At 55.8% G+C, this 272,832-nt stretch overlaps 16 protein-coding genes and 1 pseudogene across 38 annotated transcripts; 7 read left to right on the top strand and 10 right to left on the bottom strand.

Annotated features, from left to right (window-relative positions):
- Positions 1-51,986: 51,986 nt before the first annotated feature.
- Positions 51,987-63,377, bottom strand: LOC129128675 (uncharacterized). Of its 6 annotated transcripts, XM_077187852.1 has the most exons (12): positions 62,244-63,377; positions 61,482-61,586; positions 60,147-60,833; positions 59,900-59,991; positions 59,504-59,595; positions 59,310-59,379; positions 59,033-59,131; positions 58,421-58,552; positions 57,781-57,929; positions 57,490-57,595; positions 57,287-57,354; positions 56,861-56,994 (listed from the first exon to the last, which is right to left on the bottom strand). In XM_077187852.1, the coding sequence occupies exons 2-11, from the start codon at positions 61,486-61,488 to the stop codon at positions 57,292-57,294; spliced, it is 1,497 nt and encodes a 498-aa protein (XP_077043967.1). In that variant the 5' UTR covers positions 61,489-61,586; positions 62,244-63,377; the 3' UTR covers positions 56,861-56,994; positions 57,287-57,291. The 6 variants fall into 6 exon arrangements, with proteins under 6 accessions (XP_077043963.1, XP_077043964.1, XP_077043968.1 ...); XM_077187848.1 differs by lacking the exon at positions 57,781-57,929 and having other exon boundaries at positions 51,987-56,994; XM_077187849.1 differs by having other exon boundaries at positions 56,653-56,994; positions 57,490-57,929.
- Positions 63,378-63,667: 290 nt separating this feature from the next.
- On the bottom strand, positions 63,668-162,538 carry OSBP2 (oxysterol binding protein 2). 8 transcript variants are annotated; one of them, XM_077188035.1, is made up of 15 exons: positions 162,194-162,538; positions 154,726-154,803; positions 136,233-136,441; positions 94,993-95,243; positions 78,818-79,016; positions 76,668-76,788; positions 75,731-75,797; positions 75,235-75,402; positions 72,282-72,527; positions 69,954-70,074; positions 69,124-69,227; positions 68,758-68,853; positions 68,241-68,425; positions 66,968-67,188; positions 63,668-66,566 (listed from the first exon to the last, which is right to left on the bottom strand). In XM_077188035.1, the coding sequence occupies exons 1-15, from the start codon at positions 162,457-162,459 to the stop codon at positions 66,424-66,426; spliced, it is 2,475 nt and encodes an 824-aa protein (XP_077044150.1). In that variant the 5' UTR covers positions 162,460-162,538; the 3' UTR covers positions 63,668-66,423. The 8 variants fall into 8 exon arrangements, with proteins under 8 accessions (XP_077044150.1, XP_077044151.1, XP_077044155.1 ...); XM_077188036.1 differs by having other exon boundaries at positions 76,668-76,785; positions 162,194-162,537; XM_077188040.1 differs by lacking the exon at positions 162,194-162,538 and adding an exon at positions 155,409-155,431.
- A 1,751-nt stretch (positions 162,539-164,289) lies between these two features.
- Positions 164,290-171,103, bottom strand: DRC10 (dynein regulatory complex subunit 10). Its single transcript, XM_054645975.2, is given in 6 exon segments — positions 164,290-164,581; positions 165,689-165,760; positions 168,000-168,233; positions 169,441-170,055; positions 170,058-170,234; positions 170,958-171,103. Coding segments are annotated over 5 exon segments (1,230 nt in total). The 5' UTR covers positions 170,094-170,234; positions 170,958-171,103; the 3' UTR covers positions 164,290-164,308.
- Positions 171,104-176,839: 5,736 nt separating this feature from the next.
- On the bottom strand, positions 176,840-179,668 carry LOC143695462 (uncharacterized). The gene is made up of 4 exons (XM_077187896.1): positions 179,545-179,668; positions 178,704-178,918; positions 177,866-177,961; positions 176,840-177,151 (listed from the first exon to the last, which is right to left on the bottom strand). The coding sequence occupies exons 2-4, from the start codon at positions 178,911-178,913 to the stop codon at positions 176,876-176,878; spliced, it is 582 nt and encodes a 193-aa protein (XP_077044011.1). The 5' UTR covers positions 178,914-178,918; positions 179,545-179,668; the 3' UTR covers positions 176,840-176,875.
- A 3,669-nt stretch (positions 179,669-183,337) lies between these two features.
- On the bottom strand, positions 183,338-187,731 carry SLC35E4 (solute carrier family 35 member E4). 2 transcript variants are annotated; one of them, XR_013184631.1, is made up of 3 exons: positions 186,743-187,731; positions 184,986-185,504; positions 183,338-184,897 (listed from the first exon to the last, which is right to left on the bottom strand). XR_013184631.1 is itself a non-coding variant. In XM_054646022.2 (2 exons), exons 1-2 carry the CDS (start codon positions 187,341-187,343, stop codon positions 185,077-185,079), a joined length of 1,029 nt encoding a protein of 342 aa, XP_054501997.1. In that variant the 5' UTR covers positions 187,344-187,730; the 3' UTR covers positions 183,338-185,076. The 2 variants fall into 2 exon arrangements, 1 of the variants encoding a protein (XP_054501997.1); XM_054646022.2 differs by having other exon boundaries at positions 183,338-185,504; positions 186,743-187,730.
- Positions 187,732-187,826: 95 nt separating this feature from the next.
- Positions 187,827-192,098, bottom strand: TCN2 (transcobalamin 2). The gene is made up of 10 exons (XM_054645855.2): positions 190,938-192,098; positions 190,241-190,430; positions 190,120-190,167; positions 189,906-190,039; positions 189,651-189,809; positions 189,400-189,575; positions 188,994-189,168; positions 188,712-188,904; positions 188,432-188,553; positions 187,827-188,336 (listed from the first exon to the last, which is right to left on the bottom strand). Exons 1-10 carry the CDS (start codon positions 190,996-190,998, stop codon positions 188,275-188,277), a joined length of 1,320 nt encoding a protein of 439 aa, XP_054501830.2. The 5' UTR covers positions 190,999-192,098; the 3' UTR covers positions 187,827-188,274.
- Positions 192,099-192,249: 151 nt separating this feature from the next.
- On the top strand, positions 192,250-200,100 carry PES1 (pescadillo ribosomal biogenesis factor 1). Its single transcript, XM_054645923.2, has 15 exons — positions 192,250-192,390; positions 192,759-192,838; positions 193,424-193,577; positions 193,654-193,763; positions 194,726-194,897; positions 195,677-195,766; positions 196,983-197,099; positions 197,234-197,311; positions 197,644-197,733; positions 197,890-198,020; positions 198,150-198,275; positions 198,370-198,554; positions 198,640-198,809; positions 199,177-199,344; positions 199,623-200,100. Exons 1-15 carry the CDS (start codon positions 192,367-192,369, stop codon positions 199,707-199,709), a joined length of 1,782 nt encoding a protein of 593 aa, XP_054501898.2. The 5' UTR covers positions 192,250-192,366; the 3' UTR covers positions 199,710-200,100.
- Positions 200,101-202,766: 2,666 nt separating this feature from the next.
- GAL3ST1 (galactose-3-O-sulfotransferase 1) lies at positions 202,767-209,331 on the top strand. 5 transcript variants are annotated; one of them, XM_077187820.1, is made up of 4 exons: positions 202,802-202,988; positions 204,365-204,475; positions 205,816-205,949; positions 207,149-209,331. In XM_077187820.1, exons 3-4 carry the CDS (start codon positions 205,825-205,827, stop codon positions 208,290-208,292), a joined length of 1,269 nt encoding a protein of 422 aa, XP_077043935.1. In that variant the 5' UTR covers positions 202,802-202,988; positions 204,365-204,475; positions 205,816-205,824; the 3' UTR covers positions 208,293-209,331. The 5 variants fall into 5 exon arrangements, with proteins under 5 accessions (XP_054501902.2, XP_077043935.1, XP_077043933.1 ...); XM_054645927.2 differs by lacking the exon at positions 204,365-204,475 and having other exon boundaries at positions 202,767-202,988; XM_077187818.1 differs by lacking the exon at positions 202,802-202,988 and having other exon boundaries at positions 204,165-204,475.
- Positions 209,332-211,138: 1,807 nt separating this feature from the next.
- LOC143695467 (uncharacterized) lies at positions 211,139-213,300 on the top strand. Its single transcript, XM_077187946.1, has 7 exons — positions 211,139-211,277; positions 211,723-211,906; positions 212,046-212,160; positions 212,339-212,418; positions 212,692-212,786; positions 212,883-212,963; positions 213,056-213,300. Exons 1-7 carry the CDS (start codon positions 211,139-211,141, stop codon positions 213,298-213,300), a joined length of 939 nt encoding a protein of 312 aa, XP_077044061.1.
- Positions 213,301-213,699: 399 nt separating this feature from the next.
- On the bottom strand, positions 213,700-216,305 carry MTFP1 (mitochondrial fission process 1). Of its 2 annotated transcripts, none has more exons than XM_077187882.1 (4): positions 215,821-216,305; positions 214,540-214,667; positions 214,246-214,469; positions 213,700-213,906 (listed from the first exon to the last, which is right to left on the bottom strand). In XM_077187882.1, the coding sequence occupies exons 1-4, from the start codon at positions 215,870-215,872 to the stop codon at positions 213,831-213,833; spliced, it is 480 nt and encodes a 159-aa protein (XP_077043997.1). In that variant the 5' UTR covers positions 215,873-216,305; the 3' UTR covers positions 213,700-213,830. The 2 variants fall into 2 exon arrangements, with proteins under 2 accessions (XP_077043997.1, XP_077043998.1); XM_077187883.1 differs by having other exon boundaries at positions 214,246-214,457.
- A 132-nt stretch (positions 216,306-216,437) lies between these two features.
- Positions 216,438-221,842, bottom strand: SEC14L2 (SEC14 like lipid binding 2). Of its 2 annotated transcripts, XM_054645812.2 has the most exons (12): positions 221,707-221,842; positions 219,592-219,667; positions 219,468-219,511; positions 219,251-219,310; positions 218,963-219,151; positions 218,102-218,197; positions 217,886-217,946; positions 217,728-217,811; positions 217,499-217,605; positions 217,284-217,423; positions 217,023-217,192; positions 216,438-216,765 (listed from the first exon to the last, which is right to left on the bottom strand). In XM_054645812.2, exons 1-12 carry the CDS (start codon positions 221,758-221,760, stop codon positions 216,635-216,637), a joined length of 1,212 nt encoding a protein of 403 aa, XP_054501787.2. In that variant the 5' UTR covers positions 221,761-221,842; the 3' UTR covers positions 216,438-216,634. The 2 variants fall into 2 exon arrangements, with proteins under 2 accessions (XP_054501787.2, XP_077043996.1); XM_077187881.1 differs by lacking the exon at positions 218,102-218,197.
- Positions 221,843-225,408: 3,566 nt separating this feature from the next.
- Positions 225,409-229,890, top strand: RNF215 (ring finger protein 215). Of its 2 annotated transcripts, none has more exons than XM_077187659.1 (10): positions 225,409-225,726; positions 226,361-226,492; positions 226,790-226,861; positions 226,933-227,018; positions 227,640-227,694; positions 228,050-228,154; positions 228,567-228,680; positions 228,759-228,896; positions 229,025-229,127; positions 229,244-229,890. In XM_077187659.1, exons 1-10 carry the CDS (start codon positions 225,439-225,441, stop codon positions 229,264-229,266), a joined length of 1,116 nt encoding a protein of 371 aa, XP_077043774.1. In that variant the 5' UTR covers positions 225,409-225,438; the 3' UTR covers positions 229,267-229,890. The 2 variants fall into 2 exon arrangements, with proteins under 2 accessions (XP_077043774.1, XP_054501590.2); XM_054645615.2 differs by having other exon boundaries at positions 228,564-228,680.
- Positions 229,891-230,376: 486 nt separating this feature from the next.
- LOC129128644 (coiled-coil domain-containing protein 157-like) lies at positions 230,377-234,744 on the bottom strand (annotated as a pseudogene). Its single transcript, XR_013184602.1, has 8 exons — positions 233,941-234,744; positions 233,528-233,605; positions 232,581-232,804; positions 232,312-232,479; positions 231,506-231,674; positions 231,010-231,149; positions 230,672-230,733; positions 230,377-230,595 (listed from the first exon to the last, which is right to left on the bottom strand). The product of XR_013184602.1 is annotated as a coiled-coil domain-containing protein 157-like (transcript).
- Positions 234,745-234,800: 56 nt separating this feature from the next.
- CCDC157 (coiled-coil domain containing 157) lies at positions 234,801-237,383 on the bottom strand. The gene is made up of 2 exons (XM_054646050.2): positions 236,890-237,383; positions 234,801-235,406 (listed from the first exon to the last, which is right to left on the bottom strand). The coding sequence occupies exons 1-2, from the start codon at positions 237,135-237,137 to the stop codon at positions 235,190-235,192; spliced, it is 465 nt and encodes a 154-aa protein (XP_054502025.2). The 5' UTR covers positions 237,138-237,383; the 3' UTR covers positions 234,801-235,189.
- Positions 237,384-237,525: 142 nt separating this feature from the next.
- SF3A1 (splicing factor 3a subunit 1) lies at positions 237,526-252,090 on the top strand. The gene is made up of 16 exons (XM_054646119.2): positions 237,526-237,728; positions 239,760-239,872; positions 240,961-241,165; positions 242,881-243,138; positions 243,906-243,980; positions 244,551-244,701; positions 245,138-245,331; positions 245,923-246,040; positions 246,136-246,321; positions 246,614-246,735; positions 246,921-247,163; positions 248,054-248,264; positions 248,987-249,141; positions 250,079-250,180; positions 250,333-250,404; positions 251,436-252,090. The coding sequence occupies exons 1-16, from the start codon at positions 237,663-237,665 to the stop codon at positions 251,535-251,537; spliced, it is 2,373 nt and encodes a 790-aa protein (XP_054502094.1). The 5' UTR covers positions 237,526-237,662; the 3' UTR covers positions 251,538-252,090.
- A 2,234-nt stretch (positions 252,091-254,324) lies between these two features.
- Positions 254,325-265,636, top strand: TBC1D10A (TBC1 domain family member 10A). The gene is made up of 9 exons (XM_054646120.2): positions 254,325-254,598; positions 257,748-257,847; positions 260,957-261,064; positions 261,212-261,318; positions 262,114-262,228; positions 262,443-262,508; positions 263,523-263,712; positions 263,980-264,134; positions 264,327-265,636. The coding sequence occupies exons 1-9, from the start codon at positions 254,399-254,401 to the stop codon at positions 264,717-264,719; spliced, it is 1,434 nt and encodes a 477-aa protein (XP_054502095.1). The 5' UTR covers positions 254,325-254,398; the 3' UTR covers positions 264,720-265,636.
- Positions 265,637-266,803: 1,167 nt separating this feature from the next.
- On the top strand, positions 266,804-272,288 carry CASTOR1 (cytosolic arginine sensor for mTORC1 subunit 1). Of its 2 annotated transcripts, XM_054645706.2 has the most exons (9): positions 266,810-266,998; positions 267,108-267,178; positions 269,406-269,599; positions 269,693-269,825; positions 270,379-270,502; positions 271,049-271,162; positions 271,250-271,332; positions 271,452-271,546; positions 271,627-272,288. In XM_054645706.2, exons 1-9 carry the CDS (start codon positions 266,886-266,888, stop codon positions 271,690-271,692), a joined length of 993 nt encoding a protein of 330 aa, XP_054501681.1. In that variant the 5' UTR covers positions 266,810-266,885; the 3' UTR covers positions 271,693-272,288. The 2 variants fall into 2 exon arrangements, with proteins under 2 accessions (XP_054501679.2, XP_054501681.1); XM_054645704.2 differs by having other exon boundaries at positions 266,804-266,998; positions 269,406-269,825.
- Positions 272,289-272,832: the final 544 nt, after the last annotated feature.

Raw genomic sequence — 272,832 nt, 5'->3', positions numbered from 1 at the left:
CCTTAGATCTGCCTTTTTAGAGTGTGTGCATTCCTTGGCTGTGGTTTTAGTCCTTTTTTACCACCTCCAGTTTTTGGGCCTTGCTCCACACTGCCTTCAGCCAGTGAGTGCTGATAATTGGCATATCAATAGCAGGGTCCTCATCCTGTGTTCAATGGGTGTTATCCCATCCCAGCAGGCATTTTAACACAAGCACACTGATATCAGCTACTGCACTGAGCTTAATTAACAACAGAAATAAAAACTATACCTTTATAATAAAGTTACTTCAACACCACACATCTAAAATCCATTTTATTATTTGCAAAAAGCCAATATTATAATATGTATCTATAACATCACACATCCATCCTTATCTGCTCCATGGGTCTGTGCCAAAAGCAGCAAAGCTCCAACAGCTCTGCCCAGCCCAGCCCAGGGTCAGGGACAGCTGCCCTTCCTCTGAGCAGGTGTTTGTGGTTCTTTACTCTGAGCAGGTGTTTGTGGTTATTTTGCCTCTCATCAGGTATTTGTGGTTATTTGCCCCTGAACAGGTGTTTGTGGTTATTTTGCCCCTGAACAGGTGTTTGTGGTTCTTTACTCTGAGCAGGTGTTAGTGGTTATGTGCCCCTGAGCAGGTGTTTGTGGTTATTTTGCCTCTCATCAGGTATTTGTGGTTATTTTTGCCCCTGAGCAGGTGTTTGTGGTTCTTTACTCTGAGCAGGTGTTTGTGGTTATTTTTCCCCTGAGCAGATGTTTGTGGTTATTTACTCTGAGCAGGTGTTTGTGGTTCTTTACTCTGAGCAGGTATTTGTGGTTATTTTGCCTCTCATCAGGTATTTGTGGTTATTTGCCCCTGAACAGGTGTTTGTGGTTATTTGCCCCTGAGCAGGTGTTCATGGTTATTTACTCTGAGCAGGTGTTTGTAGTTCTTTACTCTGAGCAGGTGTTTGTGGTTATTTGCCCCTGAGCAGGTGTTTGTGGTTATTTTGCCTCTCATCAGGTATTTGTGGTTCTTTTGCCCTGAGCAGGTGTTTGTGGTTATTTATTCTGAGCAGGTGTTTGTGGTTATTTTGCCTTTGCCCCCAGAGCCATCACCTGATATAAACCTGCATCCCACACTCATTCCATCTAATCAGTCACTAATTACATGATTGAAGACCTCGGTGGCTTTTAGGAATCTCACACCATGCCCTGGCAGGAGTCAGGGATGTGCCAAAGATCCCTAACAAACCACCTGGGAAGGGAAATGTTTATCCAAGGCCAGGGTGGCCCCTGACTCCTGTGGTTCTGGTGCTGTCAGTGTGTCCAGCTGCTACTGTGGATGTCCTTGCTCCTGGGAGAAGGGGCTGGAACTGCTGTGGTGCAATGTCAAAGCCCAAATCAGTCCCTGCAGATGCATTTCTGATCCCCCTTTCTGGTGGAGAAGGTTTAGAAAGAAGTCCATGGTTTTCCCTGAGTCCCAACTGCCTCACGATGATGCCTCAGGTTTGAGCTTTTCTATTTTTCAGGTTCTGTGCTGCTTTAGTGTGTGGGTCTGAACTTCACATTAGGGGATGGTGAGCTCTGTGCACAGAGCAGGGAGACAAAACAATTCCTGCTCCAGCTGGGCACCAAGGACAAATGATCCAAATCTCAGCCCAAGAGCACAAACAATGGGGACTGAAGAGAGAATACAAGCAGGGTGGGACTGCAGGGGCTAAAGCTGGAACTGGACAATGAACTCCAATATGCAAATGGAGCAGAACTGATCAAAGCAAGAGACTCCATGAGTGGTTGGGGATTTTGGGACCATTTTGGTTCATCTTGGGTGCAGCCCTGGCTGGGCTCTTGTGCTGGATACACCCGAGGTGGATCCACTGAGGCCTTTTAATAAATCCCTACTTTATTCTTTAACTCTGTCCAGCCTCTGCTGCCCCTCTAGGGCAGCCTTCCCAAGGCATCAATGATTCATTCTGTCCCCCCAGAAAAGCCCTGTCCCTGCTTCTGGTCACCTGTCCTTGGTGAGCCAGGCAGAGGTGACAATCTGTGAGGAAAAAGCTCAGACCAAAGTCTTGATTTTGTTTGTGCTCAGACCAAAGTGGGCAGCACCACAGCAGAGATGTTCATCCCAGAGCTCCTGTGGATGGGAGCTGATGCCATGGGTCAGGAGAGGGTCCAGCACTGGCAGCAATTTGGGGTCCTGAATCCTGGCAGGGAGATGTCACCCCAAAATGACAGCAAGAACTGACCCCAGCCAGGAGCTGCAGTGAAGCCCCTGCAGCTCCACAGCAGGAGGATGCATGGGCAGGGCTGCAGGAGCCAGGGAATTTATTCTGGGAATTTCTTTTCTGTGTTTGACATCTTAAAACTTTTCTCTCAGGATTTGCTGGAGGTTATTGTCAGAAATACCAGGTTAGATGGACCTCTCGTGGTTATTTACCTTTTGGAAGCATGGAAATATGGAACAGAATGTCCAGGATTTGTTTTGACCTCCACATCCATTAAATATTAACCTCATTTGCTCACTAAGTAGGGAAGACAGGACACCAGGTCCAGGGAGAGAATCTCTTCCTGTCTCCTCCATAACTCAGCTAACGATGATTTTGGAAGACCAACTGTTCCAGGGAGCTGAATCCCAGCACAGGGCACGGGGCTGGCACGGGGAATGGCAGGAGATAATCAGGATGTGCTGGAGCAGATGCAGCAGCAGAGGAAGATAAATGGGTGGGAGCTAGAAGGGAAGCAGCAAAAATGAATAGGGGCTGCGAGACCTGAGAGATTAAACAAGATAAAAAGCAATAAATATGTACATTCCCAGTAAACAAGGATTAATGGGAATGGGGGATGCTGCCAGGAGAGGTCTGCTGGAGCCAGGGAGGGTGACAGGACTAACAAGACACTGAGGAGACAGAAGAGTGCTGGCAAACCTTGAAGCATCACAGTGAGGAGGAAAAGAGGAGCCCAGGATGGGGTTGGCTGGGAGAGAGGAAAGGGAGACAACGGGAATGTGGTGACAACGGGAATGAGGTGACAACGGGAATGAGGTGACAACGGAAATGTGGTGACAATGGGAATGAGGTGACAATGGCAACCAAACTGGTGTCACCTCCCATGGCAAAGGCAGGGGGGTGATGGAGTCAGGCTGCAGCCGCTTGAGGCCCCTCACAGAAGATCCTGGGGGTAATTTGGGAACCAGAACTTCTCTCCTAGGGAAGGGTGAAGCCCCCTTGAGAGGATGAAACCTCCCACCAGCTGCTCCATTTTACTGCCCACAGAGAAGAAGAGTTCAAACCCTTTTTCCCTTTTCCCTTTTCCTTTACAGCAGGACCTCCAAGGCTGCTTCTCCAGGTTCCAGCCTTGGTCCTCCTGCCCAGAGGATGCAAACACGTTCATCCCCAGCTTTGGGCACTCCCTGCCCTCTGGTGCCATTGCAGAAGCCCAGAGGGGAGGAAGAGGAGGGTGAGGGAGGATCATTTGCCCACCTTGGAGGGGATTTTTCCCAGCTTGGAGAGGATTTTGGAGAAGAGGAGCTGGGGGTGTGGTAGGAGTTCTGGCCAAGGACAGGAGAGAGAGTGCTAAACTCTCCACCAGGTGCTGAGAGAAGGGAGGCATCCATTAAATGAAAGCTCCCTTTTCCCACCAGGCTGCAGATTCCGCAGTGATAAAATTAATTAACAACTGCAATTAAACCCAAACCTCCCCTGCTTTGTCAGGATGAGCTGGGGTTTAGAAAGGCTGCAGCATCCAGGGGAAGGCAAGGGTAGGAAGTGCTCACAGGTTGGGATCCTCTGAGCCCTAAATCACTTTGTTCTTGTGGGAAAATGTTTTAGGAGGCTTGGATTTGGGAAAGCAGGATCCAAATTCCCTGAGTATCCCTGAGATCCTGGATCCTGAGTATCCTGGAAAATGCTGTCCAGCAGAGCTCCAGCTCTGAAGATGGGCTACAGCTTTAAAATCTCAGGGATCCTGGATTCATGGAGAGATCAGAGGGTGAGAAAGGCCCTGAGTGAAGGAAGTGTGGATGCCCAGAGCAGCTGGGGCTGCCCCTGGATCCCTGGCAGTGCCCAAGGCCAGGCTGGACACTGGGGCTGGGAGCAGCCTGGGACAGTGGGAGGTGTCCCTGCCATGGCAGGGGTGGCACTGGATGGGCTTTAAGGTCCCTTGTCCAAAGTCCCTCTCAAACAGAAGTGCTGGCACTGCTGATGCCCAGATTTTCCAGAGTGTGAGTCCTAACTCCGACTTCTGGGAGCAGCAATCCCATCTCGTCCGTGCTCTTAATTAAATCAATTATCAGAAGTAATTGAATTAAGAGCCATTTATACAGAGTCTGAATATTTCAGGTCTTTGTAGAGCCCTTAAGAGAGAAAAGCTTTCAAGCAGGACCTGACTACAGCCGATCTATCCAGGGAATACAAACCCAGCCAGAGCAAGGAGAGGGGAAAACTCAGGGGAAAGCTCCACATTGAGACATCAGCAGCGTGCAGGGGAGGTGTCTGTGAGGTTGTGCAGCCTCTGACTATGGAGACTCCAGGATCAGATGGAATAGAAGCCCTGAGCAGCCTTGTCTGACCTCAAACTCCTCCTGCTCTGAGCAGGAGATTGGTCCAGAGCCCTCCTGAGGAGCCTCCGAGCTGAATCCTGTGTGCCCACATCGGTCATTAATGGGACATTGGCTCTCTTGCTGCTGCACAATTATTAATTATCCATTGGATAACTCCTCTTAGGCTACCAGCAAACCTCTCCAGCCTTTTTCACCCCTTTTTCAGGGATTCAGCAATGCAGGAAGCACAGGGGCAGCAAACCCTGCAGCCACAAGCAGCAGCATCTTAATTACATCTCCCTGCAAGTACAGGGAATCATTTCAGAAGGAATAAAATATTTGGATTCTTGGGTTGGTGCTCTTAGCAGAGGCATTTCAGGGTTTTCTGGGCTTGGATTTTAAATAAACGTGGCAGAATTCCCAGGGAACGACGAGGGCTCTGCCACTACAGCAATAAAGGAAAGATTAGCACTTGGAGGGGAACATTTCAATTTGCCTACAGGTGGCATTTAAACCTTCTTGGCTGGGCCTTTCCTGTCCTCATTCCCTGGAATGGGCTGCCTGCCTGCCTAGCTGGGATAATGAAGTGGCAGCAGTGCAGGAATAATAAAAAAAAAAAAAAAATAGATTTAATGCCTTTTGATTCAATTTTAAGGGAAATAAGCAGAAGGCTGCATTCATATAGACACAGAGCCTGGCATGGAGCCTGGAGCTCTTCTCCTTCAAGGATCTGTTGGAATGCCAGGGAAGGAAAAGCCATTCTGGTTAAAAACTTTGCATTTCCCTCCTCAGAGATGCTCCTACTATACCATAGCCAGAGGAGGAACCAATTCCCACAGTAAAGTTCTGAGGGCTGAGCTTTACAGCAGCAGTTGGGTGAAATAACAGGGATTTAATAGAAATCCAGAACGTTTGCCTCACACAGAATGGGGATCAAATGGAAGCAGAACTCTGGAGACAGGAAAAAACCTTTCAGCCAGCCTGGCTCCAGAAAGAGGGGAGGAATGAATGTTGGCTGGATCCTGTGGGATCATCCCTGCTTGTGGGCTTTAGTTTTATTTGGAACACTTAAAAGAAAAATAAGTGATTCCATGGCATAAATTCTTGATCAGATTTCATTGTCACACATGAAAGAATGACCTTGTAATGCCATTTTTGTCTTATCAAGAGATTTTTCTCCCCCCAGTTTCAGACACTTGCTAGTGCCATAAAATGGCAAATGAAGCACTAATGAGAGGGAAAATCCTGTGGGAACCAAGTCACCTTCTGCTGGGAATGTTGGGATGAGCCTTTGGCTGACACAGAGATGTCCTCGAGGTGTCCCCTCAGTGTCACACAGAGTTTCCCTCTCAGCCTGGCTGTGTCCTCCTTGCTTTTGGGCACCACCTAATGGCTCCTCACCGTCTCACAGATCAGGGAAAAACGGGAAAAAGCATTCCCAGTGTTGGTGGCAGCATGAAAAGCAGAGAATTGCCTTAAATCCCTCTCAACTGCAGAGGCAGAGCAAGGTCTGGGTGTCTGAGCCCCATCCTGCTTCCCACCCTTCAGCTGGGACAAATTCCTCTCCCACCTGGGATGGGAAGGGAGCTCACATCCAGTAAGGCCAGAAATACAATCCTGAGTTTTAATTGTGCATGGAATCATGAGTTATAGGAAAGGTCTCCTTATGGATCATCCAGATTTATTAGAGACAGTGTTCATGGTGCACGTGGAAGGGTTGGGGCTGCACAAATGGGGAATTGTTTGGATTTGAAGGATTGATTGCAAGTCTTTACCTTAGGGAAAGACAATATTCCTGTGGGAATAACAGAAAGGAGAGAGCAGGTCACGATGGAGCTCTTCTGACAAGACAAGTGGTCTCCTCCCAACTTTCTTTTTCCCAAACCAGAGGAGCCCTGGGGTGAACACATCACCCCAAACCCCATCCCTGAGCCGGCCCTCAGCAGGTGCAGGGGTTCAGGAATGCAGGGATGAGCATGGAATGCCCATCCCAGAGCCCCACAGAACCTGGGGTGAGGAAGCACAAAGAATTTCTGCATCACAGATTGTGTCCCACTGAGGTGTTTGTAACCTTTTTTTTTTGCCATTTTGGTTTTACACCCCCGGCTGTTGTTTGTCTCCACCAGCAGGAAAATGGGACTCTTCTTCCTTTCATGGAATGGTTTTGGTGGAAAGGGTCTTAAAGCCCATCTTATTCTACCCTTGCCATGGCAGGGACACCTCCCACTGTCCCAGGCTGCTCCCAGCCCCAGTGTCCAGCCTGGCCTTGGGCACTGCCAGGGATCCAGGGGCAGCCCCAGCTGCTCTGGGCACCTGTGCCAGGGCCTGCCCACCCTGCCAGGGAGTGACCACCCCAACGTGTCCCCCACAGAGTCACCACCACAGAGTGTCCAGAACACCCTGCCCACCCCAGAGTGCCCACCCCAGAGTGCCCAGCACAGTGTGACTGTGTGGTGTGACCACAGAGTCACCACCATGGGGTGCCCAGAACACCCTGCCCACCCCAGAGTGCCCACCCCAGCTGCCCAGAGCGCTCCTGTGCCACTGCCAGCTCCAGCAGAACCTCCCAAGCCCTGCCAGAGCTGTGCTCTGATGGTGACAGGAGGAGGAGGATTCCTGGAAGGATTTGTCAGTGACACTGGGAAATCATTTGGGGTTTGCTAATTGGATAACAAGGCAATTACAGCCTTGCATGTGTAATTCCCTGCTCTGAGTGTGCCCAGACCATGGGATGAGGATGTCTCCGTGTGGAGGGAGGTTTGGATCAGCCCCTGAAGGATCTGTTTGACATCAGAGCCTTGCTCAGACTCGGGGAGAGCCTCCCAGCTCTGCCCCAATCCCAGCAGAGCCCCAGCCCAGCCCCTGCCCTGCTCTGCCCTTTGTCCTGTGGCGCTGCCCAGGGATCCCAACGCTCCTGGGAGCACCAGGAAGCTCCTGAGGGATCCACACAGCCCAAACCCCACCCCAAACCCAGCCCAAACCCCCCAGACCCTGCCTGCCCCACCAGGATGGGGCTCACAGTGCTCCACACCCTCCTGGGGCACCCCTGCCCTCCTCTCCTGCACAGCTGAGAAATGTCCTCTCTTTTAGCTCCTCCACCACTCTGAAGGGCCAAACTCCCATTTCCAGAGCAAAGCACCCCAAATCCACCTTTCCCTCACTGCCCTCCGGCTGAACTCTTGCCAAGTTGATATTTGTGGGGTTTTCTCCCTTTTTCCAGCAGTCAGAGTCATTCAGGTGCCTCCTTTCCCCCCTCCCACTAGAGGAGCAGCAGGGGGACACCAGGAGCACATCTTCAGGCAGGGCTCAAGGAAGCAGCACCTGGCTCAAGGAAGCTTCTTCCTTGGGGTTTCACAACATTCCCACCTCTCCTTATTGTTTTATTCCTCATTTTTCATGAGGAAGAGCTGCCCCTCCTTCCTCTGGTCCTGCAGGTTCTCCGTGCTCAGTCCACAGAACTTCTGCTGGCACCACTGAGATGTTCCTCAAACATGGAGGTGTTTCCAGAGCTCCTTTGCTCCTGCATTGCAGGGGAATCCCATCAATCTGTGCTGGACACTTCAGCCTTTCTTCAGTTCTGGAGAGACACTTAGTAAAGTGTTGGTAAATCATGGAATTTCAGAACGGGTTGGGTGGGAAAGGACCTCAAAGCCCATCCAGTGCCACCCCTGCCATGGGCAGGGACACCTCCCACTGTCCCAGGCTGCTCCCAGCCCCAATGTCCAGCCTGGCCTTGGGCACTGCCAGGGATCCAGGGGCAGCCCCAGCTGCTCTGGGCACCTGTGCCAGGGCCTGCCCACCCTGCCAGGGAACAATTCCTGATTCCCAATATCCCAAATCCTGCCAAGTTCTGCATCTCTCTTTAAAGCTTCAGCCCAGCCTGACCCCTTTTCCTTTGGGAATAGGGAATCCAGCCTGGTAACTCCACTTTTGGGATCTTCTCCTCCTGCTTAATCCTTTGTGCTCCTGGAGGCCCAAAGTCATTTGAGAATATCTAAGGAAAGCAAGAATTAAAGCCTTTAGCAGTGCAGTAATCATAAAATATGGAATATCCTGAGCTGGATCCATAGGGATCATGGACTTCAACTCCTGGCCCTGCACAGACACCTCAAAATCCCACCCTGTTCTTGGGAGCATCAATCAGCCTTACACCCAGGGAGACCTCTGGGATCATTAAATCTTTATTTACTCCATTTCCTCCCTCTGTCTACTCTAAAATGTCACTCTTTTATTTTACTGAAGGAGTTTTACACCCTGAGTCTCAGATTTAGCTGTAATTCTGACAGAATTGTCTTTGGCCATGCTCATAAATCTGTTCTCTGCCAAAAAACTTTGATTTTTGCTTTGTTTTGCACTGGAATCAGGCACACTGTCACTGCTAGGTGGAAATGTCACAAAACTACATTACTATAATTTTTATGTCCCTGTTGCAAAATGCCTTTGTGCTGTGTTTGCATTTTGAATTTGCTGCAGGAACAATAACATCCCATTTGGGTCACAATCAGGGGCCTTGTGCTAGGATAAAATTTTATGCCTAATCAGAATAATTTGGGTTGTTTTGTGGGCATTTGGAGGTTTGTGATGTCCCAAACCATTCGCTTTGTTGCTTTTAAGTGGCCAGGTGTGCTAAGCAGGGGCTTTACTGTCAGTCAGCCACCCATAATTGGCTTTGGAAGCAGAGCCTTGTAGTTTTCAGAATATTTACAAGCAAGTGGTGACATTTTCGACAGATCAGGCAAAGCTGCTGACTCGAAAAAGCCTCATTTTTGTGGGTATCAGCAACATGACCTCCCTGGTTTGGGAGGAAAGGGAAGGGATTGTGTTGTTTAGAGCTGACAATGAGGTGTCACAGCTTTTCTCAGATTCTCAGGGTTTTCCTAAAGCAGCTCAGGGATGGAAACTGCACATGGAGGGATGGATCCCAGCCCTGCACAGGGACTCCAACTCCAGCCAGGGAAAGCTTTGCCTTAGGGAGTGTTCTATTAGGATTACCTACAGAATCATAAAATTATGGAATGGTTTGGGTTGGAAGGGACATTAAAGCTCACCCAGTGCCACCCCTGCCATGGCAGGGACACCTCCCACTGTCCCAGGCTGCTCCCAGCCCCAATGTCCAGCCTGGCCTTGGGCACTGCCAGGGATCCAGGGGCAGCCCCAGCTGCTCTGGGCACCTGTGCCAGGGCCTGCCCACCCTGCCAGGGAACAATTCCTAATTCCCAATATCCCATCCATCCCTGCCCTCTGGCAGTGGGAGCCATTCCCCCTTGTCCTGGCCCTCCAGGCCCTTTTCCAGTCCCTTTCCATCTTTCCTGTTGACTCCCTTCTGGTCTTGGAAGGCCAAAATTGGGTCAAGACAAAGTTTGGACAATCCCAACCCTCACAGCCTTTCTACAGCAGCCCAGGGAGCAGCAAAACTCCAATTTCTCCTTATCAAAAATCACATTGAGCATAGATGCTCTGTCCCTCATCACATTCCCAGGGGAGATTCCTTGTGGGGGCACACACAGGGTCTGGCTGAAAATTATTAAAATTCAAGATTAATTCTAAAATAGTCATAATTCCATCCTTCCTGAGAGCAATCCCAGAACCTGGAGTCAAAGACAGCCTGATGAGACTGGGAGAATCTTCTCTGTGGCCATGTCTGCAGGGTCTTTGTGAGCTGCCACAGGACACCACAGTTCCATGAAATCCATGATATTTTGTCTTTTTCTCCTCAGACTCAGTTCTGCATCGCTCTCCAAGCTGTGACAGTCACCACAAAAACGGTGACACATTCCTGTCTAAGCTTTACACCTCCAGCTCTTCAGGAGGCTGAAATTCAGCGCTAGAGTTGAGCCCAGCTGAAAAACCAACTTGGATTTAGGTTCCAAGATGGAAATAACCTGATGTTGGCAAACTGGTATTCTGGGAGGTAACCATAGAAACATTCCCAGGGATGGATGGGGGAGATTCAGATTTGCAGGAAGGCAGGAGCAGGCTCTGGATCCATTTTTGTTGGTGTAAGGGCACCACCTTGGTGAGGGATTATTGACTGCATTAAGGAGCTGCCTCCATGCAGCTGTGGGTGATTCCCACATGGATGAGAGCCCCTCATCCCAAAGGAACAGCAGCTCCTGTGGGTTCCCACATGCAGGTGTTGCAGCTCACATTTCCATTATTATTCCATTATTATTCCATTATTCCATTATGGAGTGTGAGCACAATGATTGGAGTGCCCCAAGCTGGAAACTGGGACCAAATTGCTGCTGCCCTTGGAGCAAGAGGTTGGATGTTGTGGAAGAGGCTCCTGCTTTTAAAACTGGGAAGAGTCCAGGGAGGTCAGGGGAGAGGGCTGCAACTCTTCTCCTGAGGAGCAGCTGAGTGAGATGGAGAAGAGAAGGGAGAAGGGTCTCTCTCTCCAGGGACACCTCAGAGCCCCTTGCAGGGCCTAAAGGGGCTCCAGGAGAGCTGCAGAGGGACAGGGGACAAGGGATGGAGGGACAGGACACAGGGAATGGCTCCCACTGCCAGAGGGCAGGGCTGGATGGGATATTGGGAATGAGGAATTGTTCCCTGGCAGGGTGGGCAGGCCCTGGCACAGATGCCCAGAGCAGCTGGGGCTGCCCCTGGATCCCTGGCAGTGCCCAAGGCCAGGCTGGACACTGGGGCTGGGAGCAGCCTGGGACAGTGGGAGGTGTCCCTGCCATGGCAGGGGTGGCACTGGGTGGGCTTTAGGGTCCCTTCCCACCCAACCCATTCCAGGATTCCAGGACACAGCCCTGATCTAAAGTCCAGCAAGTGCCATCCCCCAACACCCCCAGCAGCTCTCACACCCTCCCCAGGCAATCCAGGCCTGGCAGAAATCCAATTCCCAAAATACAGATTTGCACCAGTCCTTGTAGGTGTGAACAGCTCTTTATTTATTGCATCCTTCTGCTTTTAGAAACTCAAGACTGAACTCTCTGTTTGCCAAAAAAAAAGCTGTGTCACTTGTGTGACACAAAAACCTGGGGACATTTTCATCCACTTTGCAAGAGCAGGCACAAGATTTTGGAGAAGTCTCCCTATTGATGAACTTACACACACATGAAAATCCAAATTAAAGCCATCAAACTTGATTGGCTTTGGTGTTGTAGCCCTGTGCTCCCCACACTTGTTTGGATAATCTCTAATGAACCATTAGGTAGGAATTGGAAGAGCAATCAGGGTTTAATTTGTTTCACAATACTCCTGCAAGATTCCATGTTTATTTTAATTATATTGAAAACCAGGAATCCTTCATGGAAACTTGTTTTGAGCTGTTGCTGCTGTGACAGTGAAAACAAAAAAAAAGCAGAAATAAACCCATGAACTCAGTAAAAACACCCATACATTAGGATATTTCTCCACTTTAACCTCCCTGCCTGCCACTGGACCTACAGAATAAGCAAATCCTGGACAGAAAATCCCAGAATTGTCACAGAACCATGGAATGGGTTGGACTGGGAGGGACCTTAAAGTCCATCCAGTTCCAGCCCCTGCCCTGGGCCTTCCATGGACCAGGAGCAGAGGAGATGAGGCTCAGGAAGGGCTCAGCACAGAGATCCCATTCCAGAGGTTTTCCAGAAGAAATTACGTGGATCTAAGGTCAGGACATTGCTGCTTTTGGACATTCCTCCGTGGAAATTACATTCCATACATCTTCACAACAAAAACCCTGCTGTGAACCCCAGGCACCATCAAACTTCTCCCCCCAAAAACTCTAAAAACACTGCAGAGGACCAAGGCTTTAATGGTCCCATGGAGACTTTAATGTCTTAGCTTTTAATTCTTGCTTTAAATTCAGTACAGCTACTTCTCCTAGGCATTCCAGAATCATGGAATCACTGAGATTGGAAAAACCTTCCAGGATCACCAGTCCCAGCTGTGCCTGACCCCACCTCCAATTCTTCCTTGGGCACCTCCAGGGATGGAGACTCCAGATCTCCCTTCCAAGGCCTGAGCACCCTTTCCATGGGGAAATTCCTCCTGATGTCCAACCTGAGCCTCTCCTGGAGCAGCCTGAAGCATTTTCCTCACATCTGTGAGTGTCCCCAGGGAGTCAGGACTCTCAGGGGTGAATCTCACGGGATCACCCTCACTGGAGCTGGCCCAGCTCATTGCCACATGCTACAAACTTCGCTTGCACCAGGAAAAAAATTATCTGGGAAAACAAATCTCCTATTTCCACCCCAAACCCTGGTGTCCTGCTAATGGTACAACACACACACAGACACAGCTGACTTGTCTTTTCTTTTCCCTGTGTCAAAGGCTAAAATAAACCCAGACCAGAGTCCAAACCCAAAAAACCAGCCCCATTTCTCCCTTTCCAACATGCTGCTGTTAATAAATTTGGGCTGATGATCTATTTGAGGGAGACACACTCCTGCCCTTTCTTTGTGGTATCTGGACAGCTTCTCTATAAAATTAATAACAAGAATTAAATCCCCAGTGAGCTCCAGGCAGTATCTGATCCTTCTCCCTGCCAAGGACAAAGATCTGCTCCGTGTGGCTTTAACAGGGCTCTGATAACCACAGCAGAAGAGAAGAATTGAATTTTAGCACAAAGAATTTTAGAGAGTTTCAAATATTGTCCCAAAAGGAACGTGAAACCAAACATTGATATTTTCTTCCTGGGTAATTCTTGAGGGGGAAATTCCAAGCAGCCAATGAAAGGATTTAATTTGGACACAATGCAGCGGGATTTTGATTCTGAAATTGGATAATCAATTACAATATATTATACTATAAACATATTGGTCTCTGCAGTCTGGCAGGCAACAGTTGGAAAAGAAAATGGGGAAAGTTTCCATTGCAATATCCTGCAGGGATCAAAAATCCTCCACTTGGAGAGCCAAGACAGCAGGAGGCAGAGGGAAACCCTGGAGGCCTTTGGAGTGGAAGGAGCTCTGGTCACGTGGAGTTTGTTGGGGCTGATGCAGACCCCTCCAAAAGTGGAGGTGGCCCAAAGCAGAGGGACTGGGCAGCTCCTGGGTCACATTCATGGCCAACACTCCAGAGGCAGCTCCTCCACCTGGGATTTCTGCTCACTTCTGTCACTGGGACGCGGAACCACAGAATCATGGAAAATCCTGAGCTGGGAGGGACCCAGAAGAGCTGCAGAGGGACTGGGGACAAGGGATGGAGGGACAGGACACAGGGAATGGCTCCCACTGCCAGAGGGCAGGGCTGGATGGGATATTGGGAATTAGGAATTGTTCCCTGGGAAGGACCCACCAGGAACATCAAATCCAGCTCCCAACCCTGCACAGACTCCCCCACAATCCCACCAGGACCTGATGGAATCAAAATACTCAGTCAATACTAAGGCCCATCTTCCCATTCCCTGATCTCCATGTGAGAACAGAGGGAAGGAAAACACAATTTTATCCCTGTACTTTGAGCATCTCATGGTGACCACAGCTCAAGACTCAGTCTGAGGGCTTCAAGTTTGTTTTTACAAGTAAAAAGAAGAAAAAAAATGAAACAAAGAGAAATAATCCTCTGAGGGCTTCAAGTCTTTGTTTCCAGTAACACCTCCTGTCCTTTCTCCAGGTGTTTCTTTAGGCACAGATGGAATTCCCTGATCCATCCAGACACCAAGAACAGCAGTTATGCAATTCAGCCTTATTTTGGGGGGAAAAACCACCAAATTAAATGAAATTTTGAATGAAAAAGCCCAAACCATTCCATCGAGCCTGGTCTATATCTGCTCTTATATCATCCCCTTCACTGGCTGCCCATTTCCACTGCACAGTCTCAGGAATTCCCATTCCCACTCCATTCTGGCATTTAGGAGTTGCTCCCGTATCTCTGCTCCAGCTGAGCCAGCCCAGCCTCCCTTGTCCATCCTGAAAGCCAGCCCAGGTCTCTGTCCCTCTTGTTGCCTTTCTCTGCTCCAATGTCTCTTTTCCAACCTGTTCCTGCTTTTCCAGCACAGGGATCAGGCGTGCACCCTGGAGGAGCAGGAACACCTGGAGTCTTCTCCATCCCTTCATCCTAACATCACCTGAAGGATCTTTGGCACCCCCGAGCCTGAATGTGCAGAGGAATCCTTGGAGCTGAAGTTTCTCTCATCTGCCTCATGATCGTCGTGCAAGGACAGAAACTGGGACCACTGAGGAAGACCCCTGGCTGGAATCCTGGTCTTTTTGAGATGGTTGCTCACCAAGATCCTGAAAACCCTGCTGGTTTGCCAAGATATTGTTTACAGGTGTGTTTGCTACTCAGGGACACTGAGCCTGCTGACAAAAGAAGAGGAACCTTGCCCTTCCTCGCCTGCACTCGCTTTCACAACAATGGCCCTGGAATTTCCCCACCTCTTGGCTTGGCTGGACTTTTCTGGGGTAACCTTTGGTGGTCCCCAGGGAAGACCCCACATCTGCTTTACAACCACCGTGACAGATGGACTGAGATGGGAGAGGCCTCTCCCTCAAGGACTGAGGCATGAGACCCCTCTATGGAGGAGCTCCCCCTCCTCCCAAGGGCTGGGACTGGAGCCCCCAGCCCGGGGCAGGTGTGTGGGGCAGGCGAGCTGACCAAAGCCAGATGGATGTTGCAGGTGTGGCCATTGGACCAAGGGGACAATGGCTCTCACCCACTGCTGAGAACATGGACTGTGTGTGCCCTTCTTCAATGCCTTCTTTCCCCTCAGCCATTACAATGGACTATTCTTTGTTACATTTGGTCTGATTTCAAGACCTGTCCTCTTCCCCCACCAAAAAGGACTATAAAGAACCTTGAGTTGACCAGAATCTCTGAGATCTCCTCTGACGTGACGTGGTGAACTCCATCGACTGAAGACTTCAAAGGACACTGTCGCTCCATGTTTGGTAGCTATACACCTTCCTTCTCTTCCTCCCTCTCTTTTCCCTATTTTTTCCCCTTTTCCCCAATCTCCCCTAATGCATTTTGCTGTGGTCATTCAATAAAGGTGCATCTGGTTTTGATTATTACTGCAATCCCCTGTCCTGTGTCGGTTTTTGCACTCTGAGATCAATTAAGGAACCATCACAGATCCCGTTCATAAGGATGGATTGTGACACCCTCCTGAGCAGGAGCAGACACTCCAGGGCACACCTTGGGAAGTGGCTGGTTCTGCTTGGCAATTGTTGCATTTCCTTGGAATTTCCAGGCTGGATCATGGAGCATCCCAAGATCCTGCAGCCACTCTTTGCCATCAGCTGCCATTTCCCCCTCCAAGGTGGGAATGAGGTGGGAAGAGCCCCTTTTGCTCAGCAGATTGGATTTCTCCTTCCAGCTGAACTGAGGGAAGGAGATGAGGCTGAGTTTACTCATCCTAGGGGAAAAAAAACACAGCAGCAAATTAAAAGTTCTGGAGAACAATTTTCCTAATTAACTCCCAGACTCCAAGCCCCAGACCTGGTGTATTTATTAATCTTATGACTCAGAAATGCATTTTTCTATACATGGCTCATCTGTCTTGTACTTTAACTGCTATTCTGTGTCCATCTTCAGGAACATTGGCTGAAAAATATTGGACATAAAAAAGAATGGATGGGTGAAACCTAATACATGTAAAGAAACTCCTGGATTTTACTGTTTTCCCTACATTCTTGTCATGTTGAGGAATGTAAGGAATTTCCCAGCACGAGGAGGGTAATAACACTGAGCAGCTTTAACATGCTGTATAATAACGTGGAATATTAAAATTAATTGCTTAATTGAAAGGAATTGGGTGAATTAGTACAGCAGTACAACCTCCAAAGTGGAGAAAGTGTTTAAAAATTCACTATTTATTATTTGCATTTTATTTTATGTATTTTTTACTACAGAAAACAGAAAGTCTCCTTGCACACTCCAGACATCTCAGTCTATAGATCCACATAATTCAAATTCATTCCACCAAATCACGTGTCACACTTCCTGAATCAGTGCATACATGGATTGCTTATCAAATGGACCTGACCTGGAAAATGCAGGGAAGTGGAAATGTTAAATTCATTGGGATAAAAGTTCCAAGAAAAATAGACTCTTCTCTTCTCTTCTCTTCTCTTCTCTTCTCTTCTCTTCTCTTCTCTTCTCTTCTCTTCTCTTCTCTTCTCTTCTCTTCTCTTCTCTTCTCTTCTCTTCTCTTCTCTTCTCTCTTCTCTCCTCTCCTCTCCTCTCCTCTCCTCTCCTCTCCTCTCCTCTCCTCTCCTCTCCTCTCCTCTCCTCTCCTCTCCTCTCCTCTCCTCTCCTCTCCTCTCCTCTCCTCTCCTCTCCTACTCTCCCCTTCCCTTCCCTTCCCTTCCCTTCCCTTCCCTTCCCTTCCCTTCCCTTCCCTTCCCTTCCCTTCCCTTCCCTTCCCTTCCCTTCCCTTCCCTTCCCTTCCCTTCCCTTCCCTTCCCTTCCCTTCCCTTCCCTTCCCTTCCCTTCCCTTCCCTGCCTTAGGAGAAATCCACACTGGCTGCTCTTCCTTCATCCACCAGGGCTCCTGTGAGGCCATGGACTCTGCTTTGAGGTCACTGTCCCAGGTATAATTCCTGTAGAAATCCACCTTTTCTTAGGAATTTTCTATGTCCATGTCCTTTTTGGGACAATCCCGACACAGATAATGGGAATGCCTCAATTAGGGACGCACCAAACGTAATTTTGTGTCTCTCAAGTACAAAGTGAAAAGCAATCCAAAGGTGGCCTGGGTGGGACCTTCTGACCTGCAGAGGTTCAGCAGATGATGCTCCTGAAGGTCCCCCTGCCCTGGATCCCTGTGCAGGGGTGGGGAGAGGAGATCCAGTGAACTGCAGTGGGGCAAGACAGAAAATTGGAATATTTTTTGCTATCCCAGGGGAGGATCTTGAAATCCCTGGAAGAGGCTGAGGATGATGGAGACCTGGGTGTGAGGAGCTCTCCAGCCTCCTTCTTGCCAGCAGCGTTCAGGCCCTGGTTGGAAGGCATCTTCCCAAAAAAAAGAATGCAAAAGGCTTCACACGACTTTCCTGATCATCCTTTGGGAAGGAACAGACCCAAAGGGAAGCTGGGTGTGAAAGCACCACCCAACCTCCTGTGAGATGTTCCTCCCCTGCTCCTCTCACCTGAGCACCCATCACTCCTTCCTGGATAAATCCTGATGTCCCTAAAAATATTTATTCTGAATCTTGCTGTGGGCCCCATTCCCTGGGGAATCCTGCAGCTGGGAGTTTAATTACCCAGCTCCTCATTAGTGTGTCCTCTCCACCAGCCACTGCTCAGCCCCAGAACCACAGATCTGACCACGAACTCCAATCTGGACAAACTCCAGCAGGTTAATTGCTTTATTTAAAGCAAATTTATTTAAATTGCTGCATGTCCAATTAGTTCAGCTCAGATTCCAACTCCTTCAACTCAAACCTGTGGCATGGCAGAGTTTCTTTTGGAGAGCAAAATCACTCCTTCCCTGCCTTTAGGGATAAAACTTTGGGGTCATTATATTTTGTCTCAGTCCCCTGGGATTACCCAGCACATCTGAAATCTGGAGTTTCATCACAAACACATAAGGAAATGTGAAATTATTGTCTGGAGCATTTCAGGATTCTGTTACAAACTGGAGATCTCCCTGTCATTACCAACTCTTTCCATAGGCACTTTTTTTTTCCCTGGGAAGCTTTGAACCCCATTAGCATAATAAGCTGTTCCTCCAATCCTGATTGCTAATTAAAGCCATATATTATTGTCAGCTCCCCCATTGCTGTGTGGGCTCAGTTTTCTCTCATTAAAGTGTAATAAATGCTTCTTTTTTTTCCTTTCTTTTTTTTCCCCCTTTTCCATCTTTTTTTTTTTTTTTTAACTTGCAAAAACAAACTCGGAGTGAACTTACATAAAACTGGATTAGCTCTTTTCCTGCTTTCTGGAGGGAAACTCTACAGCTTATTCAGCACATTTTCCATGTGTTTTCCACAAATAAAGGACTGTATTGACTCCCAAAGATATCACACAGCTCCGGAGCTAATTAAGTCAGCCTCTGTGCAATTATCACAGCACAGGGAGAGCACTAACAGCTAAAAATTCACAGATTTTCTTTGAAACTCAACCCTGGAGTTACTCTGTGCAAATACTAAATGAGGAAGTCAATTCCAAAAAAAAAAAAAAAAAAAAAAAAAAAAAAAAAAAAAACCAGGGGAATGATGGTTGTTCTCAGCACAGAGGGGGTTTAAACAGCTCAGGAGTCCCACGAGGGTTCCATGACCCAAAATTAGGAGACAAAAGGAGATGTGGGACGTTAGATTGGAACCCAGCTGCGACAGGCTGAGCAGCCTCTTCCCTCAGAGGAAATATCACCAGAAATATCCATGAGATTCCAGAGGAGTGAGAAAAAACAAGAAGCCATTAATGGAATGAGAACAAAGAAAACATTGGAGAAAACTTGGTGATCTTGGGGGTCTTTTCCAGTCTTCATGATTCCATGAATGCGTGGCTGGAGAGGATCCCCCACGCTGAAGTTGTGTGCCCCATGGATGGATTCCAGAGCATGCCACAGGCTGTCTTTAAACATTCCTGAGTTTCCTGGAGAGGGAATCACCCCTTTATGTGTGAACAGGATGTGTTGGGATACAAAACCACCTGGAATTGGCTCAGTGGGATACAGCAGGTGCTGGTACCACCAAAATCGTGGATTTAATCCCTGTATGAACCATTCACTTTAGAGCTGGGCTTGGTGATCCTTGTGGGCCCCTTCCAACTCAAATATTCTGGGATTCTGTGTGAAATTTAATCCTTGCAAAAGAGTCTGAGCCTGCCAGAGGGCAGGGATGGATGGGATATTGGGAATTAGGAATTGTTCCCTGGCAGGGTGGGCAGGCCCTGGCACAGGTGCCCAGAGCAGCTGGGGCTGCCCCTGGATCCCTGGCAGTGCCCAAGGCCAGGCTGGACACTGGGGCTGGGAGCACCTGGGACAGTGGGAGGTGTCCCTGCCATGGCAGGGGTGGCACTGGATGGGCTTTAGGGTCCTTCTCATCCCAATCCAGTCTGTGTTTCTACCATTCCAACATGGAATTGCAGGAGTCACATCCAAATGTTTAAATCTTGGAACACTGAAGGTCAGCTCAGGGCTGGAGAGAGGCCACAGGCCAGGCTGTCCCTGCTCCTCCCATGGAGAGAGGATTGTGGTGTTTGTGAGAGTCCCCAGGATGAGGTGAGAGATGAGAATCTGACTCCATGTTCTCAGAAGGCTGATGATATTATATGATATGCGATATTATATTATATTATATTGTATTGTATTATATTATATTACATTACATTATATTACATTATATTATATTACATTATGTTATGTTATATACTAAAACTATACTAAAGAAAGATAAAGGAGACATCAGAAGGCTTCACAACAATGATAATGAAAGCTTGTAACTGACTCCTCAGCGTCCCACACAGCTGATGGTGATTGGTCCTTAAGTAAAAACAATTCACATGGAACCAATCAAAGATGCCCCTGTTGGTGAGCAACCTCCAAACCACATTCCCAAGCAATCAGGTAATTATTCTTGTCAGGCTTTTCTGAGGCTTCTCAGCTTCCCAGGAGAAGAAATCCTGGGCAAAGAGGATTGTTCAGAAAATATCACGGTGACAGAGGATGTGGGACAGGACCAGCTCTGTGTTCTCCCAGCTCCTGATTCTCACTTTCTTTCATGAAACATCAATTTCCAGAGAAAGGAACAGCCCAACCAAAACAAGCTGGGATTTTGGAGTCTCTCCATGGTCTTTGGGAAAGACTCTGCCACAACAGAGCAGGAATCAGGGCAGAGCAGGAATCAGGGAAGGAACTTCTTCTATCCTGGGAATAAATGCTCATCCCATTCACTGCAGTGTTTCCCAGACCTTGACACAATTTTCTCCACAACACAGGATCCTACTGAAGGATTTCAGCCAGGGAGGTCCCTCTTCCTCTCAGGTTGGATTAAAAGTAGAAGAATGGCAAGGAGGGGGTAGATTCCAAGTGATCTGGCAGCTGGGAATGAGGCCTGGAAAACAAGTGTGGGAAACCCATCTCTTACCCCTATTGCTCTGTTTTGGGAAGCAGAACCTCTCTGTAGGATAAGGGAGGTGTTTGGAAAGACTTGCAGGAAAATTCTTCCTCTCCAGTGGACTAAAAGCTCCATAACCATGCTGTGGGACCCCAAAAAAACCTTGGGACATTTATAAGTGTAGGAAAAGTCCAGCAATGTGGGGGGAAACACAGGAATTGTGCAAAAATCCCAAAAGAAAAAGTTCCCCTGAGAAGTGCCTGCAGTGCAGTGTTTCCATTTCACTCCCTCACCTCTCCAAATTAAATTAATTAAAAAGTATTAGCAGGAGTTATTAATCTTTCTGTAATTGCTATCTCAATAATAAGGAATTGATTAATGATTGCACTAAGAATTATAATAATAATTATTAAAATTTATGCTGGCCACTAATTACCAAATTCCTGCTAATAGGTGGAATAGAATCATTGAACTTTCCCTTGGAGGAGTCAGAAAAGTGAGAGGAAACACAAAGTTTTTGGGAGCTGTGGAACTGAATCCTGATGAGAATCATTCCAAGCCTGTCCTGACCTCGGTGCTGAGGTTCCTGCAGGGAGGGGTGGGATGTGCCCAGAGACACAGGAGACAGAATTCCTGCTACTGCATCACCACACAGACCCCTCTGGGGCCCCAGCCTCCTGGAGTTCAGCAAATTCCTAAATTAAGGCGTTTCTCAGAAGAGGGCTCAGCTGACTTTGGCAGTGCTCTGGTGAAATCAGAGGAAATCATGGAATTATGGAATGGTTATGGTTGGAAAAGCCCTTTAAAAAAGCCACAACACCCCCACATGAAAATGAGAAATGCACTTATTTTATTTCACTTTCATTAACAGCAGCTACAAATGGCCCCAAAAGGAGAGGAACCAGGCACTGTGGACTTTGTCTTCTGCTCCCACCAAGACCTGCACTGGAACATCTCCTTCCACCCTAAACAGACAATTTCCACTCCCCAGGTTCCTCCAAGCCCCATCCAGCATGGTCTTGGACACTTCCAGGGATGGGGCAAAACCAGAAAGAAAATGGGGACAAAGAAAATGAGGAGATCAAATTTTCCTTTGTGAGGACTTCTACTGGAGACCCAGAAACCCAGAGACTTTTTAAGGTAATTAGCTCAAAACGAGGTAGTTAAGAATATCTACAGTGGAAGGAATCCTCATATGATGATTTTACAGTTAATATTTAATAATGGTCCTAAAAATACCTGTCTGAGCACAGTGGAAATCGTGCAGCCTCTGGGAGGTTGTTGGGCAAAAGTCCAAGGAGATATTTTTTATTTTCTGAGTTTTCAGAGGTGTGGGTCCCTCTCACCCCTTGCTGCTGTCATTCCTGGGGTGCCACGACCTCTTTCCCATATTTTGCCATTTTTTAAAGTTTTGTTAAAAATCCACTCGGCACAGATCAAAAAATGTTCAAAAATTCGTCTTTGCATCCCTGGAAAACTCTGTCAGCTCTGCCCTCCTCCTGCTGGATATTCCATGGATGTGGCAGGTGGAGAAGTTGAGGCCAATCCCTACTGGCTCAGGCCACTCTACGAGGTCTTGAATTTGATTTTTGCGGATCAAAAGATCTTCCACATCGTGATTCCTGAGTTTTCCAAACGGGCTGAGATCCTCCCCCTGTGCAGAAGGAGATGGGAAGCACAGACCATGAACTCCATGAACTCTGAGGCAGTTCCAACAATTCCCACAAAAAGTCCAGGCATGGAGCCCTCTGGAGAAGGGAAAAACACATTTATCCACCTTGAAGGAAACTGAAGCCCTGGTGGCTCTGTGGAGGTGTCATTTTCCTGGCAGTGCAGAATTCCACAGCAGTGCTGCCTTCCTTCACCTCTTCCATGTTATCAGCACATCCCTGTCACCAAAGGGAAAACGGAGCTCTGGGGAAGGCTGTGGAAGGAGCACATTGCCCAGGGGAAGTTATTCCAATAAGAGCAGGAAAAACTGAAAGAGACACAGCTCAGGCCTTGTTCCCACTTGGTTTAAGTCCAGACTTTTACCTTAGGCCTGAGCTCAAGCTGGTTTTCCTTGGGATTTTCACCTCCATGTTCTACCATCCCTTCCACATCCATAAGGAGGTGTTGGTCCTGGCTGCTGTGGGAAGGCAGAGCAACTCCAGGGCTGGGCAGGCAGGGATTTTTATTTTTTTATTATTATTTCTATTTTTTCTTTTTAATTTTTATTTTAATTTTCATTTAAGAGATTTTCAAGTAATTCTAATGTGACAAAATCTTACCAGACAGGATAGCTGAATTCCCTACAGGAACCAGAGCTATCCCAGGACCAAAGCCAGGGATTTGCCTCTTTCCCAAGCTGAATTCTGTCCTTTTCTCCTGTACAGTTCAAGAGAACTGTGAGGATTGAGGACAATCACACAGCTGTGTTGTAGGACATTCCTAGGCCTGAGTTCACAGAATTCACAGAATTCTCAAAATGACTGGATTGGAAGAGACCTTCAAGAACATTGAGCCTAGCCCATGCCCTAACACCTCGTTCTCCCCCTGCTCTCCAGAATTCCATGGCTTGGTGCCACCCCCTCAGTGCCTATTTTTATGCACATTCCTCAGGGAGAAGACACCCCATAACGTGGAATCACAGGGAAAATCCTTCCCTTCCTTGGAACACTGGCCACAGAACCCAGGGAGAAAGGGATAAGAGCATAAGAGATAAGGGATAACTTAGAAAAACAGAGTAATAAATGATGGGTGAACCTAAATGTCTGCTTTGTGCCAAGGATGACACCACCCACAAGGCCCAGCCTAAACTGAGCTTTCCCACAGGCTCTGATGGAGCACAGAGGCCATCAAAAGGATCATGGAATGGTTTGGGTGGGAAGGGACCTTAAAGCCAATTTGGGCAGGAACAGCTCCCAATGGGCTGGGATGTTCAGGTAGGAGGGAGCAGGGATCATCTGAGGGCAGCTGGGAGCTCCTCTGGCCTTCCCAAAGCCACAACTGCTGTGAGCACTCACATTGATCTCCCCAGGCCCCCATCCATTCTGGGCTCCATAGGACAGTTCATCTTCCTGAGGAATAAACACCCTCAATTACTGCAGAGGGAAGAGCAGCAGTGTATTTATTGGGAGGAAATCGAAAGTAATTACTGAGGAAAAAGTTATGCTGTGGCCTGGAAGTGCAATGCATTATCTGTCATGGCAAAGCCCAGTCCATCATATCCCCCCCAGTAACCCAGGAGAGGCTGCAGGAGCAGCACAGAGGGATAAAGCCCTGCTGCTTGGGCAGGATTGGCTTTTCTGTGCCTCAATCACCCCATTTGTCCTGGCTCCCCTGGCAGGAGGATCAGGGCTGCCTGCACATCACTCCAGGCTGGCTCCCCATGTCCCCTTGTGCCAGACAGGTACTCCCAGGGGTCCTCAATCCCACAGAAGTCTCCTTTTCTTTCTCCCCCACCTTTCCTATAGGAATGTGCCCCCTGTTGATGGAGTGACAAAATGATCCTTTGTCTCCTTGAAAAGGAAAAAACTCCAGAAGTTTCTCTCCTCAGTTAGGTAAAAAGACACCTCTAGGACCTGGGGGACTTCACCTCAAACTTATGGACAGCCAATTGGACAGGAGCCAAAAAGTCCTGCCTAAGCAATTGGTTAGAAAAAGAAGAGAACAAAGGAAAGAGTCACTTTTGTGGGGTGTTTTACCAGGGGCAAGAACCTCTTGCACCTGGCTCAGTTTTTCTCTGTAAAGAGTTTTGTTATTTTGCCTTTTATTCAAACTTTTCTGTTTCCAACACTGCCACAGAAGCCACCCTGCTGATTTTATGCCTTCTAAGGTAGCTGAGCTATCTTGGGTGTGATATAAATCTCCAAGAGCTTACGAGACCTGGCTTGAGGAAACCCTTCTATCACTTTCCCTCTGTACCCACCATCACCTCCTGTTTTCCTGCTGGGCCTTCCCTCTGTCCCTAGGCTTTTCCAGGAACAGGAGGATTTCTGCTGCAGAGGCTCTGATTCCACATCAGGTCAGGACACCCCATTCCTGAGCTGCTGGGAAGCTGGTCCCCAAAACTCCACTGTCACCATGATATTTTCTGAAAAATCCCTTCTCCAGGATTTTTCTCCTGAGAAGCCTCAGAAAAGAAATGTAAACAATAATTATCCAATTGCTTGGAATGTGGTCTGGAGGTTGCTTTACCAACAGATGCATCTTTGATTGGTTCCATGTGAATTGTTTTTAATTAATGACCGATCCCAGTCCAGCTGTGTCAGGACTCTGGTCAGTCATGAGTTTTTATTGTCACTCTTGTCTACCTTATGATGTCTCCCCTTTCTTTAGTATAGTTTTAGTATAGCATTATGATATGATATATGATATATTATATATAATATAATATAATATAATATAATATAATATAATATAATATAATATAATATAATATAATATAATATAATATAATATAATATAATATAATATAATATAATATAATATAATATAATAATATAATATATATCAGCCTTCTGAGAACTTGGGAGTCAATTCTCATCTCTCACCTCATCCTGGGACCCACAACAACACCACAACGATTGGTGACCACATTCCATGGATAATCCAGCTCAGCTGATCAACCATTAACAGTTCTCCTAGCCCTCCTTCTCTTAGATGGAATATTGAAGGTTTGGGCAGTTCAGAAGTGCCCATCTCAAACACCCTCATTCCTTGACTCCAGTGGCCCATCCCAGTGTCTCACCCACCATGGAAGCTGTGGACACCTCCCCTGCTGGGGCACACAAGTACCTGGAGCAGAGATTTGGGGAGCCAGGGGTGCTGCCCTCTCCTAGGTTATTCCTTTAGGGATCATTACAGGGATCCCTTGAAGCAACCTGAGCTCAAATTGCTCCCAAGGAAAAGCCCAAAGGAATATTTGTCTGCCCCATTCAGAATGCATGGCAGAGTTATCTTGTCTGTGAGGTAACTCATAGCTAAGATAACTATGGAAAATTATCTTAGGAAAGCTCTGAGTAGCTGGACTGAACCTTGTTTTTATTTATCTCCCACTCCATGGGTAATTCCTGGCTGTGGGTGGTGCCCTCAGGAGCATCCAACTCCCAGGGTGTCCCAGCTGGAATGTGGGGGGACTTTAATGTCCCCAGGATGTCCTCACAGAAAGAATTTCCACATTAAAACCCCTTCCATGTACTCCCATAGGCCCATCTTTGATATTTGCCCAAACTGGACCCTCTGACACCCCCTTCTGCATCTCCCACCATCCCAATTATATCTCTGCAGTGAGGAAAATTGGCTTTTCCTGTGTCTGCAATGTGATCTGCCCCTGCTGGCTTTGAATGTGGCAGTGTCCCTTGAGCCTGAGCTGCTGCTGTCTCTATTTGCTCTGAAAACAGCCAGCTAAGTCTTTTCCCATGCTTTAGGAAGCTCTCAGCAAATTGCCCAAGGAAAATACTCTTTCCAGGACTTGTGGCAACCTTTACACAGCGTTAAACTGATTAAACCACTTGAAGCTGCTGGGAAGTGGCAGTGCTGATGTTCCAACACCCTCTGCACCCCGTGAGGGCCTTCAGGAGCTTCTGATACCACCCAGGGGTGCCCAGGGTGGGGGTGTTGGGGTGTCTGTGCAGGGCCAGGAGCTGGGCTGGAGGATCCTGTGGGTGCCTTCCAGCTCAGGATATTCCAGGATTCTCCAAACACCTCCTCAGTGTGGGTTGTGTTTTATGGTTGTTGTCTTGGTTTGAACAGACAGGTGTCTGCTAAGGAAGGCAGGAGCCTCCCCTGAAATGGAAAATATAAACCCCCTTCCTCTGAATTATTATAATTTTGAAATTAAGGAGCTCTCAGGCAAAGATATGGGAATAGGAATAACAGTTCTCTACTAGGAAAAATAAAAATAATACAAATGCAATAGTACAAACAAAAAAACAACACTGCCAGAGTCAGACCATGCCCTGTCCCCTGTGTGTCAGGGGGGTGGCACAGCCCCATCCCATGGGGGCTCAGCCCTCCTGCAGTGCCAGCTGTGGCTCTGCTGGAGCAGGGATCCTGCACAAGGGGGGAGTTTTCCTCTGCAGCTCCAGGGCTGCTGCAGATGGGCCTGGGCTCCCTCTGGCCATGCAGGGCAGCAGAAGCTGCTCCTCTGGCAATGCACTGGGCAAAGGCTGCTGGGCTGTGCCAGGCTCACATTGGATCCAGGTAGGAATGCTTGGCTCCTGCCCTGGGCAATGCAGCATCTCCCCATGGGATGCTGGAATTGGATCAGCCCTGCAGGGACACTCAGTGGCCATGGACAGCAGAGATCTCCTGCAGGGAGGATTGGCTGGGGGAGAGATAAAGGAAAAACTGCCCCAAGAACAGCAGAGAACTGCCCCAGCTCTGACAGATGGGAAATTAAATACACAGAACCCAGGACAGTTTTGTTGCCACCCTGGGGTGGAATCCAGATTTGTTTCCACCAGGGGCAGTGGAAATGTTGTTTGGAGAGGTGTGAACCTCCCAGTGACTGCCCCAAACTCACAAAATCTCTGTGATCTGTCCCCCAGTGCTCAGGGACAGTGATTCCCTGGCTGATTCCCAGTGCTGCCAGCTCCCTTTGTCCTGGGAACAGATCCATAAAAACAGCTGAGAGAAACCTTTTCAGCCCAGTTCCTCTTATCAGTTGTCTCAGACAAGTCATTTGCAAATAAATGTGTTCCCCTTTCTCTTCAGCCACCCGATAACCCTTGTCAGATAAAGCCCCCTCAGCACCCCCATTAATCACTCAGGACAACATTTGCAAATGAGGATTTCACACTTTCACCTCCTTTAGATCTGATCAAATTTCTTCTTCAGAACTGGACTTTAAAATACTGACAGAAAGAAATTAATTCCTTCATTTCCCACCCACTTTTCCACAAAGGAAAAGAAACCTCACAGGTAGAGAGATAAGAACAACCACCGTGATCACCTATAAACACTTCTCCAGGGTGTTATCTGTGTTTATCCCTCTTCCAGTCTCCTATCTGTAGCAAAATTAGTTCTTTTAGGTGAAGAACAAAGGCTAAACCGAAAAATGGACAATCTCAGTGAACAAAAAACAGCTTTTGGAAAGGTGTTGTGATGATAAATTATCCCACATTTCCCTCAGCTCTTTCTCTCCAATATTCTTGGAGGAGTCTGGGATAATGGAAGCTGTCCCTGCCCATGGTGTTTTCTGGGAAACCAAATCCCTGGAGGGTGCCCTGCTGACATTTGGGGTCTTTCCATCCAAGCAGAGATATATATATTCCTTCACTCTGGAGATGCTCAGACTCCTGCTCTGCAGCCATAACACAGCTCCAAAATTGCCCTTGGACTGAATTCAAACTGTGCCCACTCAGCAGCTCCAGGAGTGAACACTGAACACAGCTCCTCAAATTGTGCCTCTTGTGGAGCAGGGATTATTCTTAGGGAGTTGTCTGAAGGATGGGCTCCCAGGCTGTGGTGTGCAGGAGAACTTCATTTCTCTGGGATTCTGCTCCTCTCCCAGATCCAGGCAGGGTCAGCTCACTGGCCAAGGTGAAAACTGGAGCTGGGCAGGCACTGGTGCAGGGGCAGGGCTGGGTTCATCCACCAAACCAAAATTCAGATTAACTGACCCCCCTCATGTCGAAATTATGCCTCCTGCTGCTCTCAGGCCAAGATTCAGGTCTGCCAGAGGTTGATGCCTTTGAAAAACTCAGCTTCTGCACATGACTCTCAAAAGTGCAGATTTGGCATGGATGGAGGCACAAATGAATGTCTTGGAGGTGGAGGAGCTGCTCAGCCTTTCCCAGAGCATGGAATTATGGAATGGTTTGGGTTGGAAGGGACCTCAGACCCCATGGCAGGGACACTTCCACATCCCAGGCTGCTCCAAGCCCTGGCCTTGGGCACTGCCAGGGATCCAGGGGCAGCCACAGCTGCTCTGGGAACCTGTGCCTGCCCTCACCAGGAAAAATTCCCTCCCAACACCCAGTCCAACCCTTCCCTGTGCCAATTTTAGGATTCTATGGAAGAGCTGGTGCCTGGAACTCGGCCTCTTTGGCTGTGTGAGGAGAAGGGCTCTGTGCTGAGCCCCTCTCCACCCCCCAAGTGCCCTGAGTCAAGCCCTTCCTCCTTTTCACTCCTGTCTTTGCCCATGGGACACCCCCTTGGGGGACCACGTGAGCTCTGCCTTGGAGAAGCTGGAGAGGCACAGGGGAGAGGAAATTTGTCCTTTGAATATTCCTGGGCTGGGGTTTTCTCCCCAGGTTTCTCCTGCAGCCAGGGAGCACAGCCAGCACCCCCATCCCAGGCTGTTCTGTTCCTCAGTGGCTCCTCAGTGATAAATCCATCCAGGATCCTGCCTGCATGTCTGGGCACACAGCCCCCTCCACATTCCAGGGAGAAGGAATTGCTCCCCAGCCTGCAAGCTGAGACTTGATAAATCAGATTAACCTGTCCCAGCCCTGATGGATTGGTCCTGTACAGCATCCAGGGCAGGAGTGGAATTTAGATGTCCCCAGAGCCACCTCTTGGCCTGGGAAAGCCACAGCCCTGCTGTGTGCAGTGGCTGAAAGGGGCTGGAGAGCATCTCCAGGACTGCCACAGGCTGGGGACCTGGCAAGGCAGGGCTGGAGCCACACCAGCAGAACTGAGTGTGTCACCTTTGGATGAAATTTCCCTGGAAATGCCCAAAGAACAGATGGACCTGGCTCTCCATGGTATGGTTCAGTGGGGATGGCAGTCCTTGGTCAAAGGTAGGACTTGATCTTGGAGGTTTTTCCAACCTGCATGAATTTGTGATTCTGCAAACCTGAGGCAGCAGTGACAGTCAGTGTTAGAAGGGATGGAAGGGAAGGAATGAAGCCCTTGCCTGGGAGTTTGCTCCCTCAGGGTGCTCTCATATCCCTGCTGCTCCAAGCCCTTCCCCTGCAGCAGCAGCAGAATTTTGATTTAGATTTGATCCAGACACCACCAAGCCCCAACTCCTCAGCCCCCCCACCACACCCTCCTTTCACAAGTCCTTGGCCAGGGGCTGGAGGCACCTGGAGGGCTCTGGAGTCACTGATCTGTGTTCAGAGGCAGCTTCAGGACTTCTCATGCTCATGAATTCCTCAGGGCTTCTGCTAAGGAGAGCAAAATGGGCCCAGTTACCATTTTAATGAGCTGGAGATCATCAGAGGAGCTGTGACAGCACAGAGCCCAGCACTCCAGCTGCTCTGAGCTTTGTGGGCTTTATCTTACCCCAGACACCTCTGTGGGCTTTGGACACACAAAGCTGCCTCACTGAGCATCCCTGGAACACCAAAATCCAGTGCCCAGTGTGCAGGAGACGTGGATGTGGGAAGGAAGGATTCCAGGAAGGAAAGGAAGGATTCCAGGAAGGAAGGAAGGAAGGAAGGAAGGAAGGAAGGAAGGAAGGAAGGAAGGAAGGAAGGAAGGAAGGAAGGAAGGAAGGAAGGAAGGAAGACATTCCCAACTGCCCAGAAATGGAGCTCAGCCCAATTAAAACCAATTAAAACAAACCAGCTGAGTTAATGGACAGGGCTGCATTGGTTGGTTGGTTGTCTCCCCAGTGTTACCAAGTGTTAATCAGCAGAGAAGGATTTTGAAATAAGTTCCCAGTGAGGAACTGGAAGTGGAGTGAGGCCACATCTGCATTAGGAAAGAGGATTTATCCCAAACATAAATGTGGATCAGGTTTTGGTTAGACCAAGGCAGTGGCAGCTCCTCTGGCTTTCCAAGCTCAGAATTGTGAAATGGTTTGGGTTGGAAAGGACCTTAAAGATCATCTCATTCCAACCCCTGCCACGGGCAGAGATGCCCCAAATTCCATGGATCCCATGGGATGGATGGTGTGATTGATTGATTGATTGATTGATTGGTTTGTGCTCAGGTAGTGGATTCTTTTCCCTGATCAACCCAAGCAGGTCAGGAGGGTGAGGGGAGGGAAGGAGGGAGGGAGGCTCCTTCCCCAGGGGTGATGAGATCTCCCTTCTACTGAAATTCCTGGGGTCAAAGCTGTGGAAATCAGGAATTCATTCCAGTGGATGTGGGCCCACAGATTGCAGGAGCTCTCCCACAAGTAACTGTGCTCAGGGAGAGGATGGAGGAGGTCACAGATGAATTAAAGGTAAATATTTGGCTTCTGAGAGCTCTTGGTTTGCTTGTTTTCTTTTAGAATAGACGTGAGCCTCAGGATGGTACAGAATAGACCAACAGCCCCCTGGATCAGCAGAACCAAGGAGGAGATGATCCCAAAAAAAGTCAGGAAGTGGTTTTAAGGGAGATGCTTTTCAGGATCAGCCTCCCAATCTTTCTGAGGCTGAATTTCCATAGAATCCCTGTCTCTACTCCTTGGCAAACTTATTCAGCTTCTTTTTCCCAGCTCTACAATTTTTGTGCTGCTTTGATACACATTAAAAAGTGTGGAACTGGGGGTTGGACCTGCCCTTGTCCATTCCTTCCTCTCCATGGAATTGCAGATTTACATTTTAACAACTTGCCCTTGTTTCCTGTAAATGTTTCTTCAGTAAATGGAAGCAATTACTGCTGGAGGTGATCAATAGTGCAGCCAATACAGGGGTTCAGGAGCTGTGATAGGGATTGGGATTGGCAGCATGGAGTTTATTGGTGCTGGAATACATCATGGGATACTCTGTGCAACAAGCAGCCCTTCCCTGGAAAACACTGAAATGCAAAATGTAGGATTCATTCTCCCTGGGGTGAGTTTAGGGCTTTACCCGGGTGGAAAGAAGAATTTCCCCACTATTTGGTGTTCCAAACATAAAGGAAAATGCAAATGCTAGTTTACATTAGCATGTAAATGTAAGAGTTGGAATTGTCACCCCAAGGTGTGAAGGTTTTCCCTGGGTGCAGAAGGCTCAGAATCCCGAAATTCCAGGAGATGGGGATGGCAGCAAACCTGAAATAAGCCCCCAGGAAAGATGTGGGCTCCAACTCAACAGCAGCTGGGTTGCTATTCCTCTTTGGGGCTGATTTTTTTCCCAAGCTGTGTCCCCATTACTGTGTTGGTCCTTCCTCCACTGCATAATAGGAAATAGTCAGGAAAGAAAAAAAAAAGAAAGAAAAAAAATAATTTCCCCACTATTTGGTGTTCCAAACATAAAGGAAAATGCAAATGCTCATTTGCATTAGCATGTAAATGTAAGAGTTGGAATTGTCACCCCAAGGTGTAAAGGTTTTTCCCCTGGGTGCAGAAGGCTCAGAATCCCAAAATTCCAGGAGATGGGGATGGCAGCAAACCCAAATAAGCCCCCAGGAAAGATTTGGGCTCCAACTCAGCAGCAGCTCCAGGCAAATCAGAATGCACAGGGAAGATCCAGACGGGTGTAATGACACAACAAAACATTTGTCTGCTCCCAGATTTCCAGCTCATGGAGAGTTTTCCATCACCAGGCGAGTGTGGGTCCCCCAGGAAAGCTCCTCTGGCTCATTCTTCACAGCAGCTTCTGCAATGACCTCTGGATATTTGTTCCTGGGGAATTTCCAGAAATATTGAAAAGTGACAAATTGAAAAGCACCTGAAACTCTGTCAGGCTTCTTTTGGATTTTGCATTTACTTGAATTTTAGCCTGGATTGTCTCTCAGTGTCACTGAGAGATGTCTTTTATAGCTCCTGGGAAGCATTTTCTTCCTGGGACCACAGCTCTGTGTGGACACTTCATTCACATTCCCTGTGCTTCCCGATCCAGGGGCACTTCCACAGGGAATGGGAGCACAGCTGCCACAGCCACCCCAGCTCCAGCTCTGCTGCCCTTCAACATGAGACAGGAATTTTATCCAAGCCCAAGGCAATGCTCTGAGGGAGGAATGTGACATTTTTGTGTCCTCTGAGGGACCAGGGTGACCAGGTGGGGGCTGTCACCCTGGGCTGAGAGGGTGAGGGACCAGGAGCTTCCTTTGCCATCCCAGCCCCTTTTCCCTTTCCTGGGTGTCCCATGCTGGGTTAACAGCTGCACATCAGGAGAGGAACAAATGATCCTTTTCTGTTCTGTTCTCTCCTATTCCACATCTATTCCTCTTTGGGGGTGATTTTTTTTTTTCCCAAAGCTGTGTCCCCATGTAAATTTTTACTGTGTTGGTCCTTCCTCCACTGCATAATAGGAAATAGCCAGGAAAAAAAATTCCTTTTTCCTCCCAAGGACAGCAGCACCATTCAGAGCCATCCCTGGGACACAGCACAGCCCACAGGGAAAGGGACAGGGACAGGGACAGGGACAGGGACAGGGAAAGGGAAAGGGAAAGGGAAAGGGAAAGGGAAAGGGAAAGGGGAAAGGGAAAACATAAATGGGAAATGGGAAACGGGAAATGGGGAAGGGAAAGGGAAAAGGGGAAGGGGGAAGAGGAAAGGGAAAAGGAAAAGAAATGGGGAAGGGAATGGGAAAGGAGGAAGGGAAAAGGGAAATGGGAAAGGGAAAGGGGAATAGGAAAAGGAAAGGGGAATGGGAAATGGGAAAGGGAAAGGAAATGGGAAAGGGAAAGGAAATGGGAAAGGGAAAGGGAAAGGGAAAGGGAAAGGGAAAGGGAAAGGGAAATCATAAATGGGAAATGGGAAATGGGAAATGGGAAAGGGAAAAGGGAAAGGGGGAAGAGGAAAGGGAAAAGGAAATGGGAAAAGGAAATTGAAAAGGGAAAGAGAAATAGGGAAGGGAAAGGGAAATGGGAAAGGGAAATAGGGAAGGGAAATGGGAAAGGGAAAGGGAATGGGAAATGGGAAAAGGAATGGGAAAGGGAAATGGGAAATGGGGAAAGGGAATGGGAAATGGGGAAAGGGAAAGGGAATGGGAAATGGGGAAAGGGAATGGGAAATGGGGAAGCTGCTGAGATCTGCACCCCCAGTTCTGAGGCTGGGTGGGTGCTGCACTGGTGCCTTTGGTGCAGCAATGTGCCCCAGATGGGTCCCAGCCCAGCAGCAGTGTCTCTCCATGTGACTGAAGGTGCCTCAGATGGGGACAAATCCCTTTGGAGATGGAGAGGCTGGGCAGTGTCAGCGATGAGGAGAGCTGGGGAAGAATTTGAGATGGTCAAAGAATCCAAATTTATTATGGAGTACAACTGCTTATATACTTGTTGTAGGAAGACTAGCAATGTTTTACTACAGTGATTGGGTTAAAGAGCACATAAACTTATACATTTTAAACATCTCTTGCATGCAGTCTCTGATGTAATTTTCTTTTTCTGGTAAGTCAGTCTGATTGAATCTTCTTGCAATCTTGATTTAATCCTCAAAGTTCTGTTTGCTAGTGCCAAGGCATCCTGTCATCAAATCTCTTATGCTGACCAGGTCCAAAGTGCATCCTCTGTCTTGTCCCAGAATCCCAGCAGGGCGGTGCTGCCCAGCCCAGCACATCCTTCCCAACTCCCCCCATGCAGCCCCAGAGGTGCCACTGCCCATGAGAAGCCCCAGGAGGGTTTGCTCAGACAGAGAAAGCAAAACAGACACTGGAATTCCATAGCCATGGATGGATCCAAGTCCCAAATTTAGGCTGTGCAGCACCAAACCACCGAGCTGAGCCCAGCTGAGGGAAGAACAAGAACCCAGAACTGTCAGTGCTGCTCCAGGATTCTGAGTCCTCCTTCTTCCCACATCCATCCAGCTGCTTCCATACATTCCTGCCCCTCCAAGAAAACAATCAGAGATCTTGGAGTGCAGCTTTAGCAAGCAGCTCAGTTTCTCTAAGAGATTATTTATAATAATAGTAATAGTAAACCAGAGTGGAGCATTTTCCAGAATATTCTCGTTTCAAGCCAAGTCTCTGTTCTCACAGTCTGACAGATTTTCCCTTTTTTCCCTGCTCCAAGCCCTATCACAAAGGATCATCTTCCTGCTCTTTCACCCCATAAACAAATTGTTTTCTTAATTTGTGCCTGCAATTGTCTCCTCATTATTCTCTTAGCAGATGATTCTCTGCAGCTCCTGGGAAGCTCCCAGGCACAAATTTCTGTCTATTCTTCCCTAAAAATGGGTGCTTGGATGTTGTCCTGGCTGTCTGAGCTGGGGGAAGAGCTCCTTTCATCAATGAAAGGCCTATTCAGCCTGGACCGAGCCCACGAGAGCCTTCTCAGCTCCAGAATATTTTTAATTGGTTCCATTTCAAAAACTGGGCTGCACAGCTCTTGAAAGGGCCTTAATTCTTATTAATTTTCCTGATAGCAGAAGTGGCCTCCTTTTGATGTGCAAATTTGAAACTATTTTTCCACACACAAATTCTCCCCCCCTGCTCCTGCCGTGCGTAGATTGGGATCTGTGGGAAATGAATCCAGAGCAGCTCCGGGGGAGGGAAGGGGAGGGATGGGAGGGATGGAGAAGGAGGAGAGGGATGGGGAGGGATGGAGAGGGATGGGATGAATGGGGAGGGATGGGGAGGGATGGAGAAGGAGGAGAGGGATGGGAGGGATGGTGAGGGATGGGATGGATGAGGAGAGATGGGGAGGGATGGGAAGGGATAGGAGGGATGGGAGGGATGAAGAGGGATGGGAGGGATGGAGAAAGAGGAGAGGAATGGGGAGGAATGGGGAGAGATGGGAGGGATGAGAGGGAGGGAAGAGGTGGGAGGGATGGGGAGGATGGAGAGGGATGGATGGGGAGGATGGAGAGGGATGGGAGGGATGAGGAGGGATGGGAGGGATAGAAAGGGATAGGAGGGATGGACAAGGATGGGAGGAATGGGAGGGAAGAGAGGAATGGAAGGGATGGGAGGGATGGGAGGGATGGGAGTTAAGAGAGGAATGGGAGGGATGGGAGGAATGGGATGGATGGGGAGGGATGGGAGGGATGGACAAGGATGGGAGGTAAGAGAGGAATGGAAGGGATGGGAGGGATGGGATGGATGGGGAGGAATGGGAGGGATGGGGAGGGATGGCAGGGATGGGGAGGGATGGGAGGGATGGGCGCAGGGACGTTTGAGGAGCAGGAGAAAGCAGCAGCCAGGAGATGTCTGAGTGTTTGGACACCTCGAGCAGCTCTGGCCATGGAGGGCTCTGGGGGTGGATCCTGGGGTGTTCCCGGTGGGATCCAGGGGTGCTGCAGCATCCTAGGGACACCAGTCCTGCCAGCAGCCGTCCTTAACCCCTGGGTCTGACTGAGCCCAGGGCTGCGCCAGCCCCGTGGGAGTCACTGGTTTTCCCTGGAGCTCTGCACTCGCTCTCCCTGCACAGAACAAGGTAGAAAATGCTCCATTTTATCCAGGACTTTCAGTTTTGCCTGTTTCAGTCTCCACTCAGAATCATGGGATGGTTTGGGTGGGAAGGGATCCTAAAGTTCACCCCATTCCCACCCCCTGCCATGACAGGGACACCTTCCACTGTCCCAGGCTGCTCCAAGCCCCATCCAGCCTGGCCTTGGGATCCAGGGGCAGCCACAGCTGCTCTGGGCAGCAATTTCTGGGGCCAAGGTTGCAGGAGTGGTTTCCTGGGGAGGTCTCCTCTCCTCCTGTCCCACCAAGGCCCTGCCTGCCCCTCACCTCACCAGTCCTGTGTGAGTGGAAACACCCTGGCAGTGCCAAGGCTGGACATTGGGGCTTGGAGCAGCCTGGGATAGGGGAAGGTGTCCCTGCCATGGCAGGGGTGGGATGAGAGGGGTTTTGATGTCCCTTCCAACCCAAACACCTCTGCAATTCTGTGATTTCATGATCTTCCACTTTTTAGCAATTTATTTCTATTTATGGGTTGAGGGCACTCATCTGCTGCCAACAATAAAGGAAAATAGCTGTAACATTTTCTGTGCAAGGCCATCACTATTTTCCCCTGTCGTTTTCCCCATCCTTTTTCTCTCATTGCTGATCACCACCTGCACCTGCATTTTTAGGGACCAGCTCTGCACATTGTTTGGGCCTCTGCACCCTCAGACCCCTCCCAGGTTTTTCTCCAGAGGGCACAGCCCCCCCTTCCCAAGGATAAACTTCATCCCCTAAAAATGGCAGAGGCCTTTCCTGCATTTACCAATATTAAAATCAATGTTCACCATGGGCCCTTTTGTCACATAATTCCAATTTCTGTAAAACCTCCCTGTCCCTGAGCAGCAGTTTGTGTCACCTGCCAAATCCTTGGGATGATTTAAGGCACACCTGGCTCGGGATCATTCAGGAGGATTTTGACTTTCCCAGCAGCCTCCCAGGAACTTGTGGCAACTTGGCACAACTTGAAGACCTTTGGGGGATATTCCTGATCCAGGGAGGGGAATCAGAGATGTCCAAGGGCTGTAGATCAAGTCAAGCAGAAAAGAGAGACAGGCTCAATTTGAGAAAGGTTTTCCTTTAAAAACCAGCCTCACCATGGAAATTGTTCCTGTCACTTCTGTCCAGTGAGAATGAGGGACCCAAAAATGGGAGAGAAGCCACCCCCAGTGAAACTCCCAGGAATATTTTGAAGGAATGCCACTTAAAATCTGTCCTGTACAGGCAGGTGATAAATGGAGAGCGAGGCCATGCAGCCAGTGTGGAGAATCCAAGCTTGACCATAAGATGGAATTCATGCAAAAATAAAGGAGGGGATAATAAATGTGACATGGAAAGAATTAATTTTTCGGTTCAGGAGTTTTGCTTTAGAACAAAGCACAGATGCCCAGCCAGTGTCCAAACCAACTTTACTGAATCCCACTCTGGAATCAGCCTCCTTCAGTGTGGGATTTGGGTGGGAAGGAAGGAGATCCTGCAATCCCAGGCAGCTGGGGGTGCTTCCCAAGCATTTTCCCCACACCAGGATCCTCTGTTTGCACCTTGGCATCTCCCAGCTACCCCTGGGATTGCAGCAGGGAAGAGCATGGGCTGCAGGAACAGTTCCACATTGGATGTTTTCACCCCAAATCATGGGCTCCCCTCAGGCAAAGCCCCACTGCCCCCCCAGGGGTGGAGAAAGAGGATGGTGGAGTGGAAAACTTGGCTCAGGGGGGAAAACACAGCTGGGGGGATCCATGGGAAAAGATTGATCCATTTAAATATAAAAGATAGGAAACCTCTAACTCAAAGCCCATGACTTTGTTGAGGACAGTGGGAAGAAAGGAAAGTACAATTAATAAACATTTTAAACTTTCCTGGGTCTCAACTGAAGGGAGAAGGTTGAAAAATTTAACAGGAATATCCTGTTCCCAAATTTATTTGGATATTGGCATAGAATATGCATTAAAGGTTTATTTTAAGTCAATATTCCTGAAGGATAACCAGCACATCCAGGGCCTGTCTCCATCAGCTCCCTGCCCCATTCCCAGTGTGGGGCTGCTCAGGGACACCTGGCACAGGTCACCAAAGGCTTGGGGGGCTGCAGGGACCTCTGGCACAGCCAGGTCCTCCTGGAAACCACTGAAAAGTGTTCCAGAGGGGTTTCCAAAGGATAAATGTGTGACTTTCCATAAAAACATTGTCTGAGGGCTGTTAATGCTTATTGATAGTTTTGAGAAGGGCTACAATTTATGACATCAAACCTCATCACCTGGGAAAACAATTCCCACCTCTCTGGTGCTCTCACCACCCATGGTCCATGTCTGAGAGCATGGTGACAGTGGCAGGACAGCAAAAACTGGCAGGAACTGGCCTCAAATAATCCCATGTGTGTAACAGGAGCTTTGGAGCTGTGAAACCCTGCAGGGAATGGGCACGAGGCTCAAGGGCCACTTCCCACCCCTTGGGTTCTCCTTCCCCACAAGCCAGAGAAGCAACCCAAAGCTTTGGTTAAATCTGTTTAATTCCAGCCATTCCTGGTGTGGGGGTGGTTCCAGAGGGCCAGGAAGCACTGAGCCCTCACCCTTGAACTTTAGCCCAGTCTGAGTTATTGAAGCAGCCACAACACCTAAAACTTGCACCAGCCTTGGCCTGAGGCCACATCTGAGCCCCAGTGAACCTTTAAAAGACAAATCCTCTGGCAGAGGAGCAGAGGAGAGAGTGTGGAAAAGAAAAATGAGGCCATTGCTGGAGCCAGGTCACGTTAGAAGACTTTTACAAAGCCAACAATGGAGCATGGGGGGTTTCCAATTATTTTTTCTGGATATTTGCTTGCAGAAACTGCCAGGTGACCCTGTGCCAGCACCCAGGGATGTGCTGAGGCAAGCAGGAGCATTCTGTGGACAAGAGGGACAATTCTTCAAGCACAGCCACGAAAATGCCATCAGTGTTTGGTGAGTTTATTCTCATTTGTAGCCCTTTTGTTTCCATGATACTCACTGGAATTACAACACTCTGGGATCCCTGGATTCTGCACAGTGGGAGACAGCAAAGAGCCCTTCAGGCTGCTGGAGCAGGGACATCCCTGGGGTCCCAGAGCAGCTGTGGCTGCCCCTGAATCCCTGGAATGGCCCAGGCCAGGCTGGACAGGGCTGGGAGCAGCCTGGGATGGTGGAAGGGCAGGGGGTGGGACTGGAAGGGTTTTAAGATCCCTTCCAACCCAATTCCATAATTCTGTGGGTCCTGTTTGGGGTGGGATGGGGAAGGGGAAGGGGACACCCACTCTGTGCTGTTTTCCATGGACATGTGGGTTTGGGAATAATAAAACTCAACCACAAAATTAATTTCCTCGACATGGGGGAGGAAGAGACTCCTGCATGCTCTTGACACCTGCTGAGGATTCTCCCTGAGGAAAATCAGGATTCATTTAGGGGAGAAAACAATGAGGGAAAACAAACAGCCTGGGCTTAGATTGCACTTGAAAGTGATGCTGGCAGGATGAAGGGATTGCTGCTCCTGGGTGGGACCAGCAGGGTGGCACAGCTCACACGGCTCCCCCCATCCCAGCAGCTTTATCCAAGATATTTTGGGCAACACAGATGCAGATTCCAGCTCTTAAATCTTTCAGGCTTATCAAAGAGTTTGTTGTTGGTTTTTTTTCCTTCTTCTTTTTCCCATTTTCAGGCCTGTGGATTCTGAACCACCGAGATCTTCTTATGTCTAATAAACACAGAAATGCTTCTCTTTCCAGCTTTGCTGCTAAAGCCAGGATGATTATAAAGCTAAATCCTGGGCATATGGCGTGGGTGCTGCTCCTGGAAACTTCTCCTGGGTCTGGCACTGAAGGGGGAATTAACCCTTGGCAGGAAAACAGGGAAAACAGGGAAAACAGGGCTGTCCCCCCAGCTCCCTGTGCCAGGGTGTCACTGTAGGACACGAAAGAACACAAGCTCACACTGCTGCTCTCAAGATGAAGAAAAAAAGGGAGGTTGATTTTCTGGCTCCAACATTTATAGTTTTCCAAGAGTGCCAGTGGATTGGAGGGTGACAGTGCCACCTCTCCAATGACACTGGACAGACCAACAGTCCATCAACATCTTCTCTTCTATAAAGGAATGCAAAACAATGAGTTATTTACAGAAAGTGTGTGAGAAAGTTTGCTACAAGAATGTCAACATCAGAAAGCTTAGAAAATCTTAAAAAACCAGGGTGACACCAAGGAGGGAGAAACAGCTGCCCACAGGGTCACAGAGTGCTGGGGACACACTCAGGGCTGCTGACATTCCTCCTGCATGAAGGAATTGCCTCTGGAAGCAAATCCCCAGCACTGGACAGGCAGTGGGAGGGAGGGACAGAGGGACAGAGGCAGGGAAAGGTTTGGGTAACCTGAGCACCTGAATCCTTCCCAAATTCTGGCCCTGCCTTGCTGGGAGCTGCTGCATCCCACAGCCATGCCAGTGTAGGATGATCCAGCTGCTGGGGTTCCATAAACCTGGGAAGAGAGGATGGAGCAGGGAGGAGCAGGATTTGCAGGGAAGCCCCGAGGTGGCCAGGGCACAGCTGCCATCCCAATGAACACCCAGGGCTGGGATCACCTGAGCCCCAGGGCTCATCCCAAGACACGGGGGAGATGCTCCTTATTGAGGCCACCTCCCAAAATCAGACCCAAAAAAGGCTCAGCTGCCTCCTCCACTGATGGGGCAGAGCAGCAGGAAAACCTCAGCTCCTGGTGATGCCTCAGGTTTGGGATTTTCTATTTTTCAGGTTCTGTGCTGCTTTAGTGTTTGGGTCTGGGTTTCATGTTAGGGGATGCTGAGCTCTGTGCACAGAGCAGGGAGACAAAGCAATTCCTGCTCCAGCTGGGCACCAAGGACAAATTATCCAAATCTCAGGCCCAGGAACACAAGCAATGTGGGCTGGAGAGAGAAAAACAAGGATGGGACTGCATGGGCTAAAGCTGGAATGGGACAATGAACTGCAAGATGCAAATGGAGCAGAACTGATCCCAGGGACAGACCCCGTGACCATTGGTCCATTTTGGGACCGTTTGGGGACCATTTTGGTTCATCTTGGGTGCAGCCCTGGCTGGGCTCTTGTGCTGCCCAAGGTGCATCCATTGAGGCCTTTTAACAAATCCCTGCTTTATTCTTTAGCTCTGTCCAGCCTCTGCTCCAGATCAGCCTTCCCAAAGCATCCCTGGCTCCAGGGCAGTGGCAGCCAGGGCTGGAATCCAGTGGGACAATCAGCCAGAGCCACTGCACCTCCAGGGAGCCAGAAAGAGCTGCAGACCAGGAGGAGTTCACCACAAAATGCAGCTGCAGGAGGGGCCCAGGCAGGCTCAGCTCTGGAGAATCCTCCCATGAGATGGGATAAGAGCCCCAGGGTGTGGATCCATGGGATCCAGTGCATCTCCCTGCCTGGGCACTGCCAGCCTTGGCAGGGCAGGGAACGCCCTCAGAGCATCCCCCAAAGCTGGGCCTCACAGAGCAGGTACAGGGGAAACCCTGAGATGTTCCTGGCTGTGTTTTGTGTGTTTGTGTTTGAATACGATTTTTTTTTCCTGTATAATTTCCAAGTTTTGCACTTCTCAAAGTGATCATTTTTTCCAAAAAAGGGCAAATTCCACATGTTTTGACACCATCTCTCCCTCATTAGTTGGAATTAAGCTTCCAGGACAAAGATTTACATTGCTAAAAAGAGAATTGGCTCTACAGACCCTTCAAAAACACTGGAAGTGTCTCCCTAATTCAACTTGCAAAGTGATGCTGGTCCCTAACGTGTCCTCTGATGTCCCTGTGCCCTGCAGAGCGACAGCCCCAGCCCTGGGGTGGCAGCAGGAGCAGGGCAGTGCCCGTGCCCTGAGCTGGCACTGCTGGGGCACCTCCAGTGCTGGGGCAGCTCTGGGACCCTCCTGACAGGAGAGACCTGGAGGGGCTGGAGCGTGGCCAGGCCAGGGAACAGAGCTGGGAAGGGGCTGGAGCCCCAGGAGAGGCTGAGGGAGCTGGGAAGGGGCTCAGCCTGGAGCAAAGGAGCTTCAGGGGGGCCCTTGTGGCTCTGCACAGCTCCTGCCAGGAGGGCACAGCCGGGGGGGTCGGGCTGTGCTCCAGGGAACAGGGACAGGAGCAGAGGGAACGGCCTCAGGCTGGGCCAGGGCAGGGGCAGGGTGGATTTTGGGATAATTCCTTCCTGGAAAGGGGGGTCAGGCACTGGCACAGCTGCCCAGGGCAGGGGTGGAGTTCCTGTCCCTGCAGGGATTCAATATCCACGTGGATGTGGCACCTGGGGACAGGGGACATCGTGGTGCCTGTGTGCCCAATCCAGCTGTGGTTGGATTGGTGATCTCAGAGGGTTTTCCCCCACCCAGCTCTGTGATTCCACCATTCCATGAGGAACAGCCCTGCCTTCACTGCCCTGGTGGGTGAAGGACCTTCAGCACCCCAGGCACTGGTACAGAACAGCCCCTGAGGAGTCCAGCAAGAGCTCCAAGAGGAGTTTTCCATCATTCTGTGGCTCTCACACAGGACTCTGCCCAAGGGAGAGGCCCAGGGGAGCCAGGCCAGCTCTCACTGGCCACAGACAGAGGAGTTTCCTCTGAGTGTTGCCACAAAACACCAAACCTGAGCGGGTGGGATGAGCTTGGACACAAACTGCAGATGTGCCATGGTCCAACCCCAACCTCTCCTTGTGGGACACCTTGTGAGGGGCAAGGACAAGAACAAAGTGCAGCCCTGAGCAGTTCAGAGCTGTCATGGGCAGGGAGAAAACCTCAGCCCAAAGGCAGCACCAAGGCTCTGCCTGCTGCAGCCATCACTGAGGGGATGGGTGAGTGCACAGGTTCAAACATGAATTTTTGATCACATCTCAGGAAAGGCTCTGTGTGCTCAGCCCAAGGGGCTCCCTGACAGCATTTCCCACGTGCCTCCATAAATCAAACCCTTCTGCAGGCAGCTCAGAGCCACAGGGCTTGGTCTGGGAGCACCCTTGGCTTTGAAAAGCAGGAGGCTGCATCCATAGGAAAAATAATTTCAGTAAATGCAAGGCCTGGGTTCTGGCCCTTTGGGATCCTTTGGGTTTCTGTTCCCCACATGGATTTTGTGCTACCAACAATTTATCTCCTAGAGGAGTGCTTTGAGCAGGGGGCACATTCTGTTCTGTGGTTTTTGAAATATTCCTTCATGATGGACAAGGAGTTGATACATGAATGGTGTGGAGGGTGCCCTCCCTTCCTGACACAGAGGGGTCAGCGGGAGCAGTGCTGGTCCTGAGAGAACGAAATTTTTGGGATATTGGCAGCCAAACTCCATGGGCAAGGGATCTTCCCTTGCTGTCTCTGTGCTGGAATATCTCAAAAACAAGGAGCCCTAGAGAGCTGCTCTCTCTCTCTCTCACAGGAATTGCTGAGACATTTGAAAATCAATTCTCTGGCTCTGGGAGGACTTTTCAGTGAAATCTTTCACAGGTCACTTGGTAAGGAAACCTCCATTGCAAAGGTTCCAAAGGAGCCATTACCAGCTCAATAGGGGAAAGAAAACCACCTTGGGGATGGAAACAGAGGTTGCATCCACTTTGTAAAGGGTGGCAGCTCAGCCCAAACAGCCCAGATATTCTTTTTATCTCTTGCAATACCAGAGCTTTATCCCTGATTGCATCTCCTTGCTGCTCCTCGGAGCCAAGTGCCCGGCACAAATCTCCTCCAGCCTCCTGTGAGGGACCATTTTCTGCAGCAAATGACCACTGAAATGTTATAAAGAGGCTGTGGAACCCCATCAGGCACCAAATAATGCAGCATTTGAGTGTCCCCTGAAAGATGACCTGAGCCAGAACACAGCTCATGGGCATCACTCTGCTCTTGTGGCTGGGATGTGATTTAGGGCTTCACATCCTTCTTTAAAAAGTGCCAAAATTAATAATGAAATGGATGCCTTTCCCAGGCAGGGAGCAAAGCAACCCAGTGGGCAAGGCTGCAGATTGGTTTGGGAAGAGAAATGGGGGCCCCAGAGCTGTAAAATGATGAGGGAAGGAGAGAGAGCCATGGCACAGCTGTGGGCAGGGAGGGGAGCTCTGCAAATCACAGGAGGCAGCCACGGAGCAGAGCCCAGAGCTCCCGGGGTGGAGGGAGAGCCTTTGTCAGGGAGCAAATCCAGAGCCAAACCAGCCAGCAGGGATGGAAACACAACCTGTGGTGGCTCCTGGAAAACCCTGGAGGGAATGGTGGTGACCTGGGGGAAGGGATCTGATCCATGGAAGGGATCTGATCCATGGGAGGGATCTGATCCATGGGACTGATCTGATCCATGGGGAGTGATCTGATCCATGGAAGGGATCTGATCCATGGGAATGATCTGATCCATGGGGAGTGATCTGATCTGTGGGAATGATCTGATCCATGGGAGGGATCTGATCCATGGGAGGGATCTGATCCATGGAAGGAATCTGATCCATGGGAAGTTATCTAATCCATGGAGGTGATCTGATCCATGGAGGTGATCTGATCTATAGGAAGTGACCTGATCCATGGAAAATGATCTCATCCATGGGAATGATCTGATCTGATCTGATCTATGGGAATTATCTGATCCATGGGAAATTATCTGATCCATGGGAAGGGATCTGATACATGGAGGTGATCTGATCCATGGGAGTGTTTTGATCCATGGGAAATGATCTGATACATGGAAATTATCTGATCCATGGAAGTGATCTGATCCATGGGAGTGCTCTGATCCATGGGAGTGCTCTGATCCATGGAAGTGATCTGATTTGTGAGAGTGATCTGATCCATGGGAAATTATCTGATCTGTGGGAAATTATCTGATCCATAGAAAGGATCTGATCTATGGAAAATTATCTGATCCATGGAAATTATCTGATCCACAGGAGTGATCTGATCCATGGGACTGATCTTATCCATAGGAGTGATCTGATCCATGGGAATGACCTGATCCATGGGAGTGATCTCATCCATGGAGGTGATCTGATCCATGGGACTGATCTGCTCCATGGGAATGCACTTCCAGTGCCAGGTAAATCCTTGGCTGGGCTGTGTCCTTGGCCTCTGGTGCTGCTGTCACCTCCTCACCTCAGACACATGGACCAAGGTGGTTTTTAGGATCCCTTCTATCCCATTCCATGATACAGCAGAGCCAGGAAAACAGGGGCACAAGGAAGTGGTCAAAGGTCTGGAATGGTGAGGAAAACTGGAGGATGAGATTCTCCAGCAGAGAAAAGGGATTTGCTGCAACAAAGCTATGGGAGAATCAACAAAATCATGGGAGGACATCAAGGACTCAGCTTTTGGTTCTCTTCCTGAAGAAGGAAAAGGGGAAACAAACAGGAATCAAGGTCAAAACAAACAAAACCCCTCTTTCTTCATGCAGCAGGAACTGGATTTGCTGAGGAAAACTGCAAGTGCTGAAATCCTGCATGGGCCCATGGGAAAAGTGGGAGACGGTTTGGGGAAAGCTGCATCAAGGGGTGCTGGACACCTCATCAGGCTCAGGAATCTGCTGCTGGAGCAGGAACGGGATCCTCCCAAAGCCTTGGAGATGATCTGAGATGATAAGAGAAGGTTCTCACAGATAAATGTCTAATATGGCTTAAAAATGGCTAAAAAATGGCTAAAAAGTCTTTTTAAAAGTCTAAAATCTCTTTAAAATGTCAAAAAAAAAGCAGGAAGCACAGGACAGGAATAAGCACTTGGTTCCTGGAGTGCAAGGAGGTGGATTGTGAAGGGATCTCTGCTGAAGGCAGGACACCTCTCCATGGTCTTTGAAGGAAAGGATGGAATCATGACCAGGTTTGCAGGGCTGAGTTCCTGAAGGTGGAAAGGCAGGGGGTGCCTGCAGAGAGTTCCAGGAGGAGCTCGTATGGTGAGTGAGGGGGTGACAGAACAGCAGCTGGAATTCAGTGGAGACAAATGGAAATGGATGCACACAGGGAAAACAAACCCTGGCTCCAAATGGACCATAATGGGCTCTGAAAATCCCCACTCAGGCAGGAGGCTGGAGTGATGAGGGACATTTCTGAGGAAATGTCAGCACAGCTCTTTGCAGGGTCAGAAAAATTGGAAAATTGAATGGTGGGGACAGGCAGGGAATGAAAAGAAACTGTCCTGGTAAAACACAGAGGTTCAGCTGCAAGGAGGAAATTTGAGTCTTCCCTGTCCTCATCCCAACTTCCAGAGGCACAGGGCAGAGGATTTACTGAGAGGAGCAACGAGAAAGGAAAACCAGACATTGCTGGGTGCAGAGCTATTAAAGAGAGGCCAAAGGGAATCCCCAAGGCACAGGCAGCTGGAGCCAAGGAATTCTCATCCCTCCAGGCTGGTGCTGCTCTCCAAGGCTGCCCTGAGGAGTGCCCACTGTGGTTATTGCTGCTCCAGGGAATGAGAGCCAGGGCAGGAATGTTTGGGATGATCCAGGAGCCAGAGGAGTGCAGAGATCACAGAAGAACCAGCACATGGAGCCAGCTCCAGGAGCTCTCATTCCAGGCTTGGCCCTGTGTAGCCACGTTTCTCTTCCCAGAGAAATGCAAGGCACAATTCTTCCCAAGAATATTTCTGGGTTTCACATTCTCTGAACCTCAGAGAAAGGAAAAACACTTCTTATCATTTTCTGTGCCTGTGTTTGTGCCACAGTAGAATGCAATATGGAGATTGTTTACCCACAGTGATGGTGTTTTGTTTCCTTGGCCTCTGAGGGCCAGGTGTGTGTGTGTGTGTGTGTGTGTGTCAGGACTGTCAGTGACAGTCACGAGACTCAGCAGTTCAGTGCAGTTGTGTGCAGGGTTGAGTGCTTGGCAGATTCAGTTTAGATGTAAGGTAACATAGTGTAATATAATATAGAATAATATAGTATAATAAAGTAATTAATTAGCCTTCTGATATCAGTGGAGTCAGATGCATCATTCTCTCCCCTCATCAGGCCTGTCTGTAAATTCCATAGCCCTGGTGCCTCATCTTCACTGTTGGCTGAGGCTGTCCCAGCTCTGCTTCTCACAGGCACTCAGAATTCATTCTGTTTTCTGTCCAACTGTGGGACACTCAGGCTCTGTTTTCACCTTTGCTCTGTCTCAGCTGTGGGCTCAGTCTGGAGCTCAGACTTTCAAACATTCTGAAGGCCAGGTCTTGTGGAGCTCATCCCTGTGGGGCCTGAACTCTTCCTCCTCTCCCCTGCTTCCCATCCTCATCCTGATCACCTCTGGCAGAACTTTCCTTCTCACTTCATAGGGACTTTGGAATTCTCCAGGATTTCACAGAATCCCAGGATGGTTTGGGTGGGAAGGGACCCTAAAGCCCATCCAGTGCCACCCCTGCCATGGCAGGGACACCTCCCACTGTCCCAGGCTGCTCCCAGCCCCAGTGTCCAGCCTGGCCTTGGGCACTGCCAGGGATCCAGGGGCAGCCCCAGCTGCTCTGGGCACCTGTGCCAGGGCCTCAGGCCCTCACAGAGAGGAATTTATTCCCAATGTTCCATCTAAACCTTCCTTCACCTTTAATCCATCCCCTTGTCCTGGTCACGCCATGCCCCTGTGTCTTTGAAGTTATGACAGGTCCTTAGATCAGAGAACTTGGTAAAAATCTTTAGGAAAGTCAAGTAGATTTATGCCCACTGGATCTCTGGGCCACCTGATCTCCTCCCTTGCTGCCTCCCTCAGAAACTCCAGGGCAAAATCCTGGTTGGATTCCCCAGGAGCTGCTCTCCCCTGCTCCCCAGTTCCCCTCCTCAGTGCAGTTCTACCTCATTTGCACATCACTTTTAATAATCTGCTGCTCCTGGGGCTGCTCAGGAGCATTTTTTCCAATCAAGGTCTCGCTGCTTCCTTTCCCTCTGATGGTGAGGAAACGTTAAGTGGGAGCTCTCAGAGCAGAGTTAATGCTGTTAATGGCTCAGCTATTTCACCCTTGGATTCCTCTGGAGCTCTGCAGTGAGCACCACCCGAGTGTCACCATTTATTGTCTCGGGTTGTTTTAGAGCTTCACCCACCCAGACATCCTTGGAGCCACATTTCCTGGCCCCCATCAAGGTTTCCACACTGAGGATTCCTGGAAACTCCTTTTTCCTGGAAACCTGCAGTTTCTCTTCTGCAGTTTGATCCTCTTCATTTTTCCTGGAAACCTGCAGTTGATTCTCTTCTGCAGTTGGATCCTCTTCATTCTGCCTTTTGCATTATTCCAGCTTCCTGCTCAGGGGTGTTTGGGACAGAAAATTCCCCTGTAGGGCAACGCCTGAGCTTCCAGTGGGCACTGGAGGGATGCAGGGTCCTATGGATGGTGTGGGGGATGATCCTCATGGAGGATCCAGGACTTGAGATCGTGTTATCCATCCACTCCTCCTTCCTCTGCTGCCTCCTTTTTCCTGGGATAACCACTGGGGTAACCCAGATCCTGCAGGAGCAGCAGCCAAATCTTCATGAAGGAGTAATTTTTACATGGGCAGAGAGTGATAGAGCAAATTTTAAACTAAAAGCGGAGAGATATGGATGGGATATTGGGAATTAGGAATTGCTCCTGGGAGGGTGGGCAGGCCCTGGCACAGGTGCCCAGAGCAGCTGGGGCTGCCCCTGGATCCCTGGCAGTGCCCAAGGCCAGGCTGGACACTGGGGCTGGGAGCAGCCTGGGACAGTGGGAGGGGTCCCTGCCATGGCAGGGGTGGCACTGGGTGAGTTTTAGGGTCCTTTCCCCCCAGAGCATTCCATGACTCCATGTGCTGCTCACCAGGCAGGGCAGGAGGCAGCAATGGCCCCTGGCCTTGGCCACTTCCAGGGATTCAGGGGCAGACCCAGGTTCAGCTTCCCCCACATCCCCCTGCTCTCCCCCAGGCAGATCCATATTCTCCTCCATCCTCTTCTCCTCCTTCAAGAGCCTCAGTTGTGCTCCCAAAATCTCCCTGCCCCTGTCCCAGGCTCCCATCTCCCCCAGCCCCTCCCAGCTCAGAGTGCTCCCTGTCTCCCACAGCTGGAATTCAATTCCAGCCTCGTTGAGCATCTCACTGAGGCTTTGGCTGCTTGGTGGAATTTGTATCCAGCAGAAATTGGATTTGCTGTGCTGCTGGAAGCACTTCCTACCTGGGAGAGGGAGCTGTGCCAGCATTAACATTCCTGTCACCATGTCACCTCACTGAAGGTGCCACTGCTCCCCTGGTGCCTCCCTCCCCCTGCTCTGGAGGTCGGAGCAGCCTCAGGTTTCTCCTTGGCAGCCCCTGAGTGCCAGTGAGGATCAGGATTCATTCCTGCAGTGTTTCACACTTTCCCAGCCCTGTTGTTCCCTTTTTGCAGGTGCACAGGAGCCAGCAATGCCCTGTGCCTCTGGGAGAGGAAACTCCTCAGGGAAACACCTGCCCTGTGCTGTAGGAATGGGGATCACGGAGGGTGGGGCACAATTCCCTCCTCCTGCTTTGACTCCAAGCAGGATTGAGCTGGGTTAAAGCAGCCTCTGTCCAGCAGGGGTGGCCCAAGAGGTGACAGCAAGGACAGGAATGTGTCCTGCTCTGAAACTCCCAGAGAGGCTGGACATGGCAATCTCCTGGTTTATGGATTTTTCCTCAGGTTCCTTTGGCTGTGTGGGGAGGATCCATGTGAAGTTCCCCTGGGATGGGGGGTGTGCTCTGGGCTAAATCTGCTCTGCTCAAACCCACCTGAGAGCAGGGTAAAGCTCCTCTGTTGGAAGTGGTGGATGGGGAGAGACCTGGAAACATGGAAACGCCAGGGAAAAGGGAAAATTGTTCCTTATCCCTCTTTGGGGGTCACAGATGTCCCGTGCTGGGCGCTGCCCAGGCTGCCCAGGGAATGGGCACAGCCCCGAGGCTGCCAGAGCTCCAGGAGCCTTTGGGATGGACAGGGTGGGATTGTTGGGGGTCTGGGCAGGGCCAGGGCTGGGCTGGGGGATCCTGGGGGTCCTTTCCAAGTCAGGATATTCCATAATTCTATGACAAGGCCAGGCTTAGGCTTTGCCTTTAGGGTGTTCCGCCCAAGGTGTGGATCTCAGACACGGATTGTGGGAAGGATCCTGTGGATCTGAGCCCCGGGAGGAGCCGTTCCTCCACTCCGTGCTCCTGCAGGGATCCCTCGGCTCAGGCTGGCAGAAATCCCAAAGGCAGCGTTTGGGAGGAGCAGCTTTCCCAAGGAGAGGGAGCCTGGCACCTTCGGGATGTGCCAGGAACGCTCCATCAGACCCAGCTGTGCCCAGCCAAAGCCATCCCGCCGCATCCAGCGGTGCCGCTGGGCCTGCACATCTGGATCGCGCCGCTGTGGGAGGAGGAAACCCCTCGGGTGTCCAGGGAAGCGGGAGCCGCTGGGTTTTTATCCCATCCGCGCTTCCCGAGCGTTGTGCGGAGCGCAGTTGCCATCTAGTGGGACAGAGCATCCCTGCAGAGCATCCCTGCCCCGCAGCCGGAATCCCGAAAGGAAAAGCTTCCACCGAACCCTCGGGAGCAGCCCCGAGCCTCCAGTGTCACAGACATCTTTGATGGAAAATCCTTTCCTTGGGATTTTTCCTCCTGAGAAGCTGAGAGGCCTCAGGAACAAAATGTAACCAATGGTTATCTGCTGCTGTGGAATGCAACAGGTGCATCTGGGATTGGTCTCGTGTGGTTGTTTCTAGTTAATGGCCAATCACAGCCCAGCTCTCTCGGACTCTCTGGTCAGTCACAAGATTTCCTTTCCTTTCCTTTCCTTTCCTTTCCTTTCCTTTCCTTTCCTTTCCTTTCCTTTCCTTTCCTTTCCTTTCCTTCCCTTCCCTTCCCTTCCCTTCCCTTCCCTGCCTTCTGACGTCTCCTTTCTCTTTTCTTTTAGTATAGTTTTAGTGTATCATTTTCTTTTAGTATAATATATATCATCAAATAATAAACCAGCCTCCTGAAACATGGAGTCAGATCCTCGTCTCTCCCCTCGTCCTGGGACCCTGGGAACGCCACCACAATCCCACCAGGTGCCGCCACTCTCCAGCTGCAAACTGTGGAGATGTCAGCGTTCAGGAGCTCACAACCACAGAATGAGGACATGCAGGGGCTTTTATTGAGAGCTCTGGGTGTCAGGGGACACAGACCCAAACCTGACCCGCCATGGGTCCGGGATGAACATGTTTTATATTCTATTTGTGAAGAAAGACACAAGAGAACTGTTTTCTTGTGGAGAAGTCTCCATAACATTTACAAGAGGGACTTCTCTCCCTAAGTGAACTGGAGAAAGACTATTTTAGAGGTGGTAAACTGAAATTTTAGGTTTTGTTTCTTTACACAGTCTTTATATTCTAAAATTATATTCTATCATTATATAATCTATATAACAATATATTATATCATTTATGTTACAATATATTTCTATTCTATCGTTATATAACTTACATATTAATTATTAAACTCACATTGTTCTATTGTATACATTGATTTCATCCAAGCATGGATTTCTTATCATCCCCCTCAAACCCTTGAACACAGTTTCTCATGATTCTTTCTCACAATTAAACAGTAATTATATCTAATTACTAAGTAATCATCACATCTAACAATCATATCATTTATCACATACTGGTTACACAGGTGCAGTTTCACATGATCCAGCAAACACAAGGCCTAACATTCCCCAGTCCTACCTTTAACATTTTCCCAGGCCCTATGAAGCCTAAGAGTTTCTTTCTAATTCCCCAAATTTTCTATTATTTTAAAATCTTTTACTGTCAGAGAGACTCAATGCCCAGCTTTAACCCCGGCCTTGCTTTTAGCCCCAAACTTGCTTTTATCCCACTGATTTTAGGTATGATAGATTCTGTGTGTGTGGCCATGGGAAGGAAAAAGTCACAGGATGCTGTTCTGGGAATTTTCTGCCTCTCTGGGCCTTGGTTTGGGCTCTGAGCTGCAGCTCCAGTGCAGTCACTGCAGAGCTGTTCTGACTCCTTCTCTGATTGCCAGATTTTCCAGGCAGCTCCTACAGAAATCAGCAGCACACAAAGGGTGCTCCCCTGAGCCTCAGGGTGGGACCCCTCCCTAAACACCCCAAAATTCCCCCAAACACCCCCAAAGGTGCTCAGGCTGCAGTTCCTGATGGGAATCCCACAGCTCTGCCTTCTATGAGTTTCCCACATTTAGAAAAGGTTTGGCAGATGTTAAACTCACTCACCTGTGTCCAGTCAGCACCAGGAATTCTCCAGGGTTTCACAGAACCATGGAATGGTTTGGGTGGGAAGGGACCTCAAATCCCACCCAGTCCCACCCCTGCAAAGGGCAGGGGCAACTTGCAATTTTGTGAAGTGGTTTTGGTTCTCCAGTTTGAGATTTCACCAATTTTGAGATTTCCCAGCCAAAGCACCAAAGAGTGTGGTGGGTTCAGTGCTGGCCAACCCCAGTGCACAATTTCCTGCTGTGAGACAGGATTAGGAGAAAGGCAAAGCAGGCTCAAAACTTTAAAAAGGTATAAAGAAAAATTTATTAACAATAACTAAAAGAAAGAGTAATAAGAATCAGAACAAAACCTTCAGAACACTTCTCCTCCCCCCACAACCTTTCCTTTCTCACTCACAATGTAAAGAAATAAAACCTAAAATTTCAGTTTCCCACCTCTAGAACAGCCTTTCTTCAGTTCACTTGGGGAGAGAAGTCCCTCTGGGAAATGTTATGGAGACTTCTCCACAAGAGGAAAAAAACCAGTTCTCTCATGGCTCTCTCACAAACAGCAGCTGCCCAGGAAATCTGCAATTCTGCAAAAAGTCCCTCCCATTTTCACAGTTTTTCCTACATCTGTGTTTATGGGCCATGTCAACTTATGGGGCACAGTTTTAAAGATGAGCTGTTCAAAGGCAAAGGTTCTCATTATCTATTTCCAAAATCATCTTCATCCCTGGGAACAGAGATCTTCTTCCTCTCTCCCTGGGGGCACAGGCTCTTCATCCCCCTTCTTTCTCTGTTCAAACTTCTCATGGGATCACAGCTATTTCAGCATCTGCTTACTCTAGCACAGAGGCCTTTGCTCATATCTGCAATTTGAACACTTCCATCTCCCCACAGTTTCATGTGTTATAGGGAAGAAAAGTCCTTTCTCCATAGCTTACAGGAGGATTTCAGCCCCAAAATCAAGGCAGCTCCTCATCCCTCCCATCTGGGACTTCTTCCTCACTGCCCTCGATGTCTCCATGCTGCTCCTTCACCCACATCCTGTTCCTTCCTCTCACTCGAGGGAGGATGGAAGCACTGAAATTGCCCATTAAGAACTGGCTGTGAGGCCCTGCTTTGGGAAGGGAAGGGCACCAGGATCTCCCAAACTGCTCCATTTGTTGGCTCCAAACCCCTTCCACTCTCCCAGCCCCTCCCTGCCTGGCTTTTCCATGGCTCATTCCCAGATTTCTCCCAGTCCTGCTCAAACCCAGCCCTGTGTCCTGGTTTGGTGGCAATGTTGCTGTAAAAGAGATCTTCCTCTCCAGGTTCCATGAAATGAATTTTTCTTATTTCCATATGTTTTTTAATTTATTCTCCCATTATTTCCCCTCAACTTCTTCAGACTTTCTCCCTTTTTTTCAGTAAAGTATAGAAAAGGTTTTTTCCAGATTTCACCTTTTTTTTTTTACTTTACTTTTTCCTGGGGGAAAAGTGAAGGGATTTTTCCCCTATTCCTTCCCTCTGGGATTGGGAAGTGGGGTGATTTCCCTGCTCTGCTTCTCCCTGGCTGTCAAAATCCTTAATCCCAACAGGGCAGCAAAACTTTCATCTCCTTTCTTAGAATTCATCCCCCAACACAATGGTGGCAGATATTGCTTTTTGTTTCTCTTATTTCTTTCCCATCATTTCCATCTTTTTCCATGTGGCTTCAGTGGTTTCCTTTTGGTTTTATTTCCTTTTTCCATTCAGTTTTCCATCCAGTTCCTCGCATCACCCAAGTGGAAAAAGATTTTCTTTGCTCCTGCTTGGGTGGCTGGGTTTGCTTTGGGTTTTTTCCCCTCTTATTCTTTCCACAAGGGATGAAAAAACATTCCTGAGTGGAAGACCTAAATCCCATCCCATTCCACCCTCCCAGGGTGCTCCAAGCCAAATCCAGCCTGGCCTTGGGCACTTCCAGGGATGGGCAGCACTTCCAGGATCAGCCAATGGTGAATTTCCTCCTTTTCCCCCCTTATCACCCCAATTTTCCCGGGAAAAGTGGGAATTTCTCACCATGGGCACAATTAGCTAGGAGCATCCATGGAGAATGGGAATGAGAGGAAAACCCCAATAATTGGCTGCCAGAGCCATAAATGATGGCAGGGTTTGTTCAGTGTGAGTACAAAATGCATCTAATAAATTTAATTATGCTGGAATTAAGAGAATTAATTGGCCCTGCTTAATGAGCAATAATGGTCAAGGACTGAACAGCAATCCCAGCCATTCCATGGAAATGATGGGATTTCAACAAAACACCCTCCTTATGGAGCAGGGCTCCTTAGGGAGGGGCAGCCTGAGGAGAGGAAGGACTGGGATTCTCTAGGCTGGGTGGGAATTTTTGCTGTGGGACCACCAAAATCCCTTTCCAAGCAGAGTTTGTTCCCCTCTGGAGTAAAATACTTGTTACAAAATGTCTTAAAATGGGAATAAAGGCTCTGCTGGAGCAGCATCCTACAGGAATTCATGGGTTAGGAAAAGACAGCAAATGCACCATTAGTTCAGCACTGCTGCACCCTCATTACTGTGGGTAATAATTAACCAGGAGAATAAAAAGCTCTTTTCCAGGCTGATATTGCCTTGGGATGGCAGGAATTAATGAGCAGTGGTCAATATCCCTCCCTAAACCCACCCTGTTACCTGTGGCATGGCTGGAGTTCATCATCACCCCAAGGAATCGAGGTGATGAACCAGGATTGTCCAGGAAAAGTGGGAATTTGGGAGGTTTGTTTTCATTTGGGGCTGATGAGGCTGCCCCAGCCCCAGTGTCCAGCCTGGCCTTGGGCACTGCCAGGGATCCAGGGGCAGCCTCAGCTGCTCTGGGCACCTGTGCCAGGGCCTGCCCACCCTGCCAGGGAACAATTCCTAATTCCCAATATCCCATCCAGCCCTGCCCTCTGGCACTGGGAGCCATTCCCTGGGTCCTGTCCCTCCATCCCTTGTCCCCAGTCCCTCTGCAGCTCTCCTGGAGCCCCTTTAGGCCCTGGCAGGGGCTCTGAGGTGTCCCTGGAGCCTTCTCCTCTCCAGGTGAGCACCCCCAGCTCTCCCAGCCTGGCCCCAGAGCAGAAGATGAGGAATTCCCAGCTGTTTTGCTGTTTTGCTGTTTTGCTGTTTTGCTGTTTTCAGCAGCCTTTCCCTTGGCCAGGGAGCAAAGCCATCCCTGGGACCCTCTGGGTGGCTCCAGAGCAAAGCAGAGGCTGCAGGTGCCCAGGCTGAGACATTCCAGCTGCATCCCAGGGTCAAAAATAGCAAAAATAGCAGTGGAGAAAGGTGAATTCATGGATATTTGTAAAAGTCTGACTCCATCTGCTGCCTCGTGCCTGCCTCAGAGGCTCCTCTCAGGGAAGTGTTCCATTGATTCCAAAATCCCAAAGGCACCACAGGGCTGTAAAACTCCATCCCAAGAGCATTCCCAGCTCACTTCCCATTGGAAGGGACACATCCCACCCCAGAATCAAACCAAACAAAAGACCTCCACTAAATCACATCCTTTTTATCCTTCCTTTTCCCCTGGGGAAAAACTTCAGGTTCTTGAGGCAATGGAAAGACTCCAAAGGATCCAGGACCCTGCACATGGACATGGACCAGACACCAGGACCCTGCACCCTAAAATTGGGCACCCAACCCTATCTGGGACCCTGCACCCCAAAACTGGGTCCCTACAGCCCAAAACTGGATCCCTGCACCCCAAAACTGGGTCCCTGCACTGTCTGGGTCCCTGCCCCACCACCCCAGAGGTGTCCCCAGCATTCCCTGGTGACATCCTGAGGGGACACCTGGGACTCAGATAAGGCAGAAAATCCCCCAGGATGAAATCCTGGCTGTGACCATTCTGGGATTTGGGAACCATTCAGGGATTTGGGAACTATTCAGGGATTTGGGAATCTCCTGCTGAAGGATCAGGTTTGTGTCCCTTAGTGTCACCCACATGTCCAGGAGCCCTGAGGGGGGCAGAGACACTCCTGGAGCCCTGCAAACATTTGGGGTTTCATTAAAAGTTCTGTATAAAAATGTGTTTGTGGCACTGCTCTGGTTGTGAAACTTAAAAGGAAAATAATAAATCCTGACCTTCAGCCAGGGCTCAACTGAGCATCCTGGGGGATTCCAGATTTTCCCTGATCCCACATTGCAGAAAAACATAAGAAAGCTCACTTTTATTTTCATTGGAAAGGAAGCACACAGATACTTCAATCCTCATCCCTCCCTCCCCCTGGAACAAGGCACAGCAATAAAATCCTGCAAGAAATTCCCATTTCCCCCTTTTCACGTGGAGAAACTCTCCTTGCATGTTCTCCTGCCAATTAAAACCAGCATTTCCCAAGGAGATGTGCCCAGAGGGAGGAAGGGGTTTCTCCTTTTCCAAATTAAATAAAAGCATCCAAACAGAACAATTCCCTTGGAGTTTTTCCACTAAACCTCTCTGTTCCAGGGTCAGCCATCCCAGCCTGGGCAGATCCCACTGGTCCCAGGGCACTTGGCAGCTCCAAGATTGGTGTTTCTCAAGGAATTTGCAGGAGCTTGGCTCTGCCTGTTGGAATTCCATAACTGGGACCTCAGTGTGCAGGTAGGAAACTCAGAATCATGGAATCATTCAGGCTGGAAAAGACCTCCAAGGTCATCCAGTCCAACCTTTGACCAAAGTGCCACATGGACCTGTTTTATGGACACTTCCAGGGATGGTGATTCCACCACTTCCCTGAGCAGCCTGGGCCAGTGCTTCACCTCCTTTTCAGCTTGGAATTTTTCCCAAATATCCAACTGGTGTCCTCATGGTGGAGCAGAAAAGGAAATGTCACCTGCAGCCTGTCCCTGCTCTGTCCCAGAGCGGGAGATGGGAGCAGAGGAGGAGCTGCAGGGTGGGGAGAGGATGTGGGAGCCCCGAGCCTGATCCAGGCAGGCTCTGCAGAGGCTTCCAGGGATTCCATGGCCGTCCCTGCTGATTCCCCCGGGATCCACAAAGGCCCTGGGCTCTGCTGGAGGCACGGACTGATGGTGGTGGGACCTGCCTGAGGCCACAGCCCCACAGCAGGGCTGCTCCCGGCAGGAATTGTGCTCCACACTAGAGCCCCCCGTGCTCCCCTGGGATCAGCAGCGGGGCTGGGGCACGGGGGGAGCCCCCAGGCCAGGCTGTGCCCCCGGGGCAGGGGGGATCCCTGGGCTCTGGGCCTGCTCCAGCTGCAGCTCCTGGAGGCGGTGCTGGAGGTGCTGCAGGAGCCCGAGGAGCCCCGGCCGGGCTGGGGGAGCCCAGCGATGGAGGCAGGGTGGGGACATTCCCTCTGTCCCTGCACAGGAGAGGGAAAGGGCAGGTCAGCCCAGGGCTGGGAGCTCCAGGAGGACCCTGCCCACACATTCCTGGCTCCTCGTGCCCCGGAGCTCAGCCACGGACACGAGGGGCAGCGGCAGTGGCAGGACACACACACAGTGTCACTGATGGACGTTTCACCAGGCAGAGCCGGACACGGAGCCTCTGGAGGGGATCTGGGGGTCCCCGAGGCTCTCTGAGACCCCAACCCCCTGAGGCCTGAACCCCTGAACCCAGCCCAGCCTCGGGGCAGGACCTGCGGCCTCATTCACCTGCGTCAGGGGCTCCCTCCCACAGGGGCTCCTGGAGCCTTCTGTGGCTGCTGCCTCTGCTCCCCCTCCTGCACAGGGACACAAACACGGCTGGGCCCACGCCCTGCAGAGGGGCTGCCATTGCCCCGGGGGTGACACTGGGGCCACCTCCACGGGCTGGTGCTGTCACGGACCCCATGTCCTCCCTCCCAGCCCCAGATCACCTCCTTCCTCTGCCCGGCGGCTCCCAGGGCTCCCTCCAGGCTCTGCCACTGCCCGAGGCGCCGCTGGATTTGCTGCCGGAGCCCCCGCAGGACGTGGAGAGCGCGGCTGGGGAGGGCAGGGATGAGCGGCAGGGGACAGGGAAGGGACAGGGAGGGGACAGCGGGGGGACAGGGAGGCAAGGGACAGGGAGGGAGGGAGGGAGGGGACAGGGAGGGAGGGAGGGAGGGGACAGGGAGGGAGGGTCCCACGAGTGGGACCCCCTGTCCCCCTGGGCAGCTCCCTGCACCCACCCGAGGGCTGCCGGCGAGGGCCCCGGTGCCAGGGCAGTGCCGGGGCGGGGGCCGTGTCCCCGGGGAGCCACCGGGGGGTTCCCCAGGGCCGCGGAGCCCCCGGCCCGGCTCGGGCGATGCTCCCGCCGGGCGCTGCTGCCGGGCAGCTCCTGGAGGGGCAAGGACAGGGACCAGGGCAGCTCTGCCCCCCAGCCCGCCCAGCCGCTCCGGGGGCAGCTTCGGAGCCAGCTCAGAGCTCCCAGGGACATCCGGAGCCCCCCGGGCTGAGCAGAGGTTTGGAAGGAGCAGAACAAGCACAGAGACCCCCGGGGGTCCCTTCTGTGTCCCTGAGCCACCCCCAGGGCAGTCCGTGCCCCCGACAGCAATGTCCCCAGCAGCCCCTCTCCTCTGGGTGGCCTCAGAGGAGCTGCACATCTGGGCTGCTGTGCCCCCCTGGCCGATCTCCAGCACAGCCCCGGCTCCGGGCTGGCTGTGTCCCGGCCTTCCCTTCCCTTCCCTTCCCTTCCCTTCCCTTCCCTTCCCTTCCCTTCCCTTCCCTTCCCTTCCCTTCCCTTCCCTTCCCTTCCCTTCCCTTCCCTTCCCTTCCCTTCCCTTCCCTTCCCTTCCCTTCCCTTCCCTTCCCTTCCCTTCCCTCCCGGACCTGTTCCATGGCCTCCCGGAGCAGCCGCAGGCTCTGGGCCCGGTCCCTCTGGAGCAGCCCCTGCAGGCGGTGCAGGACCCGCAGCCGCTGCCGCAGGAGGGAGCAGCTGCCCCGCTCCAGCTCCCGCAGCCTCTGCAGGACAAGCGGAGTCACCCTGGGCTGCCCAGGGCCACCCCGCAGCCCTGGAGGGCTCGTCCCAAGGGCGGTGTCCGGGCAGGATCCCGGCCTTGCTGTCCATTGCTGGGTCGGTGCCCAGGAATTCTCACTCGGCCTCCAGCCCTGCCTGTTTCTCTGCCCTTCCCAACATTCCAGCTCTCCTCCCTCTGCCGGGACTCTCCAGGGACCCTCTGAGCTGCAGACAGTGACCCCAGGCTGCCTATAGCCACAAGGGTGGTTTTCCCAACAAATTCTTCTCCTAAAAGCCTCCGTCCCTCAATAAACGCCCCCTGTGGATAAATCCAGCTGGGCTCTTTAGGAATTTGGGCGGCAGGAATGTTTCCCATGGGATGCTGGACAAGGGACTGAGCTGTGGCAGGGTGTGATGTGTGTGCTCCTTCCCATGGCCCCTCCGATGTGATCCTGGCCCCTCTGGAAAACCAGGAGTGCTCTGACCTCCAGCAGCTCCAGTTTCTCTTCTTGTAGAGTTGTTATTTTCCTTCTCTCCTTGTCCAGCTGCTCCTGGCCCACACGGGCTCCCTGCCCCTGCCAAGACTGCAAAAACCTCCTCTTTTCCCATTCCCACACCTTTGCCTCTTCCAGGAGCCGGCTCTGGCCCTCCCATCACCCCAGGAGCAGCAAAGCAGAGCCAGAGCAGCTGCCCCAGCCTGTCCCTGCCACCTGCAGCAGTGCCAGCCCAACCCCTGCTTGTGCCACCCCGAGGTCACCTCACCACGCTCTGCAGGTCCGTGTGGCACTGGTGACGGGTGTCCCGCGTGTGTCCCAGCAGTGCCAGGCCAGTCCTGTGCCAGGGACACCGTCACCCACACCCCCAGCTCTGCCCTCAGGGCGCCCATCCCCTCCTGGCCTTCCAGGGCCACCTCCTGCTCCAGCCTGGGTGCAGGAGCCATCCCTGGAGCCCCGTACCTGGCTCTGTCCCCTTGGCTCCAGGGCCTGGCACCAGATCCCAGCTCTCGTGTCCCCTCCTGGCTCCTCCTCAGAGGCTGCCCCGCCAGCCCCTGGCATCCAGCACTGGGGTTACAATCCCATTTCCCCCTTTCCATTGCATTTCCTCGTGCATTCCCGGGGCCACCACGTGGGACACAAGGGCCAGTGCCAAGCTCGGTGTCCTGGCCCCTCGGTGTCCTGCTGCTCTCCAGATCCCAGCTGGAAGCAGAGCCAGGAGCATCCCTGCCTCCATCCCTGCCCCCACCAATGCATCCTGTCCCAGCTGGGGCTGTGCCCATGGCAGACCCCAAACCCCAGACCCCAAACCCCAAACCCCAGACCCCAGACCCCAAACCCCAGCCCCCAGGGCTGTACCTTGCAGGGCAGTTCCCCTTTCTGGTCCCTTCGCAGCCCTGGGGACACAGGTGACCTCCATGGCCTGGGAGCTCCCACGGCTGTGCCAGCACCTGCGGGGAAAATGGCATTTGGGGAGGGAGGAGCCACAAACGCACAGAAACCCCACAGGCAGCCGGGGCTGGTCCTTGCCACCGTGTCCCCTGCCCTGCCTGTCCCTTGCCCTGCCTGTCACTGCCCCGCAGCCCCAGGGCCAGCCCAGACTCACTCCTGCTGCTGGCGGCTCCTTCCCTGTCCATGGCAGCCACACTGAAGGTGACATTCCTTCCATGTCCCCAGAGAGCCGGTGGTGGCCCCAGGGCGGGATGTCCCCTGGTTGTGGCCCTGCTGGCCCTGGGAGCTCTGCTGCCGGGAGCTCCTGTCCTTGGCCCAGGCCTGCTCCTGCCAGCAGCGATCCCTGCAGCGATCCAGGGGTGCCCAGCTGTGCCCAGCAGCTCCCCACGGGCACGGTCCCCGTGTCCCAGCGCTGGCTGGGCAGGGGGGCCCGGCCAGGGGACCCCCCAGGGCACCTCCCCATGGCTCTGGCTCAGGCTCAGGCGGGAGATCCTCGCTCCCAGGGACTCCAGGCTGCTCCGGGATGCAGAGCTGTCCTGCCGGGGGGCTCTGCCCGCCCCCATGGCCGTGTCCGAGCTTCTCCCTGCGGGGAACAAGGGCTCGTCCTGCCCGGGATGAGCTCCTGCCCTGGGGACATCCCCAGCAGGCTCCTGCTGGCACAGCAGCGGCTCCACCATCGCCTCCCAAAAGCTGGCAGCGAAATCCTCGGTGCAGACGGAGCTGGAGCTGCTGCAGCGGCCCGGGCGGGGCCGGGAGCCCGGGGGCTGAGCCCAGCCGGGCTCCTCTTCCCGTGGGACAGGGCTGCCACCCCGGGCACAGCCTGCACGGCGTCCTGCCAGCTCTGGGGGGACAGCAGAGCCATGAGCCCACCCCAGTGGAAGGAGCCATCCCATCCTGCTGGATCTGAGCCACCTGGGAGGGGCTGGCAATGCCTGTTCTTACCGGGGAGCACCAAAGCACCGACACCAAACACATCCCACCCTCTGCTGCAAGACCCCCAACCGCCTCCAGCTGGAGAAACCACAATATCATCCTTATTTTCATTTTAAACCAGGGGCATTGTTGACCTTGATGCTCCCAGGGTCGGGAGGGGCAGTGCCAGGGAGGGCTGGCAGCATCCAGGATGGGGCAGGGATGGTGTCAGCTCCTCCCAGGGAGGAATTTTCCCTAATATCCGATCTAAACCTGCCCTGGCCCAGCCTGAGGCCGTTCCCTCTGCTCCTGTCCCTGTTCCCTGGAGCACAGCCCGACCCCCCCGGCTGTCCCCTCCTGGCAGGAGCTGTGCAGAGCCACAAGGGCCCCCCTGAGGCTCCTTTGCTCCAGGCTGAGCCCCTTCCCAGCTCCCTCAGCCTCTCCTGGGGCTCCAGCCCCTTCCCTGAACCTCTGCTCCATCACCATTCCCAGCCCAGCACTGCTCTGCAGAACTGGCAGAGGGGGCTGGGGGGCCAAGCAGAGCTGAGGAAACCCCGAGTGCCCCGTGCCCACTCACCGGCCATGGCAGGACCTTGCTGGGAAGGATGGGGAGGATGGGGAGGATGGGGAGGATGGCACCGCCCCTGCTGCCACCAGCGTTCAGCACAGCCACACCCGGGAGCTGCAGGGAATGGAACAGAGAATGGGACAGGGAATGGAACAGGGAATGGGGAAGGGAATGGGACATGGAATGGGGCAGGGAATGGGACAGGGAATGGGGCAGGGAATGGGATTAGGAATGGGGCAGGGAATGGGGAAGGGAATGGGACAGGGAATGGGGCAGGGAATGGGGAAGGGAATGGGGCAGGGAATGGGACAGGGAATGGGATAGGGAATGGGGCAGGGAATGGGGCAGGGAATGGGACAGGGAATGGGACAGGGAATGGGGCAGGGAATGGGGAAGGGAATGGGGCAGGGAATGGGACAGGGAATGAGACAGGGAATGGGACAGGGAATGGGGCAGGGAATGAGACAGGGAATGGGGCAGGGAATGGGACAGGGAATGGGGCAGGGAATGGGGCAGGGAATGGGACATAGAATGGGGCAGGGAATGGGGAAGGGAATGGGGCAGGGAATGGGACAGGGAATGGGGAAGGGAATGGGACAGGGAATGGGACAGGGAATGGGGAAGGGAATGGGGCAGGGAATGGGACAGGGACTGGGGCACTGCCAGATGTGTTCACTGGGAGGACAAGGCAGGAGCACCCCAGGGCTGGTGCTGCAGCTGCCCCCCCACATCTGAGCCCCATAAAGGAACCCCCCTTCCCACACCCCACACCTGGATTTCAGGTTTCATCAGCAGGGTCCAGATCCAGGATCCTGGAAGCCCTGGGCTCCAGGGCTGCAGAGAGGAGGAGAGAAGCAGAGGGTCTCAAAGCCCTTGGGCTGGGCCTGAAATCCCCAGGGGGGCTCTGCAGCGGGGCCAGGCAGGGCAGGAACCACCCTGGGCTCCCAAACCACTGCACGCTGAGGGGGATGGGGCAAAGGTGCCAGAGCAAAGGTGAACTGGGCCAGGTGTGCTGGGCCAGGTGAGCTGGGCCAGGTGAGCTGATCCAGGTGTGCTGGTCCAGGTGTGCTGGGCCAGGTGAGCTTATCCAGGTGAGCTGACCCAGGTGTGCTGATCCAGGTGTGCTGATCCAGCTGTGCTGATCCAGGTGTGCTGATCCAGGTGTGCTGATCCAGGTGTGCTGATCCAGGTGAGCTGATCCAGGTGTGCTGGTCCAGGTGAGCTGGGCCAGGTGAGGTGATCCAGGTGAGCTTATCCAGGTGTGCTGGTCCAGCTGTGCTGATCCAGGTGTGCTGGGCCAGGTGAGCTGGGCCAGGGCTCAGTGAAGGTGCTGAGACTGACACAGCCCAGCCCGGCCCAGCCCGGCCCCGCCGCCCCGGAGCTGCGGTGCCAGGGGTGATGGGGCCCGGGGCTGCCCTTCCTTAAAGCCGGGACATCGGCCCTGGAGCTGCCCTCGGGAGCTGCAGGTGCCTGGAGCCCCCCGGGCGCGCAGGGAGGGTCGCAGGGCCGGGGTCCCCCCAGGGCAGCCCCGACTCACCTGGGGCCGGCAGAGAGGAGGCAGGAGCGGCACAGGCTGGGCTGTGTGTCCCGGTCTCCTGGCAACATCCCGCAGGGACCGGTCTGAGCCTGCCCGGACCCTCCTCCAGCTCCCCCGGGCAGCTCCTGCCCCACAGAGTCCCCGGGGCAGCTCCTCCCCACCATCCCCAGGGAATCTCCGTGTCTGGGTACCTTCCCCTGAGTCCCATTCCTCCTCCTCTGGGCCAGCACCACCTTCCCCCTTGGCCAGGTCCCCTGGTACATCTCCAGCCCGATGATGTCTCCTGGCCCATCTCCTTCCTGGGGCAAACCCTGTCCTGCTTCTCCTCCTTCAAGCTCCCAGATAATCTCCTTCCATGCTCCTGCTTCCCTGGCCCTCCTGTCTTGGACAACTTCCCCTGCAGCACTTCCCCTCCTGCCCCTCAAACCACCCTCTGTGCACCATCTCCTCCCCTTGGCACCTTCTCCCCCAGATCCTTCTCCTTCCCTGAACCACCACTTCCCTGGATCTCCATGTCCTTTGAGCAGCATTCCCTGGATCTTCTCCTTCCTGTGCCACCTCCCCGTCCCCCACCCCGTGTCCATGTCCCCTCTCACAGCCAGAGCCCCTCCAGGACCTGCAGCCCTGGGGAGCCAGTGACCATCTCAGCACCACGGCCTTTAAAACTCCCGAATCCAAGTTTTATTTCCGTGTAGGAGAAGAGGGATCACTCACAATATATTATTGTTCAAAAAGAAAATACATTCAACAGCATTTACAGTGGAATGACATTAAAATCCTCGAGGAGGAACAGAAGGACCAGGAGATGGTGCTCTGGTTAAGTGCTGCTGATAAGATGATCTCTGGAAGATGGAGCAATTTTTTCCATTAGCCTAAAATCCGGGGGATTTCTGGGTTGGGGTTGCTCCTCGTGCTCCCCCAGGCTCCGTGGAGCTGTGCAGGGTCTGTGATGGGGGTTCCCAGATGGAGGGGGCGATGGGGGCTCAGCAGAGGGGACCCCTGGGGGCCCCAGAGCCCAGCACATCCCACTCCCTGCTCTGCTCCGCCCGGGAACAGCCCAATCCAGCCGGGAACAGCCTGTGCTGGAGCTCCTCCCTGCCCCAAGCTCCCGGGTGACGCTTGCATTGACACAGCAAAAAGGCAAATAAGGCATTCTGAAAGCTCCATCTCACCCCTCCTAGAGCCCGGCCCGAGGGCACAAACCCCGCGGGACACTCCGGTGCTGCCACGGGCCAGGGCAGCGGCACCAGGGACCAGCGGGGAGCACCCTCCCTCTGCCAGGCAGCACAGCCGGAGCCAGGACACCTGGGGCAGCTCTCACAGGCCAAATCCCAGGCTGGAGCATTTAAGATCAGCTTTCCCGAGCCGGGGCAAAGCTCCAGGAAGGAGTGAACATCCCGGAGCAGCTGCTGCAACTCTCGGGACACTGGGAAGCAGCCTGGAGCATCCCACTGCCAGGAATTCCTAGTGCCACAAACCCCAAACACATCATTTCCAGATGGGAATGTCTCTGGAACACCTTTTCCATGCTACAGGATCCAGCTTTGGAGCAAACCGTTGCTTCCCTGCCATGGGAATCCATCACCACCACCCGAGCTCGGGGACGAGCCGAGGGGAATCGTACTCGTGCTGTAAAAACTCAGACAGACACTTCTGTCTTCATCATTTTTCATCTTTTGTGTACCATAGAAATTTAAGCAAAATAATTTTATATATATTTATATATATATATGTATAAATTAGAAGCAAATAAATAAGATTAAAGGGTGCACTGAGAGCAGTGGGGGCTGCCCCGCAGCACGGTGACGCCATCAGGGCCGTGGGGACTGTACACTGTGGGGATCACAGGGATGGAAGTGCTGGAAGCTGATCAGGAGGAGACTGATGGATGAGGAACCTGATTGCATAAGTGTCCCGTGTGCAAGCCTGGATATTCCAGTTACCATTGCCTCAAGGTTCGTTATTGCTAATTAACTTCACGTGGGTGTGACGGCCGGCTCGGGGCAGCCCCGGAGGCAGCGTCAGTGTGATATGATGGAGAGCCAGAGAAGGAGACAGCAAAAATGGGATCCAGCAGGGCCAGTGCAGGTCTCCAGGTGCTCCTGGCCCAGCAGATCCCATCTCCGGGATGCCACCACCTCCTGTTCCCCTCGGTGCTCCCAGTCCTTACCTGTCCCCAGCAGTGCTCGCTCCGCTCCTCCCGGTGCATCCAGGGCCAGGCAGGGTGATGGCACCTGGCAGGGCTGAGGGGGACGAGGGGTTCCCTGCCCTGACAAACTGGAGCTGCTGCAGGGAGAGCCCAGGATGAGGGAGGGGAGGAACAGGAGTTGGGAGCGGGTACTGGGGTGCAGGGACCCTCCAGCCTCAGCCTGTGGCCAGGCCTGGCTGGCTGAACGGGGTGGGAGATGCAGGACCAAGGCTCCATCCCAGCAGCACCACAGCATCTCTACCCTCCTCTCCCCAGGGCACCTCTGCCCTCCCCTCCCACCCAGCCTCAGGCACAGCTCAGCAGGGAGACACCGATGGAAAAGCTGGAATTGAGATCCAGCCCCTGTGTGCAGGGACACAGAGCAGGGACACGGAGCCAGGAGCATCACTGGGACAAAAACTCTTCACTGCATCAGCCTGGTGTTCCCAGCCTCGCTGGGGCCATTTCCCCCTTCAGATGTAGTTGCAGGAAAACCAAAGCAAACCTCACTCAAACCACTCCCACACGATAAAGACAGGCCCAAGCTTTGCCTGAACACTTCAGACTGTGGGGAAGCACCTCCAACGCTCTTGAAAAAAACAAAAACCAGGTCAAAAACCCCAAAGTCACCAGCTGAAATATCCTACTTGGTGTTACTGGGATGACTGGGCACTGTGGAACCACCAAGAGCTTCTGGGATCAAGTGCCACAGCTCCTGGGGACAGTTTTCCAAGCAGAGTTGTTCTTGTCCGTCTTTGAAGGAAACCTGAACCAGGAGCAGGATTTGTTTTTTTTAAAAAAATAATTCCATAAAGTCCACACAGAAATGGGGTCCCAAAAGAAGAAAAAAAATGGCAAAGAGAAGAGCTCACACAAGCACAGCATTCCCACACCCTGGGCATCTTTGGAAGTCGACGTCTCGGCCACTGAAGCCAAGGCGCTGGAGGATATAGGCAGCAACTCCTGACAGCAATGAGCATCCTAAACCCAACCCAGCTCCACGTGTCCTCACTCCTAAGCAGTCGCTGGAAAATCCATCGTTTAAAAAAAAAAAAAAAAGAAAAAAAAGATGCTATTTATTAGTGCATAAAAAAATAGGTTTGGAATCCCTGTTTGGATCTCTGCATGTATTGACTCTGTGGGCCCGGCGGGACGCTGCCGGCGTGTCCTCGCTGTCCCTCGGGCTGTGCCAGTGTCCCAGGGGTGGCCCCCGAGCTCGGGGGGGCTCAGAAGATGTCGGGGCACACGCTCCAGTCCTGCTTGTCCTTGGCCTCCCAGTAGCCGCCCTTGTAGACGCAGATCAGCTCCCCAGTGACGGCGTCCACCTTGCGCTCGAACCACAGCGGCAGGTACCCCTCGTAGTCCTTCCCTGGCCGGGCAGAACGGGGGTCAGGGGGGCTTCTGCACCTGCAACCCTGCAATCCCACAGCTCCCAGAAGAGCAGGGACTGGCTGCTGGTGCTCTCAGAGCTCAGGGACTGATTTGAGCCCAGCCCTGCCCTGGTCACGAGGGTCAAGGGAAGACTGGTCTCCAGGGGGACAAAATGACTGGTGGGACAGGATGGGCTGGGACATGATGACCAGCAAGGCAAAGCAGCCAAGAGCCCTCCCTACCAGAGCCCACTGCCCCAAAAACTCAACCAGGCCCCACAAGCACCCCAAACCCGCCCATAAGGGTTACCCAGAGCCACCCTCCCCTGGCAGGGTGTGTCCTCCACAACCATCAGCAGCACAGTCCTGCACCCTGAGCCATCCCCAAGCACCTCCTCACCTTCCTCCATGGCCTCCACAGCCTCAGCCTCCCTGCGCCGGCGCACGGCTCTCTGCTTCTCCTCCAGCCTCTGCTTCTCCACGTTGGCCTCGTCCCAGCGGCCGCTCTCCATCAGCCGCTGGTCGGGGCGCAGCCGGCTGTCCGTGGGCGCCACGCGCTCCTCGGGCTCGTTCAGTGTCAGCGCCAGCTCCGAGAAGAAATACATGTTCTCAGCATTGTCCCTGAGAATGGCAGAGAGCCTGCTCAGCGTGGGGGCTGGGGAATGCCTCAGGCACAGCCCCACAGATCCACTCCTCCAGTGCTGGGGCAGCTCTGGGACCCTCCTGACAGGAGAGACCTGGAGAGGCTGGAGCGTGGCCAGGCCAGGGAACGGAGCTGGGAAGGGGCTGGAGCCCCAGGAGAGGCTGAGGGAGCTGGGAAGGGGCTCAGCCTGGAGAAAAGGAGCCGCAGGGGGGACCCTCTGAGCTGCACAGTCACCCCAGTCTGCCTACAGCCACAAGGCTGTATTTTCCCAAGAATTTTCCCAACAAATTCTTCTCCTAAAAGCCTCAGTCCCTCAATAAAACCTCCCTGTGGATAAATCCAGCTTGGCTCTTTAGGAATTTGGGCAGCATGGAATGTTTCCCATGGGATGCACGTGGCTGGAAAAGGGACTGAGCTGCTGACAAGTGTGTGATGGCTCTGGCTCTGCACAACTCTCTGACAGGAGGGGACAGCCAGGGGGGTCAGGCTCTGCTCCCAGGGAACAGGGATGGGATGAGAGGAAATGGCCTCATGTTGCACCACAGCAGTTTTAGATTGGATATTAGGGAAAATTCCTTCCTGGAAGGGGTGGTCAGGCATTGGAACAAGCTGCCCAGGGCAGTGGTGGAGTCCATCCCAACAGAAAATCCCCAAAACAGGGACTGTTGGTGCTCCCAGGGCTCAGAGACTGATTTGAGCCTTGCCATGGTCACAAGGGCCAAGGGAGGACTGGTTTCCAGGGGGACAAAGTGACTGGTGGGACACGATGGCCAAGGACACAATGACCAGCAAGGCAAAGCAGCCAAGACCCTCCCTGCCAGAGCCTACTGCCCCACAAATACCCCAAACTCACGCACAGGAGTCCCCAAAGCCACCCTCCCCTTCCAGGCATCCACCTCAGGAAAAGCCACTCAGCCCCACAAGTGCCACCTGTCCTCAGGCCATGGCACATGAGCCTCCCACTCCACAAGGCCCTGGCAGATCCCATCCCCTCCCAGCCCTGCTGTCCATCCCACCCCCAGGGACTCACGGGAGCGGGTACTTCCTCCACAGGACCTTTGGGGACAGTGTCTGGTAGACAGTTTTCTGCTTGCCCTCAGTGCTGGTGCTGCCATGGCTGCTGTGCAGGATCTTGGAGCACTCCATCTTCTCATCCCATGTGCCAGACATGACGTAGTGGGCTTTGCCGTCGGCATCACTGACCACCCCCGTCACCTGGCAGGGGGACACGGCTCTGTGGCATGTGGGAATGCCCAGGGGGACACCACAGCCTCCAGGTGCCCAGCTGGATGTGGTGCTGTGTCTCCTGGACATCCCTGACCTCGCAGGTGGGTGTCCAACCCACCAAACCCCTCCCAGTCTCAGTGCTGCAGCTCCAGCACATCAGAGCCAAACCATGGGACATGGAGGTGCCACCCAGCCCTCCCTGGTGACCCACGTTAGAGGTGCCTGGCCAGCCCCTCAGCCCCATGCTGGGGCTCATCCCAGTGGCACTGGGAGCCTCAGGAGTGACCCCTGAAGGAGCAGAGTCCCTGCTGGATACTCACCTTGCGGGGAACATCCCTGGAGAAGTAGCTGTAGGGGGTAAATTTCAGCTGGCATTTATCTTTGGACTTATGGTTAACAATCTCTATTTCACCAGACTGGATAAAAGACACAGAACCACAGCAGGGAGAGACAGAGGAGGTGTTAGTTGCAGTGCAGGTACCAATTCCCCACTGGGCACAGCAGCACCAGTGGCTGTCCCTCACTCCAGCCACCCCCAGCACCTGCTGGCCTCGGGCAGAGGCAGGGAAGGCTCCAGGAAGCCTCTCCCACCCCTGCAGGGAAGCACAGCTTCCTATTGTGGCAGGAGCCCGTGCCCAATGCTCCTCCAGCCCCCCAGGGCCAGGCAGAACTGTGTCCTCACCCACCTGGTCGATCCAGAGCTTGCCCACGATGATGTTGTGCACTGTGGAGGTGACTTTCCTCCACACATAGTGGTTCCCACTGGAGTGGAACTCCAGGTGGATGGCGCCTGTGGAGACAGGAATGATCTGAGCTCAGCAGGGGCAGGTGTTCCCCAGAGCCCACCACCACCACCCCAGCACTGTGCTCATCCCCAGAGCCATCCCTCTCCCTGCATCCCCCAACCAGGTCTGGCTCTGGGTTCATCCCCCCCTTAGTCTGCTCCAGAAAGGGAGGGACACCTCCTGCCAGGCCCTCTGCCCTCTGCCAAAAGCCCTCACTTTTAAAGCAGGTCACAAATGTGCTGCCTGGTTGATTCAGGCACTGGCACCACTCTGGGAATGCTGCCCAGCCCTGGGACAGGCAAAAGGAAAATAAAATGCTGGAAGGAGGCAGCTTATTGCACTTGACTGGCAGGGAGAGAGTTAAAACAGGCAGCAAGTAAACTGTAAATATCATGGAAGAAGAAATCACTTCCTGGGCAAGCAGGGTATTTCCAAAGCAAAGGAGCCTTTGCAGCTGGCATCATTTCCACTTCCAGGGCAGACATGTTATTGTTGGATCATTGGATCAGGAGCACAAACCTGGGCTCCTTAACTGCCTGGGGCAGAACCCAGTGAGCCCCAGGTGAGCCCAGGGAACTCCCAAAGTCCCAGGTGAGCCAGGGGATTCTCAGAGCCCCAGGGGAACCCAAGGAATTGCTCAAGGCAAAGGCAGCAGTTTCTTTAACTGCTGGGTTTTGCATGAGCAGTGCAAGGCCAGTCAGTGCCAGGGAACTGCAGGACCCATCACCTACCCAGTGGCATGATGGAGAGGTATTTGCCCCTGAACTTGCTGGCGATGGTGATCTCCTGCCACAGCGTCCACCCTCGCCTGGAGTACACGTGGTGGGCGGCCGCTGGGGGGTGGTGGCTCACCTGGGGACAGGACACACAGCCCATGAAGACACAGAGCCCAGCTGAGTGCTCAGAGAGGGACAGCCCCACACCAGCCCAGCAATAAGGATGCTCCAGGCCCTGGGCACCACATCAGCTTTGGCACTAAGGGTGCCCCTGCACACCACAATCCCCTCCTGGGCAGCGGGGGCACCCCCAGCAGTGCCCTGGCAGCAAAGGGAGACACACCAGGATCCTGCCAGGATTGGCTCAGGCTCATTTCAAAGCATGATTCATGAGATCTTCACTTGAGCAACCATTGCTGTGAGATGCTGTTGTTCCCTGAGCCCAGGACACGGCCCTGCTCTCCTGGGATCCTGGCTGAGAAACATGGATGGGCTGGCACCCCAGTAATCCCACTGGAACAGCACCTGGGAAATCCCAGAGGACACAGGCCCACAACTGGTCCAGAACACACAGCAAGACTTTGGCTTCTCCCTCACACACACACCAGGCTGGAAAAGTGGACACAGCACCCTAAATCCTGAGAGTGACTTGTTAGAGGTGGTGCTCACATGGCCCTGCCCTGGAAAAAAAGCTGCCCAAACCCAAGGCAGGAACAAGAATATCCCAGGCAGAGGGACCTGTCCTCAGCAGGCTCTCAGCTGGTGGCACAGCCTGGCACAGGCACCCATGGATCCCCAGAGCTCTGGGATGATTTCCCTGCTGTAATTACAGGCTGAGCGCCCCGAGCTCAGGATTACACACACGGGCAGGGCCAGGGCCTCGCCATTAAATCCAGGCACCAGCAGCAGGAAATCCTATTTGGATAACTGGATTTCAGGCACTGGATTATCACTGCTTGGCTGGGCACGTTGGCAGGCTGAGCAGCACAGGCAGCACCAAGGAAAATTCAGAGCAGTGGGAAAGGAGGCTGGAACTGGTCAGGAATATCAAATCTGGGTACAAACACAGGAAAAGTGGGACCAGCCAGAGAAAGCAATTCCAGGCAGGTTATTTATTTGGGAGGGAACAGGGATGGAGGAAGGAGTGTGGTGAAAAAGGGGGTGAAAGAATGAGAACAGGGATGATGAAAGTTTGGGAATGATGCAGTCAGGAGTGTCCAGCAGTACTGGACAGGCAAGACTGAGAGAGATGTGGGGGGACAGGTAGCCCTGGGTTTGGCACTGCAGCTGGGATGAGGCTGAGAAATCTACCCAGGACTTCCAGCTGTACCCCAGGAAGGTGAGGGTGGCAGCTGGCCAAGGGATGGATCCATCCTTTCCAGGCTAAACCAGGTGACAGGCCAGGAAGTGCTGCCAGGCAAGGGGAGGTGAAGGTGTGACACTGCTGAGCTGGGAGAACCTGAGCTCTGTGACAGCTCTGTGACACTGTGCTGGGGTGGCTGAGGCTTGAGGCCACCTCTGACCCTGGCAGGCAGGAGGGCTCAGGTTGTGGCTGGCAGTGTCCAACTGCAGCCAGGGGCACTGGCATGGCTCCCAGGCTGGGATGGGCCATCTGGGGACAGGCAGAGCTGGGTGACATTGGGCCCACAGCGCTGGGGCTGGGGAGGGACAGCAGAGCCAGGAATTGTGGGGATTATCTAGTGCAGGACCCTCCTTGGGTCACACTTCCAGGAGACCTCACAGAGCCTGCTCAGCATGGCCAGGTGGGATGGGATGGGATGGGATGGGATGGGATCCATGGGATGGGATCCATGGGATGGGATCCATGGGATGGGATGGGATCCATGGGATGGGATGGGATGGGATGGGATGGGATGGGATGGGATGGGATGGGATGGGATCCATGGGATGGGATAGGATGGGATGGGATGGGATGGGATCCATGGGATGGGATCCATGGGATGGGATGGGATGGGACAGGAGGTGCCATCCTGCCTCAAGCCAGCGCTCCACATGTATCTGACAAGTTTGGGTAGGGAGGGCTTTGTCCACCCCTGGGTGTCCTACAAGGAGCTGGTGGCAGAGCCTGGCACCACTGCAGCAACTGCTCCAAACCTGGGGACAAAGGGCCAAGCCAATCCAGTCAAACCTGTGACCCATCCCTACCTTGTCACCCAGCCCAGAGCACCGAGTGCCACATCCAGTCCTTCCTTGGACACCCAGGGGTGGGGACTCCACCACCACCACCATGTCCCCAGCCCATTTCTGGGAGAAGAGCCCCGGGAAGGCTCGGGGAGGTGCCCCCAGCGGGATGGCAGCAGCAGGAGCAGCCCCAGGGCTCACCTGCTCGCAGAGGGAGCGGAAGCCCAGCTCCTCCAGGCGGTCCAGCTCGAAGGTCTCCCCCAGCAGGGGGTTGAATGGCTTTGCAGTGCGGTGGACGGTGGTGGAGTAGGAGGACACGGAGAAGGCGGCCACAAAGCACATCTGCTCTGTGGAGCTCTCACACTTCACTGCCTTGTCCAGCAGCTCGTGGTACTCCAGGTCCTCCGTGAGCCGCTGCAGCATGGACAGGGGCTCGTTGAAGTTCACCTGCAGGGGAACAGGGTGGGGTTAAGAAAGCAGGAGAGATCCCCAAGAGGCACCTCCAAGCCCAAAGGGAAGGGAATATGTGCTCTGCTCCCTGATCTGTGCCAGGCAGCGCCAAGGTTCGGGGTGTGGGGGAGCCAAGAGCCCCATGGGATGATCAGGGATCAGCCCAGGTATCACCCTGACCCCAAAATGAGCCTCAACAGTGAGATCAGCCCCCTCCCAGGCAGCATCCCTCTGGCCACAGCACAGGGATGTGCTGCTCCCCAGCCTGCCCTCATCACCTCCATCCCTGTGTGCCAGGGGACCCAGCTGCCCAGAAAACCTGGAAAAGCCCCATTTTGGGGTCTCCATGCTCCTGGGACTCCAACACCTCTATTTTTCACTCTGAAAATACTGAAATTAAAAAATAATTGAAAGCAAGACAGAGCGCCAAAAGGTCTTCTGCCTTCTTAGTTTCATCTCAAAACAAAGAAATATATTTTAAGAGGAGCAGATGGCTGAAGAACCACTTCTGTAAGCCAAGTTAAATATTTCATAGTAGAAAAAACAAACTCCAGATTCCAGGATTTAGCTTTTTTTAGATTTTCCACTCAGGGATTTAGCCTGCAAGTGGCAGGGATCTTACAGCATCAGAGAAAGAGGGAGCTGGGGAGAAAGAGCAGCATCAAATCCACATAAAGAGCAAATCACTTGGGATAATTCTCGGGAGAGATGCAGAGAACAAAACCACCAGCTGCATCCTCAGCTCTGCTCAGGCAACAGGGAGCAAAAGCCTTTCATGGGGGAAGAAGATGAATCCACCCAAATTCCTGCAACTGTTTTTCTCCTTTTCAGTGCTGCAGGTTTGTTCATTCAGAAGGAGAATCAAGGAGCTGTTTGCACAAGGGGTTTGTCAGTGCATCACATCCCCAGGAAGGGGATGGGTCTCAGAAGACCTCAGAGAACCTCAAAAATGCTTTAATTATTCAGGAATCTCCCCAAAGAATGTCCACATGCAGCTGAGCTTGTGGGGTGGATCCTGGTGCATCTCTAGCAGGACCTTCCTTCTCATTTCATAGGGACTGTGGGATCCTTCAAGATTTCACAGAATCCCAGAATGGTTTGGGTGGAAAGGGACCTTAAAGCCCACCCAGTGCCACCCCTGCCATGGCAGGGACACCTCCCACTGTCCCAGGCTGCTCCCAGCCCCAATGTCCAGCCTGGCCTTGGGCACTGCCAGGGATCCAGGGGCAGCCCCAGCTGCTCTGGGCACCTGTGCCAGGGCCTCAGACCCTCATGGGGAACAATTTTTTCTTGTATTTAATCTAAACCTCCTCCCTTCCACCCTGCCCTCAGGTTTGGACTCAAGCAGCTCCCAGGATGATTTGATTGATAGGAGAAGTATAAAATTCTCTCTCCAGGCACCAGCAGCTGTTGGGGTTTCACATCCTGAGCTTATTCCTGTGCCCATCACACCCTGATCTGCTGCTGCTGCAGAACTGGATGGTGCTGGGCTGTCCATCCCAGCTGGAAATAGCACAAGGAAGAGACAGCTCATCACTCTCAGGCAGAGCTCTGAGCTCTCACTCAGGCTCTGTTTGAAGAGACAGAGCACAACTAATCCAGCATCCCAGCCCCTGGAATGTGCTCCCTCTGCTCTTTACCCAGCAGAGGATGGACCATGAATATGGCTCTGTGCAGCCCATGTGGGGGCTGTTCCACACACACCCCCCAGCAAACCCATTCTGGCCATCACAGGGAGCCTTTGCCCCCAGGACTGAACCAGCAGCACCCAAAACCTGCCCCCAGCACCTCCTTCACCAAAAAGCTGCTCTCTGTAAGGAAAAAGAGGCTCTCTGAGCCCCTGGGGTGGAACCCAGCCCTGCCATGGTTGGTGCAGGTGGGGCTGGGCCTTGAGTGTCCTGTCCTGGATCACAGGGGGGGAAACATCACCAGCAGCAGGGTCCCTTCTGCATGAATCCCATGGATTCAGTGTCCTGCTCCCCTCCCTGCCTCTGCAGCAGCTGGATATGCAGAGGACACTCAGGCAATGTCCCCTCTGCTCCAGCTTGCCCAGGAGCAAGGATGTGCTGGAGCCAGTCCAGAGGAGGCACCAGAGATGCTCTGAGGGCTGGAGCTGCTCTGGAGCCAGGCTGGGAGAGCTGGGGGTGCTCACCTGGAGAGGAGAAGGCTCCAGGGACACCTCAGAGCCCCTGCCAGGGCCTGAAGGGGCTCCAGGAGAGCTGCAGAGGGACTGGGGACAAGGGATGGAGGGACAGGACCCAGGGAATGGCTCCCACTGCCAGAGGGCAGGGATGGATGGGATATTGGGAATCAGGAATTGTTCCCTGGCAGGGTGGGCAGGCCCTGGCACAGGGTGCCCAGAGCAGCTGGGGCTGCCCCTGGATCCCTGGCAGTGCCCAAGGCCAGGCTGGACACTGGGGCTGGGAGCAGCCTGGGACAGTGAGAGGTGTCCCTGCTCATGGGAGTGAGACTGGATGGGCTTTAAGTTCCCTTTCCACCCAAACCATTCCACAATTCCATGATGAGCATGCAGCAGCTGCCAGCACAAAATCCAATCCCTGGTGACAATCTCCTGTCCCTGCTTGGGGCTGCTGTGCCACCACAGCATCAGCAGGACCATCCAGGGCTGTAACCCAAAGCTCTGCACAGCCAAGAGCTGCCCAAATCCACCCCCTGTGCCAGCTCTGGTGCCAGGGACACTCACGGGCATGGGGATCTTGGAGAGCTCCTTGCCAATGCAGTTCTTCATGATGCTCCAGAGGTTAAGGCTGTAGTTGGGTTTGTCAGGAATTCGAGTCCTTCTCCTCTTCCTTGGCAGGAGATCTTTGCCCGTGGACTCATTGTAGCTGCTTTGATTTGAGCTCTCAAACACCTGCAGAAGCAACAGAAGGAACTCAGGTGTAAGCTGGACCCAAACCAGACCCAGCATCTCCCAGGAACAGCAACCACAGCCCAGGAGACCCCTGAGGAGCACTGCTGGAAGCCTGTTGTCCAGGGAAATATGGGTACAACTGTCCCCCAACACCCTCCTGCTTCCCTCAGGAGAATGTTTAGGACTCTGATGCCTGCTGACATCTGTGACTCACAGAGGAACCACCACAGAGCACCTGGACCCAGATGCAGGGTCCATTCACAGCCATCCCCTGTGCCCTGGTTCCACCCCAGCAGCACCACCCTTCCCACGTGCCCAGCCCACTCACACTGTCCTCCAGGTTCCAGTCCTCGGGGTGGCCCTCGCTGGCCCCGCTCAGGTTGCTGCCCGAACGCCTGTGGGGAGGAACAGCAGTGGGGAGCACAGGGCAGGGAACACCCAGGGCTGTGCAGCACCCCCAGAGCATCTCCTGAACCCCCCCAGGGACTGCCAGGAAGGAACTGGGGTGACAGAGGCTGTGCACAGGTGTTAGGAGGGGATTCTAAAGACAGGATGCTCAGGAAGGGATTCTCAGCCACAGCCCTGGGGGCACAGAGATTCTGCTTTTGTCACCAAGCCCAGTGATGTGACCATGGGTCAGACCACAGGCTCCTCCAGCCCAGGTGTCCATGGAGGAGTAAGAGCAGGTGACAGCAGACAGAGGGCAGGGTTTAATGGGATACTGGGAACAAATTCTTCCCTGTGAGGGTGGGGAGGTGCTGACACAGGGTGCCCACAGAGGCTGTGACTGCCCCATCCCTGGCAGTGCCCAAGGCTAGGATAGAGGGGCTTGGAGCAACCTGGAATAGTGGAAAGTGCCCATGCCCATGACAGGGGGGTGGAATGAGAGGAGCTTTAAGGCTCCTTCCAGCCCTACCCATCCCATGATTCCATTGTTCTGTCAAGGCAAGGTGCTCCCTGTCTCTGCCCAACACTCCAAGGGATTTCCCTCCAAGTCCCTGCTGCCATCAGCTGAGGGGCAGAGGACTCAGCTCTCCCACAGCGCTGCCTGACACTGCCCTTCCTCACCTGCTTCACTACAGCTGGGGGCCACCCTCAGCCTCGCTCCAGGAATGCAGGAGCAGCTGGACACAGGATGGACCTCTGGACAGAGGCTGGGGAGGTTCTGGAGGACATGCCCTCAGAGTGACCCCGTGGGAGGGGCTGCTGCAGAACACCGGCTCTTCCCAGCCCTCCCCGCATTCCCGGGCAGACAGGGGCGGTACCTGTGGTGCTTGGGGTCTGCAGTTACTGTGATAAAAGCTGGTGCATCCTCCATGGCATCGAAGTACTCGGTCTCCTCATCTTCATCACTGGCCTCTCCTTTGGCAGACTGCACACTCCCTGCTGGCACAGAGGCTTTGAGACAGAGGCCACCGCGGGATCTGTCCCCAGAGCCCCCACCGTGTCCCCTCACAGCCTGACCCCCCCTGCATCCCACTCCACACCCCGAGGACGCTGTACCGATTTCCAGCTCCTCGAAGCCAGGCTGTGCCCTGCTCCCCAAGCCGGGCACACAAAGCCGTGCTCGGGAGCAGCCCCGAAAATGTCCCCAGGCTGCCTGAGGTGACACGGCCGTGCCCAACCCCCGCCTGGTGTGGCTCCGCTCCAGCACCGCCCCGTCCGCCGGGAAATCCGGTTTGGATTAAAGCAGGAAAAACAAATCCCGTGTTTGAGGTGATGCTGGAGAGGGTTCCCAGCCCCACATTCCCAAAAACCGTTCCCAAACACCATTCCCAAACACCATTCCCAAACACCAAACACCATTCCCAAACACCGTTCCCAAACACCGTTCCCAAACACCATTCCCAAACACCATTCCCAAACACCGCTCTGCTGTGCCAGGACAGATCCATGGCTGCGGCGCCCAATTCCCAGGGCAGTTTCCCTGCTCCTGCCCCATCCCAGACAATCCCGTTCCCTGCCTCATTCCCGCTCTCCAGAGGAGCTGTGTCACCACCCCAGGTGGATTTGTGCCTGTCCCTGCAGCCATTTCCCCCAGCTGCCCCTCAGAATTGTTTTGGCTGCTGGACCCTCTGAGGACATCGAGCCCCAGGCCACACCAACCCGTGTCCCCAGGTGCCACATCCACACAGCTGTTAAATCCCCCCAGGGATGGGGACACAGCTAAACAACCCTCTCCATGAAGAAATATTCCCCAATATCCAAACTAAACCTCCCCTGAGGGGGAATGAGGGCAGTGCCTGGTACCAACATCCCTCCCACCTCCAGCAGCCACTGCTCTCTCCCTCGGGTCTGTAATTCCTTTAAAAGTAAGATCAGGCACTATGAGCAGTGTTTGTGGCTGTAACTAACGCTGCCCTGGGGGAAGGACATTTGGCAGGAATCTGCAAAGCTGTTGGATCTTATTGCAAACCAGCCCTGGTTGTTCCACTGCCACCCCACGCAGCCAACTCAGCAGTGCCAGGGGACCCTGAACCTTTTCCTAGTGCCATGGCTGCCCTCCAGCACCCAGAGATGTGCCCACCAGTAAGGGTTAAAGCTCCCAAAACAGCCTGGAATAGCATGAGTGAGCTGGGGACACAGCCCTCTCTGCATCTGAACCTTGGGGACATCCAAGTCCCTGAGCAAGGACAATTAGGAATAATTATGGTGTAATGGGAACCATTTAGAAAAATACCATGGGGATACAGGGCATTGCCTTGGGTACCCTTCCCATTGCTGGCAGCTCGCTGGGAGCAGCCAGGCAGAATGCCCTGATCCATCCCAGGGGTCCCTGAACAGCTCTGTCCCACCCCAGGGACCCCCTAACACCCCTGTCCCATCCTGGGGATCCCTGAACAGCTCTGTCCCATTTCAGGATCCCCTAACATCCCTGTCCCATCCTGGGGATCCCTGAACAGCCCTGTCCCATCCCATGGGTCCCTGAACATCCCTGTCCCATTTCAGGATCCCCTAACAGCCCTGACCCATCTCAGGGATCCCTGAGCAGCCCTGCTCCATCCCAGGACCCCCTAACATCCCTGTCCCATTTCAGGATCCCCTAATACCCCTGTCCCATCCCAGGATCCCCTAACAGCCCTGTCTCATCCTAGGACCCCTGAGCAGCCCTATCCCCTCCCAGCACCCCGAGCAGCCCTGTCTCATCCTAGTCCCCAAGCAACCCTGTCCCATTCCAAGATCCCCTAACATCCCTGTCCCATCCCAGGGTCCCCTAACATCCCTGTCCCATCCCAAGATCCCCTAACATCTCTGTCCCATCCTGGGGATCCCCTAACAGCCCTGTCCCATATAGGGATCCCTGAGCATCCCTGTCCCCTCCCAGGATCCCCTAACATCCCTGTCCCCTCCCAGGATCCCCTAACAAACATCCCTGTCCCTGCCAGCCCCTCTCGCAGCCCCAGGCTGTGCTCACCCTTGGTGGCGCTGGCGCTGCTGGCAGTGCCCGTGGCCAGGCCGGGTGCCCCGCGGCAGGCTCGCTCCAAGCTGTTGTGCTGCTTGGCTAGCTGCTCGATGGTCTCCTCCAGGCGGATCCGCTGCTCCCGCTCATGCTGCAGCAGCCGCTGCCATTTCCGGCTGTGGCTCTCGGCTAAATCCAGGAAATCACGGCAGGCCTGCACAGGAAGGGACAGCTCAGCCAGGGGTGTCCCAGCACACGGGGACAGCTCAGCCAGGAGTGTCCCAGCACACGGGGACAGCTCAGCCAGAGGTGTCCCAACACACAGGAACAGCTCAGCCAGGGGTGTCCCCCAGCACACAGGGACAGCTCAGCCAGAGGTGTCCCAGCACACAGGGACAGCTCAGCCAGGAGTGTCCCCCAGCACACAGGGACAGCTCAGCCAGGGGTGTCCCCCAGCACACAGGGACAGCTCAGCCAGGGGTGTCCCAGCACACAGGGACAGCTCAGCCAGGGGTGTCCCAGCACACAGGGACAGCTCAGCCAGGGGTGTCCCAGCACACGGGGAGAGCTCAGTCAGGGGTGTCCCAGCACACGGGGACAGCTCAGCCAGGGGTGTCCCAGCACACAGGGACAGCTCAGCCAGGGGTGTTCCAGCACACAGGGACAGCTCAGCCAGGGGTGTCCCAGCACACAGGGACAGCTCAGCCAGGGGTGTCCCAGCACACGGGGACAGCTCAGACAGGGGTGTCCCAGCACACAGGTGTGACCATGGTCACAAGGGGTTTCAGGATGAAGAAGAGACGAGAATGTTGACTCTATGATCAGAAGGCTTGATTTATTATTTTATGATATATGTTACATTAAGACTATACTAAAAAGCAATAGAAAGGAAAAGGTTTCTTCAGAAGCTAGCTAAGCTAAGAATAGACAAGAATGAATAACAAAGATCTGTGTCTCAGACAGAGAGCAAGAGCCAGCTCTGTTATGAGTGGTCAGGAAATCCAAACATCCACAGGAGACCAATCACAGGTCTACCTGTTGCATTCTGCAGCAGCAGATAACCATTGTTTACTTTTGGTTGCTGAAACTGCAGCTTCTCACAAGGAAAAATCCTAAGAAAGGATTTTTCATGAAAGATGTCTGCGACACACGGGGACAGCTCAGCCAGGGGTGACCCAGCACACAGGGATTATGATGGTGTTCACAGGGGTCCCAGGATGAGGGAAGAGATGAGGATCTGACTCCATGTTTCAGAAGGTTTGATTTATTATTTTATGATATATATTATATTAAAACTATACTAAAAGAATAGAAGAAAGGATTTCATCAGAAGGCTGGCTAAGAATAGAATAGAAAGAATGATAACAAAGGTTTGTGGCTCGGACTCTGTCTGAGCCAGCTGGGCTGTGATTGGTTATTAATTAGAAACAATTAACATGGGCCAATCAAAGATCTACTTGTTGCATTCCACGGCACCAGATAATCAATGTTTACATTTTGTTCTTGAGGCCTCTCAGCTTCTCAGGAGGAAAAATCCTAAGGAAAGCATTTTTCATAAAAGATGTCTGCGACAGGGGACAGCTCAGCCAGGGGTGTCCCAGTACACAGGGACAGCTCAGCCAGGGGTGTCCCAGCACATGGGGACCCCAAGCTGGCTCCCCAACACCCCCTCCTGCTCCTCTCCCTGGAGCAGGGTTTTACCAACTCCCAGGGCTGTGCTCCATCCCCTCATCCACAGCTCACCACCCCAAGGAGGTGGCTGCAACACGGACAGCTGGCCATGGCAGCCTGGCCTGCCAGAGCCTGCCCACAGCCTGTCCCTGTCCCTGTCCCCATCCCTGAGCCTGCTGTGCTCCTCACGAGCCCTCACAGCCCTCAACCAAGCCCAGAGGTCTTGAGTGGCACCTTCATGACCAAATTCAGCAAATGAGGAGAAGCTGGATGGGACAGTGGTCCCTGGGGTGACAGCCAAGGGACGGACAGGAGAGGATCACAGATTCATGGAACAGTTTGAGCTGGAAGGGACCTAAAGATCATCCAGTTCCATGGGCAGGGACACCTTCCACTAGCCCAGGTTGCTCCAAGCCCCACCCAGCCTGGCCTTGGACACATTCAGGCAGCCACAGCTGCTCTGGGCTACTCAAGTCAGGAGCCAGCAATCCCTGTGCTCCAGAAGGGGAGGGGAAGGATACCCAGCTCCTCCCCAGAGCTGCACAGCCCAGGACACAGCACAGGGCCTGGTCCCTGCAACACATCCACCATGGCCAGAACCCCCATTCCCCTCCCCAACGAGCCCAGGGGACCCCCCAGCCATGGGGATCCCACAGACACACAGGGCACGAGGGCTCAGGGAGTACACACAGCATCCCTCCTGTGCCACCAGGCAGGGGACAGCTGGGACACCACAACCCAGGCTGGCAGGAGAACCCCTTGGCACCAAGCCCCCTCCCAAAGCCCCCCAGGACTGGCATCAGCCAGGCCAGCTGTGCTGCACTCCCAGCAGGAGCTGTCCGGGAGCAGGACATCCGCCCAGGGCCGGGACACGGGGACACTGCTGGCTGTCCCACACTGCCACATCCCACACAATGGCCTCACAGGACAGCCAGGCCCTCACAGCTCTATTTTTAGGTTATTTTCTATTTTGGAGGAAACCCTGAGTTCCTTTGCCATCAGCGCCACGTGCAGCTGAGCACGGAGGCAGGGCTGCTCCTCCCGCCCCAAATCCCTGCCAGATGGGACACACTGAACTTCTTCTTATGTTTCAAAGTAGAGAAACAGCATTTTTATGGAAATTCTCCAGGAGCTGGCAGCGAGAAGGGAAATTAACTGTGCTTGTGCAATTCCTTGTCATACCAAGGGAGCCCAGTGGATAAATGCTAGCTGAAAAACTCAAACCTATTCAAAGGCATCCAGAGAGTTTTGGATGTCTGACAGACTACAACATTCCCAGGACTTGCTTATTTTCTGTCTCCAGCTATTTGGATTCCACAGATGATTCATCCAGCTCTTGGCTTGGTTACTCAGCATTTGGGCTGCAGGTGGCACCTGAGGATCGAGGTAACTCCTGGTCAAGCAGAAGATTCAGGGCTTCAGCTTCCATGACGTGCTCTGATTTTACCAGGATTTGTCCAAGAAAAGCTCCAGTTCATCAGTTCTTCACCAAAGCTTTCCCTTGGATAGGAGCAGGATTTGAGACTTATCCAGGGAAAGAAGTTTTTCCTTTAAGGTTTTGCTTGACATACACCTGGAACATGGAGGGACCAGACCCTACATGTGTCCCCTCCTCCACCCCTTTGATGCTTTTCCCACTGAAGGCAGGGAGGGCTCAGGGTCCTGTCCCCCCAGATTCCTGGCTGTGCTTCCATCTCACATGTGTTCAGAACTCTGGATCAGCTCTGGGACCCTCCTGACAGGAGAGACCTGGAGGGGCTGGAGCGTGGCCAGGCCAGGGAACGGAGCTGGGGAGGGGCTGGAGCCCCAGGAGAGGCTGAGGGAGCTGGGAAGGGGCTCAGCCTGGAGCAAAGGAGCCTCAGGGGGGCCCTTGTGGCTCTGCACAGCTCCTGCCAGGAGGGGACAGCCGGGGGGGTCGGGCTGTGCTCCAGGGAACAGGGACAGGAGCAGAGGGAACGGCCTCAGGCTGGGCCAGGGCAGGCTCAGGGTAGATTTTGGGAACATTTCTAATGACTGAAAGGGTGGTCAGGCACTGGCACAGCTGCCCAGGGCAGTGGTGGATCCCCATCCCTGCAGAGACTTAACAGCCACGTGGATGTGACACTTGGGGACAGGGGGCAGTGGTGGCCGTGGCAGCTGCTGGGGAATGGTTGATGCTCTCATAGGGCCAGACCAGACCCCACATTGTCTGGGTGATGTTTTCACTGCCTCCTCTGCAAACAATCCAGCTCCTCCTCACCCCAAAATCCTTCTGGGAGCCACCCATGGCCCAAAGCCCACAGGGACCCTGCCCTGGCCCTTCCCAGTGACACCATCCCGGGCCAGCCACCAGCTCTGTGTGTCCCACAGATGCACTGGGCTAAGAGGATGAAACCAGGGCAAATAATGGGATATGGCCATGACCTTCCCATCCCAGCAAAGCTCATTATCTGCTCCAAAGGTCCAGCTCCACAGGCAGCAGGCACAGGAATGCCCAGTTTGGCACCAAGGGTGGGAACTGCCGGCTGCTCCAGGCTCAGGGCTGAGCGCTTTAAAACGAGATCACCTGTAATTATCCTACTACAATTAACCACAGGCTGGAACAGGGAATTAGGGGGAAAGGAGGTAATTATGGAGGAGCCACGGGGAGGCAGGGCTGGGAGGAGAACTTGCTCCAGTAGCTGATGGGAATCAACATACTAGTGAATAAGAGCAGGTTACACCTCAGAATCTCCCATCCCAAAGCTTCAAGGAGGACTCCATGCTGTATCCCAAAGGGAAACCTGCACCACTGGGCTTCATTTACAGCCATATAAAAATATCCAAGTGATGGAAATGGTTGTCAGCACTGCAGAGTGTGGGGAGGTTTGGGGAAGGAGCAGGATGGTCCTCATGAGGCCACAGATCCCACCACAGGCTGTGGAGCTTCCATGGAGCAGGTCAGGACAATGCACGGTCCATGCTGCACCCCACAATGGTGTCCATGTGGATTTAGGAGCTGGGACACATCCAGGGATCATTCCCTGGTTTTGAAAGGCTGTAGGGGCCCCTCTCTGCAGCCTCCTCCTCTGTAATTCAGACAATGGCTTGATCCAAACCTGGATGAAAGGATCTGGATAACCAAACAAGGATCATGTTTGCTCCTTGGGAGAGAAGTGATGCCAGGGGTGGAGAGGGGAGAATATCCTGCAAGAGGGATCTGCCAAACTCAGCCCCCGCTGCTGCCACCAGCAGCCAAGCAAATTAAAGTGATTAATTTGGGTTTACACCCCCTACAGCCAGACAGTGCCAATTCCACAGGGATGCTCACTGAGGGTGGAAGCACCACCAAACAGGGATCAGGGGATATTTTTTTTCAGTCTCTGTCAACTGAGCTCAGTCCTGAGCCAAAACTCATCCCTGTATGGAACAAGGGCTGCAGGGCACTGGGATGAGGAGCTCAGACACGAATATCCCAGCTCATCACTCATTCCCAGCATTAATCCCCTGCCTTGGTGTTCCCAAGGTACAAACAATCCCAGCCACTGAGCAGGAGCAACACCTCACAATCCAGCTTATGAAATTCTCATGGAGAGGTGGCTAAATTTAGTTCCAGCTGAACTTGCTCGGGGCTGTAAGCAAGACCCAGCCACAAACCCACACGAGGCTGGCACAGGGACACAGGACAGCAGGGAGGGCTCCTTGAGGAATGCACCCAAAGGAGGCCACAGAGGCCAGACTGAAGGATGGAAGTGATTCCCCAGTGAGCTGTGGGGCTGAGGAGTCGAGGCCATGAAGGTATAGCCTTGGGAGGCCCCAGCCTTCTCAAAGCTCTCCCAGGATCCACGCTCTCTTTTTAAGCAACTTAACTCTCTTTATATCTAAATAAAGATGTTAGGCTTGGAGTCCAGACTGAGGAGCGTTGTGCTGTTGTTCCAGGCAGGAATTCCTCCCTCCCCAGTGAACTTCCTTAGTGCACTAGGGGAGAGCTGATACCACGTACAGATCTCTCTGACAGAAGCACTCACAGTCCTCAGAGTTGTTCTGCAAGAGCAGAGAAGAGGAAAGGGCACAGGATGCTGTGTCCATCCCCACATGCTTCTCACCCCATCAGGAGACTGGGTTTATCCTTCACAGCATCCAAACTGCTGCCTCCCACTCGCAGAGGGGCAGCAGGTACAGGAGGTGACAGAACATGACCTGGATTTCAAATCCTAAAGTTCTGAAGGCTGTTCTGCCTCAGCATCATCACAGCACAGACGGGGCTGGAGAGCAGCAGCCAGGCTGACAGGTCACCAGTCATCAGAGATAAAAGCAAGCTCCATCCCTGTGCAGTCCCTGATCCCAGGAAACCCCAGTGCAACCATGGGGCAGGAGGGACAGAGGCAGTTTCTCCTCCTCTCCATGGCTGGAAAAAGTTGTGGCAGGTCCCAATCCAGCACTGGCCAATGGAACTGTAAATCCCAGCCAAGACAGGGAGGCACAGCCAAGGTGGCCAAAAGAAATGGAAAAATACCATCGAGGCTCCTGCAAATTCCTGGAGGAAGAGGCAAAGTGCCATCGAGATCCTGCCGGGAGCAGGAGGCAACGCTTGGTGCCATCAGCTCTGCCGTCCCTCCCTGTGCCCAGCAGCTGCCGATGCCAAGGGCACATTTAGCACCTTTCACACATTTGTCACGGCAAATATCCCGATTTCACAGCTTGTTGGTGGCTAATGGGAACGTCGTTAACAGCCCCGGGATTATTCATGCAGTGGAAAACAATCACCCGAGGTCACCCATGTCCTGCCAAGGTGGTGGTGTCACACACCCTCGGGGATCTCTGCTTCCTCAGTGGAGCAAACAGTCCAAATCGGATGGAAGGAACAAAGAGATGAGGTTAATTAGCTTGAAAGGGTAAATGATCACAGCAAGGCCTGCCAGACTTCATAGAATCATGGAATGGCTTGGCTGGAAGGGACCTTAAAGCTCATTTTGTCTCATCCCCCTGCCATGGCAGGGACACCTTCCACTGTCCCAGGCTGCTCCAAGCCCCGTCCAACCCGACCCTGGAACACTTCCAGAGATCCAGGGGCAGCCACAGCTGCTCTGGGCACCCACCCAGAGCCAGGGCCTGCCCACCCTGCCAGGAACTATTTCTGGGGTCACCACAGGGGTGACAACCCCCGCAGCAGCCCCAGCACAGCTGAGCATTCCCAGTGCCGTGCACAGCGCTGCTGGAGGGTGAGGGAAGGGGCTCACACCTGCAATTCCACCTGTCCCAACATCCCAGAGCATCAGCCACACAAATCCAACCTTTGGGCAGGAAAAATCCAGCAGGGAAGTGCCTGCTGTTGTGGGACCAACACCTCCTGCTCCTCAAGGATGGGACAAGGAGCACTTCATGGCCCAGGAGTGACAGGAGAGGAGGCAAGTGCCAGATGGGTTCAAGAACCAGATGGGTTCAATCATCTCCTGTTCTTGGGTGAATTACAGAGCAGGAGCCGTCACTTCACTCAGCAGGGACAGAGCTCTGCGTTCGAGTGCCTGGCAGATAAGTGCTCCCTTCCTTCCTGGAGTCATCAAAACCCTGGGACACAGCTGGCTGCTGCTGCTGCTGCTGCACAACAGCCCCGAGGGAAGGGCCTTTGTTTGGCTCTGCACACAGCACAAACCAGAGAATCACAGCATCACGGGTTAGCTGGGAAGGGACCTTGGAGCTCATCTCCTTCTACCCCCTCCATGGGCAGGGGACCTCCCACTAGGCTGCTCTGAGCCCTGTCCAACCTTGAACACTTCCAGGGATGGGGCTGAAGCCATTTGGGTTCAGAATGGTGAGATACAGAGCCACAATCTGCCACTGCACCCAGAGAGGGTTAATTTGTCCTTCCTTCCCCAAAAAACACTCTGAGCAGCAGGCAAAGGGGAAATAAAAGGACAGAGCCAACCTGAATCCCAAATCATCACACAGAGTCAGATGGCAGCAGCGAGACATGGTCTGGAGTGTGGGTATCTGCTCGATGACAGCCATGGCACCCACAAGGGCACCACAGCAACCCAGCCTGCTGAAATAACAGCAAATCCTCCCAAATCATTGCAGTGACCCTCAGCCAGTGTCCAGCTGTCTGAAGCAAGATGTGGAAACACCAAGAACTGCTCCTGCCTGGGGCAGGGCTGGTGGGGAGAGCTGGGCTGAGCCTCAGCATGTTGTGACACCCTGAGAAACCAAGGTGACATTGCATAAAACCCTGTGAGCTCAATGTGGAAAATTATCCCTCTGCATCCAGGGGAAATAGGTGCTACAAAAAAGCAGAGATGGGAAAGATCCTTAGTGAGCCAACAGGAAATGGGAAGACACTGGAGCAGGCTCCAGCCCACCCCTTGATGCCACTATCAGCAGCTCAGCCAGACCCCAGTGCTTGAACAAGGTGCTCTGATGGTCCCATTCCATGTGGCACTTTGTGCCCCAGCAGTGCCTGCTTCTCTCTGGAATTCATGGATTCCCTGGGAGTCAGGAATGTCCACGATGGAGATGTCCAAGACAGAGAAATCTGGGATAGGGATGTCCAAGATGGAGACATCCCCACTGTGGTTGGGGTCAGATTTTGTCTCCTGGTTGTGAATCTGGGAATTTTCCCACCTTACTACGTTATTTTGGGCCACCTGTTTAAAGGCCAAGGACACATCAGTGTTCCAATCAGATGCACCATGCCCAGGGGTTCCCCAGAGCCAAGCTCATCCCAAAGCCCATCCCGAAGCCCCAGGGCTGGCCCAGCACCCAGACCCCGCCTGCAGCACCGCTGTGAGCGCTGTGGAATCCACCCCATGCAATAAAGAGGGGATTAGTGGCAAACAGTGGCAAATCCACTGGCTGGCTGTGCTAAGAGGCTCTAATCCCACCCCCACGGAGCCTCGTGGAGGAGGAAGCAGGGACCGATCCCGAGTCAGCGGCACCCAGCAGGAGAGGAGGGCATGGTCAGTGTGGCTCTGGCAAGGGGAACGAGCCAACGCTGCCCACGGGTCACAGACCAAGGCAGTGCCAGCCTGGAGCTGTGCCACAGGAAGGATCTGACTCTGGTTTCTGGTGGGAAAACAACTGAGGAATTTGCTGGTTACTCCGGGGTGCCGACCCTTCCACCCCAAAGCTCACTGAGCAGCACCCAGCAGCCTCCTCTGGCCGTGCCAGAGGGTGCCAAGGGCACACTGGGACCAGCACAGAAGATATTCTGGGAGCTGAGACTGTGCTGGGACCTCCTGCTGCAGAGTGGCCACTCCATAACCACATCCCTGCAGAGCTTCCCTGCTCTCCTCCAGCCATGAAAAGCTCAGACTTGTCCTGGTGCTCTCACCTGCCTGCCCAGCGGCGGGGCCTCTCCACTGCCACTTGTGCCAAAAATGCCCTCCCTGGGAAGCTCCCAGCACTGGCTCTTTCCCTGCAGGGATGTACCTCCAGGTGGCTGCTGCACATTCCTTGTTCTCCTTCCCTTGCCCAAGGCCCCAGACCCCCTGAGGAGAGAAGCCAATCCCCCCTTCCAGACCCCTGGAGCCCCGATCCCGGTGCTGGTGTGCCCAGAGAGCTCTGTCCTGCCGACGGCTCCCAGGATGACAGATTTCCTGAGGCTCTGGCTAGCTGCTTTGCTCATCCCCTGATGGAGCAGATCCCAGGCTGGAGGAGCATCTGTCCAAGCACTCAGCAGCAGGAGCAGCTGGCACTGCCCGCGGGCAGCTCCGACCCCGGGATCTGCAGGAAGCTGCCTCGGATTGTCCCTCACATTCAGCCTCGTGCAAACCTCCCACAGTGTGAGAGGGGCTACAGGAGCAGCAGCAGCCCCCCACAACCCCCTCATCTCCCAGTGCTGTACTTCTTCCTGGGTAAATCCACAGGAGAGCAGAGGGGCCATTCCAGTGCCTTTTCCTTCAACACACACTGGAGGAAGGAGCTGGAGTGAAGCATCTCAGGGCAGCAGCCCAGGGAAGAGGCAAACACAAAGGGATTATTCACCCAGCAATGCTTTGATATTTGCCCTCCCCAGGGCCCCAGCCTCCAGGCAGGGATGGGGATCCCAGGAGGATCCCTGGGCACAGTTAATGCAGAGGTGATGCCTGGCTGGGCTGGCTCCCAGCTCAGCAGAGCTGCTGCTCAAGCCCAGGCACTGCTGACAGTGCAGGGCCCTGCTGGGCCCACCAACACAGCCCTGCTGACCCAGCAGCACGGCACAAACACTCCCAGCTCTCCTCAGTGGAAAAGTCATCCCCCTCAGCCAAAAACATCCAGGAGGGAAGAGCTGCAAGAGGCACCCTCAGGTGCTGGGGACAGATTCATCCTCCCTCTTCTTGCACAAGGTTCTGAGGGGAGCCCCAGAACAGACTGAAATCTCCTGGGGGTCAGATGGACAGAACAAGGAGGAGGAAGAGAGAGAGAAGAAGGGGAAGAAAGGTGAAAACCCCTGCAGCAGGGTGAGCAGGAGCACCCACTGAAAACCCTGGGCAGCACGGAGGCCCCACAGCCACACACGAGGGCTGAGTACCCACACACCTGATAAAATCCAGTTGGAAGCACTCAGGGAATGACGATGAGGAGGGAGTGGGAGGAAGGCACTGCCTGTCTGAACAGATCTGATCAGAGATACCCTCACACCGCTACACTGAAAAGCATCACAGGATGCTCCGGGAAAGATGCAGCAGCTCCAAGAGCAGGGGCCAGGCTCCACATCTCCCCATTTCCACATCTCCCCATCTTCCCATCACCCCATTTCCACATCACCCCATTTCCACATCTCCCCATCTCCTCATCTCCCTGTTTCCCCTCTCCCAGCCCCACTGAGGCAGGGACAGACCCCAGGGTGCCACTGTCACCCTCCCACCCTCCCCCAGTAAAAGCAAAGCACCCACCAGTTATTTCCTCTGAGTGCCTCCACAGCAGGAGCATGCAGGGCACCCGGAGCCCTCGCTGCAGCCCTCTCATCCGAGGGGGATTAGGGCTGAGTTAGGGATTTAATCCCACTGCCGGGGCTTTTCTGGGTCGGTGACATGGTTTGCAAGGCGCTGATTAGTGCGCGTCGTTAGCGCAGCACGGATAATTAACACAGCCGGTGCCACATGCCAGCACAGCTCCTGTGCCACCCCCCTCACCAGGGGCACGGCACAAGCCCCCTGTGGGGTCTGGCTGGGGTTTTGGGCAGCAGAGCAGCTGCCTGGGGTCACAGAGGGAATCCCTGCCCCGAAGAAGCAAATCCAGGGGTTAAAGATGGAGTTTTCTTGCTGCAGCACTGGAATTAACCCCTGAATGCACAGGTCCAGCCCACTGGCTGTACTGGGATGAACTGGGATGAGCCTGCTGGTCCCTCCCTGCTGCCCAGATGGAGGACGTCAGGTCCATCATCCTGCCTGTGCCATGATGGGCTTGGGGACCCCAAGGGACAGACCAAATGTCCATCCACAGCAGGAAGCAGTTCCAGCACAGGGACATGCCCAAGGTATGGACCAAGAGCACCACCCCAGCCCCAGGGTCACTCCAAGGAGGTGACCCCAGGTCACTCTGCTGCCTCCCAGCTCTGAGCAGTTTTCCAAGCAGACACAGACACACTCCCAGGGTGTATCCATCATCTACCACTGCATAAAGCCAGAAGTCACACACTGGGCTGGAGGCTGTGCTGGGCACCCCGAGGCTGCTCAGAGCAGGTGCTCAGCACTGTCTGAGTTAATATGGAAACAGTGAGGGGAGTATGGATCAATCACAGCAGCATTTCCATGGGGCACAGGGGGCTCAGTGCTGCACAGGGAAGCTGGAGGCAGAGGAGGAACTGTGGGGAAGCACATCTTGTGCCCAGGCAGCTTGTTCCATCACAGGCACCCAGAGGGCTCCAAATAAACCAACTCCACCAGGCAGATGCCATTCAGAGTCTCCAGGAGCCCAGTGGGGCTGCAGGGAGAGGCCAGAGGCTCCTTGAGCAACTGGCACATGACACAGGACCACCCCAAAAGTGCTGCTGAGCCAAAACACAACCCTGGAGGGATCCACAGGGAGAAATCCTGCTGGGACTGGAGGATGCAGCCTCTGGGATGCTGCTGGGTATCCTGGAGGGACTTAAACTGACAGCCTGGGGACCCTTTCCTGGAGGAGAGGCAGCACATGCTGTTGTTCACCTCACTCTGGCTCCAGCTCCATGTTTTACACTCCTGGCAGGCCTGAAGGATGAAGGGTGCTCTGTGCTGATGCCTCAGGTGCTGCTGCTCCAGGCAGGTTCATTCCCATGGGAATGGAAAAGCTGGCTGGGAAATCAGCCTGCCTCAAAGAGGGTGCTGGCATCCCTGCAGGACAGGCTGGGGTGGCCAGCAGTGCCTCTCGAGGGCAGGTGAGACCTTTGCTCCTGGGACTGCCTGCTCCAGGGGTCCATTGTCACCAAATCCTGATGGAGCAGCATCTCCCACCCAGCACTGCACCCCTGCTCCTCTCACCCTTCCTTGTCTGGGCTGCACTGGCCTGGCAGAGTCTTCCTGCACCCTTGCTCCTCCAAAACCTCAAGGGAAAACACAAACTAACCCAGGAATGACACAGGCAAGCCCAAGCCCTGCTGCTCCCCACACTCCTGTTCCCTGAGGAAGCACAAAGCTCCGCCGTAGCATCCCCATTCCCATTAAAAACCTATTTCCATCACCACCCACAGCCCTGTGAGCTCTTCCTGACGCCCAAACTGGCTTCCTCAGTGCATCCACACATCCCTCCTGCCTGCTGTCTCCTGCTGAATGATGAGATGGAGCTTTCCCCACTCCTGGATGAGTCTACTCAACTCAGCGCACTGCTCCGGATCCTCTGGGCCTCTCATCCTGGTAATTTGTTGTTTCTTATTTTCACACACCTCCCACTCCTCCCCCGTGGCAGATTGTGCAGATTGTGCCTTGGCTCTCTGTGTCTGCTGCCCAGCCCTGCTGACACCGGGCTCCTGCATCCCAGCAAGCCTGGACTCTGCCTGCTGTGATTCCAACAGGGAGCAGAGCCAACAGGAGGCTCACAGAGCTCTGGGCTTCAGTTTAAGCCCTGCAACAGCCAGTCTGAAATCCAGCATGTCTGAAATCCTCACCTGTACCACAACAGCCCAGCACATCCCACTCTGCCCAAACCTTTCCCCATCACTGCCAGCACCACCTACCCAGGTGATGCTCCCAGCCTCTGGAGAGGAGCACCCGGTGCTGGCTGTGGCAGCACCCAGAGCACAGAGGGAAGGTCACCTTCTCAGCAAAGCCTTTGCATTTCCATCTCTATTTATTTATTTCCTGTGCTTGCTGCGCTCCCCGCGGCTCCGGGGCCATTTACATAATCGGATCACAGGCAGCTGCACAGGAACTGCATGCGCCGGCCCTCAGCTGCCAGCCCCTCTTCCCAGGAGCACCCTTCCCCTCCCCAGAGCACCCACTCCTTCAGTGGAGCACCCATTCCTTCCCTGGAGCACCCATTCCTTCACAGGAGCATCCAACCCTTCCTCAGATTGCCCAGCCCTTCTTCCCAGGAGCACCCTTCCCTTCCCTGGAGCACCCATTCCTTCCCTGGAGCACCCATTCCTTCAGAGGAGCATCTATCCCTTCTCCCCAGGAGCACCTTTCCCTTCCCTGGAGCACCCATCCCTTTCCCAGAGGACCTATCCCTTCTTCCCAAGACCACCTTGCCCTTCCCTGGAGCATCCATTCCTTCACAGGAGCACTCAGCCCTTCCCCATATTGCCCAGCCCTTCTTCCCTGGAGCACCCCTCTTTTTCCTGGAGCACCCCTTCCTTCCCAGAAGCATCCATTCCTTCCCTGGAGCATCCACCCCTTCCCCACAGCACCTATCCCTTCTTCCCAGGAGCACCCATTCCTTCACTGGGCGATCCATCCCTTCCCTAGAGCACCCATCTCTTCTTCCCAGGAGAACCCATCCCTTCCCTACTGCACCCATTCCTTCCCTGGAGCACTCATTCCTTCCCTGGAGCACCCATCCTTTCACAGGAGCATCCAGCCCTTCCCAGATTAATGGCCAGCCCTTCTTCCCTGGAGCACCCTTCTTTTTCCTGGAGCACCCCTTCCTTCCCTGGAGCACTCATTCTTTCCCTGGAGCATCCATCCCTTCCCTAGAGCACCCATCCCCTCTTCCCAGGAGAACCCATCCCTTCCTTACAGCACCCATTCCTTCACTGGAACACCCATCCTTCCTTCCCCTAGCACTCCTCCCTTTCCTGAAGCACTCATGCCTCCTTCCCTGGAACACTCAATCCCTCCCCCTGGAGCATCCACCCCTCCCCAGAGCACCCATCCCTTCTCCCAGGAGCATCCACCTCTTCTGCTCACAGCCACAGCAGCAAAGCTCACAGATCCAGAGCAGATCCATGAGGTTTGGTGCTGCTGCTCTGGACACAGAGCATCCACGTGCCAGCACCAGCCCAGTGGTGCAGCTGGGATCTCTCCAGGAAAAGCCTGGCAGGGAAGGACACTTGAACTTCTCCTGCAGGGAGCTCCTGGCCTGGCAAAAGCACCCTGTGCTGCCATGGGCAATGTGCTCGGGGATGGAGGTGGGACGAGCACAGTGTGTTTTTACCAGGAAGCTCCCTGTGCTTCCCTGGAGCGATGTTTTATGTTCTATACAGAAGATTTTGGGAGTTTTGCACTGCACAGAGCTCCCCCCATCCCCCATGGAGGCTCCTGGCAGCTCCAGAAGGCATCAGCCCATCCAAAAGGAGAAATCAAAGCACAGAAAGGGAGAAAGGGATCCATGCTGGGAAAGGTGACACTGTGCCTGGGAGCCACCAGTCCCTGGGACGGGGGATCAGGCTGGTCCCCTCCCTCCTGCTCCCCCCCTCACTGCTTGTCCCTCTCCTGCCATTCCAAGCCAGCCCCTCAAAGTGTCCCCTGCCCACAGCTCCGTCACCTCCTCCCAAAACACCCAGCTCAGGAGGGCTCTGGGAGAGCCCCAACCTCCTCCTGGAGCTGCCCCCTGCTCCCACCCTGCTCCCTCCAGCCCTGCCCCTCCCAGGGCACAGCCTGTCCCTGGGGCATCTCCCCAGGATGCCCATCCAAAGCTGAAGTACCAAAGGATGCTGTGAGAATGTGCCCTGCCACCCCCAAGCCCCTCTTACCTGCTTAGGATTTTGCACAAGCCACGCTCCTGCTGTTTTATCCCAGCACAATGGTTTTTGTGGAATTCCCCACCCTCCAGACAGCCTCGCTCAAGCTTCTATCACGTTGCAAACACCACAACCTTCTCCTCCTCCTCTTCCTCCTCCTCCTCCTCTCTGGGCTGGACACAGCAAATACTGCTCTGCTCATCCCTTCCCAAAAGGCTGCTGGAGAATCCTCTCTCTGGCAATTCCCTGCCCACATCCCATTGCTGTTCTGCCTCCTGACAGCAAACCTGGGCAGCACCAAGGCTCTACTGCCGCCTCCCACCACGCTGCCAACCCCATTCCCAAAACTTGGACAAACTCTCCATGGGGGAGAGCACTGCACAAGCCTCCCCAAACTGCTCTGAAACACAAAAGAGACTCAGGAAGCCCTTTTCCCTGTGGCTACAGAATCCTAGCAGTGGGAATGGGGAGGATGCTGAGACCATGGGGCTCTGAGTACCCTCCAGCTCCTGTTGGGAATTATTGCTATTTTTTAAAGCCCACATCAAATACCACCCAACCTCTTTCTGCTCAGGGCTGGGACAGCACAGTGACAGCACTGCTCCATTCACAATTCCCTGAGCTCTGCCTTCATCCATTATTCCAGCTCAGTGAAGCTTTGGGATTGCTTTTTTAAAATTTTCTTTAAATATTTTATTCAGTTTTGCTCTCTCTCACAGCTCTCCAGGGCAAACCAGGCTCCCCAGGAAGGGCTGTCTCACTGCCATGGAGGCAGAGCCACACTCCAAACACGAGCTGTCTCCAAAAAGCACCAAAAGCACCGTGAGGCTGCACAAGGCAGGAGCAGGGGCGGTGCCAGCACCTCCTGACCTCCGAAACCCAGCTGGGAGAGCAGTGCCAGAATGAGACCCTGAGGGGTTAAATCCCACAGAGACCCCAAGGGCTTAAATCCCACAGAGATCCCGAGGGGTTAAATCCCACAGAGACCCTGATGGGGTGAAATCCCACAGAGACCCCGAGGGAGTGAAATCCCACAGGGACCCTGAGGGAGTGAAATCCCACAGAGACCCCGAGGGAGTGAAATCCCACAGCCATGTGGGACTCCAGCAGCTTCATGGAAGCAACAAGGATGTGAGGGATGTGGGATGTGGGTCTCAAGCTGCAGCGGACAGTGGGCTCTAAAGTGCTGTGCCAGGCAGGATTCCACCCATGGAGCAGGAGAAAGCCCCTCAGCATTGCCAACATCCCCATCTCCCAGCTTCCTATTCCATGGAGCAGGCTGGAAGGATGCAGCATACCTGTGTCTCAGTGCCCTCTTCCCAGCTGCATCTTCCCAACTTCCCATGCCCTCACCGCAGCACCGAGCCCCGCGGTAACATGAGCCGAGGCACGGGGAGCAACCAGGGAGGGCAGGAGGATGGAGGAGGAAGAGGAGGAGGAGGAGGAGGAGGAGGAGGAGGAGGAGGAGGGGCAGAGAAGCAGCACTCACGTTGATCATAGCATTGGAGGTGATGCGGAAGAGCGTGGCGCGCTCGTTCACCGCCTTGATCTTCTCCCCGCTGTCGGCCGGCAGGCGCAGGTTCTCCAGCTCGCTGAGCGAGCGCTGCAGGGCCGCGCCGTGCTTGGCGATCAGCTCGTTGCAGGTGCTCAGGTCCTCCAGCTTACTCGACAGGGTCTTCAGGGGGCCGTGCAGCTCGCTCTTGTCTGACTGCGAGGCGGGCTCCTCGTCACCCGAGTCATCTGCACGGGGAGGGATGGAGAGAACAGCGTTTCCATGGTTACCCCCGGCCGCTGAGCCCGGCAGCGCCGCGGGCAGGGACCAGGGACAGGGACAGGGAGCAGGGAGCAGGGACAGGGAGCAAGGACAAGGGACAGGGAGCAGGGACAGGGACAGGGACAGGGAGCAGGGACAGGGACAGGGAGCAGGGACAGGGAACAGGGACAGGGACAGGGACAGGGAGCAGGGAGCAGGGAGAAGGGAGCAGGGAGCAGGGACAGGGACAGGGAGCAGGGACAGGGAGCAGGGAGCAGGGACAGGGAGCAGGGACAGGGAGCAGGGACAGGGAGCAGGGACAGGGAGCTGGGACAAGGGAGCTGGGACAGGGAGCAGGGACAGGGAGCAGGGACAGGGAGCAGGGAGTAGGGACAGGGAGCAGGGACCCCCTGCCAGTGCTGGGGGTCGTGGCCACCACGCCCCCCGGAGCACAGCATGGTGGCAGTGGCACCCAGAGCCCTGAGCAGCCACTCCTGCGGCTGTCACCGAGATCTGGTTCAGGGTTGGGAGTGCCACACACCAAACCTGCCCTGCCCAAGCTCACTGGGGTCGATCCACCCTGCACTGGGGGCTCTGCCAGCTCTGCTCGGGGCAGGGTGAACTGTGTCACTTGAGGGAAAGGTCACAGAGACACCAAGGAAAGTGACACTTTATCCAAAATTACCACCACGTCTTCAGAGGGCAGAAAACGCCACGATCAGCACCTCAGCTACAGCAAAAAATTCCTGCAACTCCAGAACACTTCAAAGCAGGAAATTAACCCAAATCCACTCAGTGGGGGTAACACAGCATTTCTGATCACCCCACTGCTCCCTCAGGAAGGAGGTGATCGGGCCCAAGAAGCAGCAGCACCCAAAGCAAACACAAAAAGAGAGAAGCAGGTCCTGGACAGGGGCTGTGCCCCATCCTTATGCTCCAAAGTTCAACCGAGGGTTTTCCAGGTGCTCCCAAAACCCAGTGAGGCACTAGAGCAGGAAGCTGCTCCTGTATCTCCCCTCTCTCCATCTTCTGTTTGTGATTTCAGAGAGATGGACACCAGCAAAACCCAGCTGCAGCTGCTCTGCCAGGTCTGGGGGTCTTGGGGGAGTGAGAACATTCTCCAAACAATCCAGGGGGTTTGAGGAGTGAGAACATTCTCCAAACAATCCAGGCACAGAGCTCAGGGAAGGCTCTGGTGTAACAGGGGAGCAGCACATTCCCTCTCAGCACTGGGAGGAAAGAAGGAAACCCGTGATTCCCTGGCAGGTGGGTGTTTGGCTGCTATTCCTGGCTCATTGATAGCAGCTCTGGAAATGCTGTGGGGACTGGGAGAGGTGCTCAGGCACTGCTCAGACTGAATGCACAGTAAGGAAAGCAGAGGAAGAGCACCCTTTGATGGCTGTGATCCAAAGGCAAGGATCTGGATAAATGTGACAGGAACAGGAAGTGGCAGCAGGAGCAGAGCACAGCACAGGGTCACAGCAGGGCTGTGGTGAACCTCCCCAGAGTGGATGTGATGGGACAGGAGGCACAGCTCAGGAACAGCACTGATCCTCCACAGCAGGACCAGCCTCACTGCCCAAGGACAAAGGGAGAAAATCCAAGGAAAACGGGGCATGGAGCAAACCCCAGGTGGCTCCATGAAGCACCAGGACAGCATCTCCCAGTGTCACCACCTGGTCCCTCTGCAGCCCAGCTGAGAAACAAGAGCAGAGCTGCTGGAGCCAGGAGAGGAAGCAGCCACCAAGGAGAATCAGACACGCAGGGGAAAGCAGCTGAGAGCTTCCCAAGGAAGGTGAGCTGCCAGCTGAGGGGCTGGGAGCTGGGCAGCTCCCACAGACAGGCCGGGCAGGGGACAGGACCAGGGGTTTGAAAACACCCCCAGAATCAGGGAAGTCTCCAGAACAGCTAGCAGGGGAACAGGAACAGGGACAGGGACAGGAACAGGGACAGGAACAGGAACAGGGACGGGAACAGGAAGAGGAACAGGAACAGGGACGGGAATGGGAACAGGGACAGGGACAGGGACAGGAACAGGGACAGGAACAGGAACAGGGACAGGGACAGGGACAGGGACGGGAACAGGAAGAGGAACAGGAACAGGGACGGGAACGGGAACAGGGACAGGGACAGGGACGGGAACGGGAACAGGGACAGGGACAGGGACAGGGACGGGAACAGGGACAGGAACGGGAACGGGAACAGGAACAGGGACAGGGACAGGAACGGGAACAGGGAGAGGAACAGGGACAGGAACAGGGATGGGAACGGGAACGGGAACAGGAACAGGGACGGGAACGGGAACAGGAACAGGAACGGGAACAGGAACAGGGACAGGGACAGGGACAGGAACAGGAACGGGAACAGGGACAGGGACAGGGACAGGGACAGGAACGGGAACAGGCAGGATTCCAAGGACTCCATCCCAGGAGGGTGCACAGAGGCACCACAGCAATGGCTCAGGTTCACACCACAGGCCAGCTCCAAAAGATCTGGCAAGAAAATCAAAGCCACTTTTCTACCAGTAGGGAAAATAACCAAAACCTCCTCAAAGTCCATCTTCTGATACGAAAGTTTCAAGCATTCCCAAGGTGCCTTCCACACTGGGGCACACAAAGGGTCTCCAGCAGGGTGGGCACATTCCCTGGGCTTGGAGATTGTCCCTGCACCTGTCCTGAGCCGGTGCTTCCAAGGACAGAGCATTTCATAGCCTGGACACCCACTGGGAGAGGGACACCAGGCTGCTCCTGCTGCTCTGAGCTGTGTCCCTGGGGCTTTCCAGAGCACCCTCTGGCCTCCTGCAGCACCTCTCTCTCCAGGTGAGAAACTCTGCTCTTGCCCCAGCATCCCAGCAGCCTGGCAGGCAGAACCTCTTCTCCACAGCTCTGGGATCTGATCACTAACGAGGCTGGACTTTAACAGCCAATTTATAATAAAGTCCCATGTTTTATAAAGCTCTCAGGAGCAGAAGCCAACCCCACTGGCTCAGCTGTCACTGCCAACAGGATGAACATGGCAAAACCCATCTCTGAGGGACTCCAGGGAACAATCCAAATTTCCCAATTTTCTTTTTAGAAAAAATACCAAAAATAATTCACAAAGACAATTTTATCTGCTTACAAGTGCTGCAAAAACTGTGCCAAGCAAGAGAAAGTACCTCTCTGCCTATCTCCAGTCCCTTTAATTTTCCCCCATCCTGCCTTTTACAAAATGCTGCCCCAAAGCCGTGGCCCCGTGGGCTGTCAGTGCCCAGGTGTAATCCCAGATCACAGCCTGGGATTTTTCACAGAATCACAGAATGCCCTGAGTTGGGAAGGACCCACAAGGATCACCCAGACCCCTCAACAATCCCCCCCTGTCCATCCCTGGCAGTGCTGCCCAAAGGCTCCTGGAGCTCTGGCAGCCTCGGGGCTGTGCCCATTCCCTGGGCAGCCTGGGCAGTGCCAGCACAGGGATGGCAGAGCAGGGAGAGGGATGGGCTCTGCACTCTGCCAGGACATTATTTCCTGCCCATTGACCGAGGCTGTGGGAACAGTCCCTGCTCGAGTGCTCAGCTTGAGGCAGGAACACAGCGTGGCCCAATTTTTCATCGCTGTGCAGAATTATATAAATGCCTCAAAGCCCAGGAAAAGAGGGAAGGAACCTGGGTCAGGCCAGTGATGCTGCTCATTCCAGCTGAGCTGGCTGAGCTGAACATCCCTCACCAGCTCCTGCTGTCCCAGAGCTGCTGCTGTGGGATGCTGGAATGCTGGCAGGATGGCAGCAGGATACCTCCTTCCTCCTCCTGCCTGGGCAACTGCAATCATAGAACCATGGAATGGTTTGGGTTGGGACCTTAAAGCTCACCTCCTTCCATCTTCTTGACATGGGCAGGGACACCTTCCACTGGAGCAGGAACCAATAACTAATATATATATAATTAATTATATAATATTTTATATATATATATATATATCAATATCTCAAGCAACATAATTTGTTGCAATTATCTCAAATTTAAGCATGGGAAGAAGGAAATCCAATCTCACAGTGACAGTGAAATAAATCAGAGTAGCTGAAAGCAGAAATGATCACAAAGAGCACCCAAACCTCCCCACTGCCATTCCCAAGGTGGAGCTCTGACACTGGCTCTAAAGGTGCTTCCATCTTTCTCCTGGGAGCTCCCAGGAAAGCTGACCAAATCCCAAAGCCACAGAAACATGAATCCTTCTGTCTCCTGCAGCAAGCAGCAGCCACTCAGATCTGCACCAGCTTTGGAGCTGCAGCCCCAGATCCCAGTGGAGGAGCCCTGCTGCCACCAGGCTATCCCCAGCACCTTTCCAGCATCCCCAGCAGCCCCCCAGCATCCCCCCAAGCTGTACCAGCAGGACAAACTGCCATGGGAATGCTGTGACACAGCACAGGGCTCTGGGATCCCCTCATTCCCCCCTCAGGGCTGTTCTCAGGGAAGCTGCTTTGAATCAAGGATCATTTAGGAAAAGACCTCCAAGACCATGGTGTCCAACCTCTGACCAATCTTTGCCCATGACACACCAAGTCCTGCAGTTACAGCTGGAGATTATCACCAAGGGCTGGAGGAGAGAGCTGCAGAAAGGTTTCTCCTATTGCTGACAATGAAGGATTCACTCAGGCAGAAAGGTGGAAGAGCAGGGAGCCTCTGCCTGGAGGTCTCTGCTTGGAGCCCAGCCAAACACCACAGCTTTGGGGATCCTGCCCTTATTCCAGCTTTTGGATCAGCTCAGACAGGGAAAAAATCATTTGGCTTTGCTAAGGCTGGGAAAACACCCTGAAGGTCAGGAAATACCCACAGAGAGAGTCAATCCAGGGCTCCTCATTCGAGGATGGAGCACGGGGGATTTGCAGAAGCCAAAGTGCAGTGGGCCCAGCAAGATCACAGCACTGAGACTTCAACCTGAATGGGGGGGTCCTAACAGCACCCACTGAGGGTCACAGAACCTCCCGGAAGCTGCAAAACCACAGATTCCTCAATACTTGGGAGGATTTAGGAGAGGAAGAGGGGGAGAGAGGAAACACGACTCCCACAGGGTGATGGTGAGGGACACCCAGCACAATCCAACTGAAACATTTTCCAGCACAGCCCAGAAGGAGTTTTAATGATGGCCTTGAAGGGGATTCCAAACATTCAGGGAATGAGGAGGAACCAAAACAGAGGAAGAGAGGACTGGCTGAGGTGGAGGATGCTCAGAGGCTGGAGCATCCATCCCTGGAGTGCATCCAGGGCAGGGAACGGAGCTGAGAAGGGGCTGGAGCCCCAGGAGAGGCTGAGGGAGCTGGGAAGGGGCTCAGCCTGGAGAAAAGGAGCCTCAGGGGGGCCCTTGCACAGCTCCTGCCAGGAGGGGACAGCCGGGGGGGTCGGGCTGTGCTCCAGGGAACAGGGACAGGAGCAGAGGGAACGGCCTCAGGCTGGGCCAGGGGGGAATACTGGAAAAATTTCTTCCTGGAAAGGGTTTCCAGCCATGGCATAGCTGCCCAGGGCAGTGCTGGAGTCCCTGTCCCTGCAGGGATTTAACAGCTGTGAGGATGTGGCACCTGGGGACAGGGATCAGTGGTGGCCTTGGCAGTGCTGAGGAATGGCTGGACTCGATGATCTCAGAGAACTTTTCCAACTTTAATGATTCTGGGGTTCACTTCCAATGCTCTGTGCTCTTGTCTCTGGATGCTGCCCTCACTCCTTTCCCCCAGTTTGGTCCTTTTGGATCCTCAGCTTCCAGCAGCTCCTAAATCCCATTAAAACCCAAACCAACATCCCCCAGCTGGGCAAGGCCAAAGTGGATGGGGACCATGTCCAGGAGCAGCAAAAAGCCTGGAGGCCCTGCAGGAGGCAGGAAGGGCTCCCTGCTCCTCCCCATAGGGAGCTCCCCCAAGGACACACAGAGTGCCTCCATCCCTGGTTTCCAGCCCCCAGCACACCCTGTCCCTGCACAGGGAAGGGCTCAGGGATGGATTCCCTCTTTCCATGCAGGATGGCAGCAGTGCTCCCACCCAACCTCACCCCTCCTGGTGCTCCAGCTCTGCATCTGCTCCTCATGGAACACAGATCCTCCCTAGAGCAGCCTCAGGGAGTGGCAGGGGGCTGCCAGTCCCATGCTGGGATGCAGGTGGGCCTGGATCCCCTCGGGAAGCAGCACATCCCTGGCTCAGGAGCTTCACCCCGGCTCACCCTGCGCCTCCTCAGGCTCAGAATGAAAGGCAGACGTTCAGCAGGAATTCCTGTAGCTCTTCCCCAGGGAACAAAAGCTCCTCAAGAAAACAAACATGAAAGGCTGGCAGGAAAAATTTGACAACAAATTGCCAGGTTCCTGTGGTTCCTGTGCTGTGGATGAGGCAGCCCAGCCTCCACAGCATCCTCCTAAGGATTCCTGCATTCCCAGTGTGCTCTGGAGATTTCCATGTGCTCACCAGTGGCACAGAGGGACTATTCATGATTTGAATTCATCCCCCTCTCCATCCTGCAGCCAAGCTTTGCCCTGGCCTTGTGCAGGGCCTGGTGCCAGCACCTCCAGGACCCTGGGTCAGAGCAGTGGATTTGGGCTGAGCAGAGTGAGCAGCCATCACCACCCAGCTCCAACCCCAACCCTCTTCCCTGTGCCACGACACAAGTGTGGCACAGCAGGGCTGGCCCCAGGCACTGCAGTAACCCACATAACACCACCCTCCTCCTCCTCCTCCTCCTCCTCCTCCTCCTCCTCCTTCCCCCCTCACTCCAGCAATGCTCCACAAATGCAGCTGCTGCTTCCCGCTCTCCTCGCATGCACTCGGGGAACATCTGCAAGCCCAGGCTAAAATCCCAGAGACACAAAGCACAGCAGCTTCCCATAAATCCAGGAGCACTCACTCCAGGCTGGTATTTTACACCTCCATCCCCAAACCCAAGTGCTCCCTGAGCCCAGCCCCTGCTGCTTTGTTTGGACTCGGGAGCAGCTGGGGCTGGCTTTGGTTTGTAGGGCACGGGCACGCGGGGTTGCTATAGGAACAGGCAGCCTCACCGTAAGATGGGCAGATTATTTTTGGAGCTGTGATGCAATTTAATCTATGGAAAATGGATCGGCAGCCATCGGCCGTAAGCCTCCTCGGGCTTGTTTCTCAAACACAAACCTCAGTGCCTGGAGCAGCAGCCCAGCAGAGCCACCAAGGCAGAGCTCCCTTTCCAGCCCTTTTTCCATCCTGAACTCTTCCCTCAGATAAATGTTTGCCATTGCCTGCAATTTCTCCATTGCTGGTGGGAAAGCTGCTGGCTGGAGGCACAACACCAGAGCGTCCCCATGCTCTGGGGACACACTGGGGACACATTGGGACTTTGCAGTGCAGTCCATGGGGACCCCTGGGACAGGGATCCCATGGGAGGCACTGCCACACAGGGCTCCCACCCCAAAACCATCAGGGAGCAATCCAGGGAGCTGCTGCTCAGGGCTGGGCTGCTCCAGTGGTGCCCGTGGATGAGCAGAGCTGGGAAGAGCCTCTTCAGGAGGAGAAGGGATTGAAAGGTTCAGTATTAGACCTTTTATTCCAAAATTCCCAAACTACATCCGGAGTCTGGCTGTGATGTCTCCAGCCCAAAACACCACAGCTCCTCAGGCCCACACCATGCCTGGGGCAGGCAGTTCATCCCTGCTTATCCTCCTTTCCAAGTTCAGCACAGCTCTCCCCCCCTACATCCCTCACCTTTCTCCATCCCTCATCTTCCTCCTCCCTGGGAGTGGAAAACTTTCCCTTCCCAAGTATCCTCATTTTCAGCAGCAGTCCTTGTCCTTCCTGCATCACTGTGAATCTCTCCCCAGTCCTCCTGCAAGCCTGAGCTGCTTTCCTACCACTGCACCAGAGCCTCTGGAGCCTCCCAAGGCAGGACTGGCCCTGGGCTGGAAATTAAACTCAGTTTTCTCCTGGAGGCAGCTGGAAAAAGCTGATGGGGGGTTGGAATTGCAGGATCAATACTGCAGGAGTGAAGTCAAGGATCCCAAAGCAGAGATCCCTGAGTGCTGCCCATAGGGAAAGCTCTGATGGGATAGAAGGAATGCTGATGACTTTAATTCAAACAGCATTCCTGGGTTGCCCCAAAGCCACCAGAGACCACAGCAGTGACAACAAAGGGGAATCTCAGCAGCAGATTTCCCTCTGGACAGCAGGACCTGCACATCTGCCAGGGGAGCTGAGCTTGGAAGCCTCAGAGTCCCAACCCTGGCTGTTCCCAATCCTGGAAAAAGCTGCCTTCAGGCCTGGATGGTCCCAACACCAGCACAGCATGGATTCTGCCTCCATTCCCAGTTCCCCCTCTTGGGAACTTTCTCCTGCCTTTTCCCACACTTGTCTGGGAGTTTTGGATCTGAAAGTATGAAAAGTATCCCACTGACTGGGAAAAACTGGGAAAAGCCTTTTCTCCTCCCACAGACAGAGTGGAAGATGTCCATGAGGATCAGCCAGCAGCAAAGCCTGCAGCCATCCCAGCTGAAACTCCAAGCTCTTTCTCCTCACTGTAAACCCACAGAAATCAATCCCACCTCTTTTCCAGATTCCCCGTTTATCCCAGCCCCAAGCAAGGGTATGATTCAGAACCAGCAGCCCTTCCTGTGTGGAATTATCCTGATCTCTGGGATCTGCTGCTCACCCGTCATTCCTGAGGCAGAGCAATTTCCAGCCTGGCTCTGGCAGACACAGCTGCTTTCATCACTTTTAATCGCTATGAATATTAAATGGAGCAGGGATCTATATTTAATAGCCTGGCCAGGCTGCCAGGGAGATGGATGAGGTTTATAGCAGCTGCAGATGCAGGAACAGGCGGAATTTTGGTGGTTAGAAAGAATTACACTGAGAATTAATCATCAAAATAGTAGGGAAAATAATCATTCATAAATCATTCCAAATCCGGGTGATCGCCCAGCAATTACCACCAACCTGCCAGGGCTATGGCTTCTCCCCACTAATGCAAGGGGAAATGGGAGCAGGCAAATGGGAGCCTAAAAATAGGGAAAACTGGCTGCTCCTGACAAGCTGGGACACACCCCAAAGTCACATTCAGTGGGAGCAGGTGGGGAAGGCCCAGCTGGTGATGGGGCTCCACAGAGGAAACCCAGAAATCAAAGGCCACTGCTCCTAGGGGTGCTCACCTGGGGAGGAGAAGGCTCCAGGGACACCTCAGAGCCCCTTGCAGGGCCTAAAGGGGCTCCAGGAGAGCTGGAGAGGGACTGGGGACAAGGGATGGAGGGACAGGACCCAGGGAATGGCTCCCACTGCCAGAGGGCAGGGATGGATGGGATATTGGGAATCAGGAATTGTTCCCTGGCAGGGTGGGCAGGCCCTGGCACAGGTGCCCAGAGCAGCTGGGGCTGCCCCTGGATCCCTGGCAGTGCCCAAGGCCAGGCTGGACACTGGGGCTGGGAGCAGCCTGGGACAGTGGGAGGTGTCCCTGCCATGGAAGGGGTAGAAGGAAATGGGCTTTAAGCCCACCCAGCCCAAATTCCACAGTTCTATGAAAACAAGCAGGATACAAAACTGGTCAGTGGGAAAGCAGAAAGCATCTCCATTCCCACCACTGCAGCATTCCCAGCCTGGCTATTGAAGATTTTATTGCTGCAATTACAAAATGATGATGTTCCTGGTCAATAATCCTGAGCAGCACAGGCTGCACTTTGGCTGGACAGCACTCCTGCACTTCCCAGCACAAATGGGGTTTTCCCAACACCCAAAGAGCCCCAATAAAATGAAATTCAAGCTACAGAGTCACACAGATTGAGTTCAAAACACAGCAAAAGGCAGGGTTTGAACTAAAATAGGATGGACACACTGAAGAAATGGAGGTGAAATGCAGGACGTGATCAATCCAAGACTCCACATGGCCTCAGTGGAGAGACTAAACCCAAGAGGCAGCCCTGGAGCCAGTGGCCATGGCTACTCCTAAAACCACACAAATTCCAATGGAACTTGGAAAAGTAAGCTAAAAGAGCAGATTAATTCAGGGTTATAGAAACAGAGAAGGCAAATTTGAGACATGAAGTGATTTCTGCTAAGTCCTCACCAGCCCAAGACTGGTTTGGGATCCTGCACTCCCAGAGTGTCCCAGGAAAGGACACCCCTGATGCCACTGGGGCTGGGAAACACATCCCAGAGGGACAGTGGCTGAAGGACAGGGTTGGGCAGAAGTGGGAGGAGTCATCTGGAGACATTCTGACAATCCACAAGGAACCACTAGAGATACTCAGGAAGCAAAGCTGGAAAATGGAGCAGCTACAGAGGGGCAGCTGTGCCACAGAGCCCTGAGGGGGGAGAGCATTGTCCCTGTGTCCCTGAATGCAGGAGAGACTGGAGGGGCTGGAGCCAGGGAACGGAGCTGGGAAGGGGCTGGAGCCCCAGCAGAGGCTGAGGGAGCTGGGAAGGGGCTCAGCCTGGAGCAAAGGAGCCTCAGGGGGGCCCTTGTGGCTCTGCACAGCTCCTGCCAGGAGGGGACAGCCGGGGGGGTCGGGCTGTGCTCCCAGGGACAGGGACAGGAGCAGAGGGAACAGCCTCAGGCTGGGCCAGGGCAGGGGCAGGGTGGATTTTGGGAACATTTCTAATGACTGAAAGGGTGGTCAGGCACTGGCACAGCTGCCCAGGGCAGGGGTGGATCCCCACCCCTGCAGGGATTGAACAGCTGTGTGGATGTGGCACCTGGGGACATGGGGCAGTGCTGGCCTTGGCAGTCCAGGGGAACATTTGGACTTGATGCTCTCAGGGGGCTTTTCCAACCTAAAAACCATTTTGTGACTCTATAAATACATATATATTTAAATACATACATACATATATATATATATATATATATATATATATATATATATATATATGTACGTATGTATGTGTGTGGGTTGAAGCACAGGCAGGCACGAGTGCTGCTTCCACAAGGCTTTCCAGTGGATTTCTTCACAATCCTTCCAAAACTCTTCTCAGGAGGAGCCAAGAAGCTTTCCAAGATGCCACTTTGCTGGCTTTTGGAGGAGGTGGAGGATTGGTGGCTGTTTTTTTTGCTCTGCCTTTTGCCTACAATGCTCTGTTCCCTGTTTCCAAAGGGATAAGGAGTTGGGAGCCCTATGGAAAAGTACAGATCCAGCCCTGAAAGCTCCTGAACAGGGATCTGAGGGGCAGAGCTGGCAGGGAACACAGCAGGAGATCAAATGAACCCAGCTGATGCTTTTTGGGAGCACTGGAGAGTCACAGTTAGAGCTGCTGGACAGGCCCAATGTCCCTCCTGTCCCCTGAGGACACTTGTGAATAGCAATGAGCAAAAACATGGAGGGGAAGGAGTGATTACAGGGAAATAACGGCTCATTAGCAGATAATTGGGGGCTCAGCAGCGCAGCTCATTGCCAGGAAAGAAAATTTTTAAAAAATTAAAATAATGGCTTGATAAAAATAGAAACTTTTTCATTCTCCAGCTCAGAACAGCAGCGACACACGAAGTGCTGAACTCCAGGAGCAGCGTGGGTGCAGAGCTGGGGCAAGGACAGTGAGGGTTTGAACTACAAATAGGATGGACCCAGGAAATAGGATCCAGGAAATAGGATCCAAAACGTCCCTCCTGTCACACCTGGAAAATGCTCCCCTGCCAGGAACTCCTGCAGGAGAAGCCTGGACGGGCCCCACTGGCACACGGTGCCTGCAGCATCACCTTCAGCTCCTCATTTCCTCTGCAAGCCCAGGAAGTGCCCAGGGATCCCAGCAGCCCCTGCCAGGGCCTAAAGGGGCTCCAGGAGAGCTGCAGAGGGACTGGGGACAAGGGATGGAGGGACAGGACACAGGGAATGGCTCCCACTGCCAGAGGGCAGGGATGGATGGGAGATTGGGAATCAGGAATTGTTCCCTGGCAGGGTGGGCAGGCCCTGGCACAGGGGGGCTGCCCCTGGATCCCTGGCAGTGCCCAAGGCCAGGCTGGACACTGGGGCTGGGAGCAGCCTGGGACAGTGGGAGGTGTCCCTGCCATGGCAGGGGTGGCACTGGATGGGCTTTAGGGTCCCTTCCCCACCCAACCCATGCCATGACTGGGAGCTGTGGTGACCTTGCAGGAGGCCCCATCACTCCAAAATCCTGCAGTCAGCCTGGATATCCAGTTACCCTCCCCACCACCCCTCCCAAAGCTGCCTGTGAAAGCAGTTCTCATCCCTGGATAGATCCAAATCAGCAGGACAGAGGCACAGACCTCTGTGTCCCTTCCTGAGCCTCTGAAAGATCCACATCCAGCTGAACATCTCCCATCTGCCCTTCACCAAACCAGCCCAGCTCTGATTTCTCTGTGCCCTCTGAATTCACAGCCCACACCTGACCCAAGGCAGGACTTGCCCTGCCTGCAGCTCCAGGACCATCTCCAAGGAAATATTTGGCCCACAGACAAAAGTGGCATCATAAATAATTCAGTCACTTGTTCTTGTCCAAAGCATGCCAGGAAATGTCCAAAACTTGTTCATTAATTGTTTCTGTTCCTTTAGTCACTGAATCCTTCAGTATCCAGTGATTTCTATAGATTTGCATCACTCCCCCACACTGAAATGGAGCAGCTGCCACAGCCTGGTGGCACCATGAGCTTGGGGACAAGAAGTCCCCGAGTCCCTGAAGGGGTGACAGGCAGGAGCAGGACACAGGGCCAGGCACAAGCAGCTTCCTTAGCCAGGAACAACTCCAGAAAATGGCAGAATAACTAAAATTCCAATATTTTGGAGGAAATGAGATCTTTTCAGTGCAGATACTCACAGCTGGGGGGTGACACCCTGCTCTTCCACAGACCACAGCAAACCCTGGCACGCTGCTACTGACACCATGGCAGGTCTTGGATGTCTCCTCCTGCATCACTGAACATCCATTTTTTATGATGCTTAAACATTTTCCAGCCCCAGGTCCATCTCCAATGTCAGCAGGGCGAGGAGGGGAGCTCACAGATGGCCTCTGCCCTGACATCCATCAGGGAGGGAGGCTTGGGAAGCCTTGGAGAGCTCCCAGGATCCCTGGGGATAACATCGTCCTTGGTGTAGCCAGGACCACTCCCAGGGGCTCACCACAGTGAATCTGGCCCAGATTCATTTATGGTTTTTTTCTGGAAGTCTCCCATCAGCAGGGAACACAGATCCTGCCCCAGGCTTCCTCCAGCTCATGGAAAGCAGTGGGAGATGTGCAAAGGACACTCCTACACTCCTGTCAGCTTTCTCCTTGCTCACTGACCCTGGAACAAGAAGATGACAAGGATCCTGACTCCCAGGGAGGGGGAGCAGAGGGAGAGGGAGGCAGGGAAGGGACAGGGCTGGCTCTGTCCCTGCCACACCCACGGCTGTGCAGGATCACAGGGGAACAGCAAAACCCAGCAGCAGCAGAACACAACAGCAGGGATGGTGGGACACAGGCAGCACAACCCAAACCCTGCTGGGCCACCCAGAGAGGCTCAGAGAGCCCCTGAGCCTCCCTTCTCCCAAATCCAGCAGCTGTTGTGTCCCTTGCCTCAGGATCAGGGCTCAGCTCATCCCTGCAGGCCCCAAGCTCAGCTCATCCCAGGCTTTGCAGGAGCATCCAGGCTGAGCTGCAGTGAGGCCACAGAGACACAGACACCTCCTGATGGGCACTGAACCCCTCCTGAGCTGGCAGGGCTCAGCTTACCCGGGGTAAGAGGATCCAGGGGTGTCAGGTGTCCACCCTGCTCCATTCCCCAAGGTCAGGGCATGCCAAAGGCACAGCTCAGACGTGCAGGAGCTGGGAGCCTCCCAGCCCCCCTGCTCTGCTCAGGCTCAGGGAGGATGGCAGCAGGGCAGCAGCAGCCCCAGAAAGGCTCCCAGCTTCCATCCCTTCTGCCTTTGGATTTCAATCCTGCTCCCTCTGAAGCCACAGGCAGGGAAAGCCTCCAAGTCCATGAAGTCCAAGCTGTGCCCCATCCCCACCTTGTCACCAGCACAGAGCACTGAGTGCCACATCCAGGCCTTCCTTGGACACCTCCAGGGATGGGGACTCCAAACCTCCCCAGGCAGCTGTGCCAGTGCCTGACCACCCTTTCCATGAAGGAATTATCCCAAAATCCACCCTGCCCCTGCCCTGGCCCAGCCTGAGGCCGTTCCCTCTGCTCCTGTCCCTGTTCCCTGGAGCACAGCCCGACCCCCCCGGCTGTCCCCTCCTGGCAGGAGCTGTGCAGAGCCACAAGGGCCCCCCTGAGGCTCCTTTGCTCCAGGCTGAGCCCCTTCCCAGCTCCCTCAGCCTCTCCTGGGGCTCCAGCCCCTTCCCAGCTCCGTTCCCTGCCCTGGCCACGCTCCAGCCCCTCCAGGTCTCTCCTGTCAGGAGGGTCCCAGAGCTGCCCCAGCACTGGAGGTGCCCCAGCAGTGCCAGCTCAGGGCACGGGCACTGCCCTGCTCCTGCTGCCACCCCGGGGCTGACACAGCCCAGGTGTCCTTGGCCTCTGGGCCCTGGAACAAACCTGTCCCCAAGGCCAGGGCACTGTCACATGTCTCAGCTTAGAGCAGGAAGTCACAGTTCACTGCCTGTGGTGAGCCATGGACCATCCCACATGGGCCCCATGCCTGGCACCACCTCCTTTACAGCCAGAACAGCCCCAAGCCCCTCCTGGGCTCAGTCCCTGCTGTGGAAACACAGGGAAATCCAGGTTTGATCCCTGCAGGAAGCAGCAGCACAGCAGCACTGGCTGCACTGACAGCTGCTCCAGCAGCAGGACACAGAGCAGGAGGGGCTGAGGCCAGGCCATGCTCAGCAGGTCCTGTCAGTGATTCACTGCCAAAAGCTCCTGGAACAACCAATCCATCCCTGGAATATCTCAGCAGCTCAGCACAGACAGGGAGAAGGGCACTCCACGCTGCACAGCCTCCCCAGGAAGTGCTGTGCTGGCTGTCAGTGCAGAGAGATCAGGGAAAAAAGGGAAAAGACAAAGAAATCCACTCCTGCTGCAGGCAGGGCCTCTCTTTGCAGAGCTGTTTGATGGAGCTGGGAGCTCATCTCCCTTCCAATTCTATAAGAGCATTTCTGGTCTCTAATTAACACCATCAGGCTGTCAGGATGGCCACTTCCTCCCTAATTACTGTGCTTTGTAATTAAGATACAGCTAATAAACTCCTGTTATTAGTGATTGCTGCTGATCAGCTCTGAGGTGCAGAGCAGCTCCTGCCTTGTGCCGGCACCAGGAGCTCCAGGGCAGCGCATCCATGGCACAGAATGCCAGGATTATTTGGGTTGGGAAAGCCCTTAGAGGTCATTGAGTCCAACCATGAACCTCCAACACCTCCAGGCCCACCCTAAACCATGTCCCTGAACCATTCCCATGGCACCTGCACGTCCTGGGGATGCACCCTCTCCCAACCAAGCCACATATGCTTGTGGGCAGGAATCCACCTTCACAACTGCTAAAAAAGAAAGGGAACAGGGCAGAGAGGGCACCTTTGGAAAGAAGATGAACATTCCCTGCCCTCAGCACATGATCTGCTGCTCTGCTGAGTGTTCAGGGCTCACTGCTGGGAAGGATGGGCTTGGCCAGCTCCAGGGACTGCCATTCCCTGATGGCCCCAGGGACACTCATCCCAGTGAGAATCATGGAATGGGATCATGGAATGGAATCATGGAATGGGATAATGGAATGGGATCATGGAATGGGATCATGGAATAAGATCATGGAATAAGATCATGGAATGGAATCATGGAATGGAATCATGGAATGGAATCATGGAATGGAATCATGGAATAGAATCATGGAATGGAATCATGGAATGGAATCATGGAATAGGATCATAGAATAGGATCATGGAATGGAATCATGGAATAGGATCATAGAATAGGATCATGGAATAGGATCATGGAATGGGATCATGGAATAGGATCATGGAACACCCTGAGCTGACCCCCAGGATCATCCAGCCCCACCCCTATCCCTGCCCAGACCCCCAACAATCCCACTCTGTCCATCCCTGGCAGTGCTGCCCAAAGGCTCCTGGAGCTCTGGCAGCCTCGGGGCTGTGCCCATTCCCTGGGCAGCCTGGGCAGTGCCAGCACCCTCTGGGGGCAGAACCTTGCCCTGATCTCAGCCTGAATTCCCCCTGGCCCAGCCCAGTGCACAGAGACACCTCCACATCCACTCCTCCAGCCCTGGGGTCAAGGGCAGTCACAGGGGAGGGTTTCCTTCCACTTCTCACCTGGACATCCCAGCTCCCACCGAGCTCCCTGAGCTCCCACTTCTCGAAATGAAAAGGATTCCACAACATCAAACATCTCCAAACATCTCCATGGACATTCTTACATCGTTATTTCACCTGGAAAAACCATCCACAGCAAAGGACACCAGGCAGGGCCCCACATCAGTGCACCCTGAGTGACCCATGACTCTTGGAGAATCCAGGCTTTATTTTAAAGCAGGTGAATCCACCAGCCCTGATTACAGATTTTAAGTGTTTTCCACAAATAAATCAGCAGCCACCACTGCTAAAGCTGCAATAAAACACCTCCAGTTCCCCAGCAGCTCCAGGTGGGCACAGCCCCAGCCCAAACTCCAGACTCTTAACCCAGGAACAGAACAACCAGGATGCAGCCCATGGATTCAGCACCTCCTTGTGCCAAAACTCTCAGGAAAGAGCTCCCCACCTCAAGAAACTTCTAAATAAATCTGGATAAAGGCTGAATCAACATACCTGCTTTGGGAGCAGGATACAGCCTGTCCATCACCACCTGTGCTTGGTCCTCCTGGAAATTTAACCCAGCTCATTCCTGAGCAGACTTGAAACACTCATTTCAATGGTTCCTAGCTGGGCCATGAAATAAATACACTCTGCATGTCCACAGGGAGAGAAATGCATTTTTCCATCTATTTTATGGTCCCCCCTGTGTGCTGAAGCCACGGGCCAGGTGCAGCCCAGGATCGGAGTTTCCTTTGAGGATAATTGCCCATGTCACCACCAAGTATTAATGACAGGCTGCATTTGGGCATGATAAGAAACCCAGCACCAAACACACAGCATGGAGCTGGAGAGGGAAATTCCTGATGGAAATGCCCTCTGAAAGCAGCAACAGAGCTGCTTCTACTGGCAAGAGCTTTGAGATCCTCAAAATTAACTAATGATAAGCTAATTATCTTAATCTGCTAGCTACCCACAGACCTTTCTGTGCACAGCAAGTGAAGTGTCTGCATTCCTCTGGCTCTAAAGACTTCAGCACCTCAGTCCTTCCTCCTTAATTTGGCCACAAACCCAAAACCCAAGGTCCCATCAGCTCTGACTGAACCAGATCAGCCCCTTAACACACAAACACAGAACAAAACATCTCCTTAAATCCACCTGCACCTTCCTTTGTCTCTGTATAATCAAAAGAGCACTGGCACAATTTGTGCCATCCCCTGGATCCCTGGCAGTGCCCAAGGCCAGGCTGGACAGGGCTTGGAGCACCCTGGGATGGTGGGAGGTGCCCCTGCCCATGGCAGGGGGTGGCACTTTAAGGACCCTTCCAACCCAATCATTCTGGAACATTGAATCATTCAACCCAAAGATTCAATAATTGGTTTTATCTTAGAAGCACAAAAGGAACTCCTAAAGCCACCCAAAGCCTCCAGGCTGAGCTCCTCTGTTCCCAAGGAATCTCCTGCTGAGCAGAGCCAGGCCCAGCTTTTCCCTGGGCTGCTCATTAAAAGTCATCAGCATTTTAAACATAATTCAGACAGCTCCTTTTGAGGAGAAAAGTGGATTTAAGGACAAAATTTTGGTAGGGGAAAAAAAAATCACAGCATGAGGATTTCTAAATGAAAAGCAAAGCCTCCTTGGGATGTATTTTCCCATCCAAAATATTGCATTTCCAATGGGGAACGTGCTTACCAGAGCAACACACTTTGCACATCACAGTTTTTACAGTAAATTGGTTTTAAAAGCCAACATTTTCCCAGCTTTGGGGTTCAGTTTGCTGTTAAAACATGACAAATATTTGCCTGTCATGTCCCAAGGCCAAAGCCTCTGGGTTTGTCAAATCTGCTCCACATGTGTGAAATGGATGTTCCCTCCACCAGACAGGGAAAATTTTTCCATATCACTGCAAAGCTTGCCCAAAATACCACCACAAAATGGGGGAAAGATGCTTTGGGGGCAGAAAAAGACCAGGCCAGCCATGGAAATACCCCAAACTCACCTCAGATACCCTCAAAACCTCTCCCCAGGTTCTTCCCTGCACTTCCCAAGCCCACTCCCCATTTCTCCAGTGTTCACCACTCACCTTCCCCAAATTTCCACACAAGACTGGTTTCAGCTTTTGATGAGAATAATTCTGGTTTGGGGCATTTTATTCTCCACTGAAGGCTTGTTATGTAAAGCTCTGTGCAGAACTCCTGGAACACGCATGTCCTTACGTCACCCAGCTGGAAAAACAGCTCGAGAAGGGAAGCAAAGGGAAGGGGACAATCTGGATTTGATAAAAAAGGTTGTGGTTTTTTTGGTCATTTGAAGCTAGCTGTAAATCCTCAATTGCTTGAATTTTGATTTGACCTATTTGCATTCTTCCTTTCCTCGCCCTTTTCTGGGGGAAGGAAATTGCATTTTGATAAAATAATTTATTGTGAAGCGATGCTTGAGAGCAGGACAGGACCACAGGAGGGAGGGGAGTGACACAGGACCATGGGATCATGGCATGGGTTGGGTGGGGAAGGGACATTAAAGCCCATCCAGTGCCACCCCTGCCATGGCAGGGACACCTCCCACCATCCCAGGCTGCTCCCAGCCCCAGTGTCCAGCCTGGCCTTGGGCACTGCCAGGGATCCAGGGGCAGCCCCAGCTGCTCTGGGCACCTGTGCCAGGGCCTGCCCACCCTGCCAGGGAACAATTCCTAATTCCCAATATCCCATCCACCCCTGTCCTCTGGCAGTGGGAGCCATTCCCTGTGTCCTGCCATCATCCCAAACTACATCAAAGCAGCTACATTTGGATTTCACCATCACAAGGCCCAGGTGTGAATCACCAGGTGCTCCCAGGTCCCTGCAGGCAGACCCTTGGAACACTGCAGGGACAGAAATAAAAGATGGGATGTGATGAGTCCTGCCAGTGCCCAGGACCAGGGGAGCTGCCTCTGGTCTGCAAGGAAAGCAAAGAACATTCTACAAGTCCTCATTTCTCACCATCAGCCTCCATCGTGAGCCACTGGATTTTGCTCAGCCCCTCCACTGATGAATCATGGAATGGTTGGGTTGGGAATGACCTTAAAGCCCATCCAGTGCCACCCCCTGCCATGGGCAGGGACACCTCCCACTGTCCCAGGCTGCTCCCAGCCCTGTCCAACCTGGCCTGGAACACTTCCATGAATTGTCAGTGCTGCCATAAAGCAGCACAAAAGTTGAACTGAAAGGCAGGACCCACCCCTAGCCTCTTCCTGCTTCATGCCACTGAAGAAAAACCACCAAAATGGGGATTTCTGTCCCAAAGCAGTGCAGATTTGGGCAGAGCATCCTTTATCCCATAAAGGACAGTGCTCCTGCACACCCAGCACTGGGCTCTACTGGGAAACACCTGGAATGACACAGAGGGCAGTAACAGACAGGACATTTTAGTGCACACCTTAAACACAGCTCAGTGTTCCTGGAGAACAGCTCTGCCTCTCACCATGGCATGGGCAGGGAGCAGCACAGGACCAACACAGCAATGCTCTCAATTCCATCTGAACTCAAAGGAATTTGGCTTAGAACTCAAAAAATACATCCTGACACCAACACAGGGGCTGATTTACCCATGACAAACAGCCCAATACCCTGTGCAATTAAAGGTACCCGAATAGAACAAATTATCAGCAAATTTAAAGGGTTGCTTTTTTTTTTGTATTAAAACTGAGTCAATCTGGATTCTGGATTTTTTAAACACCTGATAAAGCAGGAGCCCCACACTTTGTCCATCTCCAACCAAACCCAGCAGGGCTGTAGCACATGATGCCTGCAGGGCAGATTCCACACGTGCATTCCTAATATTCCTGTCTGGGGTCAAACACCTCCTCCCCAGCCCACCCCAGCAGAGCAGTCCCTCCATCGCTCCCAGCAGAGCAGGGAAGCCCCAGGGATGCATCCAGAACGCCGGGAAGGCCACTAACCCTTGTGGAATTTATTCAGACAGCCGGCGTTGCAGAAGGAGCGGAGCGATCCTGTCTCCCAGCAGCCCCTACCCTTCATCCCCACCGCGGGATGGCTCTGCCGAGGCTGCCACGACTCCTACATGGCTGCGAGCTTGGGGATGCAGGAAAACCCACAGGGATGGAGAGATGGCCCAGGGAAATGTCCTTATTCCAGTGCCACACTTCCCATCATCCATTCCCAGCACATGCCGCTAGCAGGGCACTACGGCTCCATCACCAAAGCAGCCTCGTACCAGCATGCACCACGGAGCAGCCCTTAACTCCATCCCTGCCGGAAAACAGCCTCATCCTGCCCAAAAAACCGCGACACAGAGCGGCAGCAGCAGCCCCAGCCCGGCAGGCTCGGCTGGGACCGGCTCCGGAGCGGTGCCTGTGGATACCCAGCCCCAAAGGCAGAGGGATGCTGCATTTTCGGGAAGGGAGGGGGAGATTTGGAAGCTTGTCCCTTTAAATGCTGCTGGAGGTTATTTTTAGGACATTGGCTTAAAATAAAGACCAGAATTCCTTTATTTTTTTATCAGAAAGTCCATGATCCATTTTAGTCACTCGGTCACATTTCACATCCCAACAGCTCCGTAGCAAACCCAGGAAGCTCCTCCAGCCCTGTCCTCCCTGAGATCCATTTTCTCACCCCTCCATTCCAAAACCACTGGATTTTCCCAGCTTTAATTTGCCCAGTCTCGAGGGAATGTGTAATTCTGGAGGAAAAATTCGGCATAAATCCCAATCCAGAGCCCAGCAGCTGCTGCCTGTGCACAGTGGGACCCAGAGTATGGAGTGGGAACTGGGAATTTCCAGGACCCACAGGGATTGATAGTTTGCATTTGATCATTTTTTTTTCTCACTCCAGCTGGATTACAAAGGTTTTACAGCAAGAAAGAAATGTTTGTATTCCAGCTTTTAAGTTGGAACCACTTTCTGAGGACACATTTAAATAGAGAGGCAGGGACTGTGCAAGAATTCCAGGTAGAAAACGGAGAAATTCAGCCAGATCACACAATCTTTACTATGTGCAGTCAAGCCAGGGAAACTAATGCTGGCAGTGCACGTACACACAAAGATTTCGTTAAAATACTGGCATATGTATTGATGGTTTAGGTAAGAATCTGTAGTTCTTAAGGGGAAAATGACCACCACAAGAGATTGGATTTTAATTGGAGAGAAGAGGAAGGTCTTGATAGGATTTAGCTCAAAACAAGAATTTCCAGCTCTGATATCAGATCCAAGGACCAGCTGGAGGCAGGATCTGGGTTTTGACACTGAGGCCAGAGTTAATACCTATACAGGGCCATACATACACAGACACACATTTATATTCTGTATTATATCCTAATTCCCAACCCTGATCAGCAGGGATGGAGGAGACACAGCTCCACTCCTGCTGCAGGAAATCAAGGCAGGATCATGGAAATATAACAACTAAGATCCTCTCCATAAGGATCACATTCCCAAACTGACAGAGCTCTGCATCTTTCCTACCAGCTGCCCCCAGCCTCCTCCTGCCAATATTTAAGTCACAGCCCCAGTCACTCATCTCAACATTTGGCAATCAGTCCTCAAGTTCCCTGTCTATCAACAGATTGCAGGTTTATCCCCAGATTTAGCTCCTTCTGCTGCAAATCCAGAGTTACCAGGGTCCCAGGAACAGCAAAAGGGGCCTGGGAAAGGTTCCCTGACTTCCCTGGGAAAGTCAGGATGAGCTTTCTCCTTTCTTTCCAAGGGAAATGTGAAATTCTGATGTTCCTTCTTGCTGAGCAGCTGAAACTCAGCAGGGGACTCAGGTGGGAAGAGCAGTGAGGGTGTGGAACACCCAGGGCTGATGAGGGGCCAGGCAAAGGCACAGGGAAATAAACACAGTGAAAATGAGGGGATCCAGGAGGAGACCATCCATCCCCTCATGGCACACACAGCATCCCACAACACACTCCCAGATCCTGGATCTCCCTAAACACCAGATCATTCACCTTCCAGAAACTGCATCAAATATAAAAAGCCATTTAAAAGTGCAACTTATACCTTCCAAATATTTTGCCTGGAAGAAGACAAGGTGGGTAGGTCAGATTATGGCTGCAGTTTGGGTTTAGTCTGACTTCTTTTCCAAGTTTGATAAAATCCCAAAACAAACTGGAGAACTTAAGGAATTCTGTTTTCCCGTTCCAGAGCATTCCCAACAACACTCCCAGCTGCACTCTTCAGCCTGGTATCTCCTTTATCATTATCCAGTTAATCTTGAAAGCCTCCATAATCCCTAATTTTCTGGTATCTTTACTGCTCTGCCACATCCACCTCCCCAACCCACTGATAAAAACATCAGGTGATTTTTACAAAGCCCTTCCAGGATTAGTGGGACCAAACCACCTCAAACTCCAGCTCCTCCCTTAAAATCGATTGGAAATGCTTTATTTGGAGCAGTTACAATAACTTCTCCCTGCTTCAGAGAGGGAGGGATTCTCCCACCGGGCAGAATCATGGAATGGGCTGGGTGGGAAGGGACCTTAAACCCCATTTTATTCCAGCCCTGTGGGGCTGCTCCAGCCTGACACAGGGCAGGGTGGGATGAAGGGCTGCCCCACACAGGGACCCTCTGGGGACCCCCCACATATGGGAACACCCCTCACTTTATCCAATTATAATCAATTCAAGTGTCTGACCCAGCCCAGGGGCTCTCCCAAGCACCTCAAACCCAGCGCACACCCCAAAGGAGCCCGGCCCCACACCTGCCCCAGAGAGCCCAGCCCGCTCTGTCTCCCCAGGGGGGTTTAGGGCATTACATACTGCGTTTGCCACAGCACCTCTTCCTCATCCAGCGCTCAGGAGGGGCTGCAGGGACAGGAACAGGGCCAGGGCCAGGGCCAGGAGGTGCGGGAGCAGCCCCGGATGGCCCCGAGCCCGGCCCAGCCTTGCCCCGGGCCGCCCTCCGCAGGCTCCATATCCTCATTTCTTCCCCTCCCTTCCCCTCTCCGCAGCTCTCATGCCCCGTGCTCAGGGCTGCGGGTGCCTCCTCCTCCTTCTCTTCCTCCTCCTCCTCCTCCTCCTCCTCCTCCCTCTCCTCACCTCAGCCACAGCAGCTGCGCTGCCCCAGCACATGGAGAACGGGTTCAGGAAAAAAACCGAAACTTGGGAAGTTTCACCTTTTACAAGTTTCCAGTGGAAAAGCCCAAAACCAGCCCCTTTGGGGGGTCTCTTCTGGAACACATCAGGCCAGAGCTGCATGTCAAGAGTGACACAGACATTCCTTGCCCAATTTCGAGTCCTTGCTTCAAATTTTATGGGGATAAAATCACCTAAAAAAATTCTGGGGACTTGTGCCTGCACTGAGATACCTTATGATATGCTAATGATGAGATATTAAATATAGTCATTTACTGTATATAATCTAATATTCCCTTGAAATGCTCTTTCCAGTATTGCCTTGAAACACTCTTCCCATAAATGCCCAAATATTCCAAAATAAAACAGCTGTGCTGATTCCAGGTGTTCCTGCTTTGGGATTGTTGAGGTTTTTAAACAGTTATCCCCAACCCTCAATTTATCTCCCTGCTCCAACTGCAGGGATTGTCTCTGCCCCCTGCAGACACAAAGGAGAAGTGGCCACTTCCCTCTGCAAAAACCTTCACTGTATTGCAAAACACTCAACACATCTTCATCCTCTGCTGCTTTTGGGGCTTTTAACATTTGATTCTTTTCAGTGTTTTCTAGAGGGGTGAGTGTCCCTCAACTCCCCAAATTCCTACTGCTTGTTTCAAGTATGATGCCCAAAACCACCCCACATAAATTCACACACACAGGAGTGAAGTGAACATGTCTGAAATATCACAGGATCATGGTTTGGGTGGGAAGGGACCTTAAAACTCATCCAGTGCCACCCCCTGCCATGGTCAGGGACACCTCCCACTGTCCCAGGCTGCTCCCAGCCCCAATGTCCAGCCTGGCCTTGGGCCCTGCCAGGGATCCAGGGGCAGCCCCAGCTGCTCTGGGCACCTGTGCCAGGGCTTCTTCTCCAACCCTTCCTGGTTCTCTCCTCCCTCCCAGGAAAAGCCAATCTCATTGTGCCTACACTGTCAGAACACTTTTAGGACTTCCAGAAAGAAATAATTCAACTTTAAACCTTCCCTGGGCAAGGAGATAACACTGGATCTTCTCTTTTGCCCTGTGTGAATCAAACAAAAGATTATTTACATAGTAAAAAGGGGTTTTTTTACCAGTTCTACTGGGGGGATTTTCTTTCCTGACTGAGACTTCCTGACTCCAGCCCCTGGATATCACCAGGAATCACCACTGCAGGTCCTGAGCAGTTCAAGCCCCATCTCCAGGCTGCACATCTCCACCCAGGGATGCCCAGAATCCAGAGTGCTCCAAGGCCAACCACAAAGGCTGTCTCCAGAGGAACAGCTCCCCAGAGGCTCTTCCACAGCTCTGCCCAACAACTGGCTTTTTTTAAACACTTGTTCCTGACTCCATTTATTTTATTCCTCTCAAAAATGCTGCTGGAGTGCAAGAAACTCCCCCACCTGCCCCACCTTGGTGACACTGAATGCCATGGTGGGTTTCTGTGCTATGGAAATCTTGGATTCTTCAGTTACACAATCCACCCTTGAAAAGGAGATCAGTGGAATAACCAAAACATCCTTGTTTTAGTGTAAACAAGCAGTTGGAAGAGCTCACACGTGAGTTTTCCACCACACTCCAGCAGTTCTGCTCCCAGACTGCTGGAGGACCTTGGTTCATTCCAGGGGCTGGAGAGCAGAGGCAGAACCTGAAGGCAATTTCAAGGTTTTTTTACTCCTTTCCTTGTTTAAAGCCAGACATTCACCCTCCAGCACATTTCTTCTGCACTGCTTACTGACCAGATGCCAAGGAGGGACAGGCAGCAGGAAAATGCTCCTCTGGGTCAGGCTGCCCAGGGCAGAGGAGGGAAGGGAGGGACCCTTGCCTTGAAGGAGGAGAGAAGTGCCTTAGCTGGGGATCTCAGAGCCAGTCCCACAGCAGGGACAGAAATCCACAGAGTCCCTCACTCCCTGCAGGCTGCAGGAATTGCACCCAGCCCCTTTCCACTGCTCCCCAAGCAGCAGCCAGGAGAGTGAGTGCCCTGGGATGGCAGCACTGCCTGCTCCACCTGGCCCTGCCCTGAACAGGCTGTACTCCTCCAGCAGGGAATCCTGCCAGGAACAAGCACAGCCTGCACCATTGCTGGGAAAGGGAGCACTGAGTGCCTGTGCTGCAGCTCACAGCCCCAGGGCTGGCAGCACTGGGAGCACCAGCCTCCTCCCCACCCCACCACCCAGGATCCCTGAGGCTGAAAAAGCCCTCCCAGCCCATGGAGTCCCAGCTGTGCCCCATCCCCAGCCCAGAGCTCTGAGTGCCACCTCCATGGAGTCCCAGCTGTGCCCCATCCCCAGCCCAGAGCTCTGAGTGCCACCTCCATGGAGTCCCAGCTGTGCTCCATCCCCAGCCCAGAGCTCTGAGTGCCACCTCCATGGAGTCCCAGCTGTGCTCCATCCCCAGCCCAGAGCTCTGAGTGCCACCTCCATGGAGTCCCAGCTGTGCCCCATCCCCAGCCCAGAGCTCTGAGTGCCACCTCCAGTCACTCCTTGGACACTCCAGGGATGGGGACTCCAAACCTCCCTGAGCAGCCCCTCCCAGTGTTTAACAATGCTTTCCATGAAGGAAATTTTTCCTGATGTGCAGCCTGAGCTTCCTCCTCATACACCTCCATGGCTGGAAAACCTCCACCTGCAGCACCCAGGGCCCTGTTTAAAAAGGATTAACAGCTTTTGTAGCCCTCCATCCTCTCCCAAGTCAGTGTCAGCACCTTACACCATCCAAGGGTTCAGCCCTCCCTCCCTCCATCCTGTCAGGAGCTGAGGGATAACCCAGTGTGCCACTGTCACCACTGTGCTCCTAAATCCAACACCCACCACACCCCTCAGGGAGGCTCTGGCAGCAGTTTAAGCTCCTACCAGCACATTTCAAGGAGAATCCCAAATTGGGTGTTTATCATCTTGTCATGCTTTCAGCCCTCTTTGTTTTCCCTTCCCCTGCCCGGCTTTAAGTATAAATGAATATTTGAGTTCCTCGTGAATGAGTTACTGCCAGAGGGAGAGCTGCTCCCTGAGGAGACTCATTTTAAATTGGAAACACTCCTTAGAGCTAAATTTTTAGTTGAATCTACAAATCTAATAACTAAGGTCAAAACTCCCTGGTTATCCATCTCCAGGAGCAGCATGCCTGCCAACATGATGTTATTACAGCACCACAAGAAGTCATTTTCCATGGGAAAAGGCAGCTCTGCTGCTGCATCCATCCTTGCAGAAGTGGCTCTTCCCTCCATCCCAGGTTTGTGTTCCACCTCCAGCACCTCCTGGGGGAGGCTGGAGCTGGATCCCTGCTCACACTTGTCCCAGGACAGGTTCCTGAGCCCAGCCAGGGAACCAAATATCCTCAGCCCAGCAGGGCCAAGAGCCCCAGCAGACCTCCCAGCAGCAGCTCTGCATCTTTCCTGCCAGCTGCCCCCAGCCTCCTCCTGCCAATATTTAAGTCACAGCCCCAGTCACTCATCTCAACATTTGGCAATCAGTCCTCAAGTTCCCTGTCCATCAGCAGATTGCAGGTTTATCCCTGGATTTAGCTCCTTCTGCTGCAAATCCAGAGTTACCAGGGTCCCAGGAACAGCAGAAGGTGCCTGGGAAAGGCTCCCTGACTTCCCCTGGGAAAGTCAGGATGAGCTTTCTCCTTTCTTTCCAAGGGAAATGTGAAATTCTGATGTTCCTTCTTGCTGAGCAGCTGAAACTCAGCAGGGGACTCAGGTGGGAAGAGGAGTGAGGGTGTGGAACACCCAGGGCTGATGAGGGGCCAGGCAAAGGCACAGGGAAATAAACACAGTGAAAATGAGGGGATCCAGAGGAGACCACCCATCCCCTCATGGCACACACAGCATCCCACAACACACTCCCAGATCCTGGATCTCCCTAAACACCAGATCATTCACCTTCCAGAAACTGCATCAATATATTCCAAGAATCCTATCCCACCCCTCAGCAATGGAGCCAATGGAGGAGGCAAGAGAGATTTTCCCCAATAAAATTTTCCTCAAATAAAATCAAAAGCTGAGCAGAATAAAAGTGGCATCGTATCCTCAAGTTGATCTTCACTACCTAGAGTGACAATTTTAGCTTACAAACTCCTAAAACTCCAGAAGAATTCTGAATTTCCCAAGTGGATCTGGGGAGATGCCCCAGTGGAGCCTGGGCTGGGATCAGATTCCAGCACTGGGAGGAGCCGAGGCGCTGCAGGAGGAGCACAGGTGCCAGCACAGGTGCCAGCACAGCCCAGCTGTGCCACTTCCAGCCGGGAATGTCGGGGCAGGGGGAGTTTGGGGTCCCCACGTGCTGGGAGCTCTCCCTGGGGCTGGAATCCAGGACAGGAGGAGCAGCTGTTCCCCATGGAAAAGCAGCTCTCCTGCCCTACTGAGTGTCCAAGCAAGGTTTGCCTGGCCAATCCCTCTTTTCTCACACATACATTAAAGGCCAGCTGCAAAGTCAAGCACAGGCAGTAAATAACCTCGGTGTCCCCAAAGCCGGGCTCTCTGCAGGGACAGGGCTTATGCAAGAGCTGGGAAAGCTGAAGCACACGGAGCTCCACGGGCAGCCAGGAATGCAGGGAAGCAGCGAGCCAGGAGAGGGCAGCCTGCTCCTGCTGCATGGCCTGGATGGGAGCTGGCAGCAAGCAGCTCCTGCAGAGGGCCCAGCAGAAAGGGCCTGGGGGTGCTGGTGGCAGCGGCTGGACACGAGCCCAGGTGTGCCCAGGGGGCCCAGAGGCCAAGGACACCTGGGCTGTGTCAGCCCTGGGGTGGCAGCAGGAGCAGGGCAGTGCCCGTGCCCTGAGCTGGCACTGCTGGGGCACCTCCAGTGCTGGGGCAGCTCTGGGACCCTCCTGACAGGAGAGACCTGGAGGGGCTGGAGCGTGGCCAGGCCAGGGAACGGAGCTGGGAAGGGGCTGGAGCCCCAGGAGAGGCTGAGGGAGCTGGGAAGGGGCTCAGCCTGGAGCAAAGGAGCCTCAGGGGGGCCCTTGTGGCTCTGCACAGCTCCTGCCAGGAGGGGACAGCCGGGGGGGTCGGGCTGTGCTCCAGGGAACAGGGACAGGAGCAGAGGGAACGGCCTCAGGCTGGGCCAGGGCAGGGGCAGGGTGGATTTTGGGATAATTCCTTCCTGGAAAGAGCTGTCCAGCCCTGGCACAGCTGCCCAGGGCAGTGGGGGAGCTCCCACCCCTGGGGGGATTGAACAGCCAGGTGGATGTGGCACCTGGGGACAGGGGACAGTGGTGGCCTTGGCAGGGCTGGGGAATAGAGGGGTTTGGGTGATCTCTGAGGGCTTCCCCCACCTCCACAATTCTGTGATTCTGTGACTGCAGTATGCTCAGGTATCCCAAGTTCCCTGTCCAGAGGGATGTCAGAAATCCCAAGGGGATGGATGGAAGGCACACATGGCTCTGCAGGTGTTCCCTCAAGCTGTGAGTCCCAGCAATTCCCTGCTACCTGAGTTACAAATGAACATCCAACCCAAATTCCTCAATGTGCAGGGAGAACCCTGAGGGACTCCCTGTGCCCTGCCAGGGCTGCACAGAGCTGTTGTATCCCACCACCAACCCAAATCCCATTTTCCCCTCTGTGACCAGGAGCAGGAGCTGTTGGGCTTCATTAGACACAAACACCACAAGGTTTCCTGCCAGTCCCTCACTCCTCAGTGCCCAACAGCCCTGCCACCTCCCCCTCTGCCCCAGCCCAACCCTCCAGAGATGCCTTCAGACCCACTGAAGGATCAGTTTTCACTCGGTGACTCATTTCTAATTAGCAAGGGCTGTTATTGTTTCCAGTGTTCAAACTTGATTTACCTTCAAGAGCCTTTTTCTGTGCCAGGTAAAGAAAAAAGCCCGTGGGAATTCTGAATGACTGACAGCAACAGTGAGATACTGAACTGATTCCTGAGCTGGGAATCTCCCCCTTGCTGCTCCCAATTGTATGAAAATCCCTGTTGTGTTGCTAAATGTGGCATTAAAAGCTACTTACAGGTGAAACTTGCCTTAAAAACCAGTAACCAGAGTCTGTTCCCAGCACAGAGAGAGCTCAGGGCTCAAGAGCCAGGGTGAGCAAGGACCCAGCTTGAGCAAGGACCCAGCTTTGTCCCCTTCCTGCAGCCCCATCTCCATAAGGACACCACACCCCCTGTGCTGGAACTGTCCCTCCCATGGGCAGGGACACCTCCCACTGTCCCAGGCTGCTCCCAGCCCCAATGTCCAGCCTGGCCTTGGGCACTGCCAGGGATCCAGGGGCAGCCCCAGCTGCTCTGGGCACCTGTGCCAGGGCCTGCCCACCCTGCCAGGGAACAATTCCTGATTCCCAATATCCCATCCATCCCTGCCCTCTGGCAGTGGGAGCCATTCCCTGGGTCCTGTCCCTCCATCCCTTGTCCCCAGTCCCTCTCCATCCTTCCTGCAGGCTACCTCCAGGTACTCCCATCCTTTGGTGCTCCCAGGGGATAAAGTTTTGCTTTATCTGTCTGTCCAGTCCCTTTTCATGTGCTATTTTTCCAAAAAAATGAATCTTAGTTTGTGAATAAAGTTTTCCAGCATATAAATCCAATGCATGTTCCCATTTTAGACAGCACTAGAAGTGCTCGAAAGTTTTGATATTATTTTTAGCACAAATATTTTTGAAAGTCTTCCCAAGCTAAACCTGGTGTGTCACTGGTACTTAGGGAAACCACATTTTTTTGCCTGTTGTGAAAAATAACAAGTTTGTAGTCTATAAAAGTGTTTTCTTGCTCGAACACCAAAACCCTGTCACCAAGAGTGAGTGTCTGCTGGTTCCCTGCCAGGCAAGCACTGTGCATTCCCTGGGATCTTGAAAATCCCCCTTCCTGCGTGGGTGCAGAAGTGGGAAGGATGATCCTTGTTGTTCCTTCCCTGCTGCACTTGCTAACATTGACTGGGTTTGTCATTTTGGCAACTTTTCACTTGAACTTTTCACTCAGTGCAGATGTTCCCTCCTTGCTGGGCACCAGCTGGGCACTGGGAATGGGATCTCTGCCCTCTTGGGATAAAGGTGTCCCTGCCCATGGCAGGGGCGGGACAAGCTGAGCTTTAAGGTCCCTTCAACCCAAACCATTCCGTGGTTCTGTGACCCTGCAAAGGCTGTTCCAACCCCTTTGGCTGAAATCACAAAGCACCACCTGCAATTCAATTCCTCAAGGGAAATAATCAGCCCTGAGTTCAGGTGAAATGTGGGCACAGCTGCCCAGGGGTCACTGGTTTGGGCTCTGCAGCCTTGCCAAGTGACCTTGGGAAATTCTTCCCTCAAAAAGATGTGAGGAAGGGAGGAGGTCATGTGGAAGCAACAGAAAAGGCACTGAGAATGAGAGAAAGGAAACACAGACTTATAAACAGCTGGAAAACATGGAATGAGGGAAATCCCCTCACTCAGGCCACACACTCACAGTGTTTGTCCATGGCACAGGGGGAAAGGGCCATAAATAATGAAATGAGGGGAAAAAAAACCAGATTTAAAGAAACACAGGAGATGGGCATGGGAGAAACACAATCCAGTAGCACAATCCACAGCATTTTTGGAAATAAGGATGGATCTGTGGTACCTACAAACATGGCACAGCAGAGACCATTCTGCCCTGGTAGTTATCACTTTATCAATTTATAACCAGTTTTTCCCTGCTATTTATCAACTCCAGCAGTATCATAATCCTCGCCATAGGAATTGATCCCTCTCCTTCCCATTTTTGCTGGAGAAGAATCTGCTCTCCAACTTGCCAGGGAGAGGCCTGTGTGTACAACAGGACACTTCAGCCCCTGGGTTTTGCCTGCCCTCCCAGCTCCCACAGGCAGGACTGAGCAAGGACCCAGAAGGATTTCTCCTCCCAGTGTTCCTGCACCAAACTCCTTCTGCAGCAGCTCAGCCAAAACAGGGCCTCTCCTTCACCACAGCTGTCCCAGGTCACCCTGGTGAGGAAAGAAGGGCCCTGGTGTGCCAGCAGAGATCAGAGAATTGTGCAATCACTCAGGTTGGAAAATCCCTCTGAGGCCCTCGAGTCCAGCTGTCCCCAGCACTGCCAAGGCCACCCCCACACCCAAGTGCCACATCCCCACTGCTGCTAAATCCCCCCAGTAATGGGGACTCCACCATCTGGGCAGCCCGTTCCAGAGCCTGAGCAGCCTTTTCCTGAAGGAATTTTCCCCAGTATCCAATGTAAACCTCCCCCAGAATCCTCGTGCTGCACATCCCACCCCCTCCTCCGGCAGGAGCGTTTTCCCAGCTCTGGCGTGGGCACGGAGCCTCCTGCCCACCCCAGCTCTGCTCCTGCTGTGCCAGCCCTTCCCAGAGCCTCCCCCCAGCACTGCTCTGCTCTGTCACGTTCCTGTGCTTATTTCCAGGGGGTTACTGCTGCAGCCTCACCTGGAATGCTGAAAACACAAAAACCTCCACTGAGAAACTGCCCCAGGGCCTGGCTCGCCACACTCAGCTGAGTGCCAGCCCTGCTGAGGGATTGCAGGAGCCCATGGACATTCCCAGAGGCTGCCAAGAGTGGGAAAGGACGGGGTGACTGCCCAGAGGAGGGAGCACCAGGGTTCCCTGGCAGTGGCACAGGGCAGGGAAGGCAGGGGGGATGTGTCTCTGCCCTTGGGCAGGGGAAAGAGCAGCACTGGAGCAGCAGGAGCTGTCGCATCAATTCCCATCCCACTCCTGAATTAAAGAATCCCAGAACAGTTTGGGTGGAAGGGGACCTTAAAGCCCATCCAGTGCCACCCCTGCCATGGCAGGGACACCTCCCACTGTCCCAGGCTGCTCCCAGCCCCAATGTCCAGCCTGGCCTTGGGCACTGCCAGGGATCCAGGGGCAGCCCCAGCTGCTCTGGGCACCTGTGCCAGGGCCTGCCCACCCTGCCAGGGAACAATTCCTGCCCCATATCCCATCCATCCCTGCCCTCTGGCAGTGGGAGCCATTGCCCCTTGTCCTGTCAGAGAATCATGGAATAGTTTAGGTTGGAAAGGATCTTAAAGCTCATCTTTTTCCAGCCCCTGCCATGGGCAGGCAGAGCTTCCACTGACCATGGACACCAGGCAGAGCTGAGGAGCAGCCACAGCTCTGCACTCACTCTGGAGGATGAGGCAGGAGCAGCAGGAATGGCCTAAATAGTGCTGGCTGCTCTGAGCCCCTGCTGGAATGTTTAATTCCTGCTGTTATGTAAGTACTGTTTTCTGGGTTCCTTGGCTGGCAGTGATTATCATGGATTACATCTGCACAACAGCAGCAATGAATGTGCTGTGGTACCTGGGACCAGGGAGAGCAGCAGCACAGCCAGGAGGGGAGCTCAGTCCTGGGACTGCTGCATCCCCATATGCAAGTGGAGGGGAAAACAGCAGCAAGAGAATTAAAAACAGATTAGAAAAATAACAAGGTGGGGGAGGGAGGGGAGGGAAGTGGTTCCTGGCTTGTGAAATAGAAAAATCCAAAGATTCCTCCCACCCTCCTCGTGTTTGCAGCACCAGGCAGCAGCCAGGAGAAGGGAGCAGTTGGAGGCTGTGTAGCTAAGAGAACCCTTCACTGGTTTGGGGTGGGAAGGGACCTTAAAGCTCATCCAACCCCTACCATGGGTAGGGACACCTTTCACTATCCCAGGCTGCTCCAAGTTCCATCCAGCCTGGCTTTGGATGCTGCCAGGGATCCAGGAACAGCCAGTTTCTCTGGGCACCCTGTGCCAGGGCCTCTGCACACTTACAGGGAACAATTCCTTCCCAGGATCCCACCTAACCTGTCACTCCAGGCCTTTGTCCAAAGTCCCCTGTCCCTGGCACAGTTTCCCAGGGATCCAGCCTGGTCAGATCCCTCTGCAAACCCTTCCTGCTCTCCAGCATCCCTGTGGCTGTGGCAGGAGGAGCTGAAGTGCTGGCTGCAGCTCCCTGGGGTGGCTGAGATGGACCAACCCACCCCAATCCATCAGGAGACTGGGGAGCCAGAGCTGAAGGCACTGAGAGGAGACAGGAATCATTAGGAATGGGAAATCCAAGCAAACAAGTCCATCAGCAGCACTGCCAGTTCTATTTCCCACAGCAGCAGCTCCTGGCATAGTTAACAACAGCTGGCTGTCCTGGGAAAATCCAGACTCCAAGGATAAAAAGACAATTAGAAGAGCAAGGTGACAGCCAGGGAACTGCAGCACAGGGAAAACAGCTCACAGGGATGGGGAAACTCACAGGGAGGAGGGGAAAAGGGAATGCTGCTGTCCAAAGAGCTGGGAATGGCTGGGCTGTTACAGCCAGACATGAGCTGGGACAACAATGACAGGAATTGTCCTGTCCTGCCACAGCCCCAGCAGAGCCACAAGCCAAGGCCACCTGGCCAGGAGCTTCTGAGAGGCCAGGGGGAGCAACAAGGGGATAATTCATGGAATGGGAAAGGGAAGGTGCCAGATGCGTTGCAGTGTCACAGGCCCAACTCAAAATGGCTTTTGCAAACAAACCCCTGCCTTGGAAAAAGGACAAAAAACAGCCAAAATGAGTAGAGCAACACAAGTGACATTATCAGTGGAGTGATTAAAGGGAAAGCTGAGGAATAATTAATTATGGCTGTTTTTTAATGCTGCCATAAAGGCTGGATCTGGGACACTGAAGGGGAACTCCCTGCTGGCCTGAGCTGCCCCTTGGCTTCCACCCACCCAACTGCACCCCAGCCCTGCAGTGGGATCCCCACAGCTCCAGTGTCCCTCTCCAGAGATGGACTGTCCCTTTCCACTCTCCTGCAACAGGAATTCACCCCAGGACCAGAGCAGAGGCCATCACCAGCCCTCTTCCACTCTTTCTCCTATCTGCTTAGAGCTCCCACCCTCCTGCAGCCCACAGAGAGCCCCCAGAAGCAATCCCTCCCTGTTTCTCAAGAAGAAAACAGTGGATTAAGGCAGGAAGGATAACCAAGTAACCCAAGTAATCAACCCCCACTAGCCCAGACCACTGACCCACACCACAGGGTGTTGGTTTCAAAGTGAATCCTCCCCAGGATGGTCACACAAGGTCAGCCTAAAACCCCAGGAAATTCCATCTCTTCCCCAGCAAGCAAACTGCAATTGGTATTTTGGAAACAGGATACTGGGACAGGGCACAGGCTCTGGTTCCTCTGGGCATTGATCCTTCCCTGTCAGAGCTGTGCTGCACAAGGAGCCCCCAGGTCATATTCCATACACAGCCAGTTACAGCCTGTACCCCAAGGGATGAAATTGTGCCCAAATCTGCTTGGTCTCCTTGGATTTTCTGGCTCCCGGCAGCAAGTGCCACCATTTAATTGGATGTTGTACAAAATATTAATTATTCCTGCTCCATTTAAACCTATGAGCTGATAATTCCCTCCTTTTTCATAAGCATTTCTCCCTAACTTTTCCTAGACTCAGACAGTCACAGAATTGTTAAAGTTGGAAAAGACCTTTGAGATCAACTCTAGCCATTAATCCAGCACTACCAAGGGCACCAATAACCCCTGTCCCCAGGTGCCACATCCACACAGCTGCTAAATCCCTGCAGGGACAGGGACTCTAGCACTGCCCTGGGCAGCTGTGCCAGGGCTGGAAACCCTTTCCAGGAAGAAATTTTTCCAATATTCCCCTGCCCTGGCCCAGCCTGAGGCCGTTCCCTCTGCTCCTGTCCCTGTTCCCTGGAGCACAGCCCGACCCCCCCGGCTGTCCCCTCCTGTCAGGAGCTGTGCAGAGCCACAAGGGCCCCCCTGAGGCTCCTTTGCTCCAGGCTGAGCCCCTGCCCAGCTCCCTCAGCCTCTCCTGGGGCTCCAGCACATTTCCTGTACCACTGACCATCATCCATGTGGCACCTTCAGCTGTCCTTCTCCCAGATGAAAAATTTACCTTCCATTCCATCATCCTCCTTCCCTTGTCAGAGGAGATTTTATTTCTCTGGTTAATCTTGTGCCTGTTTGGTTGTTTGGGTTTTCAAGTTCTGCTGAAAACCCTGTGAGTCACTGGCAGGGCATCTCCAGGGAAGAGATGCCAGCAGCACACAGAGCAAGCCTGCATTCCTTCTTTTCCACTCTGATTATCAATTCCCAGTTTTTCTGCACTGACTCCAGTCTCAGCCAAAGGAATCAGACACCTCTGAGAGTGGCTGGCAGGTGAGTTGTTCTTGCACAGACACCAGCACTGACCTGTCCAGGGATCTCCTGCATTTCAGCACCATGAACACCAAAATCCCTTTCTGTCAGCCCAGAATCTGCTCCTCATCAGGTGATCACTGGAATCACACACAGCTTTCACCCTCTCTGCTGCCTGAGCAGGGAACCAAAAGGAGTCACCAACTCCCTCTCCCAGCAACCCAAGTCTATTCTGGGGAGTTTTCCTAGTGTTTAAAATACCAGGAACAGAATTCCACTCTTCCCTTGCACACTTTTCCTTTATTACAGAGCCAAGAAAAAAATCATATATTCAGCACTCATCAAATTCCTGGATGTCATGATACTGCTCTAAAAAGAAAGGATACTTTTAGATCTGTTTTTGTATTTGTTTGAAGAAAATCCACCAGCCACAGTCACCAAATACAGAGGGTGAACACAGAAATCTGATTTTCAAGCCAGGTAACAGCACAGGGCCACAGCCAGTACTGATAAAAGCAGGTGATGAATGAGGACAAATTGAGTTTACTATAACTTTACCAACACTTTGCAATCCCACCTAGAAGCAGGAATGCCACGTTTGGCTGAGCAGAGCTTGGTCTGGCACTGTTTTGTCCTCCTGTCACACTCTACATGTGTTTTAGAGGAATTAAGCACATGTGGTAATTGAGGAGGGAGCTAAGCTCAGCTCCACTCTCACTTTCTGCCACTGATCCCTGGGCAGGTTCATCCCTGGGCAGGTTTCTCTCCCTGGGCAGGTCTCTCTCCCTGGGCAGGTTCATCCCTGGGCAGGTCCATCCCTGGGCAGGTCCATCCCTGGGCAGATTTCTCTCCCTGGGCAGGTCTCTCTCCCTGGGCAGCAGGATGAGGACAGGGAGCTCAGGTCACATCTCCCAGTACAAATGTCCCAGGTCACAGCTTGTTACCAAAATACTCCTGATTCCACAGTGGGCAGAGGGGAAACCAGAGCTCCCCCTTGCACAGAACAGCAAAGTCTCCCATGCCATACTTGGTGTGGGGACAGGTTTTGCAGTTAAAAACAGACATGAAAAGCAGTCCTGTGAAATGGCTCCTGTGGGTGCACAGCTCCAGCCAGCAGCCAAGTAAAAAACAAAGTTAAAAACACTTCCACAGCTGTTCAACTCAGGAGAACTCCTGGGGGAAAGACCCTTTCATCCACCCCAAAATGGGGACCCAGCAATAAAAATGTGGGCAGCAATTTACCAGTCCTCCTACCCATCAAATTTCCCATCAAAGCTCAAAGACCCTGGCCTGGCAGCACTGAGGGATCACTGACTCCTGCAGAAACAGTGAATGGAATCCCAGCCCAGGCTCCAGCAGGTCTGGGGGTGATTCAAGGCTGAGCAGTGCAGCTGACACAACAGAAGGATGGGGACATCCAGAGGGGTGGGAAGCTGGAGAGGGCTCAGGAGAACCTCACAAGATTCAGCAAGTCCAGGTGCCAGGTCCTGCATCCGGCTCAGGGCAATCCCAGCTGTGAGCACAGACTGGGAGGGGAACTCCTGGAGAGCAGCCCTGGGGACAAGGACTTTGGGGGGTGCTGGGTGAGGGCTGCACCTGCCCCAGCCCTGACACCCCCTGAGCCCTGGGCTGAGCCCCCAGCGTGGGCAGCAGGGGAGGGGGGATTCTGCTCCTTTGCCCCACCTGCAGAGCTGCCCCAGCCCTGGGCCCAGCACAGCAGGGACCTGGAGCTGCTGGAGAGAGCCCAGAGGAGGCACCAGAGATGCTCCAAGGGCTGGAGCCAGGCTGGGAGAGCTGGGGCTGCTCACCTGGAGAGGAGAAGGCTCCAGGGACACCTCAGAGCCCCTTGCAGGGCCTAAAGGGGCTCCAGGAGAGCTGGAGAGGGACTGGGGACAAGGGATGGAGGGACAGGACACAGGGAATGGCTCCCACTGCCAGAGGACAGGGATGGATGGGATATTGGGAATGAGGAATTGTTCCCTGGCAGGGTGGTGAGGCCATGGCCTCTGAAGCAGGCAGGGCAGCAGGCAGTGCCCACGAGCACAGATGGCCACAAGGATGTTGTTGTGTCCCTTCCCAGAAGCCAGAGAGCACCAGACACAAACCTGCTCCTCTGCCCACCCTCTCCCTGTCCCCTCTGCCACCCTCTCCCCACCTTCTGGCCTCCCAGAGCCATGGATGCTCCTCCTTGAGGGCACAAATCCCTTCAGCTGCTCACCACCCTTTGCACTCACTGGAGCCCAGCTGGGCTCTGCAGAGCAGCCCTTGGGGAGCACCAGGTTTTGGGGATCCCTCAGGAGGCAACTCAGACAATTTTGCACATGAGCAGACTTGAAGGACTGGGGACTTCTACAGCAAATCCAGAACCTCCTCCCTTTACTTGTAAACATCCACCCCAGTGCTCACAGGGACACAACATCAGGAATTTTATTTTGATTCAAGCCAAACCCACAGTAACTCTTTACTATAATTAAAATCTCTCTAATTGGCACAAACCATCAGCCAGGTGAACATTACAGCATAAAGTAATTCACTGATGTGCTCAGAATTCAGCACCCATTTACAGAGTGTCTTATCCCCTTGATGAGATCAGGAAAGTCTGGAAAAGCAGGAGTCTCCTGTGGATTTTCTGTTCCATCAGCTCTGTGGCCTGGATCACAGCTGAGTCAGCAGAGCCTGGGGCAGCACAGCCCCATCCACAGCACTGCCCTCAGCCCAGAGCTCAGCAGGGCCTCAGCCCCAGCACAGCCAGCCTCTGCATTTGCTATTTTTATAGGCAGACACAAACCAAAATAGCTGTGCCTGACTCAGGAGGCAGCATGGCTGACAGCCCTGGGACTGCTCCACCCTGACCCAGCACTGCCACAGCCCCACAGTCCCAAAGGGAAGGTAAAGAACACCCACCACCCCTCCAGGAGATCCTTTCCCACACATCCACCCCTCCAGGAGATCCTTTCCCACTCCCACCCCTCCAGGAGATCCTTTCCCACACCCCCACCTCTCCAGGAGATCCTTTCCCACACCCACCCTCCCAGGAGATCCTTTCCCACACTCCCACCTCTCCAGGAGATCCTTTCCCACTCCCACCCCTCCAGGAGATCCTTTCCCACTCCCACCCCTCCAGGAGATCCTTTCCCACACATCCACCTCTCCAGGAGATCCTTTCCCACTCCCACCCCTCCAGGAGATCCTTTCCCACTCCCACCCCTCCAGGAGATCCTTTCCCACACTCCCACCTCTCCAGGAGATCCTTTCCCACTCCCACCCCTCCAGGAGATCCTTTCCCACTCCCACCCCTCCAGGAGATCCTTTCCTTTCCCACATCCCCACCTCTCCAGGAGATCCTTTCCCACACACCCACCCAGCTGAAGGACTCGACAGCCCCCAGAGCCACCTCAGTGCAGCCAGGACCAGCACAGTGTCCCACCCTAAACAAGTGTGCCCAGAAGCTTCCCCCTTCTCCTGGATCAGCTGGGCTCCCTGTCAGTATTTGAATATTCCAGACATGGAATTTTAAGGGACAGAAAGTTCACAGCACTTAAAACCACAGAATGGTTTGGGTTGGGACTTTAAATATCATGTACTCCAACCTCCCTGCCATGGCAGGGACACCTCCCACTGTCCCAGGCTGCTCCCAGCCCCAGGGTCCAGCCTGGCCTTGGGCACTGCCAGGGATCCAGGGGCAGCCCCAGCTGCTCTGGGCACCTGTGCCAGGGCCTGCCCACCCTGCCAGGGAACAATTCCTCATTCCCAATATCCCATCCATCCCTGCCCTCTGGCAGTGGGAAGCCATCCCCCCTTGTCCTGGCACTGTCCCTTCTGTCCCAAGTCCCTCTCCATCTCTCTTGGAGCTCCTTTAGGCACTGGAAGGTGCTTTAAGGTCTCCCTGGAGCATTCTCTTTTCCATTTCTGAAGTTTGTTTACTGCAGCCTGAAGCTGTGCTTGCTTGTAGAAGAAAACCCAATGTTAATCCCAGAAGAGTTACAGACATTGAAATACAGACTAATAGAATCATTGAAATATTTCTAAAACATTCTGTTTGCCAAGCCTAACTGACCCATTACAGAGCAGAACAATGTCACCCTGGGGAGGAGCTGTGCACCAGGCACAGGGCCCTGACAGCTTTACAAAGTGTAACTGTCCCAAACCTGCTCCAATAAACACCACAACAAAGGGGCAGAAGCAGAGATGCACACAGAAACAGCTCAACTAAATACCTGTGTCACTCATCCACCAAACCTCCCCAAGCTGTGCAACACCACCCTGGGGTGCTCAGCCCTCTGAGCACAGCATTTCCAGCATTCCCAGCACAAAGTCTCCAGGAGAAAGACACCTCACTCTGCCTTCCAGAAGCAGCATCCTTAGCTCATTGTTACTGGCTCTCCACAGTTCCCAGCCATTCCCACAGCTCTAAAGACCTGCTCAGAGCTGCCCAGGCAGCTGAGATGAGGTGCAGCAGGGTTGTGTCCAACCCTTTGTGTCCCTGGGAGACCATCAGCAACTTCCAGCTGTGCATGAAACCCTCCCTGGGTGGGTTCTGCACCATTTAACCAGCCCACAAGAGCTGTGTGAGCTGAGTAGAGCTGCAAGAGCTGTGCTAGGGAAAATGAAACTGGAAAGCCTTATAAATATGATTGCCTGGCAAAAGATTTTGAGAATGTGGAAACTGTAAGTGAGATTGAAATGAAAGCAAGCTTTGAGATCCCTCAGTTACTGAACAACTGGAAAACAATGGCATGGCCAGCTGAAGGTGATCCCCTTTTGATGGAACAACACCCTCTGCTCTCAGACAGGCCCAAGGGTCAGAGCAGACCCTACAGCTTGGCAGAAGGGCCCAAAGAGGAGATTTTAGAGTTTAAAATGTAACACAGTATGGTAATGTAATGATTCTTATAGGCTGTATGGAAATGCTGTAGGATTTGTATCTTGTACTAGATTGGTTAGTGAGAATTAGAATATTCAGCACAGAAGAAAATTTATGATATTGTAACGGGACCTTGCTCTCTTACCTTCTTTACTCTTCCTCGCTCTCATTTTCTCTTTACCAAACTCTTGCCTGCTCTCTCTTTCCCACTCTCTTTACTTCTCTCAGTCCTGCTCCAGCTGTGCCTGGCAGCTCCCAGCAGGGCCCTGCACTTGGCCCTTTGCAATGAACCCCAAGTTCCTGACCTGGCCTCAGAGATCTCTGGTCTCCATCCCCTCCCACTGTCCTACCCCTGTTAATCCCACAGAGCTGGAGGGCTCAGGCTGCCCCTCCCTGGCCGGTGAAACCCCCGTACCTGACCAGTTAAACTCCCATACCTGGCCGGTTAAACCCCCGCTCCTGACTGGCGAAATGCCCATTCCTGACTGGTTAAATCCCCGTTCCTGACTGGTTAAATCCCCATTCCTGACTGGTGAAATCCCCATTCCGGACTGGCGAAATGCCCATTCCTGACTGGTGAAATCCCCATTCCGGACTGGTTAAATCCCCATTCCTGACTGGTTAAATCCCCATTCCGGACTGGTTAAATCCCCGTTCCTGACTGGTGAAATCCCTGTTCCTGACCAGTGAAATACCCGTTCCTGACTGGTGAAATGCCCTTTCCTGACTGGTGAAATTCCCATTCCTGACTGGTGAAATCCCCATTCCTGACTGGTGAAATGCCCATTCCTGACTGGTGAAATGCCCGTACCTGACTGGTTAAATCCCCATTCCTGACCGGTGAAATGCCCGTACCTGACTGGTTGTTCCGCATGCGGATGGCCTTGGCCTTGGCCAGCTCCAGGGCCGTGACCCAGCGCTGCCTCTCCACCTCTGAGTTGGCCTTCAGGTGGTAGGTCCTGCCCCCGTTGGACAGCACGATGTTGCACGAGTCCTCCGTGTCAATGTGGGCTGTGGACAGGTTGATGGTGCCCCGGCACGTGTGGGCCATCTCTGCCTGTGTCCTGCACGGGAACAGAGGGACAAGGAAGGGTCAGTGCTGCTGTACCTGACCCCAAAGCACCTCCAAGGCACCCTCCTGCACAGCACAGACCTGTGGAGACATCCCGAGCTGGCAGCACTCACATGCAATCCACTAAAGCTGGAAAATGTATGGTATGCACATGCCCTCTGCACAGAGATTTAGCTTTCTCAGGATTCTCCTGAGAGAAGCAGAGAAAAGAATGATCAAAACAAAATCTCATTTGCTGCTCCTGTGTTTGTGCCCATGTGGAATGTGTTCAGGAGATTGTTTACCTGAGGTGATTGCTTGATTGGATTCTGGTGATGGTGTTTTGGATTCATTGATCAATTGGATCCACATGTGTGTGTTGGGATTCTCTGGCAGAGAGCCATAGGTATTCTAGTTAGTTAGTTAGTGATAGTTCTTGTTAGTGTAATATACTTGTAGTATAAATATAGTATAATGAAGTAATTAATTAGCCTTCTGATACCATGGAGCTTCATGCATCATTCTTCCCTGCATCAGGGGATCTGCATAGCATCTGATAGAAAAGGCCCTCAGACAGAGAAACAAGGACAGGCTGAGGTGTTTAGATGGAACTTGTTCCCTTGGAGGAGCAACACCCCATCGTTCCTTACACATTCACATCCCACCATGTCCACTGCTTCTGGCCGCTCTAAAAGCAAAGTTCCAACTACACAACACTGGCTTTCTCATCTCATTTCCACTGCTGCTTTTCTCCCTTCTCCCAGCTGTCCCACCTCCAGAATCCAGCACTGTGTGGCTCTTTATACCCTCTCCCTTCCATCATTGTTTTTTGTCCAAGTGTGCTCAGACCTCATATGTCCCAGCCCTGGGGTGGCAGCAGGAGCAGGGCAGTGCCCGTGCCCTGAGCTGGCACTGCTGGGGCACCTCCAGTGCTGGGGCAGCTCTGGGACCCTCCTGACAGGAGAGACCTGGAGGGGCTGGAGCGTGGCCAGGCCAGGGAACAGAGCTGGGAAGGGGCTGGAGCCCCAGGAGAGGCTGAGGGAGCTGGGAAGGGGCTCAGCCTGGAGCAAAGGAGCCTCAGGGGGGCCCTTGTGGCTCTGCACAGCTCCTGCCAGGAGGGCACAGCCGGGGGGGTCGGGCTGTGCTCCCATGAGCAGAGGGAACGGCCTCAGGCTGGGCCAGGGCAGGGGCAGGGTGGATTTTGGGATAATTCCTTCATGGAAAGGGTGGTCAGGCACTGGCACAGCTGCCCAGGCAGGGTTGGAGTCCCCATCCTGAAGGGATTGAACAGTCAGGTGGATGTGGCACCTGGGGACATGGTGGCCTTGCCAGTGGCAGGTTAATGGTTGACCTCAATGATCTCAGAGGGTTTTTCCCACCTCAGTAACTCTGTAATTTCACAAGAACATCAGAGCAGGGAGGCTTTAGAGCCACAGCCTAGAGCTGCTCTCAGAAAGTGCTGGTGATCAAGTTCACTACAGGACAGAGATATGGGCCCTGCCAGGGAAGAATGGGCAGCAGCCCAGGGATACCCACTGCCAACCTGATTCCTGAGGCTGCTTGTTACACAGAGGAGGCCACTCTGCCTGACCAGGAACTCAAAATCCCCAAACCCCCAAACATCTCAAGGACACCTCTCACCTTCTCAGCCCTGACACTGCTTTGTGGGACAGATTTATGCCAGGGGCATATGCAAGCCTGACATGAGGACATGAAATCCTCCTGGTGCCTCCTTAAGACTTACAGTTCGTGTCTCTCAGCACCACAGGGCAAGTTCAGAGCCAGTGCACAGTGTGGTTACACTTTTTGTGGGGGGTAAGTTGGCCCCAAAGGAATCAAGCCCCAATTTCATTCCTAAGTCATCCCTTCACGCTGCAGCACGTAACTGTGTTCCCTGGAGGGATTCCTTCCCACCTTCAGAGAGCTGCTAAAATCATCTTCTCTCCTCCACAAAGCAAAGGTCCCCAAGGTGACTGCACTAAATCAGCTGCAGACATTCAGAGCCTCGCTCTCCCACCCAAGGAAACGGCGACGTTGCTGTCCCAGCTCCCCTCCCGTGCCAATCTGCATGGGAAATCAATTCCTATCAATCAGCACCCACACACGAGGCAGGCACCTGACCCAGCCTGGAGCCAACCTCCTGTGTCCAGAGCCGGGGAAAGGAGCAGAGGTGCCCTTCAGAGCCCTCGTGGTCTGCTGGATCCGCTCATTCACGGCTGGCACCGGGCTCTGGTGTAACCCGACCCCGCAGATCCCGGCTCTGCCCTTCCCCAGCACCGGGAGCGCTGCGTTTGCAGAGCACCTGGCTGGGGGTTAAACCTGGGCACGGAGCACCCAGAGGTGGAGGCAGCCGAACCTCTGGGATTTTTTAGCTCTGCGAGGGAGCAAAAAGCGCCGGGATTCGCCCTCGGAGCGCCAGAATTAGAGCTGTGCATGGGAGGCTGGGGGGAATGACAGCCTTGGAGAGTCCTGGCCAGGACACAGCAGAGAGAAAAAATATCCCAGAATACCACAGGGAGGACTAAAGCAGCCACCCACCCAGCCAGGGGATGGCAAACATCATCATATCAACATCAATATGTCACTTCTGCCAGCAGCAGGATCCCAAAGCACCAGGACACGCTCCATGGAAGCCTTGAGTGGATCAGCCCAAGGAAACCCTGCCCAGCCCAGGCACCCAGCTCCAGAGAGAGCAGGGCAGGAACCACGGACAGATGTCATGGCTTACCCCAAAATCAGGCTTGTGGCAACACCAGTGCTGTTGTGGATGTGCTAAGATCATCAGAGAGGAGATTCCTTACTCTAAAACCAGTGATATCTTTTACCACGATGCCAGCAAGACCCCATCTCAGCTGTCCAACCTCCTCTGGATGCACAGGCCCCAATTCCCACGTGGATTTTGTCCAAGCCAGCACATGCTGCTGCTCTGAATATATATTTTCCTTTTTTATTTCAACAGAATAATAGGAATTTCAGACTGGTGAAAATTCTGGCATCTCCATCACCCACCCCACTCACCAGCCCAGCACAGCTCTTGTATCACAGCCACTCACAATGACAGGTTTTGCAAAAATCTTGAAAGATTTTCTTTTTTAAATATTATTTATAGCATTTCTCCCTTTTTTTGACTGAAGAAGCTGCTTCAGCTCCTTAACACCACAAATCTAAACACAGAGAGTTTGACAAGACAATTTGCAGCATCAGTTCCTTAAAAGGGCTTCAGTCTAAAACTCCTGGAGTCTGATTTTCAGTGACTTGGATTCTACAGCCTGACAGAGCAGCTACACACTGCAGTGCCATAAAAGAGCAGCAAATTATAATTTAAAGACCTGCTTTCTACTTCTGAAGGGACACTTGAGCTCCAGGAGGCTGCTCAGCATGCCAGGGCTGTGCAAGAGAAAGATGCTCCCAATTTTTAACAACTGTACCAAATCTCCCTGGATTTGAACAACAAATCTCCCCTGCAAGGGCTCACAGGACAGGTTTATCTACAGAGCAAAGAGAAGGTGGTGAAAAAGGAGATAATGAAATGGTTTTTGCCTGTCAGCTCCACAGCTGTGGTTTTGGTGATACCCCAACAGCCAAAGGTTGAGCTCTGGATCTGGGAAGATGCTGGTTACACAGGATCTGTAATTAAAACTGTGTGGCTCTGCTGGAAGCTAACAGGACACAGCAAGGAATGAACAAGACAAGCTCACACTCTGCTCCCAGCACTTAACAAGTACAAGGGATGCCCGTGGAATTTCTCTTAAGAATTTTCTTTCTACCAATAAGTCTCTGCACCATTCTGGGTAGCCTTGTCCCTCCTAAAACTCAACTTCTTGTCTGACAGCTCCAACAGCATCAGGCAGAGGAACCCAGCAGGGAAATGAGACCATCCCCATGTCCGAGGCACAGCAGAATTCCAGTCTGAGCATCCTCAGGGAGCTCCCAGCAGCCCAGCCCTGGGACCAGAGCATTCCTGCAACCCTGGAAGCCCAACAGCTGCCCCAGTTCAGCCAAGCAGGGCAGGAGTGACACCTGGAGGGACAGGTGACATTGTGACATTCTGTCCTGGCTGGAAGCATCCAGCATCATGAGGGGGCCAGAAACACTCAGGGTAGTGAGGGACAGGTCTCCAAACTGGATTATCCACCTGAAACCCAGCAGGGAGCTACACAAACACTGAGCTGAGGGTCCCCTTCAAAGCTGGCAAGGCCAGTCTCCAGTATCACCCATGTTCTAAGGCACCTCCACAGGGAAATCCAAATACACTTGAAGTTATATCCTGAAATATGTTCATACTCTCGTCCTGCAGATTTTCCTGATCATCTCAAAACCATTGCTTTGCTGTAAGCCTCAGAAATCAGAACACCTGATTCTACATCACAGAATCCTGGAATGGTTTGGGTTGGAAGGGACCCTGAAGCTCATCCAGTGCCACCCCTGCCATGGCAGGGACACCTCCCACTGTCCCAGGCTGCTCCCAGCCCCAATGTCCAGCCTGGCCTTGGGCACTGCCAGGGATCCAGGGGCAGCCCCAGCTGCTCTGGGCACCTGTGCCAGGGCCTGCCCACCCTGCCAGGGAACAATTCCCAATTCCCAATATCCCATCCATCCCTGCCCTCTGGCAGTGGGAGCCATTCCCTGGGTCCTGTCCCTCCATCCCTTGTCCCCAGTCCCTCTCCAGCTCTCCTGGAGCCCCTTTAGGCCCTGCAAGGGGCTCTGAGGTGTCCCTGGAGCCTTCTCCTCTCCAGGTGAGCACCCCCAGCTCCCCCAGCCTGTCCATAGGATCCCAAACACTGAATTCCCATCTTATCACTGTTTCCTGCTGTAAATGTAGGTCAGGCTCACACTCAGCCCTCTCCCCAGGACAGGCTCAGAGAAGCACAAGGTGAGCAGGAGAGACTCCTAAAGGAGGTTTTGTCTTCCTTATCCCAGTGTCTCCTTCTCCCTGGGCTTTCATTCCCTGCCCTTACACCACAACCAGTGAACTCTGGGCACTGAGGGGTTCAGAGGCTGCATCTGAACCCCCGGACCACACACTCCAGGACTTCACCCCAGTGTTACCCAGGAGCCAGCACAGCTCAGGAGGAGCCAGAACAGCTCAGGAGGAGCCAGAACAGCTCAGGAGCAGCCTCTGACCCAGCCCTCTCTTGGGAAAGCAGCACCAAGTGCTCCAACAGGGACCTGCTGGGAGCTCTGGAACAAGCAGGAGGCACCAGCAGCCACACCAGCCCATGTGCAGGGCACCACTGAGCTCCCTGGACAGTGCTCACCCAGTAAGTATTTCCTAATTTAAACAGCATTTACAGAAAAATCTCCTGCTGTTTCTGCACAGTCTTGGCGGGTTTTCCTTGCCTTACATAATTATTTGTTTTCCAAGGAAGTTTTGCTGTCCAAGTTTGAGGGGGGAGTGTAGGTCCATCAACAGCCTGCCCTGCACAACCAGACATGTTCTTGCAGGTCCCACCCTTCAGCTGGGTGGGACAGCACAGGGGCAGAGCCAGCAGGGATGCTCCCAGCAGCAGGGATGCTCCCAGCTCCCCTTCCCTCAGGCAGCACTCAATGAGAAAATAAGAAACATCTGCAGAGTTTGAAAAGGAAAAGGCACAAAGTCTCAGGGAAGAGAGTGAAATTGTTTGGTTTTGGGGTGGGTTTTGAGTCTCTGGTTGAGAGGTACAGAGACACCACAGCAACATTTGTCACTACCCACGTGGGATGGAGCTGGACACCAATCCCAGGTTCATCCCTGGAGCTGGCACATGGACACATCAAGGGACTTTCCCAGTGAGCTCCACCACCACGCTGCATTTGGAGCTCAGAAACACTTTTGGCTGCCAGATCTCAACAGAATCACAAATCCAGGCTCCTGAACTGCTGCAGATCACACCCAAAACCCAATCCAAGACAGCCAGGAGCAACAAACAGCACAAACTACAGCACAAACCCAACAGCTTCACAGAACAGACAGAGAGGGGCTTCAGACAAGGGCTCAGACAGACAAAGGGAATGACTTCCCATGGATAGGGGCAGGATTAGATGGGATATTGGGGAGAAGTTCTCTCCTGTGAGGGTGGGCAGCCCTGGCACGGGTGCCCAGAGCAGCTGGGGCTGCCCCTGGATCCCTGGCAGTGCCCAAGGCTGGATGGGGCTGGGAGCAGCCTGGGACAGTGGAAGGTGTCCCTGCCCAGCACAGGGGGTGGAACAAGATGATATTTAAAGTTCCATCCACCCCAATCTTAATGTGACACCCCCACTGCTTCTTACACCACTGCCCTCTCCAGACTCAGAGATTAAGACCTGCCTTTTCTACTGTTTATTTTATGGATTAAGTAGAAACCAGTTTGTAAAATTCATTTCTTCATCATACTGGAAAAAATATTGTAACATTAAGGGCTCTGCAGCCATAGAGGAATATTTATACCCATGGCCAAGTGGGAAATGCCCTTTGGAGTCAGGTGCAAGGACTGCTGCAGGCAGAGGGAAGGAGAGAAATCAAGGACAGGGAACAAACCAGGCAGAATGGGACAATTCAGTAGCTGGGACAGTATTTTATTTCCTTCCCAAGAGTGGGGGGCAGCACAAGGGATGCCACAGCCCTGAGTCCCTGCTATGCCTGAGCAGCACAGCTCCCTCTTCCCACAGGATGCAGCACAAGGATTTCCATGCAGAATTCAGAGCCTTCCACGGCCACCTGGGTTAGGCTGAGCTCTCCCATTCCTCACAGCATTCCCCCAGGGCACAGGGACAGGAGCTGCACTGCCCATTGCTCACTGCCAACAAAAGGCTCTTGTGCCACCACCCCCTCCCAGCGTCAACAACAGCTCCCTCATGGCTCAGCTGCCACTTCCAGAGCATCCATGCTCACATCTGGTGTTTGAATTCCCTGTCACCCCCACCCCACACTCCAGCCTTGAAATATCAGACACAACGAGCACCCCTGCACAAGTGCTCCAAGGCACATTTCCCAATAAACTGAGATTTCCCATTAGTTCAGTTTTTTGGGGGTATAAAGCCAGTGAAATCTCTGCTTCCCTTTTAGGCATGAGAAATCCCAAAAAGCACTTGAATTTGAGCTCATATGCCTGAAGTCAGGGCATGGAGCATTGAAACCAAACCTCTTGGGGTTATTACTCTCTCTGGGTTCAAGGAAAAAGGGACTTTATGTCAACCCAATCCCAGAACTCAAATACCCAAGGGGATGCAGGCCTGTGGCTCCAGAGGTATTTTCCCAGTGAGTTGAGCACACCACAGCTGGTTCAGCAGGGCTCTCACAAACCACAAGTTCCATGTGACAAACACTCAGATATTCCCTTTGCTTCCTCTTTTTGCCTTCCCCAAAACCAAGGAAGCACAAACCAACCCCAAACAAGCACATGGCAAGTGTTGGGCTGAGATTGCTGTAAAAACACACGATTTTAGGTCTATTTAAAGGCCAACTAATCTGCAAGTGGCTGCAGTCAGGATGGGCATGGATTGAGAATGATCAGGGCTGAGGGAAAGCCTGCAATCCTGGCTGCAATCTTGGCTGCAATCCTGGCTGCAACCCTGGCTGCAACCCTGGCTGCAACCCTGGCTGCAATCCTGGCTGCAACCCTGGCTGCAACCCTGCAACTCTCACCAGCCAGAGGGATGTCTGCAGCTCAGGCACTCACCACCTCCACAGATCACAGGAATATCCCCCACAACCTATCCTGCAGCTTCCCAAACTGGTTTCCAGGACAAATCCCTGCCCACACTGGGACCAAAGAGCCCAACACCAAAGAGCTTCAGCAACACCACCCAGGCAAGGATTTAGATGTGGCCATACAGCTCTTCTGTAAGCAAGCAATAAGCACAGCAATCTGGAATTCTCACTCCTTTCTCCACCTTTATTTGGCTGCAATACCCACCCCAGCAAAGGGACAAGGAGGAGCCTGGAAGATCCTTCTGCTCCAGATCATTCACAAACAACCCTTGTCTTCCTGTGCTTCAGAGAGGGAAAAAAACTCCAGAGGAGCTCAGGACAGGCAATTTGTCAGACAAATTCCCTCAGAGCCACAGTGCAGGACCTGGCACTGCCTGCTAGGAAGGTTCCATCCCACGAGGATGGGACACTTTGTCAACGCCAGCACTTCCTACTCGGAAACCTCTCCGATGTGAGAGAGTTCCATGAGAACCCTCCCTGCTGGGGAAGTGCACGGGTGTAAGAACGTGCTCAGGGCAGGAAAACCACCACAGCCAAGCTGAAAGGGCTCTGCAAACAACACCCAGGCTACCCCTCACCTCTTTTCCTAAATAAAATTGAGGTTGACTGCTGGCTGAGGAGCCCAGAGCAAGCTCCTCCCAATATACAACATATCCGAGCTGGGTGCCAAGCACAGGGGCTCATTTCCTCAAAACCTGTGTAAAACCTGCAAAAATGCACTCAGACCTCAAAATGCTTTCCCTGGCAAAACCAGAATCACAGCAAAAGGCACAGTTCCCTTCCCCTTGTTCCTCAATGCTGTTTCTGCAGCGATCCCACTGACAGGACTCCCACCCCAAACACAAAGATACTCTAAAGTCAGCCCATCCTGCTGCACACCTCTGGGATTGCCTTTTATTCCACATTTCTGCCTCAGTGCATGCTGCAAGTTTTCTGCCAGGATATCTCAGTTCATCTCAGCAGTAGCCAGGAGATAAACTAAGCCATAGTGCAGGTCAGTAGATATGGTTGGCAAAGAGAGTTTGCGTTGGAGCTCTTATGAAAACAAAACAAAACAAAACAAACCCCCAAAAAACCCACAAATAAACAAAAAAGATAAAACTAATGTTAAAAAGAACTACTAGGAAGCACTGCCACTCCTCCCAGCACACTGTGCTATCTCCTCTGCACCTCTGGAGAGGCTGGTGTGGCCCTGGCTGATAAGGATATCAGCCCTGCAAACACGGGCACCCAGGAAGCTCCTGGAGACACTGGTTTGGGGCTTCACCTGCTCCACCATCCCCCAGCTCTGCAGGGCACAGGCAGCTCCCTGAGCTGGTGAGACCCCAGCCCTGCTCCCACCCAATGCTGCTGCAGCTCCCCAAAAAGAGCTCTCACTCCTTCCCTTCCTGCAGAAGAGAATGAAAGGAACTCGGCGTGGGAAAAGTATCTCAGGACATGACCAGAAGGAAAGGCTCTAACAGCGTGTCCTTGGTGGCAGCTGGCCTGCAGCTGACCCAGCACAGGGACACTGGTGTCCCTCACAGCCCAGAAACCAAACCACCAGCTCAGCAGCTTCAGCAAAGCCCCTGAGCACGGCTGCAGAGCCAGGCTCTGGGCAGGGAGCTGGGAATGGAGCAGAGCCAGGATCCAAGCATGGGGCTGGGAATGGCTCCTAGAGCCAGGATCCAAGCATGGGGCTGGGAATGGCTCCTAGAGCCAGGATCCAAGCATGGGGCTGGGAATGGCTGCATGGAGCCAGGATCCAAGCATGGAGCTGGGAATGGCTGTGGAGAACCAGGCTCTGGGCATGGAGCTGGGAATGGTGCAGGAGCCAGGATCCAAGCATGGGGCTGGGAATGGCTGTGGGGAGCTGAGAATGGCTGTAGGGAGCCAGGCTCTGGGCATGGAGCTGGGAATGGTGCAGGAGCCAGGATCCAAGCATGGAGCTGGGAATGGCTGTGGGAGCCAGGCCCTGGGCATGGAGCTGGGAATGGCTGCATGGAGCCAGGCTCTGGGCAGGGAGCTGGGAATGGCTCCTAGAGCCAGGATCCAAGCACGGGGCTGGGAATGGCTCCTAGAGCCAGGATCCAAGCATGGAGCTGGGAATGGTGCAGGAGCCAGGATCCAAGCATGGGGCTGGGAATGGCCGTGGAGAACCAGGCTCTGGGCATGGAGCTGGGAATGGTGCAGCAGCCAGGATCCAAGCATGGAGCTGAGAATGGCTGTGGGGAGCTGGGAATGGCTGCATGGAGCCAGGCTCTGGGCCTGGAGCTGGGAATGGTGCAGGAGCCAGGATCCAAGCATGGAGCTGGGAATGGCTGTGGGGAGCTGGGAATGGCTGTGGGAGCCAGGCCCTGGGCATGGAGCTGGGAATGGCTGTAGGGAGCCAGGCTCTGCACATGTAGCTTCCAAAAACGCCAGAGGAAGCCCCCCAGTCACCGCAGTTTCTTGTTTTCTTTAGTTTTCAAACTAAAATGCCAAAGATCCAGAGACAGAAAATCCCATCAGGACTTTCAGGTGCTGCTGAGTTTATCACATCAGCAATATCACATCAGTCATGGAAGGTCTCATCACCTCCACAGCTAGCAGGATAATCCAAGACCTGGGCCAGGCCTGACTCACGAGCTTGGTGGTTCATTTTTAAGCAAGAACAAAAAAGGAGTGACCATGCACAAGTTCATTTGACAAATGCTCTTTACTAGACAAGAAACAAATGCACTGCAGCAGATAAGAGCCTCAAGCAGTCATTTTTCTCATTACAGCCTCTGCTTTCAAGTTTGTACTGGTGCTTCAGCCCTTGGGAATTGTGTTAAATGATCAGCATAAAGATCAGCCACAGTCAAATCATGTTTATGTTTTCTCACCACCACAGCCAAGGACATAATAGCACACAGGGCACACAGAGTCAACATTAAAACCCAACTTTTATTCCTATCCCATCAATTCCTATCTCATTTACAATATTCAGACTGGTTAAAAAATCCTGGTTTTCCAGACTACAGACTTTAGGGCTGTATTTGCTTCAAGCACAAGACTTATCCCATCTTTCAGAGATTGAGGGTGGGTAGAAAAGCTCACTTCCAAGAATTTTTCCATGCTACAAGCATCTCTCTTTTCTGCAAGTTACTGTCAATGTTAATGTTTTCAGTACCCAATAAATCTCCCTCGGAGATAGCACATGAGATACAGTCTGTGACCCCAAACATCACTAAAATCATCACACTCCTGACTTCTTGCCAGCTTTCAAACAACGCTCAATTCTAGCTCAGGATCTCTGTATGGATGAGACATTTCTTAGGGATAGACATCTACATGCAGAATCTCCTTCTGGATGAAATATTCCTTGAGGAGAGATATCTGGATGCAAAGCCCACATGGTTGCATAAATATATATTTTCCTCTATTTTAAGTCATGAGAAGAAAGATAAAACTTCATATTTAAAAGCTGAACTGTTGTTTCTCAGCCCTTGACTATGAAATCCTCAGTTCAACAACCACTTTGCTACAGGTTTATGTGGAGGCAGCTTCCAGGTGTGTGTCCAGTGCAGACATGGAGAGAGGCTCCTTCAGTTCCATCTTCTCCCTGAGCACGACACACAGCTGCCTCTGCCCAAGGCAAACACCCAACAGCAGCAACTTCTGCAGCCTCCTGTGACAACCCCCAAGTTTATTCTGTGATAAATCCATGCTCAGCTCCACAATCAGCATATCCTACTTCTGGGAGCAGTGGGCAGTGGAGGCAGCTGCCTGCTTCCAGGAAATCACTGCTTGAGAGCAGGAGGAGGGAGAATGAACTTGACTACTGCATACAAGGTGCCTCCATGACCTCCAGTAGCCAGGAAAGCATCAGCTGATCCTTGCAGGACACGCTCCTGAGGAGTGTGGAGGTCAGCAATCCTGGGAAGAGCAGGTTTCCTGTAAGAACTGAGGAAACAGAGGGGAATGCAAGCAGCACAGCAAGCCCTGTCAGCAGTGTGAGTGCAAGGGGCAGTGTGGCACAGTGCAAGACCTTTCCCATCCCTTACAACACCACCCATAAAATAAAAAATGTTGGCAGCTGGCATTCCAGATGCTGGAGATGCCAAGAGCTTTATTTAAAACAGAAATCAAGAGTTAACCACTTACTGGGCCATGACTGGGGCTGAGGGTGTTTTTTGAATCAAATCCTGCAGGTGCCCAAGTGACCTTGGCCAACAGTTTGGGGACAGGCCTGGCACATCCCAGCTGCTTCACTGTGAGACCCAACATCCTCCTGCACAGTCTCAGTGCCAGGACACAGGGAATGGCTCCCACTGCCAGAGGGCAGGGATGGATGGGATATTGGGAATCAGGAATTGTTCCCTGGCAGGGTGGGCAGGCCCTGGCACAGGTGCCCAGAGCAGCTGGGGCTGCCCCTGGATCCCTGGCAGTGCCCAAGGCCAGGCTGGACATTGGGGCTGGGAGCAGCCTGGGACAGTGGGAGGTGTCCCTGCCATGGCAGGGGTGGACAAGATGCTATTTCCACTCCCTTCCAATCTAAACCATTCCATAAATCTCTAATCCAAGACATGCTCTGTCTTCAGGGCTGAACATTTTCTGCAAAAACCCTCCAGATATTGACTGTGGGTTACCAGGAACAGCCAAGAGGGAAGGCAAAGTCACTGACCTTCACAAGGGACAGCTCTCACACGTAGACAAGGATGAGTTGCAGCTTTCAGCTAATTTCCCAACTGCTCAGACCAGACTCTCAGTGTTATTTCAGTGCATTGTGTTGCAAGACAAGTTGTGTGGTGCAATAAATGCTCAGAGGTTTTAATGCAGAAACATTTCAGTTGTTTCAGCACAATCTGAATCCTGTCCTTCACTCTCACCCCTGTGCTGCTCTGGCTGCAGCCAAGCCAGGCCATCATCTCCCTGCACAGGACACCTTCACACCCACCACAACATCCATCTGCCATCCCACCCCTCTGCTCCATGCAGGAAAGGTTCACATCCACAAAAGCAGCACCAGCACTTCATCCAAAGTCATTCCTTCCCATTCCAGCAGCCACTCGGGGAAGCCAAGGGGCTCCTGCTGTACACACAAAGGCAAACAAGCAATCCACAGAATCATGGAATGGGTTGGAAGGGACCTTCAAGCCTGTCCAGTGCCACCCTTGCCATGGACAGGGTCACCTTCCACTTTCCCAGGCTGTTCCAAGTCCCATCCTTGGGCACTGCCAGGGACCCAGGGGCAGCCACAGCTGCTCTGAGCACCCTATGCCAGGGCCTGCCCACCTCACAAGGAACAATTCCTTTCAATATCCAATCTAAATCCACTCTCTTCCAGCTTTAAGCCATTTCCCTTGCCCTGTCACTCCAGGTCCTTGTCTGAACTCCCTCTCCAGCTCTTCTGGAGCCTCTTTAGCTGTTATTTTTTCATGAGAAAAACACGAAGTTTACACATTGCTTGGCCAGACAGCTCCACAACCCCCTCAGCTGCTCAGGCTCCTGGGAAGCAGCAGGATTGTGCCAGCAGATCCCAAAATCCCCCTGCAGCCCAGGCCCTGGTGCTTCACAGAGGACATTAAAGCCTCCATCCCCGAGAGCTCGTGTCCAGCAGTTCCTGTCACAGGGACAGGGCTGGGAATGGTTTATTTTTAGCCCTCAGCATCTTTCATTTCCGTAGGAGCTGCATGCAATGCTCCCTTCCACAGAACACCTCCTCCCCTGCCTCTCCACACTGCAAACCAGACTGCTGGGACAGAATGTAGGGCTCTGGCTGCTGAAGAGGACAAAACCCACCCAAGGAGGGGAGCAGAGGCACCACACACAGGCTGGGTGCTTGGCCAGTGCAGGAAAACAGGAGAAGCAGAGCCATGTGCCATGTGTGCCAGCAGGATCTGTGCAGTGAGCCACGCTCCCAGTGAGGTGTGAGACAACAAACAAACACCACAACTGCAGCCAGCACCACAAGCAATCCAACAATCCAGGGCTTTTCCAGAGCTTTTCATCTTCTCCAGCCAACAGCAGGGAGATGAATGCTGCTCTCCAGTTTTAAACTCCCACGTGGTGAAGAGCACCTATTTATACAAATTTTTACACAGATAAAAGGCCAATCTCGGCATAGAAGGCACTGTCTGCACCCATGAATGACTCCAAGAAGTGGCTCATGGCCTGTCTCTCCAGCAGGACCCTCAGCCCTGGGGGTCTCACCCTGGCAGGTTCAGCAGCTGGAAGGATTCCACCAAAGAGGCCCAAAGCACACAAGGGAGGACATGGGAAGTGTCCCAAGAGAGAAGGAAGAGGCCAGCTGAGTGCAGAAGAACAGAGCCCAGTGCTCAGCTGGTTAATGCAGGACTTAATGCAGGGGACAAATAAAGCTGTGACCATCCTCCTCCTTTCTTCCCAAGATCCACCAAACTGATTGAAAACATTGTTATTTTGGGTTTTTTTACCCAATTTTATTTCTTCAATCTTCCGCAGGAAGAAAAGCAGGTTTAAATCTTCAATTTTGTATCTATTTTTATGTTATCAGAGATTTTAAAAAATGGTGTAAGAGGGGACAGAAGCCAGGCCACTGAAGGGAATTCTCCCATAGGAGCATATTCCAGGAGCTGGACTTGAATGATCCTTGTGGGTCCCTTCCAAGTCAGGATATTCCATGACTCTGTGATCTGAAGGAGCACAGAGCAGTGAAAAGCAGCACAATGCCCTTTTCCCAAGAGAGGGAGCAGGATCACATCACATCCAGGCTGACTTAAGCTAAGCTGTTCTGACTCCAACACTTGCACATGGGAGCAGAGTCTTTTTATAGAGACCTGGCACGGCACAAACACTTCTCAAGAGGTCCTGTGAAGGGATGAAGGTGCAGCAGCAGGATGTGTCCCCACAAACTGCCACCACAGGACTGCACTAATGCCACACAGGCACATCCCAAGTGCCTCTGCTGGGTTTACATCAGCAGTTCTATAAATAAACCAATTTGTAAATTATGACTACACCTAATGGTATAATGGTCTATTATATGGTAGAATGGCAATGATATATTTTGAACTTGGAAATTAAAGATACACCTGATGCTAGTAATGGAGTTTGTGTACCTGCCCCTTGGGACAAAGGGCTCACTATTTATTTCCTTTATAAACAGAAAACTCTAATTCCCTCTGTACCCATGAGGATGCCTCATTTCAGGGTAATGTCTGACTTAATATTGGTGTTTTAGCTACTTTACAAATTTGTCCTTCCTAAAACCACAGAAATTGTAAATCTTCAGGGAAACACCTTGGACCAAATTGCCAACATTAACCTCACTATTTTATAGCTGAAAGATTCAGGATTGTTCAGCCTGGAGAGGAGAAGGCTCCAGGGACACCTCAGAGCCCCTTACAGGGCCTAAAGGGGCTCCAGGAGAGCTGGAGAGGGACTGGGGACAGGGGATGGAGGGACAGGACACAGGGAATGGCTCCCACTGCCAGAGGGCAGGGATGGATGGGATATTGGGAATCAGGAATTGTTCCCTGGCAGGGTGGGCAGGCCCTGGCACAGGTGCCCAGAGCAGCTGGGGCTGCCCCTGGATCCCTGGCAGTGCCCAAGGCCAGGCTGGACACTGGGGCTGGGAGCAGCCTGGGACAGTGGGAGGTGTCCCTGCCATGGCAGGGGTGGCACTGGATGGGCTTTAAGTCCTTTCCCACTCAGGCCATTCCATGATTCTATGATTAAAGATTTTGTTCCCCCCCAGCCTGACCCTGTGACACCCCAGGCCTGGCACCAGAGCAGCTCCTCCCCACGATCCCACAGCTTCCTCCAACGTGTCACTGCCTCCCTGCAGCATCCACAGGGATTCCTCAGTAAAGCTCTCAGCCTCCACTGCCTGCAGAACGTGACTCTCACAACCACTAAGCCTGTTCAGACATTGTGCACTTGGAAATCAATTGTATGGAAACAATCCCGTTCTCACAGCGTGTGCTTTGGGCTTAAATTAAGCTACAATATTCCAAAAATGGGGAATATCAGCTATGGGCAGCCAGAGGTTTCATTCCTGCACTGCAAAGGCACCTTAGAGCTGCAGTTGTGCAGCAGAATTCAATCCAATCCAGTAATTACAGACCTTATCTGTGCTGAGATACAGAGCTGCAGCCTCTCAAGGCACTTACAAGGGACAATTCCAGGCTGGATGTCTGCAGCTGTAAGGAGGCCTGTTACAGAGCAAAAAAGCACAAATTTCCACACCTCTACAAGTCAACTTTCAAATTTAAAGCTACATTTCCAAGGAGCTTGCATGCATAGGTTTTTCCACTTTGAAGCAGAAATTTTTACTTCTTTCCTGGTGGTGAAAAGGAAGGGGACAGAGAGGGAGAGGCAGATGCCTCACCCAGTGCACTCTCAATGTTTACCCACAAAAAAATGCAGGTTCCTGGGAAAACAGTTCCCAGGCAGCACCCAGCTGGGACATCACAGGGACTGCACAGCAAAAAAATAGGAAAATTCCTGTCCATCAGCTCCTAAGCCAATCCCACTCCTAAAAGGATCAGAAGCACCACTGGGTCTTTGCCTCCCCAAGTGTTGCAGCAAAACACTGTACTTATAATAAGCTTTAACAGATAAAAGCCAGATTGAGGAGTAAAGCACAGATAATCCCATAAATTTGGCTGGCCAATCCTCAGGCTGTCCCAGTGTCAGGGAGCTCCTCCACCAATTCAGAGTGCCATGGAAGTACAGGATGGTCTGTGAAACAGCCTGAAGGGTTGTTCACACACAGAAATCACCAGAGCTCCCCTGGCACTGACAGGACAAGCCATAGACAGGACATGGCTTTTCCTCATCCCCCATCAGCATCCAGAGCTGAAGGCAAACTCACAAAAAGTGTCACAAATAATCATAGAATGGCTCATGACGTGTCTGGGAGGCACCTCAGGAGGCCTCAGGTCCAGTCTCCTGCTCTGAGCATCTGCCTCCAGACAAGGCTGCTCAGGACCCTGCCCATCCACAGCTGGAACAGCCATGAACTCCCTGCACCTCTCCAGGACCCTGTCCCAGTGCCCAGTCCTCACTCCCCAGCCAGCATGCTTCCATGTGTCCATGCAGGATCTCCCACGTGCTCTCCCAGCCCTGTGCTCACCCTGCCACCAGCAGAGCCAGGCTCTGTCCCCTCTCACACCCTCCACCATGGAGCTGTGGTGTCTCCTCTGCTCCAGCCTCATCCTGGCAGGCCCCAAACCAGACTGATGGCCCAGACAGGGCACCCCAGGGCACTCCTCTGCTGAGCAGAGGGGACAGTCCCTTCCCTCAACACCTCTGCTAACACAGCCAAAGCCACCACTGACCTCTGGTCACTCCTGGTCACCTTTTAGTCACCAGGGGCTCCTCTGCAAAGCTGCTTCAAGCAGCAATGCCTCTGCTGAGCACCACGGGGTTCCCATCACCCTGCAGCTCCAGCCTGCCATGGTCCCTCTGAACTCCAGACCTGTGACCTCTCTGCTCCACTTGGCATCACCCAGAGCCAGGCTGCGAGGGCACTCACCCGTTAGTAACCACATTACACAGCAAATACTGCAACTAATGACCTGTGATCTTATCACAGCTACCAAAAACCAATCAAATTATATGCACTCCTAATCAATGCCTGAGAGGATACAGCTAACCAGAGCACCACCACCAGCCCAGCTCCCAAAGGGAGCCCTGCATGTTGTGGACAATTCCAAGTGGGAGCTGACAGTGTGTCCTGCGTGCCAAATGTAAATTATTCAGTATTAAGATGACTGTCACCTTTGTACCATCAAAAATTGACTTTTAGTTTGAGCACTCTCTTCCTCCTGCTTATAAAAGTTCCATCCCAGCAGAGATGCAAAGCCAGGGAGCCTCAAGCAGACTCTCCCCAGCACAGATCACAGAGATCCAGCTGACAAGGAATGGAAAACTCTGCTGGGATAAAATAAAGCCATGGAGGAGTTCCACCTCACCACACACTATAAACCTGCAGTGCCTTCTGCTCCACAAACCCTGATGGGAAACACCACAGGGGCAACTTGGGAATAATAAACAGCAGATAAACAGCACCCATCAACAGTCACAGGAACGTGCATGCTTGGAAACAGAAAAGATGGAAGGTCTCAAGTCATCCAAGAACAAAGGATGGAGAACACAGCCCTGACACCAGGCACCACCCAAGCATTCCTGGATTCCTCCAAAAAGGGCTTCAAACCAAAGGTTGAAACTTAACACAGAATCACAGAATCACAGAATCATGGAATCTCCTGAGCTGGAAGGGACCCACAGGGATCATCCAGTCCAACTTCTGGCTCTGCCCAGACACCCCAAACCCCACTCTGTCCATCCCTGGCAGTGCTGCCCAAAGGCTCCTGGAGCTCTGGCAGCCTCGGGGCTGTGCCCATTCCCTGGGGAGCCTGGGCAGTGCCCAGCACCCTCTGGGGGAAGAACCTTTTCCTAAAATCCAACCTAAAATTCCCCTGACACACCTTCATTGAGTCCTCATGAGCTGTGGGCACAGCTGCCACCCCCACCTGCTGCACAGCATCTCCACACCTCAAAGACAAAAATCTGCTTCTTTAATCTTGTGGTCTCCACTCCTGCATAGTCCTGGAGAGGAGGGGCATGTCTGTGTCCCACTGCCATGACACATCCCAGTTATCCATGTCCATGCTCCAGCCAAATCCACCCAAACTCACCCCATCTTCCGAACTGGGACCGGTGTATTTTTCAAGCGCTTCCAAGAAGAGCCACCACTCCTGACAGTTGCAGAAGACCTGAAAAAAAAAGTTGGTGGAACCACCCCTGTGCATTTCACAGGAAAAAAGAAACTTCAAAAATCATGAAGATTTCCAGAGCTAGGGAATTAGTTGCCATGGATATTTGCTGCTGTGACAAATACTCTAATTCTGTGCTGGGGTGAGTGACAGGCACAAAGCACCGAGTCAGCTGGGAACAGCAACACAGCACACACAGCCCCACGTCCCTGGGAGCATCCCTGAGGAAACCAACCATGGACCTCAACAGCACCAGCACCAGGAGGCCACGTGACTCCCCAAAGGAGCTTTGCTCCCATCCAGGCTTCCCAGCCCTCCTGTCACATCCATGGCTGTGCCATGGGAAGGAGAGTTCACTGTTTTTGAGAGCCCACCCAGCCACAGTGTTTGGATGTCTGTGCCAAACAACCAGCCTGAAGTGAGAAGATCTTACTCACAACAGCAATACACAACCAGCAGGCCCCAAGGACAACATTTTGCTGCTCTGTTTCTTCTAAATTTCCTAGAAGAAACCTGCTCTAGCTACTAACAACAGATTAAGAATCACTGCTTTGTGTTAAAGAAGGAAAAGAGAAAGGCACTGACTCCCACTTCACCATATTTACCCCCACATGCATTGCAGAAGCTGCTTTAAACAGCCACGCGTGCCCAGCCAGTGCTCTCATCCAGAAAGATTTGGAGGATTAAGACTATTTTTAGGGACTGAAGCACCTCCCCCTGAGTCACTGCAGGGACATACATCTATCCGGTCGTGATTCAAAGCAGAAATAGCCTTGAAGAGTTAGATAAAAATAAAAAAAAAGCAAGGAAAGTGGATACTAACACAGCTTGGTGTGAAAGGAAGGGCAGGGAAAACAGAGGTGACAAGGGGCTTGGCCACAGTCAACAGTGCTGACACAGCAGCAGCTCCATCAGTGTCACAATGTGACAGGGAGCAGCTGCTCCACGCGCTCACAGCGAGGAACAGCATCACCTGGGGACAGCACAGCCAGGTTCAAAACAGCCCTGCCAGGAGCCCTGGCTTGCAGAGGGGGAAGCGAATCCCAAGTGCCTGGAAGGGGACCAAAGAGAAGATTTGCTCCCATTTGTTCTGCTTTCATGGCAGAGCTCCACTGACACGCTGTCCCACGCTTCCATCTGCACGTTTCATTGCAGCGTTGATCCGTTCACAGCCCAAGGCTCAGCACCAGCCCTGCACACGCTCACACTCGGGGCTGGCAGTCAGCACCACTGCCCCAGCACCAGCTCTGCTCTCCTCCAGCCCAGCCCCAGCCAGCAGACAAGGCAATGTTGTGTCATTAATTATTAAACAAGCTTTCTGAGCGAAACCAAACAAAGGCTGATGCAAAGTGTAGAAAGATCCCTGCCACGGTGCTGTAGGAACTGCTACAACAATTGAACAGTATAATGAGGACCTGAAAGGATATTTAACACCTCCAGCTAGCTCAGGTTTGGAAGCACTATCTTATTTAGGCATAAATCTCCAGGATGCTGCCTGCCCTCCTGATAGCAGCCTGGGACAACTCACATTTCAAGGTGACAACCTGAGCTGTTGGCCATCAGCTGAACAGACCTGCAGGGAGCAGAGGGCTCTGATATCACTGATAACACTTCAGGCACCTAAAATTACCAGGCTGAGTTACCCAGCTACAACATTTGATACACAAACACAAAATACAGAGAAGCTCAGTAGTCTGACCTGTTGCAGCATAACTCAACCTACAGATAGTGAACATCATGGTCATTCAGAGGTGAGCTCAGAGCACACAGCACTGATTGGAAACTCCTTTTCAGGGGAAAATGAGGCAGGATACAAGGGATACTGCATGGAAAAGCACAGCAGGTTCCTCACAATACTGCTGACAAGAAGGATCAGCTCCTTTCCCAGTGACTCACTGTGGGTACAGAGGATGACAGGCCATACAAGCACCAACTTAAACCTGTAATTGGAGCAAGCCAAGTCAGAGCTGAATACATATTTTCCTGGAAAAAGACAGGCAGGGGAGCTGCAGGAAGAGGCAGGTGATGCCAGTCACCTCTGCAGGCAAAGGACAGCCATCCTGCTCATGACAGCAGTCAGACCAAGGGCTGGCAAGGGTTTCCCAGGGCTGAGCACAGCCATGGATGTCCTGGAGCAGGAGCCAGCAGAGCTGAGGGAGCTCCAGCACCCTGGGGGAGAGATGCAGGGCTGGACAGTGACCCCCTGCCCTTGCCTGGGACAGCAAAGCAGAATTACACCAGTGTGTGCTCCAGCACTGGAAGCTGGACCAGGGCACACCAGAAAGGGGTAACAGGCACCTCACTCAGACAAGGAGCCAGGCAGCTGAGCCCATAAACACCCTCCACACCTGCCAACAGCTCCAGGAGTGAAAACTGCCATGGGACACAAGCTACCTGAGGGATCCCCCCGTGCCCAACATGGAGATAACAGCACAGGCTGCTGTACTTCCACACAAACCCAGAGTGCTCTGCCCCCTCCTAGCTTAGCTCTGCACAAGACAAACCAGTTATTTCTTCTACAATTACATCAAATTAAGTATTTGGCCAGTATAGAATCATGGAATGGTTTGGGTGGGAAGGGATCTTAAAGGTTCCACTCCCCTGCCGTGGGCAGGGATGCCATCCACAAGACCAGGCTGCTCCAAGCCCTGTCCAGCTTGGCCTGGAACACCTGCAGGGATGGGATGAGGGATGACATCCATCCCATCTAGCTAAATGAAGATTATATGGATAGAAATAAAGGAGAAAGATGGTTCATGGCTCTTATCACAGCTTGCAACCAGCAAACAGAACCAGGCAACAGCTGTAAATCCCCTCAGCCAGCACTAATTACCAAGCCATGATGGAAACCTCCCTAAGGATAAGATCCCTGTCTCAGCCCTCCTGCAGAGTGAGCAGCAGTTGCTGTTTGGACTGAAGCGAGCCCAACCTCCCCCACAGCACTAACTGGGAGCAGAGCAACCCAGCCTGGAACCAGCAGCCCAAAGAGCATCATTCCCCCCACCCCATGGCACCCCTCAAGTGTCATGTGGCCATGCAGTGTCCCAGAGAGCTGTGGCAGCACCATATCCCCAGGGACAAAGCACAGCAAGGAGCTGCCTCCAGAATGGGCAAAGAACAAGGAACAGCAAAGCACCATATGGATCCAGAGAGTGCCATGGGAAAACAAGCTGACTGGGAACACCAATTATTCATCACTGTTTAAAAACAAGTAGCTCAAAGTCACCAGGAGCTGCAGAGCTGCCCTGGAAACCTGCACGCTCCAGCACCCAAAGAGACACAAACACTCCAGGACTTGTCTGCACAGGGACAGGGTGTCACAGGAATGATTCCAGGAGAGCGTGTTGCCTCATTCTATCAGGTACAAGCTAAATGTAAGGAAAAGTTTTCCCCTCCAAGGGTGGTCCAACACTGGAAGAGGGGCCTGGAGAGGCCCTGCAAGCTCACACCTTGGAGATTTCAGAGGCTGGAGCACAAATGTGATGAGAGGTGGCTGAGGGAGATGGAGGGGCTCAACAGGACCTTGTGGCTCTGCACAGCTCCTGCCAGGAGGGGACAGCTGGGGGGGTCGGGCTGTGCTCCAGGGAACAGGGACAGGAGCAGAGGGAACGGCCCCAGGCTGGGCCAGGGGAGGTTTAGCTTGGATATTGGCAACATTTCTTTATGGAAAGGGTGGTCAGGGTGGCACAACTGCCCCGGGCAGTGCTGGAGTCCCCATCCCTGGAGCGACTTAAAAGCCACGTGGATGTGGGACTCGGGGACACGGGTCAGTGGTGGCCGTGGCAGTGCTGGGGGAACACTTGGATCAGAGGCTCCCAGAGATCTCTCCTGGGCTCCCTCAACCCCCCACATCTCTACCATCAGCAGTGGTTTTCAAGCTCCTTCCTGAACTCCCCTCCTCAGCTTTCAGTGGAGTCTCAGCACAAGAAACAGGAGAAATACCTCTGGGTTGTGCTCAAGCCCTCATGATGCCAACCAAGAGTTAAGTGCTGGATAAACAGAGCTGGTGAAGAATGCTGCTCTGTGAAACACAGCTTTTCCAGGGAAATGAGCTGCAGGATGACCCAGACAAGACAGCTAAAGTGCCCCAGGCACCCATCACTGCTCAAACAGGGGAGTTAATGCTGCTTGATGGAGAAGCCTTTCCCTTCCCAACAATAACATGGTTTTCCCTTCTCCAATTGTCATTGCTTTCATCATTACACCCCGTGCCCACACAAAGCACTGCTGAAGGCTCTCCAGACACCCAACCCACAGGAACCCAGCTCCAGCCCATCCCACAGAGGAGCCAACACATCCCAGAGCTCTTAGAAAGGTCGAGGAGCTGCTGGGAGAACACAACACTTGCAGCATCCAAGTGTGGTCACATGAGCCAACGCCAGTCTTCGATGAATTAATACTCACCTGCAGATCCTCTCTAATCTCCTTGAAAACACTTATCTGTTCAAGGTGATTAGATTCTCCCATACAGAGCCGCTAATTATAGATAATGATAAATCTGAGTGGCAGCCTGCAAGAGGAGTTCAGAGACAGAGAGTTTGGATCATTAGCAAGTCAAGCAGACTAGTCCTGCATCCCCAAACTGCCTTCCCACGCCAGCATCACTGAATCAGCCAAAACACTTGGTCAAAAACAACCAAGGAGGACCAATCAAGGGCAAGTAAAATGGTCCAACCATATTGCTGTGGATTTAGGAACTTCCTAAACCCACACACCTCCCTCCAGAGAGGGTACTGCACAGGAACTCCTCAAGAACTCCTCAGCAGTTGTTATTTTTCACAGTTTCAGAGGAGGGAATACAAAGCAAAGGCACATGAAGTTTCCCTGGCAGCAAGACTTGATGTCTTCATCGATGTAGCAAAGCTACAGGAGGCTTTAAATGCTCCATTTGGGAAAAATGTTGTAATTAGAAGCTTTAATTCAGCAAACTGTCCCTGTGAAACCAACTGGGCAGAAAACAGGCGTCGCACTTGGCTGCTGGAGCAAACCCCTCAGTGAGAACAGCTCCAGAGGATGGCACAGCAGCCACCCACACACCAGCACCTCCAGGGACACCAAGGGGACACCGGGATTTCAGCAGCTCAATTCTGCAAACCAAAATCCTCCAGGCAACGTGACAGGCTGGGGTTTAAAGCTAAAGAGCGAGAGGCAGGAAATCCAAATGCAACAAAAAGCTTCAACCTGGAACAAAATCAATCCACTCAAGGAGGCAGCTTGGGCACCACAGGGCAGCCTTCCCAGTTTAGATGATTTTAGCAGACAAGCAAAATGAAGTTTCTACAAAGCTACTCCTGAGCAGCCACAGCCACATCAGGTGGGCTGTGCAGCTACAAAGGTGACAACACAAAAAGAGCACAGCAATTCACCTGCAAGGGCAGGAAAGGAGACTTCTGGTGTGGACCTGCTGAGCTGGGCTGAGCACAAAGAGCCAGCAGAAAGCAGGACCCGTGACTCTCAGAATGCCAGAGACCTCTATAGAATATATACAGATATACAAATATAGATATATGCTCTTTCTCAGCGAACAGGCAGCAGCCTGACACCTGCCTGGCTCCTGTCATGGAGCTAGAATTCCTATCAAAACAGAAGTGCCAGTTTTTACCCCAGACTGTCTCCCAGGAGCGCTCCCAGATGAGCAATTCAAGCTGACACAGGCACTATTTCAGAGCGCTGGTTTTGAAGAGTATCATGGAGGCTTTTCTCCACTTAGGAAAGGCTTCACCACGTGTTCTGCACTGTATTTTTGTACTCCTGACTCACAACCAAATTAATTCAGTTGTCATCAAGCCCAGAGATGAAAAGAAGCACAAAATCCTCCAGCATCCTTTTCCCCAAGCAGCTGCTGAAGGTCTGCCCTGCCTGAAAGCTTCACAAAGTTTCAACTCCTTCACATGCAGCTCAGAATAATTTCCTTGGGTGTTTCTGTTTGTTGTTTCAGCCTAAAACAGATCAAATGGTCTCAAAATAAAGCTGGTTGTTCCCATCTAAAATAATTGTTGAAAAAAACCACTTGTTCACTCATGACAGACTCGGCATCAACACGCAAAAATAATCTTCTGACATGGTTACAAATGGGGTGTTAAACTCCAACAGCCTTTTTGAGCAGAGTTAAGACATTCCAGAAAGGATTACAGTAAATTAGCTGAATTACTGAGAGGTAATTACATTTTTTGAGGGGGGAGATTGTTTGGCTTAAGTTCTTTGAGGGTTTTCAACAACTCCAAGTAGATAACCACATCATCTATCTTCTGCACTGATACCTGCTGTAGTCTGACCCTGGGACCCAGGTTCCAGGTCTCTCAGAGCTGGAAGAGTTTATATTCACATCTGACAGGGAGCTGGACCTCTGCAATCTGCTTCAGGCTACGTGTCAGCAGCTGGAGCTGAGAGGAAATCAGCTGATGAACTTTATGTCGGGAGGAAAAACAGCTTTGGCAGAACCTTTATAGAGAATTCCTGTCTCAGGGGGTTTGGCACTTTAAAGACTTACTATTTTAAAAAGCTTGTAACCATCTTTAATATTCAGGATTGTCTCCATGTCCTGAAGTACAGCCAACATCTGCTGCACAACACTGAGGGTGACAGAGCACTTGTGTTCCCAATGACAAGAATAAACATGATCCAAATCACAGAATCCCTAAATGGTCTGGATGGGAAGGGACCTTAAAGCTCCTGTCGTTCCACCTCCTACCATACACAGGGACACCTTCCTGGAGGATAAAACCACCAACATCCACATTTGTATTTTCACCGCTCAAGTGAGACAAGCAGCCCAAGAGATGCTACGAAGATGACACCGCTTTGGATTCAGCCTCGGGGTGTCTGACACGCTCCTCGCTGAGCCCACAGCCCGTCAGACAGCGCCGGGAGCCAGGCACGGCTCGGAGCAGCTGCTGGAGCTTCCTTCTGTCCCCCAGGAGCGAAGCCCCAGCCTGGGCTGACTTCCCAAGCCCAACATTCCCAGCACAGCATCCCAGGCCACCCTTGCACCGCCACCGCAGCGCCCGCAGCCACGGGCACCGCTGGGGAAGGAGCCGCAGGCTCTGGCAGGGTACAGCAGGAGCAGGTTACACAGCTAAGGGAGGAGGGTTGGGGTGTTCGGATGGAAGGGTGTGATTTGGGCAGCTGTAGCAGCCGGAGCTGCTGCACCAGGAGCGGAGGGATGGAGAGAGAGAAGGATGGGAGATCCAGGGCGATCCATCATCCCGCGGCCCCGCTGCCCCCGCCGGATCCCCGCGGCTCTGCAGGATCAAAACCCGAGTTTGGTTTTAAAAGACGAAAAAAAGCCGAAACTAAACAATACGAGGCGATTTTCGCTGTGCAACAGCGCAGCTCCCGCGGTCCGTCCCCCCCTCCCGGCGGCCCCTGCCCGGCCCCCCGGCCCCGGTACCTGTAGTAGCTGAGCAGCCCATTGCTGAGCACGAACCAGCGACGCTGGTAGCCCTTCAGGTAGTTGGTCCACTTGAAGAGCCACCCCTTGTAGGTGTCGGAGCCCGGGGGGGCGGCGGGCGCTCCCCCCGCCGGGCCCCCGCCGCCGCGGCCGCCTGGCTCGGCGCTCATGGCCGGCAGCTCGTGGCAGGCCAGGCAGGGGACGGCGCTGAGGAGCGAGACCAGCCCGCGGGTGCCACCGCCGCAGAGCGCGGCCGCCTTCCCCATAGACCCCGCGGGGCCCGGCCGAGGCTCCGCCGCTCCCGGGGCGGCCCCGGCCCGTCCGCACCGAGCGGGGGCGGCGCCGCCGCCACGTGACCGCCCCACGGGGAGGGGAGCGGAGGGGAGCGGAGGGGAGCGCCCCCCGGCGGCGGGGCGGGAACGGCGCGCACCGCCCCCGCCCTCACACCGCCCCCGCCATTTTGGCCCCCCGCCGCCATTTCATGCCAGGGGGCTGGGGCGGGCGGGACGGTGAAAACTGTTCTCTGTGAATCTTCCCGTAAAAAATCCTCCTGGGTGCCACCTGCCCTGCTGGGAGGAGAAGCCCCATCCTTCTGTCCCGCTCACCCGCTCCCTCCAGCAGCACACGGGCCTGGATTTTGTGCCTGAGGAGCTGCCTGTCCACAGGGCGAGGTGGAGGCCTGTGGCAGATGCCACCCGGCCAGGTGTTCCCATGTCTGCTGAGGGTTCTTCCCTTTCCCCTTTCTCTTCCCAACCTTTTTTTCCCTTCCTCGTTCTCTCTTCCCTTTTCCCTTTCCCCTTCCTTCTTCCTCTTTATCCTCTCCTCTTCATTCTCCCCCCCATCATAGATCACGTCTCACTCATCTCCCTGATCCTCTCTGATCCCCCTGATCCCATTATCCTCAGCCATCACCTTCACACACTGTCACAGCCGTGCCAGGCACTCAGGAGGCTCCCCCAGCCCTGGGAATTCTCCAGAGAGGGCACTGGGCTCCAGGCTGGGCAGCTCTGAGGGTGAGTGACACTCCACATGCTGCTCTGGGCTGAGCCCTGGCCCCTCTGCAGCTGGGCGAGCCATTCCTCCCTGGAGTGTCCTTCAGGCAGGAGCACCAGGGACACTGAGGCAGCCTGTGGGGCCACTCCTGGGTCTGCAACAGCCTGAGAGGGCTTTGGACTCCAAAGGCAGCTTTTCAGAGAGCCATGGAATGGGTTAGGGTGGGAAGGGACATCAGAACTCATCCCAGTTCCACTCCCTGCCATGGGCACGGACATCTTCCACTAGCCCAGGGTGCTCCAAGCCTCAATGTCCAACCTGGCCTTGGGCACTGCCAGGGATCCAGGGGCAGCCCCAGCTGCTCTGGGCACCCTGTGCCAGGGCCTGCCCACCCTCCCAGGGAGGAATTCCTTCCCAATATCCCATCTATCCCTGCCCTCTGGCACTGGAAAGCCATTCCCCTTTGTCCCAAGTCCCTCTCCCACTCTCCTGGAGCCCCTTTAGGCACTGGAAGGGCCTTTAAGCTCTCCCTGGAGGCTGTAGGCTTTTGGGAACTGAAGTCTATCTGGACAGGGAATGTCTTTCTTGATGTAATTACACCCCAAACTATCCACATGGCTGCCAACTTGTCAAAGTCTCATGGATCCCAATATCTCTTGTGGCTGCCAAGAAGGGAACACACTTTCCTTGGCCATGTCTAAGGAGAGAGGAGCCTGACCCATGCCACTGCTCTCTCCTGGGAAGGGAGGCTGCAAGGAAGGACCCTAAAATCAGGAGTGGGCTGTCAAATCCACACAAGTAGGACATGACAGGATGAGGGGAAATGGCCTCAAGTTGTGCCAGGGGATGCTTATATTAAATATTAACAAAACTTTTTTTGTGGAAAGGGTCCTGAAGCCCTGGGATAGACTGCCAAGGGAACTGGTAGAGTCACCATCCCTGGAAGTGTTCATAAAACATGGGGATGTGACATTTGAGGACAAGGGTTACTGGTGAACATGGTGGTACTGGCTTGACTGGATGATCTTAAAAGTCTTATCCAACCTTAACAATTCTCAATGCTTTTATCTGGAAGAGCTCAGACACAGCAGCTTGGCCAGGGAAACAAAAGGATTTGGGGCTTTATTTCTTGCCTTTGCCCTTGCCCTTTCCCTTCTTCAGTACTGACTTGTAGATGGACCGCACCAAGTAGCCTTTCCAGAAGGCCTGGATGCAGGTGGCAGCTTTGTTCCTCCTGGCCTCCTCCCGTGCAGCTTCCTCCTCCTTCTCCTTGAGTATCCTGCGCTCCTCCTCGATCAGGGTGTACTCCTGGAGCAGCATGGCATGTTTCTCCATCAGCAGGGACAACTGCTCCTTCTCCTCATTGTAGACAGCCTGGAGCTCATCATATGTGGTCTGGCAGGACAGCAGGGATCAGGGACAGCTGGGCAGCAGTTCCTCCCCACATCCCCACGTGAGGGTCCTGAAACCCATCTCAAAGCCATGGAACCTCAACTGGTTGGAGCCTTTCCAAAGGGATTCAAAAGGAAGGCATGTGCCCAGTACCCAGGGAGTTTCATGACATGCTGGGTCCCTTGATGGTCCCCTGAAAAATGCTCCCACACACAATGGAAGATTTGGAGAACCAGCAGTGCATCTGCCAGGGTGCTGGAATGAGCTGAGCTCTCCACAAGCAGCCCTGCTATGGCAGGAGCTGCAGCAGGAACTGCCTGACACGCCCTTCTGCCAAAGATTTTGGGGCTTGTACTGCAGCTCTAACTTGGGTTTGATGTTTTGTCAGTGTGGGGGTGGGTCTGCCTTGACAAATTCTGGCCCAAACATGGGGCTCCTGCCTCTCCACAGACAGGAAACCAGAATAATCCCATTATTAAACATCTGACAGGGGATCATTCCTTACAATTAGCAGCAGCTTTCAGGCCTGTATTTTGCTCTGTAAGGAATCCAGCAGCTTTTATCCAAATCCATAAAAACTGCAGGAACAGGAAAGCCCCCAGGGCCTTCCTGGGGGCAAGTTTTGGGGGTGCTGATGTGACCCTGAGCCTGTTATGGCTCAGTTGTGGGCAGGCTGTTTCTTAACACTCAGCACATCCCCCAAGGATTCAGCAGGAACAGGAGCAAGATTTGGACACCAGGTAGGGCCATGAGGGTTGAGGATTGGAGCAAAACTGAAAAACCTGTTTCCTGGCATCAGGTGGACATCTCAGACAGAACATGGTGACCCATTTGCCCCCAGATACTGTGGGATTTAGCACAGATTTATCCCACATTTACTGTGGGATTTACTGTGGGATTGAGTGAATGTAACTTTTCCTAAAGCCAAAGCAGCAGAGGACTCCTGGACACACAGGCAGGAGGACAAAGATCCCTTTCCTGTAGGTTTGCCTGGATGCAGAACTGCCTCTCACTTCCATGGTCTCCTGGGTAAGAGCCATGTGTCCCTTTGGACAGAAATCTACCCAAGAAAATCACTTTATGGCAGAGCAAAGCACTTAAAGCCAACACCTGTTTTTCTGTCATGTCTATGTCGTATTTCTGGACCCATTCCTGAATTTCCTTCTCTGCTTTGCACTTTTCCTGAAACACAAAACAAGATCAGATCCTTGAAGACATCTGAGGCCTGGTAAGAAGTGTCCTGAGTGAGAAAACAGGGAAACTTTAAGCCACATCATCATTATATCTAAGTATTTGAGCCACAGCATCATTATATATCTGAATATTTCACCTCCTCCCTGTGACAAGCTTCCCTCAGCTGACACATATGTGGTTTGCCCTGGTTTAAGGATTCTCCTGGGACATTCCCAGAGGGCTTTATTTGGTTTACAGCATGGAGCTGGGGGGATGAACAGCACCTGGAAGTTGCTTTCTGCAGGAGGAAATGAATATGTCTGATGGAATGGGGCAAGTCATTGACAAACTGGGGCAACCAGCTTGAAACTGAAGCAAGAGAGAACTGCAAAACCTGAATTTGGGACAAAAAGTAATCAGAAGATGATGGTGCCTTTTAAAAGAAAGATCTTTCTGGCTGTAAAACATTTTAACAGTGGCTGTACTCCTGTACAGGCTGGGGCAGGTTACCTCCAGCTCTGGATGTGTGCTCTGTGGAATCATTCCTGCTCCATTTCCTGTGTGGCACAACCCCAGGATGGCCCAAGGGCTCCCAGGCCATCACGAGGTCCCACCTGAGCTATTTAGACCACAAGTACAACTTGTACTTGCTGAGGAAAGGAGGCTTCTGTGGTCAGTAAATGCATCTGCCAGGGTGCTGGAATCAGCTGAGCTCTCCAAAGCAGCCCTGCTGTGGCAGGAACTGCAGCAGGAACTGCCTGACACAGCCCTTCTGCCAAAGATTTTGGGCCTTGCACTGCAGCTCTAACTTAGATCTGATGTTTTGTCAGTGCCCAGCCCTTCATGCTGTATCACCCAATGCAAGAGTGACAGATACCCCATCACCACCTGGGCTTACTGCCCATGGGAGGCTGCACTGGTTTGGAGAGAATACTCAGGATGAGCAAAATAAGAAGGAAAATGACCTTTTTTCCAGTTCTTGGTTCTCTGTGTCACCAGTGTGTTCTGCTCAGGGCAGAGCTGGTGCTACAGGGGCCTGAGCCTGCCTGCTGGTCCCAGTCCTCCTCCTGAATCTGCTCAGCCCTGGGGACAAGGACTTTGAGGTGCTGCTGGGTGAGGGCTGCTCCTGCCCCAACCCTGGAACCACCTCAGCCCTGGGCTGAGCCCCCAGTGTGGGCAGCAGGGGAGGGGGGATTCTGCTCCTCTGCCCCACCTGCAGAGCTGCCCCAGCCCTGGGGAACGACATCAGGAAGGACCTGGAGCTGCTGGAGAGAGTCCAGAGGACGGCATGGAGATGCTCCAAGAGCTGGAGCCCCTCTGCTCTGGAGCCAGGCTGGGAGAGCTGGGGGTGCTCACCTGGAGAGGAAAAGGCTCCAGGGACACCTCAGAGCCCCTTGCAGGGCCTAAAGGGGCTCCAGGAGAGCTGCAGAGGGACTGGGGACAAGGGATGGAGGGACAGGACCCAGGGAATGGCTCCCACTGCCAGAGGGCAGGGGTGGATGGGATATTGGGAATTAGGAATTGTTCCCTGGCAGGGTGGGCAGGCCCTGGCACAGGTGCCCAGAGCAGCTGGGGCTGCCCCTGGATCCCTGGCAGTGCCCAAGGCCAGGCTGGACATTGGGGCTTGGAGCAGCCTGGGACAGTGGGAAGTGTCCCTGCCCATTAGAGGGGGTGGCACTGAATGGGCTTTAATGTCCCTTCCCACCCAAACTATTCTGGGATGATTCTATGAAATTACATTTCCCCCCCATTCAGCCCAGCCTGACTTCTTGGCTTGTCTGTTCTGCCAAGCTGGGCAGAGCAGGACCTGCTGAGCCCTCAGCATCAGCTCCATTCCACCTTGAACAATAAATCAGCTCTAAAAGATGCCTTCTACCAAGCCAATATTGTTTGCTCTGCTCCCTCTAGAGCAGACCCCTGGTTTGTCACTATCCCACACGTGTCCTCCTGCTCAGCCTGGCTGCCCTGAGCCCTGCCTGGTGTCACAGCACAGTGGGAAGGTGTTCCCAGAGCCGAGGCAGCCAGCAGGAGCAGGACCTGTGACAGCTCTGTCCCTGCTGTCGCTGCAGGGCTGCTTTCCACTGGAATCAGCAGAGCATGAGGACAGGGCGGGTGTGCTCTGACAAACACCATGTGCATCCTGCCAGGAACAAGCAGGGCCCAGGAAACTCCTTGCAGCAGGCAGCAGCCAGAGCTGACAGCTCTGCGAAAGGGCTTAAACCTGTCCCAGGGCTCTCCTCCCCTTTACCTTCCTGAGAACCAGCTCTGAGGCTCGATGCTCCAGCACCAGTGCATTGAACTGTGTTCCCAGGCGCTGAATGTCCTCCTTCAGCCTGGCACACCTCTCCTGGGAGGCTTCCTCATCCTCTTTTTTCTGCTTTTCCCCTTCCTTCATGATCAGCCGGATTTCAGCCTTGCAGTTCTTGGCCAGATCTTCCATGGTGGTTTTGAGGTTTTCAATTGTTTTGTCCTTCCTGCTAACCTAGACCAGAAAACAAGAGGAATACCTTTGGGAAATGCCCCTGAGGCATAGGGTGAGCAGGAGAAGAAAAAACATTGCAAAGCTGGAGGAGATCCAAGAAGGGACCCCAGGGGCCAGCTCAGGTAGCACCAAGGCCCTGCCACTGCTGGCTGAGGGAAGAGTTAGATTTACACAGGAGCTCTGGAAACCTTCCCCTGGCTCCTCTGAAAACCTGTTAGTAAAGGCACAGGGTGAACAAACCATCCCAAGCCCCACTGGCACTGCCACCTGAGGAGCAGCCAAAACAGATTCCCTGGAGCAGCCCTGTGGCTCCCTCAAGGGCTGGATCAGGCTCTGAGTGACTGTCTGGGAAACAAGCTCAGGGAGGGAAATCCCCAGCTGGGATCAGTGATACAGATTTATTCCCTATGTCCTGGACAAGCTGCCAAATTGCACATAAAAATCTCAATTCCCAGAACTCCAAGGAGCAGAGGGAAAGGGGAAAGCAGGCCCTTGGCTCTGCCACCAGTGAGCTGGGCAAAGCCTTCTCAGCCAACCCCTCTTGCAGGGAGGAGAAAGAGAAACCCAGGTAGAAAACAAAGGATTGTTGTCAGAAGCTCTGGGCTTGCTACACAGGCTGGGAAAGTGCCTGGGAAGTGCCCAGTCAATTATCTGCACCTCAGCTGCAGATAAAATTAAAGATTCATGTAATTTGTATAATCACTGATTAATCACAAAGGCTCCAAAGCAGCTGTTAGAGTCGGGAGTCACAGAAATGTTGGTTTTAAGCAGGAGTGAAGACAGAGCAAATATTAAAAATGGATTTTAATCAGAGCAATCTCTCCCTGTAATGATTTTTCATTCTTTCAGCAGCAGGGAATGAAGCAGCTGGCATTGTCACCCTGCCAGGATACCACCACAGCAGTTTGTGCCTGTCCTGCCACTCCTCTGGAACTCAGGGACTTAAATTGTTTAAGTTGGCTGGTGACAACAGGTTCAAAACATGCCAAATTCGAGTTAAAAAAAAATCAAACATGCAATATGCATTTTTCATTATATTTTACAATAGAAATAGTATTTTTGAGTTATAGATCTGGTTTTGAAAGGATTTCTGGAACTTGTTCTTCAGGAACTGCAATAAAGGGATCGGTTTATAGTTAGCAAGGTTTTGCTGCAGTAAAAAGCAAATTTCCACTTGGTTGGAAAACACATTCCCACAAGGTCATACCTCTTCATCTCGAGTCTGGATGACTCCTTCTAGCTCTCCCTGTAGAGCTGAGATCATTTCTGTGTTTTTCTCAACTTGGAGGGAAATGTCTTTCATGAATTGAATCATTTCCCTCTCCTCATCGGGAGTGGTCAGGAGCCTCTCGAGTGTGAAGTCCCGGAACTCCATGAAGGCTTTGATGAACACATCAGCTGGTGACTCTTTCACCCGAACTTCGAATTTCAGCCCATGGTAAAGCAAGGGGTTGGCCAGGAAGAGCCTCAGGATGTTTCTCAGGGAACTTTTCAGGCGTTTCTCCACAGCTCTCATGGTCTTTGCATCTCCAGGGCTGGTGAGCAGGTGCTGTATTTCCATTGAAAGCTTCTGAAGCTCCAGAAGGCTGCTTGTGATCTCAGGTCCCAGCATCCTCCCATACCTGTCCAGGGAGGCAGTAATCCGTGGGATCAGCCTGGTGATCTCCAGCTTGACAATGGTCTCATCCAAGACAGTTAGGATTCTTTCTGTCTCCGTGCTGTCAGGCTTTAGCTGGCGTGGATCTAACACCTTCATGACACCTAAGGGGATCCCTGCCTTCCTTGGAGTTGCCATGCCCTTCACCAAGGTTCTTTGCTTCATGAGGATGCTTGGAATGCAGCTGGATCCCCTGTTGCCATGGATTCCCTTAAACACCAGTGGCCTGGGTGGTTTGAGGTCTAGCAAGGACACGGCAGCTCTTACACAAGGTGAGACTCTGGAAGAAAATGCAGGTCCCTGTGCTGCTGCTGTCACATAATCTCCCTTCTTGGATTTTCTCTCTAAAAGGAAAACACAGTGACAGCATTAGAGAAACGATGTAATTTGGGAAAGCATGAGAGTCTGAGATTACCCTGGAGTTCTCTGTGAGTCTGGGCAGGGGGTCAGGACATGGGGTTGTGGATTAGAGCTGCTCTCTGTCCCAGAGCAGTTGTCAAACACCCTTGGGAAGGGGGTGATGGATTCCTGGCTTTGAAGGGTGGTGGGGGGAAAGCTCCCAACAGCTTCTGAGTAGCAGCTGAGGTAGAGCAGCACAAGGTGCAGCTCTGCTGTCGCCAGAAGGGGGTGGAGAGGGGTTTGGAGAGCCCTGGGGCCACCCTGGAGGGAAGGGTAGGGTTCCTAGTGGGAAACCTCTATGGGAAACCTCTACCCTTCCAGGCCTGTCCCTGTAAGAGGGAGGAGGAGGGAGCGGGGATCTGGCAGGACTGGCAGGCACAGAGCAAGAGAAGGAGAGAGGGGAGGGGAGGAGATGGGAACAGCTGAAGTGGAGGGGCCGACAGGGAGTGAAGGGTCCCCTCTGTGTGGGTGTGGGACAGCAGGAGGACCCAGAGACTGGGGAACAGTCAGAGGTCGGGGCGGTGATTCCCGGTGGGGAGACCCCCGTGCGAGGGGCGGGCGGCGAGGGGCCGGTGCGGGAGGATCCGGGGGGTCCGTGGGACCAGCGGCCCTGGGCATCCCGGGGGCGGGACGGAGTGTCTCAGGAGTCGGTTACGGGGAATGCTGACCCCAGGCGGCCTCCACCCCTGCAGCGCACTCAGTTCCGATGCCGGTCCCGATCCCGGTCCCGGTCCCGATCCCGATCCCGATCCCGATCCTGGTCCGTATGCCGGTCCCGCCCTCAGCGCCTCCCGTTGCCAGGCGACCCGAGGGGGCGGGGCCTTTCCGGCCGTTCACGGCGAGCTGTGCTGGCCCCGCCTCCTGTCCCTTGATTGGCAGCACCGCTGTCCAATGAGGAGTCCCGCGGCTGCGGCTGGCGGAGGTTGGGGTGTGTCATGGCGCCGGCGGGGGCTGTGAGGGGTGAGGGGGAGCAGGCGATTCGTCCCCTCCGGGCTGTCCAGATCTGTGTTCCTGAGAGCACAACGAGTAACCCTAGAATAAACTTTATCCCCCCCGTGGTGACGTCTGCCAGGCGCGGATCAGCCCAGTGGGTGTCCAGGAGCCCCGAAGGGGCTGTTTTGAAATGTCAGGACACAAGAGAGTTCCCCTGAGCAGCGCTGTTAACGTGGCTGGTTTTACAGGGCCATAAAAGTGATAATGAACCTCAGCTGATGAAGATGCTGATGCTGTACAGGCTGAGTTAATTGCTTACCTGCGATTTACTGACGTCTGCAAAGAACATGATGGCCCCTGAACGCTGCCCTGCAGCCGTGCCCTCAGCCTGTGCCCGGGCAGTGATGGATGCCCTCGGGAGAGGAGGGTTTGGTTTCCAGCAGCAAATACGGCAAATGCTGAGCTCCAGGCCATGCTCACAGCAACCTCTGTCCCTCGCAGGAGCTGGCACAGCACAGTTGTGGGGTGGCCATGCCCTCACAGGCAGCCTTGTCCCAGGTCCCAACCTTACCTGGCCTGAGCAGCTCCTTTATTTCTGTGCAGGGAGTGTCCAAGTGCAGGATTATTTCTTCTCACCCATTCCCAACTGCTTCCCTACACAAAGCAAAGAGGGGCTGGTGGTGGGAGATGTAGTGAGACCACCAGGATTGGGCTTTCTGGTGTGGCACTGGTGAGGATGGATGAGGGGACACTTGGCCTTCCTGCCCACCTGGGCATACCTGGTACCACCTCCAGCACCCCCAAGGCATTTTAGGCTCATTACCTGGAGCAGTGACCTCCATGTGGGTTCCCTCCTGCCCTGAGTGGCTCGGCCAAAGGACTGATTCAAATCAAGAATGGGATTGAGTGTAATAGTGACTCTGGGTTTGGTCCCACCCCAAGCTGGGACATGCCCAGCCCGCTGTGGAAAGAAGGGGTAGCTGGAACTGTGAGGCTGCCCCATAGCCTCCAGGGAAAGCACTGACCTCCCCAGGAACACCTTCTAAAGCTCTAATTCGGCAACTGGGATCCCATAGCTGCACTATGATCGGGAGTACAGCAGAGCTGTGATTTGAGGCTACAGAGGGGTGTGCTGTCAGCTGGATGTGTCCTCATGGAACTCATCACATAACAGAGAACAACCCTTGAGGCATGGAGAGCTGCTGCTTTTCTTGACAAGGACTCCAGAAGGGATCCCTGACTCCCCTGAAAGGCTGCCACATGCACTGCAGATATTTTGGAATGAAATCCATCATGAAAATAATGTCTTTCCAAAGTTGAGGAGTGTCCTGATTGCTTTATTTGAAATGTGCTACTGCTCTCCAGGAAGTGCAGACTTGGACTTCTAACAACCATGACTTGGAGATGGCATCAACTGGCCAGTGACTGTCACCAGAGACCCCTGTGTCTGGTGTACACAGCCTGCTTGAAGGGACAGCAAGTCCTTGTGACATCCAGGGAAAGAGGAAGGAAAGGGGTGGAGCCGTGGGTCGCATCCAAACCTCCTCTGAAGTAGGGAAGACTGTGGATCACTGCTGCTCCCTCCTGGATCTGGGTAATTACAGACATTGCTGTCTTGCAGGAGGAGATGGGGATAATGACACGTCCAGAGCAGCCCTGACTCGTCCTGCAGCTCCACACTGCTCCAGGCCAGCAGCAGCTCTTCAGCCAGGAGGAAAACTGGGTCACTTTGGGAGCTGGATGAAGCATCACCAAACTTGCGTCAATCCCACCTCATCCAGGATGTAGAAAAGCCTCAGATCTATCCTCAAACAATTCTCTGCACCCAAACCCACCAGACTGCATCACTGCCTGAGCCAGAGCTGCCCAAGAATCCAAATTATGTGGGGCATGTCCAAGCAGGGGAGGGAGAGCCAGGAGCCCCTGGGCACAATGTCCCCCACAGTTTGAGTCCATCTGTGTTCCAACAGCAGGACTGTGACAGATACCTGAGGACCATAGACTTCCCTGGGCCAAGCTAGCCTCAGCCACCACCCAAACCCCTCTCCTGGTGCTGAATCCCATTCCTCTGCAGCAAAGGGAAGCACAGCTCAGAGTGTGGGAGCTGGCTGGGAAAAACATGATCCACCCCAGCCTGGTTTGCCCAAATAATTCCCCTGTTCCTGCTACCACCCACCCCTCTGTGGGACCTGGGAAGGGACATCAAGGAGGGGCATAATTTGAACTAATTGTGAAATGTTGGTGAAAGAGCAGAAGCACACAATGAAGCCTTACTGCAGGCAACAGCACCCCATCCTGTCACTGCAGGGACAGTCCCCTCCTGCCACAGTCCTTTGGCTGTAGCCTTACATTGTGCTCTGCTGCTGGCAGCGTGGAGCTCTGGCACCACATCAAGCCCTGGAGGACTCCACAGGGCCAGCTGATCCCTGACCACAGCCCTCCTGCAGCTTTGGCTGCTGTTCCTCATTCCCATGTCACACTGTCAGTGGGATGATGGCATCTGTATCCTGAACAGTTGGGAAGGAGTTTGCACTTTCCTGGCCCCCAGAGCCTGTCAGGAAGGCCCAGGCAGGGCACAGAGAGACCAGGGAGTCCCTGCAGCACAGAGCTGGCTGAAGGGATGAGTGTAGTGGGGGTGGTGTTAGCTCTGAGCTAAAAGATCCAACAAGGAAAACGGGAGGGCTGGAGGTGCTGGGTTGGCTTTGAGAGCACCAGGCTGGAGCTGGGTGGCAGGAGCAGGAGTGCAGAGGGACACAGCCAGCTGTGGGCAGATGTGGCACGGCGAAATGTCCCTGGGCCTGTCAGGGCACTGAGACCAGAATGTGTGAGTTTGGTCCTAATCTGTCTGCTGAGGCCAAAGGAGGACACACAAATCCTGTGTCCAGTTCTGGGCCCTTTATGACAGGAAAGACCTGGAGGGGCTGGAGCGTGGCCAGGCCAGGGAACGGAGCTGGGAAGGGGCTGGAGCCCCAGCAGAGGCTGAGGGAGCTGGGAAGGGGCTCAGCCTGGAGCAAAGGAGCCTCAGGGGGGCCCTTGTGGCTCTGCACAGCTCCTGCCAGGAGGGGACAGCCGGGGGGGTCGGGCTGTGCTCCCAGGGAACAGGGACAGGAGCAGAGGGAACGGCCTCAGGCTGGGCCAGGGCAGGGGCAGGGTGGATTTTGGGGAAATTTCTTTATGGAAAGGGTGGTCAGGCACTGGCACAGCTGCCCAGGGCAGTGGTGGAGTCCCCATCCCTGCAGGGATTGAGCAGCTGTGTGGATGTGGCACCTGGGGACAGGGGACAGTGGTGGGAGAATGGTTGGACCTGATGCTCTCAGAGGGCTCCTCCAACTTTAAAGATTCTGTGATTCCATGAGTCTGCAGCAAGTCACAGCCTCCATCTCCCAGGTGAAAGCCCGCTGCTCCCTGGCTCTGCCGAGAGGGAGCACGCAGGGCTCGGTCAGCACCGACACCCAGCCCCTGCAGGGCCCGGCCCGGGTGTGCCAAACCCCGAGCCTGCCCGGGGAACACTCCCAGCCTGCCCCGGGAACCGCCCAGCTCCGGCTGCTCCAGAGGCTTCAAGGCCACGGGGCTGGGGAGGGGGCAAGGAGAGGGCAAAGGGGGACAGGCATCACCCCGGCTTGGGGCTCTTCATCACGGGGTGCTGCTGCGTGCCAGGGCTGACCGCCCATGGGAAGGAATGCTGGCACCAAGGACAGCACCGAGCTGGGGGAGCGGAGCAGCTGGTGACAGGCTCCTCCCAGCACAGAGGGGCTGAGCTCTGTGACCTCCACACAGAGGAGCTCTGTTAGAGCCCTGCAGCCCCTCTGCCTCCACGGCAAGGAAGGGACACATCCCCCGCTCCCCCCGGGTGCTGCTGCGTGCCAGGAGCCATTCGGGGACATCTCCTCCCCCAGTGGGCAGGGTCGGTGCTGTTTGGTTCTGATGCCCTCCTTTTCCCACAGCATCTTCCCAAAAGGAAAACTCCGGGGGTGGCCAGCATGGGTCACCCCCAAGTGACAACCTCCAGGCTCCTCTCTAAAAACTTCTGACATTATTTGCTTTTTGACATTTCGTTTTTATTCATCTCAATACATCTTTTCTTGGGTTTCAGTCACCAAGGAAGCTGGTGCAGGTGGACACCAGCCTGGCACTGGTGCCTGCATGACCAGAGATGTTCCCTGTCTCTCCTGTCCAGCAGCTGTCACAGTGAGCCATGGAATGATTTGGGTTGGAAGGGACCCTAAAGATCATCCAGTTCATCTGGTGAACAGCAAATCCTCCTTTTCCTGGACAAACCCAGCAGGCAAAAACTGAGATCAAGAAGGATCTGTCCATGGAGACGAAAAGATGAAGGGCAGATTTATCACATGTGGGAGGAGGACAAGAACATACCTTAAATACTCTGGAAAGGCAAGTCTTGATAGATCTGTGGTTTGAAGCCACTTCAGGTGCCAAACCCTGATTTTCCATGCAGTGTTTCTAGAGCCTTCCAGCACCTGAAATATGTCTATGGAGAGGTTAGGGGAAAGTTTTGTGCTTCTTTAAATAACAGTTTTAACAGTAAATAGAGAATTTATTGCCAAGGCTTGATGGCTCCTGATTTTTGAGCGCTGAGATGTGAATTGCCTGTGCTGCTGTCTGAGCTATGCCCCTCCCATCAGCTTTGAGAATTCCCTTCAGAAATCCCAGCTGAGGGGCACAGCTTGAAGATACTGGGCATTTTTCAGTCCAGTGAAGGAAGCACTTGACTGAGGATGTGACGTGATTGAGGATGTGGAAGCAATCTTCCAAGGTCCAATTATTCCCTCGAGGTCACTGGGAAGCATAAAAAATAAGCAGCTCCATCTCAAGCAGAAAAGGTTTATGTTATGAAATCCAAACACTGCAATGGTGGCTGGAAAAGCAGGACACAGAGTCATGGAATCTCCTGAGTTGGAAAAGACCCCCAGGGATCATCCAGCCCAGCCCCTGTCCCTGCCCAGACCCCCAACAATCCCACCCTGTCCATCCCTGGCAGTGCTGCCCAAAGGCTCCTGGAGCTCTGGCAGCCTCGGGGCCGTGCCCATTCCCTGGGCAGCCTGGGCAGTGCCTGGCCACCCCCAAGGCACGAGCCAAGGAAAAACTCCATCCCTTTCACATGGCACTCCCACTCCCTCACAGGACAGCAGTCCCTCGAAGAGGAGTTTCACTCCTGCAGCTGCCTCACAGAATTCACAGAATGACCAGGCAGGAAGTGACCTTCAAGATCAGAGTCCAACCCAGCCCCAACACCTCAACTAAACCCTGGCACCCAGTACCACATCCAGGATTTTATAAACACATCCAGGGATGGTGACTCCACCACCTCCCCAGGCAGGCCATTCCAGAACTTCATCACTCTTTCCATGAAAGATAACATCCAACCTTTATCTCCCTTGACACAGCTTGAGACTGTCCTCTGGTCCTGTCAGTCCCTGGAGAAAGAGCCCAACCCCACCTGAGCACAGCCACCTTTCAGGGAGCTGTAGAGTGATAAGGTCACATCTGAGTCTCCTTTTCTGCAGGCTGAGCACCCCCAGCTCCCTCACTGCTCCCTCCCAGCCCAGGCTCTCCAACGACCCCATTCCCATCGATCCTAAAGGGCAGCAGCACCAGAGGGGTTGCACTGATTTATTGCTGTAGAATTGGGCTCCTAAAGCTCCTGCGTGCTGGCAGCCGGGGCACGGCCTGCAGGAGGAGCTCTCTGGACGCGCCTCTGCTCCAAGGGCTTCGCTTCAGCCGCCCGCAAACGGGAGGTGGGACCGGGCACCTTCCCGCTCCTGCGATCGAACACTTCCAGGGATCTTTTAAACTGTTCGGCTGTCTTCTTCCTCCACGCCATCTTTCTCTCCTGTTCTTTCAAAAACTGCTGCTGTAATTGTTTGTAGAGACGATGAGTTTTCTTTTTGGCCTTGTCAAATTTTTTTACCTTTGTGAGAGCAAACATAAGCCTTTATTGGCACTCTCCTTCCATGAAATAAAGAACTCCAAAGTGGTGCTTGTCTTCAGGAAGAGACAGATCCCACCACATCCCTCATCATGGCCAAGGTGATCTCTGAGCAAAAAGCTCCAATATGCATAATCACAGAGTCACAGAATCACTGAATCCCTGAATGATTTGGGCTTAGGAGAAGCCCAGGAAGGGACCTTAAAGCTCATCTTGCTTCAGGCTACAGGGACACCTTCCACCAGACCAAGTTGCTCCAGATCCCATCCAACCTGGCCTGGAACACTTCCAGGGATCCAGGGGCAGCCACAGCTCTGGACACTCTGTGCCAGGGCCTCCCCACCCTCACAGGGAAGAATCTCTTCCCAAAATCCAATCTAAATTTATTCTCTTCCAGGGTACCATTGGAACAACATCTGAGTCCAGGTCAAGCCCGTGGCCAATGATGTCTGTAGCTTATTCCAATTGGTGATTTGGAGATAGGTGATTTGGAGATAGGATATGACAGCTGTGTCCTGAGGTTGGGATGGAGGCACAACCACTTGTGGTGGGCACAACCACTCAGAGATGGCCCAAATCCAACAATTGCCTCTCCCAGCCATTGGAGAGAGCCCTGATCCAGGTGGCTGAAGGCCTAAAGGCCTCCTTGTGCCACAGGGGGCCATGAGCTTTGTCCCAGGGAAGAGGAGACCTCACCTGCTCCTCCAAGAGCTGCAGCTCATGGGCACTGCTGTGGCTGCTGGAGGTGGGCAGGGGGTAGTCCAAGTCAAGATCCCAATCTGCAGGGCTGCTCTGCGTCAGAAAGGGCTTCATGTCAGAGGCCCACAGACCTGCTCTCAGAGTCTGAGGGAGCCCCAGCCCAGGGTGAGGGTCCCCCAGCCCCAGGATGGTGTGAGGGTCCCCCAGCCCAGTGTGAAGGTCCCCCAGCCCCAGGATGGTGTGAGGGTTCCCCAGCTCAGTGTGAGGGTCCCCAGCCCCAGGATGGTGTGAGGGTTCCCCAGCCCCAGGATGGTGTAAGGGTTCCCCAGCCCCAGGATGGTGTGAGGGTCCCCAGCCCAGTGTGAGGGTCCCCCAGCCCCAGGATGGTGTGAGGGTCCCCCAGCCCCAGGATGGTGTAAGGGTTCCCCAGCCCCAGGATGGTGTGAGGGTCCCCCAGCCCAGTGTGAGGGTCCCCAGCCCCAGCCCACTGTGAGGGTCCCCCAGCCCCAGGATGGTGTGAGGGTTCCCCAGCTCAGTGTGAGGGTCCCCAGCCCCAGGATGGTGTGAGGGTTCCCCAGCCCAGTGTGAGGGTTCCCCAGCCCCAGGATGGTGTGAGGGTCCCCCAGCCGTGCACCGGGGCCAGCTGATCTGCTGGCTCTGGGAAGGTGTGAAGAAGGTGACACGAGGCCGTGTCTGGCCCTGCTCCTCCATGACCCCATCTCTGCTCTTGCTGGTCGGTTGTTGTCATGGTGACCTTGGCAGGCGGCCTGTCAGGAGTCACCTCCAAACTCTGCCTCAGTGACACAGTGACCCAACAGCTTCTCCTGCCCTTCACCCACTGCACCAGCACCATCCTTGGTGTCTGCCTGGAGTAGTGACCAGGCTCTGTCCCCACGTGGAGCATCGGTGTGTCCCCCTGAAGGACACCCCCACGCCTGCAGCTGCTGGCCTCAGTGACAACCAGGACCCACGGCGTGGGGACACACAGGGGTGATTCAGTCCCCACTGGCTGCTTGGCCTGATGGAACATTCCTCTCCAGTCCATGGCCCCTATGGGAATAGAAGCACAGAACCATGGAATCATGGAATCATTCAATGGTTTGGATTGAAAGGGACCTTAAAGCTCATCTTGTTCCACCCCCTGCCATGGGCAGGGACACCTTCCGCTATCCCAGGGTCCTCCAAGCCCCGTCCAACCTGGCCTTGGGCACTGCCAGGCATGGGGCAGCCACAGCTTCTCTGGGCCTCCCCACACTCACAGGGAATAGTTTCTTCAAAATATGCAGTCTAAACCTACTCTCCTTTAGTTTGAAGCCATTCTTCCTTGTCCTGTCTCTCCAGACCCTTGTCCAAAGTCTCTCTCCATTTTTCTTTCTCTCTCCATCTTTCTTGTTGGCTCCCTTCAAGTCCTGGAAGGCTGTAATTAGGTCACCCTAAAGCCTTTTCTTCTCCAGGCCAAGCTATCCCAATTCTCTCAGCCTTTCCTCACAACAAAGCTGCTCCATCCTTCTGCTCATCCTGGTGTCTCCCCTGGATTCTCTCCAGCAGCTCCAGCTCCTTCCTGTGCTGGGCCCCAGGGCTGGGGCAGCTCTGCAGGTGAGATCCCACCTGGGCAGGGCAGAGGTGCAGAATCTCCCCTCCCCTGCTGCCCACACTGGGGGCTCAGCCCAGCTCACCGTGGCTTTCTCCAAGGTCAAATCCTGCCACCCCAGCAGAGCCCAGCAGCAGCTCCTGGCAGCAGGGTCAGGCCAGTGCAGGGTCCAGCATCAGCAGATCCAGATGCTCAGCTCTCCAGCCGGGATGGTGCCCCACATTTATGGAAATGGAGTAGGAGAAACTCTGCTGCTCTGAGTACAAACGAGCTGTTGTGACCTCTTGGCAAGAAATCCAGGGAAAGCCAGCAGCAGTTCTTTCAGAGCCATGCTGGAGCACTGAAAATAAACTCACATCTGAGGAGCTGGAACATGAAGTCTGGGCTGCTGAAAGTACAGAGGGTTTGAGATACCCTAGCAAGTAGTGAATTTTACTATTAATAAAATCAGCACAGTTTTCACATCTCATTTGTACCAGGGCCTTGACAGGCACTCCGAGACCACCACGTGCTCAGGGAGTGTTGTTTTATTCCAGCACAAAATGTGCTGCTGAGGCAGGACAGCAACTTGCTGTGAGTCAGGAGACTTGGAATGTCACCAACACTTGTTTTTCCTAACTGGGATACAGCTTTGGGTTTTGAGACAGCAACTCACAGGCCTGTCATCTGCTGCCTTCCAGAGAGGGAAGGACGAGCACAGGCTCCAGCATCTCTGGTTGGGAGACCCAAAGATGTCACCTTTCTCTTCCCCAGCTTGACTGCCACAACTGTTTTTCAGGAGGTGCCTGGGAGATCCATGGTTGTTGTTCCTGCCCACGGCAGGGCATTGGAATGAGATGAACTTTAAGGTCCCTTCCAACTCAAATCATTCCATGTCTTATGATTTGAGCAAGCTGCTCCTTGATGGTGAAGAAGCCCATTCCTTGGTGGGGTTAGCCCATAGCCCAAAGAGATGTGAGGGGCTGGAGCCAGGTGGGGGGCAGGCTCTTTTCCCAGGGAATGAGAGACAGGACAAGGGAGATGGCCTCAAGTTGCACAAAGGGAGGTTTAGGTTGGATATTAGGGAAAAATTCTTCAAAGAAAGGGTGGTAAGGCACTGGAACAGGCTGCTCAGGGCTGTGGTGGAGTCCCCATCCCTGTAAATGTTAAAAAAATGTGAGTATGTGACACCTGGGGACATGGGTTAGTGCTGACCTTGACAGTGCTGGGGGGAACAGTTGGACTTGTTGATCTTAGAGAGCATATCCAACCTTAACCACTCCATCTTCCTCTGATTCGAAGACTTTTAAAATGTCTTTAAGCTCCTGTGATTTCATCTTTTAGAAACTCAGCTACTCAGCCAAGAGCCTGCTCAGGGCAGGGCAGGAGCCTGTGACACAGAGCCAGCAGTGAAGCCAGCAGTGAAACCATCAGGGAAGCCACCAAATGGTCAAGGACAAAGCCTGAAGGGGGTTTTTGGGTGCTGGAATGAGGCTGTGGGGCTGGAAGGGAGTCTGAGGGGTCATCCTGTCCATCTCCTGGCCTCCAGTCTCATTTGGGCAGCTTCAAACGCCCTCAGCTCTCTGGGCTAGGCTGTCCTACAAGGAAAAATGCAATCTTCTTACATCTACCCTAAAAAAGGCCTTGCCATAATTCCAGCTCCATAGCCAGGACAGTCCCTGACACTGTTTGAGGACTGGGATGTGGTAGGTTTGAGAGCACAGCCCAGCATATCCCAGGATGTCATTTCCTGGCTCAGGCTCCCCAGCTTAGCAAGTGTTTGTCCCTGCTGCAGATCCCAGGGCCTGCTGTGCCAGGGCAGACAGGCCCCAGGGAAGCAGTTAATCCCTGTCCTGAAACAGAGATCATTTCCACCCTGTGCTCCCAGGCACACAGTAAATCCAGCCTGGATTTCCTCTCCCCTGTGTGGGCACATGCTGCTCCTGCCCCAGCACCATCCCAGCACATTCCATCACCACTTCCAAGGAAGGGTTCAGCAGTGGTTCAGAGCAGATCCATGAAAACTCTCTGGCACAATACCATAACTACCCTGTCCCACTGGACTCGGGTTTATTTCTCCCACCTTGGACTTTCACACTTTGCCGGGAGCTCCTTGATGGAGAGGGACTTTGAGCAAGGGTGTGGAGGGACAGGACACAGGGAATGGCTTCCCACTGCTAGAGGGCAGGAATGGATGGGATATTGGGAAGAAATCATTCCCTGGGAGGTGGGCAGGCCCTGGAATAGGCTCTGCAGAGAAGCTGTGGCTGCTCCTGCATCTCTACAAGTGTCCAAGGCCAGGCTGGACAGGGTTTGGAGCACCCTGGGATAGTGGAAGGTGTCCCTGCCCATTGCAAGGGGTAGGATGAGATGACCTTTAAGTTCCCTTCCCACCCAAAGCATCTTGTGATTCCATGATTCTTTGTCAGCCAGCATCTCCAAGCATGTGGAAATGCCCCCCATCCCTCAGAGCTGTGACCCCTCCTCAGAAGGAGCCAACCCTACCTATGCCCATGTGAGGGCTGTGCCCGTTGTTCCAGCTGGGCTCTTCCTGCCCTGTGCCAGGGGCTGCTCTCCAGGAAGGTGTCCCATCTGCTCCCTTCCCAAAAACCCCAGGGCTGGGATGCCTTTCCCTCATCCAGCTTGGCCGGAGCAGCACCAGGCTCAGCACATGGGCAGCTGTCAGAGAGGTGGGAAACCAAATCCTTCCTGGGGCCAGAGCAGAGGGATAACACCAGGCTGAGATCATGGCCTGGAATACCCAGAGAGAGGGTCACCACAGCCAGCCACCCCTCCCACCACTGCTGGGCTTTCCACAGGCAACACAACCCCAATCCCAGCAGGAATGCTGCCCTTGAACCCCCAGCTACTGTCACCACTGCACAGGGACACACACAGGGAGCTGCAGGGCACTGGGAGCACCACACGGCACTGGATCCAAGGTGGGAAAGGCAAAGCCATGGATGGAGCCGGGACCCAGGCAGACCCCAGTGCCAGCAAATGAGTCAGGGGCTGGGATAGGCAGGAGCCCCTGGGGAGGGCTCCTGAGCCGGCCATGCTGCAGGTGGCAGGATTGCAGGTCTCACTCCTCCTTCCAACACTCCCCGCTGTGAGAATGCCTCTGGAATGTGAGCCCAGAAAGCAAACACGCTCCCGGCCAGAGCAGGGGCCGCTGGCCGATAACTGCGGGCCCTTTGTGTCCTTTTTGGGATGGGCACCACTCCAGCCGCACCTGGGGCACCTTGGCAAAGGTGGCAGCAGCGGTGGCACGCTGGGCACGCCCCGGAGAGCTGCCCGCCCCTCACCCGTGTGCTGGGAAGGAGCCGTTCCTCGGGGGCTGCTGGAAGCAGCCTCAAATCACTGCCCCAATAATGGAAAAAAATCGCAGTTTGGGAAAGAGGGCGGGAACCAGTGAGGATTTTCCGGGGGAAGCGGGGCTGTGTTTTTGTGTTCAAGTGAGTCACCAGGCTGAGAAGGGTGGAACAAGCAATACATGGTGTGACTTTTGGGGCTGTCCTGGGCAGGGCAAGGAGCTGAACTCGATGATCCTTGTGGACCCTTTCCAACCCAGGATATTCCATGATTCCATGACTCAGGGGACAGGATGCTCCAGTGTCATGGCACCCCAGGGCAGGGCAAAGCACCCACCCTTTTCCAGACACTTGTGGTCAGTGACTGCTCTCTGTGTCACTGCATCCCTCCCGTGTCCTGTGGGGTGTCCCAGTGCCAGCCCTGGGGCTGCCAAGCCACAGCTGTCCCTGCTGGAGCTGGAGATGCTGGACACAGCTTCCCAAGAGCTGCCACATCCTGAGGCACTTCTGTGCCTCACTTTCCTATCCCTGCACTGGGTGCTCCTCCCTTCCTTCCTTCTTGGCCAGGAGATCGCTGGGAGCCAAGGGTGGAGTTCAACAAAAATAGAGCTTTATTTTAGGACAAGTGCAATCGGAGCTGGGTCCTTCGGCCCCGGCGTGGGGATACAAATGTGGCAACGGCCACCACGGACCCGGCAGCGGTGCCAGGCACACACACCGGGTTGTCCCTTTGCCATGGCGAGCATGTACTGTGTCACAGCCCAGCAGTGTCCCGTGTCACAGCCCACCACTGTCCTGGAGCGATGGCAGCTGGTCCAGGCTGCTCCCGTGCCCTCGGCTGGGCTCTCACCATCTCTGCCACGGATGCCAGTCTGCAGCGAGCTGGGAGGGGTGGGGACAGCTGTGGGGGCTGAGGGGCGTGGTGGGGACAAGGACAACATCGGCAGCACCACCGGCAGCCCCGTGGGATGGTCACGACACGGTGGGGACGGGGACAAGAGAGGGGACACACCTGCCCTGTCCTGGGCGTTCAGTTCAGCCATGAGAACCGAGTGTACACAGAGAGCCAGGGGCCACTCCAGCCAGCAGAGCTCAGTAGTGACACACACACACAGACACACAGACACACAGCCAGACACACAGACACGTCCGTTTCCCCAGGTGGGACAGCAGCTGGATGCACAGAGCTGTGTATCCAGAGCTGTGTCCAGAGCCATGTCCCTGGGCCCTGTGTGCACACAGGGACACGTGCAGAGCCAGTGCACAGCGGGACCTGCCAGCAGCACACACCTGCACACACACACAGACACACAGACACACAGAGCTGTGCACGCCCAGCCTGCACACACCAGCACACCTGTGCCACATAGACACTGTACACACACCTGTGTATGGCCTGGGGCAATGCACAGGTGCCCACAAGCACGAGACCTGGTGGCACACAGAGCCTGTGCACACCAACATGTGCACACCAATGCATGCACATTAACATGTGCACACCAATGCATGCACACCAACATGTGCACACAGAGCCTGTGCACACCAACATGTGCACACCAATGCATGCACATTAACATGTGCGTACCAACACATGCACACCGACACATGAACACAGAGCTGTGCACACCAATGTGTGCAGTGTCATACACATCAACACAGGCATGTCCCACACAGGGCCATGCTCACACCTGCAGAGCCTGTGCATACCCACAAGCACAGAGCTGTGCACAGACCCACTCACACCCAAGAATGTGCAATTCCACACATGTGCACACAGCAGTGCACACATCACGTGTGCACATCAGCACATCCATGTGCACAGTGCTGTGCTCACCAGCACACCTTGATACTGTGCAAAGCAGGGCGTATACACTCACTTCTGGGCACACCAGAAAACACAACATGCACGCAACCATGCACACTGACACACGTGTGGCACAGACTCACACACACCCTGGCACACACTGCACAGAGTCACATACACTGGCACAGAGTCACACACACTGGCACGCATGTGCACAGTCACACACACTGAGACACACATGCACAGTCACACACACTGGCATGCATGTGCACAGTCACACACACATTGGCACACACGTGCACAGTCACACACCCTGGCACACACACGTGCACAGTCACACACACATTGGCACACACGTGCACAGTCACACACACTGGCACAGACACGTGCACAGTCACACACATTGGCACACACGTGCACAGTCACACACACTGGCACACACGTGCACAGTCACACACACTGGCACACACTGTGGGCACAGCACTCCCCCAGAGCCCTCCCAGCCCTGACCCCCCGTGGGTCCCTATTCGTGGCGCGGGTGCTGCCACAGCCCGCGCAGGCCCCAGCAGGCGGCCAGGAGCCGGGGCTGGTGGTACAGCACCATCCCCGCCAGCGTCAGCGCCACGCCGGCGTAGCCCAGCGCGCCCAGCCGCGTGCCGAACAGCAGCCACGACAGCAGCAGGTTGCCCACCACGGTGAGGCTGCCCAGGAGGTGCAGCGTGAGGGCAGACGTGAGGGACAGGAGGCAGGAGGTGGCCAGGTTGTAGAGGACGGAGCCCAGGCAGCTGAGCAGGACGCAGCCCCAGAGCGCGGCGTCGGGGCGAAGGACGCCCTGCCACGAGGGGCCCAGCTCCAGCGCCACGGCCGCCCCGAACAGCAGCACGAAGCTGGGCAGGGACGTCAGGCCCAGCAGGGACAGTGCGTCCAGACGGTCCTCCTGCAGCAGCACACCTGGGGGGACAGGGGGACAGTCAGTGGGACATCCCACGGGAACAGCCACCCACTGCAGTGACACCCAGCACCCACGGGAGACAGAGCAGTAAAGAGATCCCAAATGTCACTGGGAAGGGGAAAATGAAGGGGGGCAGTTCCTTCCATGGGCTGGGGGTGCCCTGGTTTGGGCAGGTCCCAGTTTAGAGGTTCCCTGGTTTGGATGTGTCTCTGTCCAGGAGTCCTTCATTTCTGGGATTCCTTGGTTTAGGGGGTGTCCCACTCTGGGGATGCCCTGATTCCGAGGGTGTCTGCTTTCACGGGTGCCTGTGTTTGGGAGGGTTGGACAGGGCAGCTTTCCCAGCCCGTCTCAGAGCATTTGTCCCCATGTCCCCCCCTCCAGGTCATCCGAGGACAGTGGGGACAGCAGGCACAGCATGGCTGGCTGCAACACACAGACATGCCCTTATCCTCCCCAGGGCCACTGTCCATGTCCCACCAGGGGTGAAAGGGTGACAGGGCAGTGGCACAATGACCAGTGGTGTCCCTTGGGGGGCCACAGCATGCCACTACAGCCATGGAGCCCTTGGGGTGGGCACAGGGCCCCATGCCAGAGCCTGTCCCCACGGTGCCCCGAGTCACAGGCTCGAGAGGAAACGCTCCCTTCCCAGCCAGAACCATCCCAGCTGGCTCCTCACTGCCATGTGCCAAGGACACCATGGCCCAGGTGGCACCGTGGCCACCCTGGGAAGGGGGGACTCGCAGGGGGTCCAGCAGCCCATAGGGATGGGACGGGCTGGGTGACCCTGAGCCAAGCTAGGGCACTTCCACCCCCCATGGCCCAAGGACACCACAGGGACACTAATGGTGTCACCACTGCCAAACTAGAGTCATGTCACCTCAGGGCAGGGCCACAAACACTACACAGCCCTGAGAGGGGCAAGGGTGGCTCTGGGGTGATACAAGGGTGGCACCAAGGCCAACAGGGACACCAGGTGGCACCGGGACTGGGGTGAAACTGGGAGCCAGAGTGCCACCACGGTTGGGTGACACTGTGGCCACGGTCAAAGCACAAAGGAGGCATTAGGGTGACACCAGTGATAGGGTGGGGTGGCATTGGGGCTGGGATGACACCAGGGTGCACAGAGGGTGGCAGGACGAGCAGGGAGAACCCCCAGCACCAGGGGTGGCACCGAGGTGACACCAGCACCCCCGCGCCCCAGGGGTGGACATGCAGGACAGGGACAGGTGGCACTTACTCTGCTGGATGGACTTGAGGGCGCGGAGCACGGTGGCGGCCAGGAGGAAGCCGCAGCCGGGCTGGGAGAAGCAGAGCCCGCCGGCGATGCTGCAGGCGGCCCCGGCGCACACCGGCCCCATGGCCCAGAACTGCAGCGGGTGCGGCCGCCGGCCCCCCAGCAGCCCCAGCAGCAGCGTCACCAGCGGCGTGGTGGTGGCCACGGCCTGGGCCACGTCCAGCTGCACGTAGCTCAGGCCCAGGTTGCCCAGGGCCACGCTGGTGCAGAAGGTGAGGCTGAGCAGGTAGATCCTGGCGCGGGGCCGGGGGCCCGGTGCCCGCGCCCAGCCCAGCGGGTACCCCACGGCCACGCCGGACAGCATGTGCAGCGCCGAGAGCAGCAGCGGGTAGCGGAACCCGTGCGCCGCGAAGATCCACTTGTTGAGGCCGGCCATGGTGGTGCCGGTGCCCAGCCAGGCCAGCACGCTCAGGGTCAGCGGCAGCGCCGGCCCCGGCGGCCGCCCCCCGTGCGCCTGCCCCGGGTCGGGCTTCCAGGGCCGCACGGTGCCCGCGCCCGCCGCGCTCATCGCGGCTTCATCGCCCCGCCGCGACCGCGGGCACATGGGCACCGGCTCCGCCGCCTCCGGCCGCCCCTCGCCGCTCTGCCCCGTCCTCCCGGAGCCCCGCGATGGCTGCCGGTGACAGCGGCGCTAGCGCGGTGGTGGCCGCGCTGTCCCCGCTCCCCGCGGCGGCGGCCGCGCTGTCCCCGCTGCCCTGGTGGCGCTGCCCCGGCCGGGGGTGCTGGCGGGGCTCAGCGCCGGGCTGGCGGTGCCATGTGCCGGGAGGCGGTGGCGGCCGCGGCCGGGGCGGGCGGAAAGTTTGGTGATGGCGGGAGCGGAGGGCGGAGGCTCCGCCCTGCGAGGGCAGCGCGTCACTGCCGGGCGGGCGGGGCACGGCGGGCACGGGCACCGGGGCACCGGGGCACAGCCAGCACCGCCCGCCGGGCACCCGGCCCTCAGCGCCCTCCGCGGCGACAGCGGAGCCGCCTCCAAGCCCCGCCCGGCCCCCGGCCCCATCGCCCCCGACCCCGACCCGCCGCTGCCCCGGGGATTTTGGGGGCCGGGTTAAACGCCCGGGGGAATCACAGATGTGCAGATTTGGGGGTGCCCCTCGGGCACTGCGGTGCCGAGCCCTGGGACAGTGGGGGCTCAGTAATCCCCGGGGGGTTACAGAGGAGGCGGATCCAGCTTGCTGAGGATGAACAGCGCTGATGCGGGCTCCCCAGATTTTTGGCCGTCCCAAAAATGCTTTGGACATCCCAAAAACGGCTGCTCCCAGCGGCCGCCTGCCCTATTCCCGAGTGCGACCAGGACCGGAGGAGCTGCTGGTTTTGGTGCTCCTGTCCCACTGCACCTGTAGGACACAGAGCATGGTGTGTGTCCCCTCCTCCTACCCCTGGCAGATTTGGGGTGCTGGCCCACGGAAAGCAGGAGGCAGGGAGCCGGCAGGTCCTGTGCCCACAGTGGCAGTTTCATTGCCATCACCCCCCACCCTCTACCACTCGCTGAGGCGCAGGATGAGGGTCGCCCCATCTGGGGGTCTGTACTCGGCGATACCTGTGGGGAGAGGAACAACAGTCTGGGTAAGACAGCAGCCATGGGGCTGTGGGGGACCCCTGCCACCTCCCCAGGGACCCCCACCCACCACTCACCCATCTGCAGGGGGGTGTTGGGCGCAGACAGGATCTGCCAGTAGTTCCGCTTCTCCTGCCGGGCCTCCAGCCCCAGCACCTGGGTCAGGAAGGGGCCCTGGGGGGTGTCCTGGGTGTGGAACCTGGGAGGGGGGGACAGCGGGATCAGCGGGGAGAGGCTGCGGCCTCGGCACTGCTGGGGGGGCACAGAGCTGCTCCAAGGGAGCTGTGAGCTGGGAACCAGAGTGAGCCCGGAACAGGGCACAGGTGCAGGACACGTGGCCACCACAGCCCCACACACCTGAATTCACGGGGGTCCAGCGCCGCAGCCGCCCGGAGCACGTCCAGGAGGGAGGCAGCGGCGGGCACGGGCACCAGGCGGTCGTAGAGCTGGAGGTCATAGCACCAGGGCAGGGGACACTCCACCACCAGCTGCACCATCTTGTTCCCCGGCACCTCAGGCAGGGGCTCCATGTCCAGGGGTGTCAGCGTGTCTGCGAGAAGCCACCACGGCACTGGTGACACGCAACCACCCCTGTGGTGACACCAGCGCTGACCCCAATCCCGCTAGCCCAGCTCCTACCTGGCTCCTCCCCGCAGTGCCTGGAGGCGATGTCCAGGTAGGAGTGGCCGTGCAGCACCGGCAGCACTTGGGCCATGGTGGCAGCGGTGCCGAAGGCTTCCAGGTTCTCCAGCAGTGCAGCCATGGCCTGGCCGAACGCCGGCTCCGTCTTGCAGTCGCCTGTGGCCAGGAACACCTGGGACAGGGAGGGATGGAGGTGGTGGGAAGAGGGGGGAGGGTTGGGTATGTGAGCACTGCACTGCTGAGCATCACCTGCCCCACATCAGCTGCATCTGCTGGGGCACCCACATCTGCATCTGCACCCACACCCACATCTGCATCTGCACCCACACCCACATCTGCAGACCCACTTCCCCCCATGCCCATTCCCCGTGCCAGCCCAGATGTCCCCTCAGGTGACACCCACCTGCAGGGCCCACGGGGTGCTGTAGATGTTGCCGATGACGCCGTCAGGGCCCTGGGCCTTGGCCATGTTCCTGCTGGCCTCGTGTGCAGCCAGCCGGAGCTTGGCTGCCAGCTCAGTCCCCACCAACCTCCTCCGCTCCAGGCAGGTGAAGGCCAGTGCCACCACGGCCTCAGTGTCTGCAGGGACACCCCGGTGTCACCCCGGAGTCACACACCGCCGGGGTGCCACCGCCTGTGCCCACAGGCCCTTACCCACGGTGTTGTCACTGTGCCCGAGCCTTCCGTGGTGCTGGGCCGTGAGGAGCTGCCGGACCACCTGGTCCCGCACCCGCTTGCGGTGCACACACAGTGCCAGCACGCCCAGCCCGTACTGGTAGTAACTGGTGACGGGGTGGCCTCGCTGCTGGGAGCCTGGGGACAATGTGTGGTGTCACCAGGGTGAGCCAGTGCCTCATAGCCAGACGTGTAGGTGCCAGGGGGGCACTCACCCCGCAGGGACACCCTCACCTGTCCACTCCTCCTCCAGGTAGTACTTGAGCCATGTCACCAGCGAGCGATGGGGACTGAGTGGGGGACAGGTGGCCTGCAGCCCCAGCAGGTACAGCGCCAGCCGCCCTGTGTGCGGGGGCTCCTCCATGCTCCTGCAAGGCACGGGTCACCTCCCAGGACACCGCCCGAGGCGTCACCTGTCCTGAGGGGACCCTGGGACACCCACACTTACATGCTGCGCTCAGCGTCCCACCGGGAGCGGCCGTAGCCCTGCAGGCTCCTGCGGGGACAGAGTGTCAGTGCGGGGGACAGGGGCGGCCCCAAAGGCCCGTGGGGACCCCCGGGGCACTCACCTGCCGTAGGGGTGCTGGAAGGCGTCCTGCAGCCGCTCCAGGTAGCGCTGCTCCAGCCGGGGGTGGTGCTCGCGGGCCAGGCGCAGGGCCAGGTACGCGGCGGGGTCGGGGTCCCGCGCGGGGTCCCCCGCCAGCCCCAGCAGCCGCGCACTCAGCGCCCGCACGGCGCCCGCCGAGCCCGCCGGGGGCTCTGCCCGGCCCGGGAGAGGCAGAGCAGGTGAGGGGGCCCGAGAGGACCGAGACCCCCCCAGGCACGGCCCTGCAGCCCCACAGCCCCCCAAAGCTGCGTGGGGCCGCGGTGTGCAGGGACCCCCAGCACCCACCCATCCACACACCCCACACCCTCCGCGTCCCCCCCCCAAATCCCATAACCTCCAGATTTCCCACCAAAAAAAGAGGAAGAAACAAGGAGACGTGACATGGAGCAGGAGCACAGAGACCCCGAGGGGGTGGCGGAGGGCAGGGGTGACACCTCTGTCCCCAGGGACCCGTGGAGGGGGTGGGCACGGGCTGGCTCCGGGCAGGGAAAGTGGCGGCAGGGGCTGGGTTGGGGGAGCTGAGCCCCGGAGAATTTGTCACCGAGGGGCTGGAGATGGGGCTCATCCCCTCAGCCCCGCTCCTCAGGGACCCCCCGAGCTCAGGGCGAGCCCCGGCCCGGGGGGTCCCGGGCAGGTTCGGGGGCCGGGGCCGCACTCACCGCAGCAGCGGGCGGGCAGGAGCGCGGGCAGCAGCAGCAGCAGCACGAGCGGCAGCCCCATGGCGGAGCGGGACAGGGGCACACGGGGGTGGCACAGCCCCGCCGGACAGTCGGGAGAGACAGGACGAGCCCGGAGCGGGGACAGCACGGGAAGGTGTGGCGAGAGGCCGTTTCCGCACGCCGGGGCCGAGTCAGCACAAACGGGGCCGAAGTCGGGCTGAGGCACAGCCGAGGGGAGCGGGGGCAGCCCGGGGCAGCCCGGGACAGCCTGGGACACCCTGCCCGGGGCAGCCCGGGACAGCCTGCCCGGGACACCCTGCCCGGGGCAGCCCGACCCGAGCTGCCGCTGCTCGGGGCAGAGCCGGCGGCCACAGCCCAAAAATAGACAGGGCTGAAACCCGGCCAAACCCGGCCCCTGGAAAGAATCGCCATGCTCGCCTCCAAGAACGATTTAATTGAGAAAGCGGAGATCGATCAGCCGCGCCCGGCAGCCGCGGGACGGGCGGGGAGGGGCACGAACCCCCCAAGCATCCCTAAAGCCAGGGGTGAGGGGATCCTGAGCCCCGCGAGGTGGAACTCCCCCCGCCGGGGAGGACGTAGAGTCCTGAGCCAGGAGGGGACCCCGGGGCCGCGGCTGGGCTCAGGTCCCGCCAGCCTGGGGACACCCGAGCACGGGGCGCGGGCCTGGGGAGCCCCTGCCACAGAGACCCCCCGTGCCCGGGTGTTCGCCAAACACCCGCCCTGCTGTGGGCCCCCAGGCCGCTGCCTGCGGTCGGTGCTGCGGCATCAGGGACCACAGGAGGGCAGCGGGACCCGCAGGCCCGGGCAGAGACCCGCGGCCGCCATCCCGGGGTGTGATCGGCCCCCGAACCCAGGCCATGCTCGCCGGTCTTGCCTCGCTATATCCCAGTATGCTCCGCGCCATCACTGCCTCGCTATATCCCAGCGTGCTCTGCGCCACCCCTGCCTCGCTATATCCCGGCGTGCTCAGTGCCACCACTGCCTCATTGTGTCCCGGCATGCCCTGCGCAGCCCCGCCTCGGTACATCCCGGCATGCCCCGCGCTACGAGGCAGCGGTATATCCCGACGTGCTTCGCGCCTCCCTGCCTCGCTATATCCCGGCATGCCCCACAGGGCACCGCAATATCCCAGTGCGCTCTGCGCCTCAGGACCCCTCCTGCTAGGGCTCTGGGCTGCCCGCGGCGCGCCTGACTGAGCCGCCGGTGCCGCCTGCCCCGGCCCGCCCGCCCGTTTTGCCCTCTTTGCTCTCGGTGCCCGCTTTGCTCTCGGTGCTCACGCCGTTCTCGGTGCCCGCGCGGGGCCGCTCCGGTGTGCGCAGGCCCGGCGGCGGGCGCAGGCGAGCCGCGGGCAGCGTGGGGTCCTGCGTGGCTCAGGGCACGTGGCGGCGGCGGCGGCGGCGCTGGGGCCATGGGCGGGCTGGAGAAGAAGAAGGTACCGAGTCCTTCTCGCTCTCCTTTCGGCCGCGGGCTCGTCGCCCGGTGCCTCCCCGGGCCGTTCGTCCCTCCCCTCTCCGTGCCCCCCGGTGCCGGCCCGTGTCTGCTCCCCCGGTGCCGGTGCCGCCTCTCCGGCCGCGCCGTGCCCCTGCAGCCCTCCCTGGCGGCGGTGCTCGCTCCCTCTCCCAGTGCCCGGTTCCGCTCCTGCCCCCGGGCTGGCCATGCCCGGTGCCCCCTGCCAGCCCCCCATGCCCTGGTTCCCGTCCCTCCTCCCTCTCCGCTCCCGGGGGTCCCGGTGGCCCCGGGCTGGTTGCGGGGGTCCCCTCCACAGCCCCAAGCTCCCCTAACGCTCCCGTCTCTTCCCAGTACGAGCGCGGAGCCGCCACCAACTACATCACCCGGAACCGAGCACGGAAGAAGCTGCAGCTGAGCCTGCCCGACTTCAGGTGCGGCCGGACCCGGGACCCCGCGGCCCTTGCGGTGCCCCCCGCACCCCGAACCCCCTTCCTGCGAACGCTCCGGTGCCCTGAGCTCCCCCGGCGCCACCCAGGGCAGCGAGGGGCGAAGGAGCCGGCGGTGGGTGCGAGGGTGGCCCCGGGACCACCCGAACCCCGGGAGCCCCTGAGCCCTCCGCCAGGCACCCCTGAAGTCCCCCGGGACAGCCTCAGCACCCCCGCCCCCCCCGCTGCCCGTCCCCAGCACCCCCATGGGCCCCCCGACCCCCCAGCCCTCCTGGGCTGTGCCCATCCAGGCCCCAGCAATCGCCCCTCAGCCCCCTGGGACCCCCGGGAGAGCAGAGGAGGGACCCCCGAGATCTGTGCTGGGCTCTGGGGTGGCCGTGGGAATCCCCGAGCTCCTCCCTGAGGAGTGGCCCTTGGACTGGCCCTGTCCCCTGTCCCTCGGGGCCCTGCAACTGCCCTGGGTTCAGGCTGCCGAGTTTGGGGCTCCTGCTCCACGGGAGGGGCCTGGGCTGGCCCAGGGGACACAGGGCAGCCATGGCCCCCCTGTCCCAGCACTGTCCCCGTCCCCAGGCGCCTCTGCATCCTCAAGGGGATTTACCCCCACGAGCCCAAGCACAAGAAGAAGGTGAACAAGGGCTCCACCGCCCCCAGGACCTTCTACCTGCTCAAAGACATCAAATTCCTGCTCCATGAGCCCATTGTCAACAAATTCCGGGAGTACAAGGTGAGTGTTCCCCCCAAGGGGCCCCCCCGGGGCCTATCCTGGCCCACAGAGCCCCCATGTCCCCCTGTCCTCCCAGGTGTTTGTCAGGAAGCTGCGCAAGGCCTACGGGAAGAGTGAATGGGGCACTGTGGAGAGGCTGAAGGACAACAAACCCACCTACAAACTCGACCACATCGTCAAGGAGAGGTGAGGCAGCCCTGGCTGAGCCACCTGCAGCATCCAGCCCTGGGGCCAGCACAGCAGAGACCTGGAGCTGCTGGAGCCAGTGCAGAGGAGGCCATGGAGATGCTCCAAGGGCTGGAGCCAGGCTGGGAGAGCTGGGGGTGCTCACCTGGAGAGGAGAAGGCTCCAGGGAGAGCTCAGAGCCCCTTGCAGGGCCTAAAGGGGCTCCAGGAGAGCTGCAGAGGGACTGGGGACAAGGGATGGAGGGACAGGACACAGGGAATGGCTCCCAGTGCCAGAGGGCAGGGATGGATGGGATATTGGGAATGAGGAATTGTTCCCTGGCAGGGTGGGCAGGCCCTGGCACAGGGTGCCCAGAGCAGCTGGGGCTGCCCCTGGATCCCTGGCAGTGCCCAAGGCCAGGCTGGACATTGGGGCTGGGAGCAGCCTGGGACAGTGGGAGGTGTCCCTGCCCATGGCAGGGGTGGCACTGGATGGACTTTAGGGTCCCTTCCCATCCAAACCATCCTGGGATTCTCTGATCTTTCACCACATCCATTCCTCTCTGGGAATCTACCTCAGTGTGCAATTTCTGGAGTTGTTGGTGGAGTTTTGTGTTTCTGGGCTGGAGAAGAAGGAATGAGAGAGCAGGGAATGCCCAGCTATCCTGGGTGGCTCCAGGAGAACACAGGGAGCTCCCCTGCTCTTCCTGTGGGGTGCTTTCCTCAGAGGGCTGGTGGAGGGTTAATGCTGCCGAGGCTCTGGTGAGTTTGGTGACCATGAGCAAGGAGGGCACACAGGAGGGAGGAAACCCCATAACCATTCCTAAATGAGGCAGTTCATCACTCTCTGTGTGCTCTGCTGGGATGTGCAGGTGGATGCTCCACAGTTCCCATTCCTTCCTCAGCCGGGGTCTCCCCCAGCCCCAGCAGCCTCTGCAGGACTCTGGGGCTGGCTGTGACCCCCGTGTCCCCCCCCGGGCACAGGTACCCCACGTTTGTGGACGCCCTGCGGGACCTGGACGATGCCCTGTCCATGTGCTTCCTGTTCTCCACCTTCCCCCGCACGGGCAAGTGCCACGTGCAGACCGTGCAGCTGTGCCGGCGCCTGGCCGTGGAGTTCCAGAACTTCATCATCGCCTCCCGCTCCCTGCGCAAGGTGCGACTGGGGGACACTCAGCCCTGCCTGGGGACACTCAGCCCTGCCTGGGGACACCGCGGGGTCAGGGCAGGGGGACACGGGGGGGGTCAGGGCAGGGATCCACTGGGATGTTGGGTCACACATCCCACTCCAGGTTCAGGCTAGGGATCCACTGGAGGGTCAGGGCAGGGATCTACTGGGGTGTCAGGTCACACATCCCACTGTGGGGGTCAGGGCAGGGATCCCACTGGGATGCTGGGGCAGGGATATTGTGATGGTGTTCACAGGGGTCTTAGGATGAGGGAAGAGACAAGGATCTGACTCCATGTTTCAGAAGGCTTGATTTATTATTTTATGATATATATTATATTAAAACTATACTAAAAGAAGAAAGGATTTCATCAGAAGGCTAGCTAAGAATAGAAAAGAAATTATGACAAAGGTTTGTGACTGACTGAGACACTCCAAACAGCTGGACTGTGATTGGCCATTAATTAGAGACAACCACATGAGACCAATCACAGATGCACCTGGTGCATTCCACAGCAGCAGATAACCATTGGTTACATTTTGTTCCTGAGGCCTCTCAGCTTCTCAGGAGAAAAAATCCTAAGGAAAGGATTTTTCATAAAAGATGTCTGTGACAGGATCCCACTGGGGTGTCGGGGCAGGGATCCCACTGGATTATCGGGTCACACATCCCACTGGGATCTGAAGAACCTCCTGCCAGGGTCAGGATGACAGTGACAGGGACACAGCAGCATTCCTCCCACTGAGCCTGTGCTCTGTCCTGCCAGGTGTTCCTCTCCATCAAGGGCATCTACTACCAGGCAGAGGTGCTGGGGCAGCCCATCACCTGGATCACCCCCTATGCCTTCGCCCACGACGTGAGTACCTGGGGAGAGCCTGGGGGATCACCCTGGGTCCTTGGGGATCACCAAGGGGAGAGGGACTGTCCCGTGGCACATGGGACACAGACCATGGGGCCTCGCTGCAGAGGCACGTGGGGACACAGCCACCTGTCACCCCGGGATCCCTGGGGCTGCCGGTGCCAGTCTCCCCAGTCATTCATGTGTCCCCAATCATTAATGTGCTCCTTTATCAGCCATTAAAGATTAACCTGTGGGAACAAGGCTGGTGGAGCCAGGGAAGTGATGAGTCAGATCATCCCTGCAGCCTCCTCAAAGGGCTTGTGCTGTGTCCCCCAGGCAGCAGGGCATGGGGATGTCCCTGCTGTGCTGGGACAGCTTCCCCTGAGCCTTGGCAGGAGCTCACAGGCACAGCAGGGCCCTCTCCATTCCCACTCCGGATTTCCAGGGCTGAGCACAGTTTGGTTTAGGTTTTGTGGTTTTATGGTTCTGAATCATAGAACCCTGGAATGTTTTCAGTTGAAAAGAACCTTAAAGCCCATCCCATTCCACCCCTGCCATGGGCAAGGACACCTTCCACTATCCCATGATGCTCCAAGCCCCATTCAGCCTGGCCTTGGGCACTGCCAGGGATCCAGGGGCAGCCCCAGCTGCTCTGGGCACCCTGTGCCAGGGCCTGCCCACCCTGCCAGGAACAGTTCCTTCCCATTATCCCATCCATCCCTGCCCTCTGGCAGTGGGAAGCCATTGCCTCTTGCCATACCCTGCACTCTTCACCTTGAAGAGTTGGAGTGCCTGGACCAAACCCCAAGGTCCCTATCCATGGTGGGATAAAGTGTTCCATGTATCTAGGCATGGAGGGGTGGCAGCAGGGCCCTGGGGGAAGCCTGCAGAGTTCTCCCTGGCAGGGTCTGGTGGTGGCTGTGTCATCTCTGCATTTGGGGCATGTTTAGGTTGGTTTTCAAGGAAAAGCTCTTCCTCCAGAGGGTGCTGGCACTGCCCAGGCTCCCCAGGGAATGGGCACGGCCCTGAGGCTGCCAGAGCTCCAGGAGCCTTTGGGCAGCACTGCCAGGGATGGACAGGGTGGGATTGTTGGGGGTCTGGGACAGGACCTGGGTGATCCCTGTGAGTCCCTTCCTAAATGGGGATATTGTGTGATCCTTGACACTGTGTGTGGGACGGGCCCCTGTGTAGGGGGGTCCTTTATCCCTGTGTCCCATCCTGTGTCTGGCAGCACCCCACAGACGTGGATTACCGGGTCATGGCCACCTTCACCGAGTTCTACACCACCCTCCTGGGCTTCGTCAACTTCCGCCTCTACCAGTCCCTGAACCTGCTGTACCCCCCCAAGGTGAGGCCACCCTGGGGTCACTGTGTCCCACCCTGGGGTGGTGGCAACTGGATTGGTGGGGAGGGAGGGTGGAAATGAGATTTTTTTGGTTATCTGTGTTTGGGAGCTGCCTCCTCACCCGTTTTCCTCCCCAGATCGACAGCCAGGTTGAGGATGAGCTGAAGCCTGCAGAGGGCAAGGAGTACGCCATGGATTCAGAGAGCCACCTGGAGGTGAGGGACACTGCTGGCACTGTGACCTGTGGGGACACTGTGTGGCCTTCATGTCCTGCCCACAGCCCTCCTGGCGTGGCACCGAAGGACAGAGCCAGATCCCCGGAGGGTGGAGGGGGCTGATCCCAAACTCCCTGTTCCTGTAGGGCAGAGCTGGTCTCGGCTTTGGGCAGGGACCCCCCAGAGTCCCATGCTGGGGATGGTGCCTGGAGGAGGCTGAATTCTGTCCAGGCCCTGGATCTTCCAGCCTCTTGCTCTGAGAAATCCCCTTCCCCCGTGGGGCTGCCCCTGTTCCCACCCCCTGGAGGTGACTCCGTGTCCTCTCCCTGCAGAGGCTCTCGGCTCTGAGCGCCAGCCTGGCCCGGGCAGTGGTTCCAACCCACGAGGATGAGGTGGAGATGGATGAATTCCCAGTGGAGGGGGTAAGACCCTGGTGGGGGGCTCATCCCTGGTCTTGGGGGAGCCTGTGCTGTGCCCAGGCTGGCAGCTTGGGGGCAGCTCCTGAGACCCCTCTTGGCCAAGGGGGCCTTGGCAAGGGCTGTGTGTGGGGAGGAGGCTGAGGGCTTTGCTCTGAGCAGGAGACAGCAGAGCTGATGGACGCCAAGAAGAAGGAGCAGGAGGCTCTGGAGAAGCACAAGAAGCTCTTTGAGGGGCTGCGCTTCTTCCTCAACAGGGAGGTGCCCCGGGAGCCGCTGGCCTTCGTCATCCGGTGCGTGCTGGGCAGCCCTGGCCTCCCCCTCTGGCAGGACTCTTGGGGCCAGCCACCCGATGTCCTGTGGGTGAGGTGACCCTGAGGGTCCCACCCGCCTGTCTGACTCCTCGGTGGCATTGCCCACAGGTGCTTTGGCGGCCAGGTGTCCTGGGACAAGTCCCTGTGCATCGGTGCCACCTACGACGCCACCGACCCGTCCATCACCCACCACATCATCGACCGGCCCCGCCTGGACAAGCAGGTGGTTGGCAGGTGAGTGGGGCAGGGGGGCCCTGCCCAGAGCAGCCATCCCAGAGCTGTCCCACGGGCTCCAGAGCCTCAGGTGGAACCCCTCTGCCCTACCCAGGTACTACCTGCAGCCCCAGTGGGTTTTTGACTCGGTAAACGCCAAGCTCTGCCTGCCTGTGGCCGATTATTTCCCCGGGGTCCTGCTGCCCCCGCACCTCTCGCCCTTCGTGACGGAGAAGGAGGGTGACTACATCCCTCCCGAGAAGCTGAAGCTGCTGGCCCTGCAGAGGGGAGAGAATCCAGGTGCTGGAAGTCCCCAGAGGAGTTTGGGAGCTGGGGTCTGCCTGCTCTGGAGCATCCCAAGGGTAATGATGGTGTCTCTTTGTAGAGGAAGAGAGTGAAGAGGAGGAGGAGGAAGAGGACGAAGGGGAAGGTGACAATGACAAAGAAGAGGAGGAAGAGGAAGATGAGTCTGAGAAAGAAGAGGAGATGAAATTACAGAAGATGGAAGAGCAGAAGATGGAAGAGCAGAAGACTCAGAGCACACAGAGCAACAAGGTGGGAGCCCATGGAGGCAGCCCCAGTGTCACTGTCCCTGCTGAGGGGTGTCCCTGTCCTGGGACCACTGGGATACTCAGTCATGGAATGGTTTGGGTTGGGAGGTTAAAGCTCATCTTGTTCCAGCCTCTGCCGTGGGCAGGGGCACCTCCCGCTGTCCCAGGTTGCTCCAAGCCCCGTCCAGCCCAGTCTGGAACACTCCCAGGGGTGCTCCTGGCCCCACACTCACAAGCTGCAGCTGCCAGCCCTGTCAGGGCCTGGCTGTGAGCGCTGTGGCTCTCCCTGGCCCGCAGTGGAAGGGCTGGAAATGCCTGTCCCTGTGGAAGGAGGGGGTTCCCGGTATCCTGAGCTCCCTGGCTCCCCACAGGTGCTCCCTGTGAAGGTGACAGCGGGGAAGGTGCGGCTGGAGGACAAGCAGCGCCTGGAGCAGGAGCAGCAGAACGAGGAGAAGCGCTTGGCCATCATGATGATGAAGAAGAGGGAGAAGTACCTCTACAAGAAGATCATGTTCGGGAAGAAGCGCAAAATCCGCGAGGTATGGAGGCTGGGCCCTCACCTGCATCCTGGGGCGGGCTCTTCCCAAACCCACTCATTCCTTCCGCTCCTCCCTGTCCCTGGTGAAGGTGTTGAGGTCCCTGCCAGTGTCCCCAGGCTGCCCAGGTGGGCAGAGCTCCCTGTGTCCCCTCTCTATATCCCAGCCCTGATCCCGGTGCCGTGGGGCCCATCCTCCACGTGCAGCTGGAGCTTGGGTGGGTCTGAGGGCTTGCAGCCCCGGTCCTGCTCTGACTGAGGGTCTTGGGGGTCTCTCCCCAGGCCAACAAACTGGCTGAGAAGAGGAAGGCCCACGATGCAGCCCTCAAGGAGCAGAAGAAGAAGAACAAGAAGGCACGACAAGCGTGACAGGGCCGGGGGCTCCTGGATGGTTTTCCACTGTTGCCTTTGGGTGGAAAACCCTTGGCTTTGCTCCTGGGGCAGAAATGCTGTGTTTGAAACGTTTCCCATCTGTAAATCCACCTGCTGCTCTGCCTTTGCCCCGCTCCCCTCTGCGGAGTCGGTGTTACAAGGACTGTCCTCTCCCTGCTGGTGCCACCTCTGCGTGAGGAAGAGGAGGCCAAGGAGAGCTCTGGGATTGTTCCGTGTGAATTTGCACAGCCCTGGCTGCTGGAGCCTGGCCCCCAGAGCTCCCCAGGGCAGAGGAGTGTGGAGCCCAGAGCCCACTGCTTCCCAGTGTCCACACAGAAAACCATATTCCTCTGTATTTTTATTTTTAATTAAAGAAGGTGATGCTTTTCTGGTGGTGTTTGTTTGCTCCTTCTGCCTGGGTGTGGGGGAGGCCACTCAGGGGCTGATGTGGAGATCCATGGCTGGTGCCAGGGTTGCTGATCCTGCTGGATGTGTTCCTGGCACCAGCAGTTATCTGTCAGTCCTGGGTTTTCCCCCAAAAACACCTTGGAGACACCACAGCTGGGGACAAGATGTCTCATGGGGTTTATGGGGCCCACCTTTGTCCCCAAATGTGGTGAATGCTCTGTCTCACTCTGAAGAATTTTTGGAGGACACCCCTGGCACTGCTGTGGGAACACAGAGAGGATCTGCAGAGAGACACCCCCTGGAAGGGAGTGAGCTCAGACAGAACAGCTGGGAATATCCAGACTTTATAGTTTCTTTTCTTAAATATTTTTTCCTTTTTTTTCTTTTTTTTTTAAATTTTCGATTTTATTTAAGTGTTTTTTTCTTTTTACTGTTTCCATTCTCTCCCTTTGTTTTCCATTTTTTTCTTTTTCATTTTTTTCTTTTTCCTTTTATTTTTATTCCTTTTTATTTTTTTATTTTTCCCCTTTACTTGTTCCACTGCTTTGTTTCCCCTCCCCCTTTTTTTTACCTCCTTCCCCCTTTTTTTTCTTAATATATTTTTTTTCCATTTGAGAGGGTTGGGAGGCTTTTTCCTTTGTTTTCCTGGTTTTCTCCTTGCTTTCCCCTCTCCCAGGAGGAGCAGGATCGACCCCTGCGGCACCCCCAGGGCTGGCGCTCCCCTCAGAGCAGGAGACCCCAAACGGGGCCTCAAACCCCGGGAGCTCCTGGCCCAAACAAACAAACCCCAGCCCTAAACAAACCAACCCCGACCCCAAACAAACCAACCTCAGTTCCAAACAAACCAACCCCAGTTCCAAACAAACCTCAGCTCCCAAAACCCTGACCCCAAACAAGCAATCCCCGGGCCCAGGCCTTGCTCCCAGGCCAGGCTGAGGGCCTGGGCCGGCCGGGCAGGGCCGGTGCGGGTGGGCACAGACCGGTCCGGCCACCCGGGGCCTCCCCTGCGCATAAAGGCTGTGTCCAGCCAAGTGTGACCCCTCAGCATTGTCACCCTCAGCCTCCTCACCCAGTCCCTCAGGATCCACGGCTCCCTCAGGATCCACGGCTCTGGCCATCACGGCTTTCTGTGAGTGCTGCTTTGTACCCCCAAATCCAGGGGGGGACAGGGACAGGGGTGGGTGTGAGGTGGTGGAGCCCTCCTGGTCACCCCCCTGTGGGACATGGTGGATGTGGGGATTGGGGGTTGCAGCTTCCCCCTCGCTCACATCCATCCCCAGGCTGTCAGCATTCCATGGCTGAGCTGCCACATACCGGCCGCTGCAGCTCTCTTCTGGCTGCCAACCCTTTACAACCCATTCCCCAGAAAATGGGAAACCTGGAAATACTTTAAGGGGGAAACCTGGTATCCTTTTGTGACCCATCCCAAAAAAGAGGGAGAAACCTGGAATTGGGAGAGGTGCCCTGCAAAGGAAGGCTGGGACAGCTCATTGCTCCCACACCACCAGTTTCACAGCAAATCCCGTGACTGTGATCACTGGTCTTCATCCCTCCTCTTGCAATTATGATGATGATGAAAACTGAGGTGTTTTGGCTTTTCCTGATCCCGGAGGGTTGTGCAGTTTACCCCTGGTGTGGGAACTGATGAGGCCAGGCAGGATAGGGCAGCTGCCAGGGATGAGGCAAGAGCTGCCAGCTCACTGCAAGGTGATGTCCACAAATCCTTTAGGGACAAGCTCTGAACCCCAAACACCTCCAACAGGGATGGTGAGTCCCAGGCATGGCCAAGGGGATCACCCCTTGCTTGAGGCCCCAAAGCTGACACCACCCCCTTTAGTGACAGAGACTAAGGCAGCAGGAAGAGCCAGGGCTGCATCCAGGAGCACAAGAGCCCCTTTTTCACCCTGCCACATGCAGGGTGATGGAGCAGCGACAGGGCTGAGCCCTCCAGTTGTGGCCACCTCTCGGCACCCAGTCAGCTGCTGTGACAAGAGGAGCATGGAAAGGCTGGTGGCCTTTCCTGGCTGGTTGTTCCACAGTTGTCACACCAAGGTTGGAGATGCTGGAATATTGCTGTCACTAAGGCCATAAATCCATGGAAACATAGTGGGAGGGAGGAAAGAGGGCGGGGAAGCTGCGGGAGATGAAGAGGAGCCGATGGTGCGTGGCCAGGGTGCCCCGGGGAGCAGGCGGCTGGGCCGGGGTGCAGGAGCTCCCCAAACCCCGGTGAGCTCCGGCTGCGGGAGGTGGCGGCCAGGCCAGGAGCCGTCCTGTGGGACAGGGAGGAGGAGGAGGAGGAGGAGGACGGTGGCTGACGAGAGGTGGGTGCGGCCGCCCAGGGCCAGCCATGGTCACCCAGGGCTGTGGGGCCACGCAGGGCTGGTGGCAGGGAGCCGAGGGGCCGGCAGTGGGGCCCGCGGGGACAATGTCTCCGTTGAGGCCGCGGTCACAGATGGAGACAAATGTCCCCGTTGTTCGCGGCACGGGCTGAATGGCTCCTCTGTGCCCCGGCAGTGGGTGGGGGCCGGGTGCCTTGGGGTGGCCGCAGGCACCCAGGGCCGGCCCCGGGGAGCCGGGCAGTGCCCGGCCGCAGCCCCGCGTCCCCCCGCCAGCCGCTCCCACTCCTGTCCCCTTCCCCCTTGCCAGGCCGGCGACCCAGGGCCGCGATCCCGGTGATGCCATAAACGCCGCGGTGCAGTGGGGAGGCTTTGGAAAAGCTGGCATTTGCGGGGAGCTGCCCGGGAAGAGCTTATTCCATGTCGGAGCAGCATCGGCACCCCCGCCCCGTGCCGCCCGCTCCCCCGGCACCCCGGTCAGCACAGGAGAGCAGAGGCACGGCCCAGCGCCTGCGGTGCGGGAGAGGAAAAGGTGATGGATACTGGGGGGTGCGGGGGTGCTTGGAGGGTGGCAGGATGGGAAGGGGGCAGCAGGATGCTTGTTGGGTCGCTTGGGAGGCAGTGGGATGCTGGGGGGGCCACAGGATGATAAGGTGGTAGTGTGATGCTTGAGGGGGTGTTGGGATGCCTGGTGGGTGTTGGGGTGCTGGGGGGCCGTGGGATGCTCAGGAAGCAGCTCTATGGGGCAGGATGATGGGGGGAATTGTGTACCCGTGGGGCACAGAGGGGACAGGAGGGTAGGAAGCAGCATGCCCATGTGGGACAGGGCCTGTGCAAAACAGTGTGTCCATGGATTTGTGGGATCAGGAGCAAGCAGGTGCATGCGCCTTGTGTATGGCAGGGGCTTGGCCCTAAAAAAACTGATGCTGTAGGGAAAGCCCAAAAGCAGACTCTGGGGTGCCCCCAGGGAGATGGGGAGCTGCTGGAACACGGAGAGGGGGCTGCAGAGCTGGGTGGCCTGGCCTGACCCAGGGGTGCCTCTTGAGGAAATGGTGGGTGCAGCCGTGCTCTCCAGCTGGGCATCTCAGCCGGCTGGCGCCACGGGCGCACCCCACCCGTGGGAGCCTCAGGAGAACACCCAGTGCACCACTCTCTCCTAACGAGCTATTAATAATTAAGCTGCTCACTGAAGGCAAAGTCAATAGAATATTTGGCTGAGGAGTGTTTGCCAGAACCACCCCTGGGAGGCAGGCAGACTGGAGCGAGGCATCCCCTTGGCATCCCACAGCTCTGGAATTCGGTGCCGTGTGGTCCTGGGGGCCTGCTGGGGTCCCACAGGGATCTATCAGGATCCATTGGGACCCATCTGGACTCACTGGGATCCATTGGGACTCGTCAGAGGGGTTTATGGTGCCATTTCACTCTCTCCTGTGGAGCTGGTGCCAGCAAAGCTGGTGCCAGCCAGCTGGTGCCAGCTTTGCTCCCTCTTGGCAGCACCCACAAAAGTGGGTGTCTCCCCAGCCCTCTCAAAGGGCCAGTGGCTTTTCCAGGTGGTACCAGGCGGTGACTGTGATGGAATCACAGCCACCGTGTAAAGCCGAACTCCAGCTGCTCCTGGAGCCGTCTGGCATTCCCACCCACACGGTGGCTTTGGGATACTGTCAGAGCCACCTGTTCCCCCCGTGGTGACACCGAGCACCCCCACTCGCACATGAAAACCATTCGGGAAGAGGCTGGATGCACCAGCCCTGCCTGATCCAGTGGTCCCGGCTCCAGGGGAAGTGGGGGGGACTTGGATGAGCTTTTCGGGTGCCCCTCTGGCAGCTCCCCCCCTGCCCGCGGCGCTGTGCCCAGCACCCGGCCGCAGCCCGGGGCTCCGGTTGCATTTTCCATTCATTATTCATCGAGCTGGAAATCTCGGCGGCGCGAGGCGATCCGAGCCGGGGGGGCCGGAGCGGGGGAGCGGCGGCAGCGGCGGCACCCCGGGATCGCCGGGCGGCGGTGACCGCGGTGCTGGGGGTGAGCCGGGAACGGGGGGGCTCTGCCTCGGGGCTGGGGCTGGGATGCGCCGGGCTGCGATCCACGGCTCATGGCAGCGGGGTTTCATCCCGCCGGGATATCCGCGGGAGCTCTGAGGGGTGAGGGGGTGATGCGAGGCGGGGGTGGGGGGCCGGGGGATTATTTTTGGGGGTGTTACGCAGTGGGAGCGCAGCCAGCTTTGGCCGAGGGGCTCCGGAGGATGTGGAGCAGCGGGAGCAGCGGGAGCTGGGGCAGGCAGGTGATGCTGCTCCTGCCGCTAATGGGGGTGCAGGGCCGGGGGGGCTCAGCCCCCAGCTCGAGGGGGCTCCCGGGCGCGGAGCTCTGCTGTGGAGGGCTGCGGTCACGGGTGCCGTGTCCCTGTGTCCCCGTGTCCCCGCGTCCTGCCGCAGGGGACGGCGCTGCTGCAATGCGGTGTCACAGTGAGGGTGACCCCCGTGTCCCGGGAGGAGGGAGGGGACAGGGATGGGAGACACGGGGGGAGCGCTGGGGAGGGGGCAGCGGGCACAGGGGCTCTGTGAGCGTGTGTCTGTGTGTGTGTCTGTGTGTCTGTGTGTCTGTATGTCTGTGTGCACACGCGTGTGTGTGTGTGAACAAGACTGATGTGTGTGCATGTTTTGTGTGTGCCCTGTGTGTGTATGAACACGCATTGAGGACTGTGTGTCCTGGTGCACACATGAGCACACGAGGGGACGGGAGTGTCTGTGTGTGCCCTCTGTGTGCGTGTGTGTGTGTTTTGTGTGTTTGGGGATGCCATCCTGCCTGCACCCCTCTGTCCCCAGTTCCGTGTTCCTGGCCCCCACCTGGGCCAGCCCAAGCTGCCATGGCCAGAGGGGCCCCCGAGTCCCCCAGTGCTGCTGGTGGGGCCGGAGAGGCCGCACTGGGAGGGTATTGCAACACCCAAACCATCCCGAGCTGCTGCAGATTTTCCTGGTCTGGCCTGCAGATTTTCCTGGGAAAATGGATCCCAGCACCCTCAGGGAGTGCCTGCTGGTGCTGGTGGTGTCCCAGTGCAGAATGGCCACTCTGCCCCTCAGTTGCCCACTCTGCCCCTGGGCTGTCCATGGCTCCCCTTTCCCCCAATCCCAGCCCTGCAGCCTCTCCCACTGGGAGTCACTGGGTTTTCCCAGGGCGGGCAAAGGTTGGCTGGGCAGGCAGAGCCGCTGGGCCTGTGCCACAGATGTGCTGTGGATCATGCCAGGCACCAGCGGGATGCTTTCCTGGGAATTGCCGTGCCTGTGACATGTCCATGTGCCTCGCTGAAGCCACACACTCTCCGTCCCTGTGTCCCTGGCACCAACGTCTCTCCTCTCTGGCTGCAGGTGACCAGGATGCTGTGGCATGGGAAGCCCTGGAGGTCCATGTGCAAGGGGCTGGTCCTGGGGACCCTCCTGACCAGCTTCATGTTGCTGCTCTACTCCTACGCTGTCCCCCCGCTGCAAGTCAGCGTCACTGAGTGAGTCTGGGGTCCCCGCGTGCCCCCCTGCAGTCCGGGCTCCCTGTTCCACACCAGGAACCCCCAGCTGGAGGTGGGGGACATGGAGATGGCCCTGGGGCTTTCCAGGCCCTGGTGGCTTCACACCAAGATGTCCCCTTCCTGCAGTTCCCAACTCCTGGCAGGGCTGGGGACACCGTGGGGCACTCAGTGCTCCTGGGTGGAAAGGGGAGGGAAAGGGAGAGGAGAGGAGAGGAGAGGAGAGGAGAGGAGAGGAGAGGAGAGGAGAGGAGAGGAGAGGAGAGGAGAGGAGAGGAGAGGAGAGGAGAGGAGAGGAGAGGAGAGGACTCAAGTCTCAGATTCTTTCACTGCTCCACAGCACTCAGCTCCTGGTGCTGCCTGTCATTAAAATAATCTCCAAGCTTGTAAATAAGGTTCACGTGCCTCACAAACCTGGTGCTGTTGGGTGGGGATCCTCATTAAGGATCAGTTTGGCTAGTTGATTACAGGTACACAAAGTCACTCACCTCTGTGGGCTCTGCTCACTGCCTCAGGCAGCTCAGATAATGTCCCTTGTGTCCTCACATGTTCCTCCAGGGCCCATGAACTCATCTGTGGGGCCAGGCTCTGGAATTATTTCCCTTTTTGCGGGGGGCTGGATCTTTCTTGGATCCCACAAGGTGTTGAGAGGTCCCAGACCTCCACAGATCCCTTGAGGGGTTTGTGGCTCCTGTAAAGGGTTGAGAGCTCCCAGACCTCCTCCATGGAGGAGTTCATGACTCCTGTAAGGTTGAGAGGTCCCTGGCCTCCTCCATGGATCCTACAAGGGATTGAGAGCTCCCAGGCCTCCCCCATGGATCCTACAAAGGGCTGAGAGGTCTCATATCCCCATACAAATGTTATCAGCTCCTCTCCATGGAGTTGTGGCCATGGAGAGCTCCTCTTGATGCACTTTTTGGCATCACCTCCTCCAGGACCACCATGGCCATGCCCATGGAGACCCCCTGCTCTATTTCCATTTCTAGAACCCCTTCCCAGGTCCAGCACCTGTCCCCAGGTCCAACATCCATTCCCAGGTTCAGCATATATTCCCAAGGTCCAGCACCTATTTCCAGGTCCAGAACCCATCCCCAGATCCAGCTCCACCAGCACAGAATATCCCAAAGCCTTCTAAGTGCCAGTGCCCCTCACCATGGTGCTCCACCTCTTCTCTCACCCAGGATCCCCGTGCCCTTCTCCTGCTCCTCCCACCTGTCCCAGGCTCCGTCCCTGTCCAACAGCTCGGGCAGCGCCTCGGGGTGGAGCTGCCGGCCCAAGCTCAATGTCATGTTCATGAAGACCCACAAGACCGCCAGCAGCACCATCCTCAACATCCTCTTCCGCTTCGGGGAGAAACACCGCCTGAAATTCGCCTTCCCCAATGGCCGTAACGACTTCTACTACCCGTCCTTCTTCGAGCGCAGCCAGGTGCAGCACTACCGGCCCGGGGTGTGCTTCAACATCATCTGCAACCACATGCGCTTCCACTACGAGGAGGTGCGCAAGCTCCTGCCGCCCGACGCCACCTTCGTGACTGTGCTGCGGGACCCCGCGTACCTCTTCGAGTCCTCCTTCCACTACTTCGGGCCCGTCATCCCCCTCACCTGGAAGATCACAGGGGAGGACAAGCTGGACGAGTTCCTCCGGGACCCCCAGCACTACTACGACCCCAACGGGTTCAACGCTCACTACCTCCAAAACCTCCTGTTCTTCGACTTCGGCTACGACAGCAGCATGGACGCCAACAGCCCGCTGGTGGAGGAGCACATCCGGGAGATCGACCGCCGCTTCCACCTCGTCATGTTGCTCGAGTACTTTGATGAGTCGCTGGTGCTGCTCAAGGACCTGCTGTGTTGGCAGCTGGAGGACGTCCTCTACTTCAAGCTCAACGCCCGCAAGGGCTCCACTGTGTCCCGGCTGACCCCTGAGCTGTACGAGCAGGCAACCGCCTGGAACCTGATCGACGCCAAGCTCTACCGCTACTTCAATGCCACCTTTTGGCGCAAGGTGGAGGCCTACGGGAGGGAGAGGATGGCCAGGGACGTGGCCGAGCTGCAGAGGGAGAACAAGAAGATGACCAGCATCTGCATCGATGGGGGACACGCCGTGGATGCCAGCGCCATCCAGGAGTCCTCCATGCAGCCCTGGCAGCCCCTGGGGGAGAAGACCATCCTGGGGTACAACTTGAAGAAGAAGATCAGCAAGAAGCACCAGAAGTTGTGCCGCAAGATGTTGACACCTGAAATCCAGTACCTGACTGACCTGGGGGCCAACCTCTGGATCACCAAGCTATGGAGCCACGTGCGGGACTTCCTCAAGTGGTAGGGGCTGGCAGGTGCCCCGCTTCCCTGGGGAAGAACCAGGTGCTTTTGTTTTTGTTACTCATGGTTCTATTGGTTTGGAACTGGCTGGAGGCTCTGGAGCCCAGGAACTTTTGGGGGGACCTTCCATCACCTTCCTGCAGAGCCCCAGCTTGGGCAGGAGAGCGGAGACTCTGCCTCTGTCAGCAGGGTCAAGGACTGGGGGCCCAGGGGTGGTGTTTTCCTGCAGGATCCACTTCTTCCTTCCCCGTGGAAAAGCTGGAGGAGGGATTTATGAAGGATGTGGCCTCGTCACAGCAGGAGCAGGACATTCATCACCAGGTTGCTGGGTGCAGGCAGGGATGTGCTGGGACAGCAGTGGTAGAGGGTCTCCCTTGCCCGGGGTGGGCAGAGATGCCCACAGGGAACCCAGCCCTCCAGGAGCTCCTCAAATCACCCCACTGAGCCCTGGTTTTGGGGTGTGGGAATGTCAGAACCTGCTGCACTGCTTCAGCCCTTGGGTGCAATGAGTGCAGCATGTTCTCAGCCCACCAACAGCTAGGCTGTGACCTAGAGGCACCCGGAGCCATTTGGAGATTGGAAAACCCATCCCAAAAGCCCCGGCCTTTATCAACAAGTCCCCGTGGCAAAGGGCACACCCTCACTGCCCCCCATCGTCCCAGTTAGAGGAGCCCGTGGCCCTGGTCCCCACAGGGGACATCCCAAAAGGCCAACCGGGTCTGGTGACAACTGGTGTGGGGAGGAAATGGGAGCGGGTGCAGTGGGACTGTCCCCGTGATGCCATCCAGGGCATGGTGGGGATGCTGGGGGCAGGGGCCATCCCCAGTGCCCACCCTGCCTTGGGGACAAACCTCGTGCGTCCTAGCTGGGCTGGATGACACTGGTGATGCCACGTCCCACTGAGAGTAGCCCTGGCTGGGCACAGAGGTGGCACCTGTGGCTGAGCCACCCCCCAGCAAAGGGACCCCCCTTGTCCCCCACCTTGTGTTCAGCTCCTTCTGTAAAGACCAGAAATAAAAAAACAATTTACTTTTGTAATATAATTGTATATTTGGTTTTGGATATAAGGATGGTCCAGCTGGTCTCCAGCCATCTCCTCCTCTGGGATGGGATGGATGAGGTGAGGATGTTCTCACAGCCACAGCAGCAGGCTCAGCCAGTCCCTGCTCCTTCTGGGAGCTCCCCAGGGTCCTGCACCACTGTCCCCTTCAGTGCTGGGGGTGTCGGGCCCCATGTCCTCCAGGCAGTGCTGAGGAATGAGACCCTCAGTGCGAGTGGGGTGCCTGGGTCTGTCCCCAATGTCCCTGCTGGGTGCTGAGGGACACCCCCATGGTGTGCAGGTGCCCTCAGGAAGGTCTGCTGGCTTCACAGGGACAGCAGAGCCATGGGACCAGCCATCACTGGTGACACAAACCACTGGTGCCACCATGTTCCAGCTCTGCTGCTGGTGGGGAGCACCCCATTTCAGGGGTGGCCATGGGACTTGCATTGGGACTTCTCCACGCTCCCTCTGCAGCCAGGCCACCAGGCCAGCCCACTCAGAGGAGACCTGTAGGGGGGTGTTGGGGCTGTGATGGGGACACCTGAGGCAGGCAGGACCCAGGGACACGAGCACTTCACCAGGTCTCTGCTCTGGCTGTGACCAAGCTGCTGCTCCCATGTGGTGTTCCCCTCCAGCAGAACTGGAAGCAGAGCTATGATGAGACAAGGAAGGGTTCTGGGGACTGGGACTCTCTGGTGGGACCAGGATCAGCCATGAGATCCTGCCAATGGTGGAGTCAAAACTAGGGTGGACTTAAGAACCTTGAGATGGGACCAGGGACATCCAAGGGACCAAGGCTGAGTGATGGGACCAGGCCATGTGGTGAACTGGGATCTGCTTGGATCAGGACCATGTGCAGGAGTAAAAGGACATGGTGGGAGCAGCACCATGCACAGGAGCAGGACTGACTGGTGAGGATGGGACCTTGTGGTGGGATCTGCACCTTCCTGAGGACAGGACAACAACAATGGCATGGGAGGCCCAGCATCACAGCTGGGGACAGGACTGATTGGTACATATAGGACCAGGACTAACTGGTGGGTATGGGATCATGCTCAGGACCACCTGCAGGACCAGTTTGAGTGGTGGCACTGGGGCTGTGGGATGGAATGGGGACTGGAAAATGGGCACAGGCTCTTATGGTGGGGCAGGGAAGCTGTGAGGTGTGGGACCACCCCCAGGTGTGGGGCTGACAATGGCTGCAGAGACCAAGCAAAGCCCCCAACCCCATCAGTGCCAGCTGGGACCCATTGACTCCCAGCCCCAAGCCCATAAAGACCCCCAGCTGGTGGGGGTGGGGATGCTGCTCACTGGGGATGGAGCTGTGCTTGTTGGTGCTGCTGTGTGGGGCTGTGCTGGAGGTGGCAGGTGAGTGGGGCTGGAACCCCCCCTTCATTCCTCCCACTGGTTGTCCTGTGGGTGGTGGGTGCCCCTTGCTTTGCCCGGTGCTGGTTCCTGATGGTCACCTGGGGGCTGGTCCCAGCAGGGCTGCTGGGTCCTGGTTGGGTTGAAGGGGATCAAAGGCCCTGGTGGGCTGTGTGGCTGCTGGCAGTGGTGTCCCACCCCATGAGCAGCTCCTGGTCTGTCCCCAGCCCTGGGCAGGGTCACGGTGCTGGGAATGCTCCTGGTGTGTTCCTGTAGTGCAGGTGGGGCAGGGGACAGAGGAGCCCCTGATGTGCTCCTGGGTGCTCTCCCTGCCTTTGTGCTGCTGTTCCCAACAAGTCCTGGGGACACCTGAGGACCTGGATGTCCCTGCTGTGTCTGGGACATGCTACTGCTGGTTCAGCCCTTCCCTTGCAGGGACCACCATGGCTCCAGCTGCCTCAGAGCCCCCTGGTCACACGGTGACAGCTCCAGTGATGCCCTCAGGCATGGGAACTGGGAGGGTTCCTGCTCACTCCCACTCTGAGGAGCCCATCATGAACTTCACCTTGAGGCTCCTGGATGGTGAGTGCTCTGGGGATGAGGCAGGAAAACAGAGACCATGGGATGGGTCCAGCCAAGACCCAGGGCTCAACCAGCAGCAGTCAGTGCCTTCTCCTGGCTGGCCCCAGGACTTGGACCACCAGGAAAGGTGGCTGTCCCTGCAGGAGCTCCCCCCCTGTCCTTGTGGAGGGTGTAGGGCTTTGAGATGTTCTCAGTCCTGTGCCTGATACCACAATGGGGTTTGGGGGTCAGCTCTGCCCCGATGGGTGACATGGTCCCTCTCAGCTCCATGGGGGAGTCCAGGAAGCTCTGGAGAGCAGGGAAAGCAGGCCTGGGGGACAGAGCCAGGATGGGAGGTGGGCTCTGAAAGGGGGAAGCTGTAGGGATGGTGGTCTGGGATGTGTCTGGTGCCCTCATCTCTGCTGGGACAGGTTTGGGGGTGTCACACTGAATCCACACTTCTCAGAGGACTCCAGTGCCACTCCAGAGAAGCTGCCAGTGCTCAGCCCTGGCTCTATGATCCACCTGGAAGCCAGTGTCCACTTCAGTCCCAGCACCTCTATGAAGATCCACGTGGATCAGTGCTACTGGACCACCACGGAGCAGCCAGGACACTCCAGGAGGGTCTTCATGGTGGTGAACAGCCGTGGGTCAGTGCTGGTGGGGCAGGAAGCAGGGGCTCCTTCTCCAGCCACCCTGGGGTCCTGCAGTGCAGGACCTCCTGATGGAAAGGGATGTCCAGAGCCTGGAGACAGCCCTGGAATGTCCTGTGTCACTCTCCTGCCACAGGTGCCTGCACGGGGAGAAGCTGAGGAATGTGTCTGTCCAGCACCAGAGAGGGGGTTCTGTCCTCCAGCTCTCCATCCTGGCCCCCACGCTGGAGGGGGAGCCCAAGGAGGAGCAGGTGAGGTGGGGATGATGCCCTTGCTGATGGGATGGAGGTCCCAGGGAGGGGGATGACCTGGGTGTCCCAAAACATTGTCCATCCTGAGACATAGCACTCCTGCTGGGGTGGCCTCAGCTCCACAAGGTCATGCAGAAGGAGAGAAGGGTCCCTGAGGAAGGACATGGTGTCCCAGCAGGTCTACGTGCACTGCCTGCTGATGGCATGGGGACAAGGACGTGCCACCAGGTCCTGCTTCTACAGCCACACCACGGCCAGGTATGCTGGGTGTGTGGGGACACGAGCACCCCATGGGTGTGCTGGGGGAAGAACCCACCTCTGGGAAGACCAAGTCACCCCACTGTGGTCTGGATGTCGCCTCTTATTCGATGGCAGATGATGGCACTGCCACAGGTCCCAGCTCCCCCCATGCTGCAGAGGTGTTGTGGAGGTGCTTGGAGACATCTCCTCTGGGATAGCACCATGTGGGTCTTGTGGTGGAGTCTGGGGACCCCTAGAGCTGCCCCCCAGTTCTGTCCTCTCCTCTCCCAGCTGGCACAATGCAGAGGACCCTGTCCAGAGTACCCCCTGCCACTGCTGTGACACCGGTTGTCCCGCTGCTGACACCCTCCATGGAGACATGCCAGGTACCAGGGCTGGGACAGGGTGGCCCCAGGTTGTTTTGGGGTCTTGGGAGGGCTCCTGGACCTGGGCTGGACTGCATTGGACATATCCTCTCACAGCATTCCCAGGAGAGGGGACACTCCACCGGGAGACTGTTGGACCAGTGCTGGTGCAGAAGGAGAAGCTGCCATGGTACAAAGGTACACCCCAAACGCTCTCCCATGTCCCCAAAACCCCCACCTCTTGTGGTGAACCCCCCTCTGACCCCCAGGTGTGTTTGTGCTGTTCCTAGCCCCGTGCCAGACGGTGAAGAGGCTCCTGCTGGCCCTGGTGGGCAGTGCTGTGCTGGTGGTCACCGTGCTGGGGGGGCTGCTGGGGCTGGCCCTGACCACTGGGCACCTGGGCAGAGCCCGGAGGGGACAGCGGCCACCGAGGCAGAGGTGTCCCTTCCAGGCTGAGCTGCAGAGCGTGGTGGGGGCCCTACTCCTCAGGGAGACAGAGAAACAGATGGGGCCACAGCCTCTTTCTCACCAATAAATGTGGTTTTGCTTTCTCTAAAGCTTCTCCTGGTTGGTAGAGCGTGGATGCCACCAAGGGATGGAGATGTGCCCCTGCACTGGCAAGCCACATCTCCAGGTTCCTGTGGCTTCCAGGTGTTGTGGTGCTGTCCCAGCCTGCAGTGCTGGAGATGGCAGCTCCTGGCTGGGTGGATTTCGTGTCCTTGGAGACCATGGACATGGTGGCAGCTCCTTGGGGACAGTCCCCAGGATATCCCATGAGGCTGTGGAGGTGCAGGAGGTTCCAGGGTGGGGACAGCAGGGCTGCTCTGAGCAGGTGGAGACCCCTGAGGGATTGGGACTCACCCAGACCCATCTGTCCCCCAGGAGAGGACAGGGCCTGGCCTTGGTGGCACCTCAGCATCACCCATCAGAGGGGTCATGTTTGAAATAGTTTATTAGGACCAGTGTGGGGCAGGGTGGCCACTCTGGGGGTCACCAGAGTGAGGGGTCACAGTAGGTGGGTCACAGCAGCATGCCTCAGTTTCCCCAGAGTGTGTGGGGTGGTGCTCAGTGGGATGTCGGGGGCTCTCCTGGTGCCCTGTAAAGCTTGCGGAGGCTGGAATCCATCAGGAAATCCACAGTCCTGCAGCAGGAGAGGGCGTCAGCGGGGCCCGGGCGTCTCTGGGGCAGTGATGTGGGATGGGTGGGACTGTCCTTAATATCCCCTGAGACACCAGCGCCACCAAAATCAGGTTTAGCACAGCCTCACTGTGCTAATCCTGGCTCAGCTCTGGATAATCCCGGTCCTGGCAGGGACATGTCCTGGCTGGACCCCAGCAAAGCCCCTTTGGAGTGGAGACATCCCGTCACCACCCTCTGCTCCCAGCCCCAAGCAGACAAACATGCTCCATCCCTCCGGGCTGTGGGGATGGGGTGGTGGCAGCCGCCTGTCCCCCACCCCGGGCGTGTCCCCATTCATTACCTGTCGATGGGGGTGATGATGAGGGGGATGGCAGCCAGCCCCAGGGCCGTGGTGGTCCAGCGGCGCACGGGCAGGGGCCAGCGGGTCAGGGCCCCCAGCAGGGCCAGCGAGGCGGCGCAGAGCCGGTTGATGGTGAAGCCGGGGATGGCCACCGAGGCCAGGCTCTGCCACACGAAGGTGTCCACCACGGCCACCCCCACGCGCGTGGGGTCCTGCGGGTGGGCCTGGGGAGACACAGGGCTCAGGGGAAGGGCAGGGATGGAGAGACTGGGGGTGAGGGGGGGTGGCACTCACGGCGGCAGCTTTGCGACCCTTGTCGATGGCGTCGGCGGTCACGTAGGCGGTGGCCACGCCGTAGCTGGCCCACACCACCGGCACTGGCACCAGAGGGCGGAAGGACTCGCCCACCTCGTTGGCATAACCTGAGGGGATGGTAGGGTCAGGGACTGGCTGTCCCCGTGTCACCTCTGCAGGGTGTCCCCAGTGTCACCGGATGGATCTCACAGGGGGTGTTTGTGGTGCCTGGATCCCCTTGAACCCACTGTCATCAGGACAGCTGGGCTGGGGGTGCCCACTGCCAGGGCTGGTGTCTGTGACTGCCCAGCGCTAGTGCCAGTGCCCACTCTGGGCTCTGTATCTGTGCCCAGTGCCTGGCAGGAGCCAGTAACTGGTCCTGCTGTCCAGTGTCCGTGCACAGTGCAGGTGGATGATGCCACTAGCCAGTGTCGGTACTGGTGACAGTGACAGGTACCTGGTGCTGTTACCCTGTGTGCTGTACCAGGCCAGTGCACACTGCCAGGGCCTGCTGTGTGGCACTCATATCTGGCACCAAACCCTGTGTCAGTGCCCAGTGCAGTGTGCAGTACCTGGTGCTGGGTGTAGGTGCCCAGTACCACAGGCCCAGTGCACTCTGGTACCAGTGCTGGGTGTCAGTGCCCAGTACCACATGCAGTGCCCAGCACCCAGGGCAGTGCAGTGCACGGTGCCCGGTACCCGACGCAGTGTCTGCTGTCACGTTCCTAAAGCAGGGCTGGCTGTCAGTGCCTGGCTCCTCATGCGGTGCCTGACGTTGGTACCCGGTACCAGTGTTCGGTCAGTCAGTGCCCAGTCCCCGGTGTCAGTACCCTGTGATGGGGCCGGTGCCCGGTATCACTGCCCCGTTTGCGCAGCCGGTACCCGATGTCAGTGCCCAGGTCCCGGTAGTGGTATTTTATGTTAGTGCCCAATGTCAATGCCCAGGTCCCCGTGCCTGTACCCTGTGTCAGTGCCCGGTGCTGGTACCCGGTATCCGATGTCAGTGCCCGGTTCCCGGAGCTCCCGTGGCTCCCGGCGCCGGTACCCGGTGTCAGTGCTCTGTACTCAATGTCAGTGCCCGCTTCCCGGTGTCAGCGCTCAATGTCAGTGCCCGATGCCGGTACCCGCTTCCCGGTGTCAGCGCTCAATGTCAGTGCCCGGTGCCGGTACCCGCTTCCTGGTGTCAGTGCTCAATGTCAGCGCCCGGTTCCCGGAGCCAGTGCCCGGTGCCGGTGCCCGTTTCCCGGTGTCAGCGCTCAGTGCCCGGTTCCCGGTGCTCACCCAGGTATCGGACCCACGTGTCCCGGTACAGGTCGGGCTCCTCCTGCCCCATGGCGCGCGCCACCGCTCCCGCTGCATGCCCCGCCCCCGGCTCTACGTCACCAAATCACGCCCATTCCAGCCTGATTTGCATGACCCCGCCCAGTGTGTGACGTCTAGCCCCGTCCCTCGGGGCCGCGGGATGGCGGCGGGGGCGTGGCCTGACCGCGCACGTGACCCCGCGGCCTTACGTCAGTGGCGGTCAGGGGGCGGGGCTGGGGCTGAGGGGGCAACTGAGGGCAGTTGTGGGGCTGGGGGGCAGTTACGGGTCTGGAGGGGCAACTGTGGGGCTGGGGCACAGTTGTGTGGCTGGGGGCAGCTGGGGTGGTTGTGGTACTGGGGGCGGTTCTGGGGCTGGGTGGGAAATTGTGGGCCTGGGGCACAGTTAAGGGGCTGGGGGAGCAGGTGTGAGACTGAGGGGGCAGTTCAGGGGCTGGGGGCAGTTGTGAGGCTAGAGGCAGTTCGGGGGCTGGGGGAGCAGGTGTGAGACTGAGGGGACAGTTGTGGGGCTGGGGCAGCTGGGCTGGCTGCAGGGTTGCGGCGGGCAGCAGGGGCAGCCACAAACGGAGCAGACCCCGCTCAGTCCATCCCTTTACTCCCCAGCCCAGGCAGCAGCAGCAGCGGTGCGTGCGGCACCCACATAAGGCACAGAGTTTGGGGGGGCTGCGGGCGTCCGGCCCCGCTCGGCCTCGCCTCAGTCCGGCAGCCCCGGGGCTCAGCCCCGGCTCCATCTTCCCGCGGGGCCGTCCTGGGGGCGCGGTGCAGCCCGGGGGGCTCAGGGGCTGTGGCTGGGGGACTCCCCCTGGATCTGCTGGGCCGAGGCGGTGTCGGGCAGCAGCACCTCCACGCTGTAGCTCACCTTCTTGGAGTGGAGGAAGCTGTAGGTGTTGTCGAAGCGCAGGACATCTGCAGGGGGACAAGGATGTCAGGGACACGGAGGGTGTCAGGGACACAGGGGGGGGGTCAGGGACAGGGATGTCAGGGACACGGGGGTGTCAGGGACGCGGTGGGGTCAGGGACACGGCAGGGGGGGTCTGGGGGGGATCAGGGACACGGGGGTGTTCAGGGACAGGGGTGTCAGGGACACGGGGGGGCTGTCAGGGACGTGGTGGGATCAGGGACACGGGGGTCCCGCAGCGCCCCGGGGAGGGCTCGGCACTCACAAATGCCGGGCGTGGAGCAGGTGAGGGAGCCGTCCTCGGGCACCATGTGTGCGTTGTAGCGCTGGTTGGGGAGCACCTCGGTCATGTCGCCCGCCCGCTGCCGCTCCCCGACCTTGGTCTTCAGGTACACCCCGAAGCCGATGTCGGCGCCCTCGGAGCGGAACTGCCACCTGCAGGGCACAGGGGCGGTGCTGCGGCGGGCCGGGGACACGGCGGCTGTCACCCTGTCACCCGCTCCCCACAGCGCGGAGCTGCCCTCACCTCAGCACGCAGCCGGGGAAGAGGATCTCGTACTCGACCTGGTGGGACGAGCCCCGGTTGACCACGACCGAGTGCTCGTACTTCTGTGCCAGCTGGTCCCGCACGTAGTAATGCTGGGGCACATCCCCCCCGTAGTTTATCTGGAAGGGATGGAGGATGTGTGGGTGGGGGAACTGCCCAGCACCCCTAAAGAACCCCGCGGGGGCTCCTCCTACCTTGCTGGAGCACTTGGGGTCCCCATCAGGGTCTGTCAGTGTCCCCCCGTACTCCACCGGGATCTGTGCGGGGTCGATGTACTTCTGCAGGACCTCCTTCCAATTGGCTGGGGGGGAGGACAGCGGGTTTGGGGGGCTGCAAGTTGGAGTATCCCCCCTGGGTGGGGTGATAGCAGAGCAGGGACGTGTCATCCCCATTTGGGACACGCTGGGGAGGGCCAGGACTCACATCCCAACACCACGACCTTCTTGCGCGTGTCCTCGCTCAGGAAGTGCTTGACCAGGTTGTAGGCCACGGGGAAGAGCTTGGGGGCTGGGGGCAGAGGGGGGCGTCAGGGGGGCATCAGCACCTGGATAAGGGCAGCAGGACCCCGGGGCCAAACTCACCCTTCACAATAAAGAGGCGCTTGAGGGACTCAGGGTAATTCTCCTCGAACATGGACAGGATCTGCAGATGGGGGAGCTCGGGTCACCCATGCCATGCATCCAGCAGGACCCACCCAGAACACTGGGGAGTGCAGGGCACTGCAGGGACCCACTCCTGCATCATCCAGGGACCAGGCCTGTGGTCCAGTGGGAAGGGGGGTGGGCAGGAGCCCTCACCTCCCCATATGTGTCCACAGCTGGCTTCCAGAGGTGCTTCAGGCCCAGGCCCTCACAGTCGTACACCATCATCACCATCTCAATCTTCTTGCCCAGCTGGGACAGGAGGATGGGGGAGATCAGGCAGGACCCACAGGGAGGTCCAGGGATGGGGCGGCCCCAACAGGCTGGTCACACCAGCCAGAGCCTCCTCCTAAGTGTTGGTGTGGGGAAAAGGGGCACCATGGGAGCTGGGACAGGGACCTGGGCTGAGGGACAGCGAGAACATGGACTGGTGGGGATGGGCAGGATGCAGAGTTGTGGGGTGGGAGGGTACCAGAGATGGACATATGGGATTGGCGGGGACATGGTCCATGGTGGGGTGGACAGGACATGGACTTGTGGGGCTGAGGGAGATGAACTGGACATGGACCTGTAGGGCTGGCGAGTGAGGGCATTGGCTGGCAGAGATGGACCAGAGATGGACATATTGGGATGGACAGGACGTGGACCTCTAAGATTTATAGGGCTGTCAAGGACATTGTCTGGTAGGAATAGACCAGAGATGGGCTGGGGAGGACTTTGAGTTGTGGGAATGGACACAGACAGAGGGAAATGGACAGGACATAGACCTATAAGATATATAGGGCTGTCAAGGACATTGTCTGGTAGGGATGGACCAGAAATAGACATAGGGGGCTGGGGAGGAATTGGAGTTGTGGGAATGGACATGGACTTATGGGGCTGGCAGGGACACGGAAAGAGGGAAGTGGAGAGGACTGGGAGACCTGTTAGGGCTGGGGAAGATGATGACTGGTAGGGGCAGGCCAGATATGGCCACAAGGAGCTGTTGGGGCCAGCAGAGTGTGGGCAGGTTCCCACCTTTTCACTCTGCTGTTCACACGCTAGCCGGAGCAGTTCACAGTCCCGGAACTTGTTTTTGATCAGGTCCTGCTTGGAGGCGGAGAAGAGCAGCCCCTTGCCGTCCAGGGGCCCGATGATCTCGTAGCGCACCGGGCTGCCCTCGCGGTCATAGCCGCACAGCCCGCCAGACATGTACTTCCGAATCACCTGTGGGAGCACGGGGGCTCAGGGCACCTCACACACACCCCAGGGGACTCAGGGGCACGGTCCCCTCCAGGGCCACCCCAGGAGCCCAGGGACACTCACCTCAGGTGGCTCCCAGGCGAGGATGTTGTCGGCGTCCATGTGCTTGCGGAGCTCGACGTGCTGCAGCGGGGGCAGAGCGGGCCAGGGTGAGATTTGGGACAGGGTGAACCCCACAGGCGGGTCCCTCTTGCTGGGGCTGGTGGCTCAGGGTGTGGGGTCCCACACCAGGTCTGTCCCAGCACAGCAGGGTGCCCCAAAAGCAGTGTGCCCCTCTCACCTTGCGGAGCATCGCCTCTGCCTTGGGCAGGTCGAAGGAACGCGCTGCAAGAGAGCAGAGAGCTCAGACCCCGCCAGCCCCACTGGGGCTCCCCCCTCCAGTGCTGCCCCCACCTCGGGGTTACCTCGGAGCCATTTCAGGAGGAAATAGTCGTCCTGGGAGGGCAGGGAGGGCAGCACGTCCTGCAGCTTCTCCCGGAACTGCGGGGACCAGAGGGACAGTTGGTGAAGGGGTCCCCGATCCTCCCCAAAAACCTCAAGGCTGGAGGTTTGTCCCTTCCTCATGCCCCCAAAAACATGCCAACCAGGACTGGGACATTGCCAGGGGAGAAGGGCCACCCTGTTCCCCTGTGCCCCCTGTGCACCCAGGATCAGCGGTCACCTGGCAGGGGACTGTCCCCCAGCACAAGCTGTCCCCAAGCCCTTGCATAAGGTGTGTGGGCTGTCACCACCCTGCTCCTCCCAGGGTGTCTCACAGGGACTGGGTGAAGCAGTCCCCTCCAGGGGTGTCCTTTGGGATGGAGGGAGGCTGCCACTGTGTGTACCCCTGCTCCAGTGACACCCCAGTGGGCCACAGCCCCCCTGGCACAGGCAGAAGGGTCCCAGGGTGCAGGACTGGGGGGTTGGGAAAGCTGGGACCCCTCAGAGGGGGCCCTGCAGGCACCAGGCAGACCAGGCCCTGCCAATGGCATCCCTGGGATGAAGCCAGTCACCAGCAGATCCCACTGTCCCCGTCTCAGTGACACTCCAGTGGGTCACAGCCCCGTGACACAAGCAGGAGGGTGTTGGGGTGCAGGACTGGTGGATTTGGGGTCCCCTCAGCAAGGGACCAAGCAGACCAGTCCCCACCAGTGGCATCCTTTGGGATGGAGCTGGTCACTGTGTCCCCTGCTGTTTGTGACCTCCAGTGGGTCACAGCCCCCCAGCACAGGCAGGAGGATGTTGGGGTGCAGCATTGGGAGGTTTGGGGGACCCAGGGTCCCCTGTCCATGTGGCCTCGCTCACCCCAACCAGGCTACAGCTCAAATCTCGGTACCAGCCGAGGCCCTCCCCTTAATGAGCCTGATTAGCTTATCTCCCGCTGAATTTAGGGGTAATTAAACCCGGGATTAGCTCCTTCACCCTGGGACAAAGCCGGTGGTGGTGGACGAACGGGTTCGGCCACTCGCCTCCGTCACCTGCCCAGGGCACGGCTGGCACCGGGCACGGTTTGGGCTCTGTGCCCCATGCCTGCCCCTGCCCCCTGTGCTGGCACCCGGCGGGGTCATCGCCCGCCAGTGGAATTTGGCTGGGGCTGAAAGGCAGTGATAAGATAAAGGCACGGGGGTGCCCTCCCGGTGCACTGAACCCCGATAACAGCTGGCACTCAAACACGAGCGGCTGGCAGAGGTGGCCGTGGTGGGTGACAGTCACCAGCTCTGGGTGTCCCCGGGCCTGCAATCCCGGCGGTGAGGGCAGGAAGTTTTCCACTCCCATGGGAAGGGTGGAAGAAGAAAACGGGGCTCGGCAGAGCCCAGTGTGGTGGGACAGCCGGGATGGTCCTTCCCTGGTGGGCAGCACCACGGGGGCTCAGCCCGTGGGACTGGGGCGCAGGGTGGGATGGAGGTGGCAGAAGGGCACTGTCCCAAGGGCCCGCAGTGAGGCAGGAGGTCCCCGAGTCCCGCGGAGGATGGGAGAGGGATGGGGCCCCACCAGCGGGATGGTCCAGCCAGCGGGACCGCCAGGACCCACCCAGGACGGTCCGGCCCTGTGGGCAGTGCCACAGTGGGGCTCGGCCCGCGTGTTTGGGGTCCGGGATGAGGGATGGAAGCAGCGGGAGCCTCCCAGGGCCGGATTTGGGGGGCGGGGTGGAGGCTGAAGGCGATGGGACGTCCCCGGGGCCGGGAATCGGGGTGAAGCCGGGAGGTTTGGGGTGCGGAGCCCTCCGGAGGCCGGAGCGGGGGTGATGCCGTGGGTTTGGAGCCGGGGATGTGGGGGCTGGACGAGGCGGTGAGAGCCCCCCGGGACGGGAGCGGGGGTGATGCCGGTGGGTTTGGGGGTGCTGTGGGGGGCTGCGGAGCCCCCCGGGGCCGGGAGCAGAAGTGCTGCCGGTGGGTTTGGAGTGCGGGGTGGGGGTGATGCCGGTCCCGCGGCGGATGCGGGCGCACATCGGGGAGGACAGCCCGGCCCTGGCCCTGGCCCTGGCCCCGGCCCCGGCCCCGGTCCCCCCGCAGTTCCCCGGTCGCTCCGTCCCAGCTCACCTGGGCCAGCACCTCCGCCTGCTGCGGGCTCAGGTCCCCGACGCGGCCGCTCATGGTGCGCTGCGGGCGGCTCTGCCCGGCCCCGCCGGCCGGGGAGGATCCGAGCACCTCCCCGGGACCGCCCCCCGGCCCGCCCGGCCCGGCCCGGCCCGGCCCCCCGCCCACCCCCGTGGCCTTGGACCCTGCCCGACCCCTGCCCGCCCGGTCAGCGCCCGCCGCCGCCCCGGGGTCGGGGATGGGGATGCGGGGGGTGATGGAGGCAGGGGGGATATGGGGACACAGAGGGGCTTGGGGACTATAGGAGGGTGTGAGGGCTGTAAGTGATGTGGGGGTATGGGAAACTTGTGGGGTATGGGGGTATTGGGGCATGGAGGGGTATGGGGGCATGGGAAGCACATGGGACATAGAGGGCTGGAGGTATGGGGGCTATAGGGGTATGAGGGCATGAGGAGGCACAGGGGGGCTTGGAGACTATAGGGGAGTGTGGGGACTATAATTGATATGGGAGGTATGGAGGATTTGGGGAGGGTTTGGGGTTTATAGGGAATATGGGGGCATAGAGGACCTTGGGGGTAGGAGGGACTTGGGGACTGTAGGGGGCATATGGGGTAGGAGTGCATGGGGAATATGGGGAACAGGGGGAATGGGGGCACAGGGGACTTGGGGGGCAGGGGAACAGGAATTTGGGGGGCAAGGGAGAGATGAGTGTAGGGGGCTCTGGGGGTTATGAAGTGTACAAAACGGTGGGGGCCCTATGAGAGTTTGGGGGGCACAGTGAGGTGTCAGGGGGTGTGGGAGGACATTGGGGTGTAGAGGGAGATGTGGCTTTGGGGTGGGAGATGGTGATATGGGCCAGGTGTCAGGGAAAGGGGACAGCAATGAGGGCAGTGACAGGGATGGGAGGTGGGAACAGGGACATAAAGTAGGGCAGGGACTGGGGCAGGGTGCCAGGTAGAAGGGACAGGGATGGGAGATGGGGGCAGGGACAGACTGAGGGCTCAGGTGGGGTGATTGGAAAATGGGGATCAGGAGCAGGATTCCCATGGGGGTGTGTGTATCCCATGGATGTCCCACAGAGCCTCATGTCCCCCATGGACACATGGTTGTCCTAGAGAGCTCTGCATGTCCTATGGAGCCCTATTTAACCCTATTTGTCCCATGAAGCTGTGGATGTCCCTTGGGTGTCCTGTGAAGTTATACATGTCCATGGATAACCCATGGAAACATCCCATGAAACCATGGGGGCTGTGGATGTCCCACAGAACCATCTGTGTCCTGTCTGTGCATGTCCCAAGGAGCCATTTATGTGCCATGGAGTCGTGTGTGTCCCTTGGAACTGGGACCCATAGATGTCCCATGGAGCCATCCACATTCTGTGGACCCATAAGTGTCCCCTGGAGCTGCCCAGGAAGCCACCCCTACCCCACCCCTACGGATGCTCCACAGAGCATTCACACCCCTTATGTGTCTCCTCTGTGAGGCAGCTCTGGCAGGAGCCATCCCCAGGCCCCATTTTGGTGCTCCCCCAAACCCACAGAGTCCCCACACTCCCGGCTGTTCCTGAGCCAGCCGTGCTCCCGGCTGTTGTTTATGGCACAGCCAGACCCGCTGCAATCGGGATGTTTCACCGTGTGGTTAAACCGGCTCTGGCTGCGGCCGTGGGAGGAGGGATGTGCCCATCCTGTGATTAAACCCCCGCACTTCAAACATGGCTGGGGACACGAGGGACACAGGAACACACCCAGACCCATCCCATGGCACCCTGCAGCCATGGGAACCGGGTCCCACAGCCCTGAGTCCCATTCCCAGCGTGGCCCCTGCCAAAAGCAGGTCAGCCTGGGCCCATGCTGCAGCTAATCCAGCCAGCAAATCCCCCGGAGGCACATGTGCTGGGCACACGTGGCCGGAGCAGGGCCAGGATGGGGCACCCAGGGGCCAGGATGGGGCACCCAGGGGTCAGGATGGGGCACCCAGAAGTCAGGATGAGGCACCCAGGGGTTAGGATGGGGCACCCAGGGGTCAGGATGGGGCACCCAGGGGTTAGGATGGGGCACCTGGGGGTCAGGATGAGGCACCCGGGGGTCAGGATGGGGCACCCAAGGGCCAGGATGGGGCACCCAGGGGCCAGGATGAGGCACCCGGGGGTTAGGATGGGGCACCCGGGGGTCAGGATGGGGCACCCAGGGGTCAGAATGTGGCACTGGAGGCTGCTGGGCACCCCCCAGGCTGGGGGTGCTGAGGGGTGTCTGGTGCAGGGGGCAGTTGTGTTTTGGGCACTCGGGTGTTGGTGTGTGTCCATGTCACCCAGGGATGCCTGTGTCCCTGCCTGTGCCATGGCTGTGGGTGCCCATGTCCCTCTTCCCCCAGAGCATATATGTCCCTGTGTCCCCATGTGTGCCTGTATCCACACACAGGGATGTGGATATCTGTGTCCTCATGCCTGTTCCTGTCCCTGTCACTCTCCTGGTGACAGTTGGTTTCCTGGTCCCTGAGTCCATCCCTGTCCCTGTCCTGCTGTTGCTGCCGGTTCCCATTCCAATCCCAGTGCTTGTCCCTGTCTTGCTCCCACTCCCACTCCCAGTCCCTGCCCCTGTTTCTCTCCTAATTCCCATCCTCCTCCTGGTCCCTCTCCCTGTTCCCATCCCGGTCCTGGTCCTGACCTTTGTTCCCATGCTGGTCCCACTTCCTGTTGTTCTTCCAGTGCCTCTCCTTGTTCCTGTTTTCCACCTGGTTCCTGCTTCTGTTCCCATCCCAGTCTCATCTTTGTCCTTGTCCCTGCCCCATCCTTGTCCCAGTGCTGGTTCCCATCCCAGTCTCAGCCCTTGTCTATGTTTAGATCTCCATCCTGGTCCCAATTCCCTGTCCCTATCTCTCTCCTGGTCACTGTACCTCTTCCTGGTCCCCATCCCGGTCTCTGTCCCCATCACCTTCTTTGTCCCTGCTCTGTCCAAGTGTCCATCTTGGCCATGGTCCTTGTGCCTGTCTCAGTCTTGGTCCCTGCTCCCCGTCACTGTACCTCTCCTGCTCTCTGTCCTCATCCTGGTCTGTATCCCCATCCCCATCTCTGTTCCCCCAGCCCCTGTCCCAGTCCCGATTCCCATCCTGATCCCTGTCCCTGTCCTTATCCTAGTCCTTGTCCCAATCCCTGTCTCGATTCCCATCCCAAGCCTGGTCCCCATCCCAATCCCTGTCCCTGTCCTTGTCCCAGTCCCTGTCCCGGTCCCTATCCCGATCTCTGTCCTTGTCCTTGTCCCAATCCCTGTCCTTGTCCTTGTCCCAGTCCCAGTCCTTGTCCCGATTCCTGTCCCTGTCCTTGTCCTGATCCCTCTCCCGGTCCTTGTCCCAATCCCAGTCCCTGTCCCCATCCCAGCCCTTGTCCCAATCCCAGTCCCTGTCCCCATCCCAGCCCTTGTCCCAATCCCTCTCCCAGCCCTTGTCCCGATCCCTGTCCCGGTTCCCATCCCAATCCCTGTCCCTGTCCTTGCCCTCATATCTGTCCTTGTCCCAATCCCTGTCCCCGTCCCGATCCCGGTCCCGGTCCCGGTCCCGGTCCCGATCCCCATCCCGATCCCGATCCCGATCCCGATCCCGATCCCGATCCCGATCCCCATCCCGGTCCCGGTCCCGGTCCCGGTCCCGCTCCGGGCTCTCGGGCTCCCCCTGCGGGCGGTGTGTGTCGCGGCGGGTCCTCCCCGGCGGCAGGGGGCGCTGCGGGGCGCGGGGCGCGCAGCCATGGCGGCGGTGCGGGCGGCGCTGCTCGCCCCGCTGCTGGCGCTCGGCCGGGCCGGCTCGGGGCCCGCCACCCCCGCGCGGGTCGAGGTGGCCGTGTCGGGGCCCGGGGCGGCGGGGCCGGACGGGGATGGAGCCGGCGGCGGGGCCGGCAGCGCGGGCGCGGTGCCCGGCGGCTCGTACACGCTGCGCGGGGCCGTGCTGGGAGCGGGGGGCGGCCGGGCCGGGCCGGGCCGGAGCGGCCCGCGGGGGGAGCGGGAGGAGATGGAGATCCGAGGCCGCCTGGTGCTGGTGAGCGCGGGGAAACGGCGAGCGGGGCTGGGGGTGCTGCTGGCACTGGCCAGGGATTGGGAGGGGAGGAGTGGGAACTGCAGGGCACTGGGAGATACTGGGGGGGGGCAGGGGAACGGTGGGGACGGGGGGCACTGGGAGACACTGAGGGGCTTCTGGGTGTGGGGTTGGGGACGTGGGTGCTGGGTGGCGGTGATGAGGGGGAAGCGGTGGCAGCTCGGAGACATTGAGAGACCAGGGGGCAGTGGCAGGACAGCGGTCAGTGGGAGCAAGGGGGCACTGTGGGCCGGTGGGTGCTGGGTGCGTCCTCGGGCACTGGGAAAGGAATGAGGCAGGGCAGGAGTGGGAGCTGAAGGGCACTGGGAGGCACCGGCGGGTTGGTGGGGAGGCCAGCGACACTGGGGACTGACCAGGGCAGGCAGCCACGGTTCGGGTGTGCCAGCAGCAGAGAGGAGGTGCCGGCAGGGGCACAGAGGCACTGCGGGCCAGGCCGTTTTCCCTCTGTTACCCCCCTGCTGTCCCTGTCCCCACACTGTGCCCGCCTCCCTAGGAGCCCTGGGGCATGGGGGTGCTTTGGGGGTGCCCTGAACCTTGGGGTCCATCCCAGCTCTCCATGTCCTTGCCATGTCCCCAGGTGGGTGACGTGGAGCCGGAGCTGAGCGCTGCTGACAGCTGGATCGGGGTGGTGCCTGTGGGCACCGAGGAGCCGGCCGAGGGTCCCCGGGGTGCCAAGGAGGAGTCCTTCACCACCGCTGTTGTCACCAAGGTGACCCTCTGTGTGACCCTGTCTCCTCTGCTTGGCCCTGTCCCCTGAGGGCTGCTGTGGTGTTTGCAGGTCACAAACCCACAGGGGTGTCACCTGGGATGTCTCCTGGCCAGATCTGGGGGGGTCCTGGTCTGTGCTTAGTGGCCCAGGGGGTTTCTGACAGTTTCTGACCCCTCTTGGGTCCCTTGTGACCCTTCACCATGGCAGAGATGTGCTGGGTGCTTCCTGCAGCAGGACAGGAGGTTGTTGGGGACACAGCCCTGCTGTCCCCTGATCGTGTCCCCGCTGTCCCTGCAGATGAAGCGAGCCCTGGTGCTGGGGGCCTCTGCCCTGCTGATCCTGGCACTGAACCAGAACGCCATCCGTGAGGTAGGGCAGTGCTGGCGGCGGGGCCGGCCGGGCTCGTGCCCCGCTGACCACTCCCTTCCCTCCCGCTGCAGCTGGACGTGTCCCAGCTGCTGGCCAAGCCCGTCATCGTCATCCAGTCCTCGGACAATGTCACCAGGCTGCTGGGAGCGCTGCTGCGGTACGGCCTGGGCTGGAGCCTGCCTGCTCCCTGCCTTGTCACTGCCTTGTCACTGCCTTGTCCTTGTCCTTGCTTTGTCCCCCAGCAGGCTGTGACACCCAGGGACCACCCTGGGGTCTCTCACTCAGCCCATCATGTTTGCTGGGGTGGTGTTGAGCCATTCCAAGGCCAGTTGGGGCTGAGATGTGTTTCTGGGGGAGATCTGGGTCAGATATGGTGGCAGGTTGCCTCAGCCAAGAGCTTTAGGACTCTCAGTAGAAAATGTCCAGATTGGTTGGTTCTTGTCATGGCACTGCCACCCCCACAACCTCTGTGGGTGTTTGTTCTCACCAACAGCAGCAGTGGGACCCTGTCTATCCTCCTGACATGTGGGACATTGGGATTGCTGCCATGGTGTCACACATGGGGAAGCTGAGGCACAAGGCTGAGAGGAAGAGCCCTGTGCAGGGTCACTGGGCACAGCTGGCGAGGAAGGGTCTTGCTGTCACCTCCCCTCTGTGTTCCTCTGGTTCCCCTCGGTCACTGCCCATCCCTGTGGGGAGGGGGTGCTCCCTGGCACGGGGGAGCTGTGCCCAAATCCTGCTGTATCCATGGAATTGACACTTTTCCCTTTGCTCACAGCGGGCTCCGGGCTACAGCCAAGATCACGTACCAGGCAGTGCTGCTGGAGAACCTGGTATGCTTGTCTGTCCTCCTCTTCCTCATTCTGCCAGTGGGAGAGCAGGGCATGACTGTGCCCAGCCAAACTTTTCTGATCCATGGGAAGCAGCTTCAGGGAACAGGGAGCAGGGGGAAGGGAAGGGAAGGGAAGGGAAGGGAAGGGAAGGGAAGGGAAGGGAAGGGAAGGGAAGGGAAGGGAAGGGAAGGGAAGGGAAGGGAAGGGAAGGGAAGGGAAGGGAAGGGAAGGGAAGGGAAGGGAGCCCATGGGAACAGGGCAGCTGGCAGCAGCAGTGTTCCTCCTCCTGGGACACGTGTGCTCCCATTGCTGCACGCTGCTGGGGCCATCAGCAATGCCGTGTCCTGCCTTGCAGGGAGTGACCCTCACACTCTGGTCCACCTGTGGCCTGTCCCGAGGGGGCCTCTACGGGGAGTGGCAGGGGGTCATCTGCCCCGGGGAGAGCAGCTCGCAGGTCCAGGTATGGAGCCGGGAGTGGGGCCGGGAGTGGGGCCAGGAATGGGGCTGGGAGCAGGGCTGGGAGTGGGGCTGGGAGCGGGGCTGGGAGTGGGGCTGGGAATGGGGCTGGGAGTGGGGCTGGGAGTGGGGCTGGGAATGGGGCCGGGAATGGGGCTGGGAGTGGGGCTGGGAGTGGGGCTGGGAGTGGGGCCGGGAATGGGGCTGGGAGCGGGGCTGGGAGTGGGGCCGGGAATGGGGCTGGGAGCGGGGCTGGGAGCGGGGCTGGGAGCGGGGCTGGGAATGGGGCTGGGAGTGGGGCTGGGAATGGGGCTGGGAGTGGGGCTGGGAGTGGGGCTGGGAATGGGGCTGGGAGTGGGGCTGGGAGTGGGGCCGGGTCTGTGGCTCCCATGCCCACGGTGCTGTCCCCACAGAAGTACCTGCAGCAGCTGTGGAACACCATCCTGCTGATTGCCCTGCTGCTCTGCACCGGTGTCATGGTGCAGGCCCAGCGGCAGTCGCGGCAGGAGCTGTCGGAGCGGGATGCCGAGGTGGGAATGTGGGAATGTCTGTGCCGTGCGCTGTGCCCGGGGTTTGGGTGGGCTCTGACCCTCGGCTCTGCCCCACAGCTGGACCTGAAGCAGCACATCCGGCGGCGGCTGCTGGCGCTGAAAACGCGGCGGTACCACCCTGGGAAGCCGCCCCGGAGCCGGGCCTGTGAGATCGACAGCTGTGCCGTGTGCCTGGACCAGTTCCACAAGAGCCAGGTGGGACTGGAGCCCACCCTGGGCTGAGCCTCTGCTCGCTGGCTGGGCCAGGGTGTCCCTGGCAGGGGCTGGGCTGTGTCCCTGGCACCCAGCTGTGCTCACACGTGCCCTCATTTCCCTGCTGGCAGTGGCTGCGGGTGCTGCCGTGCTCCCACGAGTTCCACCGGGACTGTGTGGATCCCTGGCTCCTGCTGCAGCAGACCTGCCCTCTCTGCAAGCGCAACATCCTGGGTGAGAACTGCCCCGGCACCCAGCTGAGCCCCGCTGACCCTGGAGCACAGCCTGGGGAGCACCTGGAGCCTGCCAGGCTCCCTGTGCCAAGGTTGTCTGTCTGTCCTCCCTTGCAGGGAACTGCTGCACAGACAGCTAGCTGGCCCGAGGACACACTCCAGGGACAGATCCACGGCTGCTGCAGGGACAGGGAGGGGCAGGGGGTGCCCAGTGAGAGGCACTTGCTGCCACAGCAGGGTTGGTGTGGCTGTGCCCATCACAGTGCCCAGACTTCGGAGAGGGAAGGACTTTGGGCTCTCCTGCTGGGTGTGAGTAGAGGGGTGGGGGGTCCAGATGGGCAGTGTTGGGGAGGGAAGATTTGGGGCACCCATGGGTGTAACGGGGTGGGAGCTGGGGCAGGGAGAGCCCTGGTTTTGCTGTGCTCTTGCCCTGCTCACAGCAATTTTTCTAAGTCTTGGGTTTTTTTGTCTATTTGCTGGTGGCCGTGGCAGGGTAGGCAGAGCCTGGCTGCAGTGCCAGCCCCTCTGGGAGGTGGGTGACAGCTCTGCCAGGGCTGGGGCTGGCAGGGCTGTGGGTGATTCATGGCCTCACCATGGGAGGGCAGGGGTTGGATGCTTTATTTATAATAACTTATTAGAAAGGATGGCACGAGTCAGCTGCAGAGCCAGCACGGTCGCTGGGGACACACCATGGGCCCTGCCTGGGTCCTGCCCCACAGGCTGCAACGTGGCATGTGTCCATCCCTATTAAAAATGGAGCAAGGGCTGGCTGTGTGGTTTGTGTGGGGCTTGCACAGGGCTCATAGTGCTGGGCAGGCAGCTCAGAGGTCAGGACCAGCCTGTGCCAGTGGCTTGGTGGTTCCCAGCCCCTCGGGGCTCATAGAGGGAGGAATGACTTTCCCAAGCTGTGGCTGTGCTGGTGGGCTGAGGGTGGTTTGGACTCCTCTCATCTCAGGCCAGCTCTGCTTTCCTCTTCCAAGTGTGGCCACATCCCAGTCCCCTCTTGGGAATGGTTCCTGGCAGGAGCTAGCACAAACTGTGCCCTGGCATCAGCCCCAGGGCTCTCCTGGGAACTCCAGCAGCAGCGTAGCCAAGGGTGATCAATCCCAGTGCCCAGGAACGTCCCTGGAGCAGCTCTCCAGGGAACCAGGCAGAGCCCAGCTTTCCCTTCCTGACGCACAAAGAACCAGTAACGAGGTCCCCTGGGCAGGGCAGGTGGCTGCTGGTGGAACAGTTTCTGTGTCAGGAAGTTCAGACTGCTCCGTGTTTATTTGCGGTGAGCCCCGGTGTGCAGCGAGGGGAGGCCGAGCCCCAGGCGTCGCACTGGGAGCGAGAGGCAGGGTTTGGCCTGGGGGGAGGGCTCTGCCCGGAGTTTCTTGGAGTGCTGGCTGCTGGGAGCTCTGTGCCAGGCCTTGTCCATGCATCCTGGCAGCCCTGGGCTGTCCCTGCTGCTGCCGCTGCTGAGCCGCCTGCGGGGTGGGAGCAGTTAAAGGGGAGGAAGAGCAGGGAACCCGCCCCAGCCCCTTCCTCTGGGCTCCTACTCACCCAGTGTCCTCCCTGCTGGCTGCCCTGTGGAGCTGGGACCGCAGCTGGGCCTGTGGGACAAGCTGGGGGAAGGAAGAGGAGGTGAAATTTCCCCCCACCAGCTTCAGCTCCAATCACATCCCTTGGCCACCACAACTGGTGGCACAATGGCCACAATGATGGAAAGGAGCTGGAACCAGCCCCGGGACCTCAGACAACACCAGTTAAACCAGAGCAACCTCCCAGCAGCATGAGGAACTTGGGCTTGGCCCTCCCAGGGTCCCCAAAGGATGTCCCCAAAGGTGGCCACGGGGTGGTTTTGGGGTACCCAGCACCCGCCCCTGTGGCACCCAGCTCACCTTGAGCACGCCCTGCTCGGCTGCTGCCTTCACCTTGGCCAGCAGAGCCTCGAGCTGTGTGTTCTCCCTCTCCAGCACCTCAATCCGGATCTTGTTGGCCTGGAGCTGACTCTTCATGTCCTCTGTAAAGTTCCCACTGCCTGCAGACAAAATCCAACAGAGCCCAGCCTGCTGCTGCCTGTCTGCTCAGAGGTGTGGGCACCCCTCCTGCCCGCCCTGGGCAGGGAGCAGCAGCACAGCCCGGGAGGTGGCAGCTGGGACCACCTTCCCCTGTGGGCAAAGGAAGCTCTGCCATGACCTGGTCCTGCTCAATGTCCTGGCCCTGACGTGGGATGCACAGCACCTGTGCAGGGAGGCACGCTGGGATGGTCACAGCTTCACACGGGGTCTGAGCCCTTCCTGGGTATCAGTGGGAGTGTCTGGGGCCAGCAGGATCCCCTGGGAGCTCTGGAGACCCCAAGGCACAAACCCACTGTGCTGCCATCTGCTCCCTTACTCTCAAACTGCGTCTCAGTGGGCATGTGGAGATCGGGGAAGAACACCAGGAGCCTTTCCCGCTCCCTCAGCTCCTGTGCCTGTTCCTGCAGCTGGGATGTGTTTGCCTGCAGCTCCAGGATGGATTGCTCCAGTGCCAGCTTCTCCTGCTGCAGCGTGTCCAGCAGCTCCTGCATGGCACAGCAGGGATGAGATGAAGTTTGCAAGAGTGAGGACTCAGCCCCTCATGGAAGACTCCCACCCTTCCCTAATGACAAGGATGCTCTGTGGCAGTTGGAAATGGACGATGTGCAGGGTTCTAGCTGTGAGATCCCTGTGTGTGCTGGAAGCAGGAGCACCAACCACAAAGTGTGGAGCGTGTCCAGGTGTCCAAGAACAGAACACTGGAGATGTGGAAGCACCTCAAGATGTCCCTTCCTGCTGCTCTCCTCTGCCCTGACTCAACCAGAGACTTGTCTGGCCCAGGGTGGAGGGAGAGGCCTCTTCCCCAGGGAAACCCATGAGGATATGGCCATGTGGCAATGCCACCCTGGGTCCCAAAGTGCCCCTCCTGGGACAACTCTGGCTGTGGGTCGAATGAGCCTGAGGTGGGTTCTCTGTTGATAACCCCACACTAACTCCATTCTTTGCCCTCCGTTTCCTCCTCCCATTCATCATCGTAGGCCTCATGCTCGTCCATCTCATGTTCCTCCATGAAACAGGCTCAAATAACCCACTATGCATCCCCTCAGACTGGGGGCAGTGTGTGGTTGTCTGTGGCAGCCCTGTGGCACAGGCTGTGTCCCACACCTGGGTACCAGCACTCACCTGCTGTGCCTGGAGCTGTTTCCCACTCTGCTGCTGGCTCTGCTCCAGCTGCTCTGCCAGCCGGGCCTTGTCCTCCTCGGCCTCTCCCAGGCTGGCCTGCAGCTCCTCCAGCTCCCTGTCCAGGCTGTCCAGCTGCTGCAGCAGGGTGCTCTGCTTGGCCTGCAGGGACTGTGCTGGGGGGTGAGCCCGTGTGGGGCTGTGGCCCCCATTCCCCACAGCCCTGCCAGCAGCAGCAGCAGCAGCTCAGCCATCCCAGGCTCCAGCTGTACCTCCTCGTGCCGGAGCAGGCTCTCCACATGCACCTTCTCCTTCTCCAGCTGCACCCTGGTGGCACTCAGATCCTGCTCCAGCTGCACCCTGATGGCACTCAGTTCCTGCTCCAGGCTGTCCCTCTGGCCTGTGAGCACCTGCACCTTCTCCTCCAACTCCAGCGCCTGGCTCCGGGCCACCATTGTGGTGCTCACCTCCTCCAGCAAGGTGGTCTTGGAGAGCTCTGGGAAGACAGAGCCACCATGGCCCAGGCTGGGCAGGGGAGAGAGGCTGCAGGACCATGGAGGTGATGAGAGGGATGGGGGTGCTCAGCCTGGAGAAGGTTCCAGAGAGAACTTAAGAAGCCTTTCCAGTGCCTAGAGGGGCTCCAAAAGAGCTGGAGAGGGACTTGGGACAGGGCCTGGAGGGACAGAGCAAGGAGGAATGGCCACTGCCAGAGGGCAGGGTTAGATGGGATAGGGGGAAGAGATTATTCCCTGTGAGGGTGGGCAGGCCCTGGCACAGGGTGCCCAGAGCAGCTGGGGCTGCCCTGGATCCCTGGCAGTGCCCAAGGCCAGGCTGGACACTGGGGCTGGGAGCAGCCTGGGACAGTGGAAGGTGTCCCTGCCATGGCAGAGGGTGGCACTGGATGAACTTTTAATGTCCCTGCCCATCCAAACCAGTCCATGATTCTGTGGCTCAGGGGCACCCCCTGCCCTCCACAGGCCGTGGCAAAGGGAGGCAGGTCTGACAGGAGGCCTGTGACCCCCCCAAACCTCCACCAGCATCAGCCACTCTGGCACTGGGTGATGTTGGGGTGCTGCTGTGAAGGAGGCCCATCCTCTCCCATCCCCACAGCTCCACAGCCCAGTCTGGGGGTGCTGGGGGCTACAGGGCTGTGAAACACTCGTGAGGCCAGGGGGAGGGGGATGTGTGAGCTGGGTGAGCCCCTGGGTGAGCCCCTTACCCAGCTCCTGCACAGCGTCCTCCTTTGCTGCCAGCTCCTCCTTCAGGGCTGAGAGTTGCTCCTCCAGCACAGCAGCTCCTAAACCAGCACAAAACCCCTCCCATTAATCAGTTCCTCAAAAACAACCAAACCAAGGGGCAGCAAACAGCCACACCAAAGTGTTTCCATCCAGTGATTGTGCTGTGCTGCCAGGGAGGAGGCAGTGATAGGACACACACAACCAGCTCCCACTGCCCAGGACTGGCCTCACAGCAGGGAAAATCCCCCAGCACCTACAAGAGGCCATGCTGGTGGTGATGGGGCCAAAATTTGCCCATGGACTCTGTTCTTCTTCCTGCAAATGCCCCCGGGCCTGGGAGAGTGTCAACCCAGGACAGAAGGGATGCTTGGAACAGCTGAGAACAGCTCTGTACCTCTCCTGAGGTCATCCTTTTCCTCCTCCAGCCTGGCCACAGCCTCAGAATGCTCCTTTTCCTTGGCTTTCAGGCTCTGCTCAGCTGCCTTCTGCTGCTCTGCATGGGTGCTCTTCTCTGCCTGCAGCTTCCTGGAAAAGTCCTCAACCTGTTTCTGCAGCTTGTCCTTCTGTTTGCCCATCTCTTCCAGCTCAGCCCTCACGGGGTTCAGCTGCTGCAGCAGCCCCTGGAAGTGTTTGTTGATGCGGGACAGGTCCTTGCTCTGCTCCGAGGCCCAGTAGCTCATGTCTGTTGCAGAGAGGTTCCTTCTCCCTGTGCTGTCCTCCAGCACCTCCTGGAATTTGCTGAGAGCTGAAGGGATGTTCTGGCTCTGGCAGATGCTGGTGATGGCTCTGCCCACCTCGTGGAGGCTGGCCTGGGCGCTGGAGCAGGTGTCACAGGAGCCCAGGGGTGACCCAGGGGTCTGTGTGGGGACACTGCGGGTGCTCAGAGCCAGGCTGGGGCCAGCCCTGGGCTGGACACTCAGATTTGGGCACACAGAAGTGGGCTGGGCAGCCTCTGAGGCAGTTCCTGACTCCAAAACTTCTGGCAAGATGCACTCCAGGTGCTCCTTCTGATATTTCTCAACCTAGGGAGCACAGGGTGGAGTGGATTGCTGTGTGGGGATCTCCCACCTGCAACCCTTCTCCCAAGGGAGAGAGCACAGAACAAAACCAGAGCCCAGATCAAAGAGGAAATGACCCATAAAAGCCTAAATCAGGTGTGGAGATGGGACAGCAGTGCAGCCAAGGAACAGTGATCACGGGGAAGCCTCAGCAGCAAAACCTCTTCCCCAGCTCCCCACCATCCCTTCTGTCCCACCCCCTGCACTGCCTCCTGGTTTTGCCACATGGATTGTTGTGAGACTTTTCCATGAGAAAGATCATTTTGGGGAAAATAAAACGCAAGACAGGTTGTTTTTACCACCAATAATTTCACTGTCTTGAGGCAGCTCAGATCCACAGTGGGATCAGCAGCGCTGCAGCATTTTGGCAGTAGGAGAATATTTTCCAAGCTCTAGAGGCAGCCCAGCTCACTCATCCCGAAATCTGAAGCAGGATGGATGCAGTGGCACAGCTGGGAGGGGTGGAGGGAAGGGACTCAGGCTGGGAGGGGACAGATGTGTGACACAGGGGCCAGCACTCAGAGGCTGCGCGCACATCTGGCGTGGTGAGAAGGACCATGATCCAAATCCGGGGAGGGAAGTGACTCAGCTCATGGGACGTCCCCAAATGTCCCAGCCCAGATGTCCCACCTGGTCCCGGAGCTGCTGGCAGAAGGCGCCGAGTTTCAGCATGGAGCTCCAGAAGGTCCTGGCCGTGAGCCCCGCGGACATGCCCGGCCCGGGGCCCCGCGGCGGCGGCACCGCCCGCCCGCTCAGCACCGCCTCGGCGTAGCCCGTGAAGCTCTGCAGCAGCAGCAGGAGCCTGTCCCCACGGGAAAACACAGCTGGGAATGCCGGCTGGGCCCCCTCCCATCACCCAGGCAAAGCGATGGTCCCTGCGTCCCTGCCAGCTCAGGGTATCCCCTGGTTTTATGGAGTCTTTTGGATGCTTTGTTCCCCATGTATTTCCATGGTGCCAGCACCACGGCCTCATACCCTGCTGAGCTTTAAAACCCAACTCCTTTCCCTGCTTAGAGCTCCCAGCACAAACTGGCCACAAAGAAACAGAGCCAGAGGTGGAGCAGATGGGACAGGCTTGTTAAACTGCCTCCCAAAACCTTGGAAACACTCAGACACAGCTGCATCCGCAGCCCTGGGAGGCCAAAGACCCTTTTGCAGTCTGGATGAAATAAATACAGCTCTGGTTTAGAAGATAAGCCAGTCCCACCGAGCTGTTGGCCCTAAAATCAGGATTTGCAGCAGCAGGATGCAGGAGGGTGGCATTGGTGCTCTCAGGACTGTCCAGGTATGGATCACTGCGTGGAGCAGCCACTTCTGAGAGGCTGTGATTAAGCTCCTCCCAAAGATTTGGGGCAACCATGCTGCTCTAAATCCTGATTTTAGGGCCAACAGTTCAGTGGGAATGGCTCATCTTTTAAACCAGAGCTGTATTTATTTCAGATTGCAAGAGGGGCTTTGGCCTCCCCAGGCTGTGGATGCAGCTGTGTCTGAGTGTTTCCAAGGTTTTGGGAGGCAGTTTAACAAGCCTGTTCCATCTGCTCCACCTCTGGCTCTGCTTCTTAGTGGCCAGTTTGTGCTGGGAGCTCTAAGCGGGGAAGGGAGTTGGGTTTTAAAGCTCAGCAGGGCATGAGGCCATGGTGCTGGCGCTGCTCATTAGGGAAATACATGGGGAACAAAGCATCCAAAAGATTTCATATAATCAGGGGATATCCTGAGCTGGAAGGGATGCAGGGATCATCCAGTCCAACTCCTGGCCCTGCACAGACACCCCAACAATCCAACCCTGTGCCTGAGAGCAATGGCCAAAGGCTCCTGGAGCTCTGGCAGCCTTGGTGCCATGGATTAATTGATAAGGTGGGGTTATGTCATAGGTTGCACTTGATGATCTCCAAGGTCTTTTCCAACCCAGCTGATTCTGTGATCATTCCCTGGGGAACCTGTTCAGTGCCTGAGCACCCTCTAGGGGAAGAACCTTTTCCTGGTATCCAGCCTAAACCTCCCTGGCACAGCTCCAGCCATTCTTTGAATCCCATCCCTGGTCACAGAGATCAGAGCTGTACCCCGGGAGGAGCTGATGAGCTCTGACCTCAGTCTTCTCTGTTCCAGCTGAACAAACCAGGTGCTCTCACCCTCAGCCCTCATTTGGATGCTCTCTAACACCTTTGAGTTCTCCCTGTGCTGAGGTGCCCAAAACCTCCTCCAGGACTCGGATAACTCAGCAGGTCAGACACACAGCTGCCCTTCCCGGAGGGCAGGAGCCGCTCGGGCTGCCTGTGGGCTCTCACCTGTCAATGAGCAGCTCCAGCAGCACCACGTGTGCGTGCTGGCTGAACTCGGGCTCGCTGTCGCTGTGCCGGTAGCGCTGCAGCAGCACCGCTATGTCCAGCTCGCAGGACACCTTGTCGGGGAATTTCCAGGAGGGGAAGCGCACGGCGCCGGCCCGGGAGCACACGTCGGCGATGGCGGCCTGCAGGTCCCGCAGGTCGGCCCGCAGGCTCTCCATGCAGCCGCGGTGGCCCAGGAGGTGCGCCATGGTGCGGGCCGGGCCGGCCCAGGAGGACACGGCCCGGGAACAGCGGGGCCACCGGGCCGGGGAGCGATGGGCCAGGGGTGCAGGGAACGCCCTACCGGGACAGGCTGCTGGAGACGCACCGGCACGGTACCCCAGGAGTGCTGGGGAACCGGAGGGAACCGGGGCGATCGGAGCAATCAGCAGCAACCGCGGAGCAGAAGCGCGAAGCCCGCGACCCGTGCTAGGCCTCGGCGTCCCAGCCCTGTCGCCATGGCAACCACGCCCCTCCCGCGCCGCAGTGGTGCATTCCTGCTTTAGTGTCCCCCCCCGCGCGAGGCGCTAGTGGTACATCCCACAGCGGGCCCGCGCCCTGTGCCCGCCCCCTTCCCGCCGGCGTTGCGTCACTTCCGGCGCGCACGCGCGGCACAGCGCCCGCCGCCGCCATTTCGTCCCAGTAGGTGCCGCCGCCGCCGCTGCTTCGGCCCGAGCCTCGCCCGCCCCTCGATCGGCCCCGCCCGGCGCGGAGCCCCCGGCCCCGGCACCGCCATGCCCGCCGGACCCGTGCAGGCTGTGCCTCCGGCGCAGCCCGCGCCCCCCGCCGAGAGCAAACCGGTGCGGGAGGGGAGGGGCAGTGAGGGAGGGGAGTGGGGATGGCGCGAACCCCGGGGAATGGGAGCGGGGCCCTCACGGACCGGGCTGCGCTGGGCTGGGGGAGCTGCGGTTCAGTCCGGAGCGCTGCAGTGACCCCTGTGCCCCGCTCGCGTGAGACCCCACCTGCAGAGCTACCCCAGCCCTGGGACCCGTACAGGAGGGACCTGGAGCTGCTGGAAAGAGCCCAGAGGAAGCCACAGAGATGCTCCAAGGGCTGGAGCCAGGCTGGGAGAGCTGGGGGTGCTCACCTGGAGAGGAGAAGGCTCCAGGGACACCTCAGAGCCCCTTGCAGGGCCTAAAGGGGCTTCAGGAGAGCTGCAGAGGGACTGGGGACAAGGGATGGAGGGACAGGACACAGGGAATGGCTCCCACTGCCAGAGGGCAGGGATGGATGGGATATTGGGAATTAGGAATTGTTCCCTGGCAGGGTGGGCAGGCCCTGGATCCCTGGCAGTGCCCAAGACCAGGAGCTTGGGATAGTGGGAGGGGTGAGGTGAGCTCCAGGTTGCCTTCCCACCCAAACCATTCCAGGATTCCTTGGAGAGAGCAGGATCCTGCTGAGGCTGGGCAGGAGCTGAGCCCTTCCCTGGCAGTGCCCCAGGGCTGTGGCTGCAGTGAGTGTGGGGGGTGCCCAGGATCTGGGGGAGCTGCCCTGGCTCCAGGAATGATGTGTGGAAGGATTGAAAGTCTGAGGGAGCGTGGCAGGGTTGTGTGTCCCAGCACCCTCCCAGATCCTTTCTCCCTTGGCCATTTTCATGTTCTTTGCAGCCTGAGATGGGAATATTCATTCCTCTTGCATTTCTGAGATGGGAATTCAGCTCCCACAGGCTGGAGCTGCTGTCCTGACTCTCACACAGCAGCATCAGCACTCTTGGAGCTGTCAGGGAGCTGATCTTACTGAGATCCTTGGAAAATTTGGATTCCCCCTAAAAACCCAGTGGCTTTTATGCACAGAGGTTACCAAGGCAACTTGGCATCACTGTTAAATAATATATCTCTAGTGTGATGCTGCCCCATCCTTCAGCTCCTCAAGATGATGTTCTGAGGGAGTGGGAATAAAAGCTAGAAATGTTCCTGGTGCCTTTCTCTTAACACACTTTGTTAGGGTTGTATTTATGGAATGGTTTGCATTGGGAGGGACCTTAAAGCCCATCCAGTGCCATCCCTGCCAGGGCAGGGACACCTTCCACTGTCCCAGGCTGCTCCAAGCCCTGTCCAGCCTGGCCTTGGGCACTGCCAGGGACCAGTTTGGCCTGAGATCATTTTCTGGCTTGGATTCTCCATGGATTTGTCAGAGCTGGGAGCTCTACCTGGATTTTAAGTTATTCCTGGCTGTCCCTGTTAGGATTATAAACATTTCCAGCAGATCTGTCCTTGTTTATAACACCATTTATTGGAGCTGCCTGGTGAGGAAAGAGAAGCAGCATCTTTAGTATCCTGCAAAGGCAGCTCCTGGTTTTACTGGAATACAGAGCAATCCACAGGGAGGGTTCTGAGATTTTAGTTTGGATCTTTCTGTAACATCAGAAGAACACTCTGTTGGAGATTTTCTCTTCAAATCAGCTTCTGTTGCAACTACAATGGCATTAAAAGCTGTGATTTATTTAATGTGGAGTTAATAATTGAGGTCCCACAGACCCCTAGGAAGATACAGAACTTCAACAGCTGGTGAGGAATGATGAATTATTCCTGGAAATGTTACTGGAGACTCCTGGCTCAGCATTTAAAAACAGCCTTGGGGTCAAGGCTGATACAGGGAAAATTGTTGTGATTCCCATTGAGGCACCTTCCCTGTTCTGCTGTCCCTGCCCCTGCAGTAGGTGCCCCTGAGAATCCAAGGAATAGGTGGGGTGGATGCTCCAGATTCTTCAGCCAGTTCAGTGACTGAGGAGGAGGAGGATGGATAAAGGTTCCTCTGTGCCATTGGGAGTGTTTGGAATGCCTGATCCTGACACCCCTTCACCTTTTGCAATGAAACTTTCTTTATTACAGCCAGAAGAGGAGCCTAAAGAGGAGGCAGCACCAGCCAAGCCTGTGGTGGGGATTATTTACCCTCCTCCAGAGGTCAGGAATATTGTGGACAAGACTGCCAGCTTTGTAGCCAGGTGAGTGGCACTGCTGGTGTCTCTTTCTCCTGGCATTTTCATCCTTCTGCTGTTCAGTGCAGCTCCAGAAGCTGAAGCAGGTCCCAGTTTTGTTGTTTTGCATACAAGATTTAAGGATTGAGACTGGAAAAGAAACAATATTCTACTGAAGAGGGTGTAAGGCACCCTTTGCTGGAGAAACTGGTAGTAAATAAATAAAATCCTTGTTCAAATGTGCAGTGGGTGCTGCAATAACTGGGTAACGGGGCTGTTCTGAATGATCTGAAGGGGAAACCAAATTCCAGGTGCAAAGGGAGCCTTGGTACAGGAGTCATGGCTGTGTTTTAGTGCTAAAATGTGGTGGGGTTTGGTTTCAGAGAATTACTAAATGCTGCTCCAGTCAAACCCTTATTGTGTAACTCATCTCCAAAGTGCTGCCAAGGAGTGTTGGCTGCTTCTGAGCATAAGGGACTGTGTTTATCCCTTGGGATTGCAGAGACCTCCTCTTTTGGAGGAGGTGGAATGTCTAAATGAGACTGGGAGATATCCAGAGAATATGAAGAGGAACACCCTGTGGCAGCTGGGAATTTTCTCAAACTGCCCTGAAATAGCTGGCTCGTGCTTCAGGTGGGAGGAGGGGGTGTTACCTGGGCTGGGGCTCCTGAATGCAGCACTCTGGGCTGGTCAGTCCCTGCACAGGCTGATGTTTACCTGCTTTTTTTTCCTTATATGATGGTTCTGGAACTGAAATTAGTCTTGAGAACTTGTTAATAGAGCAGATAAAATTGATGTAGTAACTTGTCAACTTCATGCTTCATAACTGTAAACTTCAGTCAGTGGTGGCAATGACCTTTGAGTGCAGACAGATGTGACTGTGGAACAGTTGTGAGTGTGAATATTTAATATTCACATTAAAGACAGAATTAAGGGGACAATTGCATCTAAACTGTGTGTGTCCAGCTGGGTAGGAGCTGCTGAGGGAGAAACTCCTCACATGTGAGAGAGAAAATGATCTTCAAGGGGCTGGTGCCTCAACATGTCCCAGTCTGAAAGAGACATTTACCCTTGAGTTGATGATGATCTAAACAAATTTTCTTCTTGCTCCCCAGAAATGGTCCAGAATTTGAAGCCCGAATTCGTCAGAATGAAATAAATAACCCCAAGTTCAACTTCCTGAACCCCAACGACCCTTACCATGCCTACTACCGGCACAAGGTCAGCGAGTTCAAGGAGGGCAAAGCCCAGGAGCCCTCGGCTGCCATCCCCAAGGTCATGCAGCAGCAGCAGAGTGCCCAGCAGCAGCTCCCACAGAAGGTGAGGGTTCCTTTTCATCCTTTTGGGGAAGAATTTGGTCACTTTGGAGTGGTGTCACAGCCTGGTGTTGAGAGGGAAGGAAGCTTGACAGTCAAGAAGGAGCAGTGGTTGTACAGTTGTCAAAATGCCAGCAGTGACAGGCTTGGAGTTGAGTGTCTGGGGCTTTGTTTTGATGCAGATGTGCATCTCCCAGGTGCTGGTAACTCAATGCTGTTTTAAACTGCCAATATACAGTTTAATTGGTCCATGTTAATTAAGTTTAGTTCTGTATTGACTTAAAAAGTACTTACACCAGGGATCACTTGGACTGGATGGGGCAGAAGCCAGCCTTGGGAATCCCTTGGAGTTCTGTTTGGCCTTGTTGCATGCAGTTTTGTAGAAGGATCAACCTCCCCTTAAAATTTGGGGTACAAAATGCTGCTTACCTTGTTCAGCTGTGCCTTTAAACATTCTGGGTGGGAAAAGGGCATGGAGTGAATCCAGGGCTTTTCCATGCTTGGCATGGCCAGCAGCCACACTGCTGGCCCTGGCAGGCCTATAGCAAAGGCCTGATACATTCCAAATCTGTTTGCTGTTGGAACAATATATTAATAGTATTAAATTATACCTGATGATTTCTCATCCTTGCACCTGCCAGGATGGCAACTGGCATTGCTTTCCTGCAGCAGCTGGAGAAAAAAAAATATTCTCCTGAGTGTTTGGTGACTGTTCCTTGCAGGTGATGCCTCAGGTTTTAGCTTTTGTATTTTTCAGATTTTCATTTGCTTAAGTGTGTAAGTCTAGGCTTCATATGAGGGGATGGTGAGCTCTCTGCACAGAGCAGGGAGACAAAACAATTCCTTCTCTAGCTGGGGACCAAGGACAAATGATCCAAATTTCAGGCCCAAGAGCACAAACAACAAGGACTGAAGAGAGAAAACAAGAAGGATGGGACTGCATGGGCTAAAGCTGTAATTGGACAATTAACTCCAATATTCAAATGGAGCAAAATTTATAAAAATGGGAGACCCCATGACCTGTTGCCCATTTTGTGGCCATTTTGAGTTGTGCTGCCCAAGGTGGGCAAAATCCCTACTTTATCCTTTAGCTCTGTCTTCTCAGGAGTTCACAGTTTATTGCAGCCCCAGGACACGTGAGCAGTCTCTGTTTCATCCTGCACGTTTGGAGAAGGAGTCAGGGCTCTTCATTTCTCAGGCTCAGAGTTGTTTATTGTATCTCATCTAGAAACATTTTTCTCCCATCCAGCTGAGGTCTGTCCAGCAGGACAGCCAGAGGCACTCTAACTGTTGCTGGGGTGGTGTTATCTCTTTACACTACAAACTAGGTATAACATGTTTACAATTACTTTCCAATACCTATCACCTGTGTTAGACAGTGAGTTTCTATTCTAAACCAATCCCAAAGTGCCAACATCACAGCAGAAGATGGAGGTAGAGAAGAAGAAGAAGAAAGGCTGGACACTCAAGTCCCTCCATCTTGCCTTCTGAAAACCCCAAAATCTACTTTTTCACCTAGTGATAATTTTATTATTACACTACTTAAACTTCTGTGGCTTTCAGATCTTCATACAAAGCTGGTGATTTGCCAGGGTCTCTGAGCCCCCTGGCAGGGGTCCTGGAGGGATGATCTGAGTTCTGACACTGTGTGGCCTCTGTTCTAGCTCAGCCTTCCCAAGGCACCCCAGGAAGTCACAGGGCCGTGTGTTCTCCCTGCAGGTGCAGGCCCAGGTGATCCAGGAGACCGTGGTTCCCAAGGAGCCCCCGCCCGAGTTCGAGTTCATCGCGGACCCTCCGTCCATCTCGGCCTTCGACCTGGACGTGGTGAAGCTCACAGCGCAGTTCGTGGCCCGCAACGGGAGGCAGTTCCTGACCCAGCTCATGCAGAAGGAGCAGAGGAATTACCAGTTTGATTTCCTGCGCCCCCAGCACAGCCTCTTCAACTACTTCACCAAGCTGGTGGAGCAGTACACAAAGGTACTTACACAAAAGGACTCCAGGCAGGGGGATTCCTTCCACAGCAGGAAGGAGTTCAGGGGGCTGATGAAGCCCTACAAACCAGCCAGGCTGGAAATATCCAGGAATCCATCCTTGAAATCCTACTCTTCAGAGTGGATATTGTGCAGAACACAGTGGGCTGTCACCTAAATGTACCACACACTACTGTAATCTCAATAAAGTTTGTTTTCTTTTTTTTTAAACCTGGAGGATATTTGGAAGTTCATATAATAATATAAATATAATATTATATATTATATAATATTATATTTTATATATATAATTATACATTAAATTATATTATATAATATATAATTATATTATCTATATTACATTATATATAATTATATTATATTATATAATTATATTATATATAATTATATTATATATAATTATATTATATAAATATATAATAGCATTCATTTCATTTATATTTATTTTATTTATAGATTATATATAAATATATAATATATATAATAGAAAAAATATACATAAATATAAACATATATAGAATAAATAAGTATAATTATATATAATATTATATATATATATATAATATAAATTGGATATTTATGTTTTGAAGGGGAGGGATGAGTGGTAAGGAATGAGAGGGCTGCAGTAGATTAAAAGGGATATAGTCCTGGGGGTCTGCTGGTATTTTTAGCAGTGAGGAAAGGGAATAATTGCTCTGAAAGAGGCTTTGGCACAAAGAACTGTCACCAACTGTCATGCAAAATGTGTTTCAGATCTTGATCCCACCAAAGGGCTTGCTCCTCAAGCTCAAGAAGGAGGCTGAAAATCCCAAGGAAGTCCTGGATCAGGTATTCCATAAAAAAATTTGAAAAAATGCTGAAGCATTTTTGTTATGTTTTGATTTTTTTTCTCTTTCCATGTTTTTGGCTTGTTGGCAGCAAACAACATGCTGCCAACAAGCCAAAGGGAATAAAATGGTTGTGTCACTTGCTGTCACTTTAGTACAGGGGGCTCAGAGTTGCTTTAAGCTGCAGCTGGTGTTTGTATTGGGGGTAGTTTGTGGCAGCACAGAGATACTGCACAAGCCCATTTCCAAGTGGTTACAAAGTGGAATCCTGGAATATCCTGAATGGGAAGGACCCCACCATCCAGCCCAGCTCCTGTCCCTGCCCAGACCCCCAACAATCCCACCCTGTCCATCCCTGGCAGTGCTGCCCAAAGTCTCCTGGAGCTCTGGCAGCCTCGGGGCTGTGCCCATTCCCTGGGCAGCCTGGGCAGTGCCAGCACCCTCTGGGGGAAGAACCTTGCCCTGATCTCAGCCTGACACTGCTCCAGCTGTTCTTCCTTTCATTTGCAAACCAGCAGTGGGATGGCTGTGCTGTTCCTTGTCTGACACCATGCTCGGTCTGCTCCTGCAGGTCTATTACAGAGTGGAGTGGGCCAAGTTCCAGGAGCGAGAGAGAAAGAAGGAGGAGGAGGAGAAGGAGAAGGAGCGTGTGGCTTATGCCCAGATTGACTGGCACGACTTTGTGGTTGTGGAAACAGTTGACTTCCAGCCCAATGAGCAAGGTACTGATGCTAAATGTTGTCAGGAAATGTGTCCCAAAGTGCCATTTTTAGGCAGACATTGGGGTTTACAGCATTTTTATCCTTCAGAGTTGAAGGGAAAAGCCTTACACTGACATTTTGCAAGGCTGTTGTTTTTCTCTGGAGTCACTGATGTTCTCTTTGAAGGAAGTCCAGGACTGCAGTTGTGTTCACTTCTCCACTTCCACCAGGATACCAGAGCTTGTCCCACTTTATAGTAGTGCTTCCATTTATAAGTCACTTTATCTTCATGTGTCATGCTGATGTTTGTATAGACTCCATCCATTCCCTTCCTCATCCTGTGGCTGCCAAGGATTTTGTTGCCACTGCTTTCTGTTGAAGAATTGGTATTTCTGTCAGTGTGTGTTGAGTAATGTAATGGGATAGAGAAACAGAAGCTCTGTTTTCTGCATTGTAGGGAATTTCCCTCCTCCCACCACTCCAGAAGAGCTGGGAGCTCGAATCCTGATCCAGGAGCGTTATGAGAAGTTTGGGGAAAGTGAGGAGGTGGAGATGGAGGTGGAATCAGATGAGGAAGATGAAAAGCAAGAGAAAACAGATGAGCCTCCAGCCCAGCTGGATCAGGACACACAAGTGCAGGATATGGATGAGGTAACTGGACAATAGGATTTTGTCCCCTGAAGTTCATGTGGTTTATGATGGTCTCCACTTTCACTGTAAATAATTCTTCAGTTTCTTGAGGAAATGAAATTTCCCTCTGATGACATCTCCAAACAACCTGTTACTGCCAGAATAAGGTTGTTTTTTTAATGTTTTCCATGATAATACAAGTTCCAAGAGAGAAATCAAGTAATCTTGGCACCCAGCGGTGTGGATTTTATATTTCTGTGGTTTTAAATCTTTCAGGCTATTTTGTGCCCAGAGTCTGGAGCACTGAAAGATGACTCATCTTAGCCTCTGCCCACTGTAAGCTGTTTTTCTGGTAACAGGGAACAAGAGTGTGGTTAACTGTGAGCCCCTGTGCACAGGGCTGCTGTTATGTGGAAGCTGAGGAATATTTGCTTCCTCTTCTGGGGCTGCTGAATTTCTGAATCATGATCCAGAGGAACCACTGTACCATAGGTGTCCAAAACAGCTCCACTGCTTTGAAGCTGCATAGTCTGTTCTTAAGCACTGTGTAGGATGTCTCAAAGGAATTTGACCACTGGAGCTTGGTTGTGATTTTTGTTTCCTTTCAATAAGGGGTCAGATGATGAAGATGAAGGTCAGAAGGTTCCTCCTCCTCCAGAAACCCCAATGCCACCCCCACTCCCTCCCACACCAGATCAGGTCATTGTGCGGAAAGATTACGATCCCAAAGGTAAATCAAACTGAAAAACCACCTTTATTTCTTCCTGAAGAATCCCAAACCATTTGTTTCTAGACTGAACCAACACTGTGGTTTTGTTCTCCTAGCCTCAAAACCGTTGCCACCCGCCCCGGCTCCTGATGAGTACCTGGTGTCTCCCATCACTGGAGAAAAGATTCCTGCCAGTAAAATGCAGGAGCACATGAGGATTGGGCTCCTGGATCCCCGGTGGCTGGAGCAGCGGGATCGATCCATCCGGGAGAAGCAGAGCGATGACGAGGTCTATGCCCCAGGTCAGCTTGAGCACTGATTGCACAGCCCCTCACTGCCCCCACTGAGCAGGACCATCTGAAATGGAGCTCTGTGTCTGATGGCCTTTCTGGGACAATGAGATGGGAATGTTTGTCAGCTGTTGCTGGGCAGTATCTTTCAAAAAAAAAAAAGAAAGTTGGACTTTAAAGGTCCTTGTGGTCTCTTCTGACTCAGAATATTCTGTGTGAAAAGAGCATCACTAGGTATCAACTAATAGATCAGTAAGAGGCTTGGTTTTATTCCTTGAGATAAGAATTGCTCTTTTTCCCTCAGGTTTGGATATTGAGAGCAGCCTGAAGCAGCTGGCAGAGCGTCGTACTGATATCTTTGGTGTAGAGGAGACTGCCATTGGTAAAAAGATTGGTGAAGAAGAGATCCAGAAACCAGAGGAAAAGGTAGAGTAGGAATTGGGAATTTGTGTTTGATTGGTTGGAGTTCTTTTTATAATAGGTTCCTGTAGCATTGTGAATGCTCAAAGACACAAGAGTCTTGAAATTTTTTATTTCTATCAAGATGTGCTCTCTGGATTTCTTTGCAGTCTGGCCAGGTTGGGTTAATCTGATTTATTTTACTCTCTCAGGTGACCTGGGATGGCCACTCAGGCAGCATGGCCCGCACACAGCAGGCTGCTCAGGCCAATATCACTCTGCAAGAGCAAATTGAAGCCATCCACAAGGCCAAGGGACTGGTGCCAGAGGATGACAGCAAGGAGAAAATCGGGCCCAGCAAACCCAATGAGATACCCCAGCCACCCCCTCCTTCCTCAGCCTCCAACCCCCCTGCCAGTGCCCAGCCCATCACATCTGTACCTCGCCCACCCACCGTGAGTGTTTGGGCTCTCAGAAGCCAATTACTGGGGCTGTAGTTAATTAGGAGGGGTCCTGATGGAGGGCAAGTGTGCTGGCATGGAAGATGATTTTGTGGGAAGTTTGTGGTTTAAGAGTAGCTTGGAAATATTACAAGAACCTTATTGAACTTGCTGTTTAAAATGGAATATCATACTTAGGTGGAGTTTTTACCTTTGAGGTAACAAAAAGACTGGGATCAGCTGGGATTTTGGAGGCAGAGAATATGGCTAAGAAAGGGATGGCTGGGGGCCTTTGTAGGTGTAGAGTGATGTTGGACAAAGGCAGCTCAAGGTAAGAAGTGTTGCTATAGGACACGGAAGAACATGAGCGCATGCTGCTGTTTTCGAGGTGAAGAAAAAAGAGAAGTTTATTTTCTGACTTAATATTTATAGATTTCCAAAAGTGACAGTAGGTTGGAGGGTGACAGTGCCGCCTCTCCAGTGACACTAGACAAACAGTTTATCAACTGTCTCCTTTTTTATAAAAGAATGCAAAACAATGAGTTACTTACAGAAAGTGTGTAAAAAAGTTCGCTACAAAAACGTTAACATCAGAAAGCTTAAAAAATCTTAAAAAATCAAAGCAACAAGAAGGGATCTGCTGTGAGTCCCAAACAGCAATTTAGGAAAGGAATTAAGTGCCTGGAGGTCTGATCCCACAGCGGGGAGGGAAGGAGGACCCCTTTAATCTGTTAATGAGGTTTCTGTGCCTCAGAGCAGCTTGGGTTGCCCATATGGTGGGGCCAGTAAGGCTCCCTGCAAGTTCTATACATCAGGACCCGTGTTTCTGTGTTTCCCTGTTACTTTACCTGGGGCTGTGGGCAGCCCTGGCATTCCTGCTGAGCAGCTTCACCTTCTCTCTGCAGATGCCTCCTCCTGTCCGTGCTGCCGTGGTTTCTGCAGTGCCAGTCATGCCTCGCCCCCCCATGACGTCCGTGGTCCGGCTGCCCCCGGGATCTGTCATAGCCACCCCCATGCCTCCCATCATCCACACCCCCCGCATCAACGTGGTGCCCATGCCCCCCTCTGCTCCCCCCATCATGAGTCCCCGCCCGCCCCCCATGATCGTCCCCACAGGTCAGTAGCTTCGGTGGCTTCAGTTTTCCTGGGGAATTGTTGGGTGATTCTTTTAGAGTGGGCTTCAGCTTGGAGTCTTTTTCCTCCTGTGCCCTGGTTCTGGTGTGTAGCTGGGACTGCAGGCACCAAGTTGTGTTAAGAGTTTGGGGGTGTTTGGTATGGCTTACCTAGTTCTGCTTTTGGGCTCAAGGCTCTTTCTGCACCATGAAATGCAGGGAGTCCTGTGGCCCCAGGAGCCTGCCCAGGTGAAAATTAAGAATGCAGGGTAAAGAGAAGCTGCCAGCACCTCAGTGGGTGTTACAGCTCTATACAGAAGCTGCTGCTGCTGGAGGAAAAGCTGTTTGCTGGCCCTTTTCCTCATTAGGTGCTTTGAAGTTAAAAAGCATGATGTAAGAAGCAATTCTTCCTTTTTTTCATCTTCTTTTCTTCCCTAACTGGAGGAGCTGGCACCACTGCCTGCCAAACTGAGAGCATGTTCTTTTTTTGCAAGATCTGCAGGAAGCTCTCATGCCTTGTTATCTCTTCCTGGAATGCTTCCCAATATAAGAGCTCTCTGAATGTTTGAAGTTTGCATGTTGCTGTTGGTTGTAACTTCCTCCATGTATTGTGGTATTTATTTTCAGCCTGTGCTGCTCTGCTCAAAGCGTTTTTATTGTGAGGGGGTGTTTGCTGTGCACTCAGGGGGTGACTGTGGGTTGTGCTGTGTCCCCTGCCCATTCCAGCCTTTGTCCCTGCTCCTCCCGTGGCTCCGGTCCCATCCCCGGCACCGATGCCTCCCGTCCATCCCCCGCCACCCATGGAGGATGAGCCAGTCTCCAAGAAACTGAAGAGTGAGGACAGCCTGATTCCAGAGGAGGAATTTCTGCGCAGGAACAAGGTACATGTGTGGCTCAGAGTCCTGGGCTGCTCCACTCCACCTCCAAAGGGGCTGTAAAGCACAGAGGGGCAAAAATACCTGGCAAGAAAAGGACTTTTGAGGTATCTTCTTTCTCTTGTCATTCCTGAGCAAACCAAACTCCTTTGTCTCTTGTTGGGAAGAGCTACACAGGGTGGGATAATGCTCTTCTGTAATTAAGGGCAGTGAGAGGTAGGTTATAATGCAGAGAAGAACTAGAGTTGCTAATGAGCTTTTAAAGAGAGGAGGGCTAAGCTGGAGATGCAAAGAGATTAGAGTATCATTGCCAGCATGATAGTAGGGTAAGGTGGTGTATTCCATAACAAGGTGAGCTAAATGTGAGCCTTCATTCCTTCCTGAGGAGTGCCACTGTCACAGGAGGAGTTTTAAATCCTTAGGAAGGACTGTATGGTTTTTCTGGCAATATTTAAAGTAAAAGAGGAGATTTAGATGGGATACTGGGAAGGAATTGTTCCCTGGTAAGGTGAAGAGGCCCTGGCACAGGGTACCCAGAGCAGCTGTGGCTGCCCCATCCTTGGAAGTGTCCTTGGTTGGACAGGGCTTGGAGCACCCTGGGTTAGTGGAAGGTGTCCTCTGGCCATGGCAGGGCGTGGGACTGGAAGGACTTTAAGGTCCTTTCCAACCCAAACCAATCTGATTCTGTGGTTTCATGTGCACAGAGAAGCTGCCTCTGTGCTTCACACCCTCCTCGCCTGTGACACCGTCAGCGCATGTGGTGCTTGATAGATGGCACCCAAAAGGGAGAGAAATCCAACCAAATGTTTTACTGTGGGAGCACTGGAGTAACTTGTAAACACATTTCAGTGTGTTTACTGAGGAACCAAGATATGGAAATGAACACTTAGTCTGGTGCTGTGTTATCACAGCCCTGAGAGACTTTATCTGTGTTTTCCCATAGGGCCCAGTCACGGTCAAAGTCCAGGTTCCCAACATGCAGGACAAGACGGAATGGAAGCTGAACGGCCAAGTGCTGGTGTTCACCCTGCCCCTCTCAGACCAGGCATGTAGCTCATCCTCCTGCCCTGCCCTGCTCCATGTGCTGCCTGTGAGAGAGCAGCTGGGAGCTCAGCCTGCTCCCCACACTGCAGCTCCACGGGGCTGGGGAGCAGGGCTGGGACAAAAGCTCTGAAGGAGCCCTTTGATCCTCCCCAGGTGTCTGTTATAAAGGTTAAGATCCATGAGGCCACAGGGATGCCAGCTGGGAAGCAGAAGCTGCAGTATGAGGTGGGTATAAGGTCTTCAAATACTGGTTGTTTATTCAATGCATTCTCTCACATGACCTTTTTAAAAAGAAAAATTATAATGTATAATTTAATGCACTCTGAGCTACTGGAAGAGCAAAGGGAATGGTTTTCCTGCCTGCACAGCACAGCTGTGACAGATCTGCCCTCTGTTACAGCAGGACAGGCTTTTATAGGTGATTAAATCAGTGGATTTTCACATTGTTGCTGCTGGAGATGAGTCCTCTGAACTTGGTGTGGCTTTCTCTGAAATCAGCCTCCTGTTTTATTAGAGTTTGTTGTTTTGATTTGTTTTTTTTTTTTTTGACATTTAACTGCAGCAGCCTGCTCCCACAGCTCTGCTGTGTGCTCGGGGAGGTGGGCGAGCGTGCTTTGGAACCCTGGCAGCTCAGGGAAGGCTTTCTCCAGAACAGGGAAGGGAAGGGCTCACTCTCTCTTCTCTCTCTTCCTCTGGGAGCCAGAGCTGTGAGAAAAGCCCCATTCCTTTTTAATGACTTATTTCCAGTCATGCATGTGCCCAGGCAGGCACAACCTGCTGCCTAAGCAGTGAACTTTGTGCACTTGTCTCCTCAGAGTTCATCTGTGGGCAGATACTCTGTTAACCCTTAACAAGTAGGGGAGCTGAGCTGATTATTTTGAAGGGAAAAAAAAGGTGGGGGGAGAGTGGAGTCTGAGTAACTCTCCTTGTGGTGACTCTTTATGTGTGTGTTGTAGGAGCCACATTGTCTATATTGGCTGGTCTAGTGGAAAGAGTCCCTGCCCATGGCAAGGGGGGTGGATGGGGGATCTTTAGGGTCCCAAACTATTCTAGGATTCTGTACCCAGCTCCAGTGTCCACCTTGGACACTGGAATCTCTCTGGGGTCTCCAAAGCCTGCAGTGTTCTGTCATCCCCCTGCTCTGAGTGTACAGCAGGAGGGTTGGGATCTGGGTAGGATTCTGTGGGAAGGCAACACTGAGGTTTGTGCTCTGACTGCTCTTTCGTGGGTTTTTTATCCTTTTCTCCTCCCCTCAGGGCATCTTCATCAAGGATTCCAACTCCCTGGCTTATTACAACATGACCAGTGGCTCTCTGATTCACCTGGCACTCAAAGAGAGAGGAGGCAGGAAGAAATAGGAGGTGTGGAGCCCTGAGATGTAACGTGTCGTAACCCCAACCCTCCCAGTCCTGTTTCCATTCTGGCCTTTTGGGGGCTGCACCCACTGCCCCCCAGAAGCAGTTTGAACAGAGGGACTCTGACCCCCACTGATGAGAAGCTGATGGGGCCCCAAAATGTGTCAGAGTAGTGAATAGTCTGTAGAGATCAATGCTTTGCTTGAGTGCAGGCTCTCCCTTGAATCCCCTTGGGAAAAGACATCATCAAGGTCATGTCCAGCTTAGTTTAGATCCATCTTTGAGGGATTTATGGTGGCCAGGAGCATCATCTGTCTGCCCTCAGCACTCACTGCTTCATTTAACCTCCTGCTAATTGAAAACTTCTTCTCCACACACTTATTAACCCCCTTGTTCTTGTTCTTTCCCTGTCTTGGATCTTGTATGGACCCTGACTTGGAAGTTTTTTCTCCCTTGGCATGCGCTTGTGTTGCTGTTCCTGTGATAAAGGAGGTCTGGGTTTGCTCTGGACAGCCTGTGATTCGTTTTAATAAACATGAAGCTCTCCTTCCTTGGATTTGGGGTTTTTAATGGGGATGTGCCTGGTTTTGGAGCACCCGGATGGGGAAATACACCAGGATTTGTAATTAAGCAGTTTACAATAGGAAATCCTCTTAATTTCTGGGAAAAGCTACAAGAAAAGGGGCTTGTTTAAGTTTCCCTGGTGTTCCTCAGTCATTCCTCTTCAAAGGAATGCTTTTGTCTGTGTGTGAGGGAGGAAAAATACTCTGAACTTAGCAAGAATTTCATCAGAAAATGTGATTTAACAATTATATCCTGCAGCTGGAATCTCTTGGTCCTGGAGAGCATCTGGGTCTGGAAAACAGATGATTCCTGGGCCTTCAGTCAGCATTTGATAGAAACACAACCCAGCAAAGTTAATCCATGGAATGAGGTGCCCAGGAAGGGCCAGGTGTCTGGAATTTGGGTACCTCTGTTTTTCTGGGTAACCCAAAGCCATACGTTTATTATTATATATATATTTAGTCATGGTTGGGCAGTATAGGAACATCCTGTTTACTTTATTCCATGCTTAGGAGGGGAGAGAGGGATGAAGCAGGAGGGAAGAGCCTGCATCCTCCTGCCTCTGCTGTGCTCCCCTGGGGTCAGGAGGAAGCCCTGTGGCTGTGGGGAAGGTGGCTGGCACTGGCCCAGCCCAGGTGTTCCCTGGCCACAGTGTCCAGCTGTTGTCTCTGACAGGTCCCCACGTGTCCCTGTCACAGCCTGCTCCCCTCCCTGCTGCAGGAATGCAGAGCCTGTGCCTGGATGGTGGGTGCAGGGTGCTCCTGCCCTGCAGGAAGGCAGGATAATCACTTCCCTTCTCCCTTCAGAACCAGACAATAGGTACAGTCCTGGAGAAAACAGGCAGTGAGCGGGGTTTTCCAGAGCGGATAGAAAAAAACTGCCAAGAGAGCTCTGAAATGGAGAAGTTGTGTTTGTATCCGGGGCTGGGCTGGGCTGTGCTGAAGGTCACACTGTGTTCCTCCTCCTGCTGTGCTGGGCACCACAGAGCTCCTGGTGGGAGCTGTTCCCTCTGTGCCCTTGGTAACAGTTTCAGCCAAGCCCCTTTACCGGCACTCCAGCAAGAAAACTTCCCCCTGGAAATCATTTTAGTGGAGCCTTGCCAGCCTGTTTCCATCTAAATCCGAGGGATGAATGCTGCAACAGACTGTGTGTGTGGAGATCTGGTACAAAACAAGCGCCATCAGAGCCTTCCAGTTCAGTGGCAAGGACTGGTGAGGCCTGGCTGCCAGAAAAATCTGGAAGTAGGTTGAGTTGCTGATTTTAAGGAGCCTCATTCCCTCTTCCTTTTGGCACGGTACCACCTTGAGAGGAATCCTTCCAATACCCCCTGTTGTGTGCTGTAAGAGGGAGGAAATGGAGCACTGGGCTCTGGAGCTGGGATGGACCTGCCCCTGGCAGGCTTTACCTGGGACAGGTCCCAGCACATCCCAGTCTCCTCCAAATCCTTTGGTGTGTTATTTTTGGGAGAGCCAGGCTGGTTTTACCTGTCTGGGGTGCTGTGGCTGGGGACTCTGAGGTGACACAGCAGAGGGATCTGCAGGGCAGGGACAGCTGTGGAGAGGGAAACAGATCCCAGTGGCTGCCCCAGTGCTTCCCAGCACAACCCTCCTGCAGTCCCAGTATCCAGCCTTCCTGGAATGCCAGTGCCATCCCAGTACAGCCCCAGCACAGCCCCACTGTGGCTGTCTGGCCCTGCTACAGCCCCCTTATACAGGTCCCAGTACAGCTCTGCTATGGCCCATACTGGTCCCAGTCTAGCCCATTTTATCTATACTGTCCCAGTACAGCTGTGTTGTATCTCATACCAATCCCAGTACAGCATGTTATGGCCACTACTGGTCCCAGTACAGCTCATTATGGCTTGTACTGGCCCCAACAGAGCTCGTTATATCTCATGCAGAACCCAGTACAGCCCCGTTATGTCTCATACTGGTCCCAGTCCATGCCGTTATGCCTCATGCTGGTCGCAGTCCATCCTGTTATGTCTCATACTGGTCCCAGTGCCTCCCGTTATGTCTCGTACTGGTCCCAGTGCCTCCCGCCCCAGCGCTGCCCCACTGCCGGCGCACGGAGCCCCGCCCCTCACCGACACCCGCCGGCACTTGACGGACAGCTCTGCTCGTCCTCGCGACCAATCAGCTTCGGAGGCGGGCTCTTCTTTCCGCAATCCCGGCGGCTGATTGGCCGAGTCCCTGCTCCCGCCCAATGGCTGTGCAGGGAGGGGGCGTGGCCGGGGCGGGGCGTGGCCGCCGCCGTGTCCCGGCATGGCGGAGCGGCCGCGCCGCCGCTGAGGCGCCGCCATGGCCAAGAGCCGCGGGGGCGGCGGGCCCAGCTCGCCCGGCGGGCGCAGCCTGGCGGGCACCCGCGAGAGCCTCGCCGACCCTGGCGGCGATGAGCTTAGTTCGCTCGGCTCCGACTCCGAGATCAACGGAGGCGGCCCCGAGGAGCGGCGCGTCGATAAGTTCGGCTTCATCGTGGGCAGCCGCGGCGCCGAGGGGACGTGAGTGGGGCCGCGAGGGGCAACCGTGAGGGGGGGCCGGGGCCGGGGCCGTAAGGGGCCGGGGGGACACTGGGGCACCGAGGCGCAGAGGAGCCGCCCCAGGCCCGGCCCAGTCGGCTCCGGCCGCTCGGCCCCCGCAGGGCCGGGCCTGGGGCTGGGCCGGGCCGGCCGCGGCTCTCCCCGCCCCGGGGGGTTTGTCCCCGCCGCCCCCGGGCTGGGCGCGGGGCCGCCCGGGACCGCTGTCAGGCATCGTTCGTGCCCGCGGCGGAGGCCGCAGCAGCCGGGATGTGAACAAGGGAGCCAGGTTGAGACCTGCGGGTGTTCAGCCTGGAGAAGAGAGGGCTCCGAGCAGAGCTTAGAACCCGTTCTAGTGCCTAAAGGGGCTGCAAGGGAAGCTGGACTCCTGCCTTTGGGCAAGGACCTGGAGTGACAGGATAAGGAGGAACGGTTTCCTTCTGTCAGAAGGCAGGGTTAGATAGGATATCTGGGAGAAATCGTTCCGTTTGAGGGTGCTAGGGCCCTGCCACAGGGTGCCCAGAGCAGCTGGGGCTGCCCCTGGATCCCTGGCAGTGCCCAAGGCCAGGCTGGATGGGGCTGGGAGCAGCCTGGGACAGTGGAAGGTGTTCCTGCCCAAAGGGGGGGTGGCACTGGATGAGCTTTAAGGTCCCTTCCATCCCAAACCCTTCCATGATGTTGTGATGGCTGTGTGAAGAGCCCCAAAAGCTGTTCCAGCTGTCCCATCTCCCTCTGAAGAGAGCGAATGGCTGGGAAGTGGTGTCCACCCCATTTGGGGTCAGGGAGCTGCCAGCACACGAGGTCAGTGTCTGGTCAGCTCCAGGCAGTGATTCCAGTGGACTTTTGGCCTCTGTCAAGCCAAGGAGGCCAGACCATGGTGTCTTTCCAAGGGCCCCTTGTTGGCAGTGCTGGGCACCATGGTCACCCCGCTCCGCGGAGGAAACCCTCGGAGGAAGTGAGGCTAACCCGAGGCGCTAGGCCCCAGGGTGGTGCTGACACCCAGGAATGTGCTGTTGCTGTCGAGCTGGTTCGGCAGCGTGTTTGGCGTTTGCCTTCCTGGCCCTGCTTTCACAGCAACGCCCAGAGAAAGTCGGGGTGGCAGTGGGAGCAGCGCGTGGCAGCCGGCTCCTCTCCTGCTGGGACATCGCCTGCAGCGTGCTCCCTGGGCTTTGCCCACCTGAGTGCTCTGGTGCCAGCTGTGCCTCAGTTTGCCTGTCTGTGAGGAGCAGTGTTGACTCCCCTTAGCCTGTGGGTGTTACTGGGTGGGTCTGTGGGGTGAAAAGGTGCTGGAGGTTGGAATGTTGGTGCTGGGCAAGGTGCATCACTCTGGGTGATAAACCTTGTCCCTCGGCACTGTGGGAGTGGTGTGGCCTCTCCTTCCCGTGGTGCTGTACCCTGTCCTGAGCACACACCACATTTAGGGGACGCTTGTCCTGGCTGTCATTCCTGTGGCTGTCCCTGGGGTGGGTGTCCCTGTCCCTGCAGCAGGCAGCAGCAGCTCTGGATGAAGGTCGTGGTGCTGGAGGCCAGTGGCTGCTCCCAAGGGTGCTGACAGTATGGTGGCTGCAGTCACTGGGGACTGAGCCTCCTGCAGCACCCCGCAGATGTGCTGGGGCCCAATCCTGGCCTGCTCCAGGCCTTTATTGGCTCACTGTCTGTCCAGGAGGGGATGAAGGGGAGTACATGACCTCCTGCTGTGGCTGCCGGAGTTGGGTTTGCCCTGCTGGGAGGGGAAGCACAGGAAGGGCAGGCAGGGTATCCGAGCATCCATGGACAGTGTGAGGGCACCGCGAGGGGCCGAGCTGTGGGGCTGTCACCCAGCGTGGATGCAGAGGAACGCATTCCCGACACAGGGCATCTGTCACTTCCCTGCCTGGAGTGCCCGCACCCTCCCGCCTGGGCCATATGAAATGCAGCCGGTCCTCACTCCCTGCCCGCTGCCAAGCAGCCATCAGCTGGGAACAGCTTCCAGTCTGTGCTGGCAGAGCTCCAGCAGGCCCACAGCCAGCTCCTGTATCCAGCGTCCCGCGCTCCCGAGCTTCCCACGCCTCGCGGAGCCCCGGCTGGAGGCCAGCGCTGCCTCCATCCCCATGCCGGGCTGGGGAGCTGCCGGCCATGCCTGGCCGTGCTGGGGAGGGTGGGGAGCCAAGCAAAGCAGATCCTTTGGGAGCGGGTTTGCTCTCGGAACAATCGCGCTCGCCCCGTCCGACCCGCTGCGGTGGGTGGGACTCGGCTGGAAGGGCTGGGCAGGGCGCGGGGCAGCGCTGCCAGCTGGATGCGGCCCTGGGCTCACCCTGCCGCTGCTTTCCGGCTCGGCATGTGCAGGGAGGAGGCAGGGCCTGCGTGTCCTGTAGTGGGGCTGGCTGCTGGAGGATGCTCAGCGCCAGGCCACTGGCCTCGGGTCCTCAGGAAGGATCTGACTCTTCCTGAGATTGGCATGGCCACAGGACAGTGTGGAGCAGAGCCTGAGCAGGCATCGAGTCTTCACTGATGGCTTGGAGGAGTGTCTGCTCTCCTTGGATGTCCCTGCCTGGGCCTGCCCGAGCTGCCTGTCACCCATCTCTGCACAGATGTGGTGCCACGGGGGGTTGGAGGCCGCGGTGCCGGCTTCGGCATTTCAGCAGCATCCCCCCTGCCTCAGCAGGGTTAAATTGGATTCCCTGGCTAGACTGAGCCGTTTCTGGAAAACACTCCCCTCCCTCCTAAGGGACCCTGCTCCGGGCTCGGCGCCGGGCCTGGAGCAGCGCCAGGCGTTGGGAGCGCAGTGTGGCTGGAGCTGTGTGAATGACACGATGCTTATGGCCCCGGCTCTCTCTGCGTGCAGCTGGGCCCCGCCACAGGGATCAGGTCTTGCTCATCCCTCACCTTCCTGGCATGTCCCTGGGGATGCTGCAGCATGTGCTGTGTGCAGTGCAGGCTGCTCCCGAGAGGTTTGAGCTGCTCTGCTGCTGCAGTGACTTCACTCACGGGTGGCGAGCGCTTCCGGCAGCTGCCGAGCGTGTCCTGAGCCCTGCGCCCTGAGGGGTGCAGCCACCTGGGCATGGGGGGCACCCAGGGTGCTCGGGAGGCCAGGGGGCTCAGCACCATACAGAGCCAGGCACCCACTGACCGGCCTCTTCCTCCCGGTCCCACAGGCTGGAGGAGGTGCCCTTGGAGGTGCTCCGGCAGCGGGAGTCCAAGTGGCTGGATATGCTCAACAACTGGGACAAGTGGATGGCCAAGAAACACAAGAAGGTAAGTGACAGCCTTGTCACCTCTGGGAGGTGGCAGTGAGGGACAGCCAGGCACAGCGGTGTCCCTTTGGAGCAGCCTGGTGTCACTGGTTCCCTGCAGACAGGTGTCTGGGTGCCTTTGCATGATGCTACTGGCTTGAATGGGCTGTTCACTCCCCTTGGAAACTGGAACTTGGAGCCCACTTCTGCCTCCAACTCTTCCCTGCCGGGCTGGAGCCTTCCTAGAGCTTTTTTGGCTGCCTACAGGCAGCCATGGGAATTGTTTGCTCATGGAAACTTCTGTTCTGAGCATCTTGCAGACCAAAAAAAGCTCGGTGTAGGAAATGTTTGAGTCTGATGCGCGTGACACTGGTCTGCAAACGGGGGTCCTGGGAGACTCCTGGTGTGCTGACTCCATGGCTTGGTTTGCTGGGCTCCCTGATCCCTGAGCCTGCAGATGAGGCAGGAATTGGGATGCAGCAAGTCCAGGGTCGCTGCTGTGTGTCTGCTGGGAGCAGTGAGGCTGCTGGCATGGGACAGCAGTGCCAGAGAGTGGCGGAAGGGCCTTCTCCTCATCCTCCTCCCCATGGTGGCAGAGTCTCCTCAGTGTGCCCAGAGTGCTGTCCCTACTCAGTGCCTGCTGAATGACACCGGAATCCCTCATCTGTTTCTTGGCTGCTCTTAAAGGATTTGGGAGAGTTTTCTGGGCCACGGCAGGCGGGCGCTTTGTTCCACGGGCAATTTCCACCACTCTCCAGCTGTGTGTCACAGGGTGCCCTCTGGGATGGGGTGAGGGCTCCAGCAGCCCTGTGCCTGGCAAAGCAGCTCCCTTGTGCTTGGCCCGAGCCTCTGGGAGTCTCCATGGGGCTGATGTGCTTTATGGTCTGTCCTGCAGCAAATGTCTGGAGCTTTGGAGAGGCTGCTCTGGAATGCTGCTCTGTGCCTGTATCCCTGGGGCTGCTCAGGGAAGGCTGCCAGGCCTGGCCTTGGATGCTGTCAACTATCCTTGGTCTGGCAGGAGCCTGCTTGGTGCAGGTCCCTGCTGCTCTGGGGGAGCTCCCTGAGCCTCTGAAAAACCCCAGTACTTTTCTGGCTGCCTCACAGGGTTGGCAGGCAGCCCGTGGATCCCTGGGCCAGCTCCTGCTGGGCTTGCTCACACCTGCACCGCTCCAGCATCCCAAAATGCTCCCTGCCTGGCCCCGATCCCAGCCGAGCCTGACCCCACATCCTTCATGGTGCTGCACTGTGCCAGCACCGCGTGCTGGAAGGAGGGCAGACGTGTGGGTGGGCAGCTCCCACTGCTCTCCCAGCCTGGGCAGCACTCCAGCTTCACCTTGCTTTCAGCATCCCTCAGCCCAGACACACTCCCAGTCCCTGGAAGATCACAGTGGGACCCCACGTGGGTCCAAGGGGATGAGCTGCTCGGCCCCGGAGGAGCTGGCTGGGCCAGCTGGAGGGGCTGCCCAACCAAAACCCAGCGAGGCAGTTTCCTTCCTGGCAGCTCAGTCAGCAGGAAGGGGAGCTGGCTGGAAATGGGAGCTGTCAGCAGCCATGGAGCTGCCCACAGCAGCCCTGGGCATCATCCCCTGTGTTTCCTGCCAGCACAAAGGAACCTACCCGTGCAAACAACCAGTGAGGGAGCAGCAAACCCCCTGGGGAGGTGATGGAACTGTGCTTGGAAACAACCACCTGCTCCTCAGTTGCTCCAGCAAACAGGGAAACACAGCCCTGGGCAGGCAGGAGAGGATTTGGGAGCTGTTGGCCACTGCTCTCAGGGCTCTGGCACAGTTGGCATGTGCCACCTGAGCAGGGACATGAGGAGGGGAGGCTGTGCTAGGGTTTGCAGGGTGTTGTGAGGGGTGACTGTGGGGAAAGCACCAGGCTTGTGGGGCCCACCTTGCTGCATACCTTGGCTGAGGACTGTGGGGAAAAGACCACGTAAGGATGTGGAGCTGCTGGAGAGAGTCCAGAGGAGGCCACAGAGGTGCTCCAAGGGCTGGACCCTCTTTGCTCTGGAGCCAGGCTGGGAGAGCTGGGGGTGCTCACCTGGAGAACAGAAGGTTCCAGGGAGAGCTCAAAGCCCTTTGCAGTGCCTAAAGGGGCTCCAGGAGAGCTGCAGAGGGACTGGGGACAAGGGATGGAGGGACAGGACACAGGGAATGGCTCCCACTGCCAGAGGGCAGGGATGGATGGGAGATTGGGAATTGTTCCCTGGCAGGGTGGGCAGGTCCTGGCACAGGGTGCCCAGAGCAGCTGGGGCTGCCCCTGGATCCCTGGCAGTGCCCAAGGCCAGGCTGGACACTGGGGCTGGGAGCAGCCTGGGACAGTGGGAGGTGACCATGCCCATGGAATGAGATGGTCTTTAATGTCCCTGCCAACCCAAACCATTCCATCATTGCGTGATTTGGAGCTGCTGCTGTGATGAGCAGCTGGAGTGGGATGCTGGGGGCTCTGTTTTGGTCCCTGCTGGTGTAGGCAGCGCCAGGGCTAAGCTGGGTCAGCTCCCCACGCAGGGTAGGCACCGACTGCCTCGCCTGGACTTTGGTCCTGGCTGGTGCCCAGTGCCAGGGAAACCAGGGGCACAGGAAACTGTGGGTATGGAGCTGCCTCCAGGGGCCTCAGGATCTGGCCATGCACGGAGACAGCACCAGACCTGCTCTTCTGCCCAGGATGAGCAGGTGGAAAGGCTGAGACACTGGTCAGGGTGCACATCCCTGCTTTCCATGGCCCCACGGGGGGGTGGGGGACTGGACTGGGGGCTGGGGAGCCTCCCCTGTGTCCTCAGTGCTTCCCATGAGGGACAGAGCCACTCACTCCCCACCTTGACTCCAGTGTTTGCTTTTCCAGCTCCCAGCAGGATCTGCCTTTGAGGCAGTGCCAGGCTTGTTTGGAGCTGTTTGCAAGCCACAGAGCCTCTGCTGGGCCTCTGGCAGCTCCCCCGTGCTGCTGGTGCTTGACTGCCATTCCAGCTGGCATCCCTGCATCCCAGGGGCTCAGGGACACTTCTCCTTGTTTGGGAAGCAGCAGGGGCCCAGCCTGTGCTGGCCTGGCTCCCCCCTTGCCCGGGAGTCTCTTTGTTTGCAGTGCTCTGTGTTTCCCCTCACAGCTGTGTCTCTGTGTCTGTCCCGCAGATCCGGCTGCGGTGCCAGAAGGGGATCCCACCCTCGCTGCGGGGCCGTGCCTGGCAGTACCTGTCTGGGAGCAAGGTCAAGCTGGAGCAGAACATGGGCAAGTTTGATGTGAGTCCTGCTGGGAACCCTCCTGCTCCACCAGGGAGGGGACAGCGCTGGGGTGGCTCCTGCTCAGGCTTGGGTGTATGTTAGGATCTCAGACATCTGGTGGGGGGGTGTCAAGGGTGTTGCTCACCCCAATCTTTCCCTCCCCAGGAACTGGACCTCCTCACAGGAGATCCAAAGTGGCTGGATGTGATCGAGCGGGATCTCCATCGGCAGTTCCCCTTCCATGAGATGTTCGTCTCACGTGGAGGCCATGGGTATGTGGAGCTACTGTGTGTCCAGCCCTCAGCAGCCATGGATGGGGTGGGCACTGTCTGTCCCAGCTCATGGAGCCACACTCGTGTCCCCAATGTCCTCCCTATACTCCCACAGTTGCAGAGCATCCACTGGTGCTCAGGATGGCTCAGACCAGCTCTGACACCCAGTGGGGTGGGAATTGCCATGACAGGAGGGCAGAGGGAGGAGGTGGCAGCCTGTGCCCTCCATTTCACCAGGAAAATGCTGCTCCCAATGTGCTGGGGAGTGCCTGTGCCCCTGTGCTTGCAGCTGGGTCCCTGCCTGTCCGTGGCTCACTCTGGGCAGGGTGGTTGTCTCTATGCCTCCACTCCCAGATCCCGGCAGGATGTGTGCTCTGTGGGCCGAGCTTCCCAGAGCTGTTGTGTCCTGCAGCCCCGGCTTTGTGTGGAAAAGGGATCCCAGCCAGGAACTGAGCCAGGCTCGTGCCTGGCATGCATGGGGAAGGCTGCTGGGCCATGTGCACACCGTGTGCCCAGCTGTGCATGCCGTGTGCCCAGCTGTGTGTGCTGTGTGTGCCCAGCTGTGCGTGCCGTGTGCCCAGCTGTGTGTGCCTGGTGTGCCCAGCTGTGTGTGCCGTGTGCCCAGCTGTGTGTGCCGTGTGTGCCCAGCTGTGTGTGCTGTGTGTGCCCAGCTGTGCGTGCCGTGTGCCCAGCTGTGTGTGCCTGGTGTGCCCAGCTGTGTGTGCTGTGTGTGCCTGGTGTGCCCAGCTGTGTGTGCCGTGTGTGCCCAGCTGTGCGTGCCCGGTGTCTCTGCAGGCAGCAGGACCTGTTCCGGGTGCTGAAGGCGTACACGCTGTACCGCCCTGAGGAGGGGTACTGCCAGGCCCAGGCGCCCATCGCCGCCGTCCTGCTCATGCACATGCCAGCTGAGGTATGGGCACGCGGCTCAGGGGACAGAGCTGGCACCTCCCGGAGGGTGTGGGGCCCTTTGGGGGGTGCTGATGGGAGGGGTGCCCTGCTCAGGGCAACCCAAAGCGCCCCAGGGGTGCTCTGCTGCTCCCCACTCTCTCCCGTGGTCCCTGGGAGCAGGGAGTGGGCTGCAGGGATGTCCTCTGGGTGCTCACCTGCTGTCCCTTGGCTTGCAGCAAGCGTTCTGGTGCCTGGTGCAGATCTGTGAGAAGTACCTCCCTGGCTACTACAGCGAGAAACTGGTAAGTAAAAGATTCATGGTGCATTCAGCAGTGGCAGGGACCTGCAGGGTGCTGCATCTGCGTTGGGGCAATCCCCAGGATCAATCTGAGTTGGGGATGAAGGGATCAGGAGCGGCCCTGGGGAGAAGGACTTTGGGTGCTGCTGGGTGAGGGTTGGCCATGCCCTGGCCATGTGTCCTGGGCTGAGCCCCTAGCGTGGGCAGCAGGGGAGAGGGGATTCTGTCCCTCTGCCCCACCCAAGTGAGACCCCACCTGCAGAGCTGCCCCAGCCCTGGGGCCCAGCACAGCAGGGACCTGGAGCTGCTGGAGCAAGTCTAGAGGAATCCATGGAGCTGCTCTGAGGGCTGGAGCCCCTCTGCTCTGCAGCCAGGCTGGGAGAGCTGGGGGTGCTCACCTGGAGAGGAGAAGGCTCCAGGGAGAGCTCAGAGCCCCTTGCAGGACCTAAAGGGGCTTCAGGAGAACTGGGGAGGGACTGGGGACAAGGGATGGAGGGACAGGACCCAGGGAATGGCTCCCACTGCCAGAGGGCAGGGATGGATGGGATATTGGGAATTAGGAATTGTTCCCTGGGAGAGTGATGAGGCCCTGGCACAGGGTGCTCAGAGCAGTTGTGGCTGCCCCTATCCCTGGAAGTGTTCTCATCCAGGTTAGACAGGGCTGGGAGCACCCTGGGATAGTGGAAGGTACCACATGGCAATTGGGTGGAATGTGATGAGTTTTAAGGTCCCTTCCCACCCAAACCATTCCATGATTCTGAATCTCCAGGCCAAAAACTTGTCCAGCTCCTCACCATGGGGAAAGAAAGGGTCTGGGGAAGACCTGGGTATTCCCAGAGTCTCCCTGTTGTGCTCTGGCTCCCAGAAGCATTTCACATTCAGGGATGGGGGTCTCATCCATGGGACACAGCTCTGCCAATATCAGGTGTAGAGGCTTGGCTGCCCCTGCTGGGGCCAGGCACTGGGGGCTGATCCAGGGCTGGGGTACTCACTGGGATGCTGGTCCCTGTCCCTGCAGGAAGCCATCCAGCTGGACGGACAGATCCTCTTCTCACTGCTGCACAAGGTCTCACCTGTGGCCTACAAGCACCTGAGCAAGCAGAAGATCGACCCCATCCTGTACATGACGGAGTGGTTCATGTGCGCCTTCTCCCGCACGCTGCCCTGGAGCTCCGTCCTGCGTGTCTGGGACATGTTCTTCTGTGAAGGTGGGAGCTCCCACCATCCTCCTCCTCATCCTCCTCCTCTTCCTGGGGTGACTGCACTCCCCACGGCCATGGGACCTGTAGCAGGGCAGGTTTGGGGCAGCCACATGCCTGGGGTGGAGGTGGGCTGTTTTCCATCCCAAATTCACCTTCTTGCATGTCCTGACTGTTAGTGGGACTGGAATCTGCTGGTCCACGGCATTTGAGGGACATAGTGGCAGTGTCACCCTGTCCTGCCTGGTACTCACTGCCTCGTGTCTCCTCTTGCAGGAGTGAAGATCATCTTCCGGGTGGGCCTGGTGCTGCTCAAACACACCCTGGGCTCCTCGGACAAGCTCAAATCCTGCCAGGGCCAGTATGAGACCATGGAGAGGCTGAGGGCCCTCAGCCCCAAAATCATGCAGGAGGCCTTCCTGGTGCAGGAGGTGAGGTGCTGGGGACGGTCTGGGGGCCCAGCTAGCCCAGCTGGCCGGTGCTGCCAGACTGGGCTGTCCCTGGGTGGGTGGAGCATGGGAAGCAGCTCCCAAAAAGCTTGGTTAGCGGTGGCCTGTGCCCTGAGGGGGATCCCACACCCAGCCCCGGTGGCACTGTCGCTGATGGCAAAAGTGTCCCCGCAGGTCATCGAGCTGCCGGTGACGGAGCGTCAGATCGAGCGGGAGCACCTGATCCAGCTGAAGAAGTGGCGGGAGACGCACGGAGAGCTGCAATGCAAATCCCCCCCGCGCCTGCACGGCGCCAAGGCCATCAGCGAGGCGGAGCCCGCGCCGCGCAAGGCGCTGGAGCCCGTCCCCTCCATCATCGTTTCCCCCGGGCCCGCCCCCGTGCCCAAGGCCCGCAAGAGCAAGGAGAAGAGCCGGGAAAAGGGCCCGGCCAGTCCTGCCAACGGCCCCGGGGCCGAGGGCAACGGGGCGCCCGGCACGACCCGGGAGCTGCTGCACCCCCAGGTCTCCCCCCACCACCAGTCCAAGGAGAGCCTGAGCTCCCGGGAGAGCGAGGACACGTACTTGTAGGGCCCGGCCCACACCCCGGGCAGCCGGGCTCAGCGGGGCTGCGCACGGACCCGGGCGCGAGGACACCGAGGGGGACCCCTGGCACCCGGCGCTGGGGGCTCTGAGCTGGAGGGATGGGACAGGGGGGCTGTGCGGCTCCGTGAGAACAGCGTGGCCCTCTCGGGGCATCCGTGGAGCTTGGCCAGGTGTGGTGACCAAAGGGGACACCGTGGGTCTGCGCTGGGTGCCCACCCCGCAGGGTGCTGGCACCACGAGCGGTGGGAGCCCGGGCAGGGGGTGGCTGAGCCACCCGAGCTCCCTCCCCACACTGGGGGGCTGGGCTGCCCCTCGGGCCCTTCTCCCCGTCCCAGAGCCCCTCCACCCATCACCCCCTGGGTCCCCCCTGTAGCCCCCACCCTGCGCCAGCCGGGCAGCCCCAGCCCCGGCTCCCGAGCACTTAGGCCTGGCGCGGGGCACTGGGGGTACGCGAGGAGCCCTGGGACCCCTCGCCCCCCTCTTATCTAGTGAGGATATATCAAGCTGTAGCCCTTTATGTAGTACCCAACTTACCTACTCACTGAGCCTATTTATTATTCCTCCGAGGCAGGACAGGGACCGAGGCAGGATGTGCTAGAGGCAGCGGAATTTGATGCCGAGTTTTGGGGCTAAAGCCCCCCCATCCCATCCCCTCCCATCCCCAAGTTCCCCACAGCTCAGGGGGAGTGTTTACCCTGCCAGGGCTCGCCCCACCACTGCTGCCCCCCCTGGGTCCCAGCACAGGTGAGACGGGGTGGGTGAGCAGCAGCCAGGTGCTCCCTGGTTGTGGGGTCCCCTCTGCCCACCCTGCCCTCCCCGAGGGTGGGTGGTGGGTTTGTAAAATAAAGCGGGAAAAGCAGTTTTGTACAAAGGGGTCAATAAAGCGAGTGTGTAAAGGCGCAGCCCTGGCTCCCACCTCTCTCGGCCTGGGATGGGGGTGGAGGGTGGCAGGAGGCAAGGGTGGTGTCACCTCCCACTTGCTGCACCAGTGCCAGCTTTGGGGGGCACCCTGACCTGGACCTTACCCACGGTTCTCTGTCCCTGTGGAGCACCCTCCCCTGCATCCCATTTGCACTGAGCACTGACCCTGGCATGCACCCTTCCCTGGGTCCCATCTTCCCTGGCTGCCCTTGTCCTGGGGGGCAGGTGCTGGGCTGTGTCCTGGGAAGGGCCACACTGCTGTCACTGCTCTGTCACTGCTCTGTCACCGCAGAGGGTGGCCCAGCCCTGCTGTCTCACCCAGCCTTGGGGCTGTCCTTTGAAGTGGAATGGGAGGAGACTGAGACCTGTCCCAGCTTGTGATAGTGGTGGCGGCCAGGCTCTGGTGCACTCCCATTCCAGCACCCAGGCCTTTCCCCCTCTCCCACTGTCACAGTTCCTGTGGCTGAACAGAGCCAGAGGACCCCTAATTAATCCCGTGACACCCCAGAACTCAGCTTCCCATCCCAAAATGGTGCCCAGGCCATCTGTCTCCTTCTGGCAGGCAGGAATTCTGCCCAAACCTCCATTCCTCCCTCCAGAACCCCCTTTTCGCAGGGGTGGTCCTGGTTTGGTGAATCCCCTCTCCAGGCCTGGTGTTGAGTGTGTGGGACCCGGTTGGGTGCTGGGGTTGGGGGTGGGATGGGGTTGGCAGTGGCTCCCAGAGGGTTTCCTTAGGCACCCCCAGGGCTGCAGTTCGGGGGTACCCCGGGACTCTGAGTTGGAGCTGCTCCAGACACCCCGGGCCGCTGAATTTGGGCGGGTTTGGGCACCATGGAGTTCTGTACTGGGGCTGGTTCCGAGGTTCCGGTGCGGGCAGCCCGGGGCTCTGAACCGGGGCTGTTCCCAGGCCGCCGGGCCCGGCTCGCTGCCTTTCTCGCGGTGCGGGGCGGTGCCGGGCCTGTCCCTGGGCGGTGCCGGGTCGGGTCCCTGGGCGATGCGGGGCGGTCCCGGCCCAGGCAGGTGGTCACAGGGCGGTGCCAGCGAGATGCGGAGCGTTCCCGGATCGGTCCCCGGGCGATAAGGGCGGTCACAGGGCGTTGAGGAACCGAGGCGGGGCGGTCCCAGGGCGGTTCCGGGGCAATGCGGGGCGGTCCTGGGCCGGTCCCGGGGCGGTCCCGTGTCCGCCCTTATAGCGGCGGCGGCGGCGGCTCCCGGGGCGGCGCGGCCGCCATGGACCTGCACATCCTGGAGCACCGGGTGCGGGTGCTGAGCCTGGCCCGCCGCGGGCTCTGGCTCTACACGCACCCGCTGCTCAAGCTGCTCTTCCTGCCCCAGCGCTGCCGGTACCGGCTTCTCTCCCCCCACCACCCTCCTCCTCTTCTTCCCCCGACTCCGGGCCCCGTGAGACGCTGGCGGTTTTGAGGTCAGCAGCACCGATTTTTTCTGCTTCAGATGCAAGTTCTTCAGCCTGACGGAGACCCCCGAGGACTACACGGTCATGCTGGACGAGGAGGGCTTCAAAGGTACCGAGCGGCGGCCCCCTGGCAGGGCGGGCTGGCACCGCAGGCACGGGCTGTGCGCGTCCCCAGCCCGGCTCCGCGCCTGGGCCGCAGGGAGCGAGTCCCGGCTTGTGCTTGGCTCCCTCGGAACGTGCCCGTCCCGTCCCCTCGGCGCCTGCGCCGGGGATGTACCGGCTTGCCCGGCCGAGGCTCTCCCGGCGTGGCTGCCCTCGCTCCGACAGCCCCTCCCGGGCAGCGCTGCCCCCCGGCTGGTGGCACCGGGCTGAGGTGCCACCCGAAGCCCGGGTGCTCCCGGCAGGGCGCAGGCACCTCCCGGGATGCCCGCGGGCAGCGCTCCAGGCTCTGGCAGCGCTCCTGTCATCGTTCCCGCGTCCGATTTCATCCCGCCCCTCCTCCCTGCGAGGGCCAACTGCAGCTTTGGCTGAGGAGGGCAAAGCACAGGCCCAGCCAGGCTGGCGGGGGTGAGCCCTGTCCGGCACTTTTGGGCTGTCCTGGAGCGGTTTGATCCCTTCCAAGCCAGTCCCTCTCCCAGGGAGGTGCCATTGGTGACCCGGCGCGTGCCGTGCATCACCCTCGCCGCCAGCCCTGCCGCGGTACCGGCCCGACGGGCCGAGCCGGAGGGTCCGGATCCCGGCCCGCCTTCCCACGCCCAAACCTTCCTGCCTTGGCCGCAGGAGCTGGGCGCAGCGGAGCCTTGGCCGTGACCCAAGGAACAAGGGGCAGCGCTCCGGCCACGGGCACTCACGGCCGGGTCCCAGGCTCACCTCCTTGTGCTGTGGAACGGGACCGTGTCCTGGGCTCTCCCTGCTCCCAGAGCCAGAGCTGTTCCCCATGTATTGTTTTATTTTGGGGCCTGCAGACAAATATTCCTCAATCCCGAGGGGAGGGCGGGAAGTGCTGAACAATGGCCCCGCAGTGCCCTGTGAACCCCCCTTGGCTGGGGGCTGCCGGTGTCCCTCTGCTGCCGGGCTGGATGGGGACCCCCAGCACAGGAGAGCTGCACCCCCCATTCCCAGGGGATCAGGATAAAGCCCTGGGGTGGGTGACACAGGGACAGCGAGGTCCCCTTGCATTCAGCCTCGCCCAGGGTGGTGTTGAAAAGCAATTAAACACTGAGCTCTGGGACAGGTCCCCATGTCCCCGAGTCCCTGTCCCGCCCCCCTGTTCCCAGCACTGGGCGCTGGGCCGGAGCCGAGGCTGTTCTGGCGCTTCCTGCACAGGAACAGGCGCTGGGAACACCCGCCGGGCCCTGGATCCGGCCCCGCTCCCGCCCTGCCCGGGCCGAGTTTGGGAGCGGGGTACAGAGCCTGTCCCCTCAGGGGTCCCCTCAGTGCGTGCTGGACCCTCCCTGTGCGACCTCTCCCCCCCCCCCACTGGTGTGATGAGTCTGGGGTCTCAGCTGGGCTTGGGCATGGGGTGCCCACGGAAGGGCTGGGGGCTTGTGTGATCTCCCATGGGAGCTGCTCCCACCTTTACTGCATGGGAGGAGTGGAACTGGAGACCCCTGGGGGCCCTGGCCCGTCCCGTGCTGGGAAGGGGAGCCCAGAGAGGAGGGAGCAGCCTGGCTGAGTGCTGGGGTGCCCCAGCAGTGCCAGCCCTCTCCTGGGCAGGAGGGTGGGAGCAAGGCGGGGGGGGGAGGCAAGACAGCTGGCCTATGCCCACCCTGCCAACACCAGCAGATTTTTGGGAAGCACCTGTGGCCCTCTGCCAGCCTGGGCTCTCTTCACCAGGCTGGCACCAGGTGCTGGGACCCCCAGGGCAGCGGGGTGACCGTCCCCTTGCCCCCTCCAGTGCCCTGTGTGCATCCCTGAACATCCCTGGTGCTGGGCATGGGGCTGGGGGCTCCTGAGGGCAGAGGATGAGCTGGGCAGCCCCACGGCCCTGGTGGTGCTAAGCCCCCCAAACCCCAAGATGTGTCTCTCCTCCCTGTGCCAACACCCCCCACCCCCAGCCTGGGAGGAGAGACACATCTTGGGGTTTGGGGGGCTTAGCCTTTGCCCCCCTGGTCCCTATGGCCAGATCCCAGTGTGGAGCAGCTGAGCCCCGTCTGGCTCATTCCACGTGGGGATCTGCACCCCCAAACCAGTGTCCCCACACCTGGGGCTGATCCTGCCTGGGGCATCAGCCAGGGGACAGTGTGGCACACAGTGCCTGAGCTGGCCCTGGCTCTGTGTCCAGCTGTGCCCAGCCCTGCAGAGCCACCTACCTTAGTGTCCCTTGTCCCTTGCAGAGCTGCCACCCTCCGAGTTCATGCAGGTGGCAGATTCCACGTGGCTGGTGCTCAGCGTGGTCTCCAACGGGCGGGAGCCCCCCGGCTGCCAGGCCACCGGCGTCACCAAGATCGCGCGCTCGGTCATCGCGCCGCTGGCCGAGCACCACGTCTCGGTGCTGATGCTCTCCACGTACCAGACCGACTTCATCCTGGTGAGTGACAGGCACAGGGACACCTGGCTGGCCGTCCCAGGGCCCCTCTGTGCCCTGAGGAGGAGTGGCAGTGCTGATCCTGCTCCTGGGCAGGTGCGGGAGCGGGACCTGCCCGTGGTGATCCACACGCTGGCCGGGGAGTTCGACATCTACAAGGAGGAGGGTGGCGAGTGTGTCCCTGTCACCTGCGATGACGTCAGCAACGGCTTCCTCAAGCCCAAGCCACGTGAGTGACACTGGGCTCTGTGTCCTCTGGGGCCACCAGGTGCTCCAGCACAGCCGGTGGTACCCATATCCTTGAGGGGCCTCCAGAGCTGCTCTGTCCCAGGGCCACCCAGTCCCCAATGAGATGATCCATCTCCCACCAGTGGAACCCACATCTTTGGGGTCCCCCAAGGCCATCCTGTCCCCAGGCCACACTGTCCCAGAGCCATCCAGTCCCTGCCAAGATGCTGCTCCCATGGGTGGTTCCCACATCCTGGGGGACCCCCATGGTCACCCTGTCCCCAAGACCACACAGGTCCCTGCCAAGGTGCTCCTGCTCTCACCAGTGGTACCTGCATATCTGAGGGACCCCACCGGAGATGCCCATCTGGGGCCTCCCAGTCCCCACATAGATGCTGCAGCTCCCACCCGTGGTACCCACATCCTTTGGGACCCCGGGCCACCCCTCTGCTCCCCGAGGGACTCGGGGCTGCGGGCGCGGTGGCCACGGGGTGGCACTGCGGGACTGTCCCCGAGCTGTCCCCAGGCCTGACGCGCGGCCGTTCCCCTGCCAGCCGCCAGCCCCACGCTGCACCCGGTGCAGAGCCCCCAGACGCGCTTCTGTGTCCTGACGGTGGCCCCCGACACGCTGCCCGCCATCGCCACCATGCTCATTGACGTCCTCTTCTACTCCCACAGGTGAGTCCCGGGGATGGGGACGTGGGGGTGGCCTCTTGCCTGGTGCGACCTGAACTGCAGTGACACTGGTCCCTGTCATTGGTCCCAGCGGGTTTTCAGACTCTGGGTGTGTTTTCCAAACTGGTTTTGTCTTCCCGGGAGCTGCACTGTGAGGGGTGGGAACCCCGAGGTGACACAAGGGACAAAGCCACCATTATACCAAATCCCAAGAGGGAGACTAAAGCAGGAGGGGATGGGTTTGGGAAAGCAGTGGGAATGGTGCTGGGGAGAGGGAATGCTCCTGATGGGGTTCTCCAGTGTCCCCTGGGATGGGGTCCCTGCTGGTGGCATGCTCCTGCTCCAGAGTTACCCTGGCCTTTTGAGAATGCCCCAAAACCTGGTGTCACCTGTGAGCTGCAGACCCTGTGGGGACACCTGCTCCTGTCCCCTCTCCCCCACCCTGCAGCGCCCCAGGATGATGCTCAGACACCCAAAGCCACCACCACGCCCTTCTCCTCCCCATTTTGGGGCTTTGACCCCTCTCTGTGTCCCGTTGCCCCTCGGCAGCCCCCCGTGGGATGCAGCCGCCGGCAGCCAGGACCTCGACTCCATCACCTTCTTCTCCTTCTCCCTCATCGAGGGCTACATCTCCATCGTGATGGATGCCGAGACCCAGAAGCGGTAGGTGCCATCCCGGGGCCATCTGTCCCTCTGTCCCCGGCTCTGGGGGCTCAGGGAGAGGGTGACACTTGCCTTTGTCCCCCTCAGCTTTCCCAGTGACCTGCTGCTGACCAGCTCCACGGGGGAGCTGTGGCGCATGGTGCGCATCGGGGGGCAGCCCCTCGGCTTCGGTGAGCGTGGCCCTGGTGGCCGTGTCCCCTCTTGTGCCGCTGCCACCCAGGGGGTGCTGTGGGGCACTGCTGTCCCCGCATGTCCCCATGGCAGTGACCTGAGGCCCCTTTGTCCCCAGACGAGTGTGGCATCGTGGCGCAGATCGCGGAGCCGCTGGCGGCCGCCGACATCTCGGCCTATTACATCAGCACCTTCAACTTTGATCACGCCCTGGTGAGCCCTGCCCCTCCCCGGGCACCCCTGCCAGCCCCGGGGTGTCCCCTGAGGCTGACACCCGCTCTGTCCCCCGGCAGGTCCCCGAGGAGGGCATTGCTGAGGTGATCCAGCTGCTGCAGCAGCGGCAGGAGAGCGGCAGATAGCGGCTGGCTGTCCCCAGGCTGGCTGTCCCAGCGTGGCGCCTCCCCTGCTCCCCACCCCTGTCATTAATTGTTAATTGTTAATGATCCCCCAGCACGGGACAGAGCTGGGCTCAGCATCGCTCCCTCTGTGCTGGGGATGTGGTGGCTTTGGGGACGTGGTGGCCTTGTGGCAGTGGGCACAAGGAGAGGGGCAGTCCCTGGGTGCCATCCTCTCCCTCTAGCCTGACCTGGGTGGGGTGGGTGGCCCAGGGACAGTGGGTGTGTCCAGGTGGAGGGGACACGGGGGGACATGCCAAAGAGCAGTGATGTACCACCATGGTGCTATAGGGGACAGCCTGGGGCTGATGGGATGTGTCCCCTTGGGAAGGGAGCGGTGGCCACGATGCTCAGGGACAGCCCTGGAGCAGCCCCATGGAGGGGAGAGCATTCCTGGAGCTGGGGTTACCCCTGGCACCCCAAAAATCTCCAAGGGGACTCTGGTTCAATGCCAGCGCTGGCTGTCACCTGTCATGGAGGGGTGACAGTGACTCCCAGCTCCTCACAAGTTGTATTTTCACATAGTTTTTGATAAGTCAATAAAATTCTTATTATTTTTATTTCTGTGTAGTCCAGGGAGGTTGCCCAGAGCTGGTCTCTGTGTTGGTGGCAGGGACTGGGATGGGACAGGGGCACAGAGTCAGGCTGGGACATGGCCACTTTCTCTGCTCTGTATTTTGGGTCAATAAATGGGTTAAAGCTGCAGCCCCCAGCAAATCACTGACCCTGGGGAAAACCAGGCCCACATTTATGCTCTCCCCCTGCCCCACACCGGGCCACACTGGGGGAAAACTGAGGCAGGAGCTTGACCCCAGGCCTGGGGGTGTCCCTGTCACACTGCCACCTGTCCCCACATCCTCTTCCCTTGCTGGCAGCACGGCATCCTGTGCCAAAGTGGGGTACACGGGGTGGGGGCTGTGCCCTCCTGGGGGTGCTGCAGCCAGGGGGTGCCCCCAGGGGGGCCTGGCCCTCAGCCAGACCCAGCACGAGCCTGGTGGGACCTCTGCTCCCATCCTGTCCCCAAAGCCATCCCCTGCTCTCCCACGTTCCGAGCAGGGCTGTGCCCCCATCCTGGCACGTCGTGCCCACGTCAGCCCCGCGCTC

This window comes from Agelaius phoeniceus, chromosome 18 (genome assembly GCF_051311805.1).
Source record: "Agelaius phoeniceus isolate bAgePho1 chromosome 18, bAgePho1.hap1, whole genome shotgun sequence".
NCBI lineage: Eukaryota > Metazoa > Chordata > Aves > Passeriformes > Icteridae > Agelaius > Agelaius phoeniceus.
Note: the sequence above shows the minus strand (reverse complement) of the source record. Positions and strands in the feature narration are given on the sequence as shown.

What these genes read in the sequence shown, in the direction of transcription:
- LOC129128675 (XM_077187848.1), bottom strand. An exon ending in AGGAGCCGCCAGCAGCAGGA is followed by an intron (nt 59,992 to 60,146) that starts GTGAGTCTGGGC and finishes TTTTCCCCGCAG; the next exon opens with GTGCTGGCACAGCCGTGGGA. An exon ending in AGCCAAGGGGACAGAGCCAG is followed by an intron (nt 59,380 to 59,503) that starts GTACGGGGCTCC and finishes TCCCTGGCACAG; the next exon opens with GACTGGCCTGGCACTGCTGG.
- OSBP2 (XM_077188035.1), bottom strand. Translation starts at nt 162,459, where the DNA reads ATGGGGAAGGCGGCCGCGCTCTGCGGCGGTGGCACCCGCGGGCTGGTC. An exon ending in GCAGACCCCAAGCACCACAG is followed by an intron (nt 75,798 to 76,667) that starts GTACCGCCCCTG and finishes TCCTCCCCACAG; the next exon opens with GCGTTCGGGCAGCAACCTGA. An exon ending in TGTGGAGGCCATGGAGGAAG is followed by an intron (nt 66,567 to 66,967) that starts GTGAGGAGGTGC and finishes CTGCCCGGCCAG; the next exon opens with GGAAGGACTACGAGGGGTAC.
- LOC143695462 (XM_077187896.1), bottom strand. Translation starts at nt 178,913, where the DNA reads ATGGACTGGAGAGGAATGTTCCATCAGGCCAAGCAGCCAGTGGGGACT. An exon ending in GGATGGTGCTGGTGCAGTGG is followed by an intron (nt 177,962 to 178,703) that starts GTGAAGGGCAGG and finishes TTTCTGACGCAG; the next exon opens with AGCAGCCCTGCAGATTGGGA. An exon ending in TGCAGCTCTTGGAGGAGCAG is followed by an intron (nt 177,152 to 177,865) that starts GTGAGGTCTCCT and finishes GCTCTCACAAAG; the next exon opens with GTAAAAAAATTTGACAAGGC.
- SLC35E4 (XM_054646022.2), bottom strand. Translation starts at nt 187,343, where the DNA reads ATGTGCCCGCGGTCGCGGCGGGGCGATGAAGCCGCGATGAGCGCGGCG. An exon ending in CCTCAAGTCCATCCAGCAGA is followed by an intron (nt 185,505 to 186,742) that starts GTAAGTGCCACC and finishes CTGTCCCCCCAG; the next exon opens with GTGTGCTGCTGCAGGAGGAC.
- TCN2 (XM_054645855.2), bottom strand. Translation starts at nt 190,998, where the DNA reads ATGGGGCTGCCGCTCGTGCTGCTGCTGCTGCTGCCCGCGCTCCTGCCC. An exon ending in TTCCAGCACCCCTACGGCAG is followed by an intron (nt 190,168 to 190,240) that starts GTGAGTGCCCCG and finishes CTGTCCCCGCAG; the next exon opens with GAGCCTGCAGGGCTACGGCC. An exon ending in GCACAGTGACAACACCGTGG is followed by an intron (nt 189,576 to 189,650) that starts GTAAGGGCCTGT and finishes GTGTCCCTGCAG; the next exon opens with ACACTGAGGCCGTGGTGGCA.
- PES1 (XM_054645923.2), top strand. Translation starts at nt 192,367, where the DNA reads ATGGGCGGGCTGGAGAAGAAGAAG. An exon ending in ATTCAGAGAGCCACCTGGAG is followed by an intron (nt 197,312 to 197,643) that starts GTGAGGGACACT and finishes CTCTCCCTGCAG; the next exon opens with AGGCTCTCGGCTCTGAGCGC. An exon ending in AGAGCACACAGAGCAACAAG is followed by an intron (nt 198,810 to 199,176) that starts GTGGGAGCCCAT and finishes GGCTCCCCACAG; the next exon opens with GTGCTCCCTGTGAAGGTGAC.
- GAL3ST1 (XM_077187817.1), top strand. Translation starts at nt 204,696, where the DNA reads ATGTGGAGCAGCGGGAGCAGCGGGAGCTGGGGCAGGCAG. An exon ending in GCGGGAGCTGGGGCAGGCAG is followed by an intron (nt 204,735 to 205,815) that starts GTGATGCTGCTC and finishes CTCTGGCTGCAG; the next exon opens with GTGACCAGGATGCTGTGGCA. An exon ending in CTGCAAGTCAGCGTCACTGA is followed by an intron (nt 205,950 to 207,148) that starts GTGAGTCTGGGG and finishes TCTCTCACCCAG; the next exon opens with GATCCCCGTGCCCTTCTCCT.
- LOC143695467 (XM_077187946.1), top strand. Translation starts at nt 211,139, where the DNA reads ATGGCTCCAGCTGCCTCAGAGCCCCCTGGTCACACGGTGACAGCTCCA. An exon ending in GGGAGCCCAAGGAGGAGCAG is followed by an intron (nt 212,161 to 212,338) that starts GTGAGGTGGGGA and finishes GTGTCCCAGCAG; the next exon opens with GTCTACGTGCACTGCCTGCT. An exon ending in CCTCCATGGAGACATGCCAG is followed by an intron (nt 212,787 to 212,882) that starts GTACCAGGGCTG and finishes ATCCTCTCACAG; the next exon opens with CATTCCCAGGAGAGGGGACA.
- MTFP1 (XM_077187882.1), bottom strand. Translation starts at nt 215,872, where the DNA reads ATGGGGCAGGAGGAGCCCGACCTGTACCGGGACACGTGGGTCCGATAC. An exon ending in CACGTGGGTCCGATACCTGG is followed by an intron (nt 214,668 to 215,820) that starts GTGAGCACCGGG and finishes CCATCCCCTCAG; the next exon opens with GTTATGCCAACGAGGTGGGC. An exon ending in ATCATCACCCCCATCGACAG is followed by an intron (nt 213,907 to 214,245) that starts GTAATGAATGGG and finishes CTCCTGCTGCAG; the next exon opens with GACTGTGGATTTCCTGATGG.
- SEC14L2 (XM_054645812.2), bottom strand. Translation starts at nt 221,760, where the DNA reads ATGAGCGGCCGCGTCGGGGACCTGAGCCCGCAGCAGGCGGAGGTGCTG. An exon ending in CAGAGGCGATGCTCCGCAAG is followed by an intron (nt 219,311 to 219,467) that starts GTGAGAGGGGCA and finishes CCCCCGCTGCAG; the next exon opens with CACGTCGAGCTCCGCAAGCA. An exon ending in ACCCCAAGTGCTCCAGCAAG is followed by an intron (nt 217,424 to 217,498) that starts GTAGGAGGAGCC and finishes CATCCCTTCCAG; the next exon opens with ATAAACTACGGGGGGGATGT.
- RNF215 (XM_054645615.2), top strand. Translation starts at nt 225,439, where the DNA reads ATGGCGGCGGTGCGGGCGGCGCTGCTCGCCCCGCTGCTGGCGCTCGGC. An exon ending in TCCGAGGCCGCCTGGTGCTG is followed by an intron (nt 225,727 to 226,360) that starts GTGAGCGCGGGG and finishes CCATGTCCCCAG; the next exon opens with GTGGGTGACGTGGAGCCGGA. An exon ending in CCACCGCTGTTGTCACCAAG is followed by an intron (nt 226,493 to 226,789) that starts GTGACCCTCTGT and finishes CTGTCCCTGCAG; the next exon opens with ATGAAGCGAGCCCTGGTGCT.
- CCDC157 (XM_054646050.2), bottom strand. Translation starts at nt 237,137, where the DNA reads ATGGCGCACCTCCTGGGCCACCGCGGCTGCATGGAGAGCCTGCGGGCC. An exon ending in CTGGAGCTGCTCATTGACAG is followed by an intron (nt 235,407 to 236,889) that starts GTGAGAGCCCAC and finishes CCGTGGGGACAG; the next exon opens with GCTCCTGCTGCTGCTGCAGA.
- SF3A1 (XM_054646119.2), top strand. Translation starts at nt 237,663, where the DNA reads ATGCCCGCCGGACCCGTGCAGGCTGTGCCTCCGGCGCAGCCCGCGCCC. An exon ending in AGCAGCAGCTCCCACAGAAG is followed by an intron (nt 241,166 to 242,880) that starts GTGAGGGTTCCT and finishes TTCTCCCTGCAG; the next exon opens with GTGCAGGCCCAGGTGATCCA. An exon ending in CCCTGCCCCTCTCAGACCAG is followed by an intron (nt 250,181 to 250,332) that starts GCATGTAGCTCA and finishes GATCCTCCCCAG; the next exon opens with GTGTCTGTTATAAAGGTTAA.
- TBC1D10A (XM_054646120.2), top strand. Translation starts at nt 254,399, where the DNA reads ATGGCCAAGAGCCGCGGGGGCGGCGGGCCCAGCTCGCCCGGCGGGCGC. An exon ending in TCATGCACATGCCAGCTGAG is followed by an intron (nt 262,229 to 262,442) that starts GTATGGGCACGC and finishes CTTGGCTTGCAG; the next exon opens with CAAGCGTTCTGGTGCCTGGT. An exon ending in AGGCCTTCCTGGTGCAGGAG is followed by an intron (nt 264,135 to 264,326) that starts GTGAGGTGCTGG and finishes GTGTCCCCGCAG; the next exon opens with GTCATCGAGCTGCCGGTGAC.
- CASTOR1 (XM_054645704.2), top strand. Translation starts at nt 266,886, where the DNA reads ATGGACCTGCACATCCTGGAGCACCGGGTGCGGGTGCTGAGCCTGGCC. An exon ending in TTCCTGCCCCAGCGCTGCCG is followed by an intron (nt 266,999 to 267,107) that starts GTACCGGCTTCT and finishes TTTCTGCTTCAG; the next exon opens with ATGCAAGTTCTTCAGCCTGA. An exon ending in CTTCCTCAAGCCCAAGCCAC is followed by an intron (nt 269,826 to 270,378) that starts GTGAGTGACACT and finishes TTCCCCTGCCAG; the next exon opens with CCGCCAGCCCCACGCTGCAC.